At 41.3% G+C, this 288,358-nt stretch overlaps 10 protein-coding genes across 12 annotated transcripts; 5 read left to right on the top strand and 5 right to left on the bottom strand.

Annotated features, from left to right (window-relative positions):
• Positions 1–16,524: 16,524 nt before the first annotated feature.
• On the bottom strand, positions 16,525–33,514 carry ttc12 (tetratricopeptide repeat domain 12). The gene is made up of 21 exons (XM_079225155.1): positions 33,378–33,514; positions 32,779–32,933; positions 32,160–32,181; positions 31,478–31,555; positions 31,239–31,360; positions 30,812–30,871; positions 30,253–30,324; positions 29,774–29,834; positions 28,912–29,106; positions 26,118–26,181; positions 24,577–24,665; positions 24,004–24,172; positions 23,361–23,456; positions 21,661–21,724; positions 21,418–21,552; positions 20,998–21,090; positions 20,552–20,620; positions 19,298–19,399; positions 18,815–18,914; positions 18,351–18,579; positions 16,525–17,252 (listed from the first exon to the last, which is right to left on the bottom strand). Exons 1-21 carry the CDS (start codon positions 33,427–33,429, stop codon positions 17,162–17,164), a joined length of 2,118 nt encoding a protein of 705 aa, XP_079081281.1. The 5' UTR covers positions 33,430–33,514; the 3' UTR covers positions 16,525–17,161.
• A 28,945-nt stretch (positions 33,515–62,459) lies between these two features.
• LOC306742195 (uncharacterized protein) lies at positions 62,460–63,664 on the top strand (the record flags this gene model as incomplete). Its single annotated transcript, XM_079224537.1, has 3 exons — positions 62,460–62,508; positions 62,598–62,691; positions 62,827–63,664. The coding sequence occupies 3 exons, from the start codon at positions 62,460–62,462 to the stop codon at positions 63,662–63,664; spliced, it is 981 nt and encodes a 326-aa protein (XP_079080663.1).
• Positions 63,665–64,382: 718 nt separating this feature from the next.
• On the bottom strand, positions 64,383–67,523 carry LOC306742929 (zona pellucida-like domain-containing protein 1; the record flags this gene model as incomplete). Its single annotated transcript, XM_079225385.1, has 10 exons — positions 64,383–64,540; positions 64,653–64,676; positions 64,749–64,848; positions 65,281–65,452; positions 65,555–65,638; positions 65,767–65,864; positions 65,951–66,023; positions 66,627–66,817; positions 66,964–67,190; positions 67,430–67,523. The coding sequence occupies 10 exons, from the start codon at positions 67,521–67,523 to the stop codon at positions 64,383–64,385; spliced, it is 1,221 nt and encodes a 406-aa protein (XP_079081511.1).
• Positions 67,524–71,389: 3,866 nt separating this feature from the next.
• laynb (layilin b) lies at positions 71,390–77,070 on the top strand. Its single transcript, XM_079225030.1, has 7 exons — positions 71,390–71,468; positions 72,346–72,652; positions 72,844–72,998; positions 73,434–73,478; positions 74,104–74,181; positions 74,363–74,480; positions 74,828–77,070. Exons 1-7 carry the CDS (start codon positions 71,396–71,398, stop codon positions 75,141–75,143), a joined length of 1,092 nt encoding a protein of 363 aa, XP_079081156.1. The 5' UTR covers positions 71,390–71,395; the 3' UTR covers positions 75,144–77,070.
• Positions 77,071–78,037: 967 nt separating this feature from the next.
• sik2b (salt-inducible kinase 2b) lies at positions 78,038–120,896 on the top strand. Its single transcript, XM_079224984.1, has 15 exons — positions 78,038–78,202; positions 81,787–81,903; positions 88,788–88,851; positions 98,680–98,841; positions 103,682–103,806; positions 104,189–104,312; positions 108,679–108,905; positions 109,769–109,921; positions 110,356–110,514; positions 111,994–112,225; positions 112,323–112,616; positions 114,514–114,671; positions 115,439–115,552; positions 115,758–115,843; positions 116,664–120,896. Exons 1-15 carry the CDS (start codon positions 78,065–78,067, stop codon positions 117,274–117,276), a joined length of 2,766 nt encoding a protein of 921 aa, XP_079081110.1. The 5' UTR covers positions 78,038–78,064; the 3' UTR covers positions 117,277–120,896.
• A 5,757-nt stretch (positions 120,897–126,653) lies between these two features.
• On the bottom strand, positions 126,654–139,338 carry ppp2r1bb (protein phosphatase 2, regulatory subunit A, beta b). Its single transcript, XM_079225362.1, has 15 exons — positions 139,256–139,338; positions 138,532–138,622; positions 138,257–138,357; positions 137,833–138,065; positions 137,500–137,647; positions 137,231–137,386; positions 135,488–135,602; positions 135,114–135,184; positions 132,400–132,534; positions 130,397–130,570; positions 130,194–130,254; positions 128,928–129,082; positions 128,576–128,718; positions 128,354–128,445; positions 126,654–128,230 (listed from the first exon to the last, which is right to left on the bottom strand). Exons 1-15 carry the CDS (start codon positions 139,331–139,333, stop codon positions 128,214–128,216), a joined length of 1,770 nt encoding a protein of 589 aa, XP_079081488.1. The 5' UTR covers positions 139,334–139,338; the 3' UTR covers positions 126,654–128,213.
• Positions 139,339–140,210: 872 nt separating this feature from the next.
• Positions 140,211–143,025, top strand: med29 (mediator complex subunit 29; the record flags this gene model as incomplete). The annotated part of the gene is made up of 4 exons (XM_079225289.1): positions 140,211–140,375; positions 140,508–140,566; positions 140,652–140,736; positions 142,489–143,025. The coding sequence occupies 4 exons, from the start codon at positions 140,211–140,213 to the stop codon at positions 142,714–142,716; spliced, it is 537 nt and encodes a 178-aa protein (XP_079081415.1). The 3' UTR covers positions 142,717–143,025.
• A 986-nt stretch (positions 143,026–144,011) lies between these two features.
• On the bottom strand, positions 144,012–153,121 carry mlf1 (myeloid leukemia factor 1). Of its 2 annotated transcripts, XM_079225443.1 has the most exons (8): positions 152,988–153,121; positions 151,784–151,934; positions 148,544–148,588; positions 146,819–146,902; positions 146,584–146,712; positions 145,754–145,913; positions 145,284–145,422; positions 144,012–145,076 (listed from the first exon to the last, which is right to left on the bottom strand). In XM_079225443.1, the coding sequence occupies exons 1-8, from the start codon at positions 153,032–153,034 to the stop codon at positions 145,010–145,012; spliced, it is 822 nt and encodes a 273-aa protein (XP_079081569.1). In that variant the 5' UTR covers positions 153,035–153,121; the 3' UTR covers positions 144,012–145,009. The 2 variants fall into 2 exon arrangements, with proteins under 2 accessions (XP_079081569.1, XP_079081570.1); XM_079225444.1 differs by lacking the exon at positions 148,544–148,588.
• Positions 153,122–154,064: 943 nt separating this feature from the next.
• rsrc1 (arginine/serine-rich coiled-coil 1) lies at positions 154,065–265,462 on the bottom strand. 2 transcript variants are annotated; one of them, XM_079225440.1, is made up of 10 exons: positions 265,455–265,462; positions 264,681–264,851; positions 261,676–261,798; positions 244,252–244,500; positions 223,615–223,651; positions 212,242–212,293; positions 174,392–174,463; positions 158,626–158,736; positions 156,310–156,422; positions 154,065–154,477 (listed from the first exon to the last, which is right to left on the bottom strand). In XM_079225440.1, the coding sequence occupies exons 2-10, from the start codon at positions 264,848–264,850 to the stop codon at positions 154,382–154,384; spliced, it is 1,023 nt and encodes a 340-aa protein (XP_079081566.1). In that variant the 5' UTR covers position 264,851; positions 265,455–265,462; the 3' UTR covers positions 154,065–154,381. The 2 variants fall into 2 exon arrangements, with proteins under 2 accessions (XP_079081566.1, XP_079081567.1); XM_079225441.1 differs by having other exon boundaries at positions 156,310–156,417; positions 158,630–158,736.
• Positions 265,463–268,207: 2,745 nt separating this feature from the next.
• shox2 (shox homeobox 2) lies at positions 268,208–274,270 on the top strand (the record flags this gene model as incomplete). The annotated part of the gene is made up of 5 exons (XM_079224586.1): positions 268,208–268,463; positions 270,180–270,388; positions 272,683–272,740; positions 273,068–273,156; positions 274,013–274,270. The coding sequence occupies 5 exons, from the start codon at positions 268,208–268,210 to the stop codon at positions 274,268–274,270; spliced, it is 870 nt and encodes a 289-aa protein (XP_079080712.1).
• Between the last annotated feature and the right edge of the window lie 14,088 nt (positions 274,271–288,358).

Raw genomic sequence — 288,358 nt, 5'->3', positions numbered from 1 at the left:
TTGTAATACCAGAAAACTTGAGGAGGCACTAGAAACGATCAGCAGAGAGCTGTAGAAGAGCTCTCGAAAGGCAGACATTAAAATGAATCTCCAGAGTGTATCCTCTGTTTCACCTCTGCCTTCCAACACGTATGTGTCAGGTGATTCCATTTTTCCCATTAACTCGAATACCTCGTTCCCAGGACGGCAGGAGACTGCAGTCGGTATCGGCGTCCTTTGCTGCTCTGCAAGTGTATTCTGTGACCTTATCTGACACTCAGAGTGTATAATGACATGATAGATTTTATAGGCAGCCTGCCTGTAGCTGTCAGCCTCAGTCTCAGTCAGTACATCTCACTCTCGTCATGTAGAAAGAGCTTCTATGACTGGATATTTAATTCACACCACTCTGCTCCTTTTCACTTCTAATTATAAATTCTAAAAGTATTCTCTCTTAGTTTTTCTACAGTATTCAGCCTTGTTTTCATTTCCTTCGTCTCCCTTCCTGCTCGTCTCCGCAGCACATTTGCATCAGCCTGTTCGCTCCTCGTCTGTCTCCTTGTTTTCACAGTGTCACACTCTGTGTCCCTAAATTTAAATCACTCTCAGCCGCCCATTCTCTCATCCTCTTGCATTCATTATGCCGTGCTCTTTACCCTTTCACAGCCAGAGCGGTTCCTCAAGCAGACACTGAGATCACAGTGTAGGTACACTGCTGAGTAATTAATCATTTGGAAGAGACTGATGGTGAAGCTGGCACTGGTTGGCAGGGCGCTGGGCAGCAGTATGATCCCCGCTGGCTCTGCCGCTAACCTGAGGCACCGACACAAACACAGTAGAACCTGAGCCTGAGTCATTTTTACGGAGAAAGAAAAAGTGAAATGTCTAAGCGAAAAAGCACAAATGTGAATATCCTGAAGGAAAAGGTCTCCATGCAGCTGCCATAAGCCATTATATCTGTATTGATCAATAACCATGAAAGTAGAGAAAAAATATAGCATGCCAGATTTTTATTGAATTGAGATGAAAGCTTATGAGAAAATACATCATATTAGGTAAAGGTCAGCTTTCACTTAATGTCACTGTCAGATTAGTTGCATTACTCATGCTGCATAATACAAATATGTTATGTATTTATATTCAGCATTATTATCTATAATTCTTTCACCAGTATGCTGATGGATACTTTTATCCGTGATGGCATAGAATCTTTTACTATTTTCTCATCATTCCAGCTCAGAAACATATTTAAAAGATGTGTCCTAGGTGTTGGCACTTTTTAACAAATGTTCTGTTCAGCTCACAATAAAAGTCAAGCAGCCTATTCAGCCTATTCAGTTTTGGACGTATTTGAGATGCATTTGCGGCCTCTCTAAGTGTGCAAGAGCACACAGAATTCCTGAAGTCATGCTGGCTCAGGGAGATAACAACATCAACCTACAACAGTCTTCTGTTTACTTAGCAGAGAATATTCAGCTCTCAAAAATGAACTTGCAAGTCCCAGGTTTGAATTATAATGACACTTATTTCCTAGTAAACATGTTTGTAAGAAATGACAAGTTGCATTGTTCATGGATGCATCTCTATGTTTTCAGGTTGATAACTACTCTGAGGTGTTCCAGTGCAAGCACAGCATCACCTGGCTCCAAACCTCTCCCCAGGTTCAGACTCATCTCTGCTGTGTAGTTCCCAGTGCCACACAGGATTAGATTCATAGCGTTGCAAAAAGGAAACAATGGTATGTACTGTGCACGGTACCTGATATCTAAAGAACCATACAGGCACATTGATAATCACCTACATGATTAGAGACCTGAAACCTGCTTGAGATACTTAATCCATCACGGTGAATGGTTTCAATGCTGTGTCGTTAGTCAAAGTTGAGCAGGTACAGTTTTGAAAACTCTCCTTCAACAAGGTGCATTTAAGGATGCTCTGATATCTAGCTGCCAACTAGCATCTTATTCGCTCTAAAAAATACTCCACAGTCTACACTATATGCACAGCTGTGCTTTGAGCTGAATACAAATGTCAGCATGCAAACACGCTCACAGTGACAATGCTAACACACTGATGTTTTGCAAGTATAATGTTTACCTTATTTAACATCTTAGTTTGGTGTGTTACCATGCTAACATTTGCTAAATAGCACTCAACGGAGGCACTTTTGTGGAAGCTGTGGCCCAGGAGATAGAAGGGGTCATCACAAGGTTGGCTGTTTGATTGCCAGCTGCTCCTCTCTGCATGTTGAAGTGTCCTTGAGCGAAACACTGAACCTAAGTTGACCTGTGGATGCTTTAAAGCAGCTGCTCTTAATGCTTAGGATGGATTAAATGCAGAGGTGAAATAAATAATATGAAAAATATGTTACGCTTTACTACTAGCACTATACTGTAATTACACAAAGTCATTAGTTTTGCAGGTATTTAGTCATAAAGTGCTGGATAAATACAAAACGTTGACCGTCTGGTGGTACTGCATTAAAAGTCAAGGGATTGCCAGAGTTATGGTTTCACCAACATTGCTGTTCCAAGAGTGGCGAGAACATGACCATGACCATTGTCTTCTACGTTTCATCATCCAACACAATAGCTCAGTGGTGCTCAAACCTTTTTCAATAATGTACCCATTTTGAAATATGTGTTTCAGTAAAGTACCCCGTAACCAGAGCAAAAGATTTCAGTTTGGAAAACATAAATGCATTTGTTTTGACCGTTGACAGTTTATGAAAACGGGGGCTGAATTTTTCATCAGGAGGTCTTCCTCACTCCATGTCCTCGTACTCCCATGAATCGATACTAAAGCCATTGATGTGACAGCAAAACAAAACTGCACAGCCTGGCCTTACAAGAGCATATTCAAGTCCATTTTCATCAGTTATGGCAATATCAATTTTCATATCCCTAGCTGGAGGCCACACACGATCATATGCATAATTAAAAAGAGGAAATACATCCTGGAATTTTTTTCTTTCTTTCCTGTGTTCTATCATCAGCCAATAAACCAGTAACACATATACTGCTATATGAACCTCTTAACTAGTCTCACAAGTGTTTTCTGTATATTATACCTTTTGAAATTATTCATAATTGTGGTTGAGGAGATAATCTGGATTTAGTATGGGTATGCAAAACCATTCGCAATTTTTGAGAAAACACGGCTCATGTTAAAAAAGTTTTAAAAAAAAGGGATGTAACTAAATAACTATAATAAAATGAACTTAACATTTTTATTTGATGTATACTTATCTTAGGAACCATGCAGGAATGATATTTAATATCTACATTTTTTTATATACATATATCACGTATACCCAAAGGGTATTATTCCCCAAAATGTATACACTGCCATAACTCACTTCGGCAATGCCCTTGTGTTGTCTTCAGGTCAAAATGACCCGTGTACGAGTGTATATGTATGTGTGTTGATGGGTCATTTAACCCTAAGACAACACGAGGGTTTTAAGCAGCAACAACCAAATATTGGATTTAGGAGTGACCTAAATGCACCATCAGGAAGCGTTTTGAGAACTGTGCCTGCTAAAAACTGCATTACTATATGACAATATTATTTTAGGGAACATATATAAAGCTGTTTACTATAATGGATTATCTACTTAATAACATAACTCGTGCAAAATCCCCAGTATAGTTCTTTAATTTGCTAAGCCATGATTAACATGTACTAGTAAAATGATTTACACAATAAGATTACCCAGAGAGGAACAGATGAGGTGAGGTCCTTCTCCTGTCTTCGAGCCCTGCAAGTCTGACCCAGACTGTGGCTCTGGCAGTAATGGCCTGCTCCCAGACTCGTGTACTGCTGTTTCTCCTTTAGCCACAGCACGCGCTGACCTGGTGACATTCTGTGCCTCAAAGATCCCAGCTTTGGCTGCTCCTCTATTTAATTGTGTTTTTATCTTTTTTTTTCAGTGAGCAGTGTCCGCTCAGTAGTCTTTACAGTGGCCTGTGCAGTAGTTGCTTCAGGTTCAGTTAAAGTGACCTCTGTTGCAACCGCCTCCTGACTGAGCTTTAAAGATCTGTCTGTGAGAGTGCTTTTGTGTTGTTTTCTCAAACTGAGCCTGCACACGTCTCTCCAAATGATCAGTTGCAACAAGTACTCTCAATGTTCTTGTTGAAGTTTCATCTGTCATGCTCTTGGCATTATTTTTTGTAGTGTCATTGACAGTGATCAGATATACCGGTGGCTGTTGAAAGCGTTGCATCGTCGAGGCTGGTGGGCTGGGATGTAGCCTTTCCGGGTAACGGATGGTCAGTGCAACAGTTGCCTTTTTCTGGTTTTGTGTCAGGAGTGTACATTTCATCAAAACGATGTCCTCCTGTGTTTCTGTCCTGTGTTTTATACATTTTCCCTTCAGCGATATGATTAATCTCATTTGCTCCAATTGTTGTTTCATTTATCTTGGCTGTCTTAACGCAGCCAATTGTCCTACAGCTAGTTTTATTACTCATTTCTGGAGGCAACCCCGCAGTTGGTACAGAATCATCAAGTATCACTTGACTTATTGAGGTCTCATGTTGGTCTGCTCTGTCAAGTGTATGAACTGTAGGAGTCATCTCATGTAGCATGTTTGGCTTCTAAAGCACTACTTTTTGTCTGTTGTTTTGATGTCTTGAAATGAATTTAACTATTATAGTATATAATAATAGTTATATTGTTATTCTTTCTGGATATATATATATATATATATATATATATATATATATATATATATATATAATTCAGTATTGTAGATTTGACTGTTTTCTACCGTTTATTATTTATATTACTTATTTTGATTTTCTACTATGTCTCTTTCGGTACTTTAAGTTTGCTGCTTAAATGTCCCCACTGCGGGACTAATAAAAGAATATCTAATCTAAAAAAAAAAACTCTTTTAACCATAGTAGATGCTGCGTTGTGTGCCTCTCCAGCTCTGTGTGGCGCTTTTAACAAACCTTCTGTGTCTCTCTGCCCCGGGTAATAGATAGGATGCGTTATTGTGATCATACCAAGTGGGGCATGCTGGTTTTGTTCGACCACCTTTCCAAAAAATGTCATGCTCCACACTCTGAGTTTCTGCTGTGTTTCTTCTCTTCACTGCAGGGGGTAGTTTGCCAGAGGTGACAGTTGCATGAGGCTCTCAGTGACAAAGGCTCAATATGACTATTGGACTGTTCCATTCTCTCTGCTTGTGCAACCTGAGATGACTTTTCAATAACAACCTGCACGCTCTCAGTAGTAGTCAGTGCAGATTGAGCTTTTGTGGAGACACTAAGGCCGTTGGCACTAGCAGATGGTGCCAGAGACATAAAATCATTGGCTTTAGTGGTTATCGGAAATTCAGAAGGAACATTCATTATCCGTTCAGCAATCTGCTGTGTTGATATATTGGGGACCTTAATTAAGGTCACTTCCAAAATGAATGTGTGGAACAGGGCGAGCACCACGCGGTGAGGACAGATCTAGTTGCTTTTCAGAGCTGCATGATGCTCCAAATCAGAGATAGCATTGTTAGTCACATCATTAGCGTCCATTTGGGATACTTTGTGCAGACTCTCTGGCCCAACAAGTGCAGTGGTGCCAGTTCGATCATTTGCGTCAAGCACAGGTACAGCTAAATCATTTGTAACAGGCCCAGAATCCTCATTTAATGTCTGCTCAATCTTGTGGGTGGTCTGAGTTGCAGACATGATGGGCTGACCGCTTGTCATTAGAAGCTCCTAACTGGAAGAGATGATTGTTCTAGAGCAGGGATTCCCAAAGTGTGGTGCGCGCACCCCTGTGGGTGGGCGAGCTGCCTCTAGGGGGTGCGCGAGAGGAAAAATGTAATGGTGGTCTAATGGTGTAATAATTAATATTAATAAAAATAAAAAAATTAAGTAGGATTTTTTAATTATAAAATGTCCCTTTGTAAGACTTAAATGTAAAATTAAAAACGTACAATTTAATAAATAGATGCACTTCCGGTCCGGCCGCCAGACTGTCTTTTACATACACACTAGCTAGCTTGTGCACCTAACGTCATTTCATTCATTCAGCAACATCCATGAAAATATGTTAAACTGGCTGATATCGGGGAAGCTGTCAGGTGGGACATCTGAAGCTATCAGTAATAAAAGAGGAGAGGGACAGAGAGAGGGTGAGGAACCAGAGGGAGAGAAACGGAGAGGTGCGTTGGGGAGAGACCGGGAGAAGAAATCGACCGGGAGTCGGAGAAAGAGGAGACGAGAGTGAGCATCAGACTGGGAAAAAAAGAGGAAATATGATGACAATTATCTGGGTCTGGGCTTCACTTGGATTGGCAATGCAGAAGCCACAGTGCGTGTTGTGCAGTGAGGTTCTGGCTAACAGCTGTCTGAAGCCTCTTATTTCGCCGCCACCTGAACACTAATGATGTGTCGGTCGCGAACGAAACGGCTCTGAGAGCCGGCTCTTTGACGTGAACGACGGGAGCCGGCTCCTGATCGTATGAAAGCCCGTTTCCGCCACAAAAAAAAATAAAGAGATGAAAAAAAAAAAATCTTATAATTATGAGATAATAAAGTCGAAATTATGAGATAGAAAGTGCGCATGCGCTTCAGTGGCACCCTTTGTGGCGGAAACGGGCTTCCACATATTGGGAGACGGGTTTTTTTGTGTGTCTCTCTCTCTCTCTCTCTCTCTCTCTCTCTCTCTCTCAAGCCGCATTTGATTGGTCAATATGTGTTGTGTCGTCTCTGTGTCTGCGCTGAGCAGAGGGGGGAGGGGCGGGAGTTACACACACAGCAAGCACACGAACAGGAGGGAGGCAGACGAGTCACGAGAGAGAAAGAAAGCAACGGACTGGAAAGGTAAAACAAAAAAAAGTTGAGAAAATGAGCGTCAACAGGAAACGCAGCAAAATCTGGACACATTTCAATTACATTGACCAAACAAAGGCAGAATGTAGAGTCTGCAAGACTAAAATCTCATATTGAGCTGGCTCCACAAACAACCTGCACAGGCACATGAGAACTGTTCATCCATTAGTGCAATTGGAAGAAAAAAGACAAGCAAGTGAGCCTGATATTAATGAAGGTGCCAGTATGTCTACTGCAACTGTTGCTGCAACTGCAGTGTCTACAGCATCGTCCAGTACACCACCACAACCACCTAAAAGTACATCCCAGAGCTCTATGAGCCAATTTTTGCAAAAGTTTATGACCGCAGCAAGACAGAAGACAATTGATGAACAACTGGCCAAAATGATTACATGTGATTTCCAACCATTTTCAGTTGTGGATGACAAAGGATTCAGAAGGTTTATTCATGCACTCAATCCAATGTATGCAATTCCAAGTAGGAAAACACTCCCAAGGAATCATCCCAGGCCTGTATGACAGAGAACGTGCTTCACTGCAAGAGAGGGTTAAAAAAGCCACAGCAGTTTGCCTAACAACTGACACCTGGACATCCCGTACCACCACATCATACTTGTCAGTTACATGTCACTTTGTTGAAAGTTACAAAATGGTGTCCTGTCTTCTGGATTGTTTTGAGTTCAGTGACAGACACACTTCTGACAACTTAGCAGAGGAGCTGCTCAAAGTGGCAAAAGAGTGGGGCGTGGACAACAAAGTTGTTTGCTGTGTTAGTGACGATGCAGCTAACATAACCAAAGCAATTCAAACCCTGAAATGGACCCACCACCCATGTCTTGCACACACAATCAACCTGATTGTAAGAGATGCTCTTAAGGTGATGAAGCCCACTGTGAACAAAGTGAAGACAATAGTGGAGTTTTTCCACAGGAGCACAACAGCCACACACAAGCTCAAATCTATCCAACTACAGATGGGCATGCCTGAGCTGAAGCTCAAACAAGACTGTGTCACAAGGTGGAACTCCACCTTTCATATGATAAAACGGATTCTGGAGTCCAAGGATGCAGTCATCTCTACCCTGGCTGTTATGAATGCATCAGTTGATCCTCTGAGCCAAGAGGAATGGGAGGTACTGCAGGAGGCATGCACTGTTCTGGAGCCATTCGAGCAGGCCACTGTGGAGATCAGTGCAGACAGGTGTAGTGTACAAATGTTATCACATTATTATTATTATTATTTGTTGTTGTTGCATTATTGATATGAAAAGTGAATTAGACATGACCAGAAGTAATAATATATACTGCTAAATAAAACAAAGCATAATTTTAACACTTATTGTTTACTCTTTTTCAGCTATGTTACAGCCTCCAAAATGTTAATTCTGTGCAAAGGTGTGCAGAGAGTGACAGCTGAGCACCAGACCAGAGTAACAACAGGGAAAGTGACAGAGTTAATGGCTGCTCTGTGCATCCATGGACAGAAAGTTCCACAGAATTGAATATAACCATGTTCTCTCAGAATCCACCATTCTTGACCCAAGATTCAAGAAGCTGGCCTTTAATGATAACAGAGCGGTTGATGAAGCTCTTCAGAGAGTAACTGCAGCAGCAGCAAGATCCAGCCAGCCAACTTCACTGCCAGAGGGCCAAGAGGGAGGAGAGGCAGCAAAGCACGAACAAGAGGAGCCACAAGCATCTGCTGTTTGGAGGTTCTTTGAAGAACGTGCAAGTGTAGACACTACAAGAAGGAATCCTTCAGCAGATTCGATTCTGGAAGTGAGATCCTACCTTGAGGAGCCCCTTTTCCAGAGAAGTGCAGACCCACTGAGCTGGTGGGAGACCAAGGCTTCAGTGTACCCACGCCTTACTCGTGTGATGGAACGGAGACTGTGCATTGTAGCTACGTCAGTCCCATCAGAGAGAATCTTCTCCAAAACAGGGCAGATCATTACAGAGAGAAGAAACAGGATCAGCCCCTCAAAGCTGAGGCACCTGGTCTTTCTAAATGTAAACCTTCACTGAAGGACAAAACTCTGGATGCTGATTTTTTTCTTTTTGTTTTACACATTTTAATTTATATTTTGTTGTGTGATTCTGTATGTTGTTTCACTTTAAATTTGTTAAGTATTAAAAAGCTAAAAGTTTTAAATAGTTAAAAGTTAGTTATGTTCATTTGTAAATAGTTAAATGTTTTTGCACTTTCTAATTATTATTTGTTGTCACTCTGTAGAGTGTATACATAAAAGTGTATTTATATAATAAACATTTGATATAGTGCATTAGTAATTCATATTGCGCATCATTTTACATTATTGTTGGTAATAAATTAATTTAAGCGGCAAAAAAATCTGAAGAGCCATTTGGGAGCTGAAAGAGCCGGCTCTTTTTAGTGAGCCGAGCCAAAAGAGCCGGTTCACTAAAAAGAGCCGGAATTCCCATCACTACTGAACACCAAGCATGCCAGTGCAAGTCAGAAGCCCCTTACATTTTTTAGATCCAAATTGGAAGAGTTACAAAACAGCCAAAAACAATTGCAGTCTCATTCACCGTACCATAGGAAAACAATGGTTTTGCTAGCAACGCGTTTTTGAGAGTCGCGTCTGGTGTGAACGGCCCTTTATTGCTCTTTAAAAGTGACGCCTTGTGTAACTGAAATGTATACAGCGGACTAAATCTTGTAACAAACGCCACGCGCGAGCAAACAGTTCTCGCATTGGTCCGATTTTATGCGGCTATAAATAGGCTCTGTTGAGTTTTTTTTTAAGGTGTGGGGGATTGGGGGTGCGTGAACCCGGTCGGGATGTAGAAGGGGGCGCGTGGCCTAAAAAGGTTGGGAACCGCTGTTCTAGAGGGTAGCCTTCACTGTGTTGTTTGCATCATAAGTGCCTTCTACATTGGACAGGTCATTGTGGTTGTCCTCATTAGTGTTTTCTCCTGCCAGTTTCTCAGTCTGTAATAAAGACAAATAGTTGAATTCCTCAATGTTAGTAGTATGGTGACTACTCCTGCCAATGTTTTGTTCTATAGAAGTGGAACTGTTCCTTCCTTTTGCTCTCTGTCATTTGCTTTGTGACTACATATGAACGTTTTACTCCCGAGGTCAACCATCTTTTGCACGCTGTCCTCAGTTTGATTTTTCTCTTCAGCAGTACCTAACAAGGGCTCAGCATGGCCACTTCCACTATTTGCATATTTAGCACTGGTGTCGGCCCTCAATATTTATTTTTCTGAGACTGATCTTGTTATCCCTGTCAGGCCATAGGGGCCAGGTAAACTGTCATCTCCAAACAGCATGCGACTTGGCAGCTGGGACATGCTGTTGAGAGGAAATTGATCGTTCTTTGCTTTGGGGCTCATCGATGTCATTAGGGTCTGCACAGATCTCTGCTCGTTATCATCAACTGGAGCATGCAACGCATCTGAATGGGCTGTCTGCTCTGACAGTTTAAATGAGCATGGCTGGCCTGAAGTCATGTCAAAGCAGGAGTAGGCGGGCTGACTTGTCTGAGGGGCAGATTGCATTTGGTGAGATTGGCCTACGGAGGTGTGGGCCACAGATGACATGGGGTGGTAGATGAGTCATCGTCACTGAAGTAGATGTATTTACGTTTTTTCAATCTTGTGAGAGGTTAAAGGGTCCTTGGCACTGGAATCAAATATAGATGCTGGTATAATGTCTTCTGCTTGCGCTCTCTCATTCGTAGTCTGTAAAAGTGAAATTGTCTACGAAACCAACATATTAAATGTATGCCTATGATCTGAGATGCTGTAAATAATTGAAACACTAAGAGTTTTTACTGCAAAGTGGGGCTGTGCTCTCAGGAACTCTGCTTTGCTTGCCATTGGAGGGTTAGTGAGTGTCAGCGTATTACTTATACTGTTTAGTACAGGGTGAGCTGATTTAGTTGCACTGCTGCGCGGGAAATATGTTGGCTTCCGTGTATCTCTAAATTTTGAAGCGCTAACTCCAAATGCTTGAGAGAGTTTTGGAACCATTTTTGGTATGGCAGTCATAGAAAACATAGCCGGGACAACTTTGCTCCGAGTGCTTTCTTTAGTAAGTGAAGATGTAGCTCTGTGCTTTGTAAGCATTGCATTCTGGGAGGATGAATGGGGATTGATCTGTGTGTATGGCTCTTTGAGAAAAATATGTCATTCTTGATATTTTCTGGCTCTGGGATCTCAAAGTAGATTGTTCTGGTCTGTGATTGTTTGTCCCTTCATAAGAAAATTGCTTATTTTTCCTTTCCCAGATGAATATTATTGTTCTCAGGGACTCCAAACTGTTTAATCAAACAGTGGCAGGAAGACATGTCTCTATTGGTGTGTCTTTTGTCTCTGTTAAGTTAAGTATAATTAGTAGTAGGTGTTCCAAGGGGAACATTTGTCATGTCCTTTCTACCACATTCTCTTTTATGTTTGATGTCTTCCTTGCTGACTGCTTCCTGCTTTTCAGCGTCTCCAACATCCCTGCTCTCCTCTTCTTTCTGCAACTTTAGTATCTCTTTTTTCTCAATCATTTCTTTGCGCTGCCTGTCTTCTGTCTTGATGTCCTCATCTTCTGCAACGACCTGTTCATTTTTATTCCCTGGCTTCAGATTGTGGACTTTGAGTGAATCTCTGATTAAATCCCTGTTGCATTCTCCGAAAGATTGCAACGTTGGAGCCACATAGTTATTGCTGACATCAAACAGCCTCTTCTGAGTGATTTTTGATTGACTTTCTAAAAGTCTGCCCGTTGTAAGTCCCTCTGAGAATGAATTTCTTGATGGTGTTGTTAGAGTCGGCTTGGACATGTCATCGTCAAAGTCCTGTCTTGATTTGGAAAGAAACAACTTCACAGGCTCAACTACTGTTCTTGTTGTCACGGTTGGAGTTTGTGGTTCTTTCATAACTGGTTCCTTCGCTGGCCCTGAAGGTTCAACAAAATACTGTTAACAATGTGGTTTACACTGTTCATCATCAGATGTCTCCTTTGTGGTTACAGATGCAAACTTGATGCCAGAATTATTCAGTAACAAAGTAAATATGGGTTCTTTCATTGTAGAGCTTGGTTTAGCTGCTGTTTGGCTCAACACAGGGATCAAAGAATCAACTCTTGCTGTCAGAGAGTAAGAATCAGGATCTTTGACAAAAGAAGTTGGCCCACTAAGGTATGGGCTTCAATCAACCCCATACTTGCAGTTGGAGGTGATGCAGCGTTGTGATCACTACCTTGTGGAAGAACACTTTTCTGACTGTTGTGGGGAGCTTCAGTGAAGTCGGACAAATTGCTTATTGACCCACTGCTGATGCTGAAAGGTTGATTTTTTACATATATATTTTTGAAGTTTACTGAGAGACTGTGGGATGCATTTTTGTTATGCTTACCGAGATATATCAGTTTCGACTGTGGGTCCAAAGCGCTCATCTTTTTCCCAAGCGTCTCTTGTTTCCATAAAGCGCTGTGGTTGCTGAAATTGGTCTCCCGGTAAGTAAGGTTTCACTCGGATAGGTGAGGTTGATTCTTGTTGTCTTTTTGTGTTGCTGATGACATCTCAGCGAGAGGCCGTATGTGAAACGCAACCGTTCCTGTATCTGAGGGAAAAGATTGGATTTGGGAGTTATTCAAAATACTTTCACTAAGATTTAGAATTATCTTTAGTGATAAAGGAGGACATTTCCGGTTGGTAAGCAGTTTTTCCCTCACTCCAAAACCAAAATGCTTGGTAATGGTTGGCTTACTGATGCCTTTGTTCAGCATTTCTTCTTGTTCTCCCACTGACTGTTGATGTAAACTGGGTAATGAGGTTATAAATTGACTGAAATCTAAAGCTAGCCCGTCTATATTAAGCGAGTCTGAGGAACCATCAGGTGACCAGGCAGGCAGAGCCACAGATTTCTCAGTGGACAGCGCTCTTCGATCTTTTTGGCAGGTCAAACACAAGTTTGTCAGGGTGTTTCCACTCACTGAATCTTCTGCTGTATCACTTCGGAAGATGGATTGCACTGTACCAAACGGATACTCATTTCTTCCCAGGTTTGAAATCCCCTTATCATCCTTCCCTGGAGATCGTTTGTTATCATTGTCATTACGCAGCACAGCCAGGTTATCAATTACATGAGAATGAGATGCAGATAGGATTGGAACTCCCGGGCCTCTGTCAGCAGATGTGAGAGTAATAGAGTCAGTGTTTCTCTGATTCCTGTTATCAAGCAGAGTGTGAAGCCAAAGAGAGGCTTTCACTGCCTCTGCAAACGAATAAGCCTATGGCTCAGAGTTGCCATTCATCGTTGATTCAAATGCAGCTTGTGTGGAAGAGAAAACGATCTTGTTATAAGTAGAAATCATAGGGGTTTCGATTCAGTGTGAATCCTCATAACATGATTTATCTCTTGTTGATTTATAGAAAGTTTTGGCCGTTGCTGGAAACAAAACCGCCCATTGAGGCACTTTTAGCCGATGCTTTAGGGATTTGTGTTCTCTGATGCAGTGGTATTGGTCTGGTGTGAAACAAGACCACCCCTGGAAATGTGGCAGTCACCGACACTGCAGTGTGCTGTTCTGTATTCTCCGTAGGTATTGCTTCTGTGCCATGACCAGTTGTGTTTTCCTTTTTCAAAAGCAAATCTTTTGTGACAGTTGTGTCTTTTGTTTTTTCTGTGTTGTAACCTTGGAAATATTCTGCCCGGGATACAAACAAAAAAACAAAAAAATGTCATGTCACTCAAATGTCTTCCTCAAGAGCTGTCCTTCTTAAAAATAGCGCAAAAATAGTTTGTGATTCATTAGTATTGTAGATCCATGCTGTACTGCAACGTGTACAATATGTATTGAGTTCACACAAATAAATGAATGTTAAAATGTACCATTATTTAATACATTACCATTTGTTCACATTATACACCCAATAATTTAAAAGGGTTGCAAATTATATTTGCTCCAACACATAAACAATACATCAGATACATTGATATTTAACTCATTTAATAGTAAGCTCATTACACAAACTACTAACTCAATTTGAAGTGATCGGATGTGTTTCTCACACTGTTTTGATGATTGAAGGGAGCAGTCTTGCCTTCACTTAATTTGTGCTCCCTCAGTGACTGTGGACACTTGGAAAGAGTGTGAGCTTGAGAATCAGGATGCTCTCTAATTAGATGGTATTTTTAGATGTCTGCATCTGCATCAAGCATTAAAGCAACAGTACAAAAAGTGTCCGCTATAGACAGAAGGAGTAAAATAAGATGAAAAATAGTTAGCAGTTCTGGTTATTGGGTATCTGTAAAACTTTGAATATCATGCATCCCCAAAATAAAGAAACAATGTATATTACAGCAGGGATTTTGTAAATGTTTCCTGTAATGTCCTTGGCAGATTGAATGCGAGCATAACTAATGGTTTAGATTCAGACCTCCACAGGGTACCTTCAATAATTTGAATCCTGTTGTGGCTGATGCAAAGTCGATGGAAAAGTTAATAACGTCGACACCCCTTAGTGTGTGACTGATGGCTAAGATATAAAATGTTTGAGTTGAGATGTTTTTACTGTTTATTGTAGCACTAATGTCAGCCAGCTTTCTAATTAAATGACTTTGAGTACGTGATTTCACATCTCATCATGTCTGTTATACATTTAGATGATGACAACACAAGATACTAGAAAACATAGAGGATAATGCAGGATAATGACAAAGTGGTAGTAGTAGTAGTAGTAGTAGTAGTAGTAGTAGTAGTAGTCGTAATACTTAAAGTTGTAAGTTTAAACTACAGGTCAAATTTTAAAAAATGAATACTGTATACTCATATTTTCATGCAAATGAAAACAAGAGATTTAAAAATGATCCTCAGTATTTTGTGTCTGTTAGTTGATACATTACCAAACTAAGTGAATGCTGTATTTTACTTTAAAACAAATAAACACAAACAATGAGCACATACCTGTAAGAAGGAACAATCCTAGTGTGAAACAATAAAACCTCCTCATTGTTGTTCAATCTTGTTTACACTCACTCAAGTCTCAGTAAATAAGTCTTCTTTCTACCGTTTAATCCATCTGAGCAGAAGGTATCAGTTGTTTGCAGACATGCACAGATGGTTCAGCTTTTGTCCTCTGCTGTTCATTTACACATGGATTAGATTTCTCACTGCGGGTACTATGTACTCACAGATACAAAAGATCTGGAGTCACAATTCGTCTCTCAATTTAATGTATTAATTTATGGGATAACTATATTAATAAACTTTTTGAAATTGGCACAGCATGTTGTTAAGCTTACGGACATAATAATTGATTCCAGGAGCTATTTGTAGGGATCTGAAATTATTTATGACGAACATCTTAAAGTGAGTTATACTATATATACTAAAGTAATACTTTTCATTTGCACTTGTATGCTTGAACAAAAATATATATGTTGGCATAGCTCAATGTCAACATGTATCAATAGTTCAGCCTGTTAGCATGGGAACATAAGATAATTAGTACCACTGCGCATGCTGATAGGAGTGTCATTGGTATTGCAGATATTTGCTCTAAATCAAAGTAATAGTATAACATTAACATGTTGACCTGAAGACAATGCAATAGTTAAAGGATGATACAGTTATATTCGTTCTGTGGGAATATTAATGGCTGTACTCAATTTAATAGCAATCCATCCAATAATTACTGATATTTATATCAAAACCACTGATGAGCCTCATGTCTGCGCTACAGGAAAATCAGGTCAGTAGGATTCATCTTCCCCAGAATCAGCTTTAATGGAATGTCTGGATTGTCTGAAGACAATGAATGTCTCTACAACATTGTGAGCCAATCCATCCTGTAGATGTTGAGATGTTTTACTGGCTAAATTAAATATTTGATGTGCTAATGGTACTAGATATAAAGGGAGGGATTTATCAAAGTCATTAGGATTCACCCGCTAGGCACAATAAATATTTTATGGAAAATATTTATTTATTTATGGACCAAAGTGTTCCATAAAGTGATCAACAGAATGGAATTGTCACGGCTAAAAACTCCATATGACATTTTGACTTGCCTTTTAAGATGTAATTACACTGTGGCTCTAATTGTCAAGTGTTTTCAATATTTATGATGCCATCCTTTTCTACAGAGCTATCTAGTCACAGCTTTGTGAATAATTGCACATATTCACCAACACACACTAATTCACCTACAACCACAACCTCTACACTATCAGACCTTTTCATGTGGTGAAAGCAAAAATCCTTCCAGTACAACTTGTCTCTCCTAGTACAAATCTGCGTCACAGTGGGTGTGTAAACATTACAGAGTTATAGCTCTGACCTTCTCATAGTGGCCAGGCCTAATATTCAAGTTGTGAGAACAGCACTGTAGTGCAGAGCGTTGTATTGCAGCAAGAACAGTCCCAGTCAATTCAGCCTTTTCTGTGAGTATATAAGTAATCCTCATATCTCAAAGGCATGCAAATTTAGCAGAGCCCAGACTTAGTCTCACTGTAAACAGTATTTAAAATACATCGTGGTGGATGTGGATAAGGGGCCCAGTTTGGAAAATATCGTCCCTGTGAAGAATCCAAACACAGATAACAAACAAGTTTTTTGTTAAATCAGTAAAGACTCAACTGCCCCTTTACTGGAAGATAAATCCAAGAATAAACAAAACAACCACACAGCTAAAGAACAGAAAGAAATAAGAGCTATATACCAAAGGCTGATACAAAGCAAAATTATCATTTAAAGACACCCAATTATATTAGAGCTTCTGATTATGGTTCCTTAGAGGTATAGCTGAGATTTGCCGGTAGCTGTTCGGCATGCAGTACACTCCATAATTTGCATTTAACATACCTCTTTATGGTAAATAAGAGATGGACCTTCAAGATGGATGTGTGAGTGCCCCTATGAAAAGCCTTAAACCTTAAACCCGTGTCTCACTTCAAATCCCATCAGTATGGTAATGCCGCCTAATCAATAGCCATTCTTCACAATCTAACAATTACATGTTACTGCACATGGACCTCCATCCACGCATAATGATGGTAATTAGCTACATAAATGTACATTGCATGAAAAATACCAACGCACAATAAGGTTGCTAAAGTTTGTGTTGTTTATGTAGATGAAGCAATTAGGAGCAGAATCTAATTCTAATAAAATAGATATTTGGATATTCTCGAGACATAAAAAAAAAATGAAATCTATAATATCTGAAAAAGGATTTACAGTTTTCAAAAACAATTAGAGAGAAGAGAAAGGGGAATTATATGACTTCAAGAACTAGTGGTTTTTTTTTCATGTTTTTTTCATTTATCTAAGCTCAAACAGACTATAGAGGAGAACCAGACTGATGAGAAGCAAGGAGATTATACAATATGCTGTGGCGCCGATGTGCTGAGCTGCATACAGGAGTGCAGGATCTCAAAGCCATGAAGTTCTCGAAGTTTGTTCATATGTCTGGAATAGAAGAAAGCAGTTTATTAAAAGAAAGCACAGTGACAGTGTGTTCAGTGGGGTGGCATTCAATTGAAACAGCACTTGTGAACTAAAGAACACATCCTCAACACAGTCACCGCAGAGCTTTGTAGCCTGAAGGTACAGTAAAGAATGTTCCTAAAAACAAGGAGACATGTTTGTTGCTGCCTTCTTCCATTATTTAGGACAGTACAACACAACAATTATACTCACAAAATCAGAATAGTGCTGCACTATGGAAGAAGGCCTAAAGCAGCAAAACAGCATCAGAGTAGAAATAAATGATGTTCGCACTTGAATTTTACACCGGAGTTCCAAATAAAAACAATAAATAGAAATACTGAACTTAAGGTCAGAGGAGCTATTATAAACGTGTAGGTAATGTAGACATGTAGTTTTTGTATATACCATATGTAGTTGTATTTTGTATAAGATGTTTAGTAGAGCTGGCCCAAATACCAAAAAGCCAAAGGGTATACAGTGTATTCAGAAAGCATTCAGACCCCTTCACTTCTTTCACAATTTGTTAATGTATGCTGCAGTCTTTGTTAAAATCATCATCAAGTATATATTTTTTACCAAAGGTATTAAAAATAAAAAATAAAAAGGGAATGTCAAACTGACTTAAGTATTCAGACCCGAGACAAAAAATGAGAGAATAACTAATTTTCCGTGGTCAGTTCACTAGTGAAAAATAAAATGTCCCACAGAACTATGAGATCATTGAGATCATGTTCTGGCTATAACTTTGCATTAGTGTAGTTGGTCCCACATTAGTTAATCAACACATGGAGACTGACTGCAGTAGTCAAAGTAGTGGATTTTATTTTTCAGGAGAAAATGTATTTAAAAATATATTATATAAAATATATGTATACTGATTTTGTTATGCAAATACAAATATAGCCTGGGCCTAGAAGTCCGACACTTGAATGTGTGACAAACTCTTTTAACCAGAGCCATAACATCGCATTATCTCATTTCAGTGAGGCATTTCATCTCGTCTGTCAATGCTCCTTCAGGCTAGTTTCTAGAATGTAATCAGCAGCCTGTGGTTTATAGAGTGAGGTGAGAGGGCACCTGGGCTCAGATCGACACAGCTGCCCCAGAGCAATCGCTGCATTTTGCCGCACAGCTGTCCTCTTAGCGTCTCCTGCAGCGTGGTGCAGCAGCAGCGGCACAATATCAGTGCCCAACAGGGTGCTGGCAATTCCCTGCAATTCAAGGCAGTGGGCCAAGCACAGTGCTGCATTTCCTGACACCATCTCATCACAGCTGGAAGCCAGCAAATGTCGTAAAATAGACAGTTCTGTGTAGAAGGAATAATAAATAGCAAATAAGCAAGGAATACCATTTTTAAATGTATTAACATACACATGTATGGCATGCAAATCAACAGATATACTGCACATACATATGCAAATGAATGAATACACACACAGACACACACACTTCATTTGCATATTAGGTCAACCCTAAAATGATATTCAGAAACTAATGAGGGAGTTTGTAAAAGTAAGGCTAACGTGTCAATCATGTCTCACTTCTATCCGACTTCACCAGCTCCTCCCGTGCCGAGTGACTGGCAGCAGTGCACACTGTCAGAGTCTTAATGGCATACTTGGTGGCATTCTGCCCTGTTCCCTGGGTAGGCAGACACAGAAATAACAGTAACATTAAACAAGTAAAGCATGTATGTAACCTCAAACTTTATGTCTACACTTGGAGGTCAAAAAAACTGAACTATAGTGGAATTAGTAGAACATTATTTCCAATATTGTTCCCAGTAATAACATGAGTTAAGTACTTTCTACAAATAAAAGTATTTGTTTCTTCATCAGCATATTTGTATCATGTCTTTAGATCATGATGATAGGGAATGTTTCAGGATATATGTCATCATGGGCCATTTGAAGATTAATTAATCCATTTAAAGATGGTTGGGAAATATAATATCATTCCACAAGTCAAATACAAATAAGTGTTGATGTATTCAAAGATACTTTTTTATGTATACAGTTATGCACCTTCAACAGCAAGCGCATGGTCCGGATGGCTCCTCCCTGAATAACATGCTGAACGGCCTCAGGAGACTGAGGGAGGACAGTGCTCAGCACGCCTGCGGCTCTCTGGAGGTCAAGAATAATGTTGGCATTAGAAGTGGAGATAACAGAAGAAAGAGAAAAGTAAAAGAATTAAGACAGATGGGAAAACACAGCAGATAAATAGACAGGATAGCAGAGGATCAAGAGAAAACTGAAGAGGGAGAATGAAAGGTAGCAGAAAGAAACCCAAAACATTTCTCCTGGACACAAAGAGAATTTGATAGTATTGTTGGAGAAAAAAATGGAGTAGGAAAAGAGAAAACTTTTTTTTAAGATGTGAAATCAGTAGGTGTTATGAAGTGTGTTTGCAGCAATGAAGGACTGAAAGTAAATAGTATGATAGTGAGTGAGTTGCAACTTGAGAACCTTTCAAGGACAAGATGATCAAAAGAAAAGATGAAAAGAAGAACCATAAGAATCTAAACTAATATGAATTAGAGGTCACACATGGGTGCTTGCTTTGTCTTGCAGGAGGGATCTGTTGAATCACAAAACCCATACTGTGCTGTGTGAATGCACTACATTCTTAATGTTATGTTATAATTGTGAATGGTATGTTTAAAAAAATTCAAACAAGACATCCCAGCAGCAGTAATTGGGACTTTAGGGCTTTGGTGTAAACTTTATTATGCTTTAAAGATGTAAGAGAAATAAAGACAGGACAAGAAAAGACAAGAGCAGAGAAAAACATTGAAGATTTGTTAAAGGACGTTGGCAGGTGACAATAAAGAAAAAGTTCCAGCCATGCAGTGAGAGAGCACTAAAACAAAAATAAAGAGACAGATGGGTGGAAGTGTGGGACTCAGAGGGCATTGCATAGGCAGTGTGAAATTGCTGTAACAGGTGAGCTTACAAGCCCCGGAAAAGGCCCGTTACTCAAGACAAATGTCTTTTGTTTTTGCTGAGTTAACTGAAAGGATTGTTTTATGTCTCATAGTTTGTATGGAAGTTTGGAAAACAAACAAGAGAAAGTTTTCATCAATCGCCTTCAACAACTGTAGAAATTCTCTAAACACTAACATTTTTCAAACCGTTCTTGGTCCAACACACTATTACAGCCAAACATGAAAACCCAATGGGAGATATGAGACAGTAAAGCAACAACATACAGTATATGAAGTGCTGTGGTTTTAAACCCTCTTGAATACTGTAGTGTAGTAGGTACGGTTCACTCACAGTTATCACTCCTCCATCACGGTCCCTCAGCAGGCCCATGCAGCAGTCGCAGAGTGAAACAGCATGCTCCTACAAAAGCAAGGAGGAGACGTGGCGAAACCAATTTTCACCTCTGAATAGGTGGCATCACACATCATAGTCCACACATAGAATATGCTTCCTCTTCTTCCTTTGTCCATTGGCTTTTTATATGTTTTACAACACAGAATATTGTAAAGTAGCATGTAGTGAATGTTCTGTCAAAACACATCATTCTATCAAGGTGCCCACCAAACTGAGTGACAATTCAGCTCAACCTTATCTAAGACATTTATTACATTTCCCACTAAGATAAGATTAAGATAACAAGAACGAAGATAGAAGTTCATTTTTACACTCGTAACATACCCATGCCTAACTGAAACTCCACCCCAGGCAAAGTAGTTATCATACATCACCGTACTTACCTGAATGATTGGGGAGGTGATAGCTGAAAGGTTGATGATCAAACCAAGCAGAGGGTAAATGACCTCTTTATATTCACATGCGGTGCACTGCCTCTGCAATGATAACAAACAGATTATACACTTCATAAAATGCATGCATTGAGTTTAAAAACCTGTTCACCATTTGTATAATATGCAAGACAGACCATATATATATATATATATATATATATAAATATATATATATATATATATATATATATATATATATATATATATATATATATATATATATATATATATATATAATGTATAATTGTGTAATTCCGACTAAACTGTTGTGCTTTATTTCTTTATCCAGGTGCTGACATCTGAAATCAACTCAATGAACAAATGATTGTACTTTTCTATGCAAAGAGACCAGTCTGAAATGATACTGACAATGGCGACCACAAAAGCCTTCCAACATTCTGGGTCATGAGCAAAACTGTGGCAGATGACGTCATCGCGAGCCAGACAGCCAATAGCCGATATCAGCGATGCGAGGACATGCCGATTGGACTTGCTGATATTTCTCTGACAAAAGGAAGAAAACAGGCGTGTGCACATTTGCCCATAAACACACATATAGATATTCAGTCCATAGTATATATTAATATGACACTTTTTATCTACATATCTTACCAGTAATGTTGTAAAGGGCACAATGACAGAGTTTGTCAACACGTCCCTTAACTGAATGCAAAATCTGTAAGAAAAAAGGAGAATATGTCTACTGTATATGTAAGATAAACATCCTATGTACTGGATATGGGTATTTATGTATAAACATACACAATGGTTCAACTATTAAACAGAAGTCCAGCGTAAAACTCCAGACTCATTGTTGTGTTCCAATATTGATACTTGAGTGAGGAGGAAGTGAGTGAGGTTTAATCCTCAGTTTAAATTCTTCACAGCCCAGCATGAAACCAGTAGGTATAATTCCACCAGATAAGCCTGCAATGACTACTGCTGTATTGAGCGAGTGAATACAACCAGTGCTGTGAAGCGTCATCAAACAGACTTCATTCAAACTCAAAAACAAGTGACGATGTAACGTTACACAAGCCATGGGCTCAACGTTGTCGTAAAATACATTTCTTAGCAGCGGCTGAGTGGCAGCGAGGTACAGCAGTGTTCTGTTGGCTGTTAAACACAGCGTCCAAAAACAATAACAGTGTGCAAACTGATTTCCCCCTACTGTGTCTCTGGCAGCAGAGTAGAGAGACTGTCGGTCGGTGATGCAGCAGAATGCGAGATTAGCCGTGAACAAACACAGACGCGCACACTCACTCAGTCACGGACGCAGAGACTCTCACCGTTACACACACAACCGAACACATGACCTCTCTCCAGGCGTACACCTGGCAGAGATAAATATGCTGTACATTACATTGGAACGACCTACCTGAGGAGATAAGGGTTGCAGAATCAGTAACTTTTTTTAAATCCCTTCTTAAAACCCATTTTTATAGAATTGCTTTTAAGTGATGTCGTCCTTTTATGTCTTTTTTCCCCTGGTTTTGTTTGTTTGTTTTATGTATTTGTTTGTTTTCTATTCCATTTGCTATTTTTGGTTATTTGTTTGGCTTAGTTGTGTTCATTGCCTTCATGGTCTTTTTTGCCTCCTGTTTTCCTAAATGTTTACCTGTATTGACATTAGGTATGACTATGCTTTGCTTCTTTGTAGAGCACTTTGTAAACTCTGTTTTTAAAGGTGCTATATAAATACAGTTATTATTATTATTATTATTATTATTACAATAGTGTTATATAAAACCATCTGTGTAAATGTATATCGATACTGTAAATGGTTTGTAAGATTTTAAATCATCATGGGATTTGGAACAGTTGTGTATTATTTTGTACTCCAAAAATATCCTTAAAAAACTAAATGATTCTGCTGAGCTTCAACACTGAAGAGAAAACTCCTGCAGGATATAACACATTTTTGTTGAGTAACTCTCTTTGAGCTATAGACAGAGGAAATTGATCTCCTCATTCCACTGCTTGACACCTCGACTTATTTCCCACTGCGTTGGAGAGCCTGAGCTGTCCCTTTCATGTCTTGTTTTCATGAGGAGCCAGAGATGAAAACAGGTTGAAAACCGCCTTTTGCCTTCAAGTGACATCAACACTTATAGCACATGTTGAATTATTAAAGACGACACACTTTTTCCCCTACTGACATGATGTGACGATGGATTTTTTTAAAGTACTTAAAGTACTTATACCTTAAGTACTTATGTATACTTTTATAATAGGCTGCCTGAAATATGTATTTTCTCGTCCAGAGATAGATCATATGTATCAGGTGTGATGTGTTTGTGTCTCAGTAATACTTGTTTTCTGCTGCAAAGTTCTCCAGAATGTTGACTGCTGTGTTCTGCTGCTGCTGCTTTGGCTTTGAGATGCACGCCATGAGGTTCCTCATTAACCTTTAGATCCAGATTAAGAATAGAGAGAGATAAAGAAAAACAGAAGAAAAAATAAGAGACAGTAAGGGATACAAAGAAAAATATATCAGTACAATAATAATGCCAAAGACGAGCAATACAATGATTAACTGTTCCTAATTTTCTGAAAATCCAATTAACTGCAGCTCAGATATTAACAGACATGCATATGATAAGAAATCACTTAGGCTACTCAGTGTAATTCTTAAAACTATGTCCTACAGTAATGATATACAACATTTATTGGTTCCTCTGGCCTGAAATCCAATTAAATAGATGTGGAAATTAGACTGACAATCATATGGCCAGAGGCTGACCACTAATTTAATTTAGTAAAACGACTGAACATTTAAATCATTTCAACACTCACGAGGGATTTAAAAAGACAAAGGAAAAGTATTATACATCATTTGATTCACTAGAACATATATTAAGCTTGCGATCGTTATCTACATACTAAAGTGTGTTTTTACTCTATGTGATCGCTCTCATAAATTGCACCTAATGACAACCAAAAGGAATGTCTTACATCGGCACATTCAGGTTGTCCATGGCCAAACGTCTTCCATGTGGCATCCGTGAGTACACAAATAGTAATGCCAGGCATTCGTTCTGCACTGCAACATGCTCGGATGTTATCAAGTGAACAATGGACTGTCTGTTGAGTGGGAATGTCATCAACATTTTCTGGTTCTCATCTGGAAGCAAAAGGAAAATATGATATCTACAAAGAATGAGCTCACTGGGCACAGTTTCCTGTTATGTCCCCAATGAACAATAGCCTAGTCTGTTTACAATAGCATGACTATTAGGTTGTTATACATGTGTTGACTGAATAAATCCTTTTTTTTTTCATATGGAATTAACACGCACACATGTAAAAAAAGCATCAAAGTTGGCACTCACGCTTGATGTGAGAAAGCCCACACAGCTTGTGTGATTCAAAGTCAAATACAGGTTTGACAAAAGAGAAGGCGTAAGCTGTGCACTAATGCTACAATGCAATAATAGAGGATTATGTTAGTATCACAATTCCCTTCTTTTCTTTTCTCTTTTTCCTGCTCACTTAATGAGAGCAACTTGCTACAAATTAACAACATACCGTTTCCGCAACAAATAACCCTCCATAATTTTAGAGCAGACGCACACAACTCCTGGCTGTCGGGATCCTTTGTTTTCTGCAACAGACAACTGCAGAGAAAATAAAACGCAGTGCATTAGCATAGTTATCTTCTAATTAACATAATACACATGAAATTGAAATAATACTGTCAAATAATACAAATGTTACGTATATGCAAGTTCAACACAGAATTATATATGTGACAGAAATCCTATATTTACTTTATGGTAAAATGTTTGTTAATCATGCCAGACACAGGTAGCAACTAAACACAATCCACAAGACCAAGATGCCCTTTCATTAAATTATGGTTATTAAGCTATTAGTGCACCAGCAAGGCCCTGTTTTTAAATACCAAAGGGCACTTTACTATCAAAAGTTAATGAATGAAGGCAATGTCTTTCAGTTAAGCTATATAAAGAGTAAAATATGCATGAAAAAGTATTATGAGCATATATACACTGCCCTTCCATTTTTCTACATTTGAAACAACAAAGCTTTTATGTGCTGCTACTTGCTTGCTGACTAATTTCCCCACCCAGATTTATCCTGATGCTCCGGGGAATTAAACTAATGGCCATCCCGCTTCTCTAACCTATAGGCCACCACTGCCCTACAGGGTGCACCTTGAATTTCAACTTTTCAGTTTTTTGTCCAGACCCTTTGCAACTTTTTTCTTTAACTCTTAATAAGAATGTTGGCTTTTTTAATGTGTAGCAGGCAACAATGCAATGGACTTATTTGGCTCACATAAGTTTCAATTGTTTACTCATTATATGATTAATTGTGTCATATTCATTGAATGTGCTGTAACTGTGTAACTGCTGTAACTGTGCTGTTCATTCTGTACGCATGACATATATTGCTTCTGTCCATCTGGGGAAAGGGATACTCCTCTGTTGCTCTCCCAAAGGTGTCTTCCTTTTTTTAAATGTGAGGTCCCGGGACAGGGATGTCGTATCTGTAGAGATTGTAAAGCCCTCTGAGTCAAATTTGTCATTTGTGATTTTGGACTATACAAAATAAACTGAATTGAATTGAATTTTGCTCACAGCAGTATCCTTATTGGCTATTTTCATGAGGTTCAGACTGAAATTTTGTTGCACGCTGTGTTTTAAATTTAATAATGACGGTGCTAACATGGAAAGTGTCAGTTAGACGAGACAATTTAATGATAACCTTACTGATCTGATATGAGGGAGTCATAATTTGTATTTTGTGAAAAACACCCCCTCCAGGGACAAAACACAGGACCTTTTCTCATTTCAGCACTCATCTCAATCTTCAGTGTGATCACCTTTTCCTTTTTTGGCTATCGCACAAACAACTAGAGAGAGAGAGAGAGAGAGAGAGAGAGAGAGAGAGAGAGAGAGAGAGAGAGAGAGAGAGAGAGAGAGAGAGAGTCGGAGAATGATCTCTCTAGTTTAGGCCATCATTGTGTTCGTATGGCCCTGTCTCTGGGTCCATCTGTCAAAGCTCCACTGAGGGCTGACAGCTACCTCTCCCTCTGGTCTCCTTACCTTCTCACCGTGTCATTGCTGCTGATGACACTAAAGCCATTGTTCAGTCTGAAAAGGGTCTGGACTATACCTGTTAAAAGAGAACAGGACATAGCGTCAGAAGACAGAAAACTATATATCATTTTTGTTTAGCTTGCATTATTTACTGGTTTACAGTCAAGGGCACGAGAGTAAAGAATATCTCAAATATGTTGAGAAAGTAAGGAACATTGAAGAATGGTGTATTTTCCACTTATAATGAGTTGGGTATACAGCAAGTAGCAGGGCAGTAAGGGTACACTTTTCGGTAAGAAAGCTGGTAATGTCAGCCCTTTTGAGATCCTTTCAGTTGTGAGTTATGGAAGTTTTGCCCTTTTCCATTGAATGGCACTCTGAGACAGGCATTATATCATTTGACAGTACATTTGTATTCATCTAACTGAAGAAAAAAAGAGTGATTTGATAAGGAATGTTTGCCATTCTGCAGTGGACAGCCAGTGCAAAGAATATGGATTATTAAAAATACTAATTAAATTTGTTTACAAAGATAGCATTAAACAATGAAGTGGGTTGTATATAGAGTAATGGTTTACTGAGCGACAACCTTCAAGCGTCCCTCGATCAATACTATCAGTCTTGGCTGTGTTATCAAAGAACCTGAAGTTATACCAGGCCTGTATACGAGCAGCAATGGGGTGCAGCATGTCAGAACTATTTTTTTACAGCTTCTTTCTGAGCTGAAATATAACAAAATAAATACTCCTGAGTGGGCCATTGACCTTGATGTACTGCTAGATTGTTTTACAAAAGCTGCAATTTCTGCTTTTTGGCAATTGCTAAAGAGTTATATAAAAAGTGTGGAGTTTCAAAGTCATTTCTTGGGTCAAAAACATTCACAAAAATATCAGCAGCTGATGGAGGAGGGGTGAACAACCGGGTGGAGAGCAGCTGCAATCTGTCTACAATGGCCCCTTTTCATACAGAAGAGGACTTGGTAAACAAACATTGAGCAACATCTTGTGCACAACAAGCACACGATCACAATGCTGTCAGGGCATGTTCCTGCTTATCCTGTTTGGTTTCATTTATCTGAAACATTTTGCAACAAGCACTGTGCTCTATCTAAGCTAAAGCTAGAAATGATGTGTTGCCTGCAGCCATTTCCTTAATCATGTTGCAGCATGGGATTTCCTATCTCTGTTTTTTTGTCCTACTTTGATGAACAGTTGTGATGTGGACCAATACTCCTTTTCAACTAAGTTTAATACTGTATTCATTCTTGATCAGGGAGGTTGCTAGAAAATAAAATATACAATATATAAGCTTTGATAACCCCCGGCATGCTCCAGGGCTACTGTTCATCTATAAGTCATAAATCTACAAAGCCAACAAACAGGCACTAGCTACACACTCTAAATGTGACAGGATTGAGTGCAGGTAATGCCACTGAAGTTCTGGACACCTGCTATCACAGGTGTTTCATTAAATTGCACCTAAGACTGCCCCAGAAGGCTCAATAGTCTTAGCTGTCATCCCATAAAAATCCCCCTCTTTGTCTGCTCAAAAACAAAAAATAGAACAAACAATGCCTCCACAACCTTTCACTAAAAGCTATTACAATACCGTAAAGTTCATTATTCATAACAACTTCCCTTAACTGATGGAACAGCTAATGTTGCTGGTTTGAAACAGCCCACTCAGCAAGTTCAGCAAGCAAATGACATCATAATGTATAAACCGTATAATTCTGCTTATGGAGATGATCAGAAACAGATCACAAATCAAATAATACCAGCATTGGAGGTTTCACTCCTCTCCAGGTATTGCTGAATAGTAGACAACTTGTTTTTTACCTAATTTTGGAATAAAAACATAAATAATTTTGTTCAGCACCGCAATTTTTATGCAGCTGTTAGTGTTACATTGTCTATTAACCTATTATCTGCACAGTGGCCAACCACACCAGGCAGCACCGAGTTGTTGCTCTTTCAGTGCGGCTTTATACTCTATATTGGAAATGTGCTTACTTGGTCAAGCAAATGGAGCATGAAGAAGAATCAGTAACGGACAGCGCTAGGTCCCCCCTCTCTTCCATTGTCATAAAACTAGACATGAAACAATCAGTTGGTACAGCCCTGCTTAACCTGATACAATTCCCTAAAATGCTCGCTGTGAGTTCTTAAAGGAATACTTTACCCTAAAATTACCATTTGTATAGTCATTACTTATCCTGTGTTACCTTTGTTTTTCTTGCATACCACCACGGTGATCGAAGAATACAAAAATGAAGAAAAGTCCTGATGAATTGAAGTAAACATCCCAACAAACTCTCAAACAACTTGAACAGTATATCTTATTCATCCAGTCATAACCTCAATACTTTCCAAACACATACATCTCCACAAAACCTAACTATTTAAAACAGTTTAAGTTTGTGCAGGTAACTTACTCACCTGGACACGCACGTGTAGTGTGCCTGCCTGTTTTAGCTTATTTTAGCTTGTTTTAGCCTGTTTTAGCATAAATGCATGTGTTTGGGAAGTAGTGAAAACATTTTCTAAAATAATTCCAGATAACGTGGGGTGAGTTATTGATATAAAAATAGTCATTTGGGGGGTGAAGTATTCCTTTTAGGTACTGTATTCATAACCTACCGTAACCTTTCTAAGCTAAAGTCTGGTCTTTTTCTGGCCATTTTAGACATAAACTGAGAACATACATTAAGTAGACCAGTGAAGCAGGTTAAGGTTAAGTAAGCGTAGACACAAAGAGATTAAAGTAGAACAAAATTGTGCAAAATTTCTCCCCAAAGAACACTCACAGTCAGTAACTGCTTGTGACAGGATCTCCAATCCTCCACAGTAGTACAAAGGAATCTGGCCAGGCCTCGACAACTTCTCCAGCAGCTCGGAGACTCTTGGTCCATTCCCCTCTCCCTTGTCAAACGCTTGCCTTGCATTCATCTCCTGATTCTCTCTTCCCTCTTCAAAATCAACCTGGTACAGATATTCTGCATGGAGAAAACAAAGGCAATAAAAGAAGGAAAGAAAGCCAACACAAAGTTTTTCCTTCGCAGTAGCTGAATGTTTCTTGTCACAGAAAAGAGAGGGCCGAAAGTGTCATAATAGTGCAACAGCCATCCTGAGATGACCACCCCACTCACCTATTGCCATAAACATGCAGCACCTGAGTACCTTAGGCATGCAGGTATTTTGTCTACTTAAGCAGTATTATAAGTATTATAAATGTAATACTGCACCTGATAAAACAATAGCAAAGAGACTGCATAGTGATCGACATATGCATGATTGACACAAAGTAAAAAAAGGTCATGTTATGACCAAACATTTAGCCCAATATGTAGAGGGCTGTTTGTCCGATTTACACAACTACAATTACTGGGATGAAAACAAAATGTGTCTTTTTGTGCGACATAAAGCTTTAGGTTGTCATAAAAGTCTTGCAATTAAATTGAGTTGAATTAAATGAGGTCTGTGATACTGCATAAGTGGCAACCAACTCAACATCAATGTCTCCTATACTTTTGATGGGCTCCCGCCTAACTTAAATGGTTTGACATAATACATTGCCAATTAAGGCAGTTATCACAAAAGGACTTGGATATATGAAAGTATTTTCTAACCTAACCTCTTGGGGGGGAATCAAAATGTCTTTACCTTTCACCATCTTCTCCATCACAGGGTCAATTTCCATAATCTTTTCTAAGCAGTTTCTGGACTACAAAAGAGAATAATTGAGTCAATCACTGGTTGTATGATGCGCTTCGCTTCTAAATTCGTGGAAATGGAAATTATTCGGGTCACTCCAAAAGACTACAGTATTTCAGCACAATAATGTGGCATAAAGAAAACTATGAGGAACTTTACATCAGGTGTATTACACAAATATGTTTCACCAGATATAAATATTAAATACAAGCTTCCTGTGAGTGGATTGAAATACCTAATAAAAACATAGATGTTACAGAAGATTGCTGTGAGACTAGAACAGTGTGTATGCTTGCTATCTATTGTGGGCATACAACTTTGATTATATGGCCATGTTTTTACTATAGTTAGATGAGATGCTGTCTGTACACAAGAGTGACGGGTAAAAAACATGATTGATAAGATGTAATGACAGTAATCATTCTTACCTCCTTATATTTCTTTAACCCTTGATATGCTTTCCCCATGTGTAGGTAGGCCTTTATGCACCTCTCATTGCACTGAGAGAGAGACAATGATCAACACGAGCAGAGGAAGAAACAAATGTTCAATCTGAGCTTCAAAGGCAGCCTCCACTCCAGAAATGTGTTACAGTGATAAGATTAAGACAATTGCTTTATAGTCATACTTCCATCCAAAACTTTAGTAAGATGGTGTTATTGTAAACTTGCATTTAGCTTGAGTAAATAAAACTCCAACAATCTATCAAATTTGAAGGAATGTATAAACACTATTTAATTTGTATCTATTATAAACACAATGTTCTCTCCAGAGAACATTTCTGCACTGCGGATGACCTGTATCCTGCATCTATCACCGTTTCAGAGCAGTGTAGGACAGAGCATAGTCCTGTTTACCCACTCAACCCATTTGCCTACTAAACATAAACTAGTCTGAACTCCAAGATTCACAAAGAACAGTGCCTCTGATGAAACTATGACGAATAAGGCAGCAACTGACTGACCTTAGCTCCCAGCTAGGCCTTACCTTCAAGGCCATTTCACAGTCACTGATGGCCTCCTTGTGCCTCCCCAGCTTGATGTAGGCCTAAGTCGATTTAAACATTAGACAGGCAATAACTGGGCAACAAAAACAGAACAAAAATAAACCTGGCCTTTCAAAACAAAGAATGTGATTAGTAGTGAGCATTGTTTCTTTATTAATATATCATAGCGCAGACTTTCAATATGCCTGGTCTTTGAATAATCATATTCAAATTTAAATTGCTGGCAACCCTCAGGTTGTCTTGAAACATCTGTCAAACCAAAGGTTTCTGAATTACGTCGTATAGGCACACAAAAGCAGATATGTTTTGCTTTCTTCTTCTTTTGTCATGTTTCCCATTAATCTGGGATCAATTTTGATTTTCTGTTAAAACATTTGAAAGATTAAGAACATAGTTGAAGATATTCACTTGTGCTCGATTGGTGTACAGTGGCTGCATGTCCCTCAGTTCAATTAAGCCATCACTGTAATACTTCACTGCAGTTTCATAGTCTTCTTGAGCATAGGCTTCATTTCCCTTGTCTTTGAATTCTGCAGTGACACAAATGGTGAAAAATGTAAACGGATACATTGGTAGCCAAACAGAGCAGCAAGTGCAGCAAATGATGCACCTCCAAAAGCATTTTTAAGGAACAGAGAATAACACACCGGTTGCCTTTCTTTCTTTTGCAGTCCTCCTTACTCTCCTGTCTTCAGCATCTCTCTCCATAATCTTCATGAAATTCTCTGAAAAAATATTTCTATAGTTTAGGGCCTGGGTGGCTAAACAGTGCTACATGTATCCTGTCAACGAAGCATTGTAAGAGGCCTCTAGACAAACAAACCAACAAAAACACATCACTCACGTCCAATCATTAATTTCCTCGAATCCATAGTAGAACACTCCTTGCTATGACACACTGACAGTTTGATAAGGGACTGAAGCGTCTGACAACTTAATTGGTCTGACAAATAAATTGACAACGACATCACAAAAGGTGGGGACATCCAAACTGGTCTGAGCAGGCGAGTGGCAGATAGCACAAAACACAGTCACCCTTGAAACTAAAATTTCAGAGGGCCACTTTCGGTGTTGCTATAAGGACACACCTTATCTCTTCCTACTACAGCATACCTGAGACTCACAAACCTACTAAACAGAGACAGTCGAATAACTACTTACTATATAATGAAAACTCAAATCTGAACAATCAGAAAAAAAAAATATGTATTGCTGTAATTTGTTTGGCTCAGAGAAACATTTATTTGTATGTACAATGTGGACATATGTATATGACTGCTTAAATAATGTTACAATTAAGTGCAAGGGACAACCAAATAATCTGCTCACCTGGATTGTCATTCTGCAGATCCTGTAAAACAGGAGAATTAAAGAGAATGTTAACTTCTTGAATGTTGTTTCTTTTATATATATATATATATATATATATATATATATATATATATATATATATATATATATATATATATATATATGATTCCTTTTTATCCATTGTTAACTTTTTATTATCGAACTGTTGTGTATTGTCAGCTACAGACTATAATTGATTGTAGTTTATTACTACACTTTGGCATGACCTTTTCCTCTAGGACACTCAGCAGGGGGACAGACAATGGAAATCAGCCTTGCGGCTGTAATTGGGTGCATTTACATTTTAATTTAAAGTGTTCATCAATGTACATTGTCCCTCTCGAACAAATAAATAACCTAACCTAACAAAAAACGACCAAACGACCTAGTCTCTACTACTGTACATTGCCTTGTCCCTTACATGACCAGAAATGACAAGGTAGATACACAACAATAAGTTGCTGGTTGTGCCCTGTGTGTTGTTTTGGGGGGACAGAAGATGGCCACAGAGAAACAGAAGTATAGACAGCGAGAGAAAGACGGAGAGCGAGAGAAGGAGTCCAACTGTATTTGGGTGACTTTGTGTGCATGTCTTTACCAAGGAAGGCTGAAGTGAGGGGTTTGTGTTCATTGTAGTCTTGTTGACTTTTGTCCTGCAGGGTTCATCCAAGGCAGCAATATAGCAATCAGCTGTCTCAATTGCTTTTTGCTGGACTTTGACATCAGAGGATCTCAGGTGCGTCACTACCTCACCTGAAAACATTGAATCATACGTTTTACGGGCTGAACTCACATAACGTTGTTTTTTTTGACCTGATTGAAGCGTCGTACAATTTCTACAAGTGTCCTATGTAACCTTACAGAAAACATTACGGCGCTGACGTCATTAAGATATATGTTATCTACAGCGTTAATTGGAAAGTGGCAACGTTAGATCTAACGTCAACATGTGGCGTAAGAACCACATCAATGTTTCAGTGAATTGTGAACGGTTTCTAAATTAGCTAGCGTTAAACTGCATTATCTAACCCGAGTACAAGCCTGACGTTATAACTTATTTGTTATAGAACAGATCAATGCTAACTGTTAAGCTAGTTTAACGTGAATTGCTCCCCTTGATTCTGGCACAACGATGCTATCTTATTTATTAGCTAGCAATTAGCTAGCGTTCATAAGTTTAACCGCTGTATTACTTACTTATTTTGTCAACATTCTTCAAAAAACTCTCGAGGTCTTCAAGTTTGTCCATTATACGTTGCCCTTTCAAGCCTGCTTTTACTATTTAGCGTAAATAATATAGCGTGAATAAGTTCGCTCTAGTCAACGCTAAGTTGACTTCACTGTGAATTTGGTCAGAAGTCTCAGCGTTGAGTTGCCATAGTGACGTGATGCCTTCATGGCCGCTCGTAAATTTGTCTGCTAATCTGGAAAATGCACATTGTCGTTATGCAAACGTATACAGTAGTGGATAATAATTAAAGAAAATCTGAAATCAGTGGTTGTCTACTAACGAACACAACTAAACCAAAAGTCGATGTCATCAAAATGTTTCACTTACCAATTATGTGTCACGTCGTAGACATAAGAATTGAAGCAGAAACCACTGTTTATCTGATCTTCATAGCAGCGTAATTTGGGTGGTCACATTCCCTCATTCAAAATCAACACAGCTTTCAAACGAAATATGTTATTGTATTAAATATAAAGAGTTTTATGGCTGCAATCTTATATATTTTGTTCATGAGATTGTAAAGTGTTTTAGGGCCCCCCTTTTCCCTGCATATATGTTCATAGATGCTCTGTGCTGCCCCACTGTGCTGTGAGTCCAATACAGAATGTACTGACCTCACTTCAATGGTTTTAAAGTGACCATCTTGCTATAAGAGCATCCTACACTCCAACTGTCTCCTTCATTTTATCTCAGTAAAAGATCAACACTGCCTCCTTGTGGTTAAAGACACATGGAAAATTAACATTTAATGTTTCTAAAACTTTAACCTCTTAACATTCCTGTAAAATTTGACGAAAAACGCCTATCCAGGTATACCCAAAGTAAGTTGCAAGCTGTACTTGAACTATTTGGAGTAAGTGCATGGTCTTGGTCTCTTTTGAAAGGTAACAATCTGAAGCTTTTTTCCCTCAATAGTCAGAATCACTTTAAGTGCTGCTGACACTAAGTTATATGAGTTTGAACACACTAAAGTATAAGGTTTTTATTTCCGTCTGAACATTTCTTTGTAAATAGATGCCTGTAGATGACTATAAATGGGACTTATGGACTGGAAAACACAATGGGACTATAGCCTGAAGCCTTTTCTAGTCTAAGTAAAAAGTTGATAACAATATCACAGAAAATTAATATTTTACACATGTTTTTCTAATGAAATGTCTAGGCGTTTTTTCATTTCGAGACTGAAAATATTCCTGATATATATACTATATACCTATTAAAAAGGCTTATAGTCTTGCAAACTTATATAGGTACTATTCATATATATACTACCAGTATTGCTGACACAGAGAAAATGAAGTATAAATGCATTTTTATGCTAATTTACACTTCAGACTGAAGCTCTATACAGCAGCTGTCTCTTCTCATCAAATTGAAGGCTGTTGGGATTATTTGGATTTATGGATCAATATGAGGCGTCATCGGTGAGTTGTCTTGATTTTCAAATCGCTTGTTTGTTTGTTGTTGTCTGACAAAAGTATTGATTGTAGCTGCTGTGGTGGTCTGATCTTGAAACGGAGTGGACAGCTGGAATCACAAGAATCGTAGGTTTCCAGAAACATATGGCACTCGTACCGAACTATAAATAGATGTACAGTGTACAACGGAATGTACAGTGTATAGTTGAAATAAATAATTTAATATAGAAAATATGTTCTGATCAATCCCATGTGTTTTAAAAAACGGTCGGTCAATTTGGGCCATATCAACCACAGAAAAAAATACTGATACAAAATGAGAAGATGAATATATATTTTTTTGAAATTGCATATTTAATAACCAGTTGTAAATTATTTGAAAATGCCCAAAAGTCACTTACCATAGCTGCAAGGTCTGTAAAGTGACTATTTAGCCAATTGAAATGTTAGGCATCTGTGTCTCCTTGTGGTGACTAGGGTTGGGTACCGAGAACCGGTGCCATACTGGCACCGGTTCCAACACGTCCAGTACCTACCGGACCGAAAAGCAACGCAGATTTCGGTGCTTCCTTCCGGTGCCTTAGCCGATTTAAATACTTTTTTTTTTTTTACACTACTCTGTAAAGTTGCACGGTATATAGATACTAAAAAGGTAGCAAGGTGCCCGCACGCTAAAAACGATTCTTAAAATAGCTGCTCTGCTCTCTGTCCGCCTGCACTCAGAGCGGGGCTCGAGGGGGCGGGACTTCCAGCACTCACACGCACACACACTCACACACACACACACGCACACACACACACACACACACACACACACACACAGTGCGCGCACACAGAGATCGCTGAAGACACGAGCACGAACTTTTGAACGTCCGTCCTCGGCTTGATGGAACAAATCTCTCCAGTTGATATGAATGATGACGTGTAGTCCAGTAAAGCAGCAGTTTGTAGAATCCAACAGTTTCTGAGTTCTGTTGCACCAGTCCCATCAGGCCACGTTAAGTTAAAAGGTTTGAAGCTGTAGTTTGAAGTGTGTTTTGTATGTACTTATTTATTTTTATCTATAGTATACTTAAAACAGTTAATAATATTGTTCAATTTGAAGAAAAAAATTGCCTTGGCAATAAAAAAGTATCGATTCAGGCACCATTTAGGCACCGGTATCGTTTTAAAAGTATCGGTTTAGCACCGGTATCGGAAAAAACCCAAACGATACCCATCCCTAGTGGTGACCAACAAGTCCCATACACTCTCGCAGCAAATGCTTTGAAGGCTGAGTGATGGAAAAAGCCAGAGGGGCCCATCAGTGGAAGAATGCATTTTTTTGTCTTTTGAACTGTTTTGGACTGGCACAAACAAGAAAACAAAATGATGATATGGTCCGAATGCCAAATTACTAATCTCAGGAATGTGTATTAATATTAACAGATACCAACAAGTAAATTGGTATCAAACAGTAGTATCTGTATAATCTGTAAGTTAAAATATTCTATTTGAGTATTTCTATGGTATGTGCTATACATTTCCAAATTTACCTTTCTACTTCTTTGAAAGCATAAATTCAAAATAACTTTGGATACAAACCACGTACATGAATCATTACTGAGAATAGTTGTACTGTAAATTCAGATTTGATTAATGCCATTATTAGAGGAAACCTCCTCAAGTAAAGTTGTGGTTAGCTGTTGGATGAAGAAAGGCATTGTACCGAGTTACCGTACTTCTAAAAACACACAGCGCAGAATAAGCATCGGGCTACATCATTTGGCACAACTGGACTTCATGAAGTGTCCGACAAAGCAATGGGAGCAATGACCTCATCCCTCAAAGACCACTAAGCTCACAGATCCTAGTCAACAACGACCCCAGACAGCGAGGCTCTTTATCTTCATTTACACAAAGCAAATGAAGATAAAAAGCATTCCAGCGAGACAACACACTGCACATCCTCACTTGCATCCACTTGGATCTTGTTTTTTTAATAATAAGTTGCAGGCAAAGAAAGAGCACATAAACAATGATGTGGAGTGCGTTGACCACACAAAAGCTTGTTGATTAGAAGATTCATTTATAATTGCTCTCAAAATAAAACAAGAGTATATTATTCAATGTCCAGCTGCTGCTTATGCATTGTGTGTCAGATTGATTAACAGAGCTTAGAAACTTCATTGTATGCCCGCTTTTGAGAAACAGCTACTCTGCAATATGCTTAGATTAAAGCAGGACAGAGTTGTTTCTGTACGGCTGTAGAAAGGGGTTTTTCTATGGCCAGACTCAACTGCTGTGGAGGCCATAGTGTCGTGTCTCAGAGGACGACAGATGCAGGAAGCACAATGCTGTCACTGATTAATTGCTTTCCTCTTTATCTGCCTTTCCACAATACACTGGCTCATGGCTCAAGTCTTTCTTCTGAGGTTATCTCCAAAGATGAACCCCACTTTAAAACTGCACCACAAGTTAAAATTAGTTTCTAATTTGTCTATGCTAACCATTTCAAAACTTTATGCCAGTTAAATGTCCTTTCAACAATCTTTTTTATCTGGTTTTGTATGAAAAATACAGAAAGTCCAACAGAAATTGTTGAACAATACAAATGAAGCATGATGATCCTTCCTTTGAGCACTCATCTTCTCTCTCCTTTTTATCCTTTTGTTCATGTAGACATTCAATAATGACAACCATTTTCTTAACAAAGTTACAAAGTGCTTTACAAGGAAATTAAAAAAAGAAATGAAAGGGGGTAAAAATGATTAAATGCAACATGAAATGAAAGTATTCGTATTGCCGCAATCTCAAATATAAATATAACATCTCCTATACTTCAGACATTACTACAATGCATGAGCTATTATGATTAAACAACATACAGTATGCCATCCTGTCCTGTACTCTGTTAAGCTATATGTTAAATGTTATTTCTAAATAACTGAAGTCAGACAACAAAGTGTAGACAAGGAGAACCTCTCAGAATCAACAGCAAGATCTTGAACCAGGTGAGTCTCAATCTATGCCTCACTCAAACTCCCTGAAAGTAAACATGGCTCTTAATTAAAGCCCACTGTTATATGTGATTCAGACATTAACTTGAACATCTGATTTACCAGTACTACGAGTGAGACATGATGAATGGATAATGGTTCACAACCAGTCAGCTGTGCTCTCTCAGGGGAAGGCTGATGTAGTGTACTTCAGAAGTTACCTATTGTTGCACACTTGAATGTTAATTTCGCAAGACAGCTGATATATCAAAATATTCTTAATTACTGTTGAGAATCATGTGAATACGCTGATGATGAGGTTGGTGTTTAAATTCCACCGCAGGCCAACATGCAGGAGGCACAGCTCCCCGACCCGATACCGTGTGTGTAGCGGACCAACCCGGACTCCTTAGTTACTGTCCTTGGTGACTGTAAGGTTACCTCAGCCATGAACTCTCCAAATACAGTTTATTAAATGCTTAACCAGAGAGGAGAACACTAGACCATTGTTACACCACAATAAGCGGGGCCTATCACACCATCCCTCGTGCTGCACTGGGACACTCTGATGTTGTGGTCCATCTGATTCCTGCATGCAGGCAGAAATTAAAGTTCTGTAAGCCTGTTGTCAAGAAATCAAAGCAGTGGACCAGTGAAGCTCTGGAGGATCTTCGGGCGTGCTTGGACTGCACAGACTGGGATGTTTTCAGGACTCCAGTGGATGAGTACACAGAGGCACTGTGACTTTAGATATGAGCGTCTGTGAAAACAGCTGTATACCACCATGCAGCAGGGTGAGTTATAACAACGACAAACTGGTTCCTGACCCCATCCCCCATGGAAATAACGAGCACCGGTTTTAGATTATGCAATTTTATTCTTCATTATATGATGATTTAAAGGCTAAATTGTTAAATACAATATCCTTAATATCCTTAATTTCTCAGTTATTCTGGTTAGATGATTATAAAAAAAGAAGAAAACAACTGCAGTGTTTTAAGAAAGAAACAGTTTTATTTGTCAAGCTCGATGCCGTTCTTATATACAGCCTATGATTCGTACATGAGACAAAGGTATTTTTTTGCAATGTGACATTACATTTCAGAATTAATGTTCTTGTCTGACAAATGTTTCACAAATGCAAGTTTTTTTTAAAGTCTTAGTGTCACATCTATGTGATATAACATATGACATAGCATAAATAACCAAATAAAGTGTATATATTGTATCAAACAGTTGTTATGCATCACAAGTATGCCATTGAGCTTTCAGACTTAAAGTAAAACAGTCAGCAAAGGTAATGACGTATGAGGCGCCTCAAAGATGTAAAAGTGTAATATGAGAGGTTTCCTGCCTCAAATTCACTCATGTTTAGTTTCTCGTCCCTCTGCTCTGGCGTGCTCACATCTGTTAGTCTTATGCCGTTAAACCACACCCATTGCGGATAAAAGGCTATGGGTTGCAATGACCAGCACCCATTGGATCTAGACTTTGACCAGCAAAGCTTACAGAGAGGAACTATGGAAGGAGGCCAGACCCGCGATGTGGCTCCGTCCTACATTGCATGGTCCATCTTTAACACTTTCTGCTGTTGTCTGCCTCTTGGGATCGCTGCTATTGTCTTCTCCTGTGTGGTAGGTAACTTTTTCTGAAAATTATAATTTGTTCTTATTTCCTGCTTTGTACTTCTGTATTCTAAGAGGTCCTGATATCAAAAACTACACAAATCACTTTTAGTATTTTAGAACATTGGACATTTTTAAAGATTAAAGATTTGTTTGTTGTTCATTTTTTTTCTCGCAAACTAATTTTTGTACTTGTTTTTTAAAGGCACAAAATGCTAATGCTCTCGGGAAATCAGCTGAAGCTGGGGCTGCATCAAGGAAAGCCAAGATCCTTAATATTCTTGCACTTGTTATTGGAATCATTTGTCTCATCATAATCATCGCTCTCAAAGCCACTGTCTTGAAGTGAGGACAACGTTGGTCGTGCCCGTGTTGGAATCTCAGCAAAGCGCTTGTTATCATGAGCTTCCCCTCCTCCCTACAGAAGACCACTAAATAGAAAAAGATGTGTGTGTGTGCACATGAACAGGATTAACACAACCCTCAAAACATCCCAGGAATACTACTTGTATACACTACTAAAATAAACATGATTTGTGAGAGAAAACTGTTCATTTGTATTTTTTACAACAACTCTACATATGTTTACCAAATGTGGCCTTTCTCTGTGGCTCCAGTGGGGCACATTATTTAGCATTATGACAACAATATCATGATGAAGTATGAGTAGTTGTATATTGTGCTAAATTTACTTTATGCTGGTTAATGTATCAATATGTTGGAACAATAGGCAATTATTGAGGGTGGATTGTGTGCCCTACTCATGTGAAAAACAAGTTATCACACAGAGCATACAAGCATGCTTATTTTGTGGATGACATACACATTCAGGGTTTCATCCCCGCTACACATCTGCCCATCCTAAGGTATTGTCACCTATTTAAAAACTAGTTTCTTAGCCTCAGAGAAAAACTGTGATGAAAAACTTCATCTCTGTGGTGTGTTCCTCCCATGCCGCTTGCAATAAAGAGAGTGGTAGTGGGCTTGGTCTGTGCTCAGCTGCAGGGGAGAGAGATCTGTGGGAGTGGTTCAGGGGAGCAGTGACATGGTTAATTGGCACAGCTGTTGCTAATTATCCCTCATTTATTTAAGCAGTTGCAGGCTCAGAGACACAGAGAGAAACACCAGCCTGGGAGAGCCCGACTGGTTGAGGAACACTGGCCTCCGAGAAGCCGGGTGGCAACCGTTTGGTTGTGTGAATAATAAAATGTGTTGTGTTAAACCTTAACTACTGAAGACGGGTGTCATGTGTTTGAGGGGGATCTGCGAGTAGCACACGGAGTTGGCGACAAGAGCTTTGGTGTATTTCTTCTCTTTCAAATGGAAGAATGTATCTCAAACAGAGCTTTTCTCTCTCAAAAGTACTTCAAGATGGGAGAGCAGAGACGTTTCTCTGTGCTTCCTCTGTAGTTCCTCAACGTCCTGCTCCCATAATCACAAAAAGACACACAACAAGAGACATACAAGAGCTCTGGTTATTCTCCAACAAATAGTATTCTGCCACTCTTGCACAGTATACTAACAATAACTAAGGAGCAACAAAAAAAGACATGTTTACCAAATTAATGTAATTGGATGAAATATTCTGTTCTTACATCTTCAGACAGCAATCCTCTGCTTGGTTTGTGAAACCTGTAAAGCAGGGAGGCCGCATGAGCGTTTGAAAGAGTCCTCTTTAAAATTCCGGACGGGGCCTCTTGGTCCTTTAACGACACACACAGATGTTCTTCCTGTCCAGAGGAGGACACACCCAATCTGGCCTGAAACAGCTCCCCGAGACACTCCTGCAGAATCTATGATATACAATTAAACAAAACGAATTGTTGATAAAATTGTCACAAAAGACATCAAACTAACCGTAAACGTAATTATGCATGCACACTATGAGTGTCTGCACCTTGAAGAAAAGCCTCTGGAAGGCAGGACTGGAGTCAGAGCTCATGTCTTTCATCTTGACATGGGACAGACAGTGGAGCAGCAGCAGAGAGAAGCCTCCAACTGACTGGAGCCTCTGGCGACGGACAAAGAGTGTCTCCTCGGCTTCCTGTCAACAGAGCACTCATTAACAGTAACACATCACAGTAACACATTCCAGCTGGACAAAGACATCGTGTGTGTGCGTGTGTGTGCGTGTGTGTGTGTGTGTGCGTGCGTGCGTGCGTGCGTGCGTGCGTGCGTGTGTGTTAAAGTTTAGCTAAATTTAACAACTTTATTTTTATCAGCTGATGTGTTTTGTATTGCATTTAAAATGCTAATTTGTAAAGCAACTAGTAGTTATTGCTGTCAGATGAATGTAGAGGAACATAATGTTCTCGAAATGAACTTCAGTACAAGTGGCCTTTCTTAAGTAAATCCTGGTGCTTGATGGTCTCAAATGAACCAGCACTACTTCACAACATTTAAAGAGTTGACATTCAACCCTGACTTTGACAGATTCTTGATATGAGCAATGTTAAATATCTGTCCAGTTTGTTTGGGTTTCAGATAATCTAATCTACAGACCTCGTTATGTCACACTGAGCACAGCAGACACTCTTTTTATAAGTGCTTTGCAGATACAGTTTAGCACACGCAATAATCACAAATTGCAATAAATTGTACTGAGAAACATAAGGAAAATCTCAAATTACACTCACAGAAAAAAATTAAATGTACCTGATAAAAGAAGGAATTTCTGAAGGCGTTATTGAAGTAGTTGTTGTTTGGGAGACTAGCTGCAATCTGAAGTGAAATGGCTGGAGTCTGTTGGAAAAGAGAACAATCAAGCCTTTTTTATTACAACATTCTTACTGAAGCTCAGCTCATAAAAACATGCATAGCGAATGACACCAAGAAAACAACAAAATGAATACCAGTGAAAGAATTTATTTCAAGATGAGATTTAAGGGATGATATCAGTCTGAACTAAAGGTCAGTTGCAAGCCCTCGTGATCTTAATCCAAAGCCAAGCCCCCTTTGATCTTTAAGTGTGATACAGAGATAGTTCGAGGGTTTCCTGCCTGAGTACTTCAGGCTGCACAGAGGCTCAGAATTAAAAAACTGTTAAACAGAAAAACAAAAAAAGAATAAGCAATGAGGTAAAAAAATAACCAACACCAACCAGTTTTAGATTATGCAATGTGCGCATCAGGAATAGTCCGTACTGGTAGACCAAAAACTCTCTGGGGTTAAGGACTGACAGGTCCAACAGGATCAGCTCTCCCTCACACTCCCACTGAGCATCGAGGACGTCTACGAAACTCTTGCCTCTTTCTGGACACAACACAGAACAAGATGGTTGCTGAGAAGCACAGGCCTTTACTTACTGTACAGTAATAGCTCCAACCAAAATCTAAATTCAACATTTATTGTACTGAACATGTGCTAACTGAGTGATTCAAGTAGCTGCAAAGCGCTAGTGTCACCTCTAGTTTGCAGCTATGACTGTCTTCATTCAACACATGTGCAGAATATAAGGTTAACATTGAGATGTCTAGGATTTTTTTATTTCTTTGGTTGTGGTTCAAAAACCACACATCTTTTCAACTGACAAATACTTGAAAGTAATATATGTATGTGTTACAAATCCAACTCATTAAACCTCAGAGAGTTATTGCAAAATTCTCCCCGTGTTTATGTTTAGCAACAAGTTCAACTGAGGGTGGCTATAGTTTCACAGGTATTAATCATAACATATTTGGCAATTTGATGATGAACCTGATAATAGCAGTAGATGAAACGTTAGGGGATCATCAAACACATTTAAATTTATCCAGTGCGTAACATAAATGTTGATAGCAAAATTAATGAAACTCTATCCAAACAAGACATTTCACTTAAAACCACAAACGTACAACTTGTGTTGGCATTAGGGTAAAAGTCAGGGGATCACCAAAGTCAGTAGACTTCATTCTCTGACTCATGTGATATTTGTTGAGACATTTAAGTCTGGACTAAAATGGTGGAAAAACAGACTGTTCTCCTTATAATCAGGCCATGAATGTGTCCAATAAAAAAAAACGCTATTTCTTACTCCGGGGTCTATTTTATTTAAACCAGCATTCAGCTAAACACTTGAGGTTCAGAAAATGAGTACCATCTGGGCATCGTTAGGGCTCTGGAAGCAAGAAAATAAGATGGTTACAAAAACATGCAATCACTGCAGAGATCTAAATGCAAGACACTTATACAAGCTGCATGAACAGAAACATGAATTTACAAACGTTAATTTTTAGGAAATATGTGTAATTTCATTAATTGTTGTGTGACAGTGAAAATAATCTTCCCTTACACTGGGACTGCCCTGTACAGCCCTGTGCAGACTATCTCGCTCTTCATACTACACAGTTGCTCTAAACCGTTTATTATTGACACGGCTGGATTAATATTGGAGGGAGGTAGCTGATAGCCCAGTGCATCAGATGCCGAGGGTCACTGATCAACTGTCGGTATTTGACGAGTTGGGAGTGAGGGTTGACACAAAAAACAATCAAAATGTATTAGAATAGTGCATTCATAACATAATGGGACCCTTTTTCATATGAATAGTTATTAAAAAGACACATTTTAAGAAATCAAGCCTATGAAATGTTCTCCAGGTAGGTTTTATTTAGGGAGAAAACAACTCTGGTGTTTTGTGTTGCTTGATTGAATACCCAATGATTGTGCAGTGGTGTTATATATATGTGCGTGCAAATACTCTAGATGGGACTTTCTGCATACATACACACACAACTAAAAATAAAAACACCAATTGTGTACGACCTACCAGCGAGCTCTCCTCGAAGAAGCCCTGCCCCACAGGCTGAGCCCCTCAACTGTCGCTCCATCCCCTTTAACAACTGGAACAGAGGAGAGAGCTCCAGCAACTTGCTCCACTCCTCTTCTAAGAATTAAAAGCAACATTGATGGATAACGTAAATGCGACACATCACAAGTCGCTCTAACTATATGTTATCTTACATCATGATGTTACCTGGAATTGTGGGGACAGAAATACTCTGTGTCGGCTGAGCGGACTCTTTCATCGGCTGTCTCTCTGTTAGGAAGTCAAGATTAAAATGTCTCATTATCAATCGGGGAGTAGTTCAACATGTTGTGAAGATTAGCATTGTCACAATGACTGGAAAAGAGGGGGGGGGGGGACAGCTTGGCTGCCTCTGTTTGACAACAACAACCACTTACCAGTACCTCTAAAGATTACAAATCAACGTGATATATCTATATAAAAACGACACATTGCAGTTGTATGGGTGTTATGTGCAGAAATATTTTACTGGCAGTGGCCAAGAATCGTTGTAAGACCACACTTTATTTTACACTTTACTTTTACACTCACATTTGATTAAACGATCTAGATATAATGTGTAAATTAGTGCGCTTTCGAGGTGCTGTTTGGATTGTGTTGCCTTTGGCCCGAGCCAGGCTGGCTGTTCTCCCCCGTTTCCAGTCTTTATGCAAAGCCGTGCTCACACATCGCACTGAGGCAGAGCCCAGGACAACACAGGGGGACCGCAGCTGAATAATAATAATAATAATAATAATAAACATGTGTGTTTTATCTCACCGTGGGAGTGAACGCCATAAGATGCGGTGTGTCTCTGTGAGTTGTGTGTCGGCGCTGAGCTGGCCTGCAGACCAGTGTCCTGGCATTGAGCTAAACCGACAGGCTCCCTCAATGACTGTGTAGAGATTCCTTGAGAAACACAAACAAGCTATGATAATTAGCCAATTCATGGAGGAAGAAAATCAAAGTATCCCCTCAAGTAGTGAAAGTTCTCTTCCGACGCAAGACACATTATTTTGAGTTAATACATTTACTTTACAGTCCAAGTTTTGAAACATATTCTATTTGTTTTCTCATTGTAAAACTTACCTGAGGGATGTTTGTACCTGCCATACATATACATATACAAGCTATATCTTATTTTCAACACTTGTCAGAATCATAATAATCACCTGAATTATTTCTGAATTTTTCTCCGGCAAACATTGATGAATTCTTACCGACACAGTGGATGTTTCCCTTCTCGCTGCTTTACCCTGCAGCATTTTGACAATGGACATACTGTACTTCACAATACTTCTACACTTTCTCTGTACACACACTCTCTCTACACACAGACATGTTGTCACAAGGCTTGAATGAATTGAGAAACACATACCTTTCACCACAGGCACGGAGGCTGTCCAGACTCTAGAGGCTATCTCCAACCCATATGCCTGCTTCGTTGATAAACCTGAAACCCATCAGAATTCTCACACTCAAAGGGAAAGCTTGCCAATATGTTTTCTTCTTATTGTCAACAAATTCCACCAATTAAGTGATCACACTTACAGTATTGTCTATTGAGTCAAAGCCTGATACATGGTTAATTATTCTGCGCCAGAGCCTCAATCCCACTGCTGTAAATGCTCTATAAAGCATCAAAAGTCTTAAAATATAAATATATCCACGGAATAGTTGCCAACAATTGGACCATTTAATCCTGTTTTATGTGATGTTTGTTATACAGTCTGTGTCTACAGGGCCCAGTGTTTTGGGGGAAATTAATTAGCCTTTTTGAAAATAAACATTTAGGTCTGATGAAGTAATTATTGGGCATGGTTGGGTCTTTTCATGGGATTTGTTGACAATAATAAAAATGTAAAATAGCATCAGTCTTATCCTATAAGCAAAGAAACAGAATGTGTGGGAAAATGTAGATAATGGCTTCATGTCTCGGGATTTGCAGGCTCAAATAGAGTGCAAGAACCATGAAATGTGGGCTGCAGCACAGCAAAGATTGTGTATCAAAACTGAAAACAACAGAACATTTGTATAGATATAATGCCATTATTCAATGAGGGCTTGTTCTTTCTCTGGAAAATGCTTTACTGCATCATGTATAAGTACCCTTATCATATAGTACATATAGTATCACTATCTGGTACCAGAAATGTGCTGATTGGAGATGTTGGGAGAGAAGCTGGCAGGCGGTTTGTCTTCCAGGAGCTGGTTCAGTCTCTCCAGCAGAGGCAAAGCCATCTGTTGAAGTAAACCCCTGACCTCCACAGTCGGCCTGTGTCCACTGCACTGGACCAGACCATATTCCTTATACCAAAAGTGCCCACACAGGACTGCCTAGACAAACAGGAAGAAGGATGTAGCTCAGAATAACATCAATAGATATAAATAAAACAAATAATCTTAAACTTCTTGAAAACTCTAATGAAGTACAACGTGCATTGGTTGTTCATCTCAGGTTCAAATAAACAGAGTTAATGACGTTAAAAGACAAACAAAAAGAGCTGTTTGCTTCCCCGCATCATATATGTAGGTTTCTTCATATTCAGTGCTATGTGTGTGGTGTGTCTGTGTGTTTTGACCTGAGCAGTGTCGGCGCGGAGTTGAGAGAGGTGTCTGACAAAATGCAGTGCATTAAGAGCAGCTTCCACCTCTGTCAGTCTGGAGCAACACTGCTCCCACAACTCTCTTTGTCTCAGCTCTCTTTCCTGGAGGATAAATAAACACAGGATTGAGAGAGAAGAAGCATGAAGTCTTATTTACATATAGATGGCAATGTTACAGTGTGCATTTCGGCTGGCACCAAAGTTATTTGAAAGCTCTCTATAGCATTGTGAGTCATATGCATTTGCCATTGATGGCGTTAGAAGGAAGTAAACATCTGACCGAACTGTGTTAGTCAAAAAAAGAGCAGAAACCCATTACTCTGACCATAGCATGGAGGGCCGAAGCCGAGTCTCCTCCCTGTGCCGTCCATTTGTCTTGGTCTTGCTGCAGCTGCTCCATACTCACATCAACCTTATCAAGGCCTGTCACAAGCTCTGAGTGCCACACACACTGCAGATCCCATTCTTGCTCATCACCTAAACAAACAGACAAAGACATACTGCCAAGCCCAATAAAATATTGAACATACAAATTATGTTAATTACTACACAACAGAAGGGTGCTATATAAGACGCTGGCATGCATAATCTCTCTTTTGGCAAGCAATGAATGTAACCATGGGGCAGGTCATGAGCGTAATTTCCTTCATGCTCTTCATGCTGCCAGCTTGCCAGACAATTTACCCAGTGTGAGGATGTGTGATACATGCAGAGGCAAGATCAGAGCCAAGAGGGAGCTCTGAGCTGCTCTCCTTTGCGCCTCCGTCTGCGCTGAATCCTGCAGCTCCACGGCGGCTTCCTTCAGCTGCCTCCCTGTCCACTGGACCTGCAGCAGAGTACACACAAATACTTTGTTTGTGAAAAGTGGAGGCAGATATTTGCATACTGACACACAAAAAGACACGCAGTCAAGGGAAGGAACAAAAGTATGGGAGGCACTCAATTATACAAAGAAATACAGGGACTTTGCAGTGTGTCCTCATTATAACCAACTTGCTTACCTGCAGTGCACAGCAAGCAATGAAAACCTTCTTTAGAATTACTTTCCAATGTGGCTATTTTCCCAGCATTCATGAGTCCCCTTCCTCATTTCTAAATGTTTATACGGCTTAATCCCTTTGAATTGTACCTCCTTTTCTCAGAGGCCAGGCTGTATAAGATGTTTACAACCAAAACAGCAAACTGCACCGCTCACCTGATAAGACTTTGTTTCTATAACTCTAAAGAGACACTGGAATAGAGCGGAGTCCAGATCAGAGAGAACATCTTCCTCCCGTTGCCTCTGCTGCTGCCAGTAAGTGTTTCGCGCACACACCTCCCTCTGCAGCGCCTCCACCTGGCAATACAATAGCAACAACAAAAAGAAGCTCATTCGCTACCACTGAATTCAATGGGCTGCCAAATGAAATGCTGGAGGATTAACATAACTTCACATTACTTAACACAAAGACTTAAATCACTTTTAAGTTCAGAAAATTCCCTCCTGGGCCCTATTTATCGTACCTGGCTTACTGAGTTAGCGGGCTAATTGTCAGGATAAGATGACGTAGGTCAGGCTTTCTCGGTTTCTCGAAGCAAGCTTAGATAAATCACCATAGCAAGACATCCAAAAATTTAAACCTGTTCCCGGGCAGGCTTACTGAAATTCACTGGATAAGCTGGCCACTACCATGGACAAAAAAGGCAGCTCCCTTCCTCATTGATTAAGAAGCGATATTAGTTATATTAGTTTTGTAGGGAGAGAGTTCTTTCAGATCGCCAGGATCCATCGCCAGGATCCATCCTTTATCTTTTTTCTCGCAGCGGGGGCGCTGTTAAAGTTGCGTTCACGGCAACAATGTTGCAAAAACGTTGGAATATTCGCAACGCGTTTGCTGTGAATGACTACGGTATTGACTTCCTCATATGCCTTCATGATCATCTCTTGCTTCTCATTAGAGAAATAAAAAGAGGTTCCTCTGAGTTTATTTGCCATTGTACTGTTAGAACATCGTGGTGTCAGTGCTCCATTATTATCCCTTCTGAAGAGGAGCAGGCGCGCGCATTTATCCAGATGACTGACGTCTGGCTAGAATTAACGAGACCGTTTCAGCCCGGATCAGCCGTGAAGAAACCCAGATAGCCTGATGTCAATCATCTCGCTAATTTAAGATGGAGATTAGGACATTTGCTTGACTTTGTTTAGCCAGGTACGAGAAATAGGGCCCTGCTGAATTTATTAGGCTGAAAAATTCACATCAGGCAGAGTTGCATCACCACTGTTCTCCATAGTCAAGATAAAGGTTTCTCATGTGTAATCTTTTATGGGAAAATCTCTCTAAATTACTTCCCCACCTGCACACTATCAGTTTGGTCGGCCACCGTTAGCCAGTAGGAAGCTGTGACTGGGACAACGTTTTTTCTGGACACATCCAGCCTGGCTCCAACCACTGGGGTCAACACCCCTGTCACTGGGTCCACAGTCTGAGATGCGTAACAGATAGCCACTAGGCCTGTGAAGTGCAACACAGAAAAGGGTACAGCTTGCTTTATTCTGTATTGTTTAATATAATTAAAAAGTGGATTAGATGAACTGTTTCAGGTGCCCAGTGCAATTGTTCTCTTTCTTATGGTACCTTTTCCATCAGGGTCCTCCATGGTCCCTGCCAGCGGTATTATTCTCCCAGAGCTGAGGTCTGTCTGACACCCCAGCACAGGCACACTCAGACCAGATCCCATGGGGTCAGGGTACTCCATCCCCAGCAGAGCTGGCACACGCATGTCTGAACCCAAGAGAGGCATCTCTCCTGGTTTGAATAGAGCAAGAGAAGTCAGAGAATTAGAGTAGAGGAAACAAAATATGAAATGCTGCTCAAATATTTATTTCCCAAAGTATTTCTGCAGGTCTTTATGGCCAACACATTTCTCAGAAGTAGGTCAAAACATGCAGTAGAGCAAAGGCTTAAAGATTTCACATTCGATTGAGTTTGCTTTACTGATACTTTTGTGATTATTTGAAGATCAATCAACCTTTATACAAAAGCAAATGCAAAAAATAAATACAGACAGTGAGAGTGAGGTGCATGAAACAGGATTGTGACTGCAAGGCACATCTGGTAAACATGTTAAACATTATCAGATGCAAAACTAAGAAACAGGTGATCAAGCAGAGCACACATAACAACATAACCCAAAGCATCTGAAATTATGCAGAGAACACGACAAGCCTATCATGAAGGGCCGATTGGAAACGGCCTCAAGCAGATCAACAATATTTTTGGCAATCTGACTGTTGATGAGTGAGGAGCTAAGACAACCAAAAAAAAGATATAAACATGGTGTCTATGGTGCAATTCATGGCAGTGTGATTACTATGAATGTGTGGCCTTAGTTAAAGGTTTTTATGTCTTCGCCTTTTTGAGGTCATGGCAATAGTGCGATAGTTCTGTGTTTCCTGTATTCTAGAATATGGCGAGTTATGAGCTGCTTAGTTTCTGTGGAGGGTGGTTGCTTTTGACAATAAAGGCCATGTGAAAAGTCATTTGAGATAAGAAAAATGTCATCCACCTTAGGCTCATGAAACCTTTCCAGGGCTACAGAAATATGCATAAGCAATTTTTTGCATGAAACTATTTTTGTTCTCAGTAGTAAAAGGCACTTAAGGACAACACTGTGACATTTAGAAGCAGCAAAAAAGTATATATAAAGGTATTTTAATATATATTAAAGGCTCTTGCTTTCAAAAACAGTAACAGACTTCAGTAAATTAATTTCTGTTCTCATATCACAAGAAACAAGAAACAGATAAGCAAATGCAAAGTGGCATGTTTTTTTACTGGCATTGATGACTGGTACAGCAAAAACAGTGCACCTCATTTACAGCAACACATGGAGGAGAAGGAGAGAACCAACCAATCAAAAGAAGAATAAATTCCAAAGTGACTTTGTGATTTACTGCTCACACCTCCTTGCTGTAATTTCCTCACCCAGAGTCCCGCCATCTTTCTGGAGATCTGCAGCCCAGTCCAGCAGGATTCCCAACCTGGTCTGCAGCTGCAGTTGGCAGTGCAAGCTCCGCCCCCAGGCCTGCTGGAGCTCTTTGGCTGCAGCTACGAAATGATCTTGTCGACCGCTCCCTCTCTCGCTGCCCTGATGGCGCTGCAAAGTCTGGTCTGATCCCCACTCCTCAGATAGTGGCTTCAGGAGCTCCAATACTTTGAACATCCCTGCCAGAACCTAATCGAGAAACGTTTTACTTTCACTCAAGGCATTTGTTTGGGTCAAATATCTCCTGAATGGATCTGTTATCCCTGGCATAACATGGTACAACACACATACATAGTATTCATTTATTTAAACTATGCATTCATACCTCTAGAAACAACTGCTGCATAGACTTTGTGGGGAAATTATTTTTGCCAACTGTTGTTTTCAAAGTCAAAAATTGTAATCTCAACTTTTAGGCCAACATAAATGGAAATGTGAACATCTACAATTCCTTCATTTGGAATGTAGTCAAAAGCATTAAATCTAATCAAGCACCTTGCTGTCTAGAAGGGCCTGGTATCCGCCTGCATTAGGCAGCAGTTGCCCTGCCCGCACACTGGCACCTCCCACTCTCACCATCCGCCCACTCAGAGGCTCGATAAAGGACTCGGCCAGCAGAACTCCACCTACTGGCAGCACAGCTCCTACACAGAACACAGGGAACTCACTGAAGGTGTGGTGATCTCGACACAGGCTGTTGTGACGACTCACCAGTAGCACGAACCTGATGCTGGATCTAGACTGACCCCAACAGTGAGCACAACATTCCCTGTTCTGGAGTCTAGCATGGGATAGCCAGTCTGGATGGGCTGCAGCAGGCGGGTGAGAGGACAGACGTGCACTCCGCCCAGTGGGTAGACTAGTCCTGTCTGGGGGTGGATGGTTACAGCCAGAATGGGAACTGGGACGCCTGTGACAGGGTCCGCCATGGGAACTCCCAGCTGCAGTCTCTGACCTGGTCTGAGGCCTCTGAGCCGAGTGTTGGGCAGAGGCTGGTCTGAGTGGCCGGAGGTTGGGTAAGGAATGAAAGGAAGGAGGGGACTGTCCCACTTCCTGTTGTCTCCTGAGAGAAGCACAGGTTAGTTTGTTAAAATGTCCACAAACTATTGTGACAGGTGCAAAAGACCCCATACCCCAAAATTACCAACCTCTGGTGATAACATTTTCAAGACTTATATCTGTAATATTATGCGCTTTTCTACAATTGCTATGTTAGGTATACTCATTGTTCCAGATGACTCCAATGTCCTGCTCCCTTAAGAAAGGTCGTTGCCTTTTCCTTTTTTTCTATCAGCTAGAAGCGTAATTTTATTAAAACGGAAGGATGTAACCCCTCCGTCACACAATCAATGGATCAATCAAAAACATCAAGCAGGAGAAAATAAGATGCATTTGTTTCTTTAAAATAGTATTTTGACCATATTTGTAACTTGAGATGATATTCTGTCAATGTCTTAAAAAAACACCCAACCGGGAAAACTCAGTATTTCACCAATACTTACTTTACCATGATCTACTTCAGTCATTGATTTATTCTACGATGTAAAAAGAAGTACACCAGTATTTTGCTTCCATCGCTGAATGCCTTTTTTTTATTTTTTAATAGATTTTTCCCCACCCCTCACGTTACCTGTACATGAATCTGTTGTGAAAACTAGAGTCGAGCTTGCAGGATCATAGGCCACGTTGCCAGCTATGGGCATAACTCTGCCGGTCTGCGGGTTGAGGAAGAAATCAGGTGGCACTGCCATGGTGTGGCCACTGCTCAGCAGCATATGGCTGTGGGCATTTGGCCTGAAGAGGCTTGTGACTGAATCACAATGAAGTGACCGGCAAACACGCAGGGATCCATCAGGACCTGGAGAGAGGCAGGAAAAGAGTGATCTCAAACACGACAACATGGACACCTTCTCATGCAGATTTTTTTCTTTCATGGATTGCTGAAGTGTAAAAACTTGAAACACGTATGTGTCTTTTTTATTAATGTACACCTCTGACTTGTTGGAATACCCATGTTTAAAATGCTAATATTCCATTTTATGAGCTAATTGTTGGAGTATGTTTTTACTACTGTGAACATTTTATATATGTCCCTAATTGGGCGTGAAGTGAAACTGAGAAAGTGTATCTGTATGTTTTGGCTATCTTGTTGTTGCAGTGCACATTTTTAGCCAAAAGATGGTGCTGTTTTTCTAAGATTAAAGGATATCGTTTTTTTTAAATATTTTTTGTCATCTAACTCATGAGAGTTGGACTCACCAAAGATGTGGTCCTTGGTCAGCACGGTCCCAGTGTCCGGGCAGAGCAGCTTGGCCCCGGTACCCTCACTCAGAAACCCCCAGGCTCCCTGACGCTGGCACTCCGCTGACACCAGCTCTCCCATCTCCTCCACCAGGGATGTCAGCCTCTGGATCAAACTGAAGATGGCAAACGACAGATGGAAGATGTCAGGGGATTTACTCCTTTGCGCTTGTTGTTTGTGTCACTTTGCAAAGGATAGCTGGAAGCTTTACTTTTGTTGGAGATTGTTGTTATAAACATTGGAAAGTAGTCTGGTGCACTCTCTGTGCTGAGCTGTGAACACACTGTGGACCCTCTGCTGGGCCTGCTGCTCTTGCTTCAGGACCTGGAGAACAATATAATTAGTCAATTTGTTTGATAATTGGTAAACATAAAATGGATTACCATTTTTATTTTTTATTTTTTTATTAGCATTTTAGTCTTGTTTCATTAAAAAATGTTAAACATTTTCTCAAGCCTGCTTATAAATGTCATATGTCAAAATAAGCTGAATTTATTTTGGGGTTTCGGTTTGTTGCTTAAAGAAAACAAGTAATTTGATTGTGTCACACCCTGGACATTTTCCATAATTTGAGACATTCCAATGACCAATCAATACCAAAATAATCATTAGTTGCAGGCCAAGATAGATTGCTGTCTCTTTAAAACCTTCTCTTTCGCTTTATATTTCACCGTCCTTGTTATTTGAATAATTATTTGTCAGAAAGAAACCAGCCACCTAATCTTTATAATGGGATATGAGAGGATGTACATATGTGAATGTCAAGTAATGTAAACCTGCAGCTGACTGTCAAGCAGTTTCCTGAGCTGAGAGGCCAGAGTCTTCCGTCGCACCACCTCCTTCTCCACCTCCCTCCTCATCCTCTCATAGCCATCTCCCATTCTCTCCTCAGTGACCAAGCGAGGATGGAGTGGCTGCAGTTTCCCAAGCACTCCCTGATATAGCTCCTTTACCTGGATACACAGAGACACGAATATGAAAACAAAGGGACTGCCGCACAAATGTCTTCATATCATAGTAATCAGATCACACATCTGACCCCACCCCAATGCAATTAGCACGCACCCAACACTGGTAAGACATGCATGTCAGTGGGATGACACATGGGTGTGATGTGTGCATATCCAATTACATATGAATCACCTCATCTGTCCTTAAGGCTGGAACAACAATCTCTGTCTCCTACACAACTTTTTATCTAAAGTGAGTGATTAGATTGTAAGAAAGGACGGTGTATGAAGTAGACTAACAGTCAGGCGAGAATATAAGATGTGTTTGACTAGAAGATCAATACCACTTTCATATCTGTATGGTAAATATGAAGCTACAGACAACAGCTGGTTAGCTTAGTTTAGTTTAGTGAAACATTTGGAAACAAAGAGAAACAGCTAGCCTGACTCAATCCAAAGGGAACAGAAGCCGCCTACCAGCACCTTTAAAGATCACTGTTAGAAAGTTACTGTGTTAAGCAATAACACCTCTTTACACCACAAGTTGTGTTTACACTTGTGTGGATTAAACAAACTAGATATAACATGTTGATTAGTGAGCTTTACAAGTAGTGGAAGGCAGATTTTGTTCACTTCCGACAGAGCCAGGTCAGCTGTTTATCTTTGTTTCCAGTCTTAAAGTTAGCTATGTTTAACAATTGCTGGCGGTAGCTTTATATTTAGCCTACAGACATGAGAGTGGTCCCAATCTCCTCATCTAAAGCTCAGCAAGAAAACAAATATGTGTATTTCAATGATGTGATGTAGGATGTTATCTATCCATTTAGACAGTGTCAACAAACAAAATATATTATACATTGAAGCATGGGGCATCCTTACTGCATTAACTATTCATAAAACAAGAATTTGTAATATAGGATGCATCATTCATATCATTTGATGATATTAATTAATTGATATAATGATGAAGAGCCATCATTAAATGTAATATAGGATGCATCATTTTCTGTGTGAAGCAGTCCAAAGGGGAATACTTTCTTGTGTCCCAGGAAAGGTTAGAAACCACAGAGATTATAATGAAATGTCAGAGAAAATGAGGGAGTATATGTTTGCTTTTTGTGCATTAAAACTAAGAGCTACAGGCCTCAGTGGTGAGCTGTCCCAGTCGTGTGGTGACAGACAGACTCTGTTTGAGCAGAAGGCTGTAGAAGGTGTTGCTGCTGAATGCCTCCAGATCCACCTGCTGTTCATAATCCCAGAACTCCTCCAAGGTGTCTCCACAGACTGTACAAAAAGGGACAAAGGGAGAGATCATTAGAACATAAAAACACCTCCCTCAAAGTAGCATTTCATAAAGAACTGACATAAGGGAGGAAATGTTACATGTTACGATATTGAACAGTCAAATGATAACTCTATGTAGCAAGGTTAAAGACTTTTATAGTGGCAATTGCATAAAAATGCAACAATATAGTCATTGGAGGGTCTTGTGGCATTTGTAATGATTGTCATTATTACAGTTTGCCCCTGCAAGTGAGATCAGGAAGAGCCTTTTCAACAGTAATTGTTTGGGTGGGAGCAATGCCAAGGGGTCACTGTCAGTGTTACTTAAGAATCACAAGGGTCACAAGGGTCTTAATCTCAGTGTCAGTCTCTGTCTGTGTGTGTGTGTGTGTGTGTGTGTGTGTGTGTGTGTGTGTGTGTGTGTGTGTGTGTGTGTGTGTGTGTTGTCACAGCTCCATTATTGTACCTGGCTGTATGGAATCCTGTGTCATTTGAGCTTGATGGTTTCTGTGAATCTTCCTAAGTGAGATCACCCTTGAACCTTTTGACGAGTAGTCGTCCATGTGGTAGGCCAACTGCAACAAGCGATACCGCGCTCTGATTGGTTGCTTCTCAGGCCATCCATATTCACGGAACAGGATCTAAATATGAGATAGATGGATGAATGTGAATAAGTGATACTTTGAACATGTGATAGTGTGTTTATGTTTGTGGATGGACACTAACCAGCAGTGTAACACATATACAGAGGATGACCACAGCTCCAAATAGCAGTCCTCCGGTCACCAGCCAATCTGGCCTAAGTAACAAGTTGCGTCTCCTACTGATTCCCACCCTGGTCACATGACGAGGGATGGTGGGGAAGAAGGGGCCGGGCTCATAACATTGGCCGCCTGCAGGCATCACCCGCACATACTGAGTAAGAAAAGTTAGAGAGCAGAAAGTGAGAAAAAATGTGACTTTTTTCATTATTCAGGTTGTAAATTCACATTAATGTAATAATTTGATTCAGTTAGCCCTAAATCAAGGAATTTGTCTGTTTAGTGTTCAGTGTTTATTATGACTATAAGTGGACAGACTTTAACAAGAGTACAGATACTTGTTTATGTCTTGCTATCTAAGGACCGAGAACAGACCAAGGTGGGCAAACTTAAAGATGTCTTGTGAAATGTTTGAACACTACTAGTGCTGCAGAGCAATATTTTGATTAGCAGTTTCCTCTTCTTTTTTTCTTCTTCTCTTTTTATTTCTACCATCATATGCATGTGGATGCCCTTGCACGTCATAGGGGACTTGATGCACACTCCTGTCACTTTCATCTCAATCTCTCATAGAATTGTTGTTGTTGTTAGGCATCAGCAAAGCAAGCAGTTATATTATTTCACATTCAGTTACCAAGTGTTTGTGCTGATGGCTGCTCAATGTAAAAACATATACTCCAGGCTGGCTAAAGACCACCGCAAAGAAGCTGGGAGGAGTCCAAGACAGAGTTAGCTCTTCTTTTAACCGTCTGAATGCGCCCCAGTCGAAATCGCTGTTTGTGTTGTACAAGTTGTCACTGCAAGACATGAAGTATTAATGTGAAATAACTAAATGCAGCAAAAATGTATATGAAAATATTGTATGCCTAGCATTTAACCTACAGATCATACTGAGGAAAGAGATGTGTGTCCACAGTGAAGAGAACAACGTCACCCAAATGGAGACACGTTGTGGGGTTCAGAACTCCTGTTACACTTGAATCCTTCACTTCTTCCTTGGTATCACTTTTGTTTCTCTTCCTGCTGCTGGGATTTATTTCTATTCCTTCATTACTGATATTTTCAACTTCGCTGACCTCCCACAGAACATCAGAATCTCTTCCTAAAAAAAAAACACAGCACAGGAACTTCATCATGGATCATTAATTATTATTTATTTTAATGATAAAACAAATATGTAGTTTTCTTTCTACAAACCAGCTGAGGTCTGAGTGTCCCACTGTGTGGGGACAGGAAAGAGTTGCTGAAGCTCCTCTGGGAGGCCATTGAGAAGGCCAAGGAAGCCTGCCTCTGCAATCACACAATAAAGTATAAGATGTGTGAGATAAATGGAAAGAGAGAAGAAGAGCCAGACAGAAAGTCACTTTGTGTGTCTTTACCTGTTGTCTGAACAATGTAGACACCATGTGAGGAGTTGAAATGACGATTACACAGAGAAGTCCCCTGGGAGACCGACTGTTTAAAAAACGTCTCTAGCACGCTGCCTGAGATGTTTGTCACCTGCACACACACACACACACACACACACACACACACACACACACACACACACACACACACAAACACACACACACACACACACACACACACACACACACACACACACACACACACATTTCATTAACAATACTGTATGGATATCATAAGCAGAATGAACACTTCTCGGATACAGTAGGTTTATAATTGGCCTCAAAGCTTGCTTTTTCTCTATATTTCTTTTTATTTTGTGCATTAATATGTTGCAGTGTGTGTTTATATAAATTAGCAACTGCCTTTGCTAACCTGACTGTCATAGCTCCACACCAGCTCCATGTCTCCATTGGACTGACACTTGAGCTTTAGCTCAGTAGCTGGCCTTCTCCGACAAAGGCCTCCACACGCAGCTCTTCCAGGAGGCTCTCTGCAGACACACAGACCCAGCTCCCCATCATAACCCCGGTAGTCCTCTGCAGATTGACACACCTGCAGCAAAGTAACCAGTGCAAAGCTAAAATCAGCAAAAGGCTTTATTAGTCAACTAAAATCCTTTTTGAAACAAAGCAAATGATACTTATATTTTCTTTGCTTGGATCAGCTTTTTTGACAGTTTTATATTTATTTATTTTCAAAATCATAGAAAAAGTACTCAGGCCCAGTTTTAGTGTGTAACTAGGTGTAAGGTCATTTGTACCAAATACTGCTATGGCGGGCAGTAACAAAAATAAACACAGCATGCGTAGTGCAGTGAAGGCCTTGTTTAACCATTAACTGCTAACTGAGTTAGCAGTTAATGGTTAAATAGTAAGTGGAACTAATGCAAGCCTCTGCTAGATAAACTATTGCCAGGTTCATAGAGGAAAGGGCAAAGACATCTAGGTTGTACTCATTATCCTTGTCTATGATTGTAGAGTTTGTTTTTTCAGTGTGTTCTGTCAACAGATCACAGTCTACAGTATATCAAAAATCCTCAAGATTTATTCAATCAGATCATGAGGAAGAGTTTCCTGTTGTTTTGTGAAAGAAATGCCAGTTACCTTTGCTCTACTTTAGTGTGTCGGCCTACTTCTTTGTGTGATACAATTGCACAAATTCTGACCTGTTGCCTGCAGTGAAGTGACCACTGATGTCTCTCTAGACAGTCTCCATGCTGTGTACGAGTTCTTCCGTCTCTGCAGACATAGTAGAGTTTGTGGACACACGCATCTCCTTTGTTGGTAGGTTGGTAGCCAATGGTGCAGTAGCACCGGCCATCACTGGTCTGCAGAAAAGGCAGCAGAGTTCAAAATAATTATATAATGTTGCATGCAGTTCACAGTGCGGTCCATTTGTTACCTAATTTGACCTAATTTGGTAATTCATTCATTCTCTGACAAAGCATATTAAACCATACATATCTGTCTTCCTTTCTTCTTTCTTTCCTTTATTGATTGTCTCATGTGTTTCCTTCCATTCTTACTTCCTTCCTTTCTTCCATCCTCCTTCCTTGATCTCCTCATCTGTTTTTCCTTCCTTTCACCATTCATTAATTTATTCATTCCTCATTAGTTTTCACAAACACCCATGACCAAAAATATAATTATCCTTATTAAGTGCTGATTAATGGTGTAATCACGAGTGCAAGCTGCAACAAACTAGGAAACAAGACCCTACTGCAAAGGAATTTGATCTAGAGCTCTTTCAGCTTGAAGCAACAGATTGTAAAGTCTAAAGTTTCCTCTCAGTGAAGAAACCACTCTCACATTAGTGTGGACAATGTTTCCTAGGATGCAAGAGTAACATAAAGGTTATAAATTGGTACACAAGTGGGTAGACAAGTGGGTGAAGTGCAAGGCGTTGATGTTGATAATAAAATGGTCACAGAAACACACTTTAGAGAGAACACACATGTTGCAGGAATGACTGGGTTGATCTTATTGTACTATCAGGTGAAAACCTTTTTTCACCTGGAAACTCTGTCCCTCTCCCAGACAGACACAAGTGTCGTGACCAGAGAGCGGCTGCTGAGCCTCAGGGCCACAGGGCAGGGAGGCCGGCAGGCCCAGTCGAGGACAGAAGTGGTGAGGAGGACACTTCAGACAGCTGTCAATTGACATTGCACCAGAAGTCGGCCCATAGGTTCCCCTGGGACAAGGGACTGGAAGGAAGTTTCCCAAAGGGCAGTAGAAACCTATCATAAATAGATACACATACAATATACAAGTTAAAGAAGTACACAGGGTGTTGGCAGTGCTCTGTGTCTGTCGCTTGTCACCAAAATCCTCTAGAGAAAGTATACGGAAGACGGTTGTGAAACTATTTGGTAACATTTTCAGATAAGCGATTAAACATATGAAGAAAGGAACACATATTTGTCTGATGGTATGCATTGAATGGCAGTTATTTTTTTGCCTGGTTATCAAAAGATCCTACAGTCAGGGCAGCGTACCTGGCTGGCAAGATGGCCTCTCCTGGAACTGTTGACTCAAGTTGTTTCCATGGACCAGAGTAAGAAGCACAGCACTCAGCCACCACACACGCCTGAAACTGTTGCATATGCAAGTCCTCAGCATGGTTAACATGTCGACCTGCTGAAGTAAGGGGCTAGTAGACATTTCTTTATCCAGGATCTGTAAAAAGTCTCTTGGTTGCGTGCCTTGTTTCAATCATAGCCAATAAAGTAGTTATGAAGATGGTGTAGCAATGTCTCCCCTGTCTGCTGTAGTCCTGCACACAGGACCTGATATGTCTAGAGCTGTGAGGTACGTAGTGGGCTACTGGACTGCATAACTTTCAATGGCCTGCTGAATAATTTAAGAGGCCTGTGAGGTAAGGTGACAGTGACAGTGGAAAGTAGTGGGAAAAACCGAGAGTATGGCTGCCTGGTGCTGCCGGGTCACGTTACTGCATTTGTTCTTCTCAATCCGACCGTGAAACTGATTAATGATTTGGCTAACAAGGTACATCAACGCAGCTTTGCTTTAGAGTCTTCCCAGCATCACAGCAGCTGCTGAATTCATATTGAAATTCACATATCAGGCTCAGATATCTGCTCTGATATAACTTTACGCAAGCCAGGTGCAACTTTAAACTTCTAATCACATAATAATAAGACTTCTGTTAGGGTATGTGCGGCCGCCCACAACTGACGGGTCATTTATCACAATAAAAGTCTGTTTTATATGTAAGCTGATAGTGTGTATGCAGTACAACGTGCAAAATGCATAATATGTGCATTTATTTATGAAAGTGGCCTGCATATGCTACAGACATGTTCATTTATTTTTATTAAAGAATACACATTTGACTAAGTAAATAAAAGATTCATGGAAACCTCTGCGTACCTGTGTAGAAACCAAGGTGAGATTGTTACCCTTTGCTCCATATTCAAATCTAGCAGGAGACTCAGCCCTGTAGTTTATTGTGAAATAGCATGTATTATGCCGTGCAGTCATTGGAAATATCAAGAGCTATACTAATATGTACTACAACCATGAATTCTATTTTCATGCGTGTGGACAACAAGGCTTTCTGTGGGCACATACAGTGTGTTTAAAGTGCTATCTGTACAACAATCAAAACCTCGTACTCACTCTGTTATTGTATTGAAATAAATGTTGGACTTTGGATAGGTGGAATAAGCCACATATTTCATCACGGTAGCCATGGACTATGAGCCCACAGTGACGTCCCATAACTTACCCAACTGAACAGGATTCAACTTTCACCCACACATCCATGTCACATCACACTCACAAACACTCTGCAAGTTAAAGAAATCATGGACAGGATATCATTGGTAACACCGTTTTATGCATTTTGTAGAAATGTATGCAAATGTAGGAATGTCACACTGTAAATGAGCATTAATGCACTCAAAATTGTCTTGTATTGTAGTGTTTACTTGTGCTGCTTTGAGCTGCACCATCCTGATTTGCGGCACAAGCATTGATTTGTAAACTGTTGATTTTCAAGCATTCCAGAAATAGCCTTCATAACCAAGGCTCCAAGCTAATCCAAAATTGGATACACAACTTGAAACATACAAAACGGAAAAACTCACTTCAAATCTTACATAATGCTAAAAGAGCCAGGGGCTGTGGGTCAAACAGGTGACCCCAGTGTAAATACTGATACAATTCTGGTTCCTGGCAAAGTGAATCTTTGACGTAAAAAGCCTGGAATCCAACTTCATTTGTAGTTGGCTGTTGACACACACACTTGAACTTGTTGAACCTTTTTTTGTTGCTCCAATTTGGTTGCTCCAATAAACTTCTACCTCATTTTTACTTTCTTCTTCTAACTAAGGGCACAGACCCATTGTTGAGTTGGCAGCGATCTTTCTATATCATTGTTATTACAGTATTGTTATCTTATGGCAGTATTGTTATTCTATCATGCTTCTCATCATATTACTTTCTCTCTTTTACACACTATCTTAAAGTGACGCATCCTTATTGACATGACATAATTGTGTGTGTGTGTTGTGGGTGTGTGTGTGTGTGTGTGTGTGTGTGTGTGTTGTGTGTGTGTGTGTCTGTCTAGCACTGTGTGTGTATATGTGTTCTGTCATCAGTGTGACCCTCCACGTGTTGACTGTTGACACAGTTTGGGCAGGCTCTCTGATAACGAGGGCCTATAAGTTGGATGGGAGGAGAAGTCACTCTACAGACCTCTGATTCTCAGGTAATGGGTAGCCATTTCTTCACATATTGATCTTTTCTTGTCTTCTTTCTTAGACAGAGAATGAAATGTATGGAAAAGGAATGAAATGATAATGTATTCATCTTTAAATGTTCAGTATTCAGTCATTTGTTTGTTCAAATGTGAAAATACTTATGTAAGTCTTTTTTTCTTTCCCTATACAGAAAGTTAAAAATGCATCTAAAAGCTACGATCTTCGCCCTGTCATTCTTGACAACGTCAGGTATGTACTGCTCCTCAAATTCTGTGCAAGAGCCTTAATTTTACATTTGTATATTTTTTATTTCATGTATGTTTTTTCTTTTTCGGCAGCATATCGACTCCCCCGTTACACCAGGGAGGCAACCTGGACTGATTTAAAGGCCAACCAGGCTCATGACAAGACAGGACCCACAAAGGATGTGAAGTAAGTTGACTAAACTAAGCACTTCAAACAAGTTAAATAAATGTGCATCAATACACTCAAGTCAAGGTGAAATATCTAAAGAGAGCAAACATCAAAACATGTTCTAATCGAGTGCTTTTGTGCCCCTTTGCTCAGTCAAATCTACAAGACCAACATTGAGAGCAGTGACCTTTACGACCAAGATGTCCACAGCCAAAACCCTGTGGCAGAAGAGATGCAGCGCAAGCTCAACATGGAGTCGGAGCGCCTGCGTATCCGTCTGCGTCAAGAGCTGGCCGAGCTACGAGAGAGGTTGTCCTCATCTCCGGCCCACCTCGGCTCCGCTCTGGCCAGCATGAGGGAGCGTTTGGCTCCCCTCACCCAGCAGCTACAGGGCTCTCTCAGCAGCAACACCAAATATGTGTGTGGCCAGCTGAGCCTCTATCTGCAGGGCCTGGAAACAGCAGAGGAACAGGGAGATGCCACTCCGGCTCTGTACCAGGAAGCCTTCGACTGGTTGAACCTAACCCTGGAGCAGAGCAGCTCCAAGGTGGCCGTCCTCATTAGCGACTTCCATACTAAAACCGTTGAGGTGATCGAACATCTGAAAGAGATCGGTGCTAGTGAGCAAGAGGCAGCTCAGTCAGAGCACTGGCAGAACATTATTTTAAGGTTGGGACAAGAAGTGAGTACGCTGAGGATGGAGGCTCAGAAGAGGACGGGCTCTCTTCAAGCAGAGCTTGCTGCTATGCTAGAAACTGCACGGCTTGATAAGGCTGAAGTCACAGCCAGTACGGAGCGGTTCTGCCAAAATGCAGCCCTGCAGAGCCAAGTCTTTCAGGGGCAAATGGAGAGGCTGTTTCAGGGGCTTGAAGAGGAGCTGGAGATCCAGGGAGCCTCCAGCCTGTCTCCTGTATCTTCTTCCTCCTTGCGGGAGGATTTCTCAGTTAAATTATCTGCACTGATCCAAGACATTTTGCACTCAGTGCAGTGACAGAGACAACTGTAATGTTTTACACAACACTAACAATTAAATGCTCTATGGACCTATCAAAGTGTATCATTTTACATGTATTCAAGCCATACATTTCTATAGCAAATAGCAAACAGTCTGTTGTTTGCTATTGTACCAGCAAAGTAAGTAGCCTATAAATATGTAGTGTTTTGCTTTTGATTGATGTGAATTTGTAAATGTCAGCAAATGTCAGTATATGTTTATTGTGCATGTAATATCAACCACAGAGTAGTGCGCCCACAAGATTTGAACATTTCTTTATTTTTAATATATTTACAAAACAGATCTGATTTATATACTGCAGATTATGCAGCATGTGTTTATATGTATATAAATGTTTTAAGCAAGGAGCTTCTGTACATGACACAGTACAGACTGTCAGTTGGCATACTTGCAAACTAATACAAAAGAAAATCTGTGATAACATACCATATTAAAAGGACAGTTCTTTAAATGCTTACATAGTTATTAATGTTTCTTTTTTAGACATAGTTCGGGTGTGACTGTTCCTTCATATCCGATAAATGACTGACGAATGCAGATGCAACAAGTATACACATGAGTGTATATTCCATGGCCATAAAAAAAAATACGTGAGAATTACTGACAAGTCACAACCGAATCAGATTGCATGTTCTCACAATAAACATATGATCACAGTATGGTATGAGGCGAAGATAATTTGCCAATTGATCTGTCAGTTAAAGGCATGGGGTAATCCTCCCGCCCAATAAAACTTCTTCACGGCGAACCAGCCTCCCAGAACTAGCATAGCAGCGGCAGCCGAGCCGAACACCAACCCTACGACGAGGACCGTCACGTTCACATCTTCCCCCTCTGATGCCACGTCATTACCTGATGAACGCAGGGGGAGATATATTGAGATTGCTTTTTGTGTTCTCTTCATAGATCTTCCAAGATATTCAATTGTATTTCTAATGATGAATTTGATCAAAAATATACTCACTGTAAGCAGCTGCATATGGCGTCTCTTTAGAAGGGGAAGATAAGAATAAAGTAAACTTTCATAGCTCACTATAGTTGTGTTTTTGCTGGGTCTTACCTTCTCTTGCAGTGAAAAGAGGTCCAACTGAAACAGTGGCAGATTCGTTGCTTAATTCTCCAAAAGGAGTCAAAGATCGTTTTCTTCTTTTGTTGCAGGACTAAAAAACAACACACATTTAGTTAGGTTTAGTATGATCTATGTTATATGAGTCTATAACGCTATAAGTTGAAGAAAAAACAAGTGATTTGTTTTATTTTTTGCTAAAATAGAAAAATGTACCATGAACAACAATGTCCCGTATTCAGTTATCGGGGTCAGTATCTAATAAGACCATTAAATGCCAAAATAATACTATCCACAAATTTCTAGTAATGTTTTGAGTAGCTAATCGTAAATGTTTTAGGTTTATTAAGTGTGACTTACTCAGCTCAACACTGTAGTGAGAACATTTTCTATTTATATATTTATATACACTGTGATATACAGTATGTATCATACAAATATCTGTCCTGGACCTATTGGCATGGGGTAGCTTTGAAAGTCGCTTTTGCATTTCTTTCTCTGATTTGTTTTTGACTTCTCAACTTACAGCCAGGATCTCTTGACATTTGCTGGGCTCGCAGAGTCTCATTATGCAGTGCAGATAGATGCTGGACACTGCCTCATTGCGGTCCCGAACAAAGCGGAAGGCCTCAAAGTCAAACCAGGCGACCTTGGAAAGACCATTGCTTGTCACAGACGTCTTTTGGTCTATTGAACAGCTAGAGAGCAGAATTATTTAGACATAGTTTATGTTTTAAAAAGTAATGCGGAAGTTATTTCCCCCATGTCAGAAGCTATAGTATTACTGTGTGTGTCCTTACCCTGTGAAGAAGTTGTGCTGCTCACTCTGCGACATGTTGTAAGGAGTGGGAGTGCCAAAGCAGTGATCCAGCAGTACATTGAAACTGAAAAGAGGAGAGTGGGACAATGATTTACTGTTTGCAACAAGAAAACTGTGCTCTAATGTCAATATTTTTTTTCCGATAAGCAAATCCATTATATACATCCATTCATCCAAATACTAATTACTTACTTTCCTGTGAGGTTAACAGCCTTGACCTCCACATAGATCCTGGTGCGCAGCTCAAGTCCTGTCGAAGGAACCACTAGCGGGTACTCATAGTCAGAGTCCTGGAGAAATAAGAAGAGTAAAATAAGCCAATAGAAACAGCTCTACAGTATAGTATAAGGTCTAAGGTAACTGAATGCCCACTTACATTAAAAACCCCCATTTTCAGTGTTTCAATGAAGGTCCCATTATTATCGCTAGTCGCCACGGAAACTGAGGAGCTAAAACATCATGGAAAATAAAATTACAGTATGTCATGTGCTGCCTCTGAGAACATGTAATAAGGTACAGTGACATAAGGTAGTCACAATGGGCCCAGTGCACGCTAATGTGAAACATACGCACACCATATATTGTCTCGTCACATAATCAAATAGAGACTTGACATTGAACATCAGCATATATAATATCCAACAATCGTCATTGCATATCTGTATATGACAAAAAAATGTAATAGTTTATTCATGGTTTCTATGGTTCCTGTAGAATAAGCGTATAGTTATATTATTGCCACTGACTATTAAACCCCACAAAATTAAAATCATGACAGAGATGACCTGTAGAGGACATATACAGCCAATGGCACCGCTTCCATGTTGATGTGAGTTCTAACTTGTACGGATGTATTTCCCGGGTCTGGTCTGGTCATGGTCTCTGCCCAACACATTGTTAATCGGCCCCCTCTCTCTACAGCCCCCTACTCCATGGGCCCCTATCCAACTGCACCTCCTGCACTGTCTATATGTACGCCTCTGATAGTGTATATCAAAAATATCCCTTCTGAACAATGTATGCTCATTTTAAAGGATGGTTTAGTTACTTACGCCACAATCTGTGTGTTGTTGATCAGGTACTCCAGCGGGTAGCGGCAGGAGAAGTGATAGTAGAGGTCTGTGGAGTAGCTGATCAACCCCAGGTCAGTTTTGGGTGTGTCAATGAACCCGGTGATGATAACTGACTGGATACTTAAGAAGCTGCTGAATGGACCTGTCGGGTCCGGGGCCTCATCCACAATCTGAACAACACAACAAAATAATAATTGCATGACCTTCTTCTATACTACCATATAACCCCAAAAGAAGTGTTGTTTATCTAAGTCTCTGGCAGTAAAATCACTGGAACTATGTATCGATTAATTCAACATGATTGACACTTTCTGACCTGCAGAGACTGGCGGCAGGGGTTTTCCTGACTGTGGTTAACAGGAAGCTGGTAACGGATGATGGGAGGGTTCACACTGTTGTCGATAGAGCCGAGGCACTCCGTGGTGTTGTGGTTCCCATTCAAAGCCAGGTCTGTGGTGTTGAAGCCGGCCCACTGAGCCGTGCACTGGTTGATCTCCAGGCTGATCGTACTGGCGCCACAGACAACGGTCAAGTCCGAATTGTCTATGAAAGAAGGAAAAGTGTGAAACTGGGAATGCTTTGCAAGTTTTTAACCTTAATTGGAATCAAAATTACAATATGTTTTCAGTTGCTGCTGCAGAGAAAGGGATGAGGAAAATGTCCATTACATTGTGAATTGTCATTTTTACAATTTGTTTTTGTCACCAATTACCATCTGCTCTGATTTTTCTGAATACTTATATAAAACAAAACCACCTTAGTGAAGGTGAAAGGTAACCTACCTGGGGTTCTCTCATACCCAGACGTGCAGTTGTAGAGACACAGAGCTGGCTGCAGCAGCACAGCCAGCAGGGGGAGACAAAGACGGAGAGTCATGCTGTCTGGAGGATGCTCAGTTCATTGATAAATCCTGCCTTTATACGAAGAATAAAAAACAATATCAGCAATAACAAAAACACCAGAATGACACTCAAATAACTATATTAACTGAGTTATAGCAGATGTGCAAAAACATATTATTTAGAAAAGCCAGTATGTGACTATAAATTTCACTATCAAAGAGTTGCAAAGGTTTTGCTGTGCTGAAACTGTTTATGTTTATTCTAAAATTACACACATACAAAAATGTATAGACCCATGAGGCAGTCTTACCTTTGCTGGTACCTGGTGTCTCATGTCACAGAACCAGTTGTGCAGTGTGGCTTTTATAGTATTTGACAACCTCAAGACACATGAAACCATAGAGGTGTGACTGTCCAGCCCTCCTTTCCACACTTTCTCTACGTTTCCCCCGTGACTTCTCGTTTGGACGGCAGCAGCTCCAGGCAGGGTTCACTGTCAGATATAAACCCAGCAGATTAATCTGTCAGTTGGGTGAACAACAACTACTGTTTCAGGTTTCTTTCCATCAAAAATTAATAATGACAGTTAGTTGTTTGCTGTTGTGTTAAGTTAAAAAAATTGTGTTAAGGACAAACAAACTGCATTTCACCTTTTCAGGCAACTTTCCTGAAATCCTGCACATTAAATTAATGTTATATTATTAATATTATATATTTTGATTATACTGTATTAAAATTGTATAATAATAAATTATGACATTTCTTGATAAGGAAACACCCTGAATGCTTGAAAGGTGATCACACTTGCCACAAGCGATAAAGTCCACAGCCATTCAGCATTAACCTCAGATCATTTCCCTTGCATGTCAAACCTCTCCTCTATTGTCTCCATTGACTGCGTTACAGGGAGTCTCTATAGCTATAGGCTACAACTTCTGCTGCTAAACTGAGAAGCCCCATTGTTCCTCAGAAATATAGATTGAAAAGGACCCTACGTGTTCTTGCGGAAGTGCCCATGAGAGAATACATGTGTTACACTATCCATAGATGCGTCACTCTTCAATCTCTGAGTCCTCATCTGCGTTTACCTTCTCTAGGACACCTGTATAGGAAACATGCACTCTTATCACATTCTCCATTTCATTACCCTGTAATCGTTGTGGCCGCCGGGTCAGAGATAATGTTTGGATGGAGATGTCTGCAAAACAATGTTGACCTGTTTATAGGTCGTTTGCTTTGCATAAACCACAACAAACCCATAAATTAAATAATCAAAATCATGTAAACTACTGATAGCACATCATTTATATCATATTGCATGTCATCAGTCCCCAATGAAAACCATGTATCTCAAATGTTCGGGATTTTATATTATTTGCTGGAAGGATTAAGTGCTGAGAAAATATTCCTACTTCAGATAAGCTAAATGTATATTTTTTTTAACACCAGACTGCTGCAATAATATTAGTGTGCATATCTTTTGGTTTTCACCAAAAAGCGATAATGGTTACTGACATAATCACAAGAGGAAACAATGAAAACAAGGCCCAGGGCAGGATGCAGATTTAGTTGTGGAAGAAAGAGGATACACTGGGAAGCTTACTCTATTGGCTGTAAAGACAGACATTAGAGTAGCTAATAAACATTCAGGGTGTGAATGTAGCATGTCAACTAACTCATCAAAAATGATTAAAAAAGAGTTGAAACACTCCAAAGTTGCAGAGGAGTTTTGGTATAAGCATACATTGTTTGCTAGCAATAATTAGCTCAACACATTTATCACACGAATATAAATCAGTGAAGGTAATTTGATGGTACCAAAACAGCACTGTAAATATATTCCACTACAAGTAAAAACCCTGCATTTAAAATAGCTTCAAATAGCTTAATTCTTAGTCTGAGTAAAAGTATTATAAGTATTATAGGCAAAATGTAATTAAAATATTAAAACGTACACTCCTAATGCAGAACAATGTCCCTGCCAAAACTAATATATTTGTAGATACAGTATGGCGATATTATAGTTTTAATACTGATGCATGCATGCATGTATAGCATTTTACTTTGTGTAACTACTTTATATAAGGTTGGGTATTTCAGTCCAGTGATTCTCATCCTCGAGGTCGGGCCCTGCCAAGACTCAAACAGAGGGGTTGTGAGATGATTAATGAGAGAGGAAAGAAGAAGAAAAAGTTTCTGCTTCCCAGATTAATTATAATTTTCTGGACTTTTCTCTTATTTTACTTTCTGTGAAAAACTGCATCAATGAACAGTTATATAAAAGTTTGGAGGGGAAATATCTCTTTGGTGGAACCACTGGAAACAAGACAAGGAGCCACAACAAGAGGCCGAACATGTTTACTTAAAAGTAACCAGTAACTAAAGCTGTAAGATAGCATATCATAGAAGAAGCATAAAGCAAAGGTATTAAATACCATTACCACTAAATTGTACTGAAAGTAAAGAACTTAAGTAAATGTACTTGTCTTTCTTGTTACAAGTGGTGTCATTGGACAACAACAGATTCATTTCTAAAGCAAATGGGAGTTGCTGCTCGGCCTCATTTCTACAGTAGTTTGGTGTCATCTGCTGGCCAGAGTTAGACACAGCTCACATGCCTTGTTCTCTGCGTCTGATAAAATCGTGATTCACCAGCAGAGAGGATACACAGCAGGAGACACAACTTCCTCCTCAATGAACAGACAGCAGGGGCAGTACGTAGTACTAAATGGAACAAGTACCCCTTAAATTCAAAGTTTTACTTCTAGGGCTTTAGCCTGAACAAGTTTGGGTCTCACAAACATGAATACGAACAGCAATGGTGTGCTGCTGTCCACAACAACTGCTATTCAAACATAACTGACACAGGCCACTATTTAACCTGTTAGACTTTACATTGTATTGTGGACAATTCAGTCTGAGGATTTTGCTTGATTCAACTGAGTCAAATTATTTATTTTTCAGGCTTAATCTATGCAACTGCTTCAGACTTTCACAATCATTCATTTTCTGGAAATTAAGCTACAAGGCCTGGAAACCAAACCAAAGCAATGGACAGGAAGGGTTCTCTAAAAAAAAGTCCTTTCCTCTTCCTCCTGTGCGTGATTTCCTGTTCCAATCTCTCCCTCTTTATCTCTTGCTATGTCCCTATTTCACATTCGGTCCTCGCTGTCTCTCTCCAAGTGGTGTTTTCACAGTGAGTCCATTTCCTTTTAAACACTTAGGCTTGCTTTGTGTGAGATGTGTTTTAACCAACAGCTGACTCAGACATGTGGTGGATGAACTGAATCACATGACCAGCTTGTTTACCAGACATAGAAAGGAAAGGTTGAGTTGTACTTTTAACGTGCACCATTTCAGATTGTGTAGTCTTGCTTGTTTCTGTTTATGCTTTGTGTGTGTGTGTGTGTGTGTGTGTGTGTGTGTGTGTGTGTGTGTGTGTGTGTGTGTGTGTGTGTGTGTGTGTGTGTGTGTGTGTGTGTGTGTGTGTGTGTGTTGTGGAAAAAGAATGAGAGATCCTCATTCCTTTTTTAATACAGGGACCATGATGCACAGTGTTAGCACAAAGAACTCCATTCATCCCATTATAATGTCATTACTATATGTGAAATGGGATTTTGCTAATTTAGTAAAAGACACACGCACAAATGGATACCTCAGTCAGTGGTTTGAGTTTACATCTAGAGAGGAAAACAACAATAGCTAAACTTGGACTATCTCCCTCTTGTTTTTTTCCCCTTCAGCCAGGCGCCATATGCACGCCTCCACCAGACGACCCACTTCGGACTGGACTGCCTCTATCCTAAGTTTAATTATCACAGCGTTTGAAAAGCTCTAAAGTCTAAAACTCGTTTATAGGCTACTTGTTTTTAGGAGTGTGCACCACAATCGGGTGAACATGTAGAAATGGATTTTATGAAGCTGTTTGGCACCGTTATCGCCGTTTTTTTCCACCCCGGATCCGCGTCTAAAATAAATGGTAAGGATTTATTTCGGGTGAACGAAAACTCTCGTTTTTCACTCTAACTTTTTAAACTCTAACGAGACGCTGTTATTGAGTGTTTTTGTATTCAAAGTTAAGACTCCAACGTGTTTGTTTGTTCCGAGATATTTTTTTTAAAGATTTTTAAAAGTTTGCATGAAGCGCTGAACGAGGCTTTGCGTTTGTTACGGCACATTTTATTGTCGTGTTAGTGGATCGAGGTCACGAGTTTGAAACCAGAACGCCCGTAATGTAAAGAAGCCTGACGCATACAGTATGTACGTTTCTGTAATTACAAACAGGCTGCAGTCACACAGCAGCACGTGATGAGGTGAACATCAACAGGGTGTTTGCGATGAAGCTCACTGATCTGAGGTTTTTCCAACTTTAATGCTATAGTACAATATATAATAATAATAATCACTTTTTTAATAATACATTTATATAGCACCTTTAAGCGTAGTCATACATAACGTCAATACCGGTAAACCAAAAAAATAACCAAAAAGAGCAAACCTTAGCAAACCACTGCATGTCGGACGTGTTCAGACTCGAATATCTTTAAATCTGTCACAGTGCACCACATCTTCAGAACTATTTTGAATGTAACAAGACCAATCTATAAAAAACAAACACATATTTTTTAAGGCCTTAAAAATATATGTTTTACTCTATAATGTATTCACCATATGGTTTACAATGGCAGGAACATGAGGCTTTGGCAAATACATTCTGGTTTCTAATTTGTCCATGATGCTTCAGGTTGTTTATAGTCTTTCTGCCACGTGGGTGCCATGGGAATTCTTCAGAAAAACAAAAAACAAATCTTCACTTATCATCTTGTTATCTCCCTGATGCTGAATGTGGTGTCCAGGCCAAAGGATCTGTCGGCGTGGGACAGAGCGCCCATGCTACAAGGTGTCCTACATCCAGGACAGCAGGCGGAGGCTGACCTTTGAGGATGCACGGCAGGCCTGCAGGTCGGATGGAGGCGACTTGCTCAGCATTGAAACAGAAAGCGAGCAGCGACTGATGGAGAGGTTCATACAACAGCTGCAGGCTGGAGATGGAGACTTCTGGATCGGGCTCCGCCGCAGCCCACAGCTCTCCAGGGCAGGGACCACAAACCCAGGTTGCCCTTCGCAGTACTATTGGCTGGATGGAAGCAAGGCCAAGTTCAGGTCTCTCTCATTTTAGAAAAGACTATTGGATTAAATTGTGCACGTGTGGGATTCATGGAATGTCTGCAGTCCTTTGCAAGAATTTGAGAATGAGAAAATCCAGATATGAAATAAAACTGTGCATGGAACGATGTAAATTGTCCAATTGAAATGCAATACGAGTCTAAACGTGTGCCTCTTATTTGCTGTAGGAACTGGCATTGGGATGAACCATCGTGTGGTGTTGAAATGTGTGTGGTTCTGTACCACCAGCCCTCTGCACCACCCGACGAAGGTCATTTCCTGTTCCAGTGGAACGATGACAACTGTAACTCAAAGAACAACTTTGTCTGCCAATACAGAGAAGGTAAGCCAATAGATCACAGACACTGTGCTTTTCTACCTGGCGGCGCAGGGCTGGGAATTATTAACAGTTGGCACTTTCGGTATTATTTTGCTCTTGAATCCACTAAATCTGAATGTTGTCTTCCAAAAATCAATTAAAATAGGGCCATCGCTGTCAACCACATGCACTAAACAAGTAGTGTACAATTATAATGTTAGATGCCTGGATTACTGTAATGCTCTGGTCTCTGGAAACCCCCCAGCAGATATATATTATTTCTAGTTCTAATGATTCTTCCTGTTGTTGTTCTTTTCTATCTATTTTGGATGGGAAGCAGATCTTGAATGCTTGCCTATATTAATCTTTTTTTTTCCCAGCAGATTGAAGTAGCATTGATTACATCATTGTACAAGGATTGAATGGCTGAATTAACTTACTTTTCTCTGCTTTTTGCAGAAAAACAACCAGTGTTTACTGAGAAAGGGAACAAAGTACATGCAGGTACAACATGTACTTGACTACCCCGCACGTACTGTCCTTCCATGATGTTTCTATGGGCTATAGATAACAAGTGACTGTAGATGTGTTTATACTTAGCTCAGGAAAAGTCAGACTAAACCCTCGCATCACATACTTTTAATGTCAACTTCCCTTTTGTTCCTTTTGTCAAAAAAAAGGGAGACAAAAAGGGAGTTACTAGCTTGTCAGCCTACAAAGAACTAGGCTGTCTTATTTCAGAGTTTGTGGGTTGGTAATTTTCTGTTCACATTAAGGATTGATAACTTCAGGAAGTAATAGTCCAAATCTTACATAAAGGGAATCAAACACATATTTAAAACTTATACATTACATGTATTCACATACTTTTTGAAAACTTCAAATAGGCTACTTAAGCTAAATGTGCTTCGAGATGCATGTCATCAAATATCATCTAACAACGAGAACATTTAAACAGTGACATTCAAACAAGTATACACAGAACATGGAATTTGTAAAACATGATGCTTTTAATATTTCACAACATTTTACATATGTGTTTATTGTTTCTTTTAATCAGTTAGAAATCTGCGGTGGTTTGATGCCATGTGTCAAGTTTTTCTTTTCATATATTTTCTGATTGCTCTAGTTCCATCTCAAAGGCCAAATGTGTTCTCAACTACAGAAAGTGATGAGAGGATAAAAATAAGACTCCCTGAGTCATCAGGTAAGAAAAGAAAAGAAAACTTAGAGTATAAGCCCTTTGTGTTTTCAGGGGAACTTCTATAAGCCAATGCTTTAAAGTAGTGACATAATCGTGACGTGTCCTAACTATTCTATGATTAAGGTCTATGTTCTCAAGTCATATTAAGGGAAGTTATATGCCAGTAATATTCTGTCCTTTGCAGTATCTCTCTCAGACAACAACCTATATGTTTCCTACATCCTTTATGCAACTATTCCGGCTCTGCTGCTGCTGCTGTTTGCAGCTGCTGGCGTCTTCTGCTACAGACAGCATGCTAAGAGGTAAAAGAATAGCACGTATCTGCATGCAAATGAATAATAATGATAATGTCCCTTTTTTGCTGAATGTTATTTTCTTTTCTTCTATTAGAGTTAATTTATCTGTGTAAAATGCATGTATTTCAAATGTATTTATTAATGCAGCACATCAATGCTCCAAAAATGTATTAATGTATTCAATGTGGGACATTTCATGTGCACACACTCGTGTATCTTTTGGTCTTAGAAAAGTTTGTGATTCACAATGTGTTTACTTACTTTGTGTTGCCTTTAAAGAGGTAATTTAACTGATGAGCAACATGTTTTGATGATTGCATTGAGCTCTTTAACATTATGTCTTTCATATTCAGGAGGAAAACTGAAACAGAAAGCGACCCCAGCAGATCAAAACCGTGGATGTCAAAAACAGCTTCAACTAATGCCGTACAAGGGCCTTACGCCTTTAGTGACATTGCCAAACTGCCTCACACTGCTCTGAACAGCAGCATGTCGGCAGACATCATGACAAAGCACTCCTGTGCCCCTTCCCAGGACTCCCAGTGTGACGATTATGAGAATGTGTCATCCGTGGACAGGGAGACCGGCTTTGTGACCAATGACATCTATGAAACCTGCAGAGCTCAGAACCGACACACTGGTTGGGTGGAAAATGAGATCTATGGATAACACTGTTGATACCGAACTGATCTCTGTGAGTGTCCTTCAGCCTCTTACCAGCTATCGAATATGACGCAGCTACACAGAGGAACACAATGTTCTCCATCCCTTTCTTCCTGCACACCCTACTGGTTACGTGTGTTGTAGAGGATTACTTAACACATGGCTATGTCGTCTGGGACTTAGACCTATATTCCAATAACTTATCATCTGTGTATATCTTCAGTGTGGCATCCTGAGCATCCAAGGCTGCAAGTCACATAAATGCTTTAAGCAGGGTTTCCCAAAGTGTTGTCACCTGTTCGCTGTTAGATTGCATTCATGCCACAAACTTCCCAAAACCCTACCATTAGAGTTCTCAAATTGTTGATGAAATTGTGAATCTGTGCACGGCATATTTTGGATTCAAGAGTAATAAATGAGTTCTATTAAAAGTACAATATATTTCAAATCTTTTCAATAAATAACAAGACCTGATGTCTGCAGCCATGCTAGCATCTCTGTGAGGCTGTGCTAAGGAACAGCAGTGCTAAGGCACAGCAGTGCGTTTAGCTGAACGTTCATTTCATGCTAATACAAGCCAACAAAAACATGTGGATCTTTAGAAGGCCTTATGCTTACCATGTTCACCATCATAGTTTTTTGTATTAGCATGCTAGCAAAAAACAAAGGGGATTGTCGTTAGTTTTGCAGATACTTGGTTTTGAGGTATTAAATTATGTTTAAGCTCGGGGAAGGCAGTAGTAAGGGGATCCAATCCAATAGTTGTGAAGACATTTCACTCAAAACCACAAATGCCAACCGTATGTTTGAGCCATAATATTAATATGTATTATCCTGAACAAGCCCTCTGATAAATGATGTAAGTTTACTGCAGCACAAAGGCTTTGGTTTTAAAGAGCATTAATTAATTAAAATAAGCATTACTGAGTCAGCCCAGGTAAGCGCTGCAGCAGTGCGGCTGTATTTAGCATAGTGGATTTAACTTTTAACCCTGAGAGAGCAAGTTTTGAGTACTCACACAAGGTTACTCATCTTGTCCCAAATTAAACAACCATTTTCCAATCACGTCACTACATATATTATGAGACACAAGGACAAAAAGATCTGCTTGTCTCTCTACATCGGTGGAGTTGTCCTATTCAGGGACTATTCTCACCCTTTCGCTAAACCTGAAGAGTGCTGTCAGCCAAGTGTAAGGCTTCCTGTTTGGACTCTGATGTCAAAGAACAGGACTGTACATGCGGAAACACTGACGACAGAACTCTGCTGACCCCAGTAAACCTTTAAAGCTGTGGCCTTTCTCCGACTCCACCTGACTATGTGGGAAACTCAACCCTTCCACTCATCTGACATTACAGACACTTTTTAGGAGTGACTAGTTTTGCATATGTCATGAGTTTTTGCTTGTAAAATCACAGACATACCTTGTAAATCTGTCAAATATGCATGGCTATACATTGCTGAACAAAAATGCCTGTGTAATTTCTGAGTGGGCTGCTGGGTCTGTGTCTTGGAAAGATGTAGGAAGCCCAGTAAGGAGAGGCTAAGCCTGTTCTTGGAGAATGTTAGACAGGAAATGCCAAAAGCACATCTGGAACTCTTACATTCAGGAAGTCTATGCGTGACAACGGAGGCCTTCGGAGCGCTGCTCTCCCTGCCCGCCTAGGAATCCATTGCTAAACTGTCACTGCATGAGCTAAAGAGAACAACTACTTGATGTGAATGTGCAGAATCTCAAAACATGACATGATGTTGGGTATCAGAAATAGTTTGGTTTCAAAATGGTGTGGTTGCATTCCTGATTTAATAATACTATGAGTATATTCAAATGTGTTTGTAATCGTAGAAGTGTTTCTGTGAATTTCTATGTGATGTGTGTGAATGAATTTCTATGTGATGTGTGCGAATGAATAATGCCTGTGATTAAAGTACAAAGCGTATATGTATCTTGCTTTAATTGTCTATGTTTTCCAACAGATGGCGCTGTTAAGTAGCTTACCAAAGTGTCTTTGTTGCAGATATGTCTAGTTTCACGAGGTTCTGCTATGTCACATTATATAATGTGATATGTGATAATACCATATATTATCATTTGTAATGGCAGTTGCCCATTTTGGATTATATCACTGAAAGTAGATATGCTGTGAAATTATTTTTTTCTTTTACGTTCAATACTAGCATATTATTTGTTTATAAAACATATCTCTTTCATTCTTGCAAAGCCCATTGCTGTGTGCAAGTCATGGGCAGTTTTTATTTAAACCATTTCTCCCGCGTTTTTCACTCGCAGCCGACTAAAAAACTTGTCAAACACCTGCAGGAAGGAACTTCAAAGTTACCTCTGCGTGCAGTCGAGCAGGACGGGCGAGCAAACAGATTTTCAGAATAGCAATTTCACCGGTTGACGTAAGAGGTGGGTCTGGTTGTCGTGGCAACCAATTGGCACCGAAGTGTGGAGCGGCCTCGTGGCCCCGCCCCCTGTACAAATACCCCTATGGCTTTGACGTCAATACACGTCAACCGGAGAACATGATGCCTCTTTGCGAGTCAACTCGTGTGCTCTGTGGCTGATAGAGGTACCACGAGCTGAAATATTATAGCTCCATTGTACTGGAGAACGTGGTGTGACAGCCTCAGCAAATGGCCTGTTTCGTATCGCCGCACCGACGGGAGAGAGTGTGTCGCCACATTGGCGTTTAAAGCTGGCAGGGCGACACAGAAATCAACTTTGTCAATTTTTAATGGACACGCTTCGAGCGGCGGCGACGGCGGCAGTAGCAGTGGCGGCGGCGGTGGGCGGTTTGTCTTCCTTTCGTCTTTATCTGTAGCTGCTTCTAGCGAGAGTCCCGCGTGAGCCCCCCGTGTGGAGTCCCCTGCTCGTCTGGCTCACCCTCCACTCGTCCACAACCAGTCCCATTACGAACAGCATGGTCATGGCTGACAGTGGGCAAAAACCGCTGATCCGGGGTCCGGTCCGAGTGGGCTTCTACGACATTGAGCGGACTTTAGGAAAGGGCAATTTCGCTGTCGTGAAGCTGGCTCGACACCGAATAACCAAGACCGAGGTGAGTGTGTGTCGGTGAATTGGTTAGCCTGAAAGCTAACTTAGACTACTGTTCGGCTGAGTTACATAACTTTATTGCACTAGTTGACACTCCAGATAGTCACAGCGGATACCGAAATGCTGTCCACATCGTGCAGTAATAGAAACTTGGATCAGGTAACTGTTAACTGTCGGGGCCACTTGGCCGCTCCAGTGCGAGCAACAGCTGGTGTGTCTGAATGCCTGCAGGTACAGGAGCAATGTCTCGCTGCACGTTCACCCCCCTCAGCCAACACCACTGCCAGTAAGAGGTCTGGCCACCAGTGCTGCTGGGAAACACACCGTAAATATGCACGCTGTCTTCCCTGCGCCAGACCAGCATCATACACCTGCACTCCTTTTGGTACTGACCCAGACAGTGCGACAGTGTACCGACTCAGAAGTCTGGCTGCTGTTACCGTCGCTGTATCTGGGGCACGCATGCAGCATGGGTCGGTGGTCCCATTATGTAATCTGAATAATGATTTGATTTAGTGGGTTCTTGTGCCAGCAGTGCGAGAGCTTTGTGAGGGGCAGGACGTGCCAGCCAGAGCTCTGTAATTGGAAAGCAACGTGTTCTGCACTGCAGACAGCAATTCACTGACACTGCTCTGGGGGTCTTCACTTGCTTTGGAGAAGGTTTGATATTGCAAACACTGAACACTCTCAGGCGATGCAGCATGCGCGCAGAAGGAACAGGGCTTGGATTTGTCTTATAGTTTTATGTCAGCTCTCTACAGAGAGGCCTTTCTTGACCAGTGTCACTGTGTGCCATGCCTTTTTATTGTCATGACTGAGACAAAGGGAGCAGATGTAGGGTGTCCAGTCTGTGTGTGAAGAAGACAGAGGGAGTGATAGAAACACACAGTTGCACACTTTGATCTTTGACCTCACACAGCCTCAAATTGTTTGTCGTTGAACGTGAGCAATCATGTTGTCCAGGAAAACAAAGATTTACATCATCCGGACGAGGCCGCTGGTTTAATCAATGTTGAATGAATAACAAGATCGGGAAATGCCTCTTAAGACTGTTTTCGTGGTAATCTGGTTATTAGAGCCTGTGAAGTGGCGCAGCCTTAGTCTAGCCAGGTAATCTGCAACCGTGTGACACTAAGAGCTATGTGAATGCTGGTTTTCATTTCAGCCAAACATGACACCAGGTGATTTCACTAAGTGGTTGCACCTCTCCCTCCGCTGGTGTGGTATTTGGGTTGGATGAAAACATGCATTTTGATGCTGTTTTTTAGGCCATTGGTTTGGTAGAGGTCACTCGGTGCCGGTCGCTACAGAGAGCCGCTGCAGCGGCTTGGCTCGGCCAGCCCCATGGCCAGAGCCAAAGCCAAGTGGTTTGTTTAAGTGGCCAAGGTCAGCTGGAGAGGCAGGCTATCAACTTTATGTGATGCTATCTGCCTTGTAAATTTGCCAGGGCGAAAGAGATGTTAACCTGTGTGTGTGTGTGTGTGTGTGTGTGTGTGTGTGTGTGTGTGTGTGTGTGTGTGTGTGTGTGTGTGTGTGTGTGTGTGCGCGCGTATAAAGAAAAGCAAAGTTTAATGACACATGAAACAGATCTGATGTGTCTTTGTGCATATTCCTAGATAGGTGTATCTGTGTGCATAACCTACTTTTTCTGCTCATGGCTCCTGCGTGTTATACGGACCCATTCATCCCATTATGTACATACTGCAGCTTGAGGGTTCACATAGTGCTGGCTCATTCCCGTGGGGTCCTGCCTGTCAGCTCAATGGGTCATACTTTTATCCATCTCTGTTCACAGTATTGTCCTGTCCAGCCTTTCTGTTCTCATTACTTAATGTATGAGCTAAATTCTCCTGTAACGCATTGTCCTCAAATGACCTTGTGCCAGCAGCAGAGTACACAAGGTGTGTGTGTGTGTGTGTGTGTGTGTGTGTGTGTGTGTGTGTGTGTGTGTGTGTGTGTGTGTGTGTGTGTGTGTGTGTGTGTGTGTGTGTGTGTGTGTATTGTTGACAATATAATCAGTTGGTTGGCTCACATCTTTGTATAAGTACCCTGTAATCCAGTAGGCTAGCAGTTTAAAATGTTATGCCCAAGAGGTTTTGACTTGTTGCTCGATTGCCATTAAAATATTGAGATTTCTCCACAAGATATGATGCCAAATTGCATACCTTTTTTATTTTTCTACTGGGGGTAGGGAGATGATAATGAAATGTTTAATGTATTGAAACACCCATTACTGCGCATCTGAAAGTGCTAACTACAAATATGCTAAATAGGATTAAACTGGGTGCCAGTGGGGATTGAGGTGTCGGACTTCACTTTAAGATTAAAACCAAACAGACTATTTGTACCACTGTATTTTAACACAGCAGGAATACCAACTGCAAAAATACAGGACTGTTGAGGGGAAAACATTGGATGTGACTTAACTTTTGCTGCAACACAGTGTAGCGTTCGTTGACGTCAACGCACTGTAGCCAGTCAAATATAGGCCACCGCACATTGTAACATGAGACGGGTAATTCTGATGTTTTTGTGACTTAAAGATGGAGGATGAAAACCATTGTCACTAGTTTCCAAAGGAAAATCCTGTGTCACAGACAGTATTTCATTGTATGTTTTGGCAACCTATAAACCTTCCAACTCGTGGATCTATTAGTCAAACCTGCCTACCTGGATCCTGTTTTATTATCTGACCTAGGGCTATAGCTAACAATTATTTTCATTATTGATTTTGCAACTTTCAAAAAGGTTGCTTTGTCTGACCGAATGGTCCGGAAGTTAAAAGCACTCAGAGTACCACAGAATATGGAGAAAACATCACATTTAAAAACCTGGAGCCAGATACTTTTTTTGCCATTTTTGCTTTTTAAAAATCTATCAAAATTATTAGATTATTTTTCTGTTGATCAACTAATCTATTAAGTGATTGATTATTTCAGCTCAAGTCTCACCAGCGCCTGAAACAATGAAGCCCTTTGCAGATCTTTTAATACAGTCCTGTTTTCAGTCTGAACGCTCTCGGTAAGAGTTTTCTAACTTAATCTAGCAGTGGTGTGATCGCTGAGAGGCAAACTGGGGTCTCCTGTTGTTTACTCCTCCAGCTTGGCTCACAGACGCTTGGAAACACTTTGAGATCACACTGATGAAATGTTGTTTATGAGACAGTCTGAAGGAAAGATGTTAATATTGCCTTGTTACCCACCGGACATCATTAATCAAAGCCAAGAGTGTTGAAGTTTTGAGTGTGTGATTTACACATGTACGTGTCATTGTGGGTGTTTGTGTATATGCAACGAGGCGTGCGTCTGCTGTACCTTTCTGTGATATTTCATCTTGGCTCAAATTTCAAGAGTGTTTATGATGAAAGTCTTCAGCATGAGCAGTATTTAAGTATCTTGTGGCGCAAAAGCAGTTCTCTGAAAAGAACAGACTGTTTCCCTTTGCTTCTTGGGTAATATATAATTGCCATCTCTACGAGTGTATGTGAGTGTGAGGATTGTGTTTCTTTTTGCTCAAGTCTGAGACCTAACAATGATTATATTGTATGCTATTGAGAAACTGACTGATTGGAGTTGTATTGTTCTGCAGGTGGCCATTAAGATCATCGACAAGACCCAACTGGATGCTGTCAATCTGGAGAAGATCTACCGAGAGGTTCAAATCATGAAGATGCTGGATCACCCCCACATCATCAAGCTGTACCAGGCGAGTCTCTGGCTTCAGTACCTGCTATCTTTTGACTGTCTAGCATGCAAGATGTGGAAAAAAACCTAATCTTTTTAGTGGGGCTGCCTTAGTCTCTGAGCTTTCACTGATTTAGACTGCAGTGCATCATGGTTTTATCCGGGCTCTTCTGGGTTATATCTTTGTAACTTCTTATTCCCCATGTTGTGACGCTGTGTAAAGATAAATGGTTTAATCTGATTTTGTGCTTATTTTTTGTCTGTCAATCAAGAATTTGTTTTAGGAGATGTATTTCTTTCTTAGGGGCTTCAAATCAAACTTTTCCTTTGACCCATCTCATGACAACTGCTTGTAGTCTTGTCACTGTAAATGTAGCAGTGATTTTGAAGAATACCACCATACTATATATTTACTCCAGTTAATATACAACACACACAAACTTGACACTAATAAATAAAAAAAACTAAATTTTACAATTTAATTAAAGCAATAATATCTCGTACACGAGGCTGAATTCACTCAGATTTATTTGGGCCTCATTTGTCGTTGCAACTGTCATGGGGTAACGAGTTTCAGAATTATATTTTAGGCTTTAGTTTTAGGCCAGTTTTAATTTCGCTCCGATTAGTCTAATTGCAGGTCGGACAGTTTCGTAAAAATATAGTATCATTTATGTTATGGATAAAAGGTTAGCCATCTACCTCCAGGCTAACTTAATGTTGCCTTGGTAACTATCAGTATCATGTAATTGTAATTTGTCATTTCTAACAATGTTTTGGAGTGAAACAGTTTTTAGAGAGGGCAGTAGCCTGTTGGAAATTTAGTGAGCAGTGAGGACATTGTCAGTCTTTTACATTTGACAAAAAACTTTTCTTGGGTTTGTTTAAAAAAATGATAATATTAGTTCACCAGGAATTAATTGAAAAGTAGTCCAATGAAGAGGATTTTGACTAGACAGGTTTGTACTACAGATTGTATGTCAGTCTTTGTGAATCCAGCCCACGGTCAAAGAAGGCCCTGCAGATAGCGGGGGTATTAATGTAATATGTAACTACATTGCAGTGGGGGCCCAATGTAACATCTGTTTAGGGGACCGAGGATTCACCGCCGCTCCTTCTTGATTTTCTTTGTTAGTCAAGGTGTTGAAGCGCAAGACCAATCCAGGTCATTTTCGAATGCATTAGCAAACAACTGCTGCCTAGCACAACCTGCGACCCATGGGTAGTTTAAGATATGAGAGCATAGTTAATAACTGACTGACATTCAGTGCTGTGTTCATCTGTATGTGTTCTGCAACGTGTGACGGTGCTGCTGGTATGATTTAAAACTAATATCTGTGTTTATTTGCACTATAACTTAGCAAAACTGCCCCAGCTTGAAAGTTATCAGCAATTGTCTAGAAGACATCTTCTATAGGTTTTCTAAGAATGTTATAATTTCTAATGAGTATTGAATTTAAGGGCTCTGTTTTTGTGGCTATACATCAACCACCACAAGCATGAGCAGTGACCTTCGGTCTTTTCCTGCCCAGAGTGCATTACAATCCGATGGGAGTTTGATACAGATGAAGTGGCGTAAAGCAAGTTTAAAACGTAACATAGTATGTGGTGTGTTCCAAATGTATATTATGTAGATTTTGTGAATGTGAGAAATGCCCACATGTACCGGAATACTAGATTAGCAAGACTTTCTGTGTATGAAGTGTAAGCTTAATGGACACACTCTCATTCACCCCAAAATGCATTGTGGCTCTTCAGACTGTCCAATGGCGGACTGTGAGACAGATGCTTTAAATAATCAATCGTTGGATGACATAATTACAAATGATGGTGAGTGATGCTAAGGTACCCATTATAGGAAAACCACAGGAGCTCACAAACATAATTTCCTGTAGAAAACACATTTGACACTTAAATACATTATTTTAAGTTGCCATAACATTTTACTGGGAAATAATAAATTGAGTGGAAGAGGTAATGTTGATTTGTAATAAACAATTTTCATCAAACATTAGCTTGGACCGCTGACGTCGTGATCTATACAATCATGTGATGCAGAAAAGACATTGCTGGAGTTTACTTTACGAACAGTTTGCTGGTAATAGTTTTTCTCTTTTCCCAAAATACATTGCACACCATGGTTTTTTTCTAGACTGCAAAGACGTCTATCGTGCTAAATTCTGGAAATGTATTTTTGAGATATGATTTCTTGCAGCAGAAATGTGTTTTAATTTCTTAAGGTCAAGGCGAAAAAAAATGTGGCTGTGTGGGGGACCTTAAACTTGTGCTATGGAAATAAAGTAAATCGGCAGTAGTAATGATGTGGACTAAAAGCATTGTCAAGCCCCCATGAAACCTTTTTTATAGGTGTTGTATGTACAGTATGTCCAGGTGTGCAAGGGCAAGTTCACATACATTTGTACGTGATTTAAAAAAATAAATAAAATTGTATCACTTTGTCTGCCACAAAATAGCCTAACTGACAATAATTCAACAATTTGGGTGATTCAGTTGTATTACATAAGCCTTTAGGGTCCTGTTAGTTTGTTTAGGGAAAGTAAATGAGTGTTGTGTAATGATAAATTACACAACCATGTGGCACTGCTCCAGCTTTCTGCTGTGTTATTTTGGTGTGTATCATTATTTCCAACAGCCCATCCATCCAATCATTTCGGGTCAATTAGTCATTTCCTTTCTAGTTTCATAAACTGGGGTTGGCCCCAAGGAAAACCTTTGCTAATGAAGACACACATAGACAACCCAACGGTGGACCCCACTGGAGTTTGTCAAGTGTTGTGTGAAATCTTTGCTCGCAGTCTGCGGTAATTTGCTTCACATCTTTTCTGCTTTTGCATCTCACCATCCTCTGACTCTCTTGGGTGGTTAGTTTTTTTTTACTCTTATTCTAGTCTCTCTACAAAGACAGTTAATAAATAAAATATTAATATAAAAAACTCTTAATCAAAATCGCCACTAGAAATTGTTTTTATAATTACAAAACCACTCTCGGGCTATCAATACTTTTCAATGCAAAATGAGTGCCCCATTTGAATATCAATCATGTTACAGGAAATGCTTTAAGATATTGAGGATATTGGATGGATCATGATCCTAACTCGATATGCCGACATTGTTAAAACCATTAAAACAATTGCATTTAGATCTATAAATTATACATTTACAGTATGGAATTGAAACATGAAACCGTCTCGCCTGTATATAACATGTGTTTCATCACTGGGACTATAGCTGCTCTTCTCAATGACCTAACATTCAGACGGGATCGGTCGAAAAGGCTTTACTTGCGTTACTTTAGATTGATCTTCAAATCTTTTCATCGGCAACGTACCGGAGGCACGTCGTAACACTGAAGAGCTCGACACAAAGTGCAGCTTGCATTTCTTGGCCTCTGGAATTCAGACTGTGTATTCACTTCTATTATGATTTATTACATGACAGAGATTTGGCTTCAGTTATTTCCCTCATAGCAGTTTTTCACAACTACTATGGCGGAAATGCTTCATCTTGAGTCAGAATATACTTACAATATAATACTGTATGCAATGTATTATATCTGCTGTATTGATGTGGTGTAGTGATTATCGATGGTGCAGCAAAGGTGTTTACTGTTAAGCAGCTGCAGACATGAAATATAAATGGACGTGTTATAGTGTAGCCAGTGCCACAGGGCCTGTAGCAAGGTCTGAAACACAGTATTAACATCCTGTTGAACTCCTATCTACTTCATAAAAGTGCATGAGGCATCATATTTGCTTGATACTTGACTTTGCAAGTAAGGTGGGTATCGAACGTTCTTTTTGGTACCAACCGAGTATTTCCAACTGTCATGTATTGAAATCTGGTCTGTTAAAAATATTCTTGTTGTCTCATTTGTTGATAGGAAAGTTCCAGATTAAAATGAGCAGCTACTTGTGTTTTGACTTTGGCTTCTTTTACCTCTTTTGCTTCTCAATGTGATGCAATCAAAAAAGTGTTTGGCATCTGTAATGTAGAACATCAACCTGCAAAGGGACTGCACTAAACTGACTATTGATAGATGGACGTAAAAATGTTAAGTGTGAAAAATACTCAATATATACAATAAAATAGCAGAACAGAACATATACAAATGTAAGAAAATTAAATAATAAAGGAAATGCAAAGTGTATATACAGTGTATAGAAAGTATATAGAGTGAAATAAAATGATATACAGTAAAATAGAATAGGTATTAAATTAACTAGCTTAATGACAAAAGCGGTGCTGGGGTTATTGATATTGATTCAATTGAAGGAAGATCTAGCCAGAGGTTATTTATTTTAAAGTCTTATTGCATTTGTCAGGCATGTTCTCCTGTCCTTGTGACAGCGGAGCTGAACGAATCAGACTATTAATTATTGTGTGTTGTCCCTGATACACAAATGAATAAAGTAAAAGAACTCTGGTATTGACATTTACATAAAAAACTGTAAAATAACACCCAGCCTTACTTTAAAGCTGGAGGGCTGGAATTTTACATATAAATGAATGTCAGTTACATTTCTTGCCAAACAAGTTTACACAATGCTGATTTTAGTCTATGGCCGCCAGGGAAAGCTCTCTGTATTTTGCATTATTTCGCCGTTGTGATATCTTTGGTGAGGTCGCCGCACATCCCCTGCCCCCCCAGGAGCGCTCGCTTCAAGTTCTCCCATGCAAATCTTTATAGTTTTGTGCCAATGACAGTCGAGATTGGTTTGTCCTTCCATACTTCTCAATATGATTGTCCATCTGTCCCATATCTTGGGAACACCTGGAGGATTTATTTTCAAATATGGCAAAATATCCACTTGCATTAAAGGATGAACAGATTAGATTTTGGTGGTCAAAGGTCAAGTGATCTTGCATCCATCCCATCCTCATGGTATTCTTGTGTGGCACAACCATCCACATACCATAGTCAAATGCAGCTGAAATCAAGAAATGTAAGCGAACCTCACTAATGTTTAAATCATAAACCTGTTTCTAGCTGCTCCCAGCAGCAGGATAAGCATCTTAGACTGCGCCGCAGATCTCAGTCCTTTACAATTGTTCTACTATGATATTGGCAGTTTGCAGGTGGGGTTCTCAAAAGGGGTTTGGTGAGTGCAAGTATTAACTGAACTGTGCATCACTATAGCACACTCTGCTTTGCCGGTTGCAAAATATGAATAGATATATTATTCAATTAACTTTGCTTTTATGCTCGTATTGTTGAAAAAGGATAAATAATTGCCTCAGATCAGGTCTTGGTTACATGAGACACAGTTGAGAATTAGCCACGCAGATTGCTGGCTGCACTAATTGTGTATCTGTCGACGAGGAAGTAAAAAACACTTCTGACACGCACGGGCTGGACGGGATTGACTGAATAATTTTTTTTACTTTTTACTTTGTTTCAATATAGGACTGATATTTGCTTCGATACATTGGTTCACGACTTAAAAATAAGGTGGGACAAGGCCTTAAAATGGGAGGTCAATGATCCCTCGGCCCCCTTTCTTCAGGTGCCCATGTCTGGCACGCACATCCATTTGGATTCAAAGATTAACTGATTAGGATTTGGTTTTCATCATGACAATTTCACACAAATGTCTGATTGGATGTGAAGTGATGACATTTTTGACAGACATGGATGTAAACTGCATCTTGACTGGTTGATGGAGGCATACAACTGCGAGTTGGTAATTCTAGTTTGACTTTAATCCTTCCTCTGAATACCAAGTTTATTTTTGTTATCTGGAGCATTCACTCCAAAACATCTGCCTTGTCTCCCTGAGCTGTATATAATATGTATGAAGGAACAGTTTAAGATGGCTAATTGATCAACGACAGACAACATATGAAGCTAGTGAGCATGTAGCTGACCGTAAGAACAACAAACGATAGAAAAATATCATGAATTGAAACTAGATTTGTCTCGTGGTGGATGTTTTGTCAGGGGTAACTAATAACATTAATAATGGCTGCATTCCACTTGGGTGTGTCAGTGCCAGGGCCCGGCTATTGTACATGCTGGATTACTGACACAACTGAATGAAACAGAGCCATCGTTAATACTATCAGTTACACCTGTGCTTTTCCTGCTGCGACAAGTCAAAATGTCCACTGTGAAAAAGGTTTATTTCCCAGATTAGATGCTGTATTGGCTCACAATGCTACTTGTTTTGATTGATGAATAAGGTCTGGGTATAGGTACTCTGTATAGTTCAATCAGTTGTATTCCAGCTCCACAATACAGAGAGGACACAATGTGCTTATTACACAACGATGAGAAAAAAGGGGAAAAAAAACTGGCTTTAATTTCCTAAATCCATGAATCGGTCAATGTAACAGATGGAAAGTTGATCATAAACAATGAGCGTGGGATTTCTACTGTGAATGTCTGGCTCGCTGTGTCTGATTCATCCTCCACTCTCGAACTGATTCTCCCCTCCGCATTTAATTCTATTCATCTCCCGACTGTTTCTGCTTCTAAATCGGTTCTCCTCCTCCTACACAACACGGCACCGTGTGAGGGCTGAAAGGTTTTAAGTACCATTCAGATATACTCGGCAACACCAACTGTCCACCTCCATTCTCTTACATGGATACCATTTTTAGACCCTGGACCATTCATGCATTTTGTTTTTCTCATGACTGTTGATGCCAGACACTGCAGTTGAACCTCCAGAGAAAATATGTGGACAATTGTGTAATATTTGGGTCATTTGTATCTGTTTTGGTTTCCTTTTTCCTTTTCTTCTAATTCACTCTTGTTGCAGGAGACTGTAAAATGAAATCATCTGGTGGTATTGCTATTGAAAAGTGGTCTTCTGTGTGTATTCACTCTCCCTCTCTTTTCTGCCCTCGCTCTGTCCCTGTTCTTTGGTCCTCTCCCTCTCTCAGGTGATGGAGACGAAGAACATGCTTTACTTGGTTACGGAGTATGCCAAGAATGGGGAAATCTTCGGTGAGTGATCTTTTCAAGTATAAGATCAAACTAACCTCAGTGTCTTTAAAACATAGTCCCACCCAATTCATACATATATTCTCTGTGTCAGTTGCACAAACACATTCTGCACTCCTGTGCCAAACAAGGAGGCATCAAAGTTTTAATGAGTTTGTATTGTTCTTACACTTGTGTTGGCCTCAAACTCAAAGGTCACATGATTGAAGGAATGATTTTAATGTAGCCCTTGCCATATGCTGCTAGTGATTGCTGTATGTAATGTGCTGACACCCACTACTTGTGTAAAATGACAACACTGAGTCTGTGCGTGAAACTCAAAGAGAAAAGAAGATTGATTTATTACCTTATGGGGTTGCAGAATCACTTGCTGCTCACTGGTTTATTACTTAGATTATGCAACGTACTTTCCACATGCCGGTCAACAAGGTCATTACTTCATTTTCATTGACACTTGCAGACCATTTGGATTACATTCTGAATACTGTCTGTTAAACTTTTGTTTTGCTTTTAACTTAAACGGTTTAAGAGCAGATGAAGAGCAATAAAAGGACTCTTACTTTTAGCCACCATTTCACAAACATATTTGACACACAGGTACAGCTATTAGTTTACTTTACTTTTATTTGCACTGTACAAACAGAATTATAGCCCATTACAGACATGAAACACTTGACGGGAGGAGTCAAGAAACTCTAGTCTTATGAGGTGGACCTTTCCACAAATCATGAGTTTAAAAGTATTAATGGAAAAATACAAAGTCCAACAAAGTGAAGGAAAAACATTACGGAGAACATGAACTGAGCAATGCTGCACCATTCTGATTGTAATATTTAAAAAAAGATGGATCATCTCTCTGTTTTTGTGCACCACATTAATTTAGGTAGTAACTTCATAGTTAATGTGTTCATTAAAATGTAGGGCTGCAATTGCAACTAATGTTTATTTTCATTATTAATTATCAATGTGCCTATTGTCTTGATTATTCAACTAATAGTTTGATCTTAAATGCACGTCTCAATTTGTTTTGTTCAACTAATACACAAGTCCAACAATAATCAATTTACTATCACAGCACATACTCACATTACGAAGCTTGAACAAGGGAATGTTTGGCAGTTTTACTTAAGAAATTACTTAAATGCGTGATCAATTATTTAAATGTTTGCCAAATAATTTCCCTGAGGATCAACTTATCGATTTTAGCATTAAAACAGATTGGTTCAAGAGGAGAACGCCACAAATCAAGCTGAAGGCATTTAATTCAATTAAAATGTATTTAGTATACCACAAATTACAAATTTGCCTCGGACGGCTTTACAATCTGGACACATACGACATCCTCTGTCCTGGGACCTCACATTGGTTCAGGAAAAACTCTCCCCAAAAATCTTTAAAGGGGAGAAAAAAGAGAAAAACCTTCGGGAGAGCAACAGAGGAGTATCCTTTTTCCCGGATGGACAGAAGTACAATAGATGTCATGTGTACAAAATGAACAGCATGCAACCCTATTTCACTATTCTTGACTTTCCAAAATGCAACAATCACATTAAATCAGGATATGAACAGTGAGCACTCCAAACACAGCCATCCCAATAGAAGCCAAATACATGCATAATCAAAGCATCTGTGATTCATCCTGAAGGCCTGAAGGTCTGTCATAATCATTTTAAATGACTAAAAAGAACCAGGTGTTACAGTTTTGACCGAAGGAGATCAGAGAGAAAAACACACCTTGTTGTTTTTGGACCTTTGGGTCAAAATTACTCCAGTTCTAAAAATTCCGGTACAAACTACGCCATACATTCAAATATTTCAATAATTTATAACACAAGTATAGACCTGCAAGTGTGTGTGTGTGTGTGTGTGTGTGTGTGTGTGTGTGTGTGTGTGTGTGTGTGTGTGTGTGTGTGTGTGTGTGGGGGGGGGGGGGGGGGGGGGGTTGACTCAGCAGCAACTCCTGCTCCTGTGACCTAGAGAGAGCTGTGAAGCAGACGCAAGAAAAAATTAATGAGAAAAGACTGTGGTTAAAAATGAGAAGGAAGTAAAGAAGTGCACAGAGATGAAACGGAAAGACTCAGCTACATCTGTGCCTATGTTGCTGCCACTACAGCTAATTGTGGTTAGACCAAGTAGCAGCTTCTGTTAGGCTCCCACTGTACATTATACTCTGAAAGAAATAGTTCGACATTGTGGGGAAAATAGCTTTTTTGTTTTCATGCAGAGAATTGGATGAGAAAATCAATGCCACTCTTATAATTGTCTAATAAGTATGAAGCTACAGCCAGGAAAAGCTAGCATAGCTCGGCAAAAAGACGGAAGCGGGGGGAAACGGATAGCATGACTGCCATTATTTCTATACTGTTTTTTTTTTAATACAGTTTTATAAATGAGATATGCTATAAACATTCTACTTAACAAGCTTTAGAGTTGCTGGTAGGCAGATCTTTTCAACTTTTGAACAGGTCTATGCTAGCTGGTTCCACCCATTTCAAGTCTTTTGGCTGAACTAAGCCAACTGTTCCATGGCTGTGGCTTTATAAGTTAACAGATATTTATGAGAACTTTATTTATCTCATCCTTTAACTTTTGGCAAGAACGTGACTTTGTGCATTTGCGAAAATGTCTACTTTTCCTTAAAATAACCAATCATGATTGGTCAACCTCATTTTCCATAATCCATTGATTTTTCCTTGGATCATCTCACCGTATGATAAAACCATTGTGTCCTGATTCCTCAGACTCTACTGCCCTGATTGCACAATGTAATGCAGTTATGCAAGACATTTATGTCATCATCTGGTGCAGCTTTGTCTTAGCCAGTCGGACCGCAACTGTTAGCTGCAGCACTAGACTAGTATTGCAGTATTCAATCTCACAAATTTAACAATCATTTCTGATTTCCAAATACGCTTTCTGGAGATTGATCAAGTCTTTCCCTCAGACAAAATGGATAAGCTGCCAAGCCTGATCTCCAGCCTCCTCCTCCACTAACACCCTACAGAGAGTTGCCTATGCTTTTCTGACATGATGAATTTCTCAGACTGCTCCTGGCCAAAGGTTACAAATAGCGGAAGATGTGACGTTGTTATGGATGCTCAGCATCCCGCCCTGTTTCAGTGAGACAATGGATGAGCCTCCGATTCTCTCTTCAGACGTGTGTGTGTGTGTGTGCGTGTGCGTGTGCGTGCGTGCGTGTGTGTGTGTGTGTGCGTGTGCGTGCGTGTGTGTACGCCTGCAGCCGTAGAGACAAAGAAGCGGAGCTGGATTTGGCACAAGGAGGCGGAGAGTGACTGGTTCATTTTCGCAGAGGGGTGGGTGGGCACAGTAGTGGGCACAGCAGAGGCATCCATGCCAGCTTGTTGATGTGCCTTTGTGTCTGTCTGTCTGTCAGTCAGTCTACCACTCCACAGTCTGCCTCAACACCGCAGTATGGATCAAACCTGGAAATTGGGTCAACCACAAATACATCGGAGTTGCAGAGACTCAAGAGGGGAGAGAAGGCAGAAGAGAATAGAGGCGAGAGCAGGGGACATCCATTTGAATTTGGAAGGTGGTGGGGAAATGTAGGGCATGCATATTTAAGAAAGCACTGCTGGAGAGAGGGGAGTATTATAGCTGGCTGTGAGTAGAGTCACTCATGCAGATATCTTGTCTGACTGATGGAAATGGAATGAGACAGGGAGACTGTTGACTTCAAAGAAATACTCAAGTTGTTTCTTGAGACGCATTCTTATTTACTTAGGCTGTCAGCTTCTACTTCACCATAAACTATCCATCATATTTACTGGGTACGTTTTTTTGCAGATCAGCTGCTTTGACTTTGATGACCAGAATAAATGTATCCATGACTCGGCAAGTCTCATTAGATAAAGTTGAGATCTTCATTTTTGGTGATTTAATATCTAAAAAACATGTTTTCAGTGGAGAGACGTGTATCTTACATGGCAGCTCTCAAGGATTCACCTGCTGAAGGAAAAATTGCAAGATTCAAATGATTTAGATGTCTGCACAAAGCATCAGTCCTACAGTATAATAGGTAAACAAGAGTTATAGGTAAACAGAGCTATAGACAACCTGAAATGTTGTCGTAACATGCCATTTAATTATTTGTTAATATTTATTTACCACCACCCTGGTTACTCTGCAGGCTCCGGGTTGTCTTCTACATTGACCTCATATTGTATTAAAAAAAAAAGTGATGAAGAGTTGAAAAATTGTTATTGCTCCATTGGCATTACTCATACAATATTGGAAAGCTAACCAGGGAAATGTAATCTACATCAGTGGTTTTCTGTCTTTTTCATGCCATGGACCGCAGATTTGATACACATTGGGTCACAGACACCCATTTGATAAGATTTTGCCACAGGGACCTCCATCTGAAAAATAAGTTGGTTGTTTGATAAGACCAGACCTCTATAGTTGTCAACTACAGTTGAGAGGATGAAATATATGATCTTAATAGTTACTCTTGTGACTCTTACTCACATTGGGCTCTCTGTTTTACTACCACACCCACAAAAGACATGAGATTATTACATAACCTGATTGCCCTTATTTCACAGAGAAAAAAATATGCACAGAGTTCTATAGTGAATCAGAATTTGAAATATCTTTAACTAAATTTCAATATGTTTGATTGATAAATTTATGTTGTGGGTCATTTACATTTTTTCGCAAATACCCTAAACATCAAATAAATGCAAATTGTTAACAACGAAATGCAAATTATTTAAAAGACTTGCATAAGACAAAATGATAGCCTCCACTACCTAGTGTGAAAGACGTAGGTGAGATGGAGGCTTTCCTCTCTGAAAAGAGACCCAAGATTCGAAGAGAATAGATTAAAATAGATAAAATGGTTAAGTAAGCCTCCTATCGCTCACTTTGGCAAACGGCAGGAGGGTAAAACGCAAGCTCCTCCAGTGTGGGACAGCTATAAGAAAACGTACTAACTGCCAGTTAAAGCGTAGCATCACCCTTCCATAGTCAGGGGAAATTGCAAGCGGGATTCATGCACCGCCAAAGCATCGCATTCACTAATCCACTTGGCTGATGTCAATGCCAGAAACAGGATAGTTTTAAGGAAAGCAGCTTTAAGTCAGGGGCTCAAAAGACGAACTTTGAGTTCCTCCAAGACAATGACCCCAAAGGAGAACTTAAGGTTTACATGCAGGCTGCAGTCGGAGGGCATCCTTTGTAAACCTCATTATGAGGGAGTGTTGACCAACTGGTGCATCGCCAAAGTCCACATGGCGGACTGAAATCGCAGCAAAATTAACCGTAATGGTGGAAACCCTTACCTTTTTTGTCCAGCAAACCTTGTTGGAAGCATCACAAACATAAAATAGTAGCGACTCATGACTCTCAAACAAGCTGCACTTGTCATCTTGCGATGCGGCCTGTTGATGGCCAACCTGGTTGCTGCCCACTTGCACATCTCGTCCATATCAACCTCAATGGGGCTCCCCACTGATGGAGTTGCTGGGCGTATACCTTGAGTTTTTGAGGCTGCAACAGGATTGGTGTCTGCCAGTGACGGCTGGACATGCTTTACTCCAATACATGCAATGCAGAAGGTCCTTGCCCGATATGGTAAAACCACAATTGCCTGTGCAAGGGAGTTACACAATATTCTTAACCTTACAACCAGTGTTCCCCTGATACATTGGTAACAGTGCTAGCTAAGGATTTACCTTGACAGCTAGCAGTAGCTAAAACATACAGCTCAACTGGACATGCTAGCGTCTTAGTTAAGTAGCATGAACAAGGTAAAAGTCCACACTACGAAAATAAATGTTTATCCCGACACCAGATAATCCAAGTTTGGGGATGACTGCGTCCGTGCACTGTGAAGTGGAAAATCCAGAAGACAGGACAGCTGGAGACGGAAAGGGATCTTCACACAATAATGCTGTGTTTGAGGCAAAATAACCGATGATTTTTAGGCAAAACAAACAAAATTTGTTGTATTTGAGTATCTCTTGAATGAATACTTGTCCATGGAAGAGAAAACTGCCACAAGCTGCAGCTGATCCGTGATCACCCTCGAGGGTGTTGGTATTAAATCGCCACCAACATCTACCAAAGACGTGACTTTAATATGACTGCTGTTTTTAAGGTGTGTGTGTGTGTGTGTGTGTGTGTGTGTGTGTGTGTGTGTGTGTGTGTGCGTGCTGGCCCCTTGTCCTCTCGAACACGCACACATTCACGACCCATGCCTCCACCACGGTGTTATCTGAAGTCCAGCCAGAGGTCTGGCCAACAAGTCAGTTTGTACCCATGATGTTTGACCCCTCCAAACCTGAGCAGCTGTTAAGAGACTTCAGTCATCACCGAGCTCTCAGAAGTGGAACACAGTGCATGTTGAGCTGTTTCCTAATACCCCGATGATTCATACTTGTTCTGCTCGCTTTCCCAGAATGCTGCTCTGCATGCCTGTCTGCGCTGAGGTCCTTGCCCTAACCATTGTATCAGTAGATTACTCATCCCTCCACTAGGGCAACATACTGTGTGTGTGTGAGTGAGTGAGTGAATGGCTGTGCAGTTTACATTGCTTAGACCAGGGGTGGCCAACCAGTCAGAGACTAAGAGCCACATTTTTTACTGTGTTACTGCAAAGAGCCACATCATACCCCCCCCCCCCCCCAAAAAAAAATTAAAATGTCTCTGTTACTACGACATAAATCCATTTAATTTAGGGTTAAGAAACCAACATTACTCTATCAAAGATCAAACTTAAAGCAGATGAAAATAACAAAGTCAAAGATTAAATGCACGTTATTATATTAACTTTGTTCAAAGCTTTTTTGTCACAGTTGAGAAGGACATAACTCTAAGAACATGCATGTGGTCTGGGGCAGTGGTTTAACTGATCTGGCTGCAGGACCCACCATCACCCTGAATGACAAGCCAAAGACGACCAAAGCGAGGAACATTTTCAACTTCTCAATTTGATTTAATGAAAATATGGCACCTAGGTTTGAACCTAAGATAGTATCACAGTATGCCAAACAGAAATATTCCCTTTCACACTCAATTAAAAACCCAAAAGTGCTTCTTAAGGATACAAGGTAATACAACACACATAATAATGTTATAACTTCAGCCTTTTTGAACATAACAAAAAAAAGGTTGGGAATGAAGCAAGCTATCACAAATAGTCCGATGTGTAAACTCACGCAAGTAAAGTGTGTTGTGAACGCAGCATTGAGGAGTGTGTGAATATTCAATTCAATTCAGTTTATTTTATATAGCCCAAAATCACAAATTAAAATGTGCAATCTGTACAAATAACATCCTGTCCCGGGACCTCACATCAGATCAGGAAAAACTCCCCAAATAAAGATAGTAAAAAACATTTCACAGGGAAAACAGGAAGAACCCTTCAGGAGAAAACGGGTCCGCGAATGACTGAAAACGGGTCGCAAATGACTGAAAACGGGTCCGCGATTTCATGGCTTTCAAGCCGTCGCGCCTTGATTTCGACACCAGTGGTCTAAAGTATTTGCAAAATCAATAAAAAGATTAAAAAAAACAAAAAAAACACAAACTTCGATATGAACGCAAGAGCCGCATGAAACCAGGCAAAGAGCCGCGGGTTGGCCAGGCCTGGCTTAAACAGTAATGACTTGTTTTTTCAAGTGCTACTGTAGAACAAGCTGTCGCAACACAGTGCTGCTGTTCATACAGAATTAAGTTTAGGTGTGATGTGCAGCATTTGGTTTGTTGAACGTTTCAGTGTTTAGTCAGTCAGGCAGGATTATGTGTATAAGAAAATAACTGCACATTCAAGTGTTTACATTTTTGGTTCAGAATGTGATCGAGCTATGCTGGAATTGAACTAATTTGACCGTACGACAAGTGCTTTGGGTGAATCACTGAGACCAAGAAAAGGAAAGGTTTGATCCTAGAAGCGTTATTACTTTAGAGTCCTGTTCTCCTCACAGGTGCATACTTGGAGCTCCTCGACACATTCCCTTCCCCAGTGAGTTTTTTGATTAGCAGCATTGCATGAAAGCTGTCCTGATCACTGAATGGCCTCCTCTGTGGAATTTGCCAGCCACTATCTAATCAGGTTTTCTCCCTCCGTCAGATGTTAGCTATTCATCAACCGCGTTGTTGACGTCAGAACAGCATCATCTTCTTTAGATGAAACTTAATGGTGCAGCTTATGGCCTTTACACATTTTTATTGTACAGTCTAACACACAGATGACCTTTTAGTCAACCCTAAGTTGAGACATTATAGAGTTGTTAAGATGAAGTGTTTACAACGTGATGCATGTCGCTGGCCTCAGGAAATATGTTGCTCTACTTTAAATATCTCATGTTTATGGCAGAATGTTTTTGATGTTAATGGGCTGTGAAATTAGTTTAGTGTGACTTCTCTGTGCATCTTGACGGAGGCCTAGTTTAGAAATTCCGCCGGCAAGCTTATCTTAACATAAATGTGTGTGCACACCAGGGAAATCAAAGCAAAAACAATGTGTCGAAAAAAAAAAGAAGGAAAAGATTTATGATATTTCTAACAAATGCAAAAACGAGGCAAAACGTTTTTATATATATTTATATCTCAAGCAAACTAAGCTGCAAGTTCCTTTCAGCTTTGTGATTACAAAACAGTGCTCTTTTAAGAGATTGACCTTGTAGGTCTGTAGATAATTGTGTTCCTTATATTTTGCACATTCTGTTTGCTCGTATATAAAGTTGTGTTGGCTGGGTTTGTTGTGGTTGTTGTGCATTGTCGCCAGGTTTGGTCGGTGGTCTGTATGCATGCCAGCTGGAAGGAAAGCCAACACAGAGTGTCCTATCTTGTTTGCCACAGAGTGTGAATTGAAGAGTTAGCAAGCTATCTGGACAGAGAGGTGTGAAGAGGAACCCTGCTGACAGCAACAAACACCACACATCCCAAAGTTCACGGGGCTGCAAAAAGTCATGCATCGTATAGAATAAGATGTCAGCCGTCTTTGCAAAAATAAGTGAAAGCTGAGTGTGAAAGGTTATAAAAAACAGTAAGGCTGGTGTGGTAGACAAGAGTATGAGAGAAAGGTCAGGAATCTGGATGCTTGGCGAAAGAACACAGTCAAATGTATGACTTAGCCCCCTGGAGACGGCATCACCTTTGGTTTAATGCGTCTTTCTGAACAACCAAAAACTCTCAATGCTCCATGCACAGCGTGTGCTGAGCAGATAGATCAGATTTCATTGTTTCTCATTGGGTGAGAATCCAGGTTACAATTCAGACTGGTGTCTTTTTGGTGTCTATTTTCCCACTAATTGTCAAGTGCGTCGGTATGTCTATGTGCACACTGCAATCTTACACTGACTACCTCCCACTTACCCCCCAACTCACACCCTGTTTGAACTTGTATTAATTTGGACAAAATGTAGCAGAAGACCAGTTCTCAGAAATCTTGTCCTCCCCTCGCCTCCTCCGGCTATACGCACGCACACACACACACACGCACGCACACGCACACGCACGCACACGCACACACACAGGGTTTCTTAAGATAAATTACATTGTACACTGAATCCCTTTACAAAGCATGCTGTAATGTAGGACAGCTGTAAACTGTTATTGGCACCAGGCCTGCACCTCATCAAAAGTAAATTATCCTTTCAACACAACCACCAACCAACACTTTGTACACCTGAAAAGAATGCAGCGGTTTCCATTACACTATACTACTTATATCATATTTGAAAGGTCCAGAGTGCTCAATGTAGTCAATGTATAATAGGACTTGCATATACTTCGAGCATGTACTTCTAACGTCACCGCTCTCCACCATCTTTGTCTCTCTCTCCCTCTCTTTGGCTACAGACTACCTGGCAAAGCATGGCCGTCTCAGTGAGCTCGAAGCCAGGAGGAAGTTCTGGCAGATCCTGTCTGCGGTGGAGTATTGTCACAACCGCAACATTGTCCACAGGGACCTGAAGGCGGAGAATCTGCTGCTAGATGGCCACATGAATATCAAGATTGCAGGTACCGTACCAACTTTGTGCAGGAGAACCCATGAACTCATTGATGAATGATAAATACAAGATGTCGGCATTGAATCATTATGTTTTGATCTATTGCCTGCCATGATCTCAGTGCTGGTGTAGCTCAGAAATGTCTTAACTACCTGCCCAGTCCATTTGCACAGTGTTGAGAAGTGGTCGGAGGTTGCTTGTGAGATAGCTGTTGGCTGCAAGATGCCAGGACAGACGTCTTACAATCTCAACAAGAATCCAAAGGCGTGTGCTTCCTTTTCAAACTAATGATCAGAGGAGATCAAACATCCCTCCCCAATTACCCATCACTTTAATTTTGAGAAGGAAACATTTACAATAGTGGACTAAAAGAGGAGGAGACCCAAGAGGTAGAGAGTCGAGACTAAGCTGAAGGTCTGTCGTACAAGCTTCAAAGTGAGTTTATTAAGCAACTGGCAGTTAGAACTAGCTTGTGAGAATGCCACCCTACCGCTGGGAGGGAGTGGGGGGAAGTGAAGTGATTCATTGGATTGGCTACTTTGGAGACAAGGTAATGGGTGAGAGGATGAAGGGAGAATGAGGAGGAGGAGCGGTGCATAGCAGGGGGGCAGGATTGCAGCTGTGACAATGCTCTGAAAGAGGCTGAGGTTTATATCAGGCTTTAGTCGGAGCTGATGCTAAAATCCATCTAAGGTGAGCTGATCACACGAGTAAGGCTACACATACAGGTGTGAAAAGACACCAGACACACTGAGTAGGAATGTGTGCAGCAAAAATGGCCTTAATAGCATGGACTAATGGGGGTAAAATGACAGATGAGCATCATAGTTAACCCTCATACAAGTCATGGCCAGTGTCTTTTTTGTTTGAAAAGGTCAAATCAAATAAAGAACAAATTAGAACTGAGTGCTTCACCTGCATCCTGTCCACTGTTTCTCAGAAGAGTCCAAGATGATAACCTTGAGCTGTTATTACCACAGCAGTAATTTTCATAAACATGTCTGACTCACAGTTGATTGTCCAGACGGCAGATTAGATTTGGAGCAGGAAAACAATGAACAGAACATTACCTGGCTTGTGATTAGAGAAAACGTCTCTGGGGAGGACATCAGCAGCATTCTGTACTTCTCTTACCCACAACAAGCTCTGACTAGTTCGATAACAGGGACATGAAATTTAGGTCTGTGCCGTACACAAGACAGGCGGTCCTCCTTCCTTACTGCATCAGTAACATTGATGTCAGTTAAGATCATCCATTCACCTTTTGGGAAAGAAAGGTCAATATGTTGCTTATTTTGTGTTCATGCTGGGGGGCAATTTGCATCTATAGCCTTGTCTGATGATTATTTTTGTATTAGCAATTAATCGGTTGATTATTTTAGACCTTAATGCTTTATAGTACACATGTTTATAAAGTGATCTGTGCTTAAACTGGGGTATGAACATTTATACTCACAAATCTTGGATTCATCAATATTTTCTAACCTGAATTGTTTTAATAAACACACACATTTTAACTAAATGCATCTCATATTACAACCACATTCATTAAAAAAGGCTTTATTAGACAACAGTATTTCCATTTCCTCCTCCTCAATTAATGTGTGTGTTATTAAGATATATTATTTGTTTTAGAGTCTCCATTGAGGTTTTCAAAGGAAGCTTCAAATATCTTCATAGATTATAAAGCCACCACCCAGAAAAATAAAAAGTTATTAGATTTGACAAATATTATTTGTGGTGCTGTTAGATTGCTGCATGACTACCCAGTTATCACAGAAGGTGTAAGCGGGAGAGCAAACAGTTTTTTGACCGCAGTGAAAATATTTATTTTTGAAAGGTTAAATGCCAACAAATATGGATTGAAACAGTGTTTTTATTGTTGTTTGTTTTTTCATAAAACGTGATTTAGAAATGATAATTAACATTGACTTATTATGTAAAAGCATCAAACCTCAAATTGTTTTACTTGAACGGTTAATTAACTAATAAAATGTTTCGAATAGTTTTCGGTGTCTTGACTAATCAACTAAACGCTTCAGCACTCGTCTGCATATGCGTGTCCAGACAGAGCACCTGTGCTTCTGGGTTTTTCCTGCAGTCCACTGATGTCGTCCTGCTTTCTAAAGGCCAGCTCTGGTCAGTCTGCATGGGGCTTAACCAGGCAGCCAGTCAAAGGAAGGTCATGCTCATGGTGGCTGCAGAGGAGAGGGAAAATGGCAGCGGCAGGTGCCCTTCATGTTTTCACTTCAAACAGCCCCATTACGTTTGTGTTGACAGATTGATGGGGATGGAAAGACAAGAGGAGAAATAAAGTGTGTTGTATCTCTGGTAAAAATGAATAAACAACGCAAAAAGTATTTAGGATAGCCACTTTTGCAAACAACATCCCTTATGTCATACATTCTCACACCACCAAATTGTTAGCAGCATTTATAATAGGTTCATTAATTATTTCTCAAGTTGAAACCATCCACAGAGTGATGTCATTGGAAATGCACCAAACCCTAAAGGTGTTTCATGCTCAATTAAATGATGTAGAAAGTATAAACAATCTCCAGATCAAGGACATCTGTTTGAGAAACAGTTTCTAATTATTTTGTGTATATATACATCTAAAGTTTGCAAGCTTTAGCCACCAATGTAAAGTGCATAAGACACCAAGTAAGGTTTTATTGTCAAAAACTGAGTGTTTAATTGCTTACAGATCAAATTAACTTGTAAGAGAAAGAATTAGCAAATTTATTTTTCACAAGTTACATAGTCTCTTTAATCAGTCAAAAAGGCCCTTCTTCATAAGAGCTGAGATTTTGGGAACCTGATGCATATGTGGAAAAAGACAAGCGTGAGAAGATACGGGATGGCATGATGAGAGTAAATCCCAGGGCAGCACATCCTGAGCTGCACCCATAACTATATCAATGCTCATACCTTATTGGAAATGACACGAGAACATTAGTGACTGCTGGATAGTGTTCTCCTACTGCTGCATGGCGATATCACTCACACATTTGTCATATCCACACAGGTTCATAAGCCGTTCGCTGGAGTGTGACATGTTTAGGCTAATAGTACGATAATACTTTTGTATGCCACACACACACACACACACACACACACACACACACACACACACACACACACACACACACACACACCAAAATGCTCCCTCACCCCACCCTTCCTGTTGAGCTATGAATGCAGTTAGTTGCCTGCAGCGTGCCGAAGCCTTTGACGTCAACCAGTCTGCTCAGTATTCAGCTCCATGAAATGGGTCACAGCTTCTGACGCTAAACCTACTGCACTGCTCTGCCTGCATCTCACATCTCACCTTCACAGCAGTATCAGACAGTAAACATACTTGTAACAAACCCCACTGTGACGCTCCGCTTTACCCTCCACTTTATGTCAACCACACCTGTCGCCAACTGCACTGCAGTAATTGAATCGATTGAACACATGCGCTCACATACAGTTTCAGCCTCACTTTTCAGTTTGCACAAATCTCTCAAACCTAATTCCGAAAAGTATTTTCCAGCAAAGGAGAATTCCCTGCACCTTTTTCTGTATTGCATTAACTGACGTGTGCTTCTACTATTTGATCCAACCCATTTATATCAATGAGGTTAGACTAAGTAACAAACTCTTCTCTGTGTAATAAAGTGCAATTCAACTGCAGACTCCAAAATGACCATGATGTGTGGTTGCTAGCTGTGTGTGTCGATATTTCCTTGTTAATTGCAAAGCATCATGATCGGTAGCACAAATGATAGGAAACTAATTGGTTATATACACTTACGAACTATGGAGGGATGTGGGGATGGAGGATTAAGTGCCTGATTGTCTGGTCCTGTAGCTGTCAGGTATCATGACATCATCACAATGTCCCACTAATAATGAACAAACCAAGCATGGAAATATTTTCCTTATCCTTGATCTGTTGATTCACATTTTTTACTCATCAGTTTATCATTTAGGCTAGAAAATGTCACAAATTGAAAATATTCCATTTACAATTATCATGATGCAGAGAAAACTAACACATCCCAACACACTACAACAAGCGAATGTTAAGGATTTGTGTGTATATAACTATAAATATATGAATTACTAAAAATGTAAAATCAATTGATGCACTATCGATTCATCATTCCAGCACCAGAAGTAAGCAGAAAGAGGAGTGGAGGTGAAGGATCGTTTACTCAAGAGGGTTTGAGAAAGGGGAAGGTGGGATGAGAGGGGGGGAGAATGATGCGTACTAAAACAAAAAAAGGGTTGTCTGAGTAATTGCAAGCACGTAAGTTGGCTCAGTGTAATTTGGCAGATATTACTGCAGCTCTTAGTTCGATTTTAATGAAAGGCATAAATTAACTTCTCACCCTTTTTTGTGTATTTGTTCTAATTAAAGTCAGACTTCTCTCTCTTAAGAATCAAATCTGAGTTTTAGTCCAATCATGGCACAGCATTGATGACCTAATGTCAGTCTCCTGGGGAGGTTACCTCCTACATAGAACCGTTTCCACAGCCTACAAATATGTGGATCACATATTACATTATGCAAAACATGCATACTCCATAATGAACAACTCAGTCACGAGGCATGACCCACCTCGTTTCTGGATGTTTTATTTTTGCAGGTCACCACATCAATCACCTCAGCTGCACTGGACGTAGTCACAATGTGCCGAACCTCTTCCCTTTAACAGTCGCAGTGAATACTTACAGTTACAGGTTCCCTTTTGTTGCAGAAAAGGGCCTGTACAAGGACTTTACAGTTTAACAAACTTAACGTGTATCTTACCTTTCCTCCCAACCTCCCCACCACCTCCCTGCTGTTTTATGCTGTGTAGATTTTGGATTCGGGAACTTCTTCCAGCCTGGGGAGCCTCTCGCCACGTGGTGCGGCAGCCCACCGTATGCTGCTCCAGAGGTGTTTGAGGGCCAACAGTATGAGGGACCACAGCTAGACATCTGGGTAAGATGAGTGAATATATGAAGTAGACTATTGTAACTCATTATTTTATTAATTTTTTACTCAATAAAATGACATACAATATTTACATTACTAAGCCTCAGGAAATCAGCTGATGCAATTAACTTAGTCTTATATAGTATTTATATAATATATCTAACAATGGTGATTGCCCAACCACACTTTGTAGTCTGCTGTATATTGCAATCATTTACCATATTGGTGTGTGTTTGTGTGTCTTTGAGTTTGAACGACATTTGTGTGTGTGGTATGTACGTTTGTGAATGAAATAATCTCATAACCTTATTTCCATCCAGACACCCTTGACTGATTTATCTACTGCCCTGACCTTGTTCTTTGTGTGTGCATCTTCTCACGTTCACAGAGTATGGGGGTGGTGCTGTACGTGCTGGTGTGTGGTGCGTTGCCCTTCGATGGCCCCACTCTGCCTGTACTTCGACAAAGAGTCCTAGAAGGAAGGTTTCGCATTCCTTACTTCATGACGGAAGGTAAGAAGAGACTCCCTGTGATATTGAACACAAAATAAGACGAAAGATTATGCCCAGCAACTCTCACCCCTCCGTTCCTTCCATTCCTGGAAATATACACGCTTGCAACGTGTTTGTGAGACGCCTTTCAGTCTTTTTATGACTCCACGATGGCAACAGCATTATATTTATGGGTTGTCCATATGTCGCTCTATTCTTGTGAATGCCATATCTCAGGAACACACTTGAAGGGAATTTCATCATATCATGCACAAACATCAACTTGGACTTATGGATGAACTGATTGCAAAACCTTTTTGGCCATAACTAACACACTACGCAAATGATGACACTATTTCATACAAATGTCAACTCAGATAAAACAATGAGGTGATCCTTTTATATCCAAAAGGTCAACTGTCATAATATAAGGTTCTGCAAAAAAACTTTTCTATCCATTAGTCAATTCCTTAACTCGGGAACAGATTCTAAACATATTTAACATTTGATTGGATCCTGAATGGGTGGCACTTAACTTGGGTGCCCACCTTGAAACTGTGGTTGTTGTATATATCTTCTGTGATGCTGAGTTGAAGATATGTGTGAAGCATCCATGTTTTAGAATTGAAATTGGGAATTGGACTTGGGACTTTTCTCTCTCTCGATGAACGTATGCGCTTTATAGACAAGTAGCAGAACAAAGCTGAACAAAAACAAGTCAAATACATTTTATTTATATATCCAAATATATATTTATTTCACAAATGTTCCTCAAGGGGCTTCACAATCTGTACAACAAACAACGTGCCCTATCCTTAGACCCTTGACTGGGAAGAGGAACAACTCTCAGGCTTTAATATTGTTCCCCATATCCTCTTCTCTGCAAAAAGTTGTGAATCTGCCACAGCTCATTGTACAGAGGGTGAGAAGGGTTATCCAAGATGGGTTTGATTTCGTCCCTCGTCCTCATGACTGCCTCAACACTTTCACACCTCCTGACTTCCTCTCCCTGGAAGACAACCAAGACAGGAGGCCTGTTCCTCTGGTAGTCCACCACAAGCTCATTGGTTTTTACTGATATTGAGCTTCAGGTAATTGTTGTTACAACATGTGACAAAGCTATCCATATCATGATAACTTCAAAGTGTTTCTCCTTCAAAGTCTTTACGACATAGTACATATATTATGAATCTGGACAGAGATGGATGTAAATTGCAATTTGGCTGGTTGTTTGAGTTTATCACGTTATATGTACTCTAATGGGGGCAAAAATCGAATGAAATTCCTGTGATGGACACTGCTGCTCAGATACATAGATCACGCTTTCCCATTTGAGTCACCATGCTGATGAATGTCCGCTGCAGTTGGTCAGGGGGCCATTTCATTAATGTGAGAGCATCACGCACATTTAAAGGGGATACAGTAGAAGATGCTGTCATTGCCCTCTGCAATGTCTGTATATGTGCGTCACTGTATATGTGCATGCACGCAGGCTGCAGATTGAGTCAGGTTGGCTAACCGTCTCAAAGCATCCGTGCTGTTAGCGGCTGTGCTAGCTAGCTGGCGGCAGACTCACTCCAGAGCTGGAGCTGTTTATGTAACCTATGGAAGGTCCAGTGAAGCCTTCCAGCAGCTCGTCTGTCTGTCTGTCTGTGTGTCTGGCTGACTCAAGCTCTGTGTGTGTGTGATACATCTTCCTGTCTGTCTGTTTTTCTTGTCCTATTTCTCTGTGATCCATCTGCAAGCCTGTCGAACTTTCTCCACAGGGGGTGTGGTGGGAGAGCTGAACAGATTTGCTCAGGACCTTGAAACAATTAAGAAGTAAGGGGAATGCAGGAATGTAATGTCATCTCTGTGGCCAGATTGACACTCAAACCCGCCTCCCCACCCCTAGTCCAGCCCCTGTTCCCTGAACAAGGAGAACAGAGTGTGCTGATATATTTTTTTTTATCCAGACACAGTCCATCTCATCCTCTCACCGGCCAACGCTGTGGTACACAGCGCAGCCTAGCACTGCACAGAGAACTCTCACTTGAACATAACTCTGGAAACGCTTTGGCCAACTTGCTGATTACGCAACAACAGTTGTGTCTCATGTCTCCCCTGCTGCTGCTTATTGCACAGACCTGGAAGCCAGTCATACAGAAAAGAGTGAAGAAAGAGAATAATTTGGGCCACAAAATGACATGCGCCTGAGTCCAAGATTAATAATGCCCTCAAACATCCCAAATAAATTCAATTAATAAAATGGCCTTCTTTTATTAAGAACTTGATTATCTGCTACTTTATTCTGCTCCATTTGACTCCTTTTTGAAAAGAAAAACACACTCCGCTGCTTGTGGCATTTATTTTTTCCAGTCCTGTGTTGCAGATCAAGCCAATCACAACCCTATCGCAAAATAGGGTTGTTTCCAGAATCTCTCCATCTGTGAGTTATGGAATTGAATAATGAAATCATGAGATGTTTAAAAGCTATAAATTGCAGTTTGTGTTGCATTTCATTTATAAATATCAGTATTTAGGGTTATGTTCATATTCACAGTCATGCATTATGGTTACATTTGTTCATGTATTGTTATAGTCTGTTATTTTTAAGCTCATGTCTCCGATAAAGTCAATGAAATAGAACGAGTCATGCCACAGCACCTGCTCTCAGCCCTCCAACTTCTTGCAACAGAGTGCTGTGGGACTTGGTGCAACTCTACACCACTGGGACGTTGCAAGTGTTAACTGGGATGGTTTTGTGGTTAAGTCATGATGGTGTAATGCACTGGCTAAGAACAGTGTGTCAATCACTCAGCTGGCCAGCCGGCTAGACGGTTATGCAGTGCACCTTTTTACATAGTCCAATCTCCCTTGGTGGTTAATGGCTTTGAAAAATGTGTTCAGCTTCAACCGTTGCATGGCAAAGCCTAAGTAACTTCTGGGTCAAACTAATTGTACTGTACTGTATTGTATTTGAAGCATGTTGTAATTTAGCAGCTGCCCAATCTGCTAAAATGCCACAGCATGGGGAGAAAGTGCATTGAAGGACACACTGGTTTTCTACACAATGGGGATAGAATTTAGTTGGCTGGACTGCCAGGCACGAGGTAGAAAAAAGGTGATGTAGCTGACGTCAGGAGAGCGGCAGGGCAGCTGGGAAGAATGTGAAGCAGGGAGTTTCTGTTGGCAGCCATGCCCATAGGCTTATGAACTAAAACTACAACCAACAAGTATTTTCTTTGATGATTAATCTGTCAATTAAATGTTTGCTCTATAAAACGTCAGAAAATTATTTCAAATCTAATAAATCTGTGTTTCCCAAAACTCAAAGACACACAGATTCCTGTCACAAAGGGCTAAAGAAACCAGAAAATATTCTTATATTCATTAAATCAGGGGAATTCTGACTTTTTTTCTCTCAAAACAATTACTCAAGCCGATTTAATTATCAAAAATAGTTGCTGATTAATTTATTAGTTGACAACTTATTGAATTTTTGCAGCTCTATTCTGTGACAGAAGACAGGATGTCTGTGGACATTGATGGAGCAGGACAATAAGGGAAGGTGACCTGCTGAAGTTTTCCAATGTGTATAGACAACTCTTTGTGAATTCTAAAATCAAAAAAAAGGTAATAGCCATAAAGGACTGACCTGTGAAGTTTATTGCTGTGACTTATTTTATTGCTGTGACTTACAATTGTCCAAATATACTAATCTAGAGACGATATGATGATTAAACAATGTTTTTCAAAAAGAGAACATCTTCAGTCACTTGAAGCACATAAAGTTTAATTTTCAATCAGCATTAAAACCCAAAAGTAGAGAGAATTCATTTTAAATGCATATTTCTATTTAAAAACGTAGTTTAGATTAAGGCAATGATCACCAGCTGCATGTCCTATTTTTTTAATGCACACCTATTTTGCATTAACAGCAAGGTATTTGGGTAAAGATGCTGTGTGGTGGGCAGGAATGCAGTGCAGGCAGGCCAGAGAGGCACAGCCAGGGGAACTATAATCTTGTTAAGAACCCAGCTGTGTCTGACGTCAAACTCATCTCGCCACAAATCAGAGGTGAGGAGCTCTCATTAGGAGGGGAGGAAAGTTACAAAAAAAGAGTGCAGATGAGCTGCTCAGAAGTGACGGCAGAGAAAACAGAGGGAGGAATTCAGCAGATTTTAAGCTCTGAAGTGTTATTTCTGCCCCACTTCTCCTGGGCTACTTTAAGGACATGATGCTTTATGGCTCAATTTGCTTCATCATAGCTTATACCAGAAGAAGTGTTCAGCGTTATCGAACATAAACAACCTCTTCCTCTCCAAAAAAGGGGTGATCCGAAAACAAGAAAGGCTATGAAAACCTTTTCACATCCTCTATGATCGGTCTCTCCCACCCCTCGCAGACTGTGAGCACCTGATCCGCAGGATGTTGGTACTGGACCCATCAAAGCGTCTGTCTGTGGTCCAGATCAAGGAGCACAAGTGGATGGCCCTGTACGCCCCCGTACCGAGGCCCGTCCTGTACCAACAGCCTCTGTCCACTGAGGGCGAGGCGGGTATGGGAGAGTACAGCGAACAAGTCCTTCGCCTGATGCACAGCCTCGGCATCGACCAGCACAAGACGATAGAGGTAAGGACTTAGCCGGCTTTATTTATTCAACAAGGATGTGAAGGGATGAGGTTTAAAGGTCAAAGCCTCTGACTGTGACCAAGATAATGGTTTTACTATATGCATCCAAGCAGAATGGTGAAAGTGTGCAAGGGAACAAGATAATAACAGATCTAAGAAGGATAAGAATGTGTGGAATAAGGTCCTGATTCTGTAGACCAGCCTCAAGTAAAATCTTTGCTTCTTGGAGTTGGGTGCCTATTTTATCCCACTTCAGAATCAGAACCATATATTTGCCAGGTATGTTACACATATGAGGAATTTGTATTGGCGGGTGGTGCATACATTAAAACAATCAACACAGTGCAAGAAATAGAAACGTATTACATTTACAATAGAATATAAATAAAGTGCACAGATAACAGTACTACAAACGTTTACACTACAACTACTTTGCTATTTTTCAGGGGCAAATGTTGTTAATTATATTATAATCTTAATTATATACTGGTAGTTCGGTGGCCCTGATATTTGCCTGCATTGTAATTCATTACTGAATTACTCAAATTATTTTGTAATATACAGCAAAAAGTATATATTAAAATATATCCACTCATTAAACAGTATTTCTGTCAGTGTGACAAGGAGGCTGTAATTTATATGTAGTATATTTGATGTTCTGCTTTTCTTTAATACATTCTGTGTATTTTATGTCTTATCAATACTCTGCTCTTTAGCTGCTGCAATAATTTCATACAGGGAAAGAACTGAAGTAGTTTTTCAGCATATTTTAAATCTAATTGAAGTAATCCACAATGGAAGGTGTGGTTTGGTAATCGCTTCAATTAGAGACGCCGCCATTCATGTTATCCGTCATCCTTCAGTCTCTTCAGAACAAAAGCTACAACCACTTTGCTGCTATCTACTACCTGCTGGTGGAGCGGCTCAAGGCCCATCGCTGCAGCTTCCCCGTTGATCAACGGCTCGACGCTCGCCAGCGAAGGCCCAGCACCATCGCCGAACAGGCCGTCGTCAAGGTAGCCACTGGGTGTCACGCCGACAAGGGGTTATGAATAATGTGTCCAGAGATTACTATCCACGCCTCCCTGATCAAAGCTGTATTATTCACACCTGCACCCACGAACAAATATACAGACGGACACGACCATTCATTTATTTATCCAGCCAGGTTCTGTTTTCATCTGCTTTCTTCTAGTATTTTACGCCAAGCCTTGATGTTAATGTTACATTATTCATTATTTTATTTTCTCAGCAACGCTTTGCAATCTCTATTCATTTTTATCTCTATTCATTTTCTTCAACATCTAGGATTTTTAATCCTGTAGATATTCACAGCAGCTAGATTTAGACGTAATTACATTATTATCGAGGGTGCTGTTAAGCATTGGCCGTGAACTGGAGCAGGTTCTTTGATGTGATGTCAAAGACTCCGTTTTCTCCTTCTCTGCAGCCGAACAGCGGTTCAGCGCAGGTGGGTTTGCTCCCGCAGGGTGTTCGTCTGCTGCGCTCCTCTGCTGTACCCCAAGCCTCCTCCGATGCCTTCACCTTCCCCCAGACTGCATGTCTCCTGGAGCAGAATTTCCTGGTGGAGGATGTCAACACACCCAAAGTAAGTCCAATCCCAGTGAACACAGCTGGAGGTTTCACTTAATGCCGTTATTATGGTCAATTTCAACTTGCAAGTATGGCCATAAAAAATTCCCGATGAGCTTGACAGTGATACACTTTGATAAGCATACCCACTTGTGTGTGTGTGTGTGTGTGTGTGTGTGTGTGTGTGTGTGTGTGTGTGTGTGTGTGCGTGTGTGTGTGTGTGTGTGTGTGCGTGTGTGCGTGCGTGTGTGTGTGTACGCTGGGTTGCCCGGTTAACCTGACAGAGAGCAGCTGACTTGTTCTCTTATGTAAGAACTCAGCCAGCACTCACATCAGACAGGACAGCTGCCTGTCCTGCACGTCTTCTTTAGAGACACACACACAATGCTCTCACTCTTTTTATTTGTGCCAACCAGCAACTTTTTCCTTCAGGCCTGTTGTTGAGCTGACCAACAATTACAGAACACAGACATCAGTGGTCTGCTCACTCACCTGCGGGGCTACGCACATACACACACATGCCCATCCGCACACACATACGCACCCACAGACACACAGACATACGCATTCTTAAAAAGAAAATTACCTCCCACCCCATGTTCTGGCTCTAATAAAGTGTGATGTGCATGTAAATGGAGCCTGTTATGTAAGCGGTCCTGTGATGATGATGATGATGATGATGATATGACCTAATGCGAAGCTGAGTGAACACACATGGACAGGAAGCTGCTGGGTTGCTCGAGTGATCTCGCCGCTATGACCTCCTACCCATTAACCCAACACACAGCTTTTTTTTGTTTTTGGCTTTCTTTTTCCTTTGTCTATTTTTTTTCTCCATTCAGCTTCTTCTCTCTGCACTTCTTCATCCTCTAACCTCATTTCCCCCTTACGACCCCCACTCTCTCGTGTGTGTGTGTGTGTGTGTGTGTGTGTGTGTGTGTGTGTGTGTGTGTGTGTGTGTGTGTGTGTGTGTGTGTGTGTGTGTGTGTGTGTGTGTGTGTGTGTGTGTGTGGTAACAGCATTCCTATCCCAGCAAACTACAGAAAACAGATGGAGAATTGAGCAAAGTTGTTCTTTCAAGACCAACACCAGGCTTTCCGGTTACTGCGGCCACTCATGCAGATTATCTTTGTCTGTGTGTGTGAGTGAATTTATGTCCATGTGTGTCAGTCACACAGCTCTTTCAGGCAAAGCTCACTTCCTGGCCCTGCATTCCTTTATCCCCACCCTCCACCTCTACACCAACACACACAGGCCTGCCTGCTGTAACAGACACACACACACACACTCCCAGTATGAGACCAACTGTGATGAGTGGACTAATGGAGCCCTCGTTCTCAGTTTGCTGTTCGCCTTTGTGCATGTGTGATTAAGAGGCCTGATTGGGCCAAAGGGGTTTAATTCCTTTAGCTTGGAGCTGTTTTCTTCAGTAAATCTTGAATGTATAGTCATCTATCTATCTCTCTGTCCCTTTTCATCACTGCCCCTCATCTAGGTGAACGGCTGTCTGCTGGACCCTCTGCCTCCCTCCACTGTCCTCCGCAAGTCGTCCACCTCGTCGCCTAGCAACATGATGGAGACGTCAATCGATGAGGGCATCGAGACCGAGGAGCCCGACACAGACGATGAGCCACCCCACCTGCTCTCAGCCTATCAAACGGCACGGTTTGGCCAGCGGCGACACACCCTCTCTGAGGTGACCAATCAGCCGGGGCCTTCGAACCAAGGTTTGATGTCACCTGATCAAATACTCACGTTCAGGGTCCATCACATGCATCTACTGCTAAAACGAAGCTGTTTGATGACAACAATTTTATCCCCCAGGTAAATTATTCGCTATTGGCCACAACCCCTCCATGGGCAGCATGGACTCGGACATGGGCTACGACATGGGCTCCATGCAAAGTGACCTCGGCCTGTTGGACGATCCCCCGTCTCTCAGTGAAGCGGTGCCGGCCAACAGCTCGGCCCCCGGTGTTACCCCGACCCCTTTCATGAGCGCTCGGCCCGCCAACCCGGCGATGGCTGTGCTGACTTCTCAGCACAGGGAGGCGCACAATCGTTCCCCCATCAGCTTCAGAGAAGGACGCCGGGCCTCCGACACCTCTCTCACTCAAGGTCAGAGCCACCAGTGTTCATTTTTCAATTCTTTCCTCTTTATCCATCCATTCTTCACTTTGGACGCTCTTTCAAATCACCCACTTCTCTGTAGGCGCTCAGACTACATTGACTTCATGATGGGTTAAGTGCAAGGGTGAAAGTAGATGGAGGTTCTTGCTGATAATGCCACCTAAACCTTCTTCGCTTCATGTGTCACTGAACACACGCATTAAATTAAATGGTGTAGATCGAAATTAGAAACACTTCTATAATATATAGAATCCTACCAACTGGGTTCCCTATTTATTTGTTTTATTTATTTATTTATTTATTTATATATATATATATATATATATATATATATATATATATATATATATATATATATATATATATATATATATATAGAATAGATAGATAAAATGTTTGCCATGATAAGTGTCTGACATTGTCGAGCACGCTGTCATTTTAAAAGAGGCAAACTCATATGCAGCAGACACAGATTCTCTCATGTGTTCTTCCTGCTTTGCAGAAAGATATTCTGTGAAAGATAAATAACTGTCTAAAGTGGAAGTGAACAAGACAGGTTGAGAGAAATGCTTTGAAATCACGATCAGCCGTATATACACCAAGTGTCAATTAGGTGCCAGATTCAACACGGTTTCTTAAAGCCCAGTCACTACCCAGTTTGATTTTAAAGTGTCAACGTGCATATGTCTGAGCCTCTTGGATCCACGGAGCACCAGTCAAGAGGAAGAGCTTTGATTCCCATGACACAGACGCAACACCCCTGCTGCAGCTGCTCCGTCACACCCTCCTACACACACATACTGTGTGTGTATATGTATATAATATATATATATATATATATGTATATGTATATGTATGTATGTATGTATGTGTGTATATATTTATTTATTTATTCCCTCTCTCGTTTGCGCTCCCCCTCTCTTTCACGCACTCTTTATCCCTGTCTCTTCTTCCTCTCTCGTCCCATCTCTTTTCCTCTCCAGTCTCTCGATGACTACAACGGTGATGATTCACATTATGAATCACAGATATTTTTGAAGGTTTCAGTCTCCCCCCCCCCCCCCCTTCTTTCTTCCCCCCCTCTTCTCTCTCCCCCCCCCCCTTTCTCTCTCTCTCTCTCTCCCCCCTTTCTCTCTCTCCCCCCTTCTCTTTTTCACTTACTCTCCCTTTGTAAATGCTCATTCCCTGTCTTGCTTTTCTTCCACTTTAGAAAGAGAGAGAGAGAGAGAGAGAGAGGGAGAGAGGGAGAGAGAGAGGGAGAGAGAGAGAGAGAGAGAGAGAGAGAGAGAGAGAGAGAGAGAGAGAGAGAGAGAGAGAGAGAGAGAGAGAGAGAGAGAGAGAGAGAGAGAGAGAGAGAGAGAGAGAGCGAGCACCTGTCCTTAAGCCAAATAGAAACTATAATTAAAGATAAAAAATTTTTTACTTTCCTTGCACTGTGCATTCCCAGTTGGTATTTGTGGTTATTTATTTATTTTTCAGTAATCCTCTTTCGAGTGTAAATGCAGTGGATTCTTCTTGCGTCAGACTGCTGACTATGGTTTAAAATAACTCCCACCATCACAGTGAGTCAGGTCCCATCGTTCACAGCAAGAGCTCGTCACCGCTGGATGGTCTTATCAGAGCTACTTGCTGTTGCGCGCTCACAAAGACCTGTCACATGTGCACACCCACAGTGGCTCATGACGTACATCCAGCCACAGCGTCAGTAGAGGCGATGAGAGGTGCCACCCGGTCAGCCAGTTTGCTTACGTCAGTGAGGATTAAGCCTGACTCCCTGAGAGGATGGAGCAGCAGATATCCTATTATGAAGAGAGCGGTGATTCTATTGATCCGCTGCAAGAATAACAACTGACTTTATATTGTGGGGATTGTTCTATGCTCTCAGGTCTGGTTGCGTTTAGGCAGCACCTCCAGAACTTGGCGAGGACCAAAGGCATCCTCGAGCTGAATAAAGTCCAGATGCTGGTGGAGCAGATGGGGTCCGGGGAAGGGGCCTCCATGGGCCCCCTGGGACCACAGCACCACTTTCACAACCTCCTGGAGGTCAGTCTTACTGCATAATCACACAAAAACACACGCAGACCTTCACTCAAACCCATTCAAAATCGTTCTCTTCCCAACACCGTTATCAGTCGGCTTCAGTCCTTTTTCTATCCTCTGTTTCCCAGAAATAGAAGTAAAAAAAGCATACACCCATGCTGTTGTGTAACCCCAGGAGAGGCCGCCAACTGTGGTTTGTTTACTGTCCCCCTGCGGGCCGGAGCCTAGGCCAAAGTGCAGCCATTGTTGAAGTCAGTCAGACTTACCCATAGTAGTGACTGGCACTCAATGGGCCCAAGCTGCAATCACACACAAAGACAGGCATACACATACAGAAACACTGCAAGGGGAACCATTTGAGGGAAAATGTCACTGCTTTCCTTTTAAACTACAAAATCCATGGCAGAAGCAGACAATATCTAGCTGTTGTCCTTTTGTCCATCTCTCATAATGCAATAACGCAGCTCTTTGTTGGTTATGATGATCTGGCTCCATCATCCTTTTAATTTGCTTTCATTTCATTTAACTACTGTGTAATCCCTGTGGTGCATGCCATTTAGAGAAAGGCATCTGGCTGATCAGTCACCACACAGGCATTTGGGCAAGAGACAACATGGATAATCCAGTTAGACCCCATGATGAAGCACCCAGACCCTGACACAGCTTCATTAGCCGACAGGAGAGGGGATCTGGGATAAGTGTGTCCACATGCATGTGTGTAAATGAACATAAACGTTCCTTGTTGTAATGCTTTATGTTTTTGATTGAAGGGTGAGGCGTCCAAGCAGCAGGAGGGCCTAGCTTTATACCAAGGTGGGCCGCAGCCACCTCTCCTGTCCCGCAGGCAGAGTTTAGAGACACAGTACCTCACTCATAGACTACAGGTACAGTCTAACACCAACTCCACCCACCGGTCTTCCTCACTTCAGCCAAACGGCCGTTTCGGGAAACATTCAGGGATATCGTTTAGAAATGAAATGGTTATGGGATCTGCCCAATGCAACAATAATGAAACGGTTTGTAGCCATTGTAACCATGATAATTATCCTGAACACAGTCATCAGTCCCAATCTCTCTTGTGCTCCAAAGGCCAACGTCTTAGCAAACAGTCCTCCTAGCTGCCAACTTTTCTGTCAGGACACTCGAAGTTTAGAGCAACAGCTGCAGGAACACAGGTAAACAACACTGTATATGTCTGCTCCACACATTTCCTTTTCAGTGCTTTTCTCTTGTGTTCATTTAGCTTTGGTGACATTTCTCTGCTAAAAGATTGTATTCAGAGAAAAAAATGATTTGTTTAAATGCAAATAAATCCAATTAAAAACAGTTGGTTAGATTACTCTCTAGTCACAGAGCTGAACTTTTGTAAACACCCAGGGATGAAACTACAGGAGGTGTCAGAGCTAGACCTACCTTGCCTGATACCAGACTGAAAGGCCATTTTGTTTTTTGAATTATATCAAAATAGTTAGCTGTATAGTTGGGCATTTAAACATGGGTGTCATTGGGGGTTGTCTCTCCTTTGGCACTGGCCCCAAGTGGCCATTTGAAGAACTGCAGTTGTTGGTACTGCTGCATGAGCTTGATTTCACAGCACTTGCCCCTCGGGTAGCAGCTGTCAATGCTACCCAAGGGGCAAGTGCTGTGAAACATGTCAATTTATGAATTGCTATTTCTGTACAGCTGTGTAAATCTCATCCATGCTTTTTTACCATTTTTGTGTTGCTACTTTTCTTGAATGTAGCTTTGTGGCAAGCTAGCTATGTAGGCAGGTGGTGTCCCCGTTATTAATGCCATATCCTAAGCTCTGATTGGTTAACTGTTTCTCCAACCGTCAATGAGCAAAACAGGCCTTTTTAAATTGTTAAACAAATAGACAGCGACTATACCGGACAGAAACTACCATGTTTGAATTCAGCGTTTTTTGCAAGCTTTTGGTTGTGTTGATTCAAAGTGTTGTTTTGGTCTAAGTGGGATCTATTGCGCTCCCCACAGGCTGAACCAGAACAGGATGTACCTGCAGCAGCCGCAAGGCATGGGGCTGCCGGTGTACTTCAACCAGATGCAGATAGCTGAAGGATCCTACCCGACAGGAGGCCCTGCTCTGGACCCAGCAGCTACTCAAAGTTCCCCTCGGGGCCCGCCCATGTCAGCCGCCCACCAGCCTCAGCCGCAGCAGCAGGGCAGTCCTCAGGCCTCGCCTCCCTTCAGCAATCCCCATAGTCTGAGCCCCTTGATGGAGCCGGGCGAGGGCCTGGTTTATGACCCCTACATGAGCCACCACCATTACACCCAACAGCTGCCTCCTGGATCTCACCTCCACCACCAGCTCCACCACCCCCTGCCTCATGGAGCCTCTGCCAGCAGCCTGGGCTTCAGCTACCCTGTGGGCTGTGAGCAGCAGGTATTGGGGCCTTCCATTGAGGGTCTTCACCAAGACCAGTATGAGTTCCCACTGGACCCCGCCTTGTTGCCCCCGCCTGCTCCAGGAGAGGCTGGGGCTGGACAGTCAGCCAGCCTGGGCCTGCAGCAGCTGCAGGGCTCTCTCCTGGACAGCGAGATGATGGAGACCGTGGACTCCCAGCATGGCTTTGTACTGGTCAACTAAAGCCAGCTGAAGGGGTTAATAGAAAGCAGTATTAAGCAATGAGAACCTACACGGCACTAAGAGCAGAGCGAATGGAGATGTAAGTGGAGGCCACAAGCGTAGCAACAGGGAAGGAAAAGTGTTCATTTCTGTACGAATAATACAAATTTCATTTCTTCGTTGTGGTGAATCTCAGACGACCTTTCTACTCCTCCCTTAGCCACTTCCTTTTCTCCCTCTCCTCCTTTGTCCTCATCAGCTCTGTGAGGCAGGAACAGGCCCAATATGTGGCACAATGTGAGCTTCGCCGTACTAACTTGGCGAGGCCGCTGCTGTCACGTTGTCACACCTGTGAAGATCGGGCCGTGCAGCGCGGGGAGGTGCTGCCGGAGAGCAGCGTTTCACCGAGAAGGGGTTCGAAAGTGAACTAATTTAGGACCGACTGTCAGACAACCATAAGGACAATGGCTGGCAGTGTTTTTTGTATTTAAAATAGGACACCTTCTACATCAATAGACTGGTTCTCAAAACACTTCTGTGGGTTTGTTTTTATTATTTCAATAGATATAAAAAAAACAAATGAACAACCCGAAAAATGGCCCTCATTTATCACGGTACCATGGATATCACCGCAGATTCAAGTGTTGAAAGTGTTTTTTGTCCATTCTAAAGAAATAATTTGGCTGCAAAGGAAAGCGTGAATGACGATATTTATAATGTTTCAACACTAACATACACGTGTGTTTGTCATTTGCCTTAACAAATACCCCAACCATGCAGATTGAAGCACCAGATTGTTGAGCCTGTGCTTAACAGTGCTAAACTCTATCCAAGCAATTTTTGTAGTTAATTGATGAATGAAAATAATATATACCGCACAATTCTGTAGCTGCAGGCTTTTCGTGTGGGCCACGTGACATAAATAATAGTTTTTGGTTTCTTTTGTTTTTTTTATAAATTGTAACTACTGAACCTGATTTATTTCTTACACTACTGAACTACTTTTCTTTCCAGCTTTCCATCCGATTGCACACACTTGCCTGGTGGCAAGTGGCCACACGTCTATTTCACAGTTGAATTGTGGGTCATGCGTTTGTTTGCCTGATAAATGAGGGCTAATGTAATTAACGTGTGTTTGGTTAGGAAGTCGTGGTGTTTTAGACAGTCAATATTATTCTATTTTTGTGGCAATACTGAAGCAATATTAATCCTTAATGTTGAGGGGTTATGGGTGGAAGCCTCACTTGTACAGCCAACTCTGATTGGTTCCCGGGGACCTGAGTCATCAGCAGTGACATCACTTGAGCTGATGATGTAACCAGGACATAATCTCCCCCTCACTCGCCCTGGAAATGCAGGGACAAGCCTGGAGACGGAGAGTGAGTGTGATTATGTTTGTTTGCACAATTCATACTGCAACTTTTGTGCATTCATGACACAATTTGTCGGAGAAAGACAAACACTGTATTGACGTCTCCTTTCAAAGTAACACAAACTGTGCTTTCCCCCTCAGTGCACAGTCGTAGCTTTTAGAATAATCCTGGTTTACATCCTCAATGCTCCAGTCATGACTGTGTTGTGTTATAGATTATTCATGTTTATGATAGTGGAACGGCCCCGTAACGATTCCTGTATTACACTTCATGAAAGAATGTTTTCCTCTCTGACATTGCGGCGGCTGTGAGACGAAGACCAACAGAATATCAGTCACCTGACACTGGATTTTGAATACATGCTCACCACCGCTCTTTGACTGACAGGCGAATCTGTAACAAGATGAGAGAACTTTTTTTTTACAGCACTTAGACTGTGTTCAATCTACTTGAAGCGCACAGATGTATCTTCTCTGACAGATGATGATGATGATGATTATGATGATGATTGGAAGAAAGAAAAAAAGAAGAAAGAATACTTTTCATTGGAATAACAAGGACAGCGAACGTTAGAATGTTACGAGATTATTGGACTGTGACCATCTGCCAAACTGCCCGACCTTCAGTGATCTTGGGTTAAACTCTTGGAGTGTTTGTTTGTCAGATTAGCCGACGGAACAAACGGTCGGTCTCAGTCTTTCGACAGGACCGAGTCGATGTCGTAGAGTCCTCCATCAGACTCTAAAGTACCGATGTGGTTTGACTAGAAGACTTCAGAGTTGCAGTTAACGGTCTTAAATGACGGCTAGAAAATGTGGACCAACTATTTATTTACAGTTACAGTCCTGTGCAAGACTTAAAGGAAAAATCCACCCTAAAATTGACCAACAGTCCAAAAGGCTTATTTAGAAAAACAATTTAAAGATGTAAACAATATGTTGTTGATCAAATTCATTGCTGAAGATTTTAAGTCCACCACAGAGTAACACTGTTGGCAATGCACAATTTTTCAGTCTTGTGTTTTTTTTAATCTAATTATAATTCTTTGTATAATTAATTAATCACATGGAGATATTTCACCAAGTTTTTGGTCTCAGGATCTGAGAGCAAATGGCGAGTAACTCCCCGTTTGGCTCCGACATCGAACAGTCAAAAGGACAGAGGTACGAATGACTTAGCAACAATGGCCTTGTTGGACCAGAATGCATCACAGCCCCGAGACACGTTGCTGAACCGGTCCTGTGGCTGCGTTAATCGTTCCAACCTTAGATTTATAGATGATTGATATGTTTATACGGTCATACACCCACTGTTTATGGATGGGAATGAGCTCACGCCTAGTTTGTGGGTCACGTTGAAGATGTCCTCTAGAAAGAGGAGTGTGAGGAAGGTTCAGCAAAACATTATAAATACAATACATGATTGTATAAGAGTGTCACAGGGTGGATTTTGCCTTTTTAAGTGACTAATTTGATGATTATTTGCCACCGGGCTAGAACAGCTACAGGATAATAACTGGAGCACTTTGACAACGAGGGTAAGAAGAGATGTAGCGCGAGGAGGAGGTGAAGCGGTTTGTATCCTGGAAGATGAAACAGACCGAAATCTGAAGGAAACGCCTTTCTCCTCTCTCTTCGCCAATAATATAATTATGGACACAAACCCAATTTCTTTCAAAGAAAGACCAGACACGGTAATACTTTATCTGATTGTTGATTTTAATCTAAGACAGAGAAACACTTCTTTGTACAAATTAGTGGTGTAGTGAATCTTCGGTGCACCGAGGTGAATTTTGTGTGGAACGTGAAAAAGTGTTCAGTGTGCCTTTTACTTTTCCATATTTTCAAAATTAGGATTTTAAATAGCACTATTATTTCTGGTTGAACCCTTTTCTTATTTCTTTTTCTTCTTCTTTTTTTCAGAAAATAAGTAGAGCCAGGTTTTACAAAGGTACAAAACCAAAGTCCCTCAGAAGTTTTCCTGTACGACCCACCGTGTGGAGTTTTGGAGCTTCTTTGCCAGTTTCTCTACAGCGCTTTTTCTTGTTGGTCAATCAGTGTATGCCATTTAAAAGTATTATAGCAATATTTCTCTAGCTGAAGACTAAAGTCATGAAGATTCAAGTGGATGTGTTTCCAAGTATCATAATTTCACCTCCTGCTGATAAAACAAAACATCAATCTATCAATAGAAATCCACTTTTATATTTCCCTTCATTGATGTTGACCACACATAAGCTAACTTGCTGTTGAGATTAAAAAAGGTTTATTGAACATAAAGGTATTGTGTCGGAGGTTTTCTTTGTGTGTTGTCGAGTCACGTGAGTTGGGGTGTTGGGAATACTTTCACAGGATGCTTTAGTGTTCCTCCTGGTTATTGAGACCTGGTTACAGAGCTGAGTATTTTCTCCCACACTCTTCCCCACATAATCCGGTTGTCCTGTAACTACAAACTGCAGCCGTCTCACGGCGCCCCGGGGTTGCATGGTGTAGGCGTTGGTTAATGACCTGGAAAAATGAATCACACCAAGTGCTTCATATAAACTGTTGAGTCATACCAGAACTAAAAGCTCCCGAGGCGATAAATCCAGCAGGAGCTCAAGGACGGTTTCTGTTGCGTCGTTTGAATATTCATATTTTCTATAGCTAGACTTCGATTACCGACTAAACATTTTGTTGACTGGGTTAATGCTGTCACAAATGTGTTTCATATTTTCAATCGCAACTATAGAGGAGATGTTTGATATAACATCCAAAAATATAAATACTATAGTATACCACAAAAATCATTAAATAATACATTCATAGCATAGTGTGCCTTAGACATGTCACAGTGTTGTATGCCATACAATTTAAGTGTGCTATAAAAAATTCAAAAGAATGCCATACTTTAATATTCCATTCAACAGATCATAACAAAAGCTCATAGTACAGTATGTCATGAAAATCGTATGACAGAGTAAAGTGTCATTCAAATCTCAGTATAGTTCCCATAAAGGTTTTCAAAGTACAATACTACATATATAGTATCCTGTAAAATGTCACCAATTACGTAGTATAGTCTGCCATAAAAAAACATAAAGTCAAAAACGATCATGATGTATATGCATAAAAAATGTGTCATGGTATGCCATAAAAAGTCATTTGAAAATATCATGAAAAAATGAACTGAAAAGGTGGAGATCTCCTCAGGTGCATCTTCAACGCTGCATTGCGTGATTGGATGAATGCGTCCCACAGTTGGCTAATCCTCTGTCTAGACTGCAAGTGCGTCAGTTGTGTTTTTCACTCGCATGTCGCACACAACAGACACACTTCAGTCAAACTCACCAAGATGTCTGCTCACAGTCACTCTTAATCACAGACACACACACAACCAAATACTAAGGATCATCTTAGTATAGTATGCCAAAACAAATAGAAAACATATTTTGTAATATGCCATAAATAAATCATTAAAATATCATATAGTATGTGATGAAAAGGTTAGGAAAACTACCATCATCTAGTATCCCATAAACAAGTATTCCTCTAAAAAATGTCATAGTATACTATCAATAAATCCAGACAGACTTATTGTACAGTTTTCCATAAAAATGTCAGAAAATGTATGTATGTGTGAAAATCATTTAAAAAATGCAATGTAAAGTATGCCATAAACAATGTAATTGATAGTATTCCATAATAATGCTATTCAGAAAGACAGTGTTGTATGTCATAAAATATTATGGTAATTTGTTTTAAAATTATTAATTGGCTATAATGCGCCATTTAAATACTGAATGTATACTTCATAGCACCTTTCTGTGATGAATATAAACACACCAAAACACACCAATACTTTCTTAAGTACACATAGATGTGATCCTCAGCTGCACTTTGAAGAACTCGTTAGTGTTCACGAGCAGGATGAGGGCCTGAATATTTCTCCATGATGAGTACCTGAGCCGACCTGACGTCATCGTTTACTTCATCTCCATGGCCTGTTAATATTCATCAAACTACATGAATCTCAAACACCTTCTGATAGTAAAGTGCTGCGTAAAAGGGGGCTTGTCCCGAGCCGAGCTCTGATTGGTCGACCTCAGCTTCACATCTGGACTGGAAATGCATCCAGAGCAGAAACATGCTACTAGAAAATAAAGGCACTTCGCAACACTGTTTCAGAGCCGAGGTTTGTCCCCGATTGTGTGGAAAGGATCATGGAGAGAGGACACGTCAATCCAATCAGCCCCTCAGACAGAGGACGGCTAATCCCACTAACGCACCACCAGAGGTAGGAGAGAGAGGTGAGGGGGGTCAGTCTGTTCATAGAAACCGAGCAGGCTCTCTCTTCTATTCTCTGAATCAGACTGCTGATCCACTGCTGAATGGGTCACACTCGTACTGATCAGATTTCTCGACGTCACCTCACATTTAGCATCTGTTGCCTTCGATGCAAAGTGAATTTGATTGTGTGAACAGAGTTGCAAGACAGCGGCTTAAGGATCCTCCCATGAGCTCTGGAAAACAAATCTCTGGCTCAACACCTCATGCTCTGGTATGAGAGAAAGAAAAACACCACGATAAAAAAAAGGCAAAGGGATGCGTCGACACACTTTCCACAGAGCAGCATGTTTCCCTATAAGACAGCGGCATTTTCCAGGTAAACGTAGTTATTTTTAGTATGTTTTCAGTGCCATTGTCTGCCATGCAGACCTTCAGCTGGCCGTCTGTCACAGACTTGCGGGGGAAGAAAAGGAAGCTGATACGAGGACAGTCGGTGGCATAGTCTTCGTCTTTTTTTCTGTAAAAATATCACAATATCAGAGGCCTATTCACTCATCAGGCCAAAGTATGCTGTAATGACATCAATGGTTGCCATGACAACAACAGGAGGGTGCGATGACAACATCCTCCTGCGTCTTTTTAGAGCAGGACATCACAGCACTGTTCAGGATTAGAGCTGCACACAAAGAAAGAAGTAAAAGAAGCTTGAAAGCAAATGCTCAAGCTCTGAATGCAGAAAGGAAAAATGAACTTTTACAACAAGATGGGCCTTTTTCTGTCTTATTCACAATGCAATACACACCACAAAAACTAAACATTTACACGGCAAAGCCTCGTGTTGCATCCAGGCTGGCATATAACTATCTTTATTCAAAACGGACCATGTACAGTTCAAACATAAATGCCACCATTTGATGCACTGTACCAGAGTATAGCTTCAGCTAATTTGCATATGTAGTCCCTTGACCGGTCATAACAAACACAACGCAATAGCAAACAGTACAGGATCAAAGACACAACACAACATCATACGTGGTGAGAAGAACACACAATACAAAGCTTCAGAGCAGAGTAGCAAATTAAGCAGTAAAAACCATAAGCTTTGCATGGTGTGTGTCTCTTCATTAAAGGTCAGACTGCACTCGTAGGTATTCGTCCCATCATTCTGCTCAGTCTCGTATCTCTGAGTCCACGCCGAACACATGCTGGCCAGCAGATGGCCAGAGTCTAAAATCCCAGTACAGATGACCCAGTAGTGCCTGGAAAGATCGGCTCCTGCAGCCTCTGGGCTGGATGTTACAGCAAAGACGAGTCACACACTTGAGATTTTATCGAGAAACATTTCTTAGGGTTTATAAACCTTTGCTGCATCACTGAAATGTGACAGAATAAAGAGGAGGGGAGCTGAAGGGGCAAGGTGATTTATTAAGGAAAATGAGTGAGCCCTGACTGATGTTTGTCACCTTGCGAGCATCTGACCTCCCTGTGTGTGTCTGTGTGTGTGCGTGCGTGTGCGTGTGTGTGTGTGCTAGTGTGTGGGCTTTGCCTGACTCCTTTCATTATAAATGACACAGTCCTGGGAGGCAGCTGCATTGACGTCAGGGCTCTCAGTGCCGTCAAGAGCTCTGGCTGCTGAAAATCCCCCCAAATAACAGGATCTAAATAGAAAGAAATAGGTTGCTGCTGTTTCATTACTGCCTCGTGAACTCAAGTGGATTTAGGGGGGCGGATTAGCCCTCGCCCTCAAGTAATCGTGTTTTAATGAAGATTTTCGGTTGCAGAAAAAAATTCAGTTCAAAGCTTTGGTGCGTTCCTCCTGAGTCTAGATCACCAGCTTACAAAAAAATACCTCGGAATAAAACCGTATACGTGAGGAAAAGTCAAAGTATTGTTTGGTTATCAGTCTCAGAGGTTGCATAACATTTATCTGTTTCCTACTTCACATTTAGCAATAGCTCTCGAGGCAGTCTGGCTGTAGCAGAATGTGCTGACACACCTGTGTTTTACAGTGTATAGTGCATAATGTGTTCCGGCGGTGAGCTACAGAGTCAAAGGGCCGGCTGGAGGATTGGCTCAGAGGAGGGCTGATGGGAGATTTGAGGACATTAAAAAAGGAGAGTTGAGATTCTCATAAAGATCTCTGCCATGTGAGTTATCTCCCTGACCCTGTTGATTGGTCATTGGGAAATAACAGATAAATGTCTTGTGCATGTGGCACAAAGCAACGTGCACCTGCACAAGACATCCACTTGCTGTGCTAATATTGCTTTAAGGAAGATGTAAACTTGTTTTTCATACATGCAAACTACACATGGTGGAGAAAGACAAATATTCTTCCTCAGCCCAGCCCATATTTCACAGCGTTCCTCTCCCCAGCAGCAGTCCGGGTCGGGGCCGGTGTCAGCAGCAGGTCCTGCTCTGTTCTGCACGGTTCCCTGTGGACAGAACCGCCCAAAGGACCGGCGCTTTCATCTCTGCAGCAGCAGGCGAGCAGGTTAGAGCCGACCCAACGCGAGACCAGCAAAATGCCAAACTCATCCCAGATTTTCTTGAGTAGTTTACAGGCTGAGAAGATATTACTCGCGCTTAAAATTATATTTAGACAAAACAGATAGAGTATTTAACATTCGTGGACTTCACAGAGCATATAATTAGGCCTTTTTGATATCAAACATAGAGCAAGACCATCCAAAATGTGTCTGTTCTTGCATTGCATGAACACAAAATTTGCTAAAAGCAAATAACCAGAAACCCATCATCATGATGGAGATGATGGTGGAAGCCTCGCGCTGCTTTGGGGACACTTCTCGGAATCTTCTGAAAATAGAGGAAAAAATGTATGCAGTAAAAAAAGAAAAATACTTAATAAAACTCTGCAAGACCACTGTGAATGAGGAAATGAGCCCACACATAAAGTCATAGCTCCATGGAAACGCTTCATAGAACTTTGTTAAGTCCAAGAGGGGTTGAGTCCAAGTCAAGACCTTCGAGCAAGTCCACAACATTTGGCAGGACTTACAATGTGCTGTGTGCTCAGGGTCACCGTGTAGCTGGACTAAAGTTAAGTGGTTTGCAAAAAAAGGTGAGATCAAACTAAAGCTCCAGCTGTTCTGACTGACACAACATACAAAAGAAGCCCTTTGTCTTAACATATTGACGCAGAGGGTGAATATTTCTGCAGTTATATAGAAATAATAGTATCACATCAAAATGTCATTGTATAGAATCCAAAAAATTTAATGTAAAAGTCTTACTTTAGTATGACATGAAAATGTGATATAGTATAAAATACAAAGCATATTGTAGTATCTCTTAAAATATAATATGCTGTCATCAAAATGTGATGGTATAGAATGGTGTAAACAAACTAAGTCAGTTTAGGTCAAAATGACATCAAAAATCGTCATAGTACAGTAAGTCTAATCATTTACAAATACACAGAATAGTGATGTATTTTGACAAAATAATATTTTGTTGATCACAATCAACTGAGTTAACGATCTAATATAATTATGTCAGAGTCAATTTAGTAAATTCATCAGATTGAAAATTAAGTGGCTGTTTTGATGATCTTTTCCTGTTGCTTGTCCATCATGAAGCAAATCAGCAATTACAGTGACAAGAATCCTTTATGTACTTGAGCAATAACTGGTTACAAAAGCAGCTACACTGGTTCCTTTGTGTTACTTTATTCAGTTAAAGATACAGTAGTAGCACCCCAATGGTGGAGAGAATTCTAAATAAAATCAGTCTGTGATACAGGACAATTAATCAAGGTTTATTCAAGAACAAAATGTGGGGGGTGGGGGGGGGGGGGGAGTTCAGGGAAAGACAGAAGTTTATTTTATCAACACAGAAGATACATGTATTCAACCGGCCCATGACCATCCCAGCTCCTACCCCATAATAAAACATTATGCACACTTGGACTCATTCTCCGTGTCCCCAATCCCACTTTCTTTGAAAGCATGCATTTGTTCCCCATCGTGTAGAGATTTGTTAGCAGGGTCCTCGGGTGCCCTTTGCTATCGCTGACCGTATGCTTCTAAATCTCATTTACAGTGGAGGACTTAGCATGGATTTAAGGGGTAACTTAATGGCTCTAGGACAGGAAGCGGTTTTGTTAATCCCCATGACCCTCATAGCTGTAGTCAAGTTAGTTTTACCCTCTTATTAACATCCAAAAAATAAAGAACATTGTCTCTTTACAGGACAGATGAAAACTAGTTACCCAGGCAGACTAAAAGAAAACACCACTGCTTAGTCAAAGTCATAGGCACAAATATTAAGAGCAAAGCAGAGGACATAGTGAAGAAAATCATAACTGACAACTAATTCCCACCCTATCTCGTCAACAACATCACTGAGGAGTTGGAGGAGAGATCATTATGAGCAACACTTCCTGACGTAGCTGGTCCCTTTTCACAGCAGCCATGTTGACCCGTCATCGCAGGGTAAACCGGTGCAATTAATAACATTAATTATGGCCGTGCTGCATTTAAGGTGTGCCAGGGCCTGGTATTTGGCAAGCTGGCTCACTGGAATGACTGTGACACTAAATAAAATGAGACCATAATTAATTTGATCAATTACACCGATGTTTACCCTGCTATGACATGTCGAAATAGCTGCTGTGAAAAGGGCATAATACAGCGGGCAGAGATTATTTATTCAACCAGTGAGGAAACAACAGGTTTGGTCTGGTGGAAAAATAAAGACAGCCTCGCAGACCTTTCAATCAGTTCTCTGGAGTGCTACAGCAGCATCTCATGAAAAAGACTATCAAACTATGAAAGGGCTAATGTGGGAGGAAGCTCAGCTAAATAAGCAGCTCGCTGCGCCATCTGCTGCTCAAAGTTTGCGTCTCGCATTGAGAGAAAAGCGCAGCAGCACGGAGAGCTAGCACAGCCCTGCGTGCTAGGTCGCTAACGTAGACGTGTGGTACGCTGCAATGACCGGGCCTGAAGGACACCGGAGGCAGAGGATGTAAAAGGAAGGAATGTGAAGAGGGGTTCTGGATAGAGATGCTTAGCTAGTACAGTAGCACATTAGGCAGCATGCACCAGTTAATGCAATTTCGTCACACTTTGCCTTTGTTGAAGCACCCATATACAGCAAAGAGGGTTAACGAAGAAGCCTGAGCTCGGCCTGGACATAGTTGGACAGCAAACAAAAGCAAAAAAAATAAATGGATAAAACAATCGTTAACAGCTTTCTCTATACATTTACCAGTTGTTCCTGAACATCAATAAATATCTTGTGAAAGTGTTTGTGTTCCTGTCTTGGGGAGTTGTCTGGTTGAGTCATGTTGGGTTGGTTACGCTAGGACCAGAACTGTGGAAAAAGCAGAAAACAAGAATAAGAACATTTACTACCTTAAGATTAAAATGCATGTCAGATTTGAATCATGTCATTAAACGTTTGTTTATATAGATAAAAGAAGAGTGACATGCTTACCACTGATAGCCTCCTGGGCAAAGTACTTGACATCCATGTCTGTGTCCGTGGCAAGCTTCTCCAGCACAGGCTTCACTTCGGTTTGAAGGGCACTTTAGGATGAAGAGGGTGAGAATGATTAAACTCATTTAAATTTCTGCTTCTTGATTTTAGTATCATGGCTCGTTTCTATCACTCTGGAGAGAAAACGTCTGATGCCAAAATTACAAAAAGGCAACATACTTGCTGTCCAGGACGGGGCCAATCTTCTGAAGGGACTTGGCCACGTTGAAGCGTACGTTAGCCACCTGGTCGTTGGACATCTTGAGGACCACTGGTAGCATCTGCTTTGTGGTGATGTCCTGGCCACATGCCTCTGACAAAGCCTGAGACACAATACAGATGGTCACCAGCAGTAAACAGATTTTACAAATAATAGACAAATACTTTTCCCAATACAAACTAATTCAGTTTTACTCATACTGATAAATGGTACAACAAACGAGCCACCTTAATGGGACGTCAGCCCCTTCAGAGTAACTCCAAGGACGTCAACATGAGAACAAGTTAATGGGAAACGATGCCGTTGACTCACATTGATGCAGAACAGAGTCGTCATCCTGTGGAGGTAATTGGGGTCGTTGGCCATGCCCAGCACTTTGGGCACAATGGTGTTCTGCGCCCACTCCGCTCCAAACTTCTCCACCAGCTTCATTAGGTTACAGGTGGCCGCCTCACGGATGGCATACACTAGAATATGAGTGACAACATCCTTTGTGAAAGATATTCCGGAGTTTGTCCATTTACCAAGATGTGTTCAATGACCTTGAGAATCATATTTCACACGCAATTTGTATGTGAAATGTTAAAATGAAACAAAAAAGACCCCTTTGTAATAGTGTCAGTGAGGGAAAGATTCTGGGCAGATTTCTCTAGTCCCGTTTTTTTTGGGGATTGCGTAAGGGTGCCACAGCTCTAACCCCGGCCAAACACAAACACACACAAAGAAACTCACACCAACAGTAGTCCAATGATGTAACCCAGTTGGCCCTTTGTCTTCAATAGGGAGCGAGTGTGTGTGTGTAATTGGAAAACGTGATATTTATAAAAAATGTTCCAAGTGAAAAAAATGGAGCCGGATGTGTTGTGTATCTCTACGGGTAAACAGCTCTTGCAGAAATTGAATATGGGTGATGGACTCAGTGTCTCACAGAGTTAAGAACTTAGGGCTAACCAGCATAAGCGTAAACTTAAAGTGTGATTTCTAACTCTTTTAAGTAGAGGAATAATCAACACCATCTTCTATAAAAGCAAAGAGCTGCAAATTGCCACATCTCAAACCGTCCTTAGATCCCAAATGTCTCACTCTCACTAATAACACAATATCAGGAGACCTGCAGGCCAAGCTCAGGTAAGAGCAGCGATGCTCTGAGATTTGGAAACCTAATGACAGCATATATAGTCAAAAAGAAAAGTATTGGTACGAACACAACATTGTCAAGTGTGGAGGGAAAATAAGCAGTTAATATAAAAAAAGGCTATCTAATGCATTATAAAAAAAGGCTCAGAGAGGCTGCAGAGCATCAGAGCAAATGAAATGATCACAACTGGAAAATGACATGGGCTGGGGTCCTTCCCCAGGAAGTTTAGTGGTTTTGGGAGGTGATTGGGTTGTTGGAAGAGAAATAAAACTAGGAAAATATTTGGAAAAACAATCAGAATTCATCGAATAGAAATATTGCCCAACTCTGTTTAAGCAACCACTTGTGTGTACTATGTCCTGCCACAAAACAGTAGGTTTATATTTACAAGTTCAATTTGTTAATACCATGGTGAATTTTAACCCAATAAAGTTCCTTACCGTGGTCAATCAGCCAGGCCATACAAAGAGTGTTGAGCTTCTCGTCAAAGAATTCCACTCCCTGAGAAAACATGGACACATTGTAATTAGATTGCTTTCCTGGATGTCAAATCAGGCCATATTTTGGCTGTACATTGCCAATTAGAAGACCGTCAAAACATTCTATGCGAGTTTCTGCTGTGTTCCTCGACCTCATGACTCACCAGCTGTCCTGCCAACAGTGGCATGTACTCTATGATGGCGAGGCGGACCCTCCACTTTGCATCCTCTGCCAGCTCCACAATGGCTGGCAGCAGCGACTGGGAGAGCTGACGGATGCCAATTACCTCGTTCACACAGTCGAGGTTGGAGATGATGTTGAGACGCACCTCGGGGCACTGTGACAAAAAATGAAGAGCATGTTAAGCACATGGCAGCAAGCCTTTGTCACAACAAAGTATTTTGAGATTAGACCAAAAAAACAACAACTTTGCATTCCAAGTAACCCTGGAATAACAGAAACAGTGGGTCTAAAAGGAGGGAAATTAGGATCGTTAGGAGCCCTGATATTGCAGGAATGATAAGATATGGGACCTGCATAAAAATTTTGCTTTTGACAATTGGATTACGATGCATTTTGCAACAATCTCTGACGTATGGAAATCCAATGCGAAGAGGAGTCGTTTCTGATGTTCATTGCAGACTTGTTGTAGGAAGAATCCAATACTTCACAGTAGCACCTCCTTTATTAGCAGGCTTTATTATGATGTCTCTATTGTTTTGAAAGGCTTCCAATGCCCACTAATCATTCAAAGTCAAATCTAATTCGATGGGCCCTTTTCCTTTATTTATCGTTCAATGTTTTTTGTTAAATGTTTTGCACCTCCTGCCAGGACAAATTCCTTTTGTGTGTAAACTTACTTGGCAATAAATGGTTCTGATTCCTTTCCTAGCAACCCCACATATTTTAAGTTATATAATGAAAAACTCTAGCACCGTTTTTACTATCTCTCAAGTGTAAATTTCTTGTCTAGAACTAAGCTACTTTAGTCACTGTAAGCAAAACAGACTTCCAAATAGTTTTGTCTCAAACAATGAAAGCCAGGTTTATAAGAGCCTTAAAAGGAGATCTTCTTTAGTTCAATGTTGGACAAAATATGAACTGAACCAGCTCCACAAAACCTTTCATCCACATATCCCACCCCCCAAAACATGGAGGCCCTAAACTGCACAATGATTGAACACTCACACATGCTTGTTATCTAAGTGGGAAGATAAATGTAGCCAAAAAAGGCATGTAACAATTTGGAATAATTCCGCTTTTAAATAAATAGCACGTCTGCTGAACATTCTCCATCTTGCTCCCTTTAAACTGTCCTAAGCACCTTGAATTATTGAAATGTGCAAGTCAAAGCTGTCAGTTTGGACATAAATCTAATTAGACACTCTTAATCTTGCATTTGTGCTGTAAGGAAATGGGGCCATCTTTAAATAGGACTAAGGAAAGAAACAGTGAAAGACATGACAGCCGCAAACCTTCCAAAACCGTAATACACATTTGTGTCTCTCATGTCAAACTCGTATATAATCTCAATATGCAAACTTGTGCCATGGAAATGTATTCATAGGACAAGATGCCATTGGGCCAACGCTGTTCTCGATGAACCTGTTACGTTATCTGATGAATGCCCTTGTACATTCTTCCTAGAGAATCCAGCCCATTATAACTTCATGCAGACTCACAAAACACATTGCTCTACTAATTTGTTTCTGTAATTTCAAAAGGTTACGTCTAATACCGACAGTCACAAAAATAACTGAAATGCACATCAGACATACTAATGAAAGGATATGTCTAATTTAATTACAAAACTATACTAACAATGACGAGCATTACTTACTTTAACCACTGAATACCTACATTTACTACTTCAAAATGTGAGTTGCAATATCGTATCTAGTTCCGCTGTGTCCGGCTTTTGTTTATGCTTCCCTCTAGACACAGCAATCTGGTCCTCTAATTGTAAGGCCTCTGTCTGGATGCCAACTGCATGCATCATCCTCTTACCCAGCCAGGTACATCTGGTGGCTGCAGCTAAGATGCTTCACATGAAGCTTTTGTTGTGAATGTTACCAAACTAAGCACTGCCTTAAGGATTTCAAAAGCCAGGTGTCTAAAATGTCAGAGAAATTGAGGGCGCCGATGACAAGTCTGCATTGTCTTTACCTCGTCCTTGAGCTGAGCCAGGAAGAGAGGCAGTAAGTGCTCTATTGTGTTGTCCTTGCCCAGGATGGTCGAAAGGCCCATAATGACTGAGGCCAGGGCTGACTTCACATGCTGATTGGTGTCTGAAACAAGTTCCTGGTCAGAGACACGAAACAGAGAGAGCAGACAAACGAATGGTTAAGACAGAGTGTATGCAATCAAAACGTAAAGACCACAGCAATGGCTCATAGTCACAACACACTATAGAGAGGGAGGCTATGGTCGACTTGAGCGTAACAAACAGTACGGCTGTAAAACTGGCCAAAAGTGAAGTTTAAATATTATAAACTCTTAAGTTGAAATATTTCATCTATTTTTACGCATTATGTTTAACATTTTAAAAATAACTGATCAAACCAATATCATACAGAGCTTTAAAGTCAAAAGAAATAAGGACTTTTAACAGTTTTTAATGCTACCTGTATATCTTTGTTCTACAGTTGATGTTATTAACAGGATAAGCAAAATCACCCTTTGTGACACTGATCTGTACCTTTTGTATGAAGGTCTATTGATCCAAGAATTCCACTAAGGGTATACCTTCACTGCCACTTCCATTAGTGAATGAAAATTAAAACTCTACTGCCAATGATATAAGATTTTTTTATCAGTAGCACTACAACTGGACTTATTGTAGGACCAACACAACACTGCCATCTGCTGTTCAAAATCTGACAGCTACTGGCAACACCGTCTTACTCCATCTAACCAACACAGGTAATCAGTGTAGTGCTGTGGAAATATCTCTATCCTTGAAAATGTGCCAATATGCTGTTTCATCCAATACCTTTAACCTCTTAACATTCCTGTAAAATTTGACGAAAAACGCCTATCCAGGTATACCCAAAGTAAATTGCAAGCTGTACTTGAACTATTTGGAGTAAATGCATGGTCTTGGTCTCTTTTGAAAGGTAACAATCTGAAGCTTTTTTCCCCCCCTCAATAGTCAGAATCACTTTAAGTGCTATAAGAGTTATATGAGTTTGAACACACTAAAGTATAAGGTTTTTATTTCCGTCTGAACATTTCTTTGTAAATAGATGCCTGTAGATGACTATAAATGGGACTTATGGACTGGAAAACACAATGGGACCATAGCCTGAAGCCTTTTCTAGTCCAAGTAAAAAGTTGATAACAATATCACAGAAAATTAATATTTTACACATGTTTTTCTAATGAAATGTCTAGGCGTTTTTTCATTTCGAGACTGAAAATATTCCTGATATATATACTATATACCTATTAAAAAGGCTTATAGTCTTGCAAACTTATATAGGTACTATTCATATATATACTACCAGTATTGCTGACACAGAGAAAATGAAGTATAAATGCATTTTTATGCTAATTTACACTTCAGACTGAAGCTCTATACAGCAGCTGTCTCTTCTCATCAAATTGAAGGCTGTTGGGATTATTTGCCCCCCCTCTTCCCGCCTATCTTTGTTTAGGCAATTTCATTGGCTGTCCGAAACGCCTGTCATCTGACCTGTACGACGCGACAGACGTGAGCCACGTAAGAAAATAGAGGCTGAGCCTAAACTTCAACGTAGCTTCTGGTTGGGTAATGTAGCTTGTCAGTCAGGACATGAAGCTCCTAATGGTTCAAGTGGGGTCTCATTGGAACCGTTAGATTTCGGCGGACATTTTGATAGCGAGTTTGTAGCTGTGCTCCCATGCAAACATAACTTTCTGCTAAAAACGAAACTACTTTCGTTCATAACTTTCAGCTGCAATGGAATGATGCAACGCCAGTTGGTGGATATTTATGGATGTAATCACGTGTTTTGGACTAAATCTTTTATGGGATTTATTTTATTGGACCTTTACAACGTAACAACGCCGTTTTTGTAGGAATATTATGGATTTATGGATCAATATGAGGCGTCATTGGTGAGTTGTCTTGATTTTCAAATCGCTTGTTTGTTGTTGTCTGACAAAAGTATTGATTGTAGCTGCTGTGGTGGTCTGATCTTGAAACGGAGTGGACAGCTGGAATCACAAGAATCGTAGGTTTCCAGAAACATATGGCACTCGTACCGAACTATAAATAGATGTAAAGTGTACAACGGAATGTACAGTGTATAGTTGAAATGGGCGCCCGCGCGACAGCAGAACGTTAAGAGGTTAAAGCATTTGTTTACACCGTGGTTCTTCTTTTGTTAGATTAGGCCAGTTTAAATATTCCACACATTAACTGCTAAGATCTGGGCAAATAAAGTCAAGGAAAGCAATGTATAGCTTATTAACAAAACCAAAGCTGTACCACAGAGAGAAGATGAAACCTAAAAAAAAACTGAAAATAAATCATAACTGTTCTAAATGTGGATAACATTTTACAGAGCAGTTTCTTTTTTAGATGAACCTACTTAATCATGAGCTCAATATTCGATACAACTGGCAATTGTATACCGTAATTTAAATGATTAGTGCACACCCTTTGAGTTTCCCATCTTTGAGTGTAATACTGGTAAAACATGTTGACAAATTATGAACCTCATCAGCAATTGAGTTGTCACCAAGACCACATGCCTGCATGAACGCTTTGGAGAAAACTATAAAAAGATACACCTCTAGCCCTTTTTCAAAGCTTTTCCATGTGTGTTTTTTTCAACTGAGAAGTGCAGCAGCAGAGAAATATCACAATGTGGCAGACAGAAAAGTGTATTTCTTACCTTGACACAGGGCAGAATGTGAGTCATGATGATTTGCTCACGATTGTCCTCTGGGAGGTTCTCACAGAACTCTAACAAAAAGAATCATAATCAGAAACCGTTTATTGCCAGGAATGTTTACACAAACAAGGAATTTTGCTAGGCGGAAGGTGCATACATTAGACATGAAACGTTAGACGAGACAAACAACAATCAACAGTCAACGACAACAACAGTGCAATGATATTTAAATCAAGAAGAGAACACTGTCAATAAAAAAATATGGAACAGACTGGGCAAAACACTAAAACAAGTTGTTGAATTTAACATATGCTATTTTGAGCGAGTCCCTCTCCAGTATTAATGCTTTAATTACCGTGTGTGTAGGTACTTACCTTTGACTTTGTTGGCTGCAGCAGCACGGACCTCAGCTTCACAGTCCTTCAAAAGATTCTGGAAGGCCGGGACCAGATCATTCTTGGTGATCTCTGGCCCAACTGCTTTCTGGAGCTACATTTGGAGAGAAATCAACGTCTCAATAGCCAAATAAGGATGTGGTGAAAATATCAACAGAAAAAAACAAAAACATGGCTGAATCCCAGTGGATAATCAAGAATAAAAAAGGTGGGTAATTAAAGCTATACAACAGGCGACATACCAACTATGATGATATTCAAAGTTTAGGCTGTCATTTAATTGAGTTGGGAAATTGTCTCCAACAAGAAACATACTTACATGCAGATAAATCTGCCATTAACTGAGTTACAGCCTCACATGCCAAAGTCCAGAATGCATTGCAACCGCCTGTTAAGCATTATGAGTAGAGCTGGACCGATTAATCGGCTGCCGATTGTAACAGACAGTTTTCAGCTGATCGACCATGACTGTTTCATATTTTGGAGGTTCACATTTACACAAATGTGCCACATGACGGCAGTTAATTCACAGCCACACACACACACACACACACACACACACACACACACACACACACACACACACACACACACACACACACACACACACACACACACAACATGGTTGTGTGGATTTTCTCCAGGGTGAGTGAAGACAAAGCTTGCAGTTTAACTGCGAGTCTAATGGATGGATGGATATATGCTTTATTCATCCTAAAAGGGAAATTTGTTGTCGAAGTAGCAGCTTACAGACAGAAAAAATTAAATAACAGGGATGAAAGATATATACAAAAATAAAAATAAGCAAATATAAAACAATCATTTATTTCCTAATTATTTAAATAAAATAGCAATAACAAAGTCAAAGAATAACAGATTTGTGTATTGTTTACACTGACTTTGGGACAATTGAATTTATTTCTCTGGACCCTTGCTTTCAATTATAGTTCTTAGAAAGAAAATCTAATTATATAATATATTTTTTTAATGACTTGAATGGTTAATATTTTATTATGATGCATCTCCAATTCCGAGTAATAGAAACCCTGTTAAGGACGCTCTTTTCTATTAAATAGGTTACTGTGATTGATTGATTAAATAAATAAATAAATAAATAAATAATATATATATATATATATATATAAAAAAAAGCCTGAACGTATATTAAGTACTCTATACTGAAGTGCAAGCACTCTGGAAGTACTTGTTACAGCTTGACACCGAATCCAACATTATAAAGGAGTCAAACTGGGGCAATGCTACAATGCAGCCACTGTTTTTGATCTTCAAAAAAAAAAAAAAAGGCACAAATATTCAAGAATCCTTTAGCTGTTCAACTGATAAAAGTTTAAAAATAAGTGTCCTATGGTCATAGGTATACTTGTACTAACTTGAGCGTAAACATCACATTCATGAATTTCATAGGGTGCATTGTTTACAAATCACATGTGTAATGTGTGTTGGCCATATCCCTGACAGCAAACTGTGCCCACACTTTTAGAAATCATTTTGTGACCGACTTGGCGCATATGTGCGCTGCGGAAAATATTAATCATGACCCCAATGTCAATATTGTTTGAGTTAAATGGTTCTTCGGAACTGGACAACTTGAAGGCAACTCTAAATACGACGTGTTTCTCAATAGATATTTTTTGCCAATTCTACATTTAACCAGGATGTCAGTAACGGAAGGAAAAATTCTGAAAGAAGCCTGCTATTTACCTCAGAGAACTTGTCAGCCACCATGTAGCGGACCCTCCAGGATTTATCTTCCGCAGCCTGGCGCAGAGTTGGCATCACCAGGGACTCAAGGTCCTCCTGAGGCAGCAGAGTGGCAATGCTGACACAAGCCTCCACAGCAAGCAGCCGCACTGAGTCCTGATGGAGAAAGGTAATGTTATCAATTTGGCCATTCCTGGGTTTAACAGCAAGGGGAGATGCAGAACACAGAGTACAACAGCAGTTTAAATTAAGAAGACAACAGCACATACCTGCTCATCAGAGGCCAAAGCAGTGAAGAGGGAAATGATGTCACTTTTTACATAATCCAGCTCTAGGACTTTGGCAAACTCCCCCAGTTTAGATGCTGCAGCACGACGCACCATAGGAGTGTCATCTGAGCACAAGGTGCGGAAATGCCTAGAGATAACCACAGACATTCCATCAGGGAAAACTGAATAGACAAACCCATTGAGAAGCCTAAAACCATCACCTCAAGTATTAAATTGCTTGCATAATATAATGTTATACCAAATGTACCCAACTGCAAATAAGGATTTGGCGCAACATAAAAAGTGTTTATTTTTGTTAAGAAAGCCACTTACTGGCGGATCTCTGCTTTGACAGTGCTGGAGACACGAGGATAACAGACACTAAAGAGACCACAGGCAGATGTGCGAGAAGTGAACCAGTCACCACTGGCCAGTCGCTTGACCAAAGGCTCAAAATGGACCTCCAGGTCAACAGGAGAATGCTCCTGAGAGATCTTCCGCAGGGACTCCACAGCTTTATCTCTGACTACGGTCTCCTCAACTGTAGCTAGGCTCTCCAGAGGAGGCTGTGAATCAAGAAGGAAGAAGGTTAGATAGGGGCAATGTTCAACTATTCAAAATACAAGACATTTAGATTTCAGAGATATCCATGACTTAAAAATAATCCCCTGATGAGACCAAACCCAAAACTGAATTCCTCATGAAAACAAGTAATGTCTGCAAGCCACAGACTGATCTATAAAAACTGATGACTTACCAAGAGACAGTGAACATACTCTGGCCCTCCCACCAACATAGTGAAATTGCCAAGCTGCTCAGCCAAGGCCAGAAGCACCTCATCTTCGTCATAGATGGTGTCTAAGGATTACAATAAGACTCATTAAAAATGTATGAACATATATGTATGTATGTCTGAAAATGTAATACAATGACTGATGCAACAGCTAGGAGTTATTTAAAGTACAACACTTTCAGCATTTTTCCATGTGAAAAGCTTTTGAAAATAAATAATTGGATGGGTATTGTTATTACCTGTGAGGAAAGGAAGGAGTTCAGTGCGAGTCCTCTCGACACCAAGTGCCAAGGCAATAGTAGACAGCTTCTTGATGCTGTTCAGTCGTAACTGTACACAAGATGGGCCCGTATTAAGCAATAAAGTGTCAGCACATTCAATAAACAGTGGCAATCATTAACGTTAAGCTTCACTATACCCAGCTAACCTAGGTAGGATTTAATAGAAAAGCATTTGAGGTTAACGTTACAATCTTGGCTTGCAACCAGAGACGTAACATTGGCTAACGTTCGCGTTTCTAACGATAGCTGAATCGAAATGTTAGCTTTAATGTTACATTTATAGGCGAAGAATAAAGCAATAACAGTAAATTCTAAATACTGCGGCCTGGGACGCCCTCCTGTTGTGATCGCTAACTGTTAGTTAGATGATGCGTTAAAGCTAGAAGCTAGCGGTTAGCGAAACCATAACCGGGTCAGCTGGCGTTACCAACTAACATCAGTTGCACAGCGAAAAACGCGGTAAAAACACAGCAAAAGTTTCTCCAGAGTGAACATTTAACGTCTTAAATCAGGACAGGAAATCCACTATATTGACAAAGCAAGGTGTGCCCGGCAGAACATTCTTGATAGGCCTCGGCCGTATGTGCTAACCGCTAGTTAGCTAGCGTTAGCTGGTAAACAGATGCGAGACCAAAATTACGTGACGTTAAAATGTTTTACAAAGCAAGTGTTACTAACGTACCTGGACATCCTCATTTCGCAGTTCGTCAATGAGAACGGCGATAGGGTAGAGAGAGTCGTCTCCATCAGCTCCTGCCATTTTGGATATTGTTGTATGGAATGGCGCTGCTGTGTGTTGCACTACGGGGTTTCTGCGCAAGAAGAGCGGCTGCAGGGCCTCCTCCTCCTCCTCCTCCTCTGCTTCTGCGCTGCTGCCTTCATAAAACAGAGGAAACTGCAAAGGATCAACTTCAGACCAAGCAATTAAAAATCCCGAAAAACTAAATGAAATAAATACTTTATGAAAAACAAAAAAACTTTAAACAAGCAATACGTTGAAGCAGAACTACCGAATTGCGTAATACATAAATCATTCCAATAGTTACAGAAGTAAAAGTATCACATTATCTATTTACAGCCAAAGTAATGCATTTTAGAATGCTAGTTTATTTACATTTTACCATATGATTGAACTGTTTCCACAAAAAGTAGGGTTTCACTGGAAAATAACGACCGTACAATGACTTAACATAAACAGGTGCATTTGTAACAAGTCCAGAATATTTACAATTTAATAAATGCAAAACAATATTATTGAATATATTGTGCTCGATTGGATGTAATCGACACATATACACTGCATAACGATGAATAAGATAAACAAAAAAACTAGAATACATTACAAAGAATGGTTATGTAAGGTATATTGAGTACTTACAGGTTTGTATGTGTCTAGGGGTTTTATTGTGAAGGTAAACACGGAAAGAGAAGGAGAGAGAATATAAAGGCAATGGCGTATGTCGCGGTGTGTACTGGCAAGAGTAGACTGGCACTTGAATTAATATTCATGTTCGAAACTAAACCGTTTGTGGTTTGAAACAGGTTTGAAAGCTATGTAGTTACATAAACACTTTTATTTTGAAAAACAAAACCGGATATTTAACTCATCTTCCGGTTTCACGTAGTAGCCGATCAAGATGGCGTCTCAGCAGCAGCAGTCCGGCGGGCCTATGTCTCAGCCCGGTTTACAGGTTACTTCATTACAACAACAACAACAACAGCAGCAATTGAACCAGCAACAAGACTTCGATCCAGTTCATAAATTTAAGATGCTCATCCCACAGTTGAAAGAAAGTCTGCAGGTACATTTGCCCGAAACATCTCGTCACAACAGCTAAAGTTGGTTCAACGAGTTCACACTAAAACAAATAACACGTGTTTTAAAGATCTACCGCAATGTGCCTTAAACATATCGCTTCATTGTTCACTTTCAGAATGTCATGAAGATCGCATCCCTGAATTTTGCCCATAACACTACAATTGACAACGGCATGTAAGTGGGCTGGTCGGGGGGACGTTTACGTGAAAGCAACGTGAAGGCAGATGTTTCTGATTGTCTTTTGTTTCTTCTGGTTCAGCAAAAGCAGCGACACCTCTGTTCAGCGCTTTGACAAGAGCCTCGAGGAGTTTTATGCCCTCTGCGATCAACTGGAGCTGTGTTTGGTAAGACTTCCACACGATGCACACATTGGTGACCACAGCTGATATTAAGGAAGCTAACTGCCTTGTGTTTTCTGTATCGTTGTTTCTGTTTATATGACAATACATGAAGCTAAATCCTGTTAAAGGCATATCACTTTAACATTAAGTTGGTGCGATGATTGAGTCACTGTCCTATAAGACCAACCCACCTCACAATGACCATTGGCAAAGCATTGTAATTCATATAACTTAGTGGAATAGGTTAAAGCATTGCTTTAACCATTGTGTGGTGTTCATATTTGTATTATTCAGCAGTGTTCGTGGACCCGCTGCATTAAAAAAAATGTATTCAACACAATTGCCCACTTTTATGTTCAATACTCAACAGTTGTTTATGTCATCCCGATTACAAGCAATATAAACGGCATATAAGGTTAATATTTGCCCTTTACCTTTGTTAGATCACATGTATGAATTAATGTGCTACTCGTTAAATAAAATGTAATAAAGAAAATATATTATAATCGAGATATGAGTGATGCTCCTGGCCACATATTCACCCATCCCGGTGCAGTGTACTGGAGCTCAGACTTGCTTTTTCGTATCGTTCCCACCACGGTCAGCTTAGGAAGTGAGGTAAAATTGTTGCATGTGAAGTTGTGTCCACTGAGTCTCTGAGTCATGTCCAGGACAACTCTCATCTCTTGATTTTTCTGAGTGGCTCCTCCATCAGGCTTCCCTGTGTAGACATGTAAGTTCCAAGCATATGAGAAAGTGGCATCACAGGTAGCCCTGATCTTTATGCAAGAAGACCATTCTATTTCACAATTTGTTTTGATATCCATATTTCTTCACTGGCTAGCTGCTGACGGGCTGGTCCTGTTGCTCGTCTTCATTTTGGAACTAGCTGATGCTCAATCTCATCCTCTTCTTCAAAGTCACTGTCAGACTCTGAATTTTCATAAATGTGATCTTCACATTCTGAAACCTCTTCCTCTACATCATTATCAAACGCTTCATGCACCCAGGAGCGATCGTTAAAGTGAAGGTATTTTTTTAAAGCGCTCGGGGCATTTTTTGGTTAACACACGGAGGAAGAACTATCCAGTGCCCTACGGACACTTTTCTGCCTGGAAAAAGGTGCTATATGGATACAGGCCCTTAGTTATCCTGCATGTGCAATACCAAGGCCCTTGAACAGGTACTCCTAAATGGAATGCAGCCATTACTACTATTATTAGCTTCACTCGTGTTTGAATAGCCTGTTCAATTGTCTACTTTCCGACGGGACTCTTTTCTGTCAATGGCTCGACTAAATATTTCCTCCATCCCAGTTTGCAGCTGGGATCGAGTATGCGCAAATAAAGATTGGTTCCTGCAAGACAGTCTAAAATGTTTGGGAGTGTGGTGCTTAATTTATCAACAATGTTCCAACCTTGTGCGGGAACGGCAGGGGCATAAAAAACACACGCACGCACGTACAAAATGAGCCAAGGCGTTTGGGAAAAATATTTTTTCTTTTGATAAAAAGACAGACCCAAACACCACACAAGGAAGTATAGATGCATGTAGTGATTAATGCCCTGAAAAGATAATAATTGAATTAACAGTAGTCTGAATCGAGTTGTCCTATCCCATTGTCTACATGTTGATTGAGAGGCTTTTCCCCACCTTGTCAAAAACCACACACAGTAGCCCAGTTGGCCTTCTCCGTGTACTGCATCTACGTTTAAAATCTACCACACAAACTCATGTTTTGTCTCCTCTGTGCAGCGGCTGGCATACGAGTGCCTCTCCCAGAGCATCGACAGCGCCAAACATTCACCCAACCTCGTCCCAACCGCCACCAAGCCGGACACCGTGCAGACGGAGTCCATGTCTTACGCCCAATACCTCGGCATGATTAAGTCTCAGATCTCCTGTGCCAAAGACATCCACAACGCTTTGCTGGAGTGCTCCAAGAAGATCTCAGGGAAAGGACAGCCTCAGGGAATCATGTAGACCCGAATAAACTATCCCAACTCTTTCTACATCTGGTGACACTTTTGAGAAGGATGATGGATGTCATACATGGGCCCTTCTCATAGTCACATCTACGTTTTGGTTTCATTTCTCAAGATCCTGTATATTTGGTTATGATTTCTTTTTTTTTGTTAAGTTATGTCTCTTGTGAACGCTGTGTAAATATATCTGATAAGAAGTGATGTCCTAAGATGACCAGAAGGTGGTGGCAGAGTTGTAACTGCCAACTCAATATTCACAAGTCTTTTGTAACTTATTTGTATTGAATATTAAAACCTTTTTACTGTTTCTTATGTTGAACAAGAGTATATTAGTATTTGTTCAACTACACCAGTCAATTACAACACATTTTCAGTAAAAGAAGTATCCGATTTAACTCCTATTGAAGCAGCAGTGTTGATATAGTGTGGCAACAGAATTGTAGCCAGGGGGATTAAAAGAGTAGACGTTTTGGGGGGTGGGGGAAGATTGTTTAGCGTGCAATCCATTTCAAGAATTCATACATTGGTGCCTTATCGTTTTGAAGGTTTCCTTTTTTCCATGAATGAGCCATTTCAGTGGGCTCCCTCGGATCCCGTCACATGACGCATCAGAGACCCATATACAGTCTATGGTTTGACCACAGAAGTAATGTTCAACACCCTGAGAAGTTCTCTTGATTGACTTGCCTACCATGTTAGATTAACATACTAACAGACAGGAAACTGAGGATTCAGGTGACACTTGGATCCTTCTTCAGTTATATATTGATCCTTGTTCCCATCCCATCTATGTTGAAGCTAAGGGATTAATGAAGTCTGATACACAGGCATGTGAGAGGGGAGCCTGGTGGGCTTGCAGCTGTGTAACATCTGAGATCAATCTGAGGTACTGACAAGTTCTTAGATCCAAAAATAGTACGATGGGTCATTACCAAACACAAAACACACTCCATTCTCACAGACCCTCTGCAGGCCGACAGTAACATACAATACAGAGTTGTTAAATTGAAACTAACTGAAACACTGAACTTTTTTGGGACTGATGAAATACCAAATTCTAACAGATCTGCACAAAAAGTAGCTCCTGTTGGAATGATTTTTTGTGGAAGAGATGCTCTGAGGAAGTGCCTCACAACATTACGCAGCAATACACATCCTTCTAATAGGAGCTACATAGTCTGCAGACCCATCTGTTTTAATTATGCAAAACATTTATTTGACCCAGTACCCATCCTATCTGACACTGGAAATCTTATACACTTTTTAATTGATACAAAAAACACCAGGTTCATCTTTATATTTTTATTTTCAGACCATAGTCTGTGTTGACACAACTTATTTTTAAAGTTTGAAAAAATATACAATAACAAAATTAGAATTATTGAGAATAATCCAGGCTTTGTCAAGATATCGTGCTTCGCGGCACAAAGCATCAGATGAAAAACAAGAGAAACCAAAGTAACATATAAAAAGGGAAAAGTATTATTTTTCTTTTTACAAAGATTACAGCAGATAAAATACATATATTTAGAGCACCAGGTACTGGACAATATAATTACAAAAAGACAATTTAGACATTGTCTAAGTGCATTAGTGGATTTCCAAAAGTCAATAAATTGTGTGTCTTGTTGCATTATGAAAATGGCAATGATGAAAACAGATGGCATCATCCCAATGCCATACACAAATAAATTCTATGAATCTGATGCCAAATCATATAAATGAATTGCTCATAGACTGTTAATGTGTAATGCTATAAGTAATGCCTACCGCCCCTACATCCATAGACATACTAATGACCCTTTTAGTTTCCTGGCTGTTGTGAAAGATTAAGGACCCGTTTGTAACTTTATTGTGATGTTCTAAAAGCATATCTGATAATTCATACGGGTAAAGTATTACACTACTGGTTTGCATGCTCTACAGCCAGCACACTACATCTTCCTTATTCTTTCTGTTAATGTTTTTAAACTCAAGTGTGAGCTGTGCTAAGATTCAACATATTGACAGATGGAAGGAGTAATTTCACCCATGAAAAAGCAGAAAATGTTCACTGTAACAACGGGGCAGTCCCAAAATCTTGCTCAGTGCCTTCTGATTCTGTATTGTGTGTGTGTGTGTGTGTGTGTGTGTGTGTGTGTGTGTGTGTGTGTGTGTGTGTGTGTGTGTGTGTATGTGTGAGTGTGAGTGTGAGAGAGAGAGAGAGAGAGAGAGAGAGAGAGAGGGGTACAGAGCACCCAAGTGTACTGCATGATTTTTGAAAGACTTTAATAAGCACACAAACAGATGTTTCACTGCTTTCTCGAGCTTGAGCCTTTCATGTTGCTTTTAGCCTCAGCCTTGCCCTTTGATTGGTCACTGTGGAAAATACCAAACATATAATAAATAATTGACAGTTCAAATTGTACACAAACAGCAGTATCATAACATGATAACAAAATACTTAACAAAAGGATACTGTGTGTGTTTGCTGTCAGCATCTTCCAGGTGTTTGTCATTTGATCCTGAACTGCAGATTCTGGACTGTCTTCAACACCACATGTGGTCCGAGAGTGTGATACCAACCTGTGCTCCTGCTCAGAACCGGCGAGGGCTTCCTGGTGAACTCCACCGGGTCGGGGTTCCTCCAGAGGAAACAATGGGCCAGGTGGTCGAAACTTGGTCACCTCCTGCTGCCACTCATCGTCAAAAGACTGTGCTTCAGCTGGGGGTGGAGGATCAGGATCATGTTAGGGAATGTTCTGTTTGTGGCCTAGAGATATGCAGACAGTGGCACTTACAGTGGAATAATGTTGTGTTCACTGATTTGATCCAAATGCATAAACATGTATGATCCATATATTTACTGTTTAACTAACATTATAATGGTTTCTTGTTTTTTTTATATTCTGAAAAATGGTACATAATTACATTGACAAAATGAAAAGGATCACTGTAGCTCCTACATACGGTTACATCTTTGAGCGGTGCAACAAATACGTCCGTGCCCTCTACATTTATAGAACAACTAAGAGCAGACTATCACTTTAACATACATTCATCCATATTCTGAAAGTCCTGGTTGAACTCCTTCTGTCCTGTTTTCTTGTTGTATTTCTTCTCAACAACATGTCCCCGGTCCTGGATGTGGTGAGCAATGGACATCTTTTCCAGACCACTCTCAGAGTCTTTAACTGCTTGCTGGGTCTCCTTGATCTGGTGATAAAACCCGTCAGACACGTCAGTTGGTCCATGAAAATATTGATTCGAGCTATTGATATATTTATTTCCTTCACTCCTGACAGAAAAGAGTCCAGTCAGAAAGTAGACAATTGGATAGACTATTAAAACACAAGTGAAGCTAATAATAGTAGTAATGGCTGCATTCCATTTAAGAGAACCTGTTCGAGGGCCCTGGTATTGTGCATGCAGGATAAATATAAGGGCCTGTGTCACATAGTGCCTTTTTCAGGCAGAAAAAAAAAGCTTTTTTATGATAGTGTGTGTCCAAAATATAAAGTTTAGGATAGACAGGCACGGCCAAAACAAGCTTCTCCTCCATTTACTGCTCTGTCATCACTAGCACTTTTCTGAAAAGTTCAGCTTTAACTTGAAGCGCTCCGGCTGCTCTCTCCTAATTGGGAACAATTGGAAAAAGACGCTTACGTTATATGGACACAGGCCCTAACATGATTTCTGACACACCTTAATAGAACAGATACATCATATGCCGCTGTGAGAAAAGTGTTCTTACAAGGAAAGGCCGTGGTGAAGCCGTCACCATGATCACTTTTCTACAGATACATACTTCTCTGAGCTCAATGTACTGAACTGTATTCTAATGTACTGTGATATGATGTAGTCACACATCTGATGGAGAGCTTACCCCTCCAGGGGCACGCCGTGTGGATGAGCTCGCCTGGAAGACCTTCGGAGGCTCATTTCCAACCTTTGAATATGTCATGACTGATGAGGAGCTGAACGAGTGGCTGTTTGAATCTGTGGGCATGTTCTCCTGAAACACACAAACACTTACTGTTCAGCAGCTAGGGTTTATGTGCAACAACAGTCTGAGAAAGCAGCAGAACACAAGGAAGAGAACACAAAATCCTTTAACTCACAAAGTTTTTGTGCATCTCCTGCATCCTGTTCCTCCTGCTGGACATCATGTTGTCGAACATGCTGAAAGGGTTCCGAGTCATTTCCTGCACCAACACAAAGGGGAAAGAAAAGGTCAGAGGAGTTGAATAGTCGGGCATGCATGCCACATGGTATTATCAGCTCATAAACGATTCCATCATGTATACAAACATACAAGCACAGAGTACAGTGAGCTAAATGTGGCTTACATGTGTTCCATCTGGGACACTTTAACCAGGACATTCACATTGTATCACCTCACCATGTGTGACATAGATTAATAACAGTCATTACAAAACTGCTAGTCAAATCCAGCATGCGAGTATGTCTTTATGTAGTTTCTTTTTCTGTATGGATAATTTAAAGCTCGCCAACATGCTCCAATTCTCTGCTGCTTTTAAAAATAAAAATAAACGGACCATGTTGTCAACACTTGTTTAAATTTGACTGCGTTGAATGCATCCACTTGACTGCACGTTCAAGGTTGCCTTCATTGCAGGACATTTAACAGATGAGATGACCTGGAAAAAACTTGTGCTTGTAATATTTAACAGCCATGTAAACGGTATTATTTAAATAAATAACACGATTTAATCACTGTCTTTATTATATATAAATGCAAAGCGCCCAATATAACTTGATGGCAACTCAAACTTTTTAGTTTTTAAAGACCCTGTGCATGTTTACATTTTCCTAATAAATCAATGAATTACATTTATGTAGGTCACAGTTGAGGTACCACGTTTGCCTCAAGTCTCAAGACTTTGACTCAAGTCAGTCATGCATGTCGCAGTAAGATGCCATCATTTACCATGCATACTAAACTTGTTCACATTAGGGTGCAGTCATAAAAAAGACAAGCTGGCTGACGCTGCCGAGCTCTACAGCTTCATGCTTGTATTGCAAAAGCAGCGAAGGAGATAATCTTTCTCTTGTCCAAGAAACATGGGTAAAGATGTTGCAGTTAAAGAAAGCTCATACATGATTATACAAACCTCAGAAAGCAACTCACTGGTCCTTCCTTACACTGGTCACAGTGTTTCCACAATAATTATTTATTATGTATCAGCAGTGTGTGTGCGCTTTTTTTAGTTAGTTAATTGTAGGGTGCATTCAACATATTCCCTAAATTCTTCAAATGATTTGTTATTATTACTGTAAATGTATATTATTAATGTAACTAAACTGTGTTGCATAGTTAAACTTGATGTCCCATTATACTGCATATGGAACAGACATTTAGCTTGTACTGTCATTTCTGCTCATGGAGTACATGTCTGTCTGGTACCAGTAAAAATAAATCCTGATATTAGGTAAAGATTGGCCAATATATAAGTAACTTTACCTACCACTTCACACAGTGTCTGTGGAGATGAAATGTAGTATCTACTACATTATATAGCATTTTGAAGATAGATTGTAGTATGTTATCCTTCATAGATAGGACTTTTTCATTCAGTATCGTTACTACTATACCAGTTACAGCCTGAGTGTTGTATGGTAATGAAAAATAATGCAGTCTCGTGTACATGGATTGACGTGTTGGTTTAGATTAGATATAATGTAGAGGAATACACTGTCAGCCTTTTACTGACCACTTCAGTCATATAGTTAGAGTTATAAAGTTAGAGCATGCACTTTCAAAGTATTTAAATGAGAAACGCATGCGATAATGTAGTTGAACAGCAGCAGAATCTACTACTGACCGTGCTGTCAATACTGCCAAAGGGCATCAATGACCGGCTCATATCCTGAGGATTCAAACAATATCATTTTAGCAACATAGCATATACTGTGTTTGTGTAGCATGTCATACACAGGTACACTCACACAAATCTAGACTTTTAGCAAATTGTTGAGGTTGTAAGCTGTTAGGTTGCCTTCCATCAGTCACTAAGCCCATGACACAGCTACACAGAGCTCTCCCCACGGCCCTAAGCACAACCCTTCAAGGCCAAGGACCTTCTGGGAGTGAGGCGGGAGCAGCCTGCAGCCTTCAGTCAGACCCTGAGTTCTCTGGTCCAAAACCGCAGGTGTTTATGACCCTGCGGCCTTGGGTGAGCATCTCGACAGCCGTCGCTATGCGGGTGTGTGTATGTTCTTGGGGTGTGATGCACAGGGGTATTGTGCGTAATCAGTGGGGTGTTGAATGACTTGTGTTCCATGTGTAATTGGGTCGCATTGCCAGAGATTAGCATGGGTTTAACACTGAAACTGAGCTTCATTCTAGGAAGGTTGGCTGGACCAGCCAGAACAGGGATCTAACAGGGGTCAAAGAGTCCAAGGCTGCTCTCTCAGCTCTTTTCAAATGTCAAGCTGATGTAAAACGCTCCTGACCAGTATGAAGCCTCACTGCCAGATTTATCCCAGAGTGGCATCTATGAACTAATAAATGCCAGTTACATATCTGCCAGCATTATATTTAGACCGGGGGTTGAGCATAGGAGAGATTGAGGGTGCAAGATAAGGAATGTAGACCCAGTGGTCTTTAACACATTATTTTGAGCTGTCTGGACTACTGCAGATTCTCTCTCTCTCTCTCTCTCTCTCTCTCTCTCTCTCTCTCTCTCTTTCTCTCTCTCTTTTCCCTCTTCTCTCTCTCTTTTCCCTCTTCTCTCTCTCTCTCAAATTCATGCACAAAGTACGAGAAGACCAAAGAGAAGGAGGCACTGAATCTGATTGTGGGAACAATAAGTGAAACAACCAGGAACTGCTTAATTTCACATTGCCACACATTTCATTATTGTGCCAGAGCAAGAGGAAAATCTTGCATAATCATATTTCACTCCAGTCATAAACCATAGAATCAAAGAAACTACATCCCGCTGATACTTCAGCAGTGCTTTTATAAACAAGTGGCCGGATGAATGACTGCCTTGAAAGGTGATACGAACCAGATAGTGGGTATTGGCAAGAAACTGGGAAATATGAGAACTCACAGCAGCCTTGGAAGGTAAGATAGGGCTTATTTTCTCATCGGGAATCTAATGCTCAACAAATTCATACGAGAAGTACAAGCCTTCCAGCATAATGCGACCGATGTGTGTGTGCGTTTCTGTGTATTTGCATGTCAGCGTGTCTGTGGTATTTTGCATGCTGTGATTGTGTGTGACCGTGCTTGTGTTTTAATGCTGTATGTGTGTGTTTATGGATGTATTTTCATGTGCACATTTGTGCCTGCGATATTGGAGAGCAGTATGAGCGTGAACTGTCTGTCATCCAGTTGGTAATGCACCAACACTGCCAAGGCACGTTCTGCCAAACAGATGGACCAAAAGAGCAACAATGAGAAAACAGAGTGTCCATGACATCCGTGCACATGCCTTTCCAAAGCCAACAACACAGCACCAGAGCTTCAGCCCTCTGACCACTAAAGGGCCACTGCTGGGCACCACACGACTGCTCCTCGTCTTCAGATACATGACTGTGTGTGGGAGTTAGAGTGCAGAGTTGTGTGATAAAAACTGGGAATTCTTATGGTAATTCGGTCAACCTTAATTTCATGTATCTTACCAGAGAGTAGGTATTCTGCTTATTGTTTGTGATAAACAAAGCAGCTAGGGATCGGGATCGGAGATAGAAATATGTTTTCTATCGAACCACAAAGATCTCACACATGTGCATATCCTATCTTGTATGAATCAAGAAAAAAAGAGAATGTTTCCCATGATCCTACTCCAGATCAAAGAGACCTCACTAATGATTGCTATTGCTATTGTCGCAACTCAGCAGAACCCAAAGTCCTCATATCTTATAGTTCCCTCTAAAAAATAAAACAAAATGATATCTGGACAGACCAGTCCAACAACATTTGAGACATATACCAAACAGTATGCTACTCCTAATATTAGATAAAGTAGTTTTTTTGGATTGACATTAGCAGTGTAGCTCCATTTCACCCACTGTCACTGAGGTCATTAGTCAAGTACTCATTGCTTCTCCTCAGCTGGCATTAGCTAGTTAATGGCATGATGTTAATAAAGAGAAAGCAGGCTGCTGACTATTGAGGCCAGGCATCTGATGAAAGTTATTGTCAAGGATAAATATACAGGCTCTCATGAGATAGTGGGATTAAAGCAGGTGACGGGGACTAAATTTGACTGAGCGGGGATATATAAGCAGTACGGGGGCTGATTTATGGAAGGTGAACGGGTGCAAAACATGGCAGACCCAAACTATCACCCTGCCTTCCTGCTTGTTCATTACTATGCTGCCCAAATAACATTGACATGTTCTGGAACAGTTATTGAAAAATGTTTATTATTACAAATACTGAATGGCCAGAGCGTGTAAAGCCTTATTCGTATATAAAATACAACAGATGTAGTTACATTTTGAGATAAATTATATTTCAAGTTAACATCACAACTGGGGCCAACTAGAATTATATAAAAAAATGTTTTTGAAACGTATTTTCAGCAGCAGCTCATCTCGGCCGAGCAAAGCAGAATTCTCTGGGGTCATATTGGTTTGAGCGTTAAAGAAGTCTGTGTGTGTATTCACAAGAAAATAGTGTGTCAGTGGAACAATGCACTATAAATAGGGCTCCTCAGAGCTGGATATAACTGTCCAGAGAGGCCAAGGGGGTTGCCCTTCTACTAAACCAACGACTCACATGGCCCCATACCTTAGTGAGTGGGGCTCCAGTTACACTGCGAGTGGCCAGCTTCCACTACAACCTTAGTAAACTTAGCACTTCCTCCAAACACTAACCATCTGTGGTTATATGCCGATGAGCAGCGGAGAGGGTCATACGGCGTAATTGTGTGAGCGAACTGCTGATGCAGGGTCTTCATCCTTCGTCCCATTTAGACCAATAATATGGATGTAGGTTAGTCAGTGGATAATAGAATACACTGGGTAGAGCTTTATTTCTTATCACTTTGGTCCACAAGCAGACAAACCACTTGTGATTGTAAGTGGAGTGCTTTTTGAAATGTTCTCACCCTGTTTTCACCCCTCAGTGATGAGCTTGGATGTTCTGACATTCCGCAGTTTCTCCCATCCATTATACTGGGAACTATGGGGCCACCGTATGGCTCCGAGAAGCTACGCATCATCTGCCGCATATGTTCCCTGTGAGCCTGAAATGGATCCCTAAGATCAGAGGAAGAGGAAATAAAGACAAAGTCAATCTCAACATCTACGAAGGGATTTTAAGCAAATCTCTATGATGATCATTTTGAGGATGGCAAAAATAACACGATAAAGTTTTGTGGAGAGGAAAAGGAAAACGCCTCTCCACCAGACACGGGCCTCGCTGTAAATCCTTTGCCTCCTTGGAATTCATTCGATAAATATTCTTCAATAAACACAATACATTGAAATGAGAGGCACCCCTAACGACTTAGAAGTCAGGTCAAGTGTGGCCCCATTAACACAGCAGGTGTTGTGCAATAAGTCCAACTGACTGTAGCACACAGTGTCAGTGGAGACAGTTATCACAACAAGTGTTATACATGACTTTCTCTAAATTGTACTGGGCATTCTGCCACTGAAAACTGTGCTTTTATTTTATTTTCTTCGTTGAACATGAAACACGAAAGTACATCTGAAGTAGCCTGTATGGATGGAAACTCCGTGGTAAGATCTCTTGCAATTGTATTTACCTTTTAAGCTTATTAGACATATATATACACACACAAGGTGCATAACAAAAAGGGTCAGTCCAGCAGTCGTTGCAAGGCAACAGTTTACTGCAACATAAATGGTTAAATGCAATGTTGAAATTCGTAATGCTACGTTATGGATGTTTTATTTATTTTTCAAATGTAAATGCCGTTAACAAGCTGTCTGTGTAGGCAGCCATATTTTATTATGGTAGCTAGTTATTATATGTTACAAACAGTGACAGTAGACACAAGCAGCTGAGGCTTAATATGTCAATTAACGCGAGTTGTACATTGTATGTATTAGTCAGTAGCTCACTTATTGATTTAGCCTGAGGTTATGAATAAAGTACATAACCTACTGAGTTTGTTTGTCTGGGGTTGTAAAGTTTATCTGGACTGGAATATAACGGTAGTTCGCGGTTAAATTACCATTTAAAAATACAAATGTTCCCCGAAACGACCTGCTTTCTGAGTTTATAAAAAAAGAACTGACTATTATAGATGTAACAATTCAACAATGTAGCGCGACGTTACTCACGAGAAGAACGGGTCCTCGTCAAACTCCCTGCGGTTACTGTTGAACATTTCCACGGATTTTGAGGCTTTGGACAAAAATACGGAATTAAGATTTAAAAAAATTAAATAATCCGTTCAGCCACAGGTGTCTCCGCCTCGGCAATGTTACCATGGAGGAGGCGGCGATGTGATGTGGAACCAAACTCACTGTAACACCAGCCACGTGACGCGAGCCCGGCCGTGTGATTGGCTGGTTATTCGGAGCTTTGAACAGGTTCTTCTGCGCGCGCTGCGTGTTGTGTGTTTGTCTGCAAACATCTCTCAAGCAACTTCTGAAGCCGAACATTTCGTATCTTGCTTCTTGTCAGCTGAGCCGTTATCTAGCTTACCCTCACATGGGCTGCTAGTGCTACCAATTTAAAACTACAGACATGTCAATGGCTTCTCTGGTGAAGGAGAAATCACATGAGGCAACTCTCTTTTTTGGTTTCTAAAGTGATTCTTGGTTTAGTTATTGCAGTCAGCTTGTGAAGGCATTTTGGGACAGCCACTGTGAGGAGGGCATCCACACACATTTCACTCTCAGAGCAGAGCTTAATTTGTGTGCTTGCCATTTTGTACATTTTTTTCATTACTACACTGACTATTTGGAGGGTGCTGGAGTGACACACTGTCCCAGACTCAGTATAGATTTACCATCTGGCTGTTCCACAAATAGGCCGAGTGTGGACGCCACACTGCCTTGAATCCCCTCAAACAGGGACACAACATTGAGTAAACATAAACCTTTGACTAGTATATATGTATTTAAGAGGAGAGAAAAGTTTAGGGCAGGTGCGAAGACATTTAGTCCAGTCTTGTGTCAACCCTGATGCAGACCAAAAAGATAAGGTGACTAAGAGTGAGTCAGGCTACTTTTAAGTTACTGGATGGCAGGGTTACTCATTTATCTGTATCTATCTGTAGATACTGCTATTTTAATTGAAAAGGTGTCGGAGGTTTTTGGTGAAGAGGATCAACCACTTAAATTCACCCACAAAAAAAGAACAAGACAGTTTTTACTCCAAAAGAATCACATCTACCTTTATTGACCTAGTTGATTACAAAAGACACAATTTATCAAATGGTAAAACACAACACCATATCTGACTGTAAGATCTTTCCATCATTAAAAATAAAGGAAGTCAGATTAAGAACAGTAAATGTTTTAATTGAATTACACAAATAAAATAATAAGCACATCAATACCAGAAACTTCATTTGTTCAAGTCACAAGTTTTTACAAAAAGGAGGAGAAATTACTGGAAGGGTAAATTAATAAACGTGTGTGATGTCCTAAAACAAGACAGATTGAGACAAAATAAAAGCAGCTCAAACGCCTCCGGGACCATGACGGCTCTTCTGGTGTCCATCAGGTCACAAGGTCACAGGACTTCCCATGAGCCTCTCCTGGCGCAGCAATATCAACCTGTTGTGCCAAAGCTCCTCTGCTCTCTCCTTGTCCATGAACAACTGCAAAGCAGCGCACAGAGGACGCGTTAGTGAGCGGACAGACAAAGATACTATTATTAGGTACAGACTGTAGTTAAACTGCCGATCAACATCTGGCCTGCAGTGAAGAAGTGTTGCTTTATTTTGTTTAGAGTGCATTGAGATAAACATAAAAACAGCTATGGATGGATAAATCTAATCAGAACAAACCAGGACGACCAAGGCATGGCATTTGTAAAAAAGTAGTCTACTGAAAAAGAACAAAATTCTAATTGCATTTCTGGTATGTGGAGGTACTGTATAAAATCTAAATCTGAAACCATCAAATGTTTTGCATCTTTCACTTGCAAAGTGACTTAAACAACAATCAGTTAAAATATTCAAAAGATCAAATACTGCATTATGAATCTATTATCAAAATATTTTACCAATATATTTTTACAGTGGGTTTAAATAGCTTGCAGCCAGTTCATGACATGTTAGTGATCTTTGTAGCCCTCTGAAAGCAAATGTGTGTTTTTTACTCTGCCTGTCTAAAAAAAGTTACACAGAAACATATAATACACACATTATGCACCCATGCCTCGACCTCATGTACTTTCACATACCATGAACACTTTTGCTTCTCCTGGGTTTACCTACCTATCTCGGGATAGACACTTCTGTATGTGTAAGATTGAAAAGCCCTTTAAAGCAAATGTGTGATAGTAATATCTTATATGTCATATTAGTCTTTCTCCATCTGCTCACTTCAAAATGCACACGAGAAGAAACTTTATTTTACAAACATCTGTGGGCCTAGCGGCGTGTTGACAGAAGAGGCCTCCACATGTGACTTGTATTCATCGCAGTACATCACCAGCAGCAATGCTATTGATTGTAATAGGGCTATAAAACTGCTACTGCAAGTGTCTGATGATTGAAGGCATCCGTTTATTAGGAAGTAACATAATGACTATGAGACTGAGAAGCAAGGCACATCTCTGTATTCACGATGTGTGTTTGTGCGAGGGTGAGAGATAATGTTGACACGCTGCTGTCTATGTGTACATGCTGTATATCTATGCGATGATGTGTGTCTATTATTATGCAGATTGTAGAGCAGCCACGGCCACCTCAATCCTTCATTCCTAACCTACGCTGCTTACAGCTGCACTGCATGTTATCTGTGTGTTAGATTCAACACCAGCGAGTTCTTGTCTGTCGGCAGCGCACTGGTGTCATGGTGCTAATGAGGCTGTGTGTGTGGGATGACAGTATCTGGGCTGGGCTAATGGGACTCATCTGTTCTAATTGGAAGCGGAGCTGAAGCTGAAGCTGAGGCCAGGGCCCGCCTCGGGCATATTGCTCCCATACATCAGCCTGTCTGAGGGGGTGTATGTGTGTGTATTCCAGCTGGGGGGCAGTGTGTGTGAATGCGTGTCTTTATTTGAGGGGGTTATCTGCATACGTCAGGGCATAACTTAGTTTCCCCCAGTGAAAATAGATGACTGGGAAGCCCCAGGGAGCGTTATTGGAGTTTAAAGTTTTCCTTCTCGTTTTTCATCATTCGTCTTCAGGCAGGGGAGGAGGTGATGTGAGAAGGCTATAATCTACTATACGAGGCACAGTGTCAGAATTTGCAGGAATGGTGTAAATAGCGGTGGTGGTGTTATAGCAGCAGAGGCATTTTTTTAAAGACAAAGTTTACAAAGTTCTTCTCATATCATACTCATAAAAACAAGATGGAACCAAAATATATCAAGTAGCAGGTTCAACTTGAGCTGCGTCAGCGGTTTGAAAGTTGTTCATTGAGTGTTAAAAAAGTCTGCAGTAAAGCAGACAATGAAAGAGTTTGCCAGGTGAGCACTTACACTGGGATGGGCGAGTGTGTCACTGTCGTTGTAGACAATGGACAAGGGAATAACGACGTCCTCAGAATCTGCCCCCTCCGACTCCTGTTTCACCTCAGCTGGTTCAGTCTGTGCTCACAGAAATACACAAAACACACACAATTAATTTGACACATTCACATAAGCCACAAGAAAACTAAAACACATACTTATAAAGAAACATGATTAAATAGAAGCATATAAATTGCAGATGCAACTAATTTTTGAAGAAGAAAAAATCCTATTAGAATACATTAGCCAATGCAACAATAGGATAAACATATACATACAATGGAGACAAGGAAAATGGCTCATAGCTGCAAAATATATTTCAGTACACTAAAAATGAAAAATATACTTTCAATATTAGTATATATTACATACACAGAAAATGTAATAAATGCAACATGACATGTGTCCAACAGATGGCAGTAAAAGTCAGGCTCATGAAATACACGTCTAGAAGCAGTGTATTAATGGGTTTCAGCTTGTATTCAGAGTGTAATTGTGTTATCTCAATTGCCTCATACATCTATCTGTGTATGTGTTTTTCTAATTTAATTTACTCCACTTTATATTCTCTGTAAGTGAGTCTTAATTGTGCTAAACCACCAACACGTAAAAGAATCAGCTTGCTTGGTCAGTGGTGTACCACTTTCTGTGACAGTTGAAGGATATTTATCTTCTCCTTTCTTTATAACTAAAAAGGAAGACGAGAGCTCTTTGTCCCCCTCATGTTTCCATCTGTAGAGTCCAAGCTGATAGAAGAAAATTTGATATTTAGAAGGGATTCTTCCTGCATCCCTCGAGGTATTACTTAAAAATATAATAATCCCCACATTTGGAATGACGGCCTGTTCTCCTTGTTGTACTTGATAAAGAAGAAATATCAAAATCAACCCTTTGCCAAGTCCATTCATGTTTCAAACACTCCTAAAACCAGCCCCAGAGCAAATGTTTACCCAGTTGGAAAGATCTCTTTAAAATTCCTTTGGCAGGATACAAAAAGTAAGCCAGATAGAAAACACACTGGCTAATAATGTGCCACAGTTACAATGATTGGTAATATTATGCTCAATGTACAGTACATTATTAATGAATGAAGCTTGCATGAAAAAAATTAAAATAATTACAAGATACACTATATATAGATATCAGTGGTTTTACTGGGTTCTCCTCAGCAGCAGTGCCTTAAAAAACATTGATGGTCACAACTCTTGGCTAAATGGTTATCAATACTAAAACCAGATAAACATATAGCTGAATTAAATACTTTGTGGGGATATAGTCTCACACAATATTCTGTTAAAAATATATATCAGGTTTATTTTGTGATTTTCCTGACAAATAACCCAAATATATACTTCAGGGCTGTCAATTTTTTCGTTAAATGTACGGTATATTCTGCCATTATTCTCTTAATTGCAGCCAGAACTGTGATGTAGATAAAAGACTGAAATCTTTCCAACTAAGGATCAATCGTCTGGATATCTTAAGTATTATTTGACTACTGATGAGGAAAACACCCAGGAGATTAATCTAAAAACCAACGAAGAGCCGTTATGAAAAAAACATTTGTGGAATTAAAGTTGTATTTCATTAAAGCACTTGAAAAAGCATCTGATTCAAATATAGCCTTCCTTTTAAGTATATGAAGTTATATTAAAAACTTTAAATAAATTATAAAAACATTCTTATACATTATATTTCGTATGGTGATTTCACTGTATGAATCTAACTTTAAACACATGTGAGAACAGACCTGACATGCACAACAACAATAAACAATAAAAGCTCCCCAGCGGGACAGTTGAACCTGGTTAAGTTTCCAAGCTGCCGCCACACTGGTCTTGACCTTTGTCAGACTCACCAGGATGAGTCCCAAACGTCTGTGCAGGTTTGCTGTCACATGTTGTCGCCTATCTTTTCAAAACAGCCCTGACCCGCAACAAATCTAATTCCTGCTCCTTCAGAGACAGGGACATTTCAATAATGACTTCTGTGTTTTGTCTGCATCTGCACAACCAGAGGGGGGAGAGAGAGACAGACAGAGGAAGACAGAGGACGGCTGTTGCCTGCTGTGGCTTTTGTGTGGGTGCTGCCGCATCGGAGGCGGCGAACAGTGGAGCGTCTGATGAAATCGTCTCAGGTCGGAAACAAACGGCGCTGAATGAATGTTTGATTTGGTCTGGGCTGTCTCTGGACAGACGGCACAGTGTTGCAGCGAGGGAAATTCAATAAGAGACGGAGTGAAAAGATAGAGAGAGTGAGGGGCAGGCAGAGAAAGAGGGACAGAACGCACCTTTATATCATCCCTGGATGATTTGAAAGCCTGAGGAACAAAGGAATCTTCCTCGATAGCCTCAATGTCCTTTATCCTTCGCACTTGCTCCTCCAGAGAAGTTCCCTCTGAAACACATGTTACACAGAAGAGAGGTTATGAACAAAAATGTGCACACACAGACACACACACAGCCACACACACACACACACACACACACACACACACACACACACAGGGTCAGCCATCCCCAGTCATTTTCTGAAAGGCACCAGATTTAATTTGGACTGGGTTTAGTTGATTGTATGTTATCTCTCTGTTTAATGCTCTTTGACGCATACAATATACAATATCTCATATTCCCCTATTTTAATCTTGGGCTTCTTTAAAAAAGGACTCTTGCTTAGCCAAGGGCATAGAGTCAGTACAAAGGGAAAGTTAGAAAAAAGATACTAACAAGATCATAGCCAGACAGTGAATTACACTCAGATAATGCATTCTAAAATAATCAGAATATGAACACAAACTCACTGCAATGTAATTTCATTATGGAGACTAAATGTGATTAGGTGTCATACACTTTTCATGTATCAGAAAGTATTTTGCTCTTGCTTGTCCAATCTAACAAAAAGACAGAAAGGGTTTCCAGTAAATTACTCTTGGATATAAACACATCAGGATTCTGCATATCACATAACAAATCACTCCAAGAATTCAAGAGCAGTCTTCGTAGCGTAGGAGGGCAAAAATAGGTGTGCCAGGAAAGTTAGCAACAGCAGTCTGAATGCTCCCATTGTTCTGTGGCTGTCAATCTCTCCACTGATCAGTCAATATTCATCCCTCTCTCCCACATCCATCCGTCCTCTCCTGCACTCTCCCATCTCTCTAACTGTCAATCCAGCAGACATCCATGTTTCAGTGCTCCACTGATGTAGGCTGTGTCATGAAAACAAGTACACAAATGGTGACACACACACACACACACACACACACACACACACACACACACACACAACATCAGGATATGATACAACTCCTCCCACATGTAGACGCATGTTTGCAAATTTACATACTTTGCACTCACACTTATGACTGCACGCACACGCGGCATACCCCCACACACACACACACACACACACACACACACACACACACACACACACACACACACACACACACACACACACACACAGAGAGAGAGACAAAGCGCGCAATTGGAGCTAATAGCAGGAATTAATTCAATACATTAGCGGCTACAGAGAGGGTGTCACAACAGATCTTCATGGTCCTGGTGTTTAATGAATAAATGAATATTTGTTCCGGCTTTCCCAGCAAAGCATCACATGCTATCTCACACACACACACACACCAAAGGCACACACAACCTATTATAGTTCATAATAGCACTCAAACAAACTCGGATTTGATTTAAATGCACTGCAGAATTGGACAACTGAGTGACAAGTGGAATTAAGCCATCCTATATGACAGATTATCAGCTTGTCATCCTGAGCTGGGACATTGCGAGCAGAGACGCAGTGGACGGCGGCTCCAAAAATAGTCACTACCATGACTGGGCTGCTAGATGGAGTCTGAACACTGGCCCAATATCCTCCTGGAGACTGTGGCCTGTCATTCACACCACTATCACTACCGCTCACTGCACACAGTGCACGCGCTCGAATGAAAACTGAAACGCCTGTGACCGGCCGACAATTAATTCAGCACAATTTAATTCACTTTTTCAATTACCCCTCCTCTGCTGTCCTTTGAGCATGAATGCCCTACATGAAGAACTACCACACAAACTGGCATACTGAGAGAGAGAGACACACACACACACGCACACTCACACACCACATATCGGCAAGCATCTCCTTGGCAGGCCCGTCTGTTGCTGGGATGTCCGTGTGCACTGCAGGAATCCATTAAGACCTCAGACTTTTTGACAAACACATTATTGGTAGATAAAATGACTTCCATATGCTGTTTGTCAGATGTCAGAGGGAAAAGATATGTATTTCATGAGAAAATCAAAAATAATGGACTTTGAGTGCGGGCCTAGCGAGCTTCGAGGCAGACAAAAATCAATACTCTAGCTGGGTGAGCGCACTCCGCAGCTCAAAGAGGTCAAAGTTGATATTTAATATTGACACATTATCCGGCAAATTAATTTAACAGACCAACTCAATTGTCACTGCATTAGGAACTCATCTCTGTCAGTGATGAGAGGAGGATAAAGTGAAAGCTGAGAGAGCGTGAACACTAAACAGACACAAAATAGACACAATTAAATGTTAAGCATGTTACTGCTTTAAATGAGGTTATTATTGCTCTGAAATGCATCACAACCATTTCTGTGAACCAGGAAATGGGATCAAACTCAATCAATAAACTTGTAGTTTTGTTTCTGCGGATGAGAATAATGGATAGTGACTGAACAATGTTTGTTAACATGTATATCGCATGGCCTTGCACATGTGTGTCTGTGTACGTGTATAAAAGAGGCAGTCAGAAAACTCACTTGCCATCTCATTAATGAAATTAGTTGGACAGACAGCAGTGCTGATGAGTGGCTCAGAATCAATAGGCTATTGTTCTCTCTAAATAGCTGTTTGTCCACTTCATTGATTAAGACGAGAGGACGAGGAGAGAAAATCAAACCAGCCAATGAAAACAGCTCATTTCCTTCAGCCTTGAAGATGAGAGCGTCACGCAGCAGATACACTTCCCCACCAGAAGAGGGAGCTGTTCCACAACACATGTCTACATATGAGCAGAAAGCCTTTGGCTGTGGCAGCGTTGTCTTTGTAAACTTGACTTTGGTCTACAGTTTGTCAATCAAGAGCAGCCAAGCTGAATATATTGCTGCTGCTGATTAATTCCAGTAATTGAGTGCACTAGCGTGCCAGCTAAATTACCGCAGCACTTGTTGTGTGGAGAAAAATAAATAAGGAGAACTAACTGCTTGCTTTATTGAGGTTAGGCAAATCGTGGCAAATTTGGACTGTTTTGTAATTATATGGCAAAAAGAGAGCATTCAATGAATTTATGAGAAATAAAGAAAGGGAAAACTGTGCAGTATTTATGATGGTAAGTGCAATAAATATATTTGTGACAGGTTGTGTCAAATATATTTGTGACAGAAAAATGGTGACTGACATTTTAATTCAGCCAGTTTAATCAAATAACATATTATTATTCAATTTGTCAAAGAAAGAGATTAAAATTCACAAAGTTTTTTGTTTTAAATGATTTTTTTTAAATATATTTTTAATTGCCTTCTCGATGTGTTTCACTGAGAATCACATCACTGACTCACAGGGTATAGTGCAAACCAACAATTATATTAACTCCAGTTCTTAAAATACATGAGGATAAACATTTATCTAACTTTTGTTATCCATGCCCGGCTTTCACATGTCCACACACACGCGCTCACACACTGCAACATCTCTTGGTTTCAATAATGTGCCCCCCCCCCCCCCCCCCTCTGCTCCAGCTCTCTCCCTGCACCGTGGTTAAGATGTGTAATTCAATGCTCAATTTAGGCCCGTCTCAGTGGAGATTTTTTTGCCTGCTAATTGATAGAAATTAAGCCATTAATCAAGCCACTAGCCATCATTCAACCCAGGGAAGATGAATACAAACTTTCATAATAACCACCTTCCCCATTTTAGCCCTCATTAGCATTAATTTTTAATGTAATTATGCTATTCTTTTACACTGAGCTCATAAATTACTGCTCTTTTGTTGCTGGCTGGCCTTGTAAAATCCAAAGTAATGCTTTGTAGTCTGATCTTTAAGGCAATTACTGGCTTCTTCACTCTTTTATCTCCCTGCATTTCCAATAACCTGCTCTCTAATGATTTATCTGCTGTACCCCCCCTCCAATCCCCTTCCCCGCTCTCTCTCTCTGCACCAGCGGCCAACTGCCCCGCTGCCAGCCTCCGCCTCCAATCCCCCATCCGCCCACATTCTCCCCATCTCTTTACAGCAGCCCCAGATACATCAGGGATGCACACAAACACATACACGCTTGCCTCCACCAAGTTAACTATATTAACACACTCACGCGTGTATGAGTGTATTCAATGTCTGTGTGTTGTGTGTGTGTGTGTGTGCAGTAACTTTGTTTACTATCTCCTTTAGTCATTTTCCAGCTTGCCCTTCATTAGTGAATATCCAGCACCAGCAATGGCGACAACACCGGGGGAATGCCAAGGTAAGAGACTGGCGCTCCATCTCACTCTCTTTCTCTCTCTTGGCTGGTCTCCTGTGGGTCTTACCTGTAGGCTAGCTGCTCTTGTTTATGTAACCCCTGAGCTGGGTAAACACACACACATATACACGCATGCACACACACAGGCACACACTCGCAGAGCTTGGCATCAAACAGCTGAGTTAAGCTTAGCAGAGCTGTGTGCTAGGGGCGATAGAGGGGCTCCGGTCTGGCCCTGTTCTCAGCAGCAGCATCCTGGCTGCATCAAAGTCTTTACCATATGATTCTCCAGGCCCAAACAACAGGCTGCTCCAAAGCATGCCTGAAAATTGTACTGAACAACAACGGAAAATATGAAACAATAGGTTACTTATTAAAACCCAACTGATGGGATTTCATTATCACCACCAATTGTTTTGCAAATGCGGATTTCCATTACACTCACGAAAACAAATAAATAAATAAACCTAATGTGTCTCCTCGGAGTCTACGAATGTTGCTGCAAATGTGATGATTAGTTGATATGACTTAAAAGTTTAAGTTGGTCCTACTTAGTTCCAGAGCCATCGAGTCAGACCTCTACTTCCACACAGAAAGCCAGACAGCCAACTTGCATTATGAGAAAGCTGTCTGTTGTGGGCCTTGGTTAGGTAATACTTTTAGACTGTATTGATCAGGCGCCGCTGACAGGTTCTGATGTTAGCCCTCGAAATGCATCAAGTGGCTAATGAGAAGCTATTAGTCCCATTGATTTGCTGATTTCAATTGATATCTAGCAGGCCAAAGCTGCACGTCAATATTTGCAAAACTAATACCCTGCAGCTTTAGGCATTAAAAAATGAGACCGCCATGAGTAAGTGAGACAGAAAAGAAGGAGAGAAAGAGAGAGAGATACATTCAAAGATAGAAAGAGAGGAGATGTGGATAATGAGAGCAGATAAACAGATCAGCAGCCCAGAGGTAGGACGAGGAGAAACTGAACCATCGAAACAATCCAAATGTCAAGAATAGCTCAACCACACTCCTCTGCACAGATCTGTGGGCTTCCTGCAAGGTAGCAAACCACCAATGGTGCCGTTGCAACAATGACAAGATGTGACGCTGATGCCTGTCTGACGCCTGTGGCTGCCGGGGTCAACAGGTCACGCAAAATGAAGGGAAATTCTGACAGGCTGAGCCAGATGTCCTGAGTGTGTCCCCGAGGAGTGTGCGTATATGTATGTATGTGTTTGTAAGTGCGTGTGCGAGTGGGGAGATGTCCAATGATAGAGCAGGTGGCTAAGTCTAATGCGCGTTCCCACGAGACCACACAAGCACATAATACGCACACAGTCACTCATATATTACCTCCACCCCCCACCTCCAAAAAAAGCCACATGTCTCCATAACCCATGTCTACCAACAATGCACCTTCAACCACCAATACATACGCTGGCCGAGGGATCCCCTGCGGTGGTCACCTTGTTATCATAGTGTCAACCGGTCTCTGTGGAGTTTGCCGTCCTGTCGCCTCCTGTCACGGCCATCAGGGGCCTGTCACACATCACTAATGCTCAGTTGTCTCCCTTTAACCTCTTATATTGATAGTCAGGTCTAGAAGTTCTCTGGAACTTGTGCAGAATACCACATTTAATCACAATTCTTTGGATAATGTAGCCTTGAGCATTAGTTGAACTTCGCAGATAGAGGCATGTGATATGTTTATGTCATATCTTATGTGATATCTATTTGGCGTCAGGAAATGAAGAGCAGCTGGTGACTGAGTGTCACACACGCGCACTCTTCTAGTGTCTCCTAGTGATAGTGATCTCCCACTCTCCAGTCAATAAAGGTCTGAATGATGAATTAAAGACCCAAACAACCTGCTAATGACAGGATGACATGGCAGCCACGCGCTGCGCTCGACTATCTTCTTCCACATCTTTGCTTACCCCCCCCTCTCTCACCCCTTCTCTCTCTTCTGTCATTCAACCCCTTTCTACTCATCTATCCTCTCGACTTCCTCTCGTCGACTGACCCCAGTTCAACTACTGTACAGTATATTCTCCCCATCTGCACTCACAAATCCTTCTACTACAATTAACTGCATGTGTTTAGACTCCTATCTGCGTCAGTTATGAAATCATTGGGAGGAACAATACATTGGTCCCGGTCCATCTTTCCACACCTCTATCTATCATCCACAATATATAAAGGCTGAGACTTTATTTAGAAGGCATGATGATGCATGTAACGGCTTGATTCTGCCATCAAAACATTACACATGCTCATCTAAAAGATTGGCTTCAGTATTTGTTTGTTCATATAAATGTCACGCAAACCTCAGACATAACTTTTGAGACGTTGATGAGACACATTTTTCTGGAAAATGGGACAAATCACGCTACATTTCGGCTGTCAAATACAGAGTTTTCATTACAGCTAAAAACAAAAAGAGTAGCAGGCAGTATTTACTTATTTAATTGGCTCAGCGGGAGAATTTACCATTCATCAATGACGATGTTTATTGTCGTGTTGTTGACATTATACCTATAACTATCATGGGTATAAATAATACACTCATTTCCAAAAACGAGTACAAACAAAGCTTAAAAGCATCTACTGTATATTTACTGCATATAAGTCAGCTATTTATCTGAAATCCTAGTTAAGACCCGACTGCTCCTGCTGACCTGACTGCACGGCGCTAACTGCAAACATAGTGGGCTAACCGAAACCAGGTGGGTGTGTTTCCCTCGCTGTGTGTCTGTGTCTGTGTGTGAGGGGGAGAAAGAGCGTTATGAGTGTTCGCCGATGTCCTGTGTCTGGGCAGCATCACAGAATCTCATTAAATAGTGAAGCTTTCACAGGCTGAGTGGTGAGATCTTCAAGATCACAGCCACTTTCTCTGTCGACGGGCTCGAAAGGGGACTGCTGGCATTCTTAGCATTTTGTATTCAATTTAGTTTCCTTATATTCTATCAAATTCTTTCCAGAGTACAAAGTTCTGGTTTTGTTGTTGTCATTTCAGAACTCATATTTAAGATAGTGTCAGCACACTGCAAGAGCCACACATCTTACAGTCAATTTTCAGCTAGTTTATTAAACACTTTACACACAGCGAATACCGACGGACAGCTTACATTTATTGTAAAAAAAAAAGAAAAAAAGAAAAAAGGATAGGCTTTAAAAGAAAATAGAGAAGTGTGGTAAAAGAAAAACACACACAACAGAACATAGATGAAGGAACAAGTACCTGAAACTCATCTCTCCCCCTCCAGACTGTACCCTAACCTGGAGTACAATAACAGCTTGTCTGTCTGTGAGACTCTTTATTAAGTGCAGTGCTGTTTTAGTGTGATTAGAATATGGAGTCCTTCACTGCCCTTTACCAGAAATAACAAGCATTTGACTGCATTAACTTGATGTTAAACCAGGCGTGTGTGCGTACGGGGGAAAAGTGCAGCGGTCTCCATTTTTCGATCCCGAGCTGGTCAGCAGCTCTTTTATGCACAACTCTATGATTAGAGAAACACCAAGCAGCTAATTACTTAATTGGAGCATGGTCTTTAAAATGAAAATGATGTAATCTGAATCCAGGAAACAAGCTCGATTTTCACATACGCTAATACATGAACGTCAACACACAAACAGCCACACACACACACAGCCACACAGCCACACACACACACACACACACACACACACACACACACACACACACACACACACACACACACACACACACAGTGACCTACAGTCTTCTTGACGTGGAGCCATCAAGCAACCGACTCTTTCCCCTTCGTCGGGGTGTAATTGATTCTCCATTTCACTCTGCTGGCTCCTGACAGTGTGTGTGAAGGTGGGTGTGTTGGTGAGAGGAAAAGGGACAGCGTGTGTCCGTTTGTGTGGTCTGCTACAAACTATATTAGTAAAGGTCATGGCTCTGTTGAGTGTATGTGTGTCTGAGTAGTAATTAATTAGGCAAATGCCCTCCACCACCTCCTCCTCTGACCTCAGTTGTACGTAGACTAATAACCTTGGCACTGTGTAATACATTACACTCTTTTTTCCCCCCGTCGCATTCGGCCTCTATGGAGGGAATCATGCAAAAATAACAAAACAAGAGTGACATCATCATTTGCATGTAAATCAAAATCATCCTTCATGGCCTAAATTATAGGAGAGAAATGCACGAGTAGTTGTGTGATTATAATGTCCAGTGAGTCCTGATATCTTCGATTTCTGTCAGCTGTACTGGTGTGATAGAAGGGCGGTTGTATCTCACTGCACACCGATTAAAACACCCAAATAAAATAGTGTCCTGCTCCATGCAGTGACCCTTCCCCAAAACATTCTCCCACTGCCTCCCTATCGCACACTTACCACACCAAACATCGGCAGCTGCCCTCAAAATAGTCCTCCCTCCCCAGTCTGGGATCACTGGACCTGCGCTGATGTCAGACGCATGTCCCCAAATGAGTGGCCAAAGAATATGACACAGTATGAAAAGATCACTAAAGAGAGGTTTGAATCAAGAACAACACAAATAATGTTGAGGCACTGTGAGTTTGAGATGGTGATAAATACAGTTTTATAATAGGGGAACTGACAAATGACCAACAGTCCTGAATAAATGGGTGATACACGATTTCAACATGTACAGTACATGTGTGAATTTAAAATAGGTATGCTTGCTAACCTATGCTTATATTGGAATCTATGTTTTGCTACTCATTTTAAACAATACACTCTGGTAAATGTAAGTGAAATGTTGGCAGTTGTATGTTGCGTAATTAACTTATTTCCACGTGTTAACATGTACACTTTCTAGTAAAATAAGTACCTTCATGACACAGTGTTGTGCCACCAAAGCCTACAAAAGATACAAACACATAGACACACACCTCATTTTAAGCATTCCAATAACACACTCGTCACACACACCACATTTGACAAAAGCCACACAAGAGCATATCACTGCGCCCCCCCGCCCCCCACAAGGTTTGTCTAATGACAAACCTTGTGGGGGCCACCACATGGCCAGAGCCACCCATGATGCCAGCACTTTGACCTGCAACAGTCTGCGGGTGTGTCTAATCACAGCAGTCTGACCACCCGGTTAGACTGCACCAAGTACACTTCTGCTACGTATGATCATGTCCAGACGTGAGTGTAAGTGTGTGTGTGGTTGCTAGTCACTTTCACGTACTGGGAATGTTTTCAGTTAGAACTACTACTCCACCTTTAATCTTTTAATAGTAAAGCAGGGTCACTAAGGTTGAAACAGTTACACGGATCAGCTACAATTTTTAGGAAAGTAAAATTCCGTAAAATTTAATTTGAACTATTAATTGCCAAACAATACGTGTAGCACTTGCAAAACATTTATTTTAGTTTCTAAACATTCATTGAAGACAAATTTACACATTAAATATGTAATTTAAAACCAGTTTGCTTGACACTATCCTTAACCTAAATAGGATGGACAGGAAATCTTGAAAATAAATCACCCTGGTGACTCAAGCGAGGTTGCTGAACACCAGGTCTACTGGTAGCAGGTTAATTGATTAGGGTGACCCAAGAAACGATTACCAATCATGGAGGGTAAAAGGTTGCTGTCAATCATCCGTCCACTCGAACTGAATGAACACAGGTTGGAAGCTTGCATGGTCAATCTCTGTGTAATCTCGGCTATGGCAGAGATAGCTGGGCGGCTATCGGGTCAAGCATGTCGTTCCATAGATATCCTTATAGAAATGATTATGCTATAGGCTCCACTGCGGCAGAAGTGACAGCCACACCGGGCAGCATCAGCATCCCATTACCCCGGGACAACAAAGGGTCACGTGGGGTTAGCGGAATTCGGCATGCGCCTCCACTCGTTCACGGGACCAGCAGCGCTTAGGACAGGAGGTCACCTAATCACCTTGCCAAGCCATCTCCGAGGGAGGAAAGGGGAAGCGAGAGGTGGGGGGGAAATCAACTTTAAATCTGCAGTGATGAAAAATCAATAAAGCAGTAATTGCTTGGCTTATCACTGTGCAATGAAACAAATTGGGAGGGGAAGGAAGGCAAGGAGAAGGCTGGGTCCATACGGCACGCCAGGGTTTTTTGGCTGCAGCGTGCGGAGCTGAGCATCGGACCAAAGAGGGAGAGAGGGGAAAGAGAAGGGGGGAGAGAGAAGAGCGAGCGAGAGAGAGAGAGAGAGAGAGAGAGAGAGAGAGGGGAGAGGAGTTTGGGCTTCAGTGGGCCAAGGCAAGGAAAAAAGGTCTCCTCGTGATAATTAAATCTTCTCGCACTGATTTTCTGCCAAATTTATTTCCCCAGAGACCATAACTCTGATTCAGTGCTTACAAGCCTTGCATAACTAATCATTTCAACGTGGGGGGAACCACAAACCTGAATGAATTGGGAGGAGAGAGGAGAAAATAAAAAAGAGCGATGGCTAGACCAAATGTGAGGCACTATTCATCTCTAAATCAATCATTATTCAGGCAGGACAAAAATCAGAAATAAGTGTGGAGTGTTCTTCTGTAAGATTCTGTTTGAAACAGACCTTTAAAGTGAAGGTGTAATTGATTGTCAACGTGCTCTCTTTTTACACTTTCTCTGCAGAGCTATACGAGCAGAAAACATCCTTTAATTCCTGGAACAAATAGAAACAATAAAGCCAATGAAGTGTCGGTTCAATATTCCTCTGACTGTTCCTGGCATGATTGTGTTGAACATAATAACACAACAAATAAGGCCATTTATCTGAAGTAACGACAGGAGATGAGGCTAACTCTACTAATCAATACCAAATCAATACAAACCAGATTTTCTTACATCAAAATCACTGAGACAGATCTTTCTTCAGCGCAGAGTGCACAAGAGCAATACAGTGCCTCCCTCGAGCCCGGGGGTAGATCATATAGCTGGTGAAAAGAATACAGCTTTTAAAAAAAAAAAAAAAAAAAAAAAAAAAAAAAGTATAACGCTCTGCCCTGAGAGCGGATGCTGGGAACTATAATTATAGCTTAGTATAATTCAGACACTCTCCTTATTAAATCCTCATGTTTTAGTTAATGTGATGAGATCATGGACACCAGATCAGTCGTGTTTACCAGCGGATGAATTTCACCGCTTGTCCTTCAAGTGGCAGCCTGAGCAGCGCCGATGCTGCTCGGCGAGGTAGCGTGGCACACCACACCGTGGCCCCGGTAATTAAAACATTTAAAGCAGAGCCAGCCCCCCTGTGCTCCCGGGGTGTGATATGGGGGTCACGCGCCTGTAGATTCTAATTTGCGCACCATTTGTATTCATGACAGGCACGTGCTAAATATTTAACAGCAGCCCGGCAGGAGTTTTGTATTGTTAGGCTTTCCAGGTCAAATAATTTGATTTCAAGGCAGATTACATTAAGCGTCAATGTCCAAGCCACTACTCTCACTTGCCTCTCATTTCCTGTCTTTTATTACAGCCGAGATAGGCCAGAACTGAAGGGATATGGCTTTGGATAATAGAAGAGCTTGTTATCCGTGGATTAGTTATTATTTTCAATTAGAAAAGGGATCACATCGTTCATTATGGACACACACACCCACAATGGTAAATGCAGACACTTGCATGCGGAGCAGAAATTTTAGCTGACTGACAAATTGTTTAGTGGAGCTTGAAATCACACCTAACAAGAGAAATATAATTTCAAACAAATGATGGAGCGGGCACAAGCACCCTTAATGATATTTAATTTGTATTGATTTAACGGAGGCATCCTACGGTCGGTAAGGATGTGTATTCTCTCTTTTTCTGTATGTTGAACAAGAGGGGCGAGAAACCAAATCCAGACATTTTCTGTTTCAGCCGAGGCCCTGTGGTGATTGACAACAGGGCTAGTTAAACGGTGATGAGGCGTTAATGGATGCTAGGTCGAGGAAGTGGGGGGGTGGGGGTATCTGCGGCTGAATATTTAATGGTCATATAATTCCTGAACACAGACACACACAGACAGGTACACATCCAACCTGTGACCTGTCCTACACACCGCGTAATTAGGGAAACAGTCCTTTCGTTTAACTGCCAAAAGAGCACACGGTAGGTATATATCCCCCTAATGATATGGGTTAAAGAGCTATTATACGTCTCATTAAAATATATGATCTCCCAATCTGGTGGTGGTTTGAGGTAATGGGGAAAGTGCAGCATAAGGTCTAAAATACCATCTGCAGGCGATAGGCAAGTGTCCAATCCATATCTACATAATTCTGTCTGTTGGAGTGTGGCTGCACAAATGAAAAGATGTTTCTGTCAGTGCCTCGCGAACGACACATCAATGAGTGTGAGGGGATGAACTGGGGTTATCAAGCATTTGACACCAATTTTCATGTCAACTGGTTGATGTGTTACCTCTTTCTTTAACTCTGATGGGCATTAAGAAAATACATTTCAAGGAAAGCAGAAGGAATTAACACGAGATCTTCATAAATCCTTAAACACACACAACCGACCCCTGACACCCGACTCCGTTATTGGTCCAATGTTAGTGAGGAGGGGCGTAATGGAGACATAGCTCTTTCTCTACATATTTTAAATTATCTTTCTTAATTTCTGGCCATCAAACTTTGTCATTCCCAGTTGGACGTGAGCAACATCTCATAATCTTTGAACTGGCATGCTTCTGAGAAATGAGCCTAATAAATAAATTAAACAAACAATAAGAAACATACCACTTGGGCTGAACAACATGATGTAAAATCTATATCAAAATAAATGATGATATTTACATTAAAGGAGCTGTATTTAACATTCTGAACAATTATGCCGCCATGTCTGTCCCACTTTCGCAGCTAAAGCAGCAATTTAGCAGCACTTTAGCAGCGTTAGCGCTGTTAGCACATTAGCTGTTAGCACTATTAGCTGTAAGCCGCCGGTTTGTTGTTGAGACGCAATTGGAATGTTCCCAATCTCGTATCTTGCACCTTTAATAACAACACATGCAACTTTGTTTTTAAACGGTAAGATGATTAATTCATTTGTCAATCAATAAATTAATCAGCAAATATATTGATGATCACTTATTATAATGTTTGTCTTTTGTTTATATAACAAAACCAAACATTCACTGGCACCAGCATCATTGTAAATATGAGGATTTGAATTTAACACACGAAAGGGAATGGAGGACTTCATTTTGGTTCACATCCACGACTACAGTACCACCACACACAGTAACTCTGGTTATATGTTGCCTTCAGTTAAGTGCTAGGAGTCAGTACAGTCCACACAAACAGACTGTTACACTGGCAGTCAGTCCATCTTATTATAGCTGGACACACTATGTTAGCTAAAAGCCTCCTGGGCACACAAACAACATCTCTCAGCTTTAATAGCCTAAACAAGGCATGCTACTAACAAAGGCACCATCCTCCCCTCTTATTCTCACACCCTTTCATATCACTTGTTTCCTTTTTCAACCACTAGCATCATCTGGCTGCCCTTAACCAGGGAGCCAAACACTCTTTTTAAGTGGAAACTACTTTGTTAACTGATGACCACAGGGTCAGTTATTGATCCTCTCCTTTCTCTCTCTCAGTAAACCCTGCTGATAAAACCCACTATTCTCGCAGGGCTCTGCAGTATGCAGCCACAGTTCGCTACAATAATAGATTGCATATCATAGCATTCACATGAATCAGATCTCGGTAGTTCGATTATGGCTAAACTAACTCAAACACACTGCCAGTCAAGGACGTGAATCTATTTATGAACGAGGAGTGTAGGTGGTAGTGTTCTTCATTTCTCCCCTCCATTCTCTTGAAAGCGTTTTCTCATTTCAGTTGACTTAGCGGTTCAAGTGTAAACTTTCTAGTTGTGTTGACCTCCAAGAGGCCCTGCGGGGAATAAGAAGACCCCTGGTGATCTGCTGTTTAGCAGCAGCAGTGGCCCTCCTCCTCCATTTCAGTTGTGCTGGGAGGAAGGGCAGAAGAGGATGAAGAGAGCCCACTCTGCTTGTGTCTATGTGTGTAGACGTGGTGTTTGTGTGTATTTGTGACCGTGCCAGTGGCTTCTCCTGCTTTCGAGGCAAGGGCAAGTCATCAGGGCCTCTTTGCAGAGCCTCTCTGATCTCACTTCATGTGTCCCCATGCAGGGAAAGGAATAAGATGATCGTCCTCGAAGGGAGCGCCTGCACAGCATGCTGTACTGCACCGCTCCACTACACAATCAAGTGCAACACCTTATTTCACGCAGAACAAACAGTTGGAATGAGGGAGCTTTGAGTAAAAGAGCAAGCTGAAACCAAAAAAGAGGCGACAGTGCAATGTGAACTCAGCCTAAGAAAGCTATTTGATTGGGAGACTTGCTCTCTTGCCCCAAGCGAGGCAAGTCACCACTTTGGCAACGCTTTGCACTCAGAGCAGAAAGAAGCGGGAGAAGGGAAAGAGTAAGAAAGACACAGAAGAGGGCAGGGAAGATGTGGACATTGTTGATGAGGAGAAATGGTAGAGAGAAAAGATGTATGTAGATGTAGTATGTTAGACAGAATGTAAGAGGAGAAAACAGACAGACAGAGCATTAAGACCAAGAAAATTAAATAATATAAATGTAAGAATGGTGGAGACGCTGGAGAAAGAAAAGAAAAAAACAGGGCGATATAGATAGAAGGAGGGAATAAATTCTTCCCAGAACTGGGGGACCAAAGCAAGAGTGCAGGGCTAATTAGTTTCTGATGGCTGGACTTTCATTTGTCTAAAAGGTCAGCTAACCTTAAAGGTCACACTGCCATCCCTGCTCGATGCACACACAGAAATACACAAAAAGATTGGAGAGAGAATCCAGTGATATAAAAACACCCACAATAGAACAAATTGTGCCTGACACACACACACACACACACACACACACACACACACACACACACACACACACACACACACACACACACACACACTGTAGTTAATAACAGCACATTTGAAAACCTCATATATGTCAAGCTCTGGTAGGGACCAGGGTTATTCTTCCATCTAAAGGCTTCTATTACGGCGAGCTATTTGAATGTGCATAGAGATAATCGTTGTGTGTATGTGTGTCTGCATGTTCTATATGTTGGCAGGATAAATTTACTGCCTGCAAAGCTCAGCACATTTCCGCCTATGCATCTTTATGTAGATTACGGCTGTGTTAATAAAAACTAGGGAGTGTAATCAGCATAAGTTCATGTTTTAGTATATATATATATATATATATATATGAACTAAAAATGAAGATTTCTCATTCACAGGACAAGGGCACTTATGCTCATCTGTTAATGTAAACATATTAGACGTGTTTCAGTCGGTAAAAATCATTGACATTGCGGAGAGGGCATGGACTACAAAAATGCTGTACCAATACCTGACACAAGAAGCAGGAGCATAGAAAGGGTTTTCTGAAACCAGTACACATGTTTGCTGTTGCACTCGTTCACATTCATGGCCTGGGAGCTTTCTAGAGCTGGATTATGGCACATAACGAGTTTGCTTTTTGTTTTTAGAAAAACATTTTCCAGTTTTATTAAGACAGAAGTTTTGCAATGGATGTTTTGTTGCCTAAAAACTCACCGTCCTCTAGTTTCTTCCGGGCCTCCTCTTCTCTCTTGGCTACTTTGGCCTTCAGCACCTCGTCTGTCTTCGCTAAAAAAAGAAGAAAAAAAAGAAAGACATCAGTGTAAAGAGCGAAGCAAAACTTCAGGAACATTATAATAGTTTTATTGTGTTAAACAATTTAACAGTTTTAGAAAGATTATTGAGCTATTGAGGAATGCATTATTAATTATGACACAGTATATGATTATATATCTGTACTGAAAATAAAATCAAAACAAATAAATAGAAATAATATATTTAAATTTGATCTTTCCATTTAAAAAACACATATTTGTATGCTCCAAATGCTATTTCGGTGGGGAATACTGTGCTTTGATACTCATCACAATGCAGAAAACACCAGAAAATCATTGGATCAACATAAACGTACAAATCAGCAAAAATATGAATCATGTCTTCCTCTCCTCTCCCTACCAGACACCACCCTTCTCTGCTTTCCCTTCATACCCCTGTAAAAGTCAGCGAGTCTTCCACAGAGGTGTTTATCGTCTCGGCATAATGAAAAGCTTAAGAGAAAGTGAGGCTGCGGGAGTAAACACTCGTCAGGGCATTTTAAGCATCTCTCATCGTGAGCCGTGTTGTCTCGGCTCCCTTTTCCTCCGCCTTTCCCCCTGAATAATCAAGATGTTAAGCCACATTAAAAAATATAATGCTGTGTATGGCAGGACTATCAATACTGCCTCTAAATTAATTACATTTCCGTTGCGGCGCATCATTTATTTTGCAGCGTTAAGGCCTCGGCGGAGCCATTCGCCTTTATTGCTATCTCACTTGGTTGATGAGTGAGCAATGTAAAATTGAGTCTCCAATATCATTACACTTAATGAGTTTAAACTTTGAGAAAAAAAAACAGACACAGAAGAAGAGTGAGCGAGAAGAAGGGGGAGGAAGAGAATGAGAACACTGCACTGTTTTGGGGAAGTTAATACAATATCAGAGTGGGTGTAAGTGTTTGTGAGCGCTTACAGAATGTTTGTGTTAGGGCACAGCTGTGGGTGTCCGAATGTGCTTTATTGCATGTGTGTTTTGTGTACACTCCTGGTTTTGTGTCTGATTGTGTGTTAGATTTTTCACTGCAAGCAAATATGCTACATACAACTACACCACATACATCATCTGTGTGTGTGTGTGTTTGGATGCAGGAGGCCATGGGTTGTGCTCGTCTCTCTGCGACTGCTGTGCTGTTTTTGTTCAGTAATTGCCGTAGACAAAGAACCGTCACGCTGCTGTTACGGCTGGTTAAGTCTGGAGGTTACGCATCTTTACTAACAATGACTCTACATGGATGGCTGAACCTTCATCTACGTCCCTCAGCTGTGTGTGTGTGTGTGTGTGTGTAGCAGCATGTCTAACCAAATAAGCACTAATCAACCGATCAATCTCTCTTAGTTAACACAACAATAATGTAGTAAGTTTCTGAGTATGTACCTATCTACAGGCTGCACCATCCCTGCATCTCTTTGCAACTACATTCATGACTTTTCTTGTTTGTATGCACAGAAGTCTGTGCTTACACCTGTGTGTGTGTTTGTGTGAGCGAGTGAACTCCTCTCTGTGATCTCCAGTTCCCTCTTCGCTGGGGGCGACTGAGAGGCAGGTAGGAGACGGAGCGGTATTGGTGGTGAAACGGAGCTGGGAGGGAGAAAGAGGAGGGAAAAAAGGGAAAGGCAGATAGATGGGGGCCATGTAGGAAAAAAGGAAGAACTGACAGCAAGTGGAACAGAAAAAACTAGCAGAAATAAGAGGAAAAAGCCCTGCCTGCCATGCACACAAACAACAGGAGTGATTTGTCGCCTCTTTTTGTTTGCATGTTTATCCTCCACCTCTATCGCTCCATCCCTCCCCCAACAGGTTCTCTTATCCTCTCGCTCTCTCTTCTCTCCTTCTGTTTTGCCCTCTCCCACCCATCCCCGTTTTGTTATGCTTTCTCTTCCTTCTCTTGCTCATCTCTCTCGTACACTGTGCCTGGGGGCGATAGCAGCAAATCAAACTGTTTATCCATCTCTCATCAGTGCGCTGCCTCACGGGGTTCCTGCCCCCTCAAAACAATGAAAGTAGGCCTGAGCACTGAGCCAGGGATACGATTTAATTACATCAATAAAGAGCTCTGCTTTAAAAAAAAGATAAACTACAAAACAATACTTTACAGCAACACACTTTGCTACACTATCATGAATAGCCTGTTAACATTACAGTTGCATGTAAAAAGAATTAAGCCTCACAGCTGTGCCCATCTTGAAATAAAGGCATGTGTGAAGAGGCCGCTTAGTGGAAGTATATTTCTTGGCAACTTAGTGGCTCCAGTTCATTGTCGGATAATTCTGTGATGGACTTTTATTAAAGCGGGTAATAAACGCCAGGGTGTTAGGGAGAGGAAAGGCCTTTCACTTCATTTACACTTCGTTCAGTCTTGGCTGCAGGGGCGGAGGGAAAGAGGAAAAATGGCAGCAGGAAGGGGCGGCGAGCGTCAGTGAAATCGCATTGTGATGATGAGTGTAATTGCAGCTCAGGGGCCCAGGGGCCATGTAGCTCTGATGGCGCTAGTAAATGTTGTATGCACAGCAACAGAGAGGAAGAAAGTGAGAAAGAGAGAAATAGGAAGAGTGGGAGCGAGAGGCAGGCTGCCAGAATGTTTGCAATTTTTTTCTTGACAGAATCTCCTCTTTTCTCCTCCCTTCTTCTTCTCCTTTCTTCTCCTCCTCCCCCAATGTCATCCTTTACTCCTCTCCTATTCTCTTCTCTCCTCCTCTCTCTTCTTTCTGTCCTCCTCCCTTGGCAGGATTAGCTGGGTCTCGTTAGAGGGGAAATGTAATAATGCTCCCACCAGGTGGAATCGGGCCCGCTCCATTATCAGCCGGGAGATGGATGGGCCATGTAGGGCCGGCGGGGGCCACGCGCGCACGCAATTTAGATTCAATAAACTGGCAAAGCAAGACCCCCAATCTGATTTATCTCTTACACGCCGCCAATGCTTGCTGCTACGATGCTGATTCCCTATTACCACTCAGAGAAGGACTATTCATTGGATGTAAGGCACGGCAGTAAGAGAGGCTTGTCGGGCCCCCGGGACGGCAGCAAAACAGATACAGCAGTGGGTTAATACGTTTACACACAGATAAGCAATTAAATCTAAGGCTGAGGTGAGTTATAGAGTTATTAAGGAGGGATTGGAGGGGGAGAAAGGAGGGATAGGGGGTGAGAAAAAGGAGGGAGATGTTTTTCAGCACAGTAGTGTGGTAGCTTGGGCCTTAGGCCGGGTACAGTAAGTATTAGCAGTGAGAAAGGCTACCATATTATAGAGTTCATGAGGTGAGAGAACAACAGAAGAGCAGAAGCCTGCCCACGTTTCACAATAAACTCAATACAAACTAGCAATGCTGAAGTGAGAGGTCAAAACAACAGTTATCCACTTAGTCTGTGAGCATTTATGTGAGTTTATGAGTGAGTATCTATGCAAGTGCATATCTTCGTGTCTAAATGTAAGCCGGTATGTGTTGGCGTAATGGGCATATTCATATCCACGGTGGAGCGTGTGCGCTGCAGTGATGTTAGCCGTGTTGGTAGTGGTGGGTGTCATTCCAGTACAGCCGCCAATCAAAGCGAATCTGAATGTCAGCGGGAGAGGAGGCGTGATAAATCAGCCTCACACCCAACGACAAACAGAATATTAGAGGCAGCGCAGCGCCATTGGAAAAATGTCCCTTCCAATCAGCAGAGCACTTTACAGTGAAGCTCAACAGCCGGTCCTCCGACCAACACTGAATAACAGAGAGACAGATAAGACAATGAATAAATAAATAAGACACAGACAGGTGGGAAGACGGGCAGACAGACCAACGGACCTGGAGGCACACTAAGGAATAGCGGCCCTGACAGGCAGAAAGCAACATAAGAACACAATGGGGCAGAGAGGACAGACACTAACTGATAACAGGCCTGACAGGTATGAGGACAAAACACGCAGATAGGTGGGAAGACACAGAGAAAACTGTTGGACAGACAGACTACTAAATGGCCATGCTACGTGATATATTGCTGCAGCAACAATGTCGCACAATGCCACAGCCCCTCTGCGAAGGAGGAAGTCAAAACAACTACATCTGTTACGAAATACAACTGTTAAGAAATCATAACTAATTTATTTGAACATTTAGGCTGACAGCACATGTCCGTCCAGGTGACGAGTGCAAAGTCATAACCTAACACCATTCAATGTCATAAATGCATATTTTGGATGCTTTGGCTGGTCCCGCGTGGTATGACGGCGGCTTCAAATGCCACAAAATAAAACAAAATAAAAGGGAGAAAGACCTGGTGCTGCTTCAGGTTGCTATCAATGAGGAATTCAAAACAATCCCTCATTGATAGGGCTCAAATCTACTCCAACATGAGGCATACAATATCATAATTTTCAAAGGTTGCTAACCTAAACTTTACATTTAGTGGATGAAAGCTAATTAATTGACCAGGTAACTGAGAAACAACATCAGTTTATATAAAACCAGCCTAATCAGATATATCCCAATGTGATTTATTTTCAAATATAATTTGTTCCTAGAGGACAAGACTATAGGACAGAAGCACAGCTGCTCCACCAAGAAGATGAACTTCAAGTTTTGTTTGGGGTTCAAAAAGGATCAGGGTTGATACACCATTTGTAATTTGTCAAGTTTGAATGCAAGATGTAGGAAGGTAGGCGTTACTACTTTACAGTTAGTAAACAGAACTTATAATATTTACAGAGAGAGAGAGAAAGAAAGAGAGACTGCTATTCTTCTTGGTTTCCACCTTAAAGCTGGGATCACATTATACGTACTGAGTGAAATCAGGTCAGGTCAGTAAATGTAACACTGAGATGGGGGACAAAGTTGAGCAAAAATGAGTTAAATGCCAATAAATACCACTGCATCATTATGAACTGATAAATGTTCCTCGTCTGACCAGACCAGGGTTTCTTAAGATTGATACAGTACTTGCTCAAAAAGCTTCAGCTTCTTCAGTTAGAAAAAAGAAGAAGCACCACTCGAAGCAACCACTAGGTGGCACAGCACACAGACAACACAAGCGGGAGGCTCCAGCCAGGCCTTGATTTGATGTGTGTTTAAATACAGGTGCCTGTGTGTTTGTACAGGACCCTCCATCAAAACCAGCTCATCCAGACCTTGTAGTTGTAAAGTATAACTTGACACAGGACCAATCACTAATACACTTGCATTCTGACTGGATGGGCCGACATGAAGAGGTACAACATGTCATTTGCATATTTAGCAGTAGGAATACATAATACACTCCAAGGACACGCCTTCATTACAGTTGCAGTTAATGTTTGACATGTTGCAACTTGTGTTGGGCCAGAAGCAAGTCTCCTGACAAAAAAAGTGCTCACAAAAGTACTGTGTGTATATATATATATATATATATATACACATATACATATATATATATATATGAGTGGGTCTCAGCCATAGGAGTGGATTCCTTCAGGCAGAAGACCTGAACTTGAATGATCTGTATCGCAAGCTGCCCTCTGCATCTGTCATCAGGCTGATTTAACGACAACCCATGAAATATTTACAAACTAAACAATTAGAGAGAGATATCTTACAAAATTAATCAATTATTCATTGCCAATCGTCTGAAAAAGCTTTTGTTTTGTTTCATGGCTATATTCTGATGCTGGGGGGTGCATCAATTAGGGCCTGTACTCCTGTGGTGTTATGGATGCTTCAGAGAGGAGTGATTGCCTAGATGAAGGAGCCAGATGCAAATTGCCAGTACTGCATGCTGACACAGTGTTGTGGCAGATGAGCTTGATAGAAAAACACTCTACACTGTGCTATACATGAACACAGAGGAATAATTTGGATTATTCATCTGAATGTGTGAAGAAATGAGTTTCCCTACCTACACTCAATATTGTAAGAGCCCCAAACTCTGGAGCCTTGCTTATGCAACATTTGTTCTATTCATTTTTAAAACGACCTCTTAACTCTCGACACCTGGGCTCTGTGTTTGTATTTTCCTTCTCAGTGATCATGTTGAGATTGCATCTGTCAAACTCAAAAAGGTGAGGAATTAAGAAGGCATGCATCTTATTTATAGGAAAAACAGGAAGTAACTCAGGAATTGTCCAGATTTATTTTCTCTGCCAACTACAAACACAGACTCATTCAATTCAATGCAAATTGTCTGCACAGTATGTCTCGGTTCAGATTGCATCTCCCTCCTTTATGTGCAGAAACAAGGAAGGTCTCTTGTTTCTGCACATAAAAACAGTCACCAAAGTTGCTCTCCGTGCACCCGTCTCTCCGTGCTCACACAAAGTAATGAGTTGATTTAACCTAAAAACAAATTGAAACCCCACAGGTGCATGTGGTCATGTTGATTGATCCATTTTAGAGCTGAAACAATTCAGAAACTAAAATTAAATCGGAAATGATTTTAATAATTCATTGTACAAGCAAAAATGCAGAAAGGAAATGCTGCTTCTGGCTGAAATGAGACGATTCCCTGCTCCTCTCTGTCATGAGATTAGATCTTTGAACCGTTGTTCGGCACAAACAAGAAATTTGAAGCCATCTCCTTGGGCTCTAACTCTGTACTATTGTCTTGCATTGTCCAAGACCAATGATTAATCAAAAGATATTATGCAGATTTATTATTAATGATTATTAAACTGTAGCTTCCCTAATCTGTTTCGATCGTATTGTGCTTCTTAAAGGCTAAGTGTTTCCTACATATTGTAATGGCAGAGATGGGATTCCAGTTTTAAAAGTAATGACTAATAACTAAAAGCTCCTTCTGTTATAAAGCCAACCATGAAACAACCAATTGGCTGAAAATGCCTTATGATCGTTATGACCAATTAGTCACTTGATCCAGTGAGACAGCCCAATAACTTTAAGCATCATATTGCCATGTTTGTGGCCATCCAGTTAGGCAGCTTCCTCTGAGTCAGTTGTCCTGATTAAAGAGTCGGACGAATGAATAAGGAAGATCGGTACAATAATCCTCAGCTCCTCTGCACCACACAACGCTTGGCTCCAGACAACACACTGGGGAGGGATTGTTACTTCCTTTGGGCAAAACCTTGCATAGGAGGTCTGAGGAGTGGGGTCTTCGTGGTGCATGCGGGTGGCTCGGGCCCGGCACTCCAACCTAGCCTTTGGACCCAAGGGCAAAAAAACGCCCAGAGAGACGAAGGACCTGGACCCTGGGCCGGATAGGAGAATTCAGAAAAGGATGGGAGGAGCAGAGGCCTCCAGCGGTCAGGGAGATCAGAGAGGGAGGTTACTCTGAGGACCATGCACTGCCATGGGCTTTGCACACACACACACACTTAAACACACCTGAGGAACACACATGAATGTCCAAATATACGCATGAGGGCACCACCCACCCACACACACACACACACACACACACGCACACGCACACACACACACACACACACACACACACACACAAGCCCGTGGGGTAAAGCCAACAACAAAGCTGCTTTAATGCAGCCACAAGGTCACGCAAAGTTCAATTTTGAAAACTGGAAATATCATATGTACATTGTAAATGCCTTTAAAGTAGATATTCAAACGTTACTTGTGTGTGTGTGTGTGTGTGTGTGTGTGTGTGTGTGTGTGTGTATTAGCAGTTTGTTTGGTGGTTTGTTGGTTTGTGAGAGAATGCTGCCTTTTAGATAAATACAAAAGTTCTAACACGAGAACTTCATTGATATGAGTGGGTAAGTGCATAAGAGAGGTCTTAAGAGGGCAATCAGAACCAATCCATAATGCAAGGATCACATGGTAAAATATTAAGCATCTTGGGGCCTCTGAACGACATCTCCCCTTCAACTTCAACCCTGTCATGTCTCCACATGCCACTGTCTCTTTCTTGTGCCCCTGGATCTTTCTCTTTAGACACTCACCGGCTTCTTTGCATCCTTTTAAATCTTGTAACCTTGAAACAGGTTTGTGTGCTAGGTGTTAGAGAACCCCCATTTACAGACAAATCCCTTGTCGGAAGCTAAACATAGGTTCAACACACATTTGGCCATTCAAAAACTACACTACAGCTAGACAGGGTTATTTCCACACAAGAAAAGTGGCCACTATAGTACTGTATTTACAATGGTGGTTAAACAATCCATGAGTGCAAAAGGGGTGTAAAATAAGTTTGCATGTTGGTAGCTGTCTCTTGTGGTGAGCGTCTGCTCTCACTAGTTGGCATTGCATCTTTTGAGGTGGTACACAAACCTATATCTATTGTATCTGGAATGATATTTATTTACCATAAATACATGCTATTAATGTACCATGTTCTAAGTTTATAAAACTAAAACAGGGATATTAAGCCAAATTAGGAGCTGAGGACACACAGGCAAAAGGGAGAGCCACTATTCTCCAATTTTATGACCGAATGGCGCAGGCTCAGAGGGAATAAAGCCAGAAGTATTACAACAGAAGAACATAAGGTCACACACCCTTCATTGCCACCAAATCTGAGATCTCTCCACCAGCTGTCGCTCCGCTCTCTCTGATGCTTTACTCTCTGATGCTTCATGTCTCATATCGCTCTTTGGAAAGTGAAGTAAGTACTGGTTGCTTTGCCTCTGCATGTGAGAGTTCACAGTTAAGCTGGCTTTTCTCCATCAAGGTGCCCCAGTGGTCCCACCTGTACAGGAACTGATCTCAGTGTAGCCTCCACCCAACACCACGTGGATGAGTGGTACATTATCAGGGCCCCACATACCTGAAATAATTGTGCTTTACATTCTGTCATTCATATGATAGAATGTCCTCATGACGGAAAGGATTAAGGCAGATTTAGCCTGGTCAATTTTGTTTAAATTGGAGAACTATTGGCGAATTTTTTTTTTGGACCAAATACTTCCCTTTGCCAAACAAATCAATCCAAGTCAGAACATAAGAACATGCATTCAAATACAATTGTGAGTGGTACATAGATCAAACATTCCCAAGCATGCCCTGATTTCCCTGAAAAAGGAAAGGTGTGGTAATAAGTCAAAACTATTTAAAGCTGCTGACAACAGAAATGCTCATAAACTGGTCATATTTACATAAAATACTTTCTGTATGATATTTATTTCATCTCCTATAACTATTTAAAATGAATTATTATTGATGAGTAATTCCAAAATGTAAAAAACTGCATCATTATTTTACATAAAAGTCACTCAAATTTTGGGTCACAATGATCAAACAATTATCCAAATAAAAATAAAAATATATATATATATATATGTGCTGCAATTTCTGTGCAAAAATATGCTGGCCGAATGTGTGTGTGCATGTGTGTGTGCATGTGTGTGTGCATATGTGTGTGTATCTGCTCATCTGTTTCAGAGTGAATGCACTTGAGCGTGTTGTTGAATGGTGGAGAATAGGCTCTGGTTCCCCCGCTGAAAGCCTGTTGGATGCCATTGTGATGGCACACCACTGAGTGTGTGTATCATGTGTGTTGTGGTGGTGGCGGTGGTGGTGGGGGAGATGGGGCTAAGTCTATCAGGACCCCCGCACATGAAAGGTAAACTGGAGCCGCTAATCGCAGTGCTGACACAAGGAGGTTCAGGAGGGCGGCCACTTAGAAAAGAAAGGCAGGAGAGCCGGGACCCTGGCCGCGTCAATAGGGCTCAGCTCAACTGACCACATTACAGGAACAAACACACACTGCAGAATAGACACACAAACTTGGTGGTCCCTGCCTGCTCTTTGGTGTGGACTTCACAAATGGTGGGTCGAGTGTGTGTATGTGCATGTGTTCATGTGCGTGTAATACTTACCCAAAAGACTGTATTCATTTTCTTTGATGTATTTTTACAAATTCTGCCGACAACATATTTGAATATAGTGTTTGATTTATTTTTCGTTCTTAAAGAAAACATAAAAATAATATGTGATTGAATTCCAACATTACACACTCAGGTGATTAACGCAGGGCCGGACAACAAGGTTAGAAAAGAACATCAAATGCAGGAGAGTAAAGGGATAAATAAAGCAAAAGCATTACAAAATGAAAACAAGTTCAGGGACATATTTGGCAATTAACGCTAAAATGTCAGCTCACGAGAAATGATGAAGGAAAACAGAAAGACAGCATGCATGAGAGAGGGAGAGGGCGGGCTGAGAGTGGCACCAGGGAGAGGGGGGAAACGGGGGAAATGGCCTGGCCGCAGGAGGAGAAGCAGCACAGGGAGAGGAAGAGAGAGGGAGATCGTACGAATGACAGCCCCCCTCAAGGTAGTGCGGTGCGCTCCCGTCTCGCTTCCCTCGTTCTCATCTCTTAATGCTTATTTTCATCACTTTGCTTAAAATATTGATAATCAATTAGCACTACGTCTGTTTTGCTACAGAATCTGTGTCGCGGTCTATCACTCCGTCAGAGCCAATTCGCCGCTCATTCAAAGTTCATTTTTCCTTGGCGGCTCTGTGCCTTTGGAGGAGTCATTACGCGGGGAACATAGCCCGGGGTGCAATCACCTATTCTCTTTCATTACTGGGGAGATGGAGAAGGTGAGAGAGATTATTAGAACTTTGGAATGATCACAAAGCTCCACACCGCCTGTCAGATCCCCCCTACGTGTAATTCATCTGGCCTCACTACCTCTCCCTACCCCCTTCCCTCCTACTCTCCCTCATCCCTCTCTCCCTCCTCCCCCAGCCTCAGCCAGGGGTTTGGCCACAGACATTATTCATGAACATCTGCAGCGCGCTGAATATTCCACAGCCTCCGCCGTGATGAAAAGGGAGCTGCCCCTTTGACTTGAAAATTAACATGCCGGCACAGAGATTATGGACGCGCCGTTTCATTCCAAGCCGAGCCGGGCCACGCTGAGACCGGCTGAGCCGATGGTACGGGCTGGGCTGAGCGTGGCGGGATAAGCGAGACAGGTGAACAATTTGCTTTTTGTAATGGCGAGGTGTCTGATTCAGTGGGTAATAGGGAAATAATCAACTTATTAAAAATATTTTATTTCAAAGCGATGGCAGTGACCATGGTGCAGGTGCATTAACCGTCATGCATCCAAACACGCACTCAAATTCAGACGTTCCTGATCAGCAGTGGTGGATTTAAAGCAAGTCTTCAACTCCACCGCAAATCACTTTCTCAGGTAGATTTACAGACATAATATAATACAATATTTACGCAGCTGCAGCTAATCTAATCATATATTAGTCTGCCAATTATTTTCTCAATAAATTGATTACTCTTTTTGTCTAAAAGTGTCCAAAAAAAAGACAAATGCCTGTGATAATTTCTTAGAGCCCAAAGGGACAATCTCAGATGTTTTACTTTGTCCAACCAACAGTAAAGATATTTCGTCATGTTTTGGAAAAGCTTTAAATCCTCACATTTGAGAAGCTGGAAACATACCAAACAAATATTCAATCATCAAAATAATTGCTAATTAATTTCCTGCCGATTGAATGATCAAGTGAATCCTTGCAGCTCTATTTCAAAAACTGTTGGAAAACCTGAAGTAAAGCTTAAAAGGTTTCCCCTTAAACATCTCATTGCGCCCTCTCACCTCTGTGCATCTCTCCCTTTTATTCTCTCCCGGGCGTCTCAACATGAAAGCCCAGCCAGAGAATGGAGACTCTTCCTCTCTCACACCAGGAGCACCACTGCTGGAGAGCAGCCAAGCATCCTCCGTCTCCATCTCTCTCTCAGCTATGTGCATCCCTCGCAAACCTCCACGTGTGCTCATAGACACTCAGTGGACTGTGACGTAGAAATAATACAATTATATATATATATATATATATATATATATATATATATATATATATATATATATATATATATATATATATATATATATATATATATATATATTAGGAAAACTCATTATACATACATACATTCATCGTTTAGTCTGAACATACCCATACATACAATATAATACAACTGCAGTAATGTCAATGAGTGCTACTTTGATTCATAGAAGAAATTGCAGTACTTGAATGAGAGGCAAAAATTTAAAGGATGATTCAAACTATTAATAATCTGGCCCTTATTTTCAATTTTTTTGCATAATGACAATCAAGACCAGGGGTCCTGCTCCACACCCAGTGGAGCAACCGTTCTTAAAGTTTTAAGCCCAAAAGACGAGTTGTCCACAGCCTTACGATATGATGAAGATTCACACTATTTAAATCTTCCTACACTTGCAACTGTCTAAGATTTGGATAATTGCTTGATGCAAGATGTCAACCTTCCAAGAGTTAATTGGCAAGTAAACTATTCACATAAAAAAAGATATAATTACTACTAAGAATGTCTAATCAACCTCTTCACGGTAATGGACGCTGCACACACAACAGAGACAGAAAGAAAGAAAAAAGAAAGAAAAGCAGACAGACTTCCTGTGAAGAGAAAGAAGGGGAGAGAATGCACTGTAATGCCTCTTGAAAGCGGAGCAGTTGGAGGGTTTCTGACACGGGCTGGAGCGGGACTTTGTGCCGCCTCTTGTTGATTGTAAATGGCAGAGCAAGTTTACTCTGGCAGTTGGAGCCAAAATGGAGTCCGACAGCTTTGTCAGGGAGTTTGAGCGGCTCAGTGGCAGGGCAGGAATCGGGATGATTCCATTCCTTTCATCTCCAAATCGTCGATGTACGCTTGTGAAACCTCCATGGCAATAAAAAAAAAGAAGGAGGGTGGGGGAAGAAAACCAGCCCGGCATAGTTTTGGGGATGACAAGCGATTTTTGAGAAATACAGAGAAATACAGATGAATAAAAAGAAGAGCAAGGAGAGGAGAGAAAAAGTCAGAAAGGGCTGGATGCAGAACAAGCATGTCAGGAGATGTTAGCATTCTCTCTGAAAGACACAAATATTAACAATCCTCGCACTTATTCCCACCTTTCCAGTCTTATCTCTTTATAAATTATTCTACAACATATCGCTACACTACAACCCACTCAAGGTCTTGACCTCTGGGCTTTCTAACCGCAGCCTCTATATATTATTCTGGACATTTCTGCAACCTTTGCCACTATATGAGACTTTGCTCACAACTGACCAAAAAATATGAACACTGGCAGCAACTATATGTGCATTCCCGGCCCATTTATGTTCCCCTTTCATTATATAAACAGTCCTCTTCTTAAACTCTTTACTTTTTCTTCGGATGAGAGGAGACCACGAAGGAACGTAAAGACACATCTGTAGTGTGTTGGAGAGGAGGGATTGACCGAATAAAGGAAGCTTTACTAGGACTGCTTTGTACTGTTACATTCCCATAGCTTTATCCCTGTGATCCCTTCTACCTCTATCTGCTTGTCTCGTGTTTTTTTTTCTATTTCAATTTACAGGATTTGTTTCTGTGTGTCTGACAGCGAGGAGGATGAGGTATAAAATTAATCTTTATCCTGGTTTTGTTGTTTTTCCTCCTCCTTGACAATGCATGTCAGTAATTAGCCGGCCAGTTTGGTTCCAGGCTTTTCAGTGGGTGTCTCCGTTTGCCAACTTTCGCCTTTTGTTCTTGCCACACAATACCGCCCACTCGCCCTCAGTGTCTCTCTCCCTCTCTTTCCTCTCTGCTCTCCGCCTCACACCCACACAGGGCGTTACACAATCTATCCAAATGTGCTTCGCTTTAAAACCCCATTACTTAGCCCCTGTTGTTTCGTTCAACACAATTAAAAGAACAGGCCTTCATGAGAATTCAGAGAGCCTCGCTCATTCACTCCCTTCATCCTGTCCCTCACTCTCCCTTCTTCTGGGTTTCAGCGTTGGCCGAGGAGTTACTGTGAACAGGCCAGCTTAGTTCCCCTAATTCCTTGGGTTTTGTTTGCATATAGGCTTAGCTTGGTTCCATTTGAAACTACTCAATGCCATGCTTCATCCCCTGGCTGTAACCAGACCAGTGAGCAACTTTAAAGATCGCTCAGCCAAATGGAAGCAGGGAAGTCCACACACACACACACACACACACACACACACACACACACACACACACACACACACACACACACACACACACACACACACACACACACACACACACACACACACACACACACACAGCTGAAGAGCCTGGCAAGGTTAAAGGGCACTGGCATTGTTATCTCTCTAAGTACTGACACACTTCAAAAGAGTAAAAAACTTGAAGGCTTTTCCAGTAATGACTACCTGGTTGCGCTTTGGCAGAGGGTCTGGTGGTAATTTCAAGCTCTGGCCTTCCACACAATTGTGTAAGTGCTGCAGGATGGGCTTAGTTCAAAAGAAAGTCAGGTAAATGAGAGACGAGGCTACTAGTCGGTAATAATGACAACAAGGTCGCTGTCAGGGAGGCGTCAAGAGGGAATAGAGACGTCTAATCTCAGAGAATCATCCCTCAACTCAAGTTTAACATAACGACATCTCTCATGAGGTTTGTGCAACAACTATTGGAAAAAAGATGTGGATTAAGTGGAATAATAAGTCAATCGATCGGAAAATATTGTATTTAAATGTTTCAATCATTTTATTCTGGGAAAAATACCAAACATTTCCTGGCTCCGGCTTGATTTGCTGTTTTTTTTATGATGACACCTTGGGCTTTTATTACATTTTTCACTGTCTTCTGACATTTTGTAGGCGAAACACCTAATTAATAGAGAATGCACTATAGTAGATTATTTGATACGGAAAATAATTAGTTGAAGTCTGAAAGTCTGCCAAAGTATTTCAGCAAATCTTTTTTGGCATGATCATTTCTTGCATCTCACTTTCTCATTTGAGTTTGACATTGTATTGTGTGAAAATCTAAAAATCTAAATGGTCTTCCAAATTACATCCATTGAAATCAAGGGCAAATTGCAGACAGCTGGTGATGTTTTTACAACAATGATGCAAAAATCTGTGACAAATATCTAATTAAAAACACTTTCTTTGCTACAGACTGCACAAATTAAAGCAATATACTTAATGCGTACCAAGAAACTGTTAAGTCGCGCGCACGCATGTCTGACATTGAGCCCAGCAAACCGGAGCAGAAGGCAATACAATCATAAATGTACTCTGTGTGATGCTGAGTAGAATCAGTCATATTCAGACGTATCACTACCATTCAGAATCAGACATTTGAGCCATGCTTTTGTCCCAGTTGCATTGCAGTCAAGAAACTAAGGTAATTAACTCAACCTCTGACACTCGCCAATATCAGTGCTACTACAGTGTGTATAACAGCCAAAATGTAATACAGCAATCCTTAATGCAATACAGCTCGGCTGTAATTCTCCTCCCTGGCTGCGTAACATGGTTATAAAAATCAAGGTTTAACTCATTTAAACTGAGGAGCTAAACACACTCCATCATCAGTGAGGACACCAGCAATGGTTTGTTTTAGTCATTTGACCATTTGCAATCAGGCCAGTCTGCTCAAGCTAAACACTTAATCAAGTTAATTAATTAAAACAACCCCTTGTTAATGAGATAATACCAGATCTAAATATTAATTTGATGAATAATGCATGAGAGCTGGAATTGTTGAGGGGAGGATTCTAATTGTTCATTTTCATAGACTTGTGTTTTCCAGTCTATATAACTACTACTGCAGTAGGAGCTGTGTTCGTATCCTCGGTAATAAGTCAGACACGTTCCCGGTGGGTGTTGGCCTCCGCCAGGGCTGCCCTTTATCACCGATCCTGTTCGTGACCTTCAAGGACAGGATATCTAGGCGCAGCCAGGGGGCGGAGAGGATCCGGTTCGGGAGTCTCGGGATCGCCTCTCTGCTGTTCGCGGATGATGTGGTCCTGTTTGCCTCCTCGGACCGTGACCTCCAGCATTCACTGGGGCGTTTTGCAGCCGAGTGTGAAGCGGCAGGGATGAGAGTTCAAATCTGAGGCCATGGTGCTCTGCCGGAAACCAGTGGATTGCTCCCTCCAGGTGGGGACAAACTGCCTACCCCAAGCGAAGGAGTTCAAGTATCTCGGGGTCTTGTTCACGAGTGAGGGTAAGGTGGAGCGGGAGATCGACAGACGGATCGGTGCGGCTGCAGCAATAAAACAGGCGCTGTACCGGTCCGTCCTGGTGAAGACGGAGCTGAGCCGGAAGGCAAAGCTCTCCATTTACTGGTCGGTCTATGTTCCAACCCTCACCTATGGTCACGAACTATGGGTCGTGACCGAAAGAACGAGGTCTCGGATACAAGCGGCCGAAATGAGCTTCCTCCGTAGGGTGGCCGGGCTCAGCCTTAGAGATAGGGTAAGGAGCTCGGACATCAGGAGGGAGCTTGGAGTCGAGTCGCTGCTTCTTCGTGTCAAAAGGAGTCAGCTGAGGTGGTTCGGGCATCTAGTCAGGATGCCTCCTGGACGCCTCCCATTAGAGGTTTTCCAGGCACGTCCAACTGGTAGGAGACCCCGGGGAAGACCGAGGACACGCTGGAGGGATTATATCTCCCGGCTGGCCTTGGAACGCCTCGGGATCCCCCAGAATGAGCTGGGAAATGTTGCGGGTGAGAGAGAAGCCTGGGTCGGCCTGCTGAACCTGCTGCCACCGCGACCCGACCCCGGATAAGCGGCTGGTAATGGGATGGATGGATGGATAACTACTACTATAACACACACACACACACACACACACACACACACACACACACACACACACACACACACACACACACACACACACACACACACACACACACACACACACACACACACACAGTTGTGCTCATATGGTCAAGAAACCCTCTGTGGGGGCTGATATTGATCTTTATTTGAAACGGTCAGATAGGGGCGCAAAACTGGCTTAAAACCCACTAATTACATCAGCACTGAAAATAAATCATTGATCAACGACATTATGGGAAATTACATAATACCCCACAACTGGATCAAAGTGAATGAAGTGGCTTAGCACTTATGTTGCATAAAAAAACGTATCTGCGTTTTTTTGCCCAACTTGAGCCTCATCAGTCAAACCGTTGAAACACTTCAAGCCCTTAACTTGACGTGTTTTACGTGCTCTATTATAACAATTATTTAAACTAAATGTTCTACACAAAAATAACCGTTTTATAATGCAGTCTGAGCCTAATGTGAGCGGGCCTCATGTCCAGGACCTGTGGAGGGGTCCACTGGGGGAATGAATAAAAGAAAGGGGCCCCTGCTGGTTCATCTGTCCATCTATTGGTGCCCCGAGACCGCTGCTTTGCCCGTCCCACCACCACCACTGGCCCCTTAGGGCTGCCGGCCTGCTGCTAGGGGACCCCTTCATGTGTCATTAACAGTTCCCAAGCTGCAACACACATACACACGAACACACAGACACACAAAAGAAAAACTGGTGCTTTCAGAGCAGTGATTACGTTTACATGGCGGGCAATTCCTCCAAAAAGACCTCAATTAAGACAATTAAGTACATTTGTTTTTATTCTGATCGTTACTGACTCTCAATTCTAGTCCCAGCATTAAAGTATATTGGATTCATGTATACACCTTAATCTAACTACAGGAGTAAAAACATGACTTTGAATACTGGAGGGACACCGTGATGTTTAAATGTAATATGGAGGGGGCATCTTGCTTCTATTCATGAACATTCAACTGCCACTGAACAATTTAACCGCTACGGTTCAGGGTTAAACGGCTTGTTCATACTTTCAAACAAGAAGATAATGGGGATTTAGTTATGAGCAGCCCCGTATTTTGAAAAGGAAATGACTACTTCTTGCTTAGAGACTGATCCAATCAGCTGCAAAGTGATTCTGGCCTTTACAAAACCACAATGCAACTAACCAAACTAAATAACGGCTGAACCTCAGTAGACCAGTTACACACTATAGAATCATTGCATCTGGAAAACACTATAATTACCATCACAACTTAATATTTAGGACGGAAGTATTCACAATGAACAGTTAAAAGTGTAAGGGGGTGTTAGTTTTGGTATAATGTCCCAAAGCATCTGTATAACAAAACTTTGTTTTTTTCTTCCACTTATAAGAACCGTTTGCTTCTGGAATCAAAACACGATTGTAGGATAAACAAACACACTCACCAGTAAACAAAACAACCTACAGGTACATCATCCTTGCAGTTGCAGCCAGTTTGTTACTGAAAGCTCAACAAACTCTACGAAGCACGAGTGCTGCACTCACTAAGACACAGCAAGCTGCCACTTAGTACAAAGTTAGCTCCATCAACTCCACTTGTACTGACATTGTGCTCCAATCTATTTACACTGGCAAATCCAGGGCTTACATTACACTGAAATAAGCAGCGGATATTGGCAGAATGGGCTTACCCAGGCATTGTTTTAACTGGGGGTTTCTGAGGGAATTTTCTGGCCTACTAAATATTGAGGACAAAAATAAAGTAGTTGTTGTTGGCCATCATCTTCAGCAGGAGTTCATGGGATTCAGGGGGGGTGTTAAGATGATTTGTAGGCCTTTTCTCCTATCAGATCATCTCAAATGTGAGTGATTACACCGGTAATCAGCTGCAAGCCGACTCTGGCAAAGTCTGTGTTGAGGAGATAAAGGGCGAGAGACAGAGTTAAGAACGGAGAGAGAGAGAGAGAGAGAGAGACAACAGAAAGAAGGAAGAAGAAGGTGGCAGATTATTTCTCAATATTATCACATGCCAGGACGGCCATTCTCCTTCTCCTTCAGCTTTCTCCTTCTCTTTCTCAGACACTCTTTCTATTCAGAGATCCATTTGTGCTTGGCCAAACAAATAGCTGACACTGCCTCATCAAAGCTTGGGATTGGCAGCCCGGGCCAAGTGGGGCTGTTGACAAGCGAGGGCAGTGAAAGAAGAGGAGGAGAGGAAAGAGCAAGACAGAAAGAGAGACAACAGAAATCCCTGTCGTAATTCCCCAAACTGTAATCCACTGGGCTTAATGGTGTGTGTGTGTGGGGATTATACATTTATCATCAATGCTCATCCTTGCTCTCATACTGGTGTGTGTGTGTGTGTGTGTGTGTGTGTGTGTGTGTGTGTGTGTGTGTGTGTGTGTGCGTGAAAAGCCAGCTTGTATAGACGGCCCAACAATGCGGGCTGAGGGATTTAAACCCTCGCTCTCTATCATATCACCACACATCCTGGCCAATTCAGAATAACGACTACTCTATTCACTGCGGCTGATCCTACCGATTAGTCCTGATCTGGACGCCCCCCAACACACACACACACACACACACACACACTCCTCACCTCTACCACTTGCTCTAAACATGCTGTACTTTTCGTCAAAATTGAAGATCCCCTTGTTACGGTGTGTCACGACTCATCTGTAACTGGTCCCAGCAGGAGTAATCAAGACTCCCCGACAGCTTTTTGTAATTACTTGAACTCTATCAACTCAAGGTCAAAGGTCATACATACCTGGTCCTGTAAAACCCTGGCAGGGTTTAATGTAGAAAGGGGATTTAAAGGTTTGTCACGATTAGAAACATTTACACATCTTTTTCGCTACTGCAGCTCAACTAAACTCAGATAGATTTCACTTGGATACAATACAGATACATACAAAGAGGTGTTTCCCTCATTGATATAATGGGACAAAATAATAGAAACACCTGTCAATATGAGGAAATGCAATCCAAGTTGAATGAACACCTGTCAAAAACAGTTTCCACACAAACTGAACATTATTACCTTTGTGAACTTTGGTTTACTGCAGGACATTCAGTGGATTTACCTACTTTACTGTTTTTGAATGCTTGATGGCAGAAGGCCACCTTGATAACTTTAAAACACTGATACATCCATCCATCCATCCATCTATTATCCGTAACTGTTTATCCTATTCAGAGTAGGTGGGAGTGGGGGCTGGAGCCGATCCCATACAGGGCACAACAAGGACAGGTCGCCAGACTGTAGGGCACTTAGAGATAGACAATCACGCTCACATTCATACCTACGGGTAAATTAGACTCCTCATATAACTTTGGGTTGTGCCGGAGAACCCGGAGAGAACGCACGCTGCACGGGGAGAACATGCAAACCCCACAAAGAAGGACCGTCCAGCACGGGATCCAGCAGGAGTGCGAGCCACTACACCACCATGCAGCCAACATTTAAATGTAAAATGTGTGTCTGACTGAAGTTATCAATTACAGAACTACAAAGTAATAAAGTCACTGTGCTCATTTGGAGATTTGTTTTCACCGGATGAGGCTGCAAAACCGACCTCAACCCAGAGTAAAAAAACGCACGGGGGAAAAATGTAAAACCTCCCTCAAAGAAGTTTAACTTGGCTCCACTTTTATCTCGGCGCAACTGTACATTCCTGGTAGATTACTTTGTAACATGAACGCCATATTTCAACTATTTACCTCTCCATTGCCACGACAAAAGATAACCTTCCAGAGCAGTCAAATCCTTCTATATAATATCATGAAAAAAAACTGTGGAGTGTTTTGATGTTGGATAATCCTTCATACTCATCAATCTAACCAGATCTATCTATTATGTACTCAAAAACTGGACATCCTGAATTGTATTTCATCACACCCTCCACAAAAGTCTGATATTAATAACTGCTTTGATTGTCAAATTAACTTTACAAATGTTCGATCATGCTTGTTTGAAGTAAAAGAAAGAAAATACCGCTGCATTATTACAAAACGATGTACTGAATAAATCCCCAATGAAGGAAATTTAGACAGAAATGTTCTATAAAATAAATAACCTGCAGTAAGCAAGACAAATGCTCACTTATATGAAAGATTAACTCACTTCTTAGAATTTTAGAAACTAAGGGATCTGCTTAACAGCTCAATAGATGACCCATGGCCAGCTTAACCTTTCAGGTATGCAACTGTCATAATGCAAGGCCACTTGTGGAGCCGGGATCTGGCCTCTAAAGTGTCCGCAAAGCCGCAGATCAAGACAGGTTTATTCTGAGAATGAACAGAGCTGATCGCATCAATCTCTGCCCGGGATTCTGCAGCAGCATGGTTTGGCTTTAGCTCCGTCCATTGGCTCGAAAAAGACATGAATCAAACGGGATGAGACAGATTAGCCTTTGGTTACAAGAAATAATGTTCAAGACGTCAGAACAAACATACTTTCACCATCAGCAGATACAAGTCGGGACATCTTTCTTTTAAGCTGACACACACTAATTCATGGTGCACAGACGCCCAGACAAATGTACATTACTGAACATGTGTCCTGCAGATGTAGAAGCTATGAAAAAGACTCTGTTCTGTGTTTGTATATGAGAGAGAGAGGGAGCAAGTGAGTGAGGGGAACATGGAGAGACAAGAAATACCTGAAGAATCCAAATATATGAGCAGAAGAAAGAAGGGAAATTAAATGAACATTAATTCTCCCACTGAAATTCCCTACTTCTCAGGCTTGAGGAGATGAAAGAGGAGCAATGTACTTTCTGATATTTATTTCTCCTTAAACACACAGCTGGAGTTCTGGTCTGGGAAACGGGGCCCTGGTTGGGAGGCGACGGGTACCCCTTATTGCCTGGTTTACTAATTAGGCAAAAATATGCACAATTGAGCCAATGGAGGATTAATGAACTGTTTATTTATCTTCACTCCTCTATTGGAAACACTAGGTTTGGACTAAGGGATGCAGAGGGAGAGAGAGGAAGAAAGTGTTGGGTGTGGAATTTTGGACAAATCAGATGAGTGCGTGTGGCCTACTGTAAATAATGTGGCGGTGCCGCCCGTTTGAATGAGTGTGGGTGGATGTCTCTGTCATCAGCCCCTGCGCCACACACAGGAGGGCTGTTTGAGTTGTTATGTCTGAGTGTGGACAGCGCAGGCCAGGCCGGAAAAAAAAAAGAAGACATGAAGGGACATTGTAAAGAAACATTAAGAAAGACATTTGACAACAGAGGACAAAAGCACTAAGAATACAATCTGCGTTGGGAGGAAGTGACCAAGAGAGGTGACTCCACCAGCTCTCTATTGACAGTGCAGTCCAGCAGTTAAGGTATGAATGTTTTGGTTTAATCATAGGCAGATATCACCCCTTACGACAGACTAAGTAAGGAGTCTGTATGAATGTGGATGTGAAATGACACAAACTTAGGGGAAACCAATGTTGTCCATCCTCCACAGTCTGGATGTGAAGCTGTTGTGTAACTAGACACAGTTTAGGACTATAAATCAACAAACTTGCAATCCATAATTGATTTCCCGCATTGTAATGAGATAAAGGCGAGCGTGTGGGGCACACTGAGCCTTAAGGTTCAGACTGGAGATAAAATGCCAAATTTGATAAGAATCTGAAGCACATGGCATGTAAAAGAAACAGAGAGTACAAAGACACACCGCGATGGTCTTTAGCGGTCCCTGGATGGTCTGTTATCAGCATGACGCTCAGAGTCCAAAAGTAAGGAACTAATGGAAATTATTTAAAGTGAAATTGATGCATTTTCCAAAGTAAACGTTTCCTTTTGAAGCAGCTGATTGAAGCATGGTTAGTCAATAGAAAGACATCTAGTTTGAGGTTTTTTAGATTCTAATCTGTATCTTAATGGCCTATGTTGACAACATTTTCAAAAGCCAATACAAAGTAAAATCCTATATAGAGATCACAGAGTTAATGCTCAGATTTACCCCACAGTAATGGTGGCTTGTTTACGTCTGCCTACAACCCGGATTCATCTATACTGTAAGTCTAAAAACTTACAGTATAGATGAAAGAGTGAGAAAGGAAGCAGGAGATTGGGAGTGGGAGACAGAAGCATGTAACAGGAGGGAGAACAGAGAACTAATAAGCTGTGTGTGTGTGTGTGTGTGTGTGTGTGTGTGTGTGTGTGTGGGGGGGGGTGAGGGGGGGGTGGGGGAGGTTTGGGATAGGGTAACAGCGCAATCTGTACAAAATTAGGGCTCCATTAGAAGTTTGAAACAACTCATGACTTCCATCTGTTCCCGAGGCCTGGAACGTGAGATTGGAGACGACAGGTGTCTAAATGTTTATCAGCCGTGCTGCGTTTATTCCTGAGTCTCTGAGTTAGGAGGAAAAATGACCCACACTAATCTAATTCAAACTAACATTCACTTTGAAAGGTTGCTGGTGTGACAAGAATAAAACACATGCTGTTCAAAACCATTGGAGTCAGTGCAGCATGTGCTGACTTGGCATATAGATTTAACTCTTCAGCCCCATGAGAATACACACAAATGTAAGCATGTGCATGCACACATGCTAATGCATCAATCTTACACAAGATGGGTGTAGCATGTAACTTAAATAAGCAAGCAGTTAAAACGATGTTGACACCAAATTAATTCCAGATCTGAAATAAGTAGTATGTTAATAACCAGTAATAAGTATTATACGCGATTCCAGTTCAGGGCTTTGGGACTGTTTGTCCTCCATTATTTAATTGTATATATAGAGCCAAAAAAAGCGGAAAAAAATGTATGAGCTGATTTTTAAGCCCAAGAATCTGGAAGTTCAGTATTTCTTTTAGTAATCACAACATTGCAGATGGTTGATGTTGATGATCAAATTGGTGACATGCGTAAGAAATGTTCATTGAAACTAAAACTACCTTTTCTTTCCCAATTCTAGACTAGATCCTTTGTCAAAGAACCGATTTGATGGGACACCGTTATCAGGTGTATGACGACTGAATGAGGTTTAAGTGACAGGTTTAGTTTGATAAACAACTAGTCTATCCTGAGCGCGTTTTAATTTATTTCAGAAGCATTTTCATGTAATATAAAACTAAACAAAAAACAGAATTAAGTACAATTTCAGTATCTAAAATAAAATCTAAAACAAAGTAATTATGTTACGGCAAGAAATATTCTAGTGCTGCAACAACGAATCGATAAAATCGATAAAAATCGGTTATCAAAAGTGTTGGCAACGAATTTCATTATCGATTCGTTGTGTCGCACGATTATTACGCCGGGCAATAAGTCGCGGAGAAAAAAAAAAGAGCGGAGCAGAGCAACTGGCCGGCCGGCGTTTCTGAGATTGGAGTGAGACACGAGAAAAGCTGAGGTCGTGATCTTCTCAAAAATAGAAGATCTTTGACGATTCGAGTCTTGGCCAATCAGCGTCTTCATGTGCCTCAAACTTGTTTTTAATGGAAGCTAGTCAGCTTGCTATCACGTTAGCTAACGTGTTTGGGTTGTGTATTGTCGTTAAAGTTCCGTTATGTTCCGTTACAATTCAGTCTTGCTTGTAAAAAAACGTAACGTGATGAAACATGTCGTCACCCCCCGGTCTGGTTCAGTTCACGCTGTCACTCGTTAACGTTAAACCGGCACACTTTTTACTCAAAGTAGAATGAAGCAAATCACGTCGTTGGGCTTAGCCAACAACGTGACGTCGTGATCATAAGAGACCCAGAATGAAAGAGTTTAAGGAAGAGGACGCTCTATATGGAGCAGTACAGCTTCCCTCTGTCCCAGTATTTCATACATATTGATAAAGCAGGATATGTAAATGCAGCCTCTGGAGGGATCAATTACAGTAACAATGGCTCACATTTGGCAGATGTAAAGCATAGATGTGTATGTTTTTAGTGTTAGTCCATTTTGTTGTTTTAATTAACAGCTCAGGGATGTTCAAGGAGCAACCTGTTTGTGCACTTTCTGAAGATGTTTTGCACTGTCACTTCTGTTTTTGAATAAAGGGTTGGAAATGAACGCTTTTTTGATAAAAAAAAATGTTTTATCCGATTCATCGATTAATCAAAAAAAATAATCGACCGATTAATCGATTATTAAAATAATCGTTAGTTGCAGCCCTAAAATATTCACCAACCAAGTAATTTAGCTTTTCCTCCAAAATGAAAAAAATAGAAACGCTAATGATCTGAAATCACTTCACATCTGGAAAACACTATTTCTGTTAGCAGTTATCGTCACATGTTAAACAGCAAATCAGTGGTTCAACCACATTTAGTTTTGCCTAGTCTGTATTCTGAAGCCAGAGCATTGAACATGTTGGTCATGTTGGAGTGAAGCCGGGCGTGATTAAACTGGTCTCGAGTCAGGACTTCAACATTAATGCCCACGACATTCTTCTCATTCCTCATCATCTCAAATTATTTTTATCAGCAGCTGCTGTAAGGCATCAGCCTGTGCCATAAAATCTACCAGTTATATCATAATCTTCACCTGCCACGGCAACGTTTTCAGCCCTCCCTTTCCCAACCTGTAAATCAGCCCCATTCCCCAATCCACCTTCACATTTCACCCCCTGGGGGAAGCAATCGCTCACTGTTGAGGTGTTTTACACAGATTTGTTGCCAATTTGTTGCTTTCCAGTGCAAAAGGTAAATGTAATAATGAGGGGGGAGAAATTCATTAAACATGTGTATGAAATACTTTTCAAGTGCGAGAGGAAGATTCATTGGGATGTTCATACGGCGCATAATCATGCCTCCGTCTGCACAGCCAGCAATGGCATAAAACATTTAATCTGGGATGAACACTTTCTGTCGCTTTCTCTCTCTTTGGACCCTCTACACTCCCCCTTCTTCCTTTCTCTCCCTCGATCTCTCTCTGTGACTGCCAGAAACCACAATCATAAAATTATTAAAATGCTGTTTGGCTGCCATTAATCAGTGGTGGTTATAAATCCTTGTGTGGGAAGTGACAGAGCATTAGTCACATACCTCTTGGCCTCAACCGACAGAGAATAATGAGCCACGAGCCGGACCGGGTCAATCATAAACTCATCAAATGCGTCATTTAATTTCTTCATTTAGACAAACACAATTTGTTTATGGGAAAGATATCAGGTGTTGTGGAATGAGAAACGGCGCTGAAACGCTGGTACATTAATCAGGACTTGATTACACGCGACTCCGCGGTTGTTTATCCTAATTTCATTCATTTCCATCAACAAAGCAAACACAGACGAACACAGCCATTAGTGATGGTTGGGGATGGCACAATTACAGCCGCGTATTAAATAAAGTGATGATGAATGGTCCAATACAAACTAAAACAAAGGAGTTTTTATTACTTCAATTCCATCCCAGCCCTTGCCTTCCTGTGTGTGTCTGTGGAGCCTCGCTGGTGTGAAAGGAGAGAAGAAGAAGCTGTTTTAACTTTACTGCGAGTGAAGGACAGATTGATGAGGGGAAAAAATGAGAAAAAACACAAACTTTTGAGAGAAGTATTGACTCCTTTGAAATGACAGTTGGTTATATATGATAGCAAAATACAGCCTTGTACATGAACATTTCTGTTAAAGTTACATTTCTAATTGAAATCAGTGGGCGAACTTGTTATAAAAGTGGCTAAACCTGCGAATGTAACAAATAAAAGCACACATTCATTTCATTTACATACACTACTGTAAACACAAACATTGGAGCGTATACTAGCACCCCCTTACACACACAGAAACTGACGAAGATGATGATGATGATAACATATGTTTTTCATCATGCAGAGCTTCGAGAAGCAGTGTGTTTGCAGCTTTCTGATTCAGTTCACGGAATAGCTGCCCTTTTCTCCATACTGCTGACTTTTAGCCATAACAACATCCAACGGTGCTTTAAATAGAGCTGTAAAATGATTAGCCAGTTCTAACTGCATAGTATGACAATTTATTTCCTCTTATAGCTTCACATGTTGTACGTCCAGGGAACCTGAAAGCAATGGCTGGACATTTTGGGAAATCCGCTTATTCGCTTTCTTGCCTGCTTCCGGCCAAGAAAGTGTCTGGCACATAACCCCCTGTAAAACACAACTTGTCCTTTTTCCACTTAGCTTTCTGTACAGATTATGAAAAGAGACATCATGTATTAATTTGTGAGCTTTAGAGGAGCTGGGAGGCAGATTGTGTTGCCTTTTTGACAGACTTGCTGATGAGTGGTATAAATCTAACTCGGCAAAAAAGTGAATATGCATATTTCCTCAAATTGTTCTTTACGGTGCTCTTAAGTGATGACAGAAAAAATGTAAGTGACAACTCATTTCATTTTTTATTTTAATTATATTAATATTTTGATATCACTGTTTTCTCTGCATTTGTTGGTAATTGTATGATGCGAGTGGGACATTGTTTTCGCCGTATTGTCCATATGGAACCAGAAGTAATCCGTCTGTGTGTATCTTCTTGAGGCTGAACCAATGTGTTGAATGCACACAAACAAAACCGGGAATTGAACCACCAACCTTGCCATTGTCCGCTCTAACCTCTGAGCTACTGTCCCCCTCCAAACACTGCACTGCACTATCAAATTAAGCCCTTACTTGCACATGAAGCACTGCAAGCTACTTGTATTGTGTCTTGACCACCTCATTCCTCCCATTTGTCTGCATTTCCGCCTGCCATCATGCATGGATGTAGCACAACAAGCGATGTAGCACATTAAAGTATCATGAGGCCAAATATGTGCAACTATGGACCTGAGCTTCATGAAACAACAGTCGTAAAGTGATTAGGGCACGAGGACTTTATCAGACAAAATGTTGGATATCACTAAAAACAAAACTAGTTATAAAAAGCCAACATGTGTTAAGTATCTTTAACTTGAAGATGATTCAACTGTAGACGAACTGACACCAAACAAGCCTTTGCCATTGAAAGTAATACAACCAATCAATTGAATCACCGAAAGAGCCATTAGAAGAATCTAGTGTGATGAGTGCACGAAGGCCAAGGTTGCAGCAGCGAGCCATCCTCATCCATCTATAACTGGAACGTTGAACATCCATTCATCCATTTTCTATACCTGCTTATTCTTATTCAGGGTCGCAGGGGGCGGCCCAGGGCGTGTCCCCGTGTTGCACTGGGTGAAAGGTGGGAAAGCAAGCAACCAGTCTATTAAGAGCACAGAGAGGCACTTGTTATCCTTCAAGACATTTGGAATGTCAAATTTACCTCACCTGAATGGAAATTAAAAACAGGTGATCTCCATTTAACTAATTACATGACTTGTAAAACCAACTGGCTGCACCAGCCATGATAAATGTGTGTCCGATGACTGGGCCTGATCAGATTTGGAGTTCAATCGCATCAAATCTGCTTTGATTCAATGTTGTAAATCAATAACACGTGAGAACTACCACGGTGTGAATATTTTTGCCAAAAGACATGGCGAATATGTTGCCACAGAGGCACTGGAAATGTGGACATAAAGTTACTGATTGAATCATGATTAACAACCATGGCCACAGTATTCGGCTAAATGCAATTACATTTCTGGCATTATTGTGCAGTCCTGGCCGAACATGAAGAATAATGTGTCAGGGGGTAGAAATTATCACACTTTGCTGGAATCCATTCATGTCGAGTCCAGGGCCAATAAGACAGCTACATCCATGACAGACATTTACAAACACGCAAACTTAAGAGATGGTCTAGTCCTGCCCCGCCTTTTCCTTGCAAAGGTGCCCAAGCAACCAACAACTTCATACCTTCCACATGGTGAAAACTCACCAACACTGTGGTTAGTGGTACGCACCGTCTATACTCTCCCCTTCTCATCTCGCTCACTCTGCATTCAGCCCCCCTCTTTACCCCCTCCCAAAAAAGCCCCGAGCGCCTGCCAGCGGTCCAAGGTAATTAAATTACTTAGCAAAGTTTACTTAACAGTAAATGGTTAGCAAAATTTAAGGTGATTGCAAATTTGCTTTCATTCCACTTCAATGGCTGGCCTATTTAAGGCTCGTCTGCAAATAATTAGCAGATACATTTGCATCAAAATCGTTTATACCATATGTTGCAAAATTATGTAAAGCAGCAAATTAAAAATATTCTTTTTCTGTTATGGAAATGTCTACATGTTGAGAGCAGAGCGGGAGAGAGAGGAAAGGAGGAGGGAAAGATTTCACCATGTGTCTCTAAATGCTGACAACAAGGAGGAGAGAAAAAGAGGGAGGAGGAAGGAGGGCGCAAAAATGATTCAGTTTGTATTTGAACATACTCATGACGGTCCTTTTCAAGCGCTCACCAGATGCTGTTTGAAATCTGCCCACAGAAGAAAAACAAAGCCTTCTCAATCTCTGACTCTCACACACACGCATAAACAGAATCAGAGAATTTCCTCTAAGTGCCTCTCTCTAGTACAGTATATATTGTTCACTGGAGATTCACAGATTGCATTTTCCAATTCCAGTTTTCAGATTTCTGACCTGCCGATTCTGATTTTTGCCGATTCTTATTTTCTTTGATAGAACTATAATGGACAACAACTTACGGTTTTTCACCACAGTCCCAAATAATAGTTTTCAACAGTCCCTAAATGAGTGTTCACCACAGCAATTATAAATGTCACCCTTTTACTTTTCCATCTATAGTGGTTACGTGAATACAAATTCAAATAATTAAGAAATAGTGATTGGATTTGTATTTAAATATTTGCTTTGGAAAATAAATCTTGACATTAAAATGTTCTAATGTATTAAATTGTATTATTAGCTACTTAGAGATAGTTTGAGGGAGTCCATAATGCAGGTCATAATTAATTCTGAAATATCTATTTTAGATTGCTGTGAAAACATCTCCTTCAAACAGCTGTATTTATTCAAGATGTTCACCAAAAACTAGAGCTTGAACGCATTGTAATGAAATCAGTGTAACCTCCGTTAGGTTTAGCTGTCAGGTTAATTATAAGCAGGAATGTATTCCAATAGAAAAGAGTCTGATCAAGTTAGAAGTTACAAATGTTTATAGGCCATGGTTTTTCATCTACCAATGGAAAACCAAATGTTTTCCATTGGTAGATGATCTATAGGTGAATCGCTATTGTTCACTAATGGCACCTACAAACTACAACACTTTTAAACTTCTCAGATTACTGATCACATGACACAAATCTCAGTCTAACAATGGGGTATCTTGAAGTTGTTGGGGTTTGCACATTCGGCAACAGGGGGCCCCACATTAGAAGACATTTCACTAAGAGGGTTCTCCGACAAGTCTGTGTGGTCTGTAAAGTAAGTTTAGTCAATAAAACACACAAGAGAAGTGATACGGGAAGAGATGCAAACCATGATGGAGACAAGAGTTCTCTCCTCCAAAAAACTGATGGCCTAAGAAGTTAGCGATCAAATGAGTATGTGGGGTGATTTGCAGCAAAAAAAAGCAAATGACTGGGAGGACGCAAGCAGAAAGAATTGCCTGATCTGCAGAGAGAGATGGACGCAAGTAAGTCATTTTGCAATGAACACAGGGAGCTGCCTGCTCATGTTGTGGCTTGAGAAGGACATTGTTGTGCTTTGTTTCTGTTTCAATATCATTCTCCTCAATGCGCTTGGACCGAAGAAATGGAGGAATGAGCCTTTCTTCATTGCCATGCTTGTTGATGTTCTGTTGCAAGTGTTTTGGTCATTGCTACCTTCATTGCCGGTCAAAGCCGTTATTAAAACTACAGGATTTGGACTCTCAGACTGATTCAGATATTCAATCCGACAGCAATCAACACTCACCGGAACGGACGCCGATTTGAAGCAAGGTAAGTTGTTTTTGCTTGTATGAAATGTCCGAAAATTTCCCAAGTTTTCAAATGTTTTGTTTTGCTCAAAAAACAATCTGAACCCAAATATATTCGATCTACAATGATATAAATGCAATAAAATGTAACCAGTTTGGCATTACTATGACCAAAAAGAGCATCAGTCAGTTATCAAAATAGCTAAACACTGATTTGTTTGGGTTACGTGGTTATCAATGGATTAAACAAATAATTTCAGCTCTAATTGATTCCCTTATTTTAATTAGGGCCGCAACTCACATGCTTTTTCCATTAGCAATTACTCAAAAAGGATGACATTGACATTAAATTAGTTTAATTTAGTTGGAACAACTAAAAGACTGTGAAAAAAAAGCCGATATTCATATTTAAGAAGCTGGAACCTCTTTAAGTTTGGCATTTTGTTTTGAAAAAAAAGGGCATTAATTATGTGAACACTAATTTCAACATTAATAACTGATCAAAAGAGTTGCAGATTTATCTTCTTTTGATGAACTATTATCATTAATTGTTTCAGCTTTTATTTTAGTGTGAAATTTGCAAAACAGCAGTACACAGTGGAAGGTAGGAGGATGAGAGGCCTGGCTTATAGCGAAGAGAAAACCAGGGCACAGCATGACCTGAGTTTATTATACCCATAAAACAAACCAAAAATCAATTGTACATAAAACTCTGATCCATACAGTCCTTAGGTCACTCAGTTCGCTCTGCCATTGACAGACACCTTTGACTTGGAAAGCTTATTTCTTACCAAAATAAATAAAATCCAGTTGTAGGTGTAGAGGGACCACAGAGATCCAGCTCAAACACATCCATTCTTTAAACTCTCATGCACGTTTTATAGCGTAAACAGACTTGTTTTGAGGGGTCAGACCAACAGCTTGAGGCACAGGGCTCTTACTGTGAGGTATGGCTCTCTAACAGAGCTTAACAAACCCTTCCATCCACCCATCCATCCCTCCTTCTTTCCACCCTTCTCATCAGGAGGTCAGTCGGTCCGCCACCAGTGTCAATCTGCTATTAAGTGAGCGGCAGGGGCTGTTAGATAAAAGCTTATTCAGGTATTTGGGTCCTGTGTAACTGGAGCTCTCTCTCTCTCTCTCTCCTCTCTCTCCTCTCTCTCCCCTCTCTCCTCTCTCTCTCTCTCTCTTTCTACCTCTCTTCCCCCCCCTCCCTCGCTCTGAGACATAATTACGACTGTTGACTGGAACAGTGAGGTAATGGCATATAAATCCAGCTGATCAATGGCTACAGAGACTAAATTACAGGACATCCCTGCGCCATTATCCTTCCAAAGGACGTCAGGAGACACATTCCTGCAAGGATGCAAAGGGGATTTCTGTTGTGTAATTGTTCCGTTTGTTTAAATATGGTGGAGGCTGTTGTTACAATTATAGCGTTATGCTTGAATGCAAAAAAGTTCAACCAACAAAAACTAAAAAGGAAACAAAAATGACTATCAAACTAAACCCCTCTAATATAGCTAACCTGGAAGCATCCCTGCTGATTCGTTAAATTGAGGCCTTTATAACTGGCGTTTAAAAAGTGCTGCGGGGTAAACATTAGCCCGTTTTCTCAATGGACCGAGATGTTTTAATCATTCAACTCCTTGAGTCATGATTAGCCGTTTTATTCTAAACCCTCATTTTTCTTGCTCTTTCTGATCTTTGACTGAACCTTTCTGATTCCATTAAGAAATCCAAATTCAGCAGCAGTAATATTGCAAGACATAGCAGAACACTAAAAACAACCCCTGAACCTCACAACAAAATAATCATATTCTTTAAAAAAAATGCTGTTGTTAAGTTGTTTACCATCTTTTGGCTCAAAAATACACCTCGACAGCAAAAGCCCTCTTTTCAGTTCAAACGTCTCAACGTCTGTTTGTGATGTGCTGCTGCTGCTGTTGTTACAATAACACCTTTAGCAAAGAGAACATGTGGTTAGGAGTTATTACTGGGTAATTCCCTTGTGTTTTTACAGAAAAATCCCCTTTGAGATGAAGGTCACTGCTGAGTGGCGTTTGTGACAATAACTGTAGTCAAGTCATATAAAAAGTGGTGCTACGACCTGAGCGACGTTGATATGATAATAATGTGATATGATCATAATGTGTGATAACTGTTATTCACTGCCTAACAAATCCTGTCCTGCATACCAGCGATGACTGCTGAGGCTTAGGGAGATGATGATTAAAGTACAGAGGTGGCAGAGAAAAAATGTAAAGAATGAGAAAGGAAGAAAGTTTAGAGAGAGAAAGAGAGAGAGAGAGAGAGAGAGAGAGAGAGAGAGAGAGAGAGAGACAGAGAGAGAGAGAGAGAAAATGCAGACAGGCCAGGGAAATAAAGAAGGAGATTTAGGCCATGTAAAGCACTGGGTCTTGTCTCAGTCTCCCCATCCCCGTCACCTCTTTTCCTGGCAGAACAAAGGGCGGCAGCCTCCTAAATGTGGCGCATTAGCCCTTTAGTTCCAGAGGGGGTAAGGTGACACCCTCCATGTATGTGGTCTGTTCAGCACACATCTGTCAGGGCCTAAGGGGGTGGGCTGGAGCGGTGGGAGGGACAGCGGGTCCTGGAAGCACAAGGGGAAGACAGGGGAAAGAAGCGGAGAGCTCGAGAGAAAGAGTGTGCATGTGGATTTCTTGAGGACCCCTGCTGCGACAGAGAAGCCTAATACCCTGTATTTACTGTGGAAGAATTAGTACTATCGCATGATGCTGCTAAGCTTGGCTGCCCCCTGGCTGCTTCCCCCACCCTCCATCCTTTGCCTCTTTATGCCAGTCACTCGATCAGAGAGCAGACAGAAAAAGTTGTAGACACACACAAGAGAGGCATACTCCGACAGACATGGTAAGAAACTAACATTCACCATAACATTGAGTGCTGATGATATACTGTACATGATGCACGTGATAACAACACCCCTGTTCATTTGTGACTGGGGACCATTTGACATTTCTCTGGTCATTCTCTCCTTTCAACTTCCTCAAAAAAATATTTTAATTTTACAAGTATTGCTAAAAGTTAGTTTTGTGAAAATAAATAAATCACATATTTAGGTTTAATTTTTAAACCCTGAAGACAACACAACATTTTCCAAACAAAACAACATTTCGCTAAATATTAGTTGTAAATTGCACCACTCATTAATACTGCTGGAAATGGCAGCAATCAATGTTTTAAACTTTAATTGTCGAGCTTAAGTTACAAACCAAATACTGGTTTGTTTGATCAAATCAGGAAAGGGCCGTCCTTGACCGAAGAAATTCTAAGTTGACTAACACCCATACGATTTTGTCTATTAATCGAAAAACTATAAAAGAAAATTAAAAAAAGACAAATCGACGAAAGAAGAAGACTAAAGACGAAGAAGACTAAAACACCCAGTTAGTCAAAAAGAGAAAACATTTCCTTACCAACTCCAGCCAGGTGTCAAACTTAGACAAACCAATAGAGGAAGTTAATTTAGACCAGTGAGACCCTGCCAAGTTCAAGCCTCTGATGAGATCTTAAGGATTGTTTGTTTTGCTGCTGTCAAAGGTTCAAATAAGGAGAAGACGGAGGTTTTGATGACCCCTGGCCCTCAGGTCCTTAGTGGGTGTTCTGCAAACACTCCCCATTGACGTGTGGATAAGGAGAGGCCCGCCGCCGCGCTCAGTGCTTACGCTCATTTGAGTGGAAATGGACACCGCTCTGAAAAGAGCCAAGAACCTAGCAAGTGTCTGAAAAGAAAAGAGTATAATACATATGTACGGGTTTGGTGGGTGCTGTTGTTTGCATGTACGTGTGTGTGTGTGTGCATGGAAGTATATCTGAATGAAAGTTCTTTAATTTTAGAGTGATTTGGTTTTGAATGTAGGAAGACTGATCCGTAAAAGTATATTTGTGATGTATGTAGGAGAGCAGATACCGATAAGTCAGACATACTGAGGATGCCACATAGCAGACGGCTGCTTTTTGCTATGACATCCTCTACACTTTATATACAATCCAACGATATCCAGCTGAACTTCCTCACACTGTGCATGAGGGTTCCCTGAAATCTGATCGATGCATGCTGTGATAAATAATTAAATAATCTGCCATTTGCTAATGGACATCTTTGAAATTCAAATATTTCAGAATGAATTATCAATATCATGAATATCTTTATCTATTTTATCTTATGTATGTAGTTAATGCACATAATGACAATAGGGTATGTTATTTTAACCTAAAAGTAATAAAAAAAACATTAAAGTTACAATATAATAGTTTTGTGAAAATTATCTAATTATTGATGAAATTAGCAAATTAATTTGTCTTGAAAATATGGGGTGTACTGTGTGTGTGTGTGTGTGTGTGTGTGTGTGTGTGTGTGTGTGTGTGATATGTAGGCCAAGCAGGAAGTGACCCATAAACATATCCATCCAGCTCTTTCATTGGGGGCCAGTGTTGCCCTCCTCCTCTCACCTCCTCATCCCACTCGACACACACACACACACACACACACACACACACACACACACACACACACACACACACACACACACGCTCTCAAAGCCCCTAGTGAGCGCTAAGCAGGCCAGCGGGCCAGCCGACGGGGCTCATTACAGGTCCACAGAGCCCCCCAACACAAAGGCCTGAGCCGCTTTAGCCATGGGATGATCTGCTCTCTACTGACTAGAGAGAGTCCATAGACGGACAAAAGGTGGGAGGGAGGGAGGGGATGGGAGAGAAAGAGGTGGAGGAGAGAAGAGGAGAGGAGAGCCACGGGCTTTAAGGATGTCAGGAGACCCCGAGAGAGAAAGCCTGGCGGGCTCTCAGAGAGGAACGGAGGGAAGAAGGAGGAGGAGGAGGAGGCTTAAGCTCCACGGCTACGTCAGGACATTAACATTCACACAACCTCCCAACATCTGCTGCTTCCTTCTCGCCCTCCATCCCTCCCTCTTTCTATCCCTATCTTCCTCTGTCCGCTAAAAACGCCATGGAACAAGGAACAAAGACAGTGGGACGGAGAGCGAGAGGACAGATAGACGGGGAGAAAAGCAAATGGAGAGAATGAGAAAAAATGTGACGGGGATGAATTTTGAAGATTTGGGCGGCTTAGCGGCTTGCAGGGTCAGAGGACTTCAGAAAAAAAGATATCCTTAATATATCAAATTATAAAAACATGACTTTAATTAGCGAGTGCACTCAATGATTAACCACAAAACAGAGGAAAAGCAGCAGAAATAAAATGATAAATCAGTCGAAGTAAAAAATGTAAACTGCTTTATTAAGTACAAATCTGTTGTCCAATTGTTTTTTTTACTGTAGGTCGTTATGATATATATTATCACAGGCACATGACGTCCTGATACAGGCCAGAACGGGCTCACTAGTTAAGACTATCTTTGACTGGGCCATAAACCTGTTCTATTGGAAGCCTCTAGGAAAAAGAAGAAAACCAGAGACATGTCCAGTGCATTAAACCCTCTCCACTAGTCCCACGCTTGGCCCTGGGCCTGTGTCTGCACCAGTCTGGCCCACTGCACTCAAAGCCACATGCTGAATTTTATGATGCTTCCCCACCATTAGTGCAACATTAGTCTTGAGGTGGCAGGGGGAGTGTGGGATGTCCATTGTACAATTGAGAAAATAATTAAGCAACGAAACACAGAAGTCCAATTGTCCTCTACTTCCAAATATCCCAAATTCCCACATGTAAACTATGTCTCAAAGTATGATAAAGTATATAAAGTATGCTTTAGAAAGTAAAAAAATCAGCAAAATCACCGAAAGGAATTGCAGCGTTGATCTGTGGCGTACAATCAGGTAAGTTAAGTGAAGTTAGTGGGTGGCTGCTCGGTGCTTTATAGATGATGTATAGATGCTGGTTCTTTCATATATTTCCTGTGGTGAAATTAGAGCTTTGCTCTGAGGTGCTGAGACTGTGTGTGTGAGTGTGAGTGTGAGTGTGAGTGTGTGTGTGTGTGTGTGTGTGTGTGTGTGTGTGTGTGTGTGCATGACTGTAAACATGAAGACATCTTTCTCCACAGTCAATCTCTGCCTGTCACATCTGGCTCGCAACTCTACCCCTCGAATACACACTGGAATATATACACCGCGTGCATGGTGACAACTATGACTTATGTACTGGGAGGAGTGTTTGAAATTAAGCTGCAGTGAATATGGGCCCAGAAGCACTCCAAGCGGAGAGCAGGAGAGTGTGTGTATGCATTTGTCTGTGTGTGTGTGTGTGCGGGGAGGGGTGCTGTGACTCTGTGTGTGAGAAAACAAGTACAAGGGCTGTCCAGGTCCACAGTGAAGGTTGCATACATGAGACTGGAGCTCATTTCAAGCTCGTATTGTTGCGAAATATGGCTAAAAAATAAAGTCTCCATATTATTCCCCAGTATATAATATCAATATATCTTGATATCTGCACTAATATATACAAAGTGGCTTTACAATTAGATTGTTCTAATCACAACAGTAGCCAGATTAACACGGTTTAAAACCATTACATATGAACAGACTACTGCAAAAATTTAGCATTTGAACATTGTGCAGCACAAAGGAGTGCAGTGGCACCTTCAAGTCTAAGGCCTTGTTACTAGGGTGTCAATCACAAGTTTCATCATATGATATTTTATCAATTCTTTTGGACAACAATATGACATTAGCTGATATCATAAAGTCTGCCGCAATACTATTTTATTCACCTCAGGGGCCTGCATTTGATATGAGACAATATAATATAATGCCAATTTAACAAAGTCAGTTACACCTATATCAACTCATGAAAAACAACTAAAAGATTATTTGACAATTTTATTACTTTGGATGGACATAGACGTGCCATGGGAGTTTCAAAATAAAGATATCTTGAAGATGACGATGCAAGCGGATGTTTTCTTTGCATTGATTGTATTTGATCGTTGATCATAAGATCGATAAACCGATGGATCATACACTTGTACTAGTTTGTCTGCTTCTTTCACCAAATGTCTAAACAGTACCAGCTCGGCTAGTTTCCTGTCATGTATATGCATAAAAGTAAAAAAACATCAGAGTAAATACTCACGATATCTCCAAATATATTACAATAAATACAGCGTAAACACTTCTGACCGCATAACCCTTGGGTGATATCACAGGGGTGTGTTTATGAATGACAGCGGATGTAGTCGAACAAATTGATGTGACACTTGTGTGCAGGCAAAGTGTTGGACTGAACCAAAGACACCGCCAGACACGGTGCTATAACGCTATCATGGCAGAAAAGGTATATTGACGAGAAAGCGATCTGTAACAGTGAGGCAGATTACAGACCGAGGCTGTATGAGGAGTCACAGTATTCTCCCTTTAAGTTAGCATCCCTGAATGAGTGAGTGAGTGAGTGTCACACCACGGTAACAGCTCTGAACCACATTGGAACAAAACAAGAAATGGAACAATCCTCTTATCTTACCTGCAGCCTCGAGGACCATGCGCATTCGGACTTTAGCCTGCTCTGCTGGAGTCTGCAGAAGAGAAACCGACAGACAACAAAAACAGAAAATTAGTCATTAATAATAATGCAACATTACAAATGACTAACAAAGAGTTTTTCACTCAAGACAACTACAGAACAGAGCCTTGAGCTGGCCGGTGCGCAGTATGTTCAGAAGGACAGACGCTCATTAACGCAAAGGATCATCTCCCCGTTTAGTATCCCATCATTCTGAGTTATTACGAAGTGCGGTTCATAACAGGACAGACAGCCTCCACACTGACAACGGTATCTGTGTAATCTGTAAAACTGTTGTGTCCCTTAGGCTTCAATATCTTTTACCCTTGATAATCTTTAACTGCAACCATGACAGTGAATGTTCCCCCTTAAACTGTCCTCACAGAGCACCAAGGGACAACTTTACCAATCTACCAGTCTAATCATCGGTATAAAAAAATAGAACCCTGCTGGTGAAAAACAGAAAGCAACAACATCTCAGACACACCAGGGAGAATCAATGAGGAAGAGATGAAGAGAAATTTAGAGACAAAGAAAGAGAGTGAGAGGAGAAGAGAGAAAACAAAAGCTGCTGTAACAAGTCTTTGGAGAGTTGGATAAGAGGGCACAGAGAGCACATTTTACAAAGATCACAGCCAAAGACTCAACATATTCCCCATCCTGTGTGTGTGTGTGTGTGTGTGTGTGTGTGTGTGTGTGTGTGTGTGTGTGTGTGTGTGTGTGTGTGTGTGTGTGTGTGTGTGTGTGTGTGTGTGTGTGTGTGTGTGCGCGCATCAGAAACGCTTAGCGGGCATGAATGGGGGAGGGCCTTGTGCTTTGACAGCTGTATTGGGAGGCACAGCCCATTTTCCTGACATGCCCTCAAAAGGGTCTTGCTGTAATTCCAATATCACTGCTATTAGATTTGAGGGTCTTAATTGTCAAGGAAGAATGATGGCTACGACAGGGCTGTAAAAGGCGAGCAGGCTGCAGATTGCTCTCGGAGGGTTTTTTCCGGCGCTGCCGTGGCGCGGCGGCCCTCGTTACCATGCGGTGGTGGAGACTGTGTGTAGGATTAGAGAGAAATTAAATGCTAATGGGGATGGGATCTGAATCTGCTGCCTGGGAGCATCATTTAGACGACAGGGCCGGGGCGTCGCTGACAGGCAGCGCTTTCTCCCTCCTCCTCCTCCTACACAGACAACCTGCATCTTCCTCCCACCATTCCTTCTCCCGGGTACCCAACCCACCCACAGCAAAAAAAATCTGATTTATCAAACTGTAAACTTGTCACTTTGTAAAAACGTCACTTTTCGGTGGCAGCCAGGGAAATATAATGACCCCCTTTAATGTAGCGATGTCAGGGTGCTGTATTCTAGATGGAATGCACATCAAGGCACTGCAGACACACTGACGCACACTTAATGCAACATCGACGTGTGTGTGTGTGCGTGTGTGTGTGCGTGCGTGCGTGTGCGTGCGTGTATCCCCTGTAGCAGGTGACATAGTGGATCAAACTCACGTTGACTGGCACTGCTCGACAGCTGAAATTACTAATCACTATTATGCTGAGAAGAGGATGAAGACTTGAGGCCTTCACCCACACACAGACATACACACACACACACTTTGTATTACCCCTCATGAAAAAGTGATATGGGCAAAAATCAGCCTTTTGTTGTTGCTTTTAAGCATCTTCTTCAGAGCAAAAACAGGATTACATGCCATAAAATAAAAGTCCTGGCCTGGGAAGGATTCGAACCCAATTAAATGGTCCAGGGCTTAGCCTGCTGAACAATAAGAACGACACAGGAATCAGTCTTGGTGCAACCAGTCTTTTAAAGCAATGACACATTACGTCTTAACTAACCTGATCATTGTGTGTTGTGCAATCATCTTAGTTACAGTTTTTCAAAACGCCCCCGTCAGTAATTACATTAGCATTTGTTTACATAGGCCTTAAGGCATGTGTAAGTCCATGCATCCTCAATACACACACACACACACACACACACACACACACACACACACCAGCTGCGGGTAACAGAACACTGAATCCCACAGAATAGAAAACTCTTCTGTGTTGTCTGCCGCCGTTAAAACTTTCAAGCAACTTATTGTCCTTACGACACACATCAGTGATGTGGAAAATCACCTGCTTTAACATAAATGATTGCCGTGTGGCCAGCAGGGTGTAACATTCTTAAAAGTTTTAGTATTGAGCATCACAGAAGTGTTCTTCCATGTGTGATTCGGCAGAAAAGAGAAGAAAAAATCAAGAAAAAAAAATCAGGAAAAAATCAGGACAAGCGTGTACTTCCTACCTAAATAACTAAATTATGGCAGAAACAGGCCAATTAATATCAAACTATCAAGGGATGCAAAATATACTTTGAAGTCAAGTCACACCTAAGCAAACATAATGATACAGAACCCACACACAAGTACACACGCAAAACATTGCATCCCAACAAACTCTCCATTTTTCTCTCTAATTCACAGAAGCGTGCCCACTTCCTCTGTGTGTAATTCATTAGTAAACAATAAAAAGGCGTTAATTGTGCTCCCCAGAGGCAGAACTGTGTTCCCCCCACTGGGAAGGAGGCACCCGCTGCATCTGAAGTGGCTTCGCCCCTCAATTAGAACTGCGCCTTTCCGACTCGCACAAACAAACATGAGACTTGGAGGGAAGGACTGTGTGTGTGTGTGTGTGTGTGTGTGTGTGTGTGTGTGTGTGTGTGTGTGTGTGTGTGTGTGTGTGTGTGTGTATTTAAAGGGAGTAAGGTGGGAGTGTGTGTTGGAAATGAGCAGCACGGGCTTTAGATGATCACACTGTGAGGAGAGAGGAAACAGACAGAGGGGGACAAAAGACAAGACGGATAGATGTATTTTTCCTTCAGAGTTTCAGAGACAAATGGAGGGAGAGTGCGACAAGAAGGAAAGGTTATAGGAAGAAATTAAAAGATGATGGAGAATATGAAGAATATGAACCAAATACAGGAGGTATAGAAAGTAGAAATGTAAAGACGAATGGTTAGTCAGTCGTATAGCAGATGTGCCAATGACTTTACAAGGACTCTCAATTCACTGTCTTGCTCGTGGCCACTTTGACATTCAGACCAGGAGAACCACACCACAGAACCTACGATTAATTGATCATCTGCCACGGCCGCATTTAAGGCGAGAGTATGCTCATGTAACCTCATACAACATGTCATCAAACCACGTTGGATGCAAAAGCCTTCTCGGTTGATCTGATTGTCCACATTCGAAGGCGGGGGGACAAGCTGGCCGTCGTAGACGCATATGTCTAAAATATACAGTAGGAAATGTATTTTTCTCTCCCTCGGGGTGTAAAGGAAGGCCTTTTTTCATAAACATCCTCCTTTTCAAGTAGTTGTCATAAATTAACCTTCTATTTTGGGGATATTATTGCCAGCACTGACACCCACACCCGCTCGACTCAGGCTAACTCTCGCCCTAAATGTGCCAGGAAGTCCTGTATGCTCGCGGTAGGCCTCCAGCTTGTTCCCTTACCTCACCACCGCGACGACAGACACACTGAGACACGCTTAGCTGAGCCTAAGTGCCCAGCGTCTGTCCCATTAGTCGAAAAATAAACACGTCCCATTAGAAAAATAAATAATCCTCACTCGGCTTGGTAAAAACAATGCTGGACAGTGTATAATGAGGCACTGCATGCAGGAAATTTCATCTATTTGTAGTCATGGTCTGGCCAAAGGGACTATTATCATGATTGGGCCCCGAGACCGACCAGACAAAGAAAAGTATGATGGGTCAGCAAATGAATAAATTCCTGCTCGGGAGGCCAAACAAAGGTCAGGTAGGCCGTATGTGGCCAGAATGTGGTCAGATTGTTAGACCACTTTCTCACCAAATGAATAACTTGCTCTATTCTACCGAAGAAAGACCTAAAAAGTAAGGTTTAATAGTAGCATCCATCAAGACTCATGCAAGCAGCTGAGGGACACTTTTGGTGACTTTTAGTCATATTATGCTGACAAAATATGTTCATCCGTTATTTTTTACGGCAATCATTCACTCAAACAACGACGACCATATTCAGTTCCAGGCTCAGGTGTGACATGAACAACAACTGAGGAGGAGAGCAGGGGAGAGGGCGGGACACTAAAACAATGAAGGGTTAGCTAGATACTGTCGGCCAGACAGCGAAGCACAGCTGGTCTTCCTGATGATTACTTGATGACTTGTTTGAGTGCATGCGAGAGGGCCCCACATGGAGGGCCGCTGCTCTACACTGCTCTCATATGGCGGTTACGCCGTCCCAACTGCCAGCACTGTCACAAAAACCCCACCCTCCCGTTCCCCCTCAGGTAAACACCCTTAGCACTTTTGTCATTGTTAGCACCGTTAGCTACGAGCTGCCGACGTGTTGAGAGGCAATCTAAATAATCCCAATCTCAGATCTGGCAGCTTTAATACCATCACAGTTTCCTGATTACTGTTGAAAATGAAAACAGAACAAATTAGTTAGCTATAATCTAATTATAAACCTGTATTTAAATATGATTAAAAAAGCATAAATATGACAACATAGATATAGCAGGTGTAACTTGTTAAAGATATATTAGGTGAGCAACCACATTTCATCCGCTTAATTGTCACAGTCCTTTTTAACCTTTTTGAACCTTTTAAGTAAATTTACTTAGCCACATATCATGAAGATTATTAGTTTTATAGATAATGCAAATAAGCCTTTTTTGTGCTGACATGAACCAAATTACATACATTTATCAAAATGGTGTATGCCCACGAAGCACACAAAAAATCCAGAAGGGCAGATTGGTGACTTAGTCTACGTCTCTTGGTAAACTAAGTTTAACAAAGCTTTCCCAAATAATTTGTAGGGACATAAAATTCCCCCTGCTGTAAAAATGTGTGCTTACTTTACATTTTTTCAGATAATATTAGCATTTGAAACAAAGTTAACAGAACTAAATGCTCAAGGTCAACAGATAAAATGCAGTACTCTGAACATGCTGATTGGTTATCGCAATGTTTTTATCCACCAACACTCTGGATTCAAACAGAGTTTGGAACCTGTGTCACAGTTATCTGCTCTTTCCTGCTCCACCCAAAAGTAAAGAATCTGGAGGAATACATGAATCAACATGTTAATTCAATGTGGGTTTGAATAAACTCACCTGACAGTTTCAAATGTCTCCAGAACACTAGCTTGAGTCCATCTACTGTAACATTAATCTTAATTGCACCACTGTGACCATTATTATCTGTCAATAAACAGTTTCAATATACACTCTCTCTAACTCTCTTTATGCTGGATTTGATATGCTCAATATTCATCTCATTATATTTTTAAAGTCTTCATCTGTTTCCATTTTCTTTCATTTGTTGCATTCTGCTCAGGCTCTCTCCTCATCTACTTTTCTTCCTCTGCGCCTCCCTCCCGCTCCCCCTAAACAAACATACTGATATATCCCAAACCCAAAAGAGGACAGGGGAAAACAGAGCCCCTAGAAAATGCAATATTTCTGTTTTTAATATCGAGGTCTATAAGATCAGGGCAGAGATGGGTTCCATGGCAATATGTATATTTATATATTTTATAAGGAGGGGAAAAAAATCTGCCTATCAGTGTATGTATTTGGGGGGCCTGGGCCACTGGATCAGAGCACATCTTATATGAAAAATAATGTTGTGTATGGCTATACTTTTATATATAATGGCAATATGGGATCAGGGCTCTTTTACAATGTGCCATACTTCAGGCTAGGGCTAACAGCATTTTATGGCCCGCCAGCAGTTCATCTTCATGTCTCAGGCAGGCAGGAGCACTGCATAATAATGTCGTTTCCTGCCCCCAAATGCTATTTCACAGGCCGGGGCTCATTTCTCAAACTTCACCACTTTTACAATTTCCCAAACTTTTATTCCCGTCATTATTACCAACAAGATTTCATTACGTATTTAGAATGTAAACAAGTCTGAGTAATGACACTCCCCCGTCTCCCTGGAATTATTCCCGCTGATGGCTCTGCTACTATCTCACGCGCCTGTATTCATATTCATATTCACACACACACACACACACACACACACACACACACACACACACACACACACACACACACACACACACACACACACACACTTGCCCTCATACAACCATACAAGTACACATACAAATATAAACTGCCCCAGCCAAGATACAACTCAAAGGCAGTAATTTACTACCCTGTGTGCATGTGTGTGTGTGCGTGGGAGCGCATGCATGTATGTCTTCCTGATAAAAGGGGAAGGCGGTGGGGGTGAAGGGGGGAAGACAGAGTTTTATACTCAACTCACATAAATCATGTAGAAGAAAAATGAGCAAATGTGCAAGCTAACTCATCTTCTCCCCATCCGGAGAAAATGAAATTCACTGGAATACCTATCAAAACTGCAATCATCCAGAGATAATATCTTCTTTGGTCTATCTGCACTTTCCGATTTAATTTCCTCCATGCCCTTGACATCCAGCGATACCATTAAGATGAAGCACATACAGTAAGGGAGTAGTTCTCACGTTTTGATATATGAGATCTCAACGCTTAATGTAATATCATCATTTGAAAATTAATGCAATCTTTCTTTTGTTTGGGGGGAGGAGGGGGTGTTTTTTTGGAAACACTCAAACAGAGAGCCAACGCGAGACAGGCGAGAAGACGGAGCGCAAGACAGTGATGAGGACACATGAAAAGGAGACAGAAAAAGAGGTGATATGCGAGAGAGGAGGGAAAGACTGGGAAATACTTTGTATTTTGTGGAGCCCCCCCCCTCTCCTACTTCTCCTTCTTCCGTGCCAGAATGACATGCAATTACGTCTGGGCCTGCCCCGAGTCAGAGGTCACTCAAATTACTCCATCATTTAGCCGCGCCGCCGAGATGAGAGCGAAAGAGACCACCTCACCCCACTCCCATCCTCCCCACCCCCGCCGCCACATCAAATATCATGAAATCATTAGTGTAATAAGCATGGAAATCTGTTTGCCGATTATCAACACCCCCCGCCTCCCCTTTCCTCCTTTATCTGCCCAGAATCTCTCTCTCTGAGCTGTTTTTTCGCCTCTTTATCCTATACAATCATATTAGAGAGGAAGAAAGACAGACAGAGACAAAGACAAACAAAGAAAGAGAAAGAGATACGGGGAGAGATAAAGAGCGAGTGTTTAATGAGACAATTATAGACGGAAAGAGAAGAAAGAAAATAAATTATCATATTAACATTCTGAGCTCTGAACTCTCTCAACTTCTTGTATTTTACGCTGACAGCTCCAAGTCAACTCACGGCCATATTCAGGCAGTTATTCAAGAGGGTTCTTCACATTCTTGGTGTGTGAGTGTGTTGTCCTCCTGACTACAGCTGCTAGTGCCTATCTGTCAGTAGGCCAACAAGGCTATTTGCCTCAGTAAACTCTTCAACTCGCAGAGGGACACTGGGGCGATATCAGCCATGTCTGAAGAAAGCCGTGTGCCATGCAGCCTGGTGACGCTACCTCTTCAGATGAAAGAAACTAAACGCACTTTGTGACGCAGAGCACATTTCAATGCAGAGCAACATTTTCACATGAAATGGAGGGCGGCTCCCAGGGAATCAGAGGGTCAAACTTTAGAACCACACGCGCAAAACATTGTAATACTTTGCTCCACTGATGGTGAACCCATGTATTGTATCCCTGGATTACTTCACTCAACAAGTAGATTTTTACCTTACGGCTGAAAAAAGAGATCAAGTAAAGGTTAAATAGCGAACCTCGTCTTGTAATACTGAAACTGTCTGAGGAAACGTTTAAAGGCCATTTAGTGGTGCCAAACTTAGAGCCAAAATTATTTAATATCATTCGTAGACGGACAACTACACAACTCAGAAATGTAATTTATCTGACAGCAGATTTAACAAAGAGGCAGATATGGTAATGATTGTAATGTTCACTGATTGTGGAAACTACAGAAAAAAATAGGTTTACTGCTCAACCTTTGAGACTTAAAGGTTACCTTTAAGCTTTTTAATTTGTGTTACAAAATAACTATGACTAAATTTAATACAAGAAAAATTCCCAATGGATACTGAACTAGCAACATACCGACTACATTCTAATTTGTCATTTAATACGGAGACCTATTTTTCCCCCAAAAAAATTGATCACGAAGGGTTTGATGAATTACTTCATCAAACTGGTGTAACTACCGGTCATATGCAAACAATTCCATGAAAACAATGTGATATGAACAAGATTAAAATCACAAACTTTAAAAGGATCTTCTCAATGCTACAAAAAGGTCAACCATGTCCCATCGAGACGTAACGCAAGTTCTCAAATAACAACACAGATGTAACATTTCAGTTTCCTGTGACTTGTGACCTCAACCTGAAACCTCAAACTGATCGGCCTTTTCTGCTCTCCTTTCCCGTTCTCCCTCTCTCCCCCTCCCTCCCATCCCCGGGCAGTGTGTGTGGTAGAACGATGAGTACAGCTGCTGATTGAGCCAGTAATCCTGATGAGGCTGATTCCTCATGTATTGATTGAGCTGCTGGCTTTCCACTACTTCGCTCTTAGAAGCTGTGCATCTGGACTGATTAGCTGCTGTAGGCCACCTCTTTCACTATCGCTCCATTTCTCCCACAGCAAGGAATAGCCCAACTTAAACGTGTGTGTGTGTGTGTGTGTGTGTGTGTGTGTGTGCTTGGACGTGCATGTGCATGTCTACAAAAGCAGAAACTAACGCAGAGCACTGGGAGCAATTAACTTCAGTCTTTTTCTCTGCAACACTACCTATCGCGTTCAGTCAATCTGCTGAAATACGAAAAACAAAACAAACATGAACAATAAAACAAACCACATAAACCTTAATTGCACACCTAATTACCGCACCAGTCATTCGCTCACACAGCTAACTTAACAGGAGGCGGCAACGTTAAGTTTTCCTCATGAAAAATCAAGCGCAATAATTATTTGAACAGAAGCTTGTTTATAACATCAGTCTTCTTTTGAATTTATTAGTAAACAACAGAACAGTTTACAACTACTATTGCAAATTATCTAAATCAATTAAAAGCAATTCCTTGATAGAGACCAGGTCCGAGGTAGCTACTTGAAAGGATCATATGACTTGAGCTTGGTGACACCACAATAAGTGTCAATATGGTTGATGCACTAATCTTAAGAGCAGTACATTAACCGAAAGTCATAAATGCCCGTTTAGAAATCTACAGGGATATATATACAGTATGTGCCAGGTACGGAGGGAAACAGCGCTTTCCAACAGCCCTGCAAATCTACCTCAGAGGAAGACGAGCTCCATTATTTACAGTTCTCTGTCCCGAATCGTAATCAGAGTCTTGCGCTCACCAGGCAGCTGACTACTGGGGTGCAATCTCCCCATGAGCATAAACACACCCATAAATTCAAACACTCAGTATTCAGGTATTCAAATTCCCAGAGAGATATATATATATTTAAAAAAAATACACTGGTACCTATACTAACTCTGTTAGTATAGGTCCACTAAAACTTGCCAAGAAATATTAACACAAACACATTTGAATGTGAAACACTAATCCCAACGGTGTATCAGACATTCTAGTTTACATTAACAGTACTGTTCTGTATAACTTAAACAACTATAAATAAATTATAACAAAATTATAATATGATACACATTTACAATTCAAGGTCACTTGGTCAAGTGTGAAAACGTGAAAAATCTGCCCATACATATAGTGTACACATAATATCTGTCTGCAATATAAACTGATCCAGTATCACTTATGTCTTATGGAAATTAGTTCACATTCCTCCACCTGCCTTTAAGAGGAAGACTCATCCCAACATGAGACATACATTACCTAATGTTTGCCAAGATGTAACTGCCAATACACATATTGATTAATACTGTTTATGCAAGTAATCCTCTCTTGAATAATTCAGACCCCCCTTTATGGAGTACCACATCAATCACACCTCCAGACCTGACCATAGACATCTCCAAAGCCAAACTAGACCATTACTACATCGTGCACTATATTTAATGTCCATCATTGTATTTAAGTGTCTGAACCGAGTGAGAAATACCGAGTGCCCTAAAAAAATTCCCACAGTGGAACAAGAAGTAGGGAGCGGTGAACTAGAGAACAAGGGCTTGGTTTGAAGACAGCCAAAGAGGTCGCTGTACCCAAACAGCGCTTTCAAGTGCAACACATACTTTAATTAAATAATTATTAACTGTCTTATAGGAGTACATGTAAGCATAGACTTAATAGCATTAGCAGTTTTAATGTAAACTGTGTGAAAATCGCCACAGTCATTTCCTACTTCAATGAGAGTTCTGATAACAGTCAATAATATGCAACAATTCTGCGACTTAGCGCGACGATGCTGAGATCCGAGGTCAACTTTATCTGGTCTGCCACTCGCTCAAATGGAGAGTTACTGCGAACCGTTTGAATTCCAGGGTCAGTCATTTGTGTGGCATATTCAGGGTCATTTGCGTAGCGCGTGGTGGGGCGGGGGGGTCATTTGCGTAAGGTGCTGGGAGCTGCAGGTTTAGTATGCAGGGAGGCGAGGGAGGGAGGGCATGTGACATCCGCAGAGAGCCAGGACCCTCGCTGACCCCTGTCTATAATTCATCCCCTGGAAGATGGGGCACATCAAACCTCGGTTCCTTCCCACCCAAAAAGAGGAGCGAGAACCTTTTCACTTTGTTGCACGGCTTTCTGACCCCGTATTAAAGAGAGTAGCAAGAGAAACGCTGGAAACGTTGGCTATTAAATTTTCAGGGCTGTCCCGGGAGAGCGTTTCCAGGAGGCTCCCGATTCAAGGATGGGAGAAGACTGAGGAAAGGCCCCATGCTGACAGGACGAGGGAGAGGGAGAAGGAGAGAGGGAGGTAGGGAGGGTGTGTGGAAAAAAAGTTAAAAAGATTTTCCATTCATTCATCCATGAGTGAACAGGTACGCACACATGCAGAAATCCTGAAAATATCTACAACAAAATGCCAAAATGATGGTCGATAACCCGCCTGTGTGGTGTGGGCAGAATTTGGGATAAATATAATATAATATATATATAATAGATATAATATAAAATATAAAAAGGTGGACCAGGCCCTAGGGGGCACACTCCCCTCCCTATGTTTTCTATGTTTTCTCTGTGTCTCCATCTCTCTGCCTGGAACTGCAGGTATTCAGCTCCAATGCCGGAGGTTTCATTAGGAATGCAGATATCAAAGTGTGTGTGTGCGTCTGTGTATTTGTATGTGTGTTGTATTTGTGTGTACTGTGGGGGATAAAAGTGGGGTGTCAAATAGAACTTACCAGATGTTCTAATCTGCCTTTGATGTTCGCGGCTTCCCTGCAACACAACAACACATTTCCACTACTGTGAATAAAGCGCAGACACCAAACGTCATTTAAAAAAATGAATATTTTTTTGCAGATGCATACACACATTCACGGAAAAAATACACTTATATAAATACACATAAGGGAACATAAAAAGAACAAACTCTATTCAAGTGTGCTTGAGTGAACATTTCGGAACCAATGAATATTTTAACAGTTGTGTGCAACAATACTTGTAGCTAATTTTAATATGGCTTAAATTCATATCTTCATTCTTAATGAATCAACTCTTTATTTTCTCAATCAAAAGATTCATTGTTTGGTCTATATTATGTCAGAAAATGGCAAAAGAAAATGCCCATCACAAGTTTCCAGAGCCCAAGATAATAAATTAACATAAAATGTCTTGTGTCTGACCATCAGTCAAAAGGTTTTAAGTTTATTTTAGAAAATCAAGAAAAACTGAATATATTCATTATTTGAGAAAATGAAACCAGTAATCTTATTTTTAAATGTTTTTTTTTTAATTACTAAATTAATCGATTGTCCTGTATGTTCTATTTAGCTTTAGTTGAAATATAGTAAGCAATGGTCATAACCATCTTATTGATTTTCTTTTCAGTTATGAGCTGGATGGAAATGGTTGTGGAAGAAATTGATCTTCATGACATCAAAAAGGTTTTTGTAAAGCAAAAGGAAAGAAATAGATGAGGAAGAATTATCCTAATTGTATCCTTCCAGACTGGAGTACTGTGTGCGGTTGCATACATAGAGGCAGAGGTTAGCTAATATTGTTGCCGCACTGTTGGCAGTCATAATATCATAATAATAATAATTGCCAAGTACAAGAAAAGAACTCAAGAGTTTATTGTCAGTGAATTATTAAAAAAAATGTGTGTATGATTATCAGGCTATCACCGGCAGAATGGCGAGCCATGGAAGTGGAGGAAGAGGATTGGAGAGGGGGGGGGGGCAAAAAGAGCAAATTGGCAGTAAATAATAGATGCTATTTTGGCACATTTCAAATTTGCAGCAGTGGAAATCAACAGATCAAGAGAACACAAACAGGCCCCTGCACCCCCCATCCAACTCTGGCCCCCATTACTGACAACTCCACCCTGGCCATGGGGTTTCACAGTGTGCGTGTGCGTGTGTGCGTTTAGAGAGAGGAAGGCTTATCGACAGGCTTCAGTTGCTAATGCAGCCAGCAGCATCACAGTGTAAATCTACACCATCTCTAAAATTACATACCGTCTAATCCATCCCATCCCACCCCCACCCCACATCTCCCTCCCTCCATACCTCCCTCTATGCATCCATCCATCATCCCTCCATCATCCATTCCTCCCTCTTTCTCTCTCCCTCTCTGTCTCTCATCCCTCCTTTCCTCCATTCTTCTCTCCATCCAGCCCTGCATCAGGCCAGGTCCCAAACCCAGTGTGACCACAAACCTCGGCTATTCCCACATCATCAACATTTCTAAACAACAGGATGAAGGAATGACTGAAATGCTAAACTGAAACATTCACAAAAGTAATAAACAACAAGAGAAGAAGAAGTGGTGAAGAAAGGATGTTTGCTGAGCCTCATGCAGACAAGTCAACCACTTAAGGCAAACTTCATCTTGCTATAATTACATTACATTCTGACAAACATCCCGCCACATTCATTATACATGACGGGCGCCCGGCAAACCAGACAGCAAGACATTTGTTACCGTGGTGACAGTGTGTGTAATCCGCTAATGAAGCACAATTAGTGAGAAACAATCTAACACAGGGGAGACGCAGCGCTCGATCCTTCCTCCTCCAGTCTTTTCCCTTCGCTTTTTTTCTTCTTCCGCCTCTCTCTCCCCTCGCACTCCTTTTTATAACCACGTCTTTTTTTTTATCCTGTCTTTTATTTTTGTGATCCAACCTTTATTAAGCTCTTCACTTGCATTTAACCTACCACTCTGTCATCTCTTGTCTGGACTTTATCAAGGGCAAGCTGTCCAGCACTGTCCGCACCAGGGCCGAAGGGATCACTCTATCCATTAGATGCACACAGCCGGCACACACACACACACACACACCATTTTACATCCTCATCTCTCTTTTCAAAACATCATATAATCTGCTGAGGTCTTCAGGGACAGCGCTTTCCTTTTCTCCTTATCTCTCTCCCTCCCTCCCTCCGCTCTCTGTGCCTTCAACGCAGAGGCAGCATCGATTTCTGAATTACACCACAATATTAAATAATTAATATACTTGCCATGATTGATGTTTTGCATTAGGCCAATATTAGGTTATCAATCAAAATCCACTTGGTTTAATGTAATAATATTGAAAATGTGTCAGTGCCTGTTCATCCAATTTGTAGTGGAGGCAAGCCAGATAGTAATGGTGGTGTAGCACAAGGCCTCAGAGACACTGTGGCCTGCTTACTACGACCATAGGAGCACATTATAGCCCTGGCACTCCGCGGGAGGGAGAGATGAAGTGAAGACATGGAAAGACAGGGATGAAGTCAACAGACAGACATCCCTGATACGCTGTGACAGGCTTGAAATTCTGAGTGTGACAGTCCCATCGTTTATTTTACACTGAACTTGTGGCACATTAAAAATAATTATACTTACGCTGCATTAACATCAGGCGATGTTGGTGGTATGCAGCAAATCGGATATCATATTAGTAGACAAGCAATCTGGAACCACGTCGGCTATCGGTCTCACGGCGGATAAGCCTTCGGGGGCAAAGGACTTTACTTCTGGTGTCCCGCCAGCGGATATCTGGGTCACAACTTCTTTTCCGTGCACTGCTCATTGTTCACAGTCCGATAACATCTTGAGATGTAAGAGTGGCCAAGTAGCCAGTTTACAAGCTGATTTTTTACCATTCAAAAACAAATGTATCATCAGGCGATAGCCGGTGGGTACAGAGATTGTATTGCGGCCAATACATTCCACCACTTTTGGACATATGGTCTTTTTCCCTGAATTAAAATAAAGAATGCTCGAACGTGATTGGTCAATACACAGATTCTGTTTATAAAGATTAGCTGTAGCCTCCTCACGCCGGAGAAAGTTCTTTACGTTTGCGATAGAATATTAAGAGAAAGCTGCATTTTAATAGCAAAATGCATCAATAGAATGATTACAGAAAATAGACCGAAAATAATTTAATTTCATGTACTAGCAACAAATTGTCGTGCGTATTTAGTTTTGCTGTTCTGCCATTCCATCTGTTTGTGTCTCCCATGCATGTCCAGAAGGTGTTCTCCGTCTCCAGATACACCCACAATTCTCATGTACTGCACAAGGCTGCATGTCAGCTCTGATACACAAATGTTCAAATGCGCAATCTAGCAAAAAGCTTGTTTGATGAACACTGATCTTGGACCTGAGCTCTAGGAAGTGGCAAACATATTATTGAGGCAAATTATACAGGTGCAGGACAAACACTGCACTGCAAACGAAAAAGAGAGACTAAGCATTGTATGCTTTTGGAGATTTTAGGACGCACCGCATTGCACCTTTAAATGTCAGGCTAGTCACCACTTTCTGCAATTGGCACAACAAAAAAATGGTAAAGCTGGACAGGACCCACTGCATTATTACTTTTCTTGCCGTATTTTGTGCACAGATTACTTCTCTTTTACCAGCAAAATAGCTTCAAGACAGAAAGAGAAAGAGAGCCTGACAAAGAACGGCCAGTGGGAGAAGGAGGGGTCAGAGAACGAGAGAGAGAGAGTAATGTACTGTTGTTCCAGGAAATGGTAATTAGTTATCTGCGGTCAATTAAGTAAAACAAGACAAACAAGTGTGAGTGTTAAACGGATCCCTGGCAAGGTCAATATATCCAATTTAACATGGTCACTGGATCCATCACAGTGTGCACTTTTCTGCTTTCTCATTCCAGCTTTTTTTCACCCTCGCCTCTCCTTCATTTAATCTTATTTAATCCACTTCTTTAGATTGCATATTATTTCGTCCAACCCACGTATTCTTGTGGACTCTATAAGGCACAGTACATGTTTTGTTTCACTGTCTCCAAACCCTTTTCTGTCTTTAAATAGGGTATTTAAGCTGTTGCCTCATCTTACCTCCTGTCCTTCTCCGTCTCTCCTCGTCTCATTTTGCTCTCTCCCCTCTCCCTCCCAAACCCCTGCACTCCTGCTAGAAGACAATTAATTACAGAGCCGGTATCAGAAGAGTTGTCATTTGTGGTCAAGTTTCTAATAATTGCATTAGGGTCGGCAGGTTTTTCTAAGATGCCCTCCACTTCTTTCCCTCATCCCCTCTCTTTCTCTTCCTCCCCTTACTTGAACCCTCCTCCTCTCCCCCTCCGCCCCTTGACACGGCGAAGATAAATATCTTCAGTCAGTCAACGGTGGCAACAGAGGGACTTAAAATGCAGAGGCAGTCATTTGATTCCCAGCTAACAGAGCTGCCCATTAGTCCAGCACTCATCAGCCATGCATTACCTCTCAGGCCTGCTGTGCTGAGTGTGGAAGCTTTAACCCTTTCACTGCCCACTACTGGCCAGGTTTATCACGTCATATCAGGTATACTTCGTCCCGGCTCTCTTCCACTGGCCCCATTTGTCTCCTTTTTCTGTCTCCTATTTGTGGCTGCAACAATTTAACTGTCCTTTACCAGCAATGGCATTGTAGGAGCAGCAAGAGCAGGGCAATTGAAAGGATTGCTCTTTCTGCAACCCAGTACTGTAAAAAGGTGATGAAATACCCTCTAATTTAAGGATAAAAAAATGTATGAATTAAAATGTCAACGCCAATGGTAATGGCTCCATCATACTCTATATATAAAGTATGGGGAGTGAAGAGTCGTAAACACTATTGAACCAGAAAGTCTTACAATGACCTTAAAGCAAAATGTAAGCATACCTTTAAAACATTAGCACATTTTAACTCACCCACATGTTGAAAAAAACAATTGCTCATCTGTCAACCTCACCGTCAATATAGCAAGACTTCTTTTAGGATGACAAGTTTGACAAAATCCTTTTTCTTTCCTCATTAAGAGATGCTACTAATCATTATTTTCACAAGTGATTCATCCAACGATGGTATAAAATTGCTCAATTTGTCTGACACTTGAAACAAATAATATTCATCGTAGGGAATGATTGGCATTACTGCTTTAAATATGACATAACCCACTAAACAGATTATCAAAATAGCGAAAGTAAAACATTTTGTTGGTTGGTTTATTCTTAAAATAGATCACGTGAATGCAAATGTAATAACTGAAATCATTATCATTCAAAACAGCTGTGATATTGTCTTTAAATTTCAATAAGTAGGGGGTCCAGAATGAAGCCGTTTTGGACCACATAGAACTTTTTACTGGGAAAAGAACACAAATCTATGACCACGTTGTAAGCACTACTCTGTTTCATTTAAGTGTTCCTATTTCTTTTTGTTACAAACCTGAGCTGCAGAAATAACATGTTGGCTTACAGCAGCCTCTCAGCCTGATATCAGTCAGAGATAGTGAAAAGGAAGACAGGACACTGTAACGCTATGAAAGAGACATCACTCATAAGATTGTGTGTGTGTGTGTGCCACAGTTGCATGCCTTGTCAAGCGTGTCATTGAGCATTCACATGTCATTTGACTGCTGATAGAATGGCAGGCATATTTATTAAAGAGTCAATGTGATGGGGACACCTGAGTGAGCACACTCACATAAATAAAAACCCACAATGCACTAATACACAGTCCACATCAGTGACATCTGCCTGTTTAACTAATAGAAGGCAAAAGCTTGATATTAAGCAGTCAGGACGCACGCACGCACGCACACACGCACACACGCACACACACACACACACACACACACACACACACACACACACACACACACACACACACACACACACACACACCCACCCACCCACCTTTCCCCCAGGCCTGATTGCCATCTCCATAGCTCCTTTTTAACAGGGCTACCAATTGAAATTGAAATTGTATTCTTCTGTGTGTACTATCAGAGCTACCTCTCAGGGTTTTATACAGCTAAGAGGAGGGCTGGGGGGGGCACGCCAAACTCTCAGGAAGGGATAATGCAAGGGTAAGTCAGGAGCTGTCACTCTTCCACGCAGAACACACGAGAGGGAACAAAACACAGACTTATGCTTCTATGCTTTCTATGTAATTCGGCATACGCGCACACACACACACACACACACACACACACACACACACACACACACACACACACACACACACACACACACACACACACACACCTCCCCACCCCCTTTCCCAATGGAGGGGGCTTTACTTTAGCATAATCCCAAAATGGTGGAGAAAAGCAGTCCATTAAAAAAAGCGGCTAACAAATTCAGCACTTTATGTTTCTCTGAAGGGAGGGTTAAGTGCAGTCAATAAAAAAGTCAGAAAAGGAGGAAGAAGAAAGGAAGAAGCTGATTTATGGCTGGCCTTTCTGCTCTCTGTGATAAACACACACACACCTGTTCATATGTGGCCCATATCTGACACCTGGTCATGGACAAGAGAGAGAGAGAGAGAGAGAGAGAGAGAGAGAGAGAGAGAGAGAGAGAGAGAGAGAGAGAGAGAGACACTTGTGGAGCAGGAATACGTTTCTTGAAAAGTTGCTTTTTGATTCACTTTAACAGACGAGAACACAACTCGTGATTACTGAACATTGTCATCTCCGTTAAAAACAGGTGTTTTGTCATTCTGCACCTGGGGTACAAATTTGACAGAACTTTTTATTATTAAGCACTTTTATGGCTAAAGTTGAAGCAGTGCCTCCAAACCAAACGGCATTTTTTTTGTATCCTTCACAGACGATTTGACTCATTTCTTTTTGTGTCACCTTCAACTCCACTGTTGAAAGATGTGGACATTATTAGCATAACGGAAATAAAAAAGGAGGAAAGGGCAGAAGGGGCCAATTATGGAGATGAGTCCTGGTGTTACAGATCAAACTGTTTTTGTGTGAACTGTTGACTTTGTCCTTGTGAATCGTTTATTATTGTCTTATTTTTTAAATCCAACTCTGCCAGGCCAATACAGCAGCCGGTATGAGCCCATTGCAGATATATCGGTATCGCTGTATGTCGGCTGATAAAAAGACATTGCAATTCACAGAAATGCCAAACTAGGTTTAAGGTCATAGAAACAGTTCCACATTACATAGTTTGTCACCAGAGAGCACTGACAGGTTGTTGTTCTCATCTTTAAGTCTCACTTAAACTCCCAAAATTAAAAAAGCATTGCAAAATGAGCAAAGCTTTCATACAAATCTGAATCTTATATTAAACCTGATCATCAATACTATGTTTTCTGTCAAATTTGGAATATGGAAGAAAAAACCTCTGAGCCTACTTTCGGCAGAAGGGCCCCTGTGCCTGTGCTTATAGGACCCGACACGCGTTCAGATTTATTTTGCTATTAAAGAAGCAAATCATGCATCAGCAGGTCATGGTTGAGGAACCATCTTCAACTCATTTTGAGCCAGCCGACTCAACCGTCACCCCGATCAGTTCACACGTGCATTTAAACACCGTAGACCGAGTGTGTCTCTCTACAGACTGTCCCTCTTCCTCGCCCATACATACCAACTCGCTGCTGAAGAGAAGTGAATGCCAAGTTTGAAAAGTAAATTGACTTATTTTTCGTGTGTTACGTAGAGGGAGAGTGGGACAAAGACAGAGAGACATGGAGAGCAATCAATTTCCCCGTGGTTTCTTCAATAGCCGGTGGTCCTTTTCATACCTCCCAATTAGAACCTTTCCTAATCAGAAAAATACCTCTCCGTTATTGAGACGGAAACAATGACGCTCCCCAACATTTCCGCCTGCTCCAAAACTCTATAGATTTCAGGACTGGTACACAAAGAATAAAGCATCGGGCTATGCGGCAGGGGGAGACGCTTGTGTTAAAATCACATGTGGAAATCTTTTGGCTCTCCTCGTGGCCCCAGAAAAACTGATGGGGAACAATGGCAGCCCGGCACAGCATCTGTCATGGCACAATATAAAAAGATGATCTTGGCACAGAATGGACACAAAAAAAGAAAAAGACTGGGGAGAGGGAGGAAAACGGGGGAATGGAGGGGAGGTGAAGGGGAGGGCCGGGCGAGAGGTAATTCATTTGCAAATCAGGCCCTGGCGCTCAGGTCTATTTCAAGCTGCCAGTGGGTGCCAGGAGTTAACAAGGTAATCAGTTTCAATCCTGCCCTTCAATTGTACATCACACCCTCATCCAGAGAATACCCGGGCCTTTCTATAGGGGCAGAGAGGGGAAATAGCAATCTGGCTGCCGGCTGGCTGCACACACAAAACACACACACCTGAATACAAGCGTGTACACATATACAGGCAGCCACGTATTTGCGTGCGCACACACCTACATAGACAATTTAATAATAGCCATGTATCCACAACATGTCTTTATAAACAACTGTACCTAGTTGTAATAATTGTTTCAAAAGTCTTTCAAGCAGACAAAAATGCCAAATATGTGTTTGTCAAACCTTCTCAAACGTAAGGATTTATTGCTTTTCTGTCTTGTATATGAATTTTATTTAAATGCCTTTGAGTTCCGGGTTGGTGGGACAAAACAAGATCCTTTAAAGACGTCTCGATGGGCTCACATACCTTGCGAGAGAGCCCATGGTTACTTTACTTTTGACATCTGTTGATCAAAAAATATTCAACAGATTAATCAATAATTACAAAATAATGGTTAGTTTCAGCATGAACACTGAGAAATGTTTATTTATCACGGTCTTTCTGCGTCTCTCCTCTCATCCCATGTTTTACTGAATATATGAAGCCTTCGGTTTGCTTGTTTTTAGTTGCGTCAACGCCGTCAGAGCCATGTTTCAAATTACTGCTCACCATGATGTCACAAAACCTCAAATATATTGAATCATGCGCTTATAATCCTAGGCAATATATATTGTTACAAAGGGGCCTGGAAGTATTTGTAGGTCATTTTTGTCATGTTTACTGTAACTTGTAAATATAAAAAAACTAATGTTTCCAAAGAAAACCTCCATGTACACAACGAGTAACAAGGCTTTTCTCAACCTAAAACAAGACCAGCAAAATAGTAGAAAGAAAAAAGCAAGCTGAATGCGTCCTAATCCTTTCTTCCTCTCTTTAGTCCGTGTCAGCTGTAACCGGCTGGCCGAGAGGCAGTTAGCACCGGTTAGTCCCTTATTTGCATAATCAATATGACAACCTTATTTTTCTGATGCAAACAGGATTTTACTGCTGAGCTGTGTTTGTTGATGTGTGTGTGAGTGTGCCCAGTCTGCTTCTGGCCAGCCTCAGTCATGCCCCTCTTTAGCCTTAATTAGATTAGGCGCGATTATCCCGGCTCTACCTTACAAGTGTACAGGCGGGATAAAGTGGCCACAAAGGCCGGCCTGTCACAGGGACAGGGCTCAGGTCTGCAGGTTATCAGGGTCCAGGGAGACACACCGCGTACATTGTTATTCATATCATCTCCACACCGTTCTCTACGGTGCCTTTTTCACTACCCCCTTCCCATGTCTGTGGTGTCAAACTGGCGTAATCACTGGCCAGGGTAAGTCTCTCTTTTCTCTGTCTGTCTGTCTGTTCGTCCGTCAGAAGACAAAACAACATGGCCCCAAGCGCTCTGCAGTCTGGCCTACAGGGAGCGATGTCAGGAGTGGGAGAGGGTGTGTGTGCGTGTCTGTAGACTTCAAGGAAAAGTGGTACAAAGAAAAGTTCACCCAAGTCTCACTCTAATGCAGATAGACAAACGAGTACAGCACAGACTTGCATGCAGGTGCAGAGGACAGAGTCGCTGCTACAGCAAGAGATGCAGGAACCCACGACACCAATACCTGGGCCGGCCGATACAGAGTCCCGCTCAGATAACAGTGTTTAATTAATAAGCCGTCTGCTTTCCTTACTTTGTAAAACATAATGTAAGAAATAAAAACCTGGATGTAAATTTACTAAATTGTTATTTGTTCACAAAAAAAAACAACTTGGTAAGAGATTGTCAGATTGAACAGGAATTCCAATTCAAGTGTAAACTTTTTTCCACAGTATTGGGAAAACTTAAACACACAACAATTCCAGTATATAATGTGTATCGTATATAAAGATAGAACTGAGTTGAATAGATCCACACTGTCATCGATAGCCATTTGAGTCAATATTGGCCCGATATCGGTATTGGTGACTCCCTCGCTACTGCTAACAAGCAGGTAACTAAATCTTACTCTGACAACCTCAATTTACTCAACATTCAATTCAACACTTGATTTGGGTGTGTCTGGTCAGATATTTAATCTTGTTTGGCATTACACACTACACTTGTTTAAAGTACTGTCATCTGTTGGTCTGTGCACTTTATTGTATATTCTATTGTAAATGTAATTGTAAATTGAATATGTTCCTGAACAACTGTGTTATGTTATGTACCACCCACCATGACACATTTCTTGTATTTATTTTTTGGTAATAAACTGTTATGATTCTGATTGTTTACTTTAATGAAGTTCTGATACAAATTAAAGTTAAGACCAATTTATTAGGCACATTTCTCATTTGCCTTTTTGTGTTTGGACCCTTGAGAACTTTAGCTCATTTGGCAAAAGGAACAAAAAAGCTTTGTCGAAAAATGTATGATATCAAAAAGAATTGGTAATGGTATACTGAATACAAAAATGATACACTGCCCTACTCAAGACTCAATAAACAATCTATATATCAGAGGTATCAACATACAGTGTAACCATGTAAAAACGTCCCTCCTGAAGTGCACACTCAACTAAATTGTGGCCTATGTTTACCTAACATTTGATTAATGTGTTTGAAAATGTAATGAGATGATTTGCTATGATTTTCTGAAATACTCCTCCATTGTCCCCATATAGAGCTCAGAACTAACGGATTCCAGTCCGTCTGCATTGATGAATGTGTATGTGGAGAAAAAGGAGTGAAATATGTTCTTACTGTTGATTAGACAGCAGCTCCCAAAATGGTTATACACAACTGTACATACTTTCCATGCTGTCAAATGTGGGCATAGAAAGAGGCAGAAACAGAGAGGCAGGGGGACATAAAAAGGAGTACAAAAAGTTGAATGATAGTACTATACATAGAGGAAAGAAAGATGGATGAAAACTGTAAATTGAGAAAGTTGCATGGGAGAGAGAGGAAGAGAAACGTTTCTGCCTCAAAGACCAAAAACTAAATGAATGAGCGTACGGTGAGAGTACGGTAACTAGGATTCTTTCATATATTCCCAAACAAAGGTTTCTTGTTAAAAAATAATAATACCCCCCTCTCCCAAAAAAACACAGTCGCCGACATTTGACATATTGTGACGCGTCAATACCTTAAAATATCCCATTTAATGTTGATCAAAAGATTTTAACCTTATTGTCCTACCCCAAACACAGCTGACAAATCATGTAAAACATGACTGTTTATCTTTACTGAGAAAAAATGGAAGAAGAAAGAGTCATCAGTGTGAAGTGTGTGTGCAACTGAGTGAGGCACAAGGTAAAATAACTCTATTAGAGAACTGCAGGGGCTCGGCTGGTGAGCCAGCGCACGAGAGTGAAGGAGAGCGAGAGTGAGCAAGACATTAGTACAAATGAATTAAACATTGGCCGGGAGATCTAAACTTCTGCTGAAAAAGTGGCAGGCTAAATGGGTGGGAGGGCAGGGGAGGAAGACAATGAGAGAGGAGGGAGGCTTCAGAACTTTACCGCAGCTACTTAATGATCAATATGAGCTGCGTCTCTGTGACACAAATAAGTACTCCCATGCCTCAGCCATCACAATCAAGCATACACGCGCTTGTATGATTGGTAACTGCACTCATAACAATTTTGTTTAATTTCTGTGTGAGAAAAAGAAAAAAAAAGAAAAATGGCTGCCGATCTGAAAGCTCCACTGAGATTGATTGTTATATGCTCCTTTCAGGCCATATTTACTTCCACAGCTGAGTCTTGGTACTTAACCATGTGTCTGGAGCGCTGTTTACCCGGTCTGAAAGAGGTATTCTTGTAATGATCAATGCCATTAGGCAAGACCTGCAGAGCTGTATTTCTGTCTCAGAGCAGCAGAGGTCATGGCGAAAGGTAGTCTCTGCTATCTTAAAACGCTCTACCTTTCTCTCGCTATGTTACTTTGTCTGCTCTCTCCGACTAAAGAGAACATCTCTCTCTATAATGTATTCTCAATCTCAGCCTTTCTCATAAAGACTTCAGTCAACACCTTCCCTTTCCCCTAGTGCCGATGAATAAGTACTGGATACTAGAGAAAATTAAACATTTACGGCGTGTACACATCGTTCCCCATAACAATCTTCTCTTTTAGCTCCACACCGATTACTCACACCAAAACGATCCGGCTTTTCCACCGCGAGAGAGAGAAAATACTGAGGGCAGAAAAACATATTTTGTCGACAAGCACATTTACATAACCCTCCTAAATCGGAGCTGGCCTGTCATGTTTGCTGCTCATAACCTGCTGCTTATAATCCTGCCTGCATCCTCCTCTGATCCATAAAGCTGAGCAGCCAGCCACTTCAACAGCAGCCAGGACTGCCATCACTAGCTGCTGCTCCTGCTAAGACAGGGCCGTCAAAAGAGGAGTGGAGAGGGGAGGGGAGGAGAAAATAAAAGAGAGGAACAGGGTAATTGGATTGGGGGGGATCTTCTATTTGGCCGGGTATGGTCTCTGTCATCACGCTCCAGGCCTGGCTCCTCACAGTGCCTACAGCAGGTCTCAAAAACACACACACACACACCTCTAAACAGAACTGAATCGCTACCCAGTTCTGGGGGCAGACTGTCCAGTGCTCCGCTAAAGCCTGCAAGGTGTCTAGTGCTTTTGTGTGTGTGTGTGTGTGTGTGTGTGTGTGTGTGTGTGTGTGTGTGTTTGCATACTCCTCTAACAACTCACTAAATGGTTAAACAGATTACAGAGCGCACTAAGTGGATTGTCACAGCTCTCTATCGCTTGCTCAGTGTGTCTCTCCTGCGATTAAAAGTGGCCAGAATCTCCCCCCCCGACGCACACACGCACGCACACACACACACACACACACACACACACACACACACACACACACACACACACACACACACACACACACACACACACACACACACACACACACACACACAGCAGAGAGGCCATTCTCAGGCACAGACAGTGTCCTACAGTACTGACTGTTATAGTCAATTAGTGACTGCATTATCTGAATTAAATATTAAACCTAACAGTAATTATCATCATAATACGTATTGCTGGTTGTTGCTTTGTTTTTTAAACCAAGTACAGCATAGAGCAATTCTAGAGAACTGGAATAAGGATAATCTCTTCCTGGACTAACAACACTCAATGCCTAGGACTGATATTTATTCAGAAGAAATTGAAACAAACCTTAAACAGCGAGTAATTTTAATCTAACTATCATGGATTATTGTCTGGATTATGTGTCAGATTCTGGCAGTTACACTTCTTGCTTTAATACAGATACAGTCAAAGGAAAATGTTGCTTATTAAAAGCTTTGTATCTACCTTTTTCATGAATAAATAATGGGCTAATTTGTTGTAGGTGTGAGGGTCCACGTGACTTAAATGTTCTCATTTAGCCATGTCAATTGATCGTTTGCACCATCGCACAGACACACATTCTGGCATATGCCATGCTCATCAGATTTGGGGTATATTTGGCATGTAAGAAGTCATTAGAAGTCACATCTACAGACTGGCAAATAACAACAACCCCCTCATACTACAGGGAGTTTGATTGAATACTGAAAAAAAAGATTTCTTAAGCTTCGATGCAAAATGTGTGGTCGAGGGCTCGAAGTTGCATTGGTATTCTTTAACATTAGATTAAAACAAACCTACAGTTCTTATATTGTTTACCCCTTCTGCCCTAAAGACAAATACAAAACCAGGTTTGTCCTGCATCACTGTATATGTCTTAACAAGGTATTCATCTACTTGTTTGTGTGTGAAAATAAATGTCCATCTCATGAAGATCGAGTTCATGCGGCCAGGCTGTTTTTTATCCAATCTATGCTCATTATCTGTGTGGAAAAAAAGCAGCTAATGACTACATACAGCCATGGGCCAAGAAAAACTACAGCTGCACCGCTCTGTGTGCGCATGTGTTTGTCTATTGGGACCTGTGTGTGTGTGTGTGTGTGTGTGTGTGTGTGTGTGTGTGTGTGTGTGTGTGTCCACCCTTCGCATGTAGGCATCACTCCTATTTCACCCAGCCTCATCCAACCACCCAGCCCCCACCCAAACTACACACAAACACAAGCACACCCACTCCTCTTCAGCTTCACCCATGTCTCGTCTTGCTCCTGGCCACTAGGCTACCCCCCTTGACGCACACACAAATAATACACACACTTACAGCTCATTGATTTAAGTCAATGTGAGTGTATCCTAACCTTCCGAGGACGGTGTTTGAAGTCTCTCTTACCTCCACAGACCCGCTCCCAGAGCCAGACACAGCCTAGAGTCCTGCAAGAGTGCAGGCAGACACACACACACACACACACACACACACACACACACACACACACACACACACACACACACACACACACACACACACACACACACACACACACACACACACACACACACACACCGAAGCAGCCAGTGGTCCCATCCACACCACCCATACACACACTCCCAACAGGCTGAGAGGATGCCGCAGGCAGGGGCTGCATATGCGCAAACACACACACACACACACACACACACACACACACACACACACACACACACACACAAACACACTTACTTTCTCTGTGTATTATCAACACTAATGAGCTGATAGATGTTCAACAGAGGCAAAGAAGCAGACAATCATTTCCTCAGAGTGAGGCAAGGAGGTAGAGAAAATCAACAGCAGTGAGTGCGAATGTGTGCGCTTGCGTCTAGGGTCTTGTTTTATTTTCTCTTTTCCTCACAGCCGCTAGGCTTCCAGAGGTTAAGGCTGAGCGATGGAGCAAAGCTAGCCAAACCGAGGCCTGCGGGTCCGGCCGGGACCCCTGTGGTGAGGCTGGGTTCTGTTTAGCTTGTCAGGGGAAAACACAGTAATGAGAGGAATTACTAAACAATCACATTCACAGAGAGAGATGGGAATGGGTGGGTTGGTGGGGACGGCTCTATGGATAAAAGTGTCAAGAAAACAGGCTTTATTTAAAAAAAGGAACTCCACTCTCAAACAATAAGCTATTTTCCAAGTGTGAACTGTTGGAAGTGCTGCTCTCGCTAGAAGAGAAAAACTCCCAAATGATTATTTCATAGGCAAAGACATCAAAAAAGGCTTTAATGAAAAGGTAGTCATTTCATTTCTTAACCCTAAGCTCATTATACCAACTGCAGTTTTACATGCACAAGGAAAAGACGGCTGTCTGATGCCGTGAGAGGTCTCCACACTGCCCTCCGTGCCTCCGCTGCCCAGCCGCTGCCCATTTCACACTCAAATGACATGAAATTGAGTCAAATGGACCAACAGTGCTTCCATGACCCAGCACAGTCAAGGAGTTCAGCCTAATTGGACAGACCTCTCAGATTGACGATGTGGAGAAAGGCAGCCAGTCCACGTTCTTCCACTACCTTGGTGATCCGTTACAGAGGAACGCAAAGAGGTCGACACTGCCAAAGGGAAAGGCTAAAGACGTCTCTTGAAAGCAGACGGATTCTTTGACGAAGGCGTAGACTTTGAGGAGAGTGACGGACATGGAAATGGAAGGAAAAGGAGTGAGAGTTTGCATACCTGTGTGTTTGAGTGCATCATGACCGAACCCCCCAAAAACCAGACTTTACTACATCCATCACCAAATTCCTTCCAGCTTGATCAAAGCCTCAATCTCTGCATCTTAACTATGCCCAAACCTTTAAAAACACTATCATGTAATATATAAAAATATTCTTTACAACCTGTCACTTTCTGTGGAGAAACCACCGTCTGAGAACTGATGTCTGCTCATTAATTACAGGCAGGTGTTGAGTCTGAACATCAGGTTAAGAATGCCGTTACATTCAATACTTCTGTCAATTATCTGTATGGGGGCCGGTGTGCATTTGTCAACACAACACACCGATTGCTCCTCCTGCTCTAATTTAGGGAAAACACACACACACAAGCTAGAATGGCACTCAGAGAGCACCAATCTTCGTCAAGGTCACATGGACCATCTTGTAGCGGAGGTAATAAATAATAAACTTTCATAAAATGAAACTTGACCTGACTCTAGCCACCCAGAGTTAGGGAAAAACTAGCAGGTTCACTTGAATGCAGATGTGTGCTGCGTGTGTGTGTGTGTGCGCGTGTGTGTGTGCGTGTGTGTGCGTGTGCGCTTGTCCACCCTTCGCATGTAGGCGTCACTCCTATTTCACCCAGCCTCATCCAACCACCCAGTCCCCACCCAAACTACACACAAACACACCCACTTCTACTCAGCTTCACCCATGTCTCGTCTTGCTCCTGGCCACTAGGCTACCCCACTTGACGCACACACAACTAATACATGTGTGTGTTCTAGGTGCAGCAGCCTAGTGAGTACAACAGGGAGACGTGGGCTATGAGCGATAAGGAGAGGCTGAAGGTGGTCCCTGTGCTGCACGGCCAGGGGAACGAGCTCGATAGGATACGAGGATGCCACAGAACAGTACAAGGAGGACATCATCTGTGTGTTTGTTCAGTCATTCTAATTGTTCTTGAGGAGATATAAATGTGTTATACATTATATTTCATTGGATTCCACAGGGACCTAGGAGATTGTTTAGCGGTTCAGCTAATTAAAAAAATATATCATAATTAGATTTTTTTTATTTTTTTTAAATGTAATCAACATATTTGTGTTTCGGAGGAAAATAAACAAACACATAGGATTATAAATTGAGGCTGATCTTTAATAAATGTATTGTCACAACAACCAATTAATTGCCAGAATGCCTCTGTGTCGCACACAGAGGCACATCAACACCAAATTCAAAGAGTTCAAGAAAACTAGCAGAGAAATAAAAATAGATCCCTAAAACTAATGAATAAATGGTGTGAGTTTATTACACACCAAGTGGAAATGGTATGATTGAAAACTTAACTAAACCAACGACAATAAGTTGGGTACATTATTGGGTTAAATTACATCTATTTTCATATAATTTATATAAACCTATTTCAAAATGACAAGTGGTGCTGATGAAGGGGTACTTGTGCACATCTGATAAGGCGGGGATCCACTCAAGTATTTAACTCAAAGCTGAATGAACAATATACACAAGTAAGCTTTCCTGTTGATTCATCAATCAAAGACAAACAAACAGGTTTAGTGCTGGTTAAATTCTTAAATTAACCTCTTATGGTCTCTCTGTAAATACGAAGCCAGCGGATTACACAGAGCAAAGCTGAACTTTTGACCCTGTACACAAGTCTGGGCGCACGCACGTACACACGCACACACACACAGAAAATCACCCACTTAGCCTTTGCCACTGGTGAAAGGCAACAAGATCTCTTAACAACTGCTCGTCTTTTTCCATAAATTTTGCATGAAAACATGCCGCTGGAGCACCAAGTTGCCTGCTGTCATACTAGAGGAGTGTTAAATGTTTAATGACGACAACACCACACACAAGCGCACGCACACACGGAGTCGGTGTCAGGGTGCCGCTCTGAGGGGCCCCTCTTTCATCCTGACAGACACTATAAAGCTCCTGAGCCACTTCCCCACCCAGGCATCAACATCGCACTGCTTTACTCCTCTCCTACCACCCAGCAAGGAAACCTGGATGTAAATGAGGTTGGTGTGTGTGTGTGTGTGTGTGTGAGTGGCGAGGATCAGGGGCTTACATAAAGACCCTACCCCCGTCACCATTAAGAGTAGAAGAAGAATAATGGAAAAAAAAAAAGAAGTGGCTTGTCATCGACAGGATATACTGCAGAAAGCCTTGTTTTACATATTCCTGGAACATCTCACCGATACTGCCTTTCTTCTGCTGAAGAAACTCTAGACTCCTTTGGGAGCCACTGGGGAATAACAGGAACATCCATGTCAGGCACTTTCTGGACGTGATGTACGTCATAAAATGTTTTTGCATCATGTCACAACATGTAAATCAATCTCAAATTAATCACACATCGCAATATAGTGTATTTTTATTTTTATCCATCAGATTACTTTGACTTTCTGGAGCAGAGCACATGTTTAGTGATTACTCAACACTGTTAAAGTGCATGCAAGTATTGTATGTTTAAAAAAAACAAAAAGCAGTTTACATTTCAACAATGTATAGCTCCACCCACTGTGTTTCTTTCTCAAACTGATGAGTTAATTACAGAAGAAAGAACCGTAAAATGAATTGTGACCAGAAAGAAATTGCTATGAATTGTTATGAAGTAATTTTTCCTGACCAAAAGAGCATGGCGCATGTAGGAAACAGTTAAGTAACCATCCTCAATACCCAGATTTATGGGAATCTATTTGTATGTATACGTCGCCTGATATGATGGCAAGTCAGCACCACATGGTTTAGTCAAAATTATTCCAACATCATACCTCCACAGGTAAATTGGAAGGCCAGATAGGAGGATAGACAGTTTGAAATATATTAACGCCGCCACAGGTGGAAATGCATACATGCACATACACAAACCAACCTACGTACTACGTATATCAGCACACACACACACACACACACACACACACACACACACACACACACACACACACACACACACACACACCACAGACAAGCTAAAGCGGGGTCAGAGATAAAGCAAGAGATTCCTATCGATGCTGAAGGATATTGAAGCCTTAATAAGAAAATAGATATAGTCGGCTGGCCGCACATTTCACTGTTAGCTTTATTTGTTTTCCTGATACAGATCTAAAGAAAGGCAATATGTAATAGCTTCAAATAAATGGAGCACTTTTCCTTTAAAAGCAAATCTCCATGTTCTTTTCACACGGAGCAATATTGAGCCCCACGGTCTTCATTGATGACCATAAAGCCTCCATAAGAATGAAAAGAGTACTGCTAAATATATTATTAATATCAACACATCAGTTCTATCTTTTCTACAAACAAGTGTAGTAAACTTATGAATCATTATTTAAAGATCATTTATATTTACAAATTGTGTAAATCTAAATAAACAAGAAACCATAGCTTGAATAATAAGTGGATGCTTAACCCTTATTTATAAGCATGTGAATGTTTCCTTCAGTCATAACTGTGCATAGTACAAAGAAAAAATCTCATTTAAGATTCACTGTCAAAGATATAATAATTAGCATTTATTGAACTTAATGAGATGCAGCACACACACTTTTTCATAAATAAGTGGTGTGACAGTTTAGCAGTGGTGCGCAAGCAAAGTTTAAAAAACGCTCTGAGATGTGCTGCATTTTTGCCTTTCGACCGTTGCTACAGTTATGAGTTTCATCATCTGATTGCACAGTTGCATCAAGAATACATCTGAGGAATAGAGATCATTTTCAGTCGGATCAAACTGTTGTAAAATCCTAAATTGACATTTGGCTATTACTGCATATTGCTTTTAGTCAATTCAATGAAAAGCCTCGAAATAAATACTGCCTCAAAATGTTTTCTCTCAGACAAGTTTATGTGCAAAGTATTCAAAATTTTCATTTGTTTAAAAAAACAAATAGCAGTTTTGGATGTGAATAAACACTTTTCGATCTGTGCACTTAATTGTAAAGTAAAGGCCAAACATAGACTGCACTATGAGTTCTGATGCAGTTAACCCAGGAAGCTGAAGTCTCTGAAATTGATGTGTTTTAGCACAGCAGCAGGTCTGCACCGCTCATGGGATCCATAGTCTGATACACACATCTGTGCCATTCAATATGACAGACAACAACTGGGTTCCAGTCATATTACAGTGGCCTCAAATCACATTAGAGCACCCCACACTGGGGAGGTATTGAGGGTGCTATTCTGGTCGAGGCAGAGAGAGGCCTCTAAGGTAGTTAGACCTGTATTCGAGTAGATCCACTACTGTAAACCGGTTTCTAGTGAGTATTGCAGCCTTTAGAAGACGTACACTTGGAAGTGAAGATGTCATTTGCCAACATTTCTCACCACAATAAGGAGGACTCATTTATTGTTTCTTTTCTTGGTATAAGCACCAAAGACATCAGAGATGCATATGATATGGTTATGTTTCTAGCCTTATTGCTGCTGGGTGGAGTTAAAGTCATCAGACATCATCTGGTGACCCAAACATTCTCTTGAAACTGAACCTGTGCAGCACTCCTACCGACCATCTATTCTTATTTCCCCATGACGTCTTTTCTTACAAGAGGGAATTATATCGCATTACAAGGCCAGTGTAGGCTGGTGCTTGATTGCAGGAAGAAATGGAGGAAGAAAGGGAATGATGGATTGATTGATGGATGGAAGGATCAAGTGATGGATGGACAGATGGAGAGGCTGAGACTGAGCTCCATATTTAAGTCTGTATTATACTGACCACCATATTCTGTACCTCCAGTTCAGATTGAGCTGTGTTTGGTGTGTTTGTGACCACCTGTTCATGTATGCCTCCATGTAAAAAGTATTTGTCACTTACGCCTTTTTGGCTGCCTTGTCCTTAATCTTGTCCTCTCTGTCCTTGTCCTTTCCCCTGTCTCTTCCTCTGTCCCTCTCCTTCTCTTTCTCCTTCTCCCGGTCGCGGCCCTTGCGCCGGCTCCGGTCACGCTCTCGGCTGTGGCTCCGGCTCTTCCGGCGAGTGCGGCTGCTACTTCTCTTGCGGCTTTGGGTACCTCGGCGGCTACGGCTGCCGCTCTTACTGCGAGACCTCCGGTGGCGAGAATGAGACCTGGAAGAGATAAAAGACGAGACATAGAACCACAGATGATACAAAAGATCATTTTTGCTCTTTTTTTACTCAACAAATAAGAAGCAATATGCTGGTAGTTTTTTTCTTTCCCACAAATGAACCTTCAAATACTATTGCAGTGGTAAATATCACCAAGTCTTTATAATGAAAGTTATATCCTCGTTCTGCCTTGTCTAATTCTACTTACAGTTAAATATTGACTGTATTTACCAGAATGTCTTTTGAAGATGTTTCAGTTATACATGTGTGTGACAACTGTGAAAATAGGAATAGTGTGAGCCATTGAGTGTGTTCCCACCGAGGAGAACACATCTTGTGGATGCATTGCAGTGCAGGGGATCCAGTTCATTGCTTGGTGACAAAATCTATTTATTGCTCTTTTATTGTAAAATAGTCACAATATACAAGAATCAGCTAATGCTACCGTCCAATTTAAGTAAAAGTAAGTGTTCAGTAAACTGCAAACTTTTATTCCTAAATATATTTTTAACATATACCTTTTTATCGCTGCCTTAATCTGCTGAAAGAAAAGTTAGGATTCTGGTTCAAAAGACTTATGCTGCATGAAACAAAGACTTGCAAACCAGTGAAATCATCAAATGACACCCCATCCCGATGCGAGACCAACTTTCTGGAGACGGTGACTTCACATCAACAAATAGGAAAAATTGGAACATTCTCATCGATTAACAAAGCTTAAAATAAAACTCTGTAGGATCAAATTTTCCTTGAGTGAACAAATCCATCCTTCATTGGATGGACCTAATAATACAGTTATGTACAATCACATACAGCATGGCGCACACACACACACACACACACACACACACACACACACACACACACACACACACACACACACACACACACAGTAGAAATGGAGCCAATTAGAGGCGGGCTCAGAGGAAGGCCTGTCCTCGGTATTGATCCTGACACTGGCCCTCTGGTCTCAAAAAGATTAACAGTGGGAGATTAACTTTGTTAGTTATGACACACAAACACACATCATTTAAACATCAACAAAAAGTGAATTGAAAGTGTAACTCATGCTTCAGTATTGTGTCATACACACAAATTACCAAAACATAACCGCTTATTTATGTCACTGCACATGCCTCTATTAATGAAGACAAAATCCTTCAACAAATTCTGCTCTGTGTGTGTGTGTTTGTGTGTGTGTACATGAAAGTGTGTGTGTCCGTGTACATGCACGTGTGTGTGCGCGAAGGACCATGATTTGAAACCCCAGTAGAAATCGGCAGCTGAGATGCCGTTATTTTCCATCATCTATCATTTTATTGATTTGTCTATAAAAACAGTCGAACCTGCTGTCCACGAGCTTTATTGCTTTCCCCCCTTTATTAGTTTGCAGTTTGGGACATCCAGAGCTGTCTCAGTCCCGACAGAAAACTAATCATTTTCTTCAGACGGCTGTCACCATCCTAACAGACAACACTCTGACAACTGTTGCAATCAATTAGGCGGGAGCGATCCTGATCACCGGAGACCAGCTAGCTGCACTAGTTCAAGGTCTTATGAGAGCTCCGCTCAAACCGCCACATCAAAACAAAAAGAAGCCACAGAAGTTCAACCAGCTGTGAGTGAAACCTATTCCATAAGCAACGGTCAGACAAGGACCAATAGCATGAAAACAACATCATATATTTACTATGTATAAGAGTTACACTGAAACTCAAGGGCTGCAATCTGCAGATTTTCAATCATTCAATAAAAAAGGTACAGAAAATAGTTATTAGAAAACAAATTTGCAGCCCGTCGCTTCAAATGTTTTCTTTGGTCCAAACCCAACATGTATTCAACTGTCACAAGAAACAAAACAAACACATTTTTACATTTACACAAGTCAAGAATGTGGCTGCAAATAATCAATTATTAAGCCATTTATTGTTCTTGATTAATCATTTTCTCTATAGAATGTCAGTGCTTGCTATAGTTTCCCAAAGCGTCAGATTATGTATTCAAATTGTTTTGTTCAACCAAACGTCCAAATTATTTAGTTTATAATCAGATATAACAAGAAAACAGCTAGTCATCACATTTGAGAAGCTTTAAACTTATGCGCACCATGCCCCCGATGTGGGGGCACTGGGGTTGGACCTCTTGTTCCCCGTGTTCAAGTAGTCATAGTCGTATGAACCCCCTATCAGTTCTAATAGTTGTGTTATTTTACATCATTTTTTTTTTTGTGATTTTTCAGGTACTAACAGTACCTGATAATAAGGCTTATACTTTATTATACCCCCACAAGCCCGTAGAGTTACTGAGATGTGTTTGTTAGTGAACTCCGACTTTGTAAGGGCTACTTATTTAGTGAAACCTAACGGTCCGCCGTAGAAGTTGACGGAGTCGACGAAGATTACGTAAGTACATCAACTTAACGGTTACTTTAATTATTGTTTACACCACATGTTAAACAATGATGTGGTTCCGGAGAGTTTTTTTTTTTTTGTCCGATAATAGGCGCGGGGGGATTTTCGCGCACGGTTACCATAGTAGCGAATGCTTGGAATTAGCATCCGCATTATTAACTTTTCCCACAGAAAAGCCCCTCTCATTGCAGCTACTAAAGCAGAAAACCTGGAGTGTTGATCAAAAATAATCATTATGACATCTGATTCAGAAGCAGAGGTGAACGCAGCCATCAGTCACGGGCAATTTGATTTTGCATGTTTAATATCGTTTACTGGAGCTACGATTAGGCTTGTCAGAAAAAAGCAAAGGAAAAACATTGGCATTTTTGATGTTTGGAGTCTCCAAATGAGATAATCCATCAATGGCCCAAACAGACCTTGGAATGAGTGAATCTATGTGTTGACAATGCCTGCGTATGTTTTAATCAACAGTACATGAGGGGAAATACAACAGAGTTGCACTGTTCCAAACCAAAGTCTTATATTTAGAGCCAAGCAAATTGTGGCCAGAAGCAGCAGATGCAATACACACAATCCCACCCTCTCTCTCTCTCTCTCTCTGTCTGCCTGCCTGCCTCTCTTTCTCCCTCTGATGGCAAAGAAAACAGCCCACTTCTGGGGTGTGCAGCAAATTAAATTTACTGTAGTTAATAGAGTGAGCCTATGCTGCTAAATGTCAATTTCCTGACCAAGTCCTTCCCCTTGGAGAATGATTAGCTAATTTGGGCTGGGGATAAATGGGCTAATGCAGGACACACAGATAAACAGACACAGTTGGACCCCATGCCAAGCCCTTTCCCTGCTTTACATTTCATTGGCCTTATTATCGCCAGGGAAAATGGGTCCCCCTATGGTCTAAACATATTTTCATTTCTAATAAAAGGCCCTTGCTGGTTGCCCCCTCGTACAAACCCCCCCATACACACATATGCTGCCCCCTCACAGCCTCCTTCCTCCATTCCCTCGTTTCACAGTCCAATCCATTAAATCGGAGCTTTGCAATTGGCTGGGACGGTTTTCCTGGTGAATTATCAATAGAGTAATTATGCTGCATGTTGGGAGCCGGGCTGAAGCTTATCGCTGCTGACCCCCTGGTGCGCGCCAGGATATGATCCCTCACCGCAGTCCATTGGGGTAATTATGTGGTTGGGTGTGAAGCTGGATGGTGTGTTACCCCTTATCAGTCTGTATTCTATTTCTGTTTTCATTGAAAATTGGACATTAATGGCAGCTACGCGATACCACTAGTGTCAGATACAGGTGAGCGTCTCCAATGGAATCTGACACCATTTAAATCACTATTCATACTACGCGGTGTAGGGATGGGGAACACATGAACACACCCCCACACACACACACACACACACACACACACACACACACAAACACACACACACACACACACACACACACACACACACACACACACACACACACACACACACACACACACAAAAAGACTAATTATCCTCACTGTTCCTTTAACCTTATCTTCCACATATTCATATTGCTTCTTTGTTTCCACAGTCGCTGTCAGGAGGACAAAACAAAGTTCATGTGCATATTGTATTGTTCCTGTGGCACACAGCAAGTGATGTTCCTAGTAATGCCCCGAGCAGCATCCCGGTCTATGCGTTGTGGCGCAGCAGTGATTAATTGTGTAACTTTACCCCTATCGCATTTCAGTGGACGCTGGCAACAGTGACCCTGATCTGACCAGTCTTTCTGACCAACAATATACCAAAAGCTAGAGAAGAGGGCATTCAGGTCCGTTTCCTGGTTGGATATTGTAATGATGATAAGCAGCACAAATAATTGAGCATAATAACGTGAGTATAGGATTAAATATCGGGATTGTTGAATTAACATTTTACCATAATTTTGTTCATCATCGACATGTGTCAATATAGAGAGCCTCAAGGCCAGCCTCTAAACCACCGTGCTCCATTGTACCCGTGTTTTTTTGTGGTGTTTTTTTTCTTTTTTTTTTCTAAAAAGTTTAAATTTGACTCATTTCATTTTAAACTCAAATTGAGTTAAGTAAAAATGTATCCATTGTCATTCTAACAAAAATGTTAAAAAAGGATTCAGTCAACTACAACTTACCAATCATTATCTAATATTTATAAAATAATGTGGTAGTCAATTTCCACAAGTACAGCAATAGACACCGAGTTTAAAATATGGACAATATCATGTTTCAGCTCTCAGAGGGAGAACTAATTAATGAAAAAGTAAAAAAAAAAACAAAGCCAGTGGAACAGGTGTACAAGACGGATGCAACTAAAATATGCATTTGAAACAATATTAACGTAATATATATATTTGTGTAGTGTTGGATAGACTCTAAACATTGATGCCATTTGTTAAAAACAGATGGGTGATGCCCAGAAAAATACAATGCAAAAGTCATAGCATTTATGACTACTAAGAAGAAGTTTCGAAACCCTAAAATGTATTTCAAATCTTTATAATTTACTCTCTGTATCAACAGAATATCTTACTGCACCGCCTGAAGCAACCCACTCTGCTGGTGGTACCTATCTAGTAGAGGTAAAACCTTGGATTTGAGCACTCTTCAGCCACACACAGATATGCGCGCACACACACACACCGACACACACACACACACACACACACACACACACACACACACACACACACACACACAAACACATACACACACACACACACACAAAGACTACAAAAAGATTGCCAGCCGACTTTTCCAAGCAATAGACAGATTGAAAAAGAAACGGGCCTATTGAAAGTAAGAAGATCCATATTTGAAGAACTTCATTAATGCGCTGTTCCCCGCAGAGTTATTTCCAGTGACAGAGCACACAGCAGCAGCTTCATGTTCAAGTTAAAAGTCACTTTTCTTTTTTCTGCCATTTCAGTGTGTCTAAAAGCACCTTGAGTGAGCAATGTGCATTTCCTGCTGCCAAAAGACGTGGAAAACAGCTGTTCCTGCCTGACGCTGCCTGCTGAATGGAATGCAAATATGTTAACCATCCAGAATTTATTACTTTTGAGTGCTCTTCAAACGCAACGGCAGACACAAGTTTAATTTATGATATTCCTCTAATTATGAGAGCTGTTGAAATCATTTCCCAAGCTGCTTCCTCCTTCCAAGCAGCCACAATATCCGTTCCCTCGGTTCACAGTACACGCACACACACACTCAGTCATCCACCATTCACACCCACACTGAAACATAAATATACATACACACATACACTAAATGACACACAGAGAATCACTGAAAAGTTGCTGATTGTGAGCACAATTAACACAGCAAAGACAGAGCATGAAAGATTCAGAGAAATGTTTTTTCTGTCCCCCTCTGCTTCATAAAAGCAATGTTTAGATTTTTCATAATCTTCAGTTTGCTTTTAATTTAGCAGTCGTCAACACAAACGTCTGCAATGCCCTGCTATGCTGTGAAGCAGAAATGAGACCCCATGCAGGCCACCCACCCACTCACTACACCGCCCCCCACTACACCCCCCCCCCCCCCCCCCCCCCCCCACACACACACACACACACACACACACACACAGTTACAGCCACAAGCCACAAGGTCAAGTCATTTAGCAGAGTTCAAAGGCCCCTCAGATCTAAATGAACCTACAACGGCCAGCCACCGATGAGGGAAAAGATGACTTTCTGCACCAAGATGCGGTTTCCTTGGGTGTCCATGCACGTGTGTGTATGTGCATGGACGTGCGTGTGCGTCGCTGCACGCCCATGTGTTGATTACCCGATGTCTTCATTGGCGCATATGCCCAGTGTCACTCAGTCTCCTCATCGCAATCCTAAACTTGGCCGTCTGGTGTGCACCAGTGACCTTTGACCCCCATGCAGCCGAAGCTCGACATGACACCCATTAGCAGCTGGAGCCAAGGGGGGCCCTAGCTCAGCCACTCAGCCCAGACACAAGGTCAAGTGAAGGTCACACTTAGACTAGGTGCTAACCTGCCAACTCGCTCACAGCCACTCACACAATTGAAACCCACTTTTTCCCACTTCCATCCATCACGGCCCGGAACAATTAGTTACACAGAGTTAGGAGAGAGTTGTTTTGGTTGTCATTGCCTCCGCCTGTAAGAGGGTGGAAAGCAGGGAGGGAGAAAAAAAAAGTTGAAGGACTGTAGGATGAGGAGAAGGAGTGCACACTAGACAAGGCGAGACAATAGGTGAAGGACAACTGGAGGAATGGAAGGAGAAGTAACAATAAGATAAAGAAAAAAAAAGGTTATAAAAGTTGGGGATTAAAGAACAAACAGGGCAACAAAAAGGGGGAGAATGAAAAATAAAAGACTGGGACTCATGGAGAGGACAGAGCAGACAGCCGTGCTTCACATCAAGCTGGCTCCAATTAGCAGGTGTGCTCTCAGACGCTCGCGCTCCCTCTGGTCAGGGAAGATGTATTTTTCTGCCTTTTATTCGCATGTATTTATGAAGTGGTAGGAGATCTGAGGGCCCTTAGCATAACAGCCTTTTATTGTTTAAATGTGGACTGCTCGGCCCCGTGTGCTTAAGTGATTTAGGAACCTCACAACTCCAGTATAAGAAAAATCATAAACGCTGAGACAAACCATGTGGGTGGACTGTAAAAGGCACCGAGGAACGGGCCGACAAAAAGCAGACACACATTCCACTACTAAAGGGAAACTACACTTAATTAAACACCCAAGACACAACTGGTATAGCGCCCTGTAAAAAACTATTAGTTTCCCCTCTTCAGTGGAATAACATAAAGTTGTCTTCTGAAAGAACAGAGGCTTGTCTCATAAAGAAGTTTCTCAAAAAATCTTTTTTTCTTAAATAACTGCTGTCAAGACTGAACAAGGAGTGAGAGCGAGAGAGATAAACGTGGAAAGAGAGATCCAGAAATGAATAGAAAGAGAAACACTTCTACCTTTCCCCTGCCCTGCATCGGTCGGTTTCCGTGCTCTCCGTGTCCCATGCAGAGTTAGAAGTAGCCCACGGAGGGGCAGATTTGACCTTCTTTTACCAATCACAGTCGGTGGTTAATATGTGAAGCATAACACCACTTTGACACTGACCAGTTTTGTAAACAATAAACTTGGACATATAGAGCTTTCCTGGCCAACCCTCTTTAAAAAAATATCACAGAAAAACTCTGCATTGAAAGGTTGCATGTTATGGGATCACGATATGTTGAAAGCTGCAGACAGCTTTAAAAGAACCTTTTTTTAATATTTTCTCTCACCTCTCCAGCAAGTTACTGCTGATGATTTGACTTGCAATGTGCTGCTGTAAGCTGGATGCAAATCATGCCGCATGTTACAGTGATGGCATAAATGTCATTCATTACACATGTGCAGTAACACATTAGAGACGGGGTGCACGCTTTGTTATCACACTTTTTGTGAGTGTCAATATCCAACAGAGTTTACAGAGAAATCTGGCAAACTTCCAATCCAACAAAACTGTTGACTGCATTTAAAATAATTACATCTTTCCCGCTTTGATTTCAAGCCAAAATTGAGACGTCGGGTTCTCTGTTCAACCAGTCACAGAAGTCTGCTCTTTGTTCAGCCAATCATACGACAGTTGGCCACGTATCCTTTGGGCGATCCATCTATCTCCACTTCATCCTCATGTCCTCGACTCTGCCAAAACCCGAATGGATAGACAGAACAAAAAAGGAAGACAAATTTCAAATAGAAAAACTCATGCGCATGCTGAGAACGTGTTTCATTACTTTCAAAAAGATTGTCAAGGTTTCAGTCAAGGCGCACATGATCCTTGTTTCATTTCTCTGCCATTCTCTCTCATTTTTCTCTTCTTTTTCCACAAATAAATTACTAAATGTGTGAGTGAAACCACATGCTTGTGTGTGTGTGCGTCAGTGTGTGTGTTTGTGCGGTTCCTTTGCTTGTCCAAAGTGAACTGACAAGTGCAGGCAGTGGTTCCATTAGCTGGCAATTTGCTCCCAAGTTGTCCGAGAGGGAGAAGAGGAATGAAGGAGTGTTTTTTGGCAGGCAACGCACATGGCTCTGCTTAGGACGAGTTAAGTGTGGTGCTCACACACATAATCCTAGGCCATGATTCAAACACTTTTGTAAAACATACACTCTCAAAAAGGCAAGATCTTACATGTGAATATGACCACGGCCTAAACGGAGATCAATGCCTCAAATAATGAAAATGTACATCGATTGTAAAGATGCACATTTTCATTGACAAACCCATTTATAAATGTGTGCTAAAAGGTCAACACTATACGTCCTAGTCTAAATATGCAAGCATATTGTAAAGACGACCAACTAAATAAGTGCACACACGCTTCCCTCTGCCTCCCATAGAACGCTGGTGTCCATATGGTTTGAGCCAGAGCGTAAGCAGAGTACAAGGTAAACACGCCTGACTGAGGTTTGTCCATGCATGCTCTCTTAGCATGTGTCTCTACAGACTGGCTCAAAACCTGGCCACGGAATCACACACAGCACATAAACACACCTCCCTCCCTCCATCCGTGTGTGTGTGTGTGTGTGTGTGTAGCATGTTTAAGAGTGAAAAGAAGAACTGTGGACAGACGGTGGCGTTTATCTGTGCATAAATTAAGAGCAGAAGCACTTAATTAAAAACGGGGGAAATAAGCACAGATAAAATAAAACTTTGCTAATCGGCTACTTGGCAAGGTGACCTCTGAGCGCACCGGGCATCATTCTAGGACCCGCTGTCCTGCTGGGCGAGTGGCACAGGGGGGCAATGTGCAGGTCCGGCTATGAGCAGCAGGCAACTGGTAGAGCCCCCCCTTCTCTCTATGCTCTCTCTCTCTCTGTGTCTATGTATCCTTGTCTCTCTCTCCCCCTCCTTCTCCGCCCAGAGTGTTATTAGACCCAGGGCTCCGCTATGGCTCCAAACAGCTCAATGACAACACACAGGGCCTGCCAATTAGAAATAATTAGACAGTCATTTCAGTGGCAAGTCTTTTTAAGTGCATATATAACGATGCAATGATGCTTATTAGCCGGCCTGAGCCGGCGAGGACCGGGGCCTCAAACGCTTTGGTGCTGGAGAAAATAATTATGCCAGTGATCACAAAGCGGGCTGCACATCTCTGTACTTCACCTCCACGCGTTTCAAAAATCCACTTCATTAGCTCCCGTAATTAATCCTCCATTAATTGCAGGAAAAGCCCAGTTTACCTCCCTTCGTTTCTAATTATCATCTTATAAATAGTTATGGTTCTAATTAATGTGTTCATTAGGCAGGATATTTCTCTCAAAGCCTCGCTGGGAGCCAAAGGTCCGGCTCGGCTCTCTCTGAAGCCTAACCAGCCAGAAGGTGAGGCCATCCTGCCTGCATTTGCTTTTATTTTACTACATTCAACCTCCTAATTGGCATTTAAAACCCAATTTGGAAGAACTTCAAGAAGCTTAAATAGGAGAGAGAGACAGAGAGAAGGCAGGAAGGAAAGAGAGAGAGATACATTTGGTGCTCATTTTCCTATGCCAGAGCTAAAAGCGTTTCTGTCTCCGTCTTTCCCTTGGTCTGGCCAGACGGACGAGGCTTTTCACTGTCATGAAGTGAAAACAATGATGGCTGGTTGAATGTATTAGTCTTTGGCATTGTAGAGATTTTATTTGCTAAATATTGCAAGTGTGTCTCTACCAAAGAAATAACAGAGGGAGTGTCATACTTCTACTGGGTTCAGTCATCAAACAAAAGAACATTTTGTCTTTCATATACACATATAAAGTGACTAGTCTGCTTTCTATGATACCAATATTAATCATAAAGATGTGTTTAATCAAACAGTTTTTAAAAAGATAAGTTACCCAGCGCTCTCAATGATTAGAGCTGTAAACTTCAACCAAACTTTTTTTTTAAACAACTCTGAATTCCAAAATATAAATGTGAAGAATGTATACTGTAATAACAATTTATTTTTATACAAGAGTTCATTTGGAAACACTGAATCATGCATCTTCTCATTGTCTCGATAAGAATCATGTTTATTACAATATTTTTGGGAAAAAAGTTCAAAATAAATTAGCAAAGTGCCTGGCACCTGTGTGTGTGTGTGTGTGTGTGTGTGTGTGTGTGTGTGTGTGTGTGTGTGTGTGTGTGTGTGTGTGTGTATGTGTATATATATATATATATATATATATATATATATATATATATATATATATATATATATATATATATATATATATATATATATATATGCGCATCTGTTGAAGCAAGAGCAAAAAACAAACAAAACGAAAAAGATTTCTTTCTATTTTATTCTGTTACACTCAAACATAAACAGCCAGAACAGAAAAGTTACCTTTCATTCAGCTTCTCGATTGTGATTTGCAGCGACAGTATAAAAGGGCATTAATTATCCGACCAATTCAACCAGTTACTTCATCTGGATGAACAGGTAAGAAAATATGCCACTTCACACGCCTATGATGTCTGCAGAAAAAGCTGATTCGATTTATCATTCGAAATGTATAGCAATGATTTGTTTTTCCGATACTACAAAATGTCTTTCCAACCATATAATGAGAACGATGACCTTGTGCGAATGTTCTTTCCGATTTTTTTTAATCACTTTCCGGTTTAAACACCAATCAATGTGCTTGAGTCATTCCACTCCATCATACAATATATATATGTATAATGGAGTATAAAACGACTACCTTTCCAGTCAAGGCTATAACATAACACGATTAATGTGTCTATACTTCCAGTTTGTTAAACAGATGGCAGGAGAACTTTTTGATGTTGAAATAGTCTTTGTTTTGGACCATTGGCCTAACTGCCTCATTTGATCGTCTCTGCAAGAGGACTGGTGTGATGCCTCCTGCGAGTTGAGTTGCGTGTGCGTGTTACACAGTGCAGACTCTCCAGCTAGGTTGCTACCCAGGGGAGTGGGCTAGTGTGTTGTGAGCCTGCAGGATGGAGGAGTGCAGTGGGGTGGGGGGAGGCTGGGTTGGCAGAAGTGAGGGGTGAGGGAGGGGAGGAGGGGGGTTTCCTCTGGCGTTAGAGGGGGAACACTGCTTGCGGCAAGGCGCGGATGAAAGAGGCTGTCTGTGTCAGTCACTTATTTCTCCCTTTGGTAAATAAAGGTTTCTGACAACAAAGCCGAGCAGCGCTTGACTGGCCTTTACAGCGGATAAATAAAAAAGACAACACAGGGAAAGAGAATAAGACAGAGAGACAGAGAGAGAGGAGATACACAACAACAAACGCGTTCAGATCTCACAACTAGAAGCATGTTGATTTTTATGGAGTAGAGAAGACGCAGCCAAACTAAACCAGGTCATCTTTCAGTTTAAATCAACACTTTGCAAGTCCGGTAATAGGGGAAGAAGGAAGAACGGGCTAAATGTCATCCTGCAGGAGGGGGGACAAGAAAAGATGTTGAGAGTCCACAGGATAACAGACAGACGGATGAAAAACAGCCAGGAGCCTGCTCTTGAATTCCAGCATGGTGTGTATTCTCCAGACTAACCAGAGATCACTATAAAACAGTGACAACAGTAAGTGAGATACTGCAACTGGACGTTTGTTTGCCGTCTTCCTCGTTTTATTTTCTATCCATCAGCACCATCATCCGTGCTTTATGGTTCTCTCATAATGGCAAGATCTCAGCGGTTTGTTGAGGAAACAAGATTTTACTTGTCATGTCCTCAAAACACACTCCCTTATGAAGCCAGCTACACCCAAAACCACCTGCAACATCACACACAGTCTAAACTGTGTGAATAAATATATGTTGGACACAAATGTGCAGAGCAATTTCCACCGTGTCACCTGACGGGGGAATTGCTGATCCAGGTGCAATGAAAAGCTGGGAGGCCACACTGCTCACCCAAAATAAAGTCCCTGATTTTCCTCACCCCACCTCTGCACTAAACTGCCCTACCTTTTGCTTCCCTTCCCCTCAGAGACCTTTCCCCCTTCTCCCTCCAGCTCCTCACCTCAACCCTCCCTGTTCCCAAGCTGCCTGGATGACCTTGCACACGCTCCATGTCGGTCCTACGCAGGAAAAGCTATCTAGCAGATGTACGACACCTCATCTCATACTGGGGAAAATTGCTGTGTGAAATAAATACTGGGCCATCGCTCAACCCTGCATGCACACACACACACACACACACACACACACACACACACACACACACACACACACACACACACACACACACACACACACACCTGGAGTCCTTCTGTGATCTCCAGTGCAGAAAGCAGAGCTATGGAGCTAAACGTCTAGATTACCTCATTCAAGCAGCAGCAAGACATGACAGGCTGGCGGTTCACTGTCTCATAACCAGAAGTCTGAGGGAATGATAGCAGCTAGCCCTGGGTGATGGTCTTTAGTCAACCCTGACCTCTGACCTCTCTGAAGAAAGACACCAGAATGTGCCTAAGGGGATTACTGAAGTGTCTCATTGTTATTATTATCATTACATCCATGTGTCATGTCAGCCTTAGTGCAGGACACCAGATCTGGTGCCTATTCCACTCTAGCAGGTAAACCTTGGGGCTTATTCATAACGCGTCCTTTTATTTTGTCAATTACATTTTTTATTCATTTAGATATATTAACATTATACATAAATACAAAAGTTAGGTTTGTCAGAGAATAATACGTAACACGTCCTTTGAACTTCTGTATTGTACTGAAACACTGCAGTGTCGTCTTGTGTACAAGAAATGTGAGTTTTCAGAAGGTTCAGAGGGATCAATTATACACCACAAAAACCTTTACACCACAAGTTCAGCTTGGACTTGAAATAGTCATACAGAGCCACATTTTTTGAACTGTTAAGATGCGGCCCCTGACTATCTGTCGAGGCCCAACTCATTTCCCTCCCCAAGTCCTTTCCACTTGCTTTAACTAAGCACCAGTTCTAACCGACCTCTGTGGCTCCAGGGTTGCTGAAATAATCCTGACTCTGGTCTGCTAACCTCGCTTGATATCCATCTCCTTTTAGGGAGAGACATAATTAGAGGTCTCACTCTCCTTACAGTCATGACAGCAGCCCAGTAATGAAGCCGCTCCAGTGTTAGCGGGGCTAAACCCTGACGCTAGCACTCTGCCCTGCTAACTCAACAAACACCTGAAATATTAATGAGGAAAATGTAAGCATTCCTGTGTGTGCCCTGCAGTGTATGATCTCACCTATGCGAGTGTGTGCACACGCGTGTGTGAATGACACGCTCGGCTTCTCTTTGATGGGTCGAGTGGTGGATTTGTCGCACCTGCCATTCCTCCATGTCTTCTAACAGTGCCGCTGAAGCGAACCGTTAAGTCAATGAAGGCCTGACAGAATGACTGACTGAGCCACACACATTTAACCCCTGCTGTGGACGCTCATAAAAGCGCAGCACTGCGCCGCTCCGCTGAGCTCACCTAAAGACGGGCCTGTGATCCAGGCTGTGATGAGCGGCTGCGTCGTCTTTGTTGGACCGGGTACACATCAGATCACTGTTCGCTGCTGCTGCCATGCTCCACTCTGCTCTCCCCCAGTGGACCAGGCCGTGACACCCCCCACCTCCGCCATGAACATGCATACACGCAACTCTGCACATACATGCATACACTCAATCAACCTCACACATGCTGGTGCGCACGCACACACAAAATATGCCTGCTCACATCAAAGAGAATAAACATTAATGGCAAATAGGTAATCTGCTCCTCTTGTCTGTTTTACATTTCAGGGCAAGATTGACTGCCTCTGGGGGACCTGGCCCTTCTCTGATTGAGGACAGGAAAAAAAACGAGAACGAGAGGAGAGAAGGAGGAAGCAACGATAGATGGTAAACACATGATAGAGCATTTTTCTTATTTCATGTATCTCTTTATTCTTTATTTATACATGAGAGATTGAAAAGAAGGTAATAATACCCCCTCCCTTCAACCCACGACTGCCCCACTATGGTCCTAATCTTCTCCCCTGCAATATTCTGATGCCGACGTTATTATTCTCCTTTCTTCTGAATAATATCCCTCTCTTGGGCCTATCTGTTCTCTCTACCGGTGCTCGCTTTTGTCTCTCCTCTTCATTTTCCCCCTTCTGGATCTCTCCGCTCTCTCCCTCTACAGTACTAACTGAACCTATTCTCCCCACACTTTTCCATTCTCCTCTAACTTCTCGTCTCTCCAGTCGGCGCACTCGGCCTCTTCTCGCTTCTCTCTTTCATATTCTGAAGGTGGTGCCATGTTGGCGTGGCTGGGGGTGGCGGTAGCAGGCAGCACCTCATATCCTATCTGCGTATCAATCATGAGGTCTGTCCACTCAATGCTCCTCTGATCCATCAGCCAGCCTCATCCCGGCACATACACACATACCACTGACTAATGGCAGTCAGGCACCTGTGCACACCAACCTGCTTTCATCCACACAGTGGCTGCAGAATGTGTATCCCACAACTAAACTGTACAGTACCGGACTTTAATACTACAGTCGATCGAAGTACTGCAGAAAATACTTGAAATACCGAATATTCACAAGGTCTTTATTAGTCCCATTTAGGCCATCAACTAACAACTATCTTTATTATCGATTAAGCTTACGGTTATTTTCTTGATAAACAGAATATTCATTAGTTCTATAAAATGGCAGACATTTGTGAAACGATGCCTTTACCAGAACCTAAAAGATGGCTCTTCAAATATCTTATTATTGCAAATGATAATCAGTTTACTCTCAAACAACACAAAGAAAAGAAGCAAATGCTCACATTTGAGGAGCTGGAACTACAAGCAACTAAAACAATCAATTGATTATCAAAACCAATTTTTTTGCAGATTGACAAACAAATTACCCAACTAATCATGTCAGCTCTCGTCCCCTTTTGTTATATTACACAACAAAATTTCCACTAGATTGTTCTAAGGCGCACACATGTTCACGCCGCCGACAAAGTTTTGCAGACACAAATTGCAGCTGCCATCACATAAATGCATAAATTCATCATCAATGCCAACATTTTGTACATCCCCACCTCCAACACTGCCTCCAACACCGCCTCCACACCCCACCACGCACTCCCACCAACACCAGCCCAACCCACCTGCTCCTCGCTCACCGCTAAGCCGATTACACAACGCAACCCTCTTAATCACAGTACAGCATTTGTAAACACCGATGTCATCGACTGTAGTTCTAAATCTCCCAAATCCCCTCCACCCTTCATCTCACACCACACCAGTAATGCCATTTTCGACTGATGTTTTAATCACCAGTGCCGCTGTGAGTGATTGCGACTGAGAAAATGGAGAAAATGTGTGAAAACTGTTTGGACAAAGTCCATAAATGGTTTCAGTTCACGGTGCAACACGGAAATGTGCTGCTTGTTGTGATGCCACAAAATGTTCTGTGACCATTAGGTTGGAGAGTGCATGTGTGGTGTCTTTTTATGGCACCATCAACCACTCTTATGTCAAAACAACTCTGTTGGATCATCCATTCATCCTGACACCTCTGTAATGAAGATATTAAAACTCTTTTTCCTTTGTGATTAAAATGATCTCTGCTCTCCCCCACAGCCATACACAAGTAAACAAAGGGCCTTGCTTGCGCATATATTATGACAACCTTTCTTCAATTGTGCGTCTGTGCATGTTTGTGTGTGTGTGTGTGTGTGTGTGTGGGATTTAAAAACAGCACAGTTTACTGGTTCATTAGCACCAGATTAGCTATGCTAATGACATGGACCACCACACACAGAGACGTTGCCTTTATGTTTCTGAAAGAGATACACCACTCACTATGACTCTGTGTGTGCGCAAGAAGTGTGGTGCAGGTGTGTACACATTAGTCTTGCATGAATTAGTTAGTCACTTGGTAAAAATTACACCAATAATAATCATAATTTAACAGAGTATGTATGGGTAATGATGTTTTAATTGTATTCATGAGTGAAAAGAGAGCTGCTGCCAGAAGAGATTTGCGAAGGATTGAACTGGTGTTGCAATTTGACCTGCTGTTTCCACGAGTGTTTCATTATTACTCACAAAGTAGACAGTCAGGACAAGCTGAGACACGAGTACGATGCACACGCAGCACACTCTTCCAGACCTAAGACGCAAGTTTCCATGCGGCTCTAGCTGATGACATAAGACACAAATAGGAAACTATGTGTTTGTTAGCACTGAAGTAAACTTGCAAAAAGCTTTCTTTTTATAGGAAACATCTGCAAAGGCATTCCATATACTGATTTGGAATACAAACACCCAAAGTGCTTCAAGACCATTTTATTTTGTCTTTATTAAAGCATGTAGCAATTGTTCATCGCTCATTCTCTCCAGGTAATGTATACTTTGCTTCAGTGCAGATTAAACATATTCTATTCAAGCATATTTTTATGTTTGATTTTGTTTAGTTTTACTCTTTAAAATAATATAGATGTGTCTTTTATATATTTTCTTTATACATCTTATTTGAAGCACTTTCATTACGTACACACATGCTGACAAATACAATTGCCTTGCCTTAAATATTGTTCAATATGTGTTCAGAAAGTGTTATTATTTTTCACTGTTACCAATAAAATTTTGAGGCCAAGACTATGTTGCAGAAACTGAAGATTAATCCAAACACAAGTGTCAGTAAAATTCCAATACTTTGGATTCTGTAGTCAGACTCAGCAACAATACGAATCATAAAATGTTCACAACAAAAACCACCAAAGCGTGAAGATGATAGTGTGTATGTGTCTGTGATGATGTTACCTCTTGTCTCGGCTGCGTGACCTGTGTGAGCGGTGGCTCCTCCCCTTTTCTCTCTCTGTGCTGCGACTCCTCCTCTTGCGAGACGAACTGTGGGACGAGCTGCTGCTGGAACGTCTCCTTCTCCTGGAGCACACCGAGCAAAAACATACACATTCAATTCTATTATTGGCAGGACCATTTAAACAAATCATAAATCAGACAGCAAGCTTGTGGACTATTAATCATTTTCCCAAAATTCACAGAGAATACACATTTGTTAAGAGCAATCTTACTAGCTTAATTTTGTAGTTTTCCATAGGCTACCATAGATAAAACGAACCTACAAAACCAAAATCAAACACCTCTAGTATCAGCTCCCTCCTCACGGATTCCCCCCTTAGGCTCCACCCAGCAGAGGCAAGAACCTTTTCTATTATTGTCTGTGTTTGTTCACCATCGTCTGAAATTATTCCCTCTCCTGCATACGTGAATGCTGTATTCCTAATTTGTTTTGCTGTTCATTTCAAGAGCAAATATGTCCTAGTGTCCCAGACAACCTCACCTGCTACGAGCAACGCTGACGGCTACTTTGCATTAGTGAACACGCTCGGTTACGGCCAAGAGCAGCAGAGCCATGCAGGCTGCCCTGCAGTTCCTCCACAGGGGCCCTTTGGTGCTCTCTTGCTCTTTAATGTGGCTACAGCAGTTTGTGTAGCGTCTATTTTCCAAACACCACTCACACCGCGTGCCTATTGATATCATGTAGCAGGAGGCATTTATGGGGGTGAATGTAAATGTAGAAACCCCCTCTTGTCTACTGCGCAAACAGTTTGAGCAATATTAATTATTTAAAATCTCTTCTTTTCTTTCACCAAAGCTAAAAATACCCAAATCTTTTAGCACACACAAAAAATACATAGACTGTGCTATGGGAGCTCTGCAAGATAGAGGGGAAGAGAGGTAAAAGCAAAGCAATTCAAATAACACAGAGGCTGAACTATCAAACCAGAGTTGTACCACTTAGAGCAGCACAGGAACGAACCATTAGTATTCCAAAGGCTGGATCCCATGAGCAGGGCCTTGTGAAATAACTTCCACAGCTCGCGTACAACCACTTCACACGTTACACAGAAGAAACACACAGTAGTGAGCTGAGGGTTTTTGGAAGGCGGCGTGAGCTCACATATTTTCTCAGAAGCCTGCGCAAATGTAACGTAATAAAAACATAATGGCTCAAACACATGGGAGTAGGAAGCGCTGGTTAACACAAAATCCTTTCCCGTGAAGACAGCACCTATCTTGGATTGTCGAATTTCATGTATCTTGCTAACTCAAACACACTGTCTTGATTGTGCTCACACTCATAGCCACACTTACTTTCTTCACGCATACAGATTAATTACGTGGTCATGATGTCACCAACCTAGAGCATAAGCACTCTTCGGTTTGACCACATGTTAGGTCTCTCTACACTGCTTGTATGTATGCAGGTTAAAAATGCCACAGGATGTGTGTCGTCTTTCATACAAGCCTATTTGAGGAACTAGTTTCATTGCACACGCACACACACACACTGCCTTAGTTAATTGATCCAAATGTATGGCTAATAGATGAGGGACTGTGGTCCCATGGTTTGCCCATCCAGCCCCATCTCATACAGACAGGCAATGACTTCCAATCAGCAGTAATGGACCTTGACCAAGCCTCATAAATAATTACCATCAACTGGCCTTGTCTGAGCAGCCATACAGCCAGTGGCAGCTGTGGATGGATGGAGGAGGCCAGGTCCAGCCACTAGCCACTTGTAAAGATGTCTGATTACTACTGAACCTCCCCCTTCCTTCCTCGGAGTCTGCTTGATAACAAATCGTGTCATTTTGGAAACATGAGTAGAAACTCAGATTGTTTATTTCTGAGACTAGACAAAATGAGCCATATCTTACCTTTAGGTTTGTTTCATCACTAAAAGGACATTAAGCTTAAACACAAAAGGTAAAAGCGCTGGTTTCACTTTTTATAATATCCATCATACATATTTATTTTTGTGGAATAATATGACCAACTAAAACAGTGTAGGCTCAAGATTTGACTGTTACTTTTCATATCTGGGGAGAGGGATCCTCCTCTGTTGCTCTCCTGAAGGTTTCTTCCTTTTTTCCCTGTGAAATGTTTTTTTCTATTTTTTGAGGGAGTTTTTCCTGATCCGATGTGAGGTCCTGGGACAGGGATGTCGTATGTGTACAGATTATAAAGCCCTGCGAGGCAAATATGTTCATTTGTGATTTTGGGTTAAACAAAATAAACTGAATTGAATATCTCGGTCATCTTAGCAAAGTCATTACAAACCGTCCATCACTGTCCCTCGCTTCAGGTGAATCATTATTGACAATAAAAAACTAAATTTTCAATTATCCTGAGCAAAGAACAACACTAACATTAATACCGGACAGCATTCCTACAAATGCCACAGTGAAAGTTGGAAAAAAACTGTCCCCCTTTACCGACATGCGTTTAACGCAGGGATTCACAAGTATGTGTCTCAAGCTTTTGCAAAACAATACCCATCTTTTTGTCCTCTGAAAACAGTCACGAAGGCCAGAATGTTAGTGGCTTTATAAAATGTTGATCCATACTGATAATGCGCTTTGAAATTGATACAAGCTACTAGAATGCTAACTCAACTAGAACTGCGTTTTCGCTTGAATAGAAATACAACTCCTGAAGGTTCACCACTCGTACAGACTGTGGCTACAAAGTACGAGTGTTAGTCTTTACACAGGGACCATACATGTTAGCCTCCAATGAGCTGTAAAATGAATAGCAAGCCACATGTAATATAATAAGCCAACAAACTAAGTTTTCGACTTTCAATTCACGTGTGCAAATACAGAGGAGCATCTGAGTCAGGGGGTGGGCTGCTGGAGAACTTGCAGCATCACCACCAAAGCATCCCTGAAGATAAGGATCCGTCTTGCACCTTCAGCAGTCACCTGCTCAGTCCTCGTCCCCTTGTTATGCACTCTCACCTCCTGTCTTTGTCCTGGCTCCGGCGACCAGGCCTTCGACTCCGGCCGCTGGCCACCTTGCTGTTGGAGGATGAAGACGAAGAAGAGGAAGAGGAGGATGACCGGCGACGCTGTTTCTTCTTCCTCCTGCTCCGACTGTCATCCTCGCTATCAGATGAGCGGCGACCCATGCTGGCATGACACACACACACAGTACACACAGAGAGTAGACACACAGAGTACACACACAGAGTACACAAACAGTAGTGTTACTGATGAGCTCTCTGACATATTTTAGCAACAATTTGATTCAAGACGAAACCTACAGAATTGACGTGAACACACTAACATTTAACAAAGCTAGTAGCAGATTGTTCTCCACATCTTGTGAAAAAAATGTTGTATTGATGTAGCTTCTTTATACAGAGGTATAGTAATGAATTTGGTTGTGTAGCTACAGTTACAACATGTAACGTTAGCTGAGCATCAGCTACACGGAGGGAGGTAACAGTTATGTAACATAGGTCACAGTTACACCTCTAACAGCACTGTTCACAACCAATGTGCAGCAAATATGGAAGATAGATTTAAATGCCAGTTTTCTGTGGAGGCTAACTAGCCGGCTAGCTGTGCTACCTCCTCTAACGTCTGGCTGTATGCTAGCTCTTGTTTTGACTGAAGCCCCCAGGCCGCGTCACAGGAACCATGCACTGCGGTCAGTAAACGTCACGTGGAGGGCACCAACGAAGCAACGCAAACAAGAAGTTGCCTTGAAATTAAAATCCCGCTCCTCACCTTTTGAATCGTTGTGCAGCTCCACAACTCAGCCATGCACCACTCAGGAGCCCCAACTTGTCGAGTCGGAAAACATCGATCGAGTGCAGAAAAACGAATCGAGCACAGAGCAACAGATCGCGGGGCTGCTCCGCTCTCATCTGGGATTTTCGTGGGTTTGAATTACGTGCTCGTTTTTTTTCCTCAAAATTATATTGTCATCCTCAAATCAGCCTTATAAGATGCAGTATTTTTGTAAATAGCATACAGCTTAATGCACATACAATGAATAGTAATATAATTCCATTAACATATATATTTTTGGCGAGATGTTAAGGGTGCATCTTGATTTAGTGAGGCAACAATCAGGCTATGTTTCCATTATTGCATGACTGATGTAGGCTATCTGAACATTTTGGGATATTGGCTTATTCCAGCAGGGCCACTTTTGACACTGCGTGGCACTCTTTCAGATGAGGTTAATTATTGGAGCTCTTCTGGACGTATTCGTTAAATTGTGTCTGCCATTTTTTTTATTTAAGTCTCTATTCAATTGAAAATATCCCAAATGAAAATAACTGTAATGTGTATTTGTGTATATCAACAGTTCGGGTTACTTATATTAATGTTTGATCTGGCATACCATGAATTATAACACAAGCAAATGCCTGTGCGAGCTATGGTCTGTCAATTATAATTTGCATGAGATCATCCTCTCAGATAATAAGGTTTTACAGCAATATATACACAGCGCTGAAAGGGCAGAGCGAGCATCCAGCCAATTTGCAGCACAGTATAATAATTAATTATTTCATGAAACTCAAATAATTAAAAAAGCACATATCGGGACTGAAGGTGAAACTGCTTCACTGGCAACATGAATGAGTGAATGAATCAATAATATGGATATGACAGAAACAAGTTAATAGGGTTTCCACTGCAAATAGATACAAGTGGCTGCTTATCAGGGCGATTAGGAAACCATCCTGCTTTTAGATGCAGCAGGAATAATAGTAATTAATGCCTGAGGTTCGAGCTGAAACATCGTTAATATTTAATTAGGGAAATTGTTGGAGCTATAGTGTAGAAATGGAACTGTATATAGATCATCAATAAACACGTGTATGCATCAAATTCATCCCAACGTTTACAAAATCCCGCTGTATTTTGCCTGCCTCTATGTTTCCTACTCTTCTCACTTAATTGCTCTCTCCGCGGCGTTACTTTCACCGCAAGTCAACCATTGTTTATTTATTTTTGCAAATCATTTCAGCGGGAAAAGGAGTTGAAACACGTTAATTAGTAAGCCCAGTGGCAACGCATCGCGAGAGGCATTATAATTAAACGTTTAGCTGCTATTTAACATCCTAATGGCTTAAAAAATCCACTGAGAATGAATATTAAGCGATATAGTCTCACTAATGACGACAATTTAAAATACATAATTGCTGATTAGAAACATAAAGCAACGCTGCAAATAGCGTGAAACATTCAATTATTTGTCTCACAGGGTCCCAAACTTTCATGGCAAGCATACATATAATAGACTACTGTCGAGCATGTGCATTAACATTATTCAGGATAATATTCATAATATTATGATATACTGTGTTTATGTTATTATGTCGTTCATCAGTATTGCTAGAATATCAAATTAGTCATCAAACTACTACACTTAATTTATAATATATGAACACTTTCTGACATTATTTCAAACTTGTATTTCTATATTTATTTACTTTTGCAGCGAAAATGACATAAGAAAATGACATATAAACACATCAAAAAACATAAATGTATCAGGCCTGCAGCCAACTGACGACTGGGGTTTTTAGCCATATGATCACTTGAGCTTCCTATAAAAGCTCCAGTCGTTGCTGCTCCTCTTGGCAGCCCAGCTGTCCGCTTTTTTCTTTCTTTTTTGTTTACCCCTTTCCTCTCCGTGTCATCGTTGTGACTTATTTCCCCCCCAGATCACAGAGATATACTGAGGAAGGACTCCTCACCCATGTGCTTCCCTCTCTCTCTTGTCATTTTCAGATTTCTAAGCCACACCCCTGCAGAGAGAGAGAGAGAGAGGGAGAGAGAGAGAGAGAGAAAGAGAGAGAGAGAGAGAGAGAGAGAGACAGAGAGAGAGAGAGAGAGAGAGAGAGAGAGAGAGAGAGAGAGAGAGAGAGAGAGAGAGATCCATGACCATCTTACGGGTGTTTAAAAACTAACTCAGGACAATAGCAGCGAATGAGCGCTTAATTAAATTAATTAGTCCTTCTTGTCAATCTCGGATTAATGGCCAATAGTAACGGGGCTGCTAATGTGTTTTTTTTAACTCCTCTCTCCTCTCTCTCCCATATCAGTGAAGGGGAAGGGGGGCTCATCCCGGCATCCTGAGGGGAGGTAATTTGCACGGATCAAGGGGGCAAGGCGCCGCAAAGTATAAATACTGTGACTTCAATAGAGGATCACCAGCAGGTTCCCAACTCCGCTACCAAAGGAGGGAGGAATTGGCTGAGAAGAAGATATATTCTTTATATTTTTTACATTTTCTTCCAGAGTTGGCAGCATCCTTTCGCAGGCTATCGTTTTCAAGGGGTCGACTTTAAAACGAGCCACACTATTGATGTCTTAAGCTGTCGTGGAGCAAAGAGAGAGAGAGAGAGAAAGAGAGAGAGAGAGAGAGAGAGAGAGAGAGAGAGAGAGGAGAGTGTGTGAGAGAGAGAGTGAGTGAGTGAGTGTGTGTGGTGATTTTTTTTTTTTTAAGAGGAGAGAAGGTAGTGATGGAAGAGCTCACCGCTTTCGTGTCTAAGTCTTTCGATCAGAAAGTGAAGGAGAAAAAGGAAGTGATTACCTACAGGGAGGTGTTGGAGACCGGGTCGACGCGAGCGGGAAGCAGGGAGTCTTTAACCTCGGAGCCCGGGAGCCGGGAGGAGGCTGCAGCCGTCACCCGGAACGGTGCGCTCTCGCCGGGCAGGGACACGGACATGCTCGGCCCGGAGAGAATCAGGGATGCCGGGAGCCCCAAACTCATAGACGGTAGGACCGCAATGTTGTGCGCTGCTGTGTGTGTGCTGCAGTCTTTACCGACAGAGAGAGAGGACTTAAACGAGCATTTGGCAAATCGTACAGATACATGGTCATAACCATGAGTTTTTTATTGGTGAAATGTTGTGAAAACATCTTCGTTTTAGTTTATGATCCAAGCGAAGCTACCGCAGATTTGATCCCAATAGTCGATGTAAGTTATGGATGATCGAGATCTGGTGCGCCGGTGCTTTCTGAAAGTATGTTTCGTTATTTTTTTTGTCATATGCACCGTCGAAACCACCTTCCTTATACCTTATAACCATTATTGCTCATAACAGCTCCCATCTTTATCAGGTGATCGCAGCTTATTCTTGTCTTGCTGTGGTACAGTTTCAAAAAGTTTGTATTTATTTGGGCTTACCCCAGAACTATAGCTAAACAACAAGGCCTCTATGTGTCAAACTAATAACAATTATATCATAATATGCAAGGGCTTATCCAACCTAATGCATTTTGTTTTTATATCACACTTTTATGAAAGAGACATGAGGGTATTCTGGTCCTTGATTTGCCTTAAGTTAAAAAAAACATTTACTTTAACCTACTTTAATTGATTAGAAGCTTTTCACCAATGTACGTTATAATAATTCATTGCATACGCGTCATTGATTGTCAGTTACCTCAGAGAACCTAATATATGATTTATATTAATGTTTCAACTAAAAGAAGGCGCATCAGAGACCTGACATAAAGACATCACTGCACATGAAAGGTGGCAATCAAGTCCTTTCATTGCTGGAGTCACCCAGTGCACAGATGTCTATTTTCAGGTATGGAAGCAGGTCAACTGGCTTTAATAAAAACCCGATGATCTCATATTTAAAAATAAAAAAATACAAAAGATCCAATAGTCCTAAGGTGTAAGAATAGTTTTTCGTGGTTGTCCTCAATAATTCAGTGTTTTTTCCCCCTAATTGCAGAACGAATAAACAGCCCCAAAAAAATGCGATCAAAGACAGCATAATCATAATTTAAACGCTAAAGATTTAATTAAGCACACAATATTGCTTTTGTGTTTAATGCTTCCGTACCGATCCGTTCCAACTGTTTTTAAAATAACCTATATGTTTACATTTTAAATTAAAATTGAAACTGAAGCATCTGTTCAGTATGTTTTATGAAACCCGGACAAAATATGACAACACACAGGACAAGATATCTTAGAGTTGGGTGGCTTGTAAAAAAAAAAAAAAAAAGACATCTGTTCGTCATGGGCAGCGTGGTTAAAAGCGGAACTGCGACAAGCATGTATCAGACATCCAACAGTGGGCACAGCGTTGCATATTTATAAGCAGTTAATAATTAAAGAGCTTTATGTAGCTCTACAAAACATCCGAGGTCTGATAGCTCTGTGATATTTGAGGGCTGGGAGGGCATGTCTCTCTTTCTTCCTTATCATCGAGCTTTTATTTCAATTGGTGAAGATAATCATGTATGTAGTGCAAGTTATTTCAGATATGCCTTTAATCTCTGGTAGAGTTGCACATCCGTTAATTTGGCTCATTGTATTTGTTTATTTGGCTTTCCTCTCGTGTTTCCAGAGTAGAGATAAATTACAAAAATAATTCGTAAATATGTAACGATGAAGGCCAACGATGACCCCGGATTGGAGGTCACAGTTCAGCCTCGTGATGTTGATGTCTCCCTCTCTAAACAACGAAACAGGCCACACGGACGTGAAGGAGAGGAAGGAGGACTCGAAGCCTTTAGAGGACGAGGCACAGACTAAAATCAAACAGAGGAGAAGTCGGACTAACTTCACGTTAGAGCAGCTCAACGAGCTGGAGCGGCTCTTCGACGAGACCCACTACCCGGACGCCTTCATGCGGGAGGAGCTGAGCCAGCGACTGGGACTGTCGGAGGCCCGAGTCCAGGTAGGACGAGCGCGAGACTCTCATGTGTTATAATAATAAGCATCAATGTCGCATTTGGTTAGACACTGTTTCACTTTGAGGGCCATTACATTTGAGTAAATTATAAAAAAGGAGAAAAATAATAATAATAATAATAATAATAATAATAATATCACTGTGGCAGTGTGTACGTGTATGGGCTAAAAACAATGGACAAGAAAGAGACCCACATGTTAAGTCAAACAGACTAATAATAATAGCAAAAAATAATGATAATAGAAAATCAAATAATTAGAAATGCAACCATGTTTTTCTCATGTTCCCACCGATTTTAATAATATCTTCACTGATGTGTGTTACGAAAAGATGGATATAACGCTTAAGTCTGATCATATTTTGTTTTGTGGAGGTTTAGGGTTTAACCTAAACGTGCACACATACACTTAATATAGAGGCCTGGATTCAACAAAACAGTTCAGATGAACCCCCCAATGGGTTTTAGGTTTTAATTAATTGAAAAAAATTTCAGAGTTCACCATCAAAATGGTATTTTGTCATACTTTTCGGATTAGATTGCATGTCTCTCAGCTTGTTTTGATTATTTAATTTTTGTTATTTATCCCAATTATGCCTTTGTTTGTATCACGAGAGTCGTTTTAATCTCTATGTCCTAATCCACCGAAACAAATACGCCTACAAATATTTGCCGTCCGTTTTCTGGGTGTATGTTACCAAGGCCCCGTTTGTGAGAGATGCTGTCGTTTTTCATGGGGACAGACCATCTGCGCATGCACCCAGTAAGGGGGGCTCAGCCATGCCGTGTGTAACGGGAGCAGGGGGACAATGAGCATATAGACAACTGCTCTCATCTCATTTATCAGAACTCTATAATATCTTACTCCAGACTCTTTTATCCCGCAGCTCCGGCTCAGGGGAGGACTGAGCATGTGTCTCCTTATTGAATATGGCGGTCGAAGCGAAAAAAAGAAATCATAAAACCAGCCCCAAAAAAAGACCCCCATCCCAGACTCACCCTTCACCCCCCACCCTCCCCCCCCCAAAAAAAAGTTAAAGCCAGCTTTTCGCAGGGCTCTCCCGGCCTGAACTGGAATCTCACCAATAAGGCGTATTGTATCCCCAACAAGGAGCACAGCTCGGGGATTTGCATAAATTATGTATTATTTTCTACCCAAATCAAGAGCATGAGCGCTCCCCCTCTTTCTCTCCGTGGGAGTATTATATCGTTTTACCAGTTGTTTTCACAGGCTAAACATTTATTTTTGATTTTCAAAAACACATCTGCCTCAATCGATAACAGCAGAGCATTTGCTTTTATCATCGCGATGAATTATAGCTGCAGCGAGCACAAAAGGACTTCCGATTGATATACACGTGGTCAATAAATGAAGCCGGTTGACAGCCAAATCAATATGATATTTCAATCATGCTTGTGTGTATATGGACCTAATGTAAGGGAGATTGCAGATTGACATGTTGTATTATGGGCTAATTTCGCCCGAGCTTTGTCTGGGAGATTCAAAGCAGATTATCATAGAAATAAATCGTTTAATCTGTGTTCCAAGGCGGTTCTCTGAAATTGACGCTTGTCGATTTCAACAGAAGGAAAAAGCAAAGTAAGCAGTCTTTGAAGTGTTTTCTTTTTGCGTGCGTGTGTGTGTGTGTGTGTGTGTGTGTGTGTGTGTGTGTGTGTGTGTGTGTGTGTGTGTGTGTGTGTGTGTTATGGCGGTGATTAGACAAAACTGTGAGGCATTTAAGCGTCTCACTGACATGGATTTTCTGCAGATAAGGGTAATTAATTTCAGCGGTCATTTAATGAGAGGGAGATATAAAGAGAAAGAGGGAGATGCTCTCAGATCGCCTGGCTCTGATGTCCAAAACCGTAATAGCATTGCTGCTATTCGATATCTGAGAGTCCATTCAACTCTTCGGGGACACTAATCCATAGAAAGATGAAACCGACGCTGACAAGGTTATTTATTATAGTCAAATTGTCCTGCACATTTCCAACAAGCGTGTTTCTATTCTCCCAATACGGTTTTAATGTCCCTCTTTTCGCAGATTTACTACTTTCTATTTTTTTGGTTGCGCTCCCTCTCTGCTCCAACAACCCCCCACTCTCCCTTGTTGTTACTAAATGTAATAATTCAAATCTGGGGTTAAGCAGTGCCATTAATATTTTAGTGCTTCGTGGGGATATTGTTTTTCTGCGGTTGTTGTTACTTTGAGAGGAATTACACATGGCCTCACAAGCATCTGCCAATCAGTAGCTCTCTAATTAATTTCTGTCCCTGCAGGTTTGGTTCCAGAATAGAAGAGCCAAATGCAGAAAGCAGGAGAATCAGTTACATAAAGGTAAGCTTTTATCCTGCATGCTCCCACATAAAACAAAAACTATATTTCTATTATATTCTATTATTCTAGGTCTATTCTTTTACAAGGCAAAAGCACGCTCAAATGCATGCAGCATTTTTAATCTTTACGCACTGTTACTATTTGGGACGTGGTTTCGTTTCCAGTTAATTAAGCCATCAAAAGCACTGTGATTTGTTTAGTGCCTGCATGTCCATCCTGGACGTTATTAAAGTTTTCCCCGACAATCAGCTCACTGCTCGTTATTCAGTATACAGTTTACTTCTTTGTGGTTTTTTAATATCATCCTCATCATCTGTGCTTTTGCAGGAGTCCTGATTGGAGCAGCGAATCAGTTTGAAGCTTGTCGTGTTGCGCCATATGTCAACGTGGGGGCTTTACGGATGCCATTCCAACAGGCAAGTCACTTTGAAGCGTCTAGTCTTAAAATCAGACCAATCCCCGGACTGCTGTCTTGGCACAGGCTCTGCCCAAGTGCTATGCAGAGACTCCAGTACCAATGTAGGGGGTAACTAAACTCTTATTACCACGCCGGCGAAAGCACTGAGCCAACACAGCGCCGCCTGTACAGCCTAATGGGAAAATCCCCTCTATTGTTTTATGGCTCATTTCTAGGCCTGCTTTACTGCAGCAGGCAAACATATTAATACTTCAGAGGCCAGGAGTTTCTCAATGTTTTCCCTCACACTAAAGTATATAGCCTAATGTCCAAGGTTGATTGGTTTCTTTTGTATAACTGTCCATCTGGTTGTGGTGAGTCTCAGAATAGAAAAATATGTGCACAATTTATACTGCATTGCATTTTAGTGAAGTCCAGTCCTCACGTTGAGCACCGCTGGTCTTTTATGGGTTTAGTATCCTGTCGGCAAAAGCCCAAGATTCCCAAAGGCAATGACTTGAGATTAGATGTCATGCTATTGATGTCCAAATGAAAACTCACATTTGACCTTTGCTTCACAAGAGCCGCAGCAGTCAATGATATCCATATAACTATATGCCATCCAGGGATATTGCTCAATGGCACGTCAGTAGAAAAGCTCGGGGATTGAACCCTGCTGTCCAGCTGAATGCTGGCACACATTGGTGTGCCTCCTCAGAGTGTGAACCACTTCTACAACATTGACATATAGTGAAATGACCCTTTCCCACAATGCACTGCAAAGTTAACGCATGTTCTCCCCCCCTTCTTTCCCCCACCCGTGCGTCCCGTCCCTATAGGATAGTCATTGCAACGTGCCGCCCTTCTCCTTTCAGGTGCAGGCGCAACTGCAGCTGGACAGCGCCGTGGCCCACGCGCAGCACCATCTGCACTCTCACCTGGCTGCGCACGCACCCTACATGATGTTCCCCGCACCGCCGTTCGGACTGCCTCTGGCTACGCTCGCGGCAGAGTCCGCCTCCGCCGCCTCCGTCGTGGCCGCCGCCGCCGCCGCCAAGAACACCAGCAAGAACTCCAGCATCGCCGACCTGAGACTGAAGGCCAAAAAGCACACGGCCGCGCTGGGACTGTGACGCCAGGTGGACTGGGCGACACGAGGCGCCCACGCGCTTCTTCCCGCCACGTCCGCGCGACTGAGACACGCTGAACTTGAACGCTTTCAAAGTGAGGAAAAAGAACAAAAGGACAAGGACGATATTTATGTTTTCTTTTATAAATGAAGGACGACGAGTATAACTATTGAAACAAAAAAAAGTATATAGGTTATTTATGAGACAAAGGAAAGACAATGAAAAAAGAGACTGTGACTTGATACACAGATGTGTTTTTTTGGACGCCCAATAAAGTGTCGGATGGGACGGATAGCGAGGCTTTGGGGTCCTGCTCTGCAGCCACGTGGCCGAGGAGGGCGGGACACCCTGAGGAGGAGGACGACGCAGCTGGGACGGTCGATACTGTGTCAAACAAGGCGAACCATTCTGCAGTTGCTCTGATTTAATATTATATTATTATCGTTTCACTTTGAACCTATATAGAGGCTGGCCTCGTTATTAAACACTTTCTCTGTAAAAGGACAGAGCGGGAATTCTTTGACGAAACAGAGAAGAAGAAGAAGAAAAGAAAAAAGACAATATTCGAAGTGTTTTTCCCCCCTCTTCTGTTTCTTATCCGAAATTCAAAAATGCCCAAACAGTGTTTGCATGAGTTTGCCTTCACGGATGACGTGATGTGAACATCTCTCCCCCTTTCTTTCACCCTCCCTCCCTCCTGAGGAAGGGCAACTCTCACTTGAATGTTTGGCCTGTATTTGACCTTGTGTGGACCTCCTCTGGTAAAGGTGAAACTATGGGCAACGCGCCAGAAATGTGAGATTATAATATATGTGTCATAGGCTATGCTGAACTTTTTGGTCAGGATAACTCGATCTATAGTGTCCATGTGGTAAATATGTCATCTTTAACACAGTGAACACGAGAATAAATGACAGTAACACGAGAACGGTATGCCAACCGGTACGGGCACGTGTAAAATATGTTTATACACAAGAAACAAGCATTATTTTTATTATTTAGTGGCGTTATGCCTTGTGAGGATTTTGTTCATTTTGTATTTTACTTTATTTCCGTGTATTAAAAAATCATGTGCTTTCTGTATGTAATTTTGATGTTTTTATAACAGTGAAAGTGAACTTACCTGAGGCACGGGTTTCTTAAAAAAAAGAAGAGAATACTCATGACATTGTTTTACTTTTTCCATCACATGTGAAACGTGAATCCACCGAAAGAAAAATGTTTTTCGTTCCTATAATAAATTAACTAAAGTTTCTTTAATGAGTTGACATTATTTTTACATTCGTAATTGGCCTTTGGCCAAATTATTATTATTGTTATTATTATTGCTTTCGTTAAACATTTGAGGGCAATATATTTTTAATAATTCATGCCTGTAGCTATAGGTCTTTTGATAACGTCACAGTTGTGACAGGCCCGTTTAGTCAGGACATGGCTGTCTGTTGCTGCTCCCATGCCAAACCGATGCATTATTCATAATTTGGTTATGGAGCGTTTGGAGAGGAGGACTGGCAATTTCCAGTACAAGCTAGAAAAACTGGCAGATAAAGGATGAAAAGAAAGGGGCCGTTTAATGGCTCAAAGATAAAGTTTTGCAGCACTTGAAATGTACATAACATATACTAATAAAATGTTATTCTTGCAATAATTAGCCTAGATAAACTAGCCATAACAGCCTATTAATTATATGAAACAAAGAATAAAGATCCATTTCAAATTAATTATACCCGCAGTTGTATATATATATATATATATATATATATATATATATATATATATATATATATATATATATATATATATATATATATATATATCTATATATAGATATATATATGTATATATATATATATACATATATATATCTATATATAGATATATATATCTGTATATATATACAGATATATATATCTATATATATAGATATATATATATATATCTAGATATATATATGTATATACATATATATATATATATATATATATATATATATATATATATATATATATATATATATATATATATTGATAACTTGGGTTATTTGTACTTCCCATAATAGAAGGTGTTCGATCTCGATGTAAATCCAGTTGTGAATCCCTATGCTACGTGAATCTGCCTCCTGCGGAATTAACATGTTGCCGGTTTATGTGTCATGACCTAAAGTTTGGCATTATGCATACAAATACACAGGCAGCTCACAAAGTCAAACAAAGCCAAGGCCTTTGTAAAAATCATTTACTAGCGCCTGACTCACTTGACTTACAAATTTGCCTGATTCATTTCCTGACATCTTAACCGCCTCTTATTGAACATTTAATAAACACCTGACACGGGATCCTATAATTATAGGAATCCGGATCGCATTACCCCTTCCGATATTTCTACACAAAACACAATGTCTTTAGCTATTAATTAATACTGATCTCACAGAGTCTGCACTAGAGTCTGGAGTGTTTGTGTATCTCTCCGTTTGGGGCAGGATTTAGACGCCAAAACTATTGAATTATTGATTCAGAGCCTCGCCAGTAATGGAGGAGACGGAACTGGGAAACTGCTGAGCCGGGAGCGTGCACTGCTCCCCGACGAAGGAACAGAAACACCGGGGTCGGGGGCGCGCCTGTTCTGTGACTGGAGTGGTGTGTGACCGGCTGTGTGTTTTTACTTAGACCGGAGAATGAGGTCAAGTTCCTCAGAGTGGTTATGTCACATTAATTACATTGTTCTGACATTATAATTCAGAAGAGAACAGTTGGGTCGCAGGCATCTCATTTGGTTTCAAGACATGACAAATCCTCCTCTGGAATAAAAAAAACACGGTGATTTTTATTGAGGAATTATTATTTTAATCTCACACACTATCATTATAGAAGTGTGAGATTGACTAAAATGTCATAAACTACAAGCGTCACTACTCATTATTGAGTACACCACAAGGACATTCCTGCACAGTGAAATAATGAAAACAACAGTGATTTTATGAAGGCGTAATAAAAAAATCCCATAATACTTAGTGTCATCTGAAGGACTCACCTCAAACCAAGTTTGTGCATTTACTGTCTCATGTTTTGCAGTTTACACAACAGACTTTTTTTCTTTTCTTTTCTTTTCTTTTTTTTTTTTACATTTTCCTTCTGGTACACTTCTTCGTGATTCAAATCTAAAGTCTTGAATCCTGCCCTTTGCGGCGTGGACCGGCAGCTATCAGCATGTCCTGAGGTGTAGTGGTGGAGCGGAGGGCCTCCAGCCTGAGGGGCCCAGGAGACAACGAGACGGGGACACACAAGTGTTCTCCTGATTAGACATGGAGACGACCAGCGCTCTCGCTCTCCTCTCAACACACTCTTAAGACACACACCCCCACGCAGCCAGCCGGGAGCCGAGCACGCCGGCTCTCTCTGGCTTCTTCTCACTGTCTTTCCCTCTCGCCCGCTCAGTGCTTTCCTCTGGTCTCTCCCTCCTTCCTCAACTCAAACAAACTCTCTCTTTTGTAATGGATTATTGTACACCATGTTGGAGGAGTCGAGAGTGAGCCAATTCTATTCAAGTTTATCAAATGAATGAAAACAACACTGGACATGTACAAATCCAAATGCTGAAACACACACATACACACACACAGAGATCATCATAGCCCGGTGAGTCACAACAGCACTCCACACCATGGAATCCTTCATATCAACTGGTGCTGTCTTGTTGCTATATTTACCCCACTACAACCCCGGAGACAAATACACTCTCTCATTTCCCGCACTTGGCCCTTTATCAAATTAGGGCACGTTCAACAATCACACAGAGCAGTTTTTACTGACAACCGAGGCACTTTTTCTGCATTTGAAGGGCTGTGGCTAAATGTGATTGTATACACTGTTCGTATCCACACTTGTGTACGTGTATGTGAGAAAGCTCCCTTTCTCTTCTTCTCTCTCTAAGGGCTTGCCTTTGTTACATGTTAGGATTGCTCAAAGAGCGGGGCGCACACAGCACCGCACCAGAGACAACAGCCATCAGGAGCAACGGCAGATAAAAGACCAACTTCAAAGGCATCAAATGGAGTGAAAGTGAAGAAGAAACCTGCTGAAAACTCCCTCCAATAGCACTCAGGCCAGCAATTAGGACGCCATATCGCTGCCTGTTATCACACGTGTGCGCCATATAGGCCTGGGTGGCTAACCGCAGCACTCGGTGTGGGTTGCAGTCAGCGGAGAATTATAGCATTCATAGAGCTCGACTGTAACACTGTATTTCATTTCACTGTAGTATGAAAAGTGGGTGTTCACACAGATTTGACCCCTGCTATGACCAGGGAGGCTTAACCGTGGTGATTACAGACAGAGAAAATCAACAGTCTCTATCTCCAGCTCCTTCTATTCAGCAGCTAAGTAGAACAAAACAAAACAGAGGTCAGAACAAAACAAGAAGTCTAATTGTTTCACTGTTTCCTGTTTAGGTGCCCCAGGGCAATCTACACATTTTTATGTACTGGGTGCATTTTATTTGTTATTAATTCATTTCCAGTTGCAGCTGGTTTGCAGATTAGGGAGATACCATAAAGTATAACTCCCTGCTCTGGGAGGAAGACATAACAAGGGTGTATGTGTTGAGATCCGCGGGCATTAGTAGCTCTGAGGGGATTTCAATGTTTCCACCGAGAAAAAGGGGACATTTAGTGCATTGTGGACGCAATGTGGTGTGAGGTTATGTGCATTTATGTATTGTGATCTCAAAGAAGGGAAAAAATGAAATGCAGAGAGAGAGAGAAAGGAGAGAGAGGGGAGAGAGATGAGGTACACACAGTAAATATTAAACATTTGGCCCATGCCTCTCTGTATTTACAAGCTTGTAAGATCCAATCATCTGTGTGTGAGTATAATCGAGTACTTGCTTTTCAATCATCAGATGTTTGTACACAGACTCTTAAATTACAAAAAGCCTCTTGGAAACACAGGCCTAACTCATCTCATATTGATTGTATTCACGCTGTCTGAAGTTTACAAAATGTCATTTTAAAATGTCACGATCGGACAAAGAAGCCGACAAATCACCCAATATTTATATCAGGATGCTCAAGTGTCTTTTTAATGTGGCTAAATCCAGGGAGGTCCAGGATCATCCATTCTGGGGTTTAAGGCTTTTTCAACATTCTGTCCAGGGAAGCGTTTATGACCATTTATATATCTGACGACCGCATTCGAATGCTCTCTGAACTGGTGACAGACGAGTGTGGTCAAAGGCAAAGTTTAGATGTGATGGAAAATAGCCCCTGGTCTTTAGTATAAACATCAATCACCTGCGTACTGTAAATGTTATACTCATAAAGCCGTTAGTTGTTTTCACATAGCCATAAATCTGAGTATGTGCAGTGCAAAAATCAATACATCTTACTGATGTTAGAAAACATACAACTCTATGATGGATATGCCGGCTGCAATCTACTTATACTTTGTCATTCGATGGTTGCATTCAAACACATTATAACTTCATGAAAAATGCATTTTGATTGTATATAGGAATCTGTAAACATTAACAATATGTTACAATTATTATATGAAATGGACCTGAATTATTGGCAAACGTGTCAGCAGACAAAGTTTATTATGGGAAGCAGCCAATGGAACTGAAAATGTTGTTGTCTAGTTGATGATGTGTTTAAACATTTTTTAGATTTGGACTCATTGGTTTTAGTTATAGTATTGTTTGAAGTAGCAATTTACTGCAATCAGAAAATATTTTACCTGCATCAAAAAATATCACTTTTGTAAAAGTATGAATGTAAAACAGCATGAAAATAACCAATGTACTGTTATTCCATTATTATTTATGATAATGATATAATGTGTAAGGAGCATCCTACTGTTGGTCGAGGTGGAGCAAATGTTTACTATCTTGCATACTGTTGGGTATCTTAATCAATAGGGATGGGTATCGTTTGGGTTTTTTCCGATACCGGTGCTAAACCGATACTTTTAAAACGATACCGGTGCCTAAACGGTGCCTGAATCGATACTTTTTTATTGCCAAGGCAATTTTTTTCTTCAAATTGAACAATATTATTAACTGTTTTAAGTATACTATAGATATAAATAAATAAGTACATACAAAACACACTTCAAACTACAGCTTCAAACCTTTTAACTTAACGTGGCCTGATGGGACTGGTGCAACAGAACTCAGAAACTGTTGGATTCTACAAACTGCTGCTTTACTGGACTACACGTCATCATTCATATCAACTGGAGAGATTTGTTCCATCAAGCCGAGGACGGACGTTCAAAAGCTCGTGCTCGTGTCTCCAGCGATCTCTGTGTGCGCGCACTGTGTGTGTGTGTGTGTGTGAGCGCTGGAAGCCCCGCCCCCTCAAGCCCCGCTCTACGTGCAGGCGGACAGAGAGCAGAGCAGCTATTTTAATAATCGTTTTTAGCGTGCGGGCACCTTGCTACCTTTTTAGTATCTATATACCGTGCAACTATACAGAGTAGTGTAAAAAAAAAAAGGATTTAAATCGGCTCTGGCACCGGAAGGAAGCACCGAAATCTGCGTTGCTTTTTGGTCCGGTAGGTACCGGACGTGTTGGAACCGGTGCCAGTATATTAAGCAGTAAAGTGGCATCAAATGGAGCTGCTTAAGTAAAGTCAAATGTGTGTAAATATACTTAGTTACATTCCACTACTGAGTTCTATCTGGTGTTTGAATGAATGCTTATGTGATTAAAAAACACTTACTGTATCCTTTAATTCATTGTTAAAGCATCATCCATGAACATTAAAGTTTACCTGAGTACGCTCCTGTATATTAATAAGTCTTTGGGGCAGCAGAATATGGGAGTAAGAGGTCAAGTGCTCGAGCAGTAATAGAATTTTAAAGCAGGAAAGTGTCTGTCATCCAGGGCATCTTATTCAGATGTTTTCATTGATCCTGCCACTTGTGTCCCTTCACTGATACAGCAGTATTGACAGCTGTATTGCTATGGTAATTTACTCCTCAGGCAAGTGCATGTAAGTCGCTGTCCCCAGGCTGGAAGATAAATGCATACGAGAAGCACACACAAGCACGCACACATGTACACATGCCTTATTATAGGCTAATAAGATGAACATGAAAGGTAATGCATAATGGTGGGGGACCATGTCAACTTCAACTGGAAGGAGCAGGTTGAGTGAGCTGTGTGTGTGTGTGTGTGTGTTTGGGTGAGTCACTGGTGGGAAGAATGCATCTTGTTTCAATGCAGGCTAATGTAAATTGATGTCACAAGCTGAGAGAAGGGCAGACAAAATGCGAAGAGCTGACTGGGCTGCATTATAGGGCCAAGGAGGCATCGGAGGAGGCAGGACCCCATAGTGGTGCGACGTTCTATTGGATTACAGTGTTGGCTCAACAATCTGCCAACGTCTAATTAAATAGCCCTGCACTAGCTTCCTCCACAGCGGGAGGTGTGAGAGAAGGACACTATCTCATTCTGAAATGGGATGTAAAAATAGATCTCACAACTTGGCCCTCACTCACGCTCCCTCCCTCCCTCCATCACTCCCCCCTCCCTCCTCCCTCCTGTGATATCGCTACTTCTCAGTGTGTGACAGCCTCTGCCTGTCTCTTTGAGTTTATCACACTCTTGTTTTTCAGAGTCTTTATCCTCTAGACATCAACTAAACAAAGAAAGTAAGTGGCTGTTAGAATTTGTCAGTGTATTTGTTGGGTATTACACAACATTTTATGCGAGATAGTGTTTACTCAGTGGTTTCCTCGACGACTAGGACTTGCAAAGTGTCTAGTGGGAAGAATGGGAAACAGTTTTGCTTCTACAAGAGTGAATCTTTGGAAAATGGAACACTGGATTGCAGTGTGTGTGTGTGTGTGTGTGTGTGTGTGTGTGTGTGTGTGTGTGTGTGTGTGTGTGTGTGTGTGTGTGTGTGTGTGTGTGTGTGTGCAGGGAGCAAAACTTTTTCCTCCCTTTTTGTTTTTGCAATGTAACAAAAATTCAAGGAAGTGACACACGTATAGAAAAGGAATATCGCATGCGTCCTAAAATAGCTGACACTTTTTGTGGCAGATAAGCAGGTGTGTTATAGAGAGGAAGGAAGCGAGCTGATCGAAAACAACCATAACTGGCAACTGGCAGTGATATTCATAAACTAGATTTGAAATTGTGACCTGAATCCTCGTTGGAAAACTCCAGTCTGACATTGAATTTGGACTTCGGTGGACTAAAGAGCGAGGAATGTGGAGGGGCGGAAGTAAAGAAAGTCCCACAGAGAAAGAAGGTAGAGTTAAGAGGACAAGGGCAGCGATACGAGCAGAACAGATAGAGAGAAGAGTATGTTGGAGAAAGTAGACGGAGGTGCAAAAGACATGAGTGTGCCAAAGAGGCAGCACTTTGTTGAGCTAAAGCATGTCTGAGAGACCGCCTCTTATCTTAATGATGACAGGGACCCTTTTAAAGGGTCACATGTAACACACTGTGTGCTGGAAGTGCTCTTCTGGGACCACCTAAGAGACGCCGAAGACAGAAGCTGGTTTGAGTTAAATACATGCCAGCAAATCGTGAGCTTGAACTGTAATGACTCATAGACCTGCAAGGGCTGATGACAACAACTCCCGTAACTCATGGCTCAAAAAGGTCCACAGCCTGCTTTTCTCCCCTGAAATTGTATTTCCCACTATAACCAATGTAACAGCAATACATCTCCTCATAAATACTCAGGAAACTGACTTAAAGCTGACTAACGTTTTGAGGCACAAGTTTGTGGTATCGTTGTATTATTTTGCACTATATTGTTAGATGAATCAACTATCCACTATGAATCCATTATTTCACATACAATGGAAGGTGGTTGAAGAACAGCAATACTCAAGGAAATGTTCATTCATTTTGCGAAATACTCTTATATGCTTGCTGGCAGAGAGATAAGAAGAATGGTACCACTTCCATGTCTGAATGATAAATATAAGGCTATTTCCAGAAGTCGCTTAGTTTAGCCTAGCACAAGACTGGAAACAACTAGCATGGCTCTGTCCAAAGGTAATCAAATCCACCTACTAGGACTTCCCAAAAGCTCAATATTTATGAACACTTATTCCACATTATAATGTACAAGAATCAAAGGGTGAAGCGACAATTTGCGGGAGTATTTCTTGGCTCTGGCCCGTGTAGACTACAGGAAGTCGCTGCGTCTGGCACATAACGCCCCGGAAAAAAGCAGATTTTCATTTTTACACTTATCTTGGATGGATGTAACAAACAAAATGTATTACGTTAATCAGTGAGTTTTAAAGATGCTGATAGGTCTATTTTGTTACCTTTGAACAAAGTCTGGCTCGCTGATGAAATAAACAATATGACACTTTATTGGCCTATGTGTGCTGACATGGTTACATGGAAGAACCGAAGCGCTATGATGTTCTGGGCCTGCAGAGCACCGTATATACTGTATACAGACCTGCACCACTGCTAATAAAAGCATTACAATAATCTTTTTTGTAGTAACTTGGTTTGAGACTTGTTTAACATGTTTTATCTGCCAAATTGAAAATTCTAAACGACAGAGATTATATTGAGATTGTTTTTCTGCTGAGCCTTGCATGTTCATAAAACCATGAATGCGTTCACATAAGCGTTTTCAGTACCATCCTTTACGAGGTGTAATTGTAAGCACTGCGCTGCTGCTAACGTCAACACTTCTTCATATTGGTCACGTTTGTTTACTTTATTGCCTAAAAGCCTTTTTTTTCCTTTTGTGAGTGGGTTGGATAAATATAGCACTGCCTCTCTGAGAGAGGTTTTAGAAGATTGTGATGGAGCAAATGTAATGTATCTTTATACAAATTTCCTTTGGGTGATATTTACAATCCCAACACTCATATCACAGTGATTTCCTCTAAATACTATTAGAAATAATTTAGGGGGGAGTATGCTGGAATAACTGAACTTCTCACAGCCGCTCGTTCAATTGGCTCTGTGACCGAAATATGAAATTAAAACCTGAGTTGAGAGCCTGCAGACACCAGAGAGACAGTGTAGTGTGGTCTGGAGGGGGTGTGTGGACACAGAAGAGATCCGAGCACTGTAAAAACATATCCCTCCGGCACCATTATATAAGCATACATATGGGACAGTAAAAATGGAAGTCGACACTTTAAATGACATTATTATAAAATGCAATACTCCTGAAATGATCCCTTATTAAATTAGGCCCTATGATCCAAGATGAATTTCCCGCTTCCCTAATCCATCAAGAGGGGAATATTAAAAGATAGGCCTCAACTGGCATTAGAAGCTCACTCTGTCTTGACTTTCATTATTCTGCATTAGGGTGCTGCTGGGGGAGAGCCTCTTAATGAGAATTACAATGATTCACTGGCCCCGGCCCCACTTCTGACAAGTCAAATATTAACTCCTCAGTCACAGCTGTCGGAATTAAAATACTTTGTAGCCGCGGACGTGCTAAATTAAATTGGCCTTTTATGTTCCTTACATGGCTGACCCCCGTGGGGCTCCGCCGCCTCAGTCGCCACTGAGACGGCTATGACAGAGCAAGAGGAAGAGACAGAGAGCATACACACAGTAGCTCACACACACACACACACACACACACACACACACACACACACACACACACACACACACACACACACACACACACACACACACACACACACACACAGGCGGGCTCACACACAAAAACAAACATGTCTGTCCCCTGTGTGTCATTCTGTCATCTTCTCTCGCCATCGCTCTATTCTCCCTCTTTTCCTTCATTCTTTGTTTCTCACCAGAGGCTGTTTCCTTGGCAGACATCTTCTCTAGGCTGTTTGTTTGATAGCCAGTGTCAGCTACTGTCGACTGTCTGTGCTTCGCTCCGGTCTCTCTCTATTTGCAGGGCAACAGACACACAGATAAAGACTCCTCACCTGTTGCCTGCCCTTCATGTTGAACAGCCAAGTAGATTAACATAACGGATCAACCTTTTCAAAGAGCAGAGGAACTTTGTTCTGCCGTTATTACCGTTTACATGTCGACAACAAATCAAATTTATATTGACCTTTAAAAGTTTTATTTCAGTTAATTTGCACTCACTTAAGAAGAGGGCGAGGGCTCGCAGACCCGCATTCCACTCTGCCTTCCAAATTCCTCTGTGTATGCACCAACGCATGCTGGGCGGCGCCTCCGCCCGCTCGCTCGCTCACTAGCTCGCAAGCTCGCTCTGGCCCCAAGGTCATGTGCACTGATGGTTAGAGTGGGGAGGTTTTCTGACTTTTGCCTGCCTCTCTTCCCAGCAGCATTTCTGCTCTGCTTGCGTTGCCAGCAGAGCTCTGAATGCTTCTGCCGCTCTGTTTGAGCTCCTTACAAACAAACAATCGATTTCACACAGAGAGAGAGCAAGCGAGAGAGAGAGAGAGAGAGAGAGAGAGAGAGAGAGAGATAGAGAGGATGGAGAGAGAAAATATAACTGCCAGTGACCCTGCAGTCTGCAAATGTTACACTTGAAATCGCTGGATTTTTTAAAACACACATACATGCCCCGGGACATGTCACCTCTCCCCTTTCAAAAGTCAACTGAATGAATAAAGAAATGGATGGAGCTGATAAAGAAAACAAAAAAACAGCCAAATGGAAGAGAGTGGAGGATTAATTCAGTGGGTAGATGGGTCTTGGTGTCAATTTGAGCTATTCTGATCCACTGAATTGAAACCAGAGCTTCAACCAAGCCCCAAACAAGTCACCTTTGACCCTCATGACAGACATAATACTGATATTCTATATTCATTCACTTCCTCTGCACGCTTTGTTTTGACTAAAACCACTTTTCCCTTTACTGCTCTGGCCTTACGTTAAAACTCTGCACCTTAGGTCAAATGATTAGCAGGCAGTAATATACAATGAGCTGCACTAGACAGCTTGCCCACTGCTGGCTATAAGGTACAGTAGCTCTTTAGTGGAAGTGCTTTGTACTACTTTGTAACACTTTAAATAACTTTTAACTTCTTAATTAAAAGTATCAATGCATTATTGACCCTGGGGTTACCATTAAGGTTATTAATTACCACCCAGAAAGTAATTACTTCGTCTTGAAAGCATATTTCTTTTAGTATCGAGTTTTTCCGTGCCTTTGGGAAAAAAGGATCCCATATTAAGTAAGCTATTAGAGTTAAAAACTGTTCTGACCTTAGGATTGAATATCGAACATTTTCATGGTTCTCATTATCTAGTTATAATTAGCTGCAAGTAGTAGTAGTAGCATTCACGTGTTGAGAACAAAAGTAAGCAGTGGGTTGTATTAAAATCCTTTAAATCAATGTTTCCTGAAGAGATGTGCATAAATTGCTCCATTACTGCGTTTAGAGGCTTCAGCGGGAAGTGATTTAGACGATACACCTGCAGTCGACCATCAGTCACTCTTTTAGAGTTAAATAAGCCATGTGAAGGACTGTTATCCTTACTGGCTTAAGCCCCCATTAATCAGTCCACTTCACCTGTCAATACAGCCACTGGCTCCCAATCAAACAACCATTGCAGCAGAGAGCATCCCAATAAGGGAGATCTTTGTTTTTTATTGAGTTAATCACCCTGCGTACACACACACACACACACACACACGCACACACGCACGCACGCACGCACGCACACACACACACACACACACACACACACACACACACACGCACGCACGCGCACGCACGCACAGCACACACACACACACACACACACACACACACACACACACACACACACACACACACACACACACACACACACACACACACTGCCTCTCAACAGACTGGCACCAGCAGTGTATATTGCTCTCCTCGTGTGTGGAGGAGTGCAGAGTTCAGGCTCTGCGAACATTGTGACACGCAATGTGGAGGAGGCGTAGGATGAAATTCTATTATGAAATTGCTTTGCAATTAGGAGACGGATCAGTGTTTGAGATTGCCCTTGGAAGGTGTAGCATTGATCTATGCAAATTGATAGCCAATGAAAATAGTACCTGCTCATTGTGAGTGTCATTATCTCCTGATTTATGCTAACAGTGCTGAACGAGGCAGAGGCGAAGAAGGATTGGACCGGAGTGATGTGATGGACTGATGTGTCATCTGCAGAGTTGGAGGATATAGCTCTGAGCAGGTGGGAGTGAACAACCCTCTGACAGCCCTTTTCAAAATGACAAAATCCATCCTTTGGTATTGATCAGTTATTCTTCTGTCTTTCATCGGGCATTTACAGACCCTCCCGTCCTCTGATCATCCCTCCCCAACCTGCCCAGCCGCTCCTTATTGATCCTCGCCGGTGATTGGTTGAGGTGTAATTTGAGATGGACAATGACGGATGAGTGCAAATTGTTTTTCTTTCCCTCTCTTCCTCTCCTCTCGAGGGTGATGAAGTCATAATGCTAGTGACAGAGCCAGACAGGGACCAATTGCAATGGAGTGCTGGCCCGAATAACCTTTAGAGCCATTGCAAGATGTCGCCCGGTTTGTAGCGATGCCTCCTGGGTGCCCAGTGGTCACAGGACTCATGTACAGGCAGCCAAAGTGGACCGAGTGGATGGAGAGAAGAGAGGCCGTAGGCTGCAGAGGATGTCTCAAATTAAAGATTGGCAAAAGTATCTAAAACAAGCTAAGTAACAACTTGCAGAATGGAAAATTTAGGATTTAGTTCATTTTGATTTGCATACCAGGGCAGACCAACTCTATCTAACATTTATATTAGACAATTCTGCAATACCACAGAATATGTTCAATGAGAGTTTTTTTACATCCAATATTTTTTAAATACTCATGTTCAAAAGTATCAGCGCATAGCTATGGTGTAGTATTATTTGGTTAAAGTAAAATCAAATGTTTTATTGTAACAAGGCATCATTACATTACATTACATTTCATTTAGCTGAAGCTTTTATCCAAAGCGACTTACAATAAGTGCAATTCAGCCATGAGTACAGACTCAAAGCAACAGGAATCACGAACAATTTCTTCAACAAAGTTCTTCAACAAAATAATTTCTTCAACAAAATCAGAAACACTTTGTTGTGTCCATTACTGAGTCAAAATAACTATATTGTGTTGTAATGTGAAAGGTGAACAGTAACACTGGGTCAC

The sequence above is a fragment of the Taurulus bubalis genome, assembly GCF_910589615.1.
Source record: "Taurulus bubalis genome assembly, chromosome: 10".
Classification (NCBI taxonomy): Eukaryota; Metazoa; Chordata; class Actinopteri; order Perciformes; family Cottidae; genus Taurulus; species Taurulus bubalis.
The sequence above is the reverse complement of the archived record's forward strand: the minus strand, read 5'-3'. Positions and strand labels throughout refer to the sequence as shown.

What these genes read in the sequence shown, in the direction of transcription:
- ttc12 (XM_079225155.1), bottom strand. Translation starts at nt 33,429, where the DNA reads ATGGACAAACTTGAAGACCTCGAGAGTTTTTTGAAGAATGTTGACAAA. An exon ending in AACTTTGCAGCAGAAAACAA is followed by an intron (nt 21,725 to 23,360) that starts GTATTACTGAGA and finishes TTTTTCTTACAG; the next exon opens with ATTTTGCATTCAGTTAAGGG. An exon ending in CTGTGTCGATCTGAGCCCAG is followed by an intron (nt 17,253 to 18,350) that starts GTGCCCTCTCAC and finishes CTTCTATTCCAG; the next exon opens with ACATATGAACAAACTTCGAG.
- laynb (XM_079225030.1), top strand. Translation starts at nt 71,396, where the DNA reads ATGGATTTTATGAAGCTGTTTGGCACCGTTATCGCCGTTTTTTTCCAC. An exon ending in ATCCGCGTCTAAAATAAATG is followed by an intron (nt 71,469 to 72,345) that starts GTAAGGATTTAT and finishes TGTGGTGTCCAG; the next exon opens with GCCAAAGGATCTGTCGGCGT. An exon ending in GGAAGCAAGGCCAAGTTCAG is followed by an intron (nt 72,653 to 72,843) that starts GTCTCTCTCATT and finishes TATTTGCTGTAG; the next exon opens with GAACTGGCATTGGGATGAAC.
- sik2b (XM_079224984.1), top strand. Translation starts at nt 78,065, where the DNA reads ATGGTCATGGCTGACAGTGGGCAAAAACCGCTGATCCGGGGTCCGGTC. An exon ending in CGACACCTCTCTCACTCAAG is followed by an intron (nt 112,617 to 114,513) that starts GTCAGAGCCACC and finishes CTATGCTCTCAG; the next exon opens with GTCTGGTTGCGTTTAGGCAG. An exon ending in CAACAGCTGCAGGAACACAG is followed by an intron (nt 115,844 to 116,663) that starts GTAAACAACACT and finishes CGCTCCCCACAG; the next exon opens with GCTGAACCAGAACAGGATGT.
- ppp2r1bb (XM_079225362.1), bottom strand. Translation starts at nt 139,333, where the DNA reads ATGGCAGGAGCTGATGGAGACGACTCTCTCTACCCTATCGCCGTTCTC. An exon ending in GGCCTGGCTGATTGACCACG is followed by an intron (nt 129,083 to 130,193) that starts GTAAGGAACTTT and finishes CTCATATTCTAG; the next exon opens with TGTATGCCATCCGTGAGGCG. An exon ending in CGACTCTGTTCTGCATCAAT is followed by an intron (nt 128,719 to 128,927) that starts GTGAGTCAACGG and finishes ATTGTGTCTCAG; the next exon opens with GCTTTGTCAGAGGCATGTGG.
- mlf1 (XM_079225443.1), bottom strand. Translation starts at nt 153,034, where the DNA reads ATGTTCAACAGTAACCGCAGGGAGTTTGACGAGGACCCGTTCTTCTC. An exon ending in CACGGCGTGCCCCTGGAGGG is followed by an intron (nt 145,914 to 146,583) that starts GTAAGCTCTCCA and finishes TTTTATCACCAG; the next exon opens with ATCAAGGAGACCCAGCAAGC. An exon ending in GGTTCTGAGCAGGAGCACAG is followed by an intron (nt 145,077 to 145,283) that starts GTTGGTATCACA and finishes TATTTTCCACAG; the next exon opens with TGACCAATCAAAGGGCAAGG.
- rsrc1 (XM_079225440.1), bottom strand. Translation starts at nt 264,850, where the DNA reads ATGGGTCGCCGCTCATCTGATAGCGAGGATGACAGTCGGAGCAGGAGG. An exon ending in GACAAGGCAGCCAAAAAGGC is followed by an intron (nt 223,652 to 244,251) that starts GTAAGTGACAAA and finishes GTTGTGTTGCAG; the next exon opens with GGAAGCCGCGAACATCAAAG. An exon ending in CATGGTCCTCGAGGCTGCAG is followed by an intron (nt 174,464 to 212,241) that starts GTAAGATAAGAG and finishes TTCTTTTTTTAG; the next exon opens with CGAAGACAGACGAGGTGCTG.